The sequence below is a fragment of the Geotrypetes seraphini genome, chromosome 1, assembly GCF_902459505.1.
Source record: "Geotrypetes seraphini chromosome 1, aGeoSer1.1, whole genome shotgun sequence".
Lineage (NCBI taxonomy): Eukaryota > Metazoa > Chordata > Amphibia > Gymnophiona > Dermophiidae > Geotrypetes > Geotrypetes seraphini.
In genome coordinates, this window is record NC_047084.1 from 26,955,600 (window position 1) to 27,208,259 (window position 252,660).

Genomic DNA, 252,660 nt, shown 5'->3' on the forward strand with positions numbered 1-252,660 from the left:
GACCATCCTGGTGGCCATTCGCTGAACCGACTCGATCCTCAGCACGTCCTTTCGGTAGTGTGGTCTCCAAAACTGAACACAGTACTCCAAGTGAGGCCTCACCATGGCTCTGTACAACGGCATCATAACTTCAGGTCTCCTGCTGACGAAACCACTGTGGATACACCCCATCATTTGTCTTGCCCTGGAGGAAGCCTTCTCCACTTGATTGGCAACCTTCATGTCCTCACTAATGATCACCCCTAGGTCGCGTTCCGCCGTGGTCCTAACCAAGGTCTCACCATTTAGTACATAAGTTCTACGCGGGTTTCTCTTACCCAGGTGCATTATCTTGCATTTTTTAGCATTGAAGCCTAGCTGCCAAGTAGTTGACCATTGTTCCAGCAACAGTAGGTCGTGTGTCATATTATCAGGTAATAAGCTTTTGCCTACTATGTTGCAAAGTTTGGCTTCGTCGGCGAACAGTGATACCCTTCCTCTAAGTCCTTGCATCATATCTCTTATGAATAAGTTAAATAGAATCGGGCCCAGGACCGAGCCCTGCGGCACTCCACTGATCACGTCTGATGCTTCGGATGGGGTACCGTTCACCACCACCTTCTGCAGTCTACCGCTCAGCCAATCCCCAACCCATGTAGTTAGAGTGTCTCCTAATCCTTTCGATTTCAGCTTGTTCAGCAATTTTCGATGAGGGACGCTATCAAATGCTTTACTGAAGTCCAAATATACCATGTCCAGTGACTCTCCGGCGTCCAGTTGTCTAGTAACCCAGTCAAAAAAAGCTAATCAGATTAGATTGGCAGGATCTACCCTGGGTGAACCCGTATTGGTGTGGATCACGCAGTTTTTCTTCATCTAGGATTGTGTCAAGATGTATGGTAACTCCAAAAAAAAGCTTCTATTGTGAGAGGTCCATGTGTCAGCTGTTGTGCAGACTTCAGTCACAAGTGACAACTTATTCTGAAGGTCGTCTGTCGTCTTATGATACTGGTCCTCAACGTAAGAGCCTTGCGAGTCAATACGTTTTTGCCTCGTTGAAGACCAGTGACCAACTGAATGAATTCTGGTGACTCGACCACTGAGAAGGCTTACAAGTTCCCAAATACAAAATTTGTGATGAGATCATTGACCCTTTTCTGTGACACAATGATGCCCGTTACTATTCTATGAAGCAGCAAAAGTTTGATGTTTCATTGGCAGAGATTCTGATTCATCTGATGAAGAACAGCTTGCTGATCTCTTCAACGATGGCAGTTTATCATGCGCAGCCAAGTGAACATTTTGCAGATGCTTCTTAAGATTTGCTTTAGTATTCATTGCACAGCTGTAGGTCTGCTTAGAAGCTGGTGGACAAAGTTTGCAATGTACATGGATATTTCTGCAGTCTGACCATAACGAAAAATTAGTCTCTTTAAAGCAGTGTATTTCAAACTGTGTGCCGAAGCACACTAGTGTGCCTCCTGAGATTCCAAGTGTGCCTGCACACTGAGGAGGAAGAGAGGCGCCTGCCAGCTGACTTCCCTACGTGGTACAGCACCAGCGCTACCCAATTTGCCAAAGGCCTGCATGTTTTCACCTTCTCTCTAGCGTCCTCCAGCTTCCCCCCTGGCCTCCCGGTTCACCTTTAAAGCTAATTTCAGCAGCCTGCAGAAGATCACCGGTAGGTAAAATGATTTTATTTTCAATATAGTGATTGAAATGTATCAGTTTTGAGAATTTATATCTGCTGTGTATATTGTGTGTATATGAAAAAATTGCATTACAATTTGTAAAGGGGATGGGATCTGAGGCAGAGCTTGAATGGGCCTAGGGAGGTCTGTGGTTGGGTACTCAGTTGATATTTGTTAGACTTAGGGGGTACTTAGCTTGAAGTAGTTGAGAAACACTGCTGTAGGCAATCAGCTGGTGCCAGTACCTCTCCTTCTCTCCAGCCCTCTTCCCTGCTGGCACGCCCTACTGGCCTCTCAGGGCCCATCTGGTGAACCTCTGCACATGCGCGGATGTCGATGTGATGTCATCATGCATATGTGTGATGTCATCACGGTGATGTCAATGCACTTCTGGGTGCCTCAAGCCATGGCCACTACTTTTAGTGTGCCCCAGCTCAAGAAAGTTTGGGAGATACTGCTTTAAAGTATGCAAAAATAATCTAGCCCTTTATGAAGCAATTCTTTCAGTTCAGTAGAGCCCATTTGGCTGGCTGTCACCATGTATAGCCGGTACATGGGTAGGTATTGTAATGCACTGTGGCAAGGTAAGAGAAACAAGTTGAACTGGAAGCTTAATGAATAAAATAGCACGAATGGAAATTAGTGATCAATTGTTCTGCATGCTATGTAAACAGTAACGCAAAAGTAACTTGTAATTTTGTTAGTAGATACCAAAATAAAGTAACTTTACTTAGTTTAGTCGATCTTATAAAAAAAATAACTAGTTACATTGATAGTTACCTAAAAATGCATCTAATTACAGTAATTAGCGTTACTGTAACAAGTTACTCCCCAGCATTGCCTATTATGGGCCACAGAGAGAAGACAAAGATCCTCCAGCAGCCAGGGCTGCACCAATGTTTCCAAGCCTTCACTTCCTGGCTCATGACACCTGACAAACCGATCCGCTTTCTTGTTGGACGCCGATGCCATCAGGTCGAACAGATGGCCCCATTTCTCCACTAAGCAGCTGAAAGCTCTCTGGGATAGGGACCACTCCCCAGGATCCAGAGTCTGACAGCTGAGAAAATCTGCCTGTACATTGTCTACTCTGGCCAAGTGCACTGCAGAAATGTCTGGAGTAAAGCCCTGTCTAGAAGTCCCAGAGGAGCCCTCTCTCGTGGGCTCCACTGCAACCACACATCAGAGCAGAACAGAAACACACCTTCTCAGTTCGTTTCCAGAAGGAAAATTTGAAGATGGTAGTACAGTCACTAGGGAAGGAGGCAGAGCTGAAAGATGTGATTGACATCTTTTTGCAAACAGTTTATGGGAAGAGGGAAAAAAACCTATTGTCCAGAACCCTTTGCACTACAAAAATAATTGAAGAGTTTGACCTGTATATTATCATATTGTCCACCAGGGGAATGGAGATAATGTTAAGGATGATTTTTTTAAACTTTGTATTAGATTAAGTGGTAAAAGTGGAGCATATAATTGTGTTAGGTGATTTAAATATTAATTTGGATATTACTGCAATGGAACTAAGGGCTCCTTTTACTAAGGCGCGCTAGCGTTTTTAGCGCATGCAGCAGATTAGCGTGTGCTAACCCCACGCTACGCGGCTAAAACTAACGCCAGTTCAAAGCTGGCATTAGAGTCTAGCACGCGCGGCATTGTAGTCTGCACTATTCCGCGCGTTAATGCCCTAACGCAGCTTAGTAAAAGAAGCCCTAAGTGAATTCTTAACATTTTTGGAAAATATCAATTTAAACACATCATCTTTTCCATCAACACACGAGAAAGGGCATCAGCTAGTGTTTCTAGCATACACTAATATAGAATCCAATTCAATTAGAGAACATAGTGTGCCTCCTGAAATTTCAAGTATGCCATGGCACACTGGGGAGGAGGAGAGGTGCTGGATGACTGCCTACAGGATGTGGCTCTCACTGTGAGAAGCACGTCCTGTAGGCAATCAGCCGGCACCAGCGCCTATCCTTCTCTCCGGCCCTCTTCCCTGCTGGCACCCCTCACTGGTGTCTCGTGGCCCGTCTGAAGGGCCTTAGCGCATGCGTCATGCATGAGCGTGACATCACCAGGGCAACATCTGCACACTTCTGGGTGCCTCGAACTGCGGCCACTACCTTTAGTGTGCCATAGGACGAGAAAGTTTGTGGGGCACTGACATAGAGCAGTCATGTCCAACTTCGAACAGGTCGTGATCTACTTTTTCCGGCTAAAAGTGCTGATGATCTACCACCATATGAAAATTAAGTTTCCAATTAAATTTGAACCTAATAAAGTTGGAGTATCCCCCTCCCCCATTTTTAATGAACCTTCTGTCATTTACTTGGATGTGATCAGCTGTTAAGCAAATTAAGTAAAAACAGAGACGCAAAGATCCAGTAAGAACTGTGAGGGGAAATGGAAAGTACATTTTTAAAAAAAGTTTTATTAATAACTTTATTTAACTTCTATTGAGTAATTTGTGTTAAATTTAGGTTGAATATTGATCCAGGCTGATCTCGCACAATCTTTAATATTTCGCTCTTGCTCATTAGTGAGATGTCTGAGCCTATATTTCATCCACCAGCTTTTTGAAGTTGGGTGTATATTGTGTGAGGGTCAGTCTCTGGGAATCCTGGAGATGTTCATCTGTCATGTTGGAATGTTGTGTACTTTTTGTCATTTTCAGATGGGAAAATGCAGATTCACACAAATAAGTTGAACCAAAACAGGAGTGTACAGCTTCACTGCATCTTCTCAAGTTGGGAAATTTGTCTCTAGGCACTAGCTTCTTGTTCAGCATGGGTCCAGAGAAAAATGTTATTTTTAAGGGTTAATATTTCATTTTCAAGAGATGGCTTGTTCAATGAGTAATTTTTACAGATAGCAACTGCAGTTTCTTTAATGTCCACATCTACTTTGAATGGGTATGACAAGTACTCCACAACTGTTTCAATTTTTTGGAAGTCACAGAATCTATTTTCAAATTCCTTTTTTTAATGATTACAATTTTTATTAAGTTTAAGCATTTTACAAGTGCAACAAATTATTAAACACTCCCTCTTGCCCCAATATTGCATATGTGTATGGTGGGGGGGTGAAGCATCGCGGCAGGAGAAATGCCTCATCTCCTCTACCATGATGCCATCACTCCTCTACCTGGGTTGTGGCAGTTCGGGTAGCGAAGTGATGGCATCGTGGTAGGGGAGATGAGGCATCTCTCCTGCCGCGATGCTTGCGGTGGAGGGGTAGGCAGGTTACTGGGGCCGCTGAGCTGATCGCAGCAGCCACGAGCAGCTCAGCGGCCCCTTTTTCGGCACTTAGACCTGGTTTGACTTCGTCTAAGTCAAAAAGGTATAAATGCCGACTAGGCAATCTGCCTACGGTTTTAGTTATACCTGTTGTACGCCTAGGTGTAGGTCGGCCCACCTCCCGCCCTTTCCCCTCCTCTAAACACGCCTCTTTTCTCTCTGTGCGTTTATAGGCAGGGGAAAGGCCTAAGCTGTTTTTAGATACATCTAAAAAACAGCTTTGGTTATGGGTATTTGGACGATCAGGCTTTTTGATCGTCCAAGTAGCCATTTAGGACACTTTTTAGACGTTTGTTTGTTTTTTATTATGAACCCCATAACCTCAGCAGAACTAGGAATTGATATTTCTTTAACTCAATGACTCTCTTAAATTAATGATTTTAATAAACGAGTCCAATGGACTCCAAATCTACTTAAATTTCAGCCATTTTGTTCTGCTAAAATTCTTTCATATCATTTTCGAATTCCTAGATAAGAGAACAGAATTCTGTCACATACTTCTCATTCTGAAAAACAAAATTTGGATATTGCCGCAGATGGTCTTGCGTATTAGGAAAATGATCAAAAGTGTTGTTTGCAAGGTCAGTCATCATTAGCTCAAATTTGCTCTTGTAGAGTGAAACTATACTCATCATCTCGCCAATGCATTTGTTTTTACCTTGTACTTCAAGGTTCATATGACTTAGTTTGTCTGTAAGGTCAGCGAGAAATGCCAGATCACATAACCACTCCTCGTCTTCTAACTCTGCTTGGTCATCTCCCCTCTCCTTCAAAAAACTTATTTCATTCAGCAAATCAAGAAATCATTGCAGAAATTTGTGCCTATTGTGTGCAAAATGATTTCCGCTGCCCCTTCATCAAGAGTAAGATTGATGTCCATGACAGTCATTGTATTGAGTCTCTTGCTTGCTAAAACTTGCTGGTGAATGATGCAGTGGTAAGAAAGGAAATCTGGGAGGAAGTCATGCTGTCTACAGTGGGCTATGAAACCCTTAATAGAGAATGACACGGTGGCGGTTTACCCGCGGCTACTGCGTTTAGCCGCGGGTAACCCGCCAAAAACGGGGAATAAAAATTAGCAGCCTCTGTGGGGACGGTGACAAGGCCATCACCGCCCCGTGGAGCGGTGAATGGTCTTGTCACCGCAGTGAGGCATAGAGGATCGTGCGGTTCCCGCAGCCCCCTCCCGCCCACCCGCACGCCGGCTCGATCGTTTAACCAGCTTCCTCTCTCCACCTCACCTTAGTTTGCTGGCTTTCTTTTTCGGCGACCGGAACGCTTTCAAAAGAGCCGCGCACGCGCGGCTGCTCAGTATTCAATCTTCTGCTCTGACCCAACCGGAAACAGGAAGTTGCAGCAGAGCAGAAGACTGAACTTTGAGCAGCCACGCGTGCGCGGCTCCTTGAAAGCGTGTCGGTCGTCGAAAAAGAAAACCGGCAAACTAAGGAGAGCTGGAGAGCAGTAGCGTACCAAGGGGGGGGGCGGGAGGGGCGAAAAAGGTAATGGCGCCAGGCCTTGGAGCACCGAGGCAGACCGCTTCTCCCCCCTCTCAGCTGAACCCCCGCTGACCCTCCTATCTCTCTCCCCCCCAAGTGAACCTTTCCGACCCTCCCAGCGAAAGCAGCAAATCTCCCTCCAGTAGCATCGGCTTTCTCCTCCCTCTGCCGCATCACTGATGACGTCATCAGTGACGCGACAGAGGGAGGAGAAAGCCGCGAAGGTTTGCTGCTCTCGCTGATAGGGTCGGAAAGGTTCACGGAGGGGGGAAGATAGGAGGGACAGCGGGAGTTCGGCTGGGAGTGGGGAGAAGCGGTCTGCCTCGTGCTCCATTACCTTCTTCGGGCAGCAGCAGCGTTTACAATTCGCTGCTGTTGCCGGCTTCAGGCCTTGTTCTCTGCCGGGTCCTGCCTACTTCCTGTTTTCATGAAGACAGGACCTGACAGAGAGGAAAGCCTGAAGCGGGCAACAGCAGTGAATTGTGAATGCTGCTGCTGCTGCCCGATGAAGTTCAGGACATCGGGGAAGGAGCAGGGAGAAATCGGCTGCTGGCTTGGGGGTGAGGGTAGGGAAAGAATCGTGGAAGTGGAGAAATTGGCACAATGGCTTTGTGGGGGCTAGGGGGGAGAGAGAAAGAAAGGAAAAAATAAAGAGGGGGGCCAGGGGGAGAGAGAAAGAAAGGCAGAAATAAAGAGGGGTCAGGGGGAGAGAGAAAGAAAGGCAGAAATAAAGAGGGGGTCAAGAGGGAGAGAAAGAAAGACAGAAAGAAAGAGGAGGGCCAGGGGGAGAGAGAAATAAAGAGGGAGGCCAGGGGGGAGAGAGAAATAAAGAGGGAGGCCAGGGGAAGAGAGAAAGGCAGAAATAAAGAGGGGGGTCAGAGGGAGAGAGAAAGAAAGGCAGAAATAAAGAGGGGGTCAAGAGGAAGAGAAAGAAAGGCAGAAAGAAAGAGGAGGGCCAGGGGGAGAGAGAAATAAAGAGGGAGGCCAGGGGGAGAGAGAAAGAAAGGCAGAAATAAAGAGGGGGTCAAGGGGGAGAGAAAGAAAGGCAGAAAGAAAGAGGAGGGCCAGGGGGAGAGAGAAATAAAGAGGGAGGCCAGGGGGAGAGAGAAAGAAAGGCAGAAATAAAGAGGGGGGCCAGGGGGAGAGAGAAAGAAAGGCAGAAATAAAGAGGGGAGCCAGGGGGAGAGAGAAAGAAAGAGGGGGGGGGGGGCAGGAGAAGAAAGAAGAAGGACCAGAGACTCATGAAATCACCAGACAAAAAGGTAGGAAAAATGATTTTATTTTCAACTTAGTGATCAAAATGTGTCCGTTTTGAGAATTTATATCTGCTGTCTATATTTTGCACTATGGCCCCCTTTTACTAAAACGCAATAGCGGTTTTTAGCGCGTGGAGTCTATGAGCGTCGAGAGCAGCATGGGGCATTCAGCGCAGCTCCCTGCGCTAAAAACCACTATCGCAGTTTAGTACAAAGGGAGGGGGAATATTTGTCTATTTTTGTATAGTTGTTACTGAGGTGACATTGCATAAAGTCATCTGCCTTGACCTCTTTGAAAACCCGCGGAATATAAATGATAATTAACATTTTCTCTGTGTACAGCGTGCTTTGTGTTTTTAAAATTTTATTATTGGTAGATCATTTTGACTTGGCCACAAAGGTAAGGGGGAGGGAGGGAGGGAGGGGAGCTGCTGAAAGACATCTAATAATCCTTGCAGGCTTGACTGTGCAGGGAATTATTTTTGCAAAATCATGTTTTGTTATGTGACTGGCATTATCTAGACTTTAATTTCTATGAATGAATAGAATGAAAATGATATAAAATTACTTGCTTGCGGGGACCGCGTGTTCCAGCTCACACAAGGAAGGAGGGGGTGAAAGGGAAAAAGTTTCTCTTCCTTGGAAATAGATTCTGAAGTGACCTCATCAAAGACCAGCACCAAATGTACAAGAAATCCCTTAAACAATGTCAAAAGAGCCCAAAATAGAAAACTGCTACTGCCTTGAGACTCCATTATTGAAGGAATCAACTTGAAATCACAGAAGAGACAGGAAAAGGTTAAATGCCTCATGGAATCCTCAGGTACAAAACACAAACCAAATTGTGAATGAAATCAGAGCAGACAGTAAGAATTATAAAATTGATGTCATTATCCATCTGGAAAAAAAGGCGTACTAGAAATAATGCCTCAGCAATACAATTTTCAGAAGTTCTATTTGCTCATGGTAAGGGAGAAGAGAGACTGCTAGTGATGGTGGGGGGACTGATAGAAGATATGAAAGAAGGGTGGTAAAAAGGAACAGATGGTAAAGGAGGGAGGGAAGGGTGGTGGTGGAAAGGAATAGAACAGACATTGAAAGAGGGTAGAGAGGAACAGACCCTGAAAGGAAATGTGGAAGGCAGAGTGGGGAGAAGACGCTGGAAGGGAAGAAGACAGATGCCAGACTATGGGGGAGCGGAGGGAAGAAGATGGGTGCTAGACGGGGACGGTGATGGGGCGGTGAATGGGATGGCAGTGGCGGTGACGGGACGGTGAAAGGGATGGTGGTGACGGTGACGGGGCGGTGAAGGGAACGGCGGTGACGGGGCGGTGCAGAGGATGGTGGGCAGGGGACGGTGCAGTGACGGGGACATTTTTTCCCCGTGTCATTCTCTAACCCTTAACCTCACCTGTCATTGCTCTTGCTCCATCAGTAGTGATGGAAACAAGTCTATGCAATGGAAGATTACACTTTGTCACAAAAGAATGGAAAGAACTGAATATTTCCTGACCGGTAGTTCTCCCTTTTAAAGAAATCATTAACAATGAAGTCTTCAAAAACCATCCAGATAAAGACTAGTAACTGAGCTAAGTCTCTTATGTCTGTAGATTCATCCAGTTGGAGGGAAAAAGCAACACAATTTGAAACATCCTCCAACAATTGTTCAGTTGTGTCTCCACACATCTTTTCTATTTGCCGCACGACGGTGTTTCTTGACAATTGTACATCTTGAATAGCAGCTATAATCTCTTTCTTATTTTTAAATCCTTCAAAGAGATTGTCAACTGCTTCAAGAAAACAATCTTTTACAAATTCCCCTTCAGTGAAAGGTTTGCATTTCTTTGCTATCAGGTTGCAGACCTTGATGGATGCTATGGTGGTATAGATTGAATGTGACCTTGGCTTCTGATTGAATGTGATCTTGGCTTCGCCATCAACTGTTGCTGAGTAGCCAATTTCGCTTTAAGCTCTTTGAGCTTCAGTTTATGAATTTCACTTTTGGGTGGAAAATCAGCATCAAACCTATTGCTATGCAGAGCATTATAATGACATTCCAGATTACCCTTTTTGGGCAAGGATACTGGGGCGTTACAAATTAGACAACAACACTTGTCTTTCACCATGATGAAGTAGTAGTCTATTTCTCATTCATCATTAATATGGTAGGTTTTGCTCCTCTTTGGAACACTCATCTTCGTTATACTGAGATGGCTGGATGTAAGAAGGCCAAATCTGCTAAGTTAGAATAAACACTGGCTAAATCTGGTCCAAAACTGTCACTGTCCCAAAATATTAAAGATCAACAGGAACTGAAGACCTCTGGATGATGTGTAATACAAGGACTACAGCTGTCAAAACCACACATGCAGTTCTAAAAGTATAAATAACAATTCATCATACTGGCACCAATAATCAAATACCACCAATCAATCATCAAAAAAACTCAAACACCTGTCCAGCAAACCAGATAAAATCAAATACTGCCAAACAAGTTCAAATACCACCACACATGATTTAATAAATTCTGCACACAGTGTAGAATCAACGCGAAGGCAAGGTGAAATAAAATTGCAGTGTAGAATCAACACAAAGGCTAGGCAAAATAAAATTGCAGAGGCAAGCAAAAGTCATAGTGGTTTGAACCAATTTGAAGGCAAGGCATAGGCAAGTTAGAACAAAATTGGAAAAGCCTGCCAAAATCACCAAATTCTTGACACTTTGTTGTGTCTGCCCGAAAACGTTTAATGAAAGCAAACTATAAAGCGACCAACGACAGCACACGACACAACTAATACGGTAAGTGTATTCAGGTAAAGCCCTACACATTTCTAAGAAGTGTTGGAGTAGGGGCAGGAATGGTTGATTCTCAGAGGCAGGAGACCAGGTATGACACTGGGCCTGTGGCGTATCATCTCGGGGTGCGGGCAGCGGCCCCCTGGAGTACCCACAAACTATTGGCACGAAAACAAGCATCCCCACTACACCCGAAAACAAGATTCCCACAGGCAGGGAAAAAAGACAGGCAAAGGATCAGCAGCAGTGGCAAGCCCTCGACAGATGGCCTGCCAGCAAGAGCTCTCCTAGCGATGGGGTGAGCTGCTGGAGAGATGGAGCTAAGTGGGGCAGGTGATCTACCTCTGACCCCTCCGCGATCTACCTGTTGGACATGCCTGACATAGAGGATGGTCTCCAGTAATATAGTTATTTTATTGTCTAATTACATTATATTGGAAGGAGAGAAGTAAAAGGGATATGGACAAAGAATATAGTTATGAATCCCGGGGTATAATTGAAGGGGCAATTTTTTAGTCAGAAGTAGATATCTAAGCTACATAGTAGCATCCAAGCTACGCCTATACACCCCTAACCGCCCCCTCTGCTCCAAAGCAGCATTCCCGCAGGGAGATCCCTCCGAATGAGTACAGTGTACAAATGATCCTACAGCCATTTCCTACCTCATCTATGGAACCGACTACCCACACAGATCAGGTCGTTAGACTCACTAATGACCTTCCGCAGAGCAGACCTTCCTCTTCCGCTAATTTGGCATTAAAAACTGCCTCCTCAATATACTTCTCCTAGTACTCTTCGCTATGACCTGTCTGGTCTCTAGAATAAGCTCTGTTATTGTCTACTGTAACCTATTTGTTGTCATGACTAGTCTGTTTTCAAACGATTGTGAATGTCTACTTGTAACCTGTTCTGAGCTTCTGGGAGAACGGGATAGAAATTGAAATAAATAAATAAAATAAACACTGCACTAAACAACTGGAATAAATGGTTTTTATCCCAAATAGATTGTTGGAATGAGCTTAGTAAAACTATATTAAATGAACAGGCTCCTTTGAAAATAAGGAAACAAGTGAAAAGAGTGATCAATGGTTTAATGAAGAACTATTGAAAATCAAACAATGTAGGTCATTAGAAAGGTGCTGGATAAAAAATAGAAAGAAATTAGGTTAGAATGGAGGAATATAATAAATCAACAAATTAAAATTGGAAGATGCTAGAAGAAACTAGGTTAGAATGGCGGAATATGATAAATCAACAAATTAAAATTGAAAGATGCTAGAATAAACTACTTCTAGCAGGAGAGAGTGTGGCGCAGTGGTTAAAGCTACAGCCTCAGCACCCTGGGGTTGTGAGTTCAAACCCACGCTGCTCCTTGTGACCCTGGGCAAGTCACTTAATCCACCCATTGCCCCAGGTACATTAGATAGATTGTGAGCTCGCTGGGACAGACAGGGAAAAATGCTTGAGTACCTGAATAAACTCATGTAAACCGTTCTGAGCTCTCCTGGGAGAATGGTATTGAAAAATTGAATTGAACTATGCAAGATTAATGGGTGATGAAAAAACTGATACTAACAAACTGTTCAATTTGGTGAATTTTTTAATTGATCTGGTAGATGATAATTAAGGACAATGATAGACCAACAGCTGTTCAATTGGACAATTAATTCAAAGGTAAATAAGAGAAAGTTTGGTCAACAATTGCAAATCAAAATTTAAATGAGAAAAAGGAAATTAGGATATTTTTATCGAGACCATAAGAATAGCCTTACTGGGTCAGAGCAATGGTCCATCAAGCTCAGTAGCCTATTCTCACAGCAGCCAGACAGAATATATAATACTATCTCCATTGAGACTTTAAGGAAGTTAGTTATGAAATATTCCATATCTCAGAGTATATTAAATAACTGTCCTGCTTTTTAATGAGTATAGCATCACCCACTTATATTACTGTACCAAAAAACTGGATGGAGAAACAATTTAAAGGACTACTACTACTCTATATCCTAGATCATTGGGAGAGATAGGTATTTTCTGAGAAACAGTAGGCGATGTACAGAGTCCTTTTGCAATTCTGTTTAATGCAATGTTATTGGGTACTGTTTTTTCAAATCTGGGCATACAATGTTTTATCTATGTAGATAACATCATGATATTTATTCCATTTAAAGAATCCCTAGAGAATATTAAGAAAGATATATATTTATGCTAAATCAAAATGATAGCATGACATCTTTGTTATTGGAACTGCACTGGTAGAGGTTAGATCTATTTTCAAGTTGTTCACCTTTGTCTTTTTAATATTATATGGTGAATCACCGATTATACAAACAAAAAAAGGAAGAACCAACAAAATCTGCAGTAAAAGGGTCGAAGACAAAACAAAGCAAGGAGAACTGCAGTAACATGTACAATGATAAAGGCAAAGTTTATTAAAATAATTGCAGTTAAAAACACCACCTTAAAATTAAACCACGGGACCCAACACGGTCCATGCTTCGGTACACGCCTTCTTCAGGGGTCCTAGGTTGGAAAGGAGTCAAAATGAACCGCAAAAAGCATGCTGAAGAAGGTGTGTACTGAAACACAGACTGTGTTGGGTCCCGTGGTTTAATTTTAAAGTGTTGTTTTTAACCGCAATTATTTTAATAAACTTTGCCTGTATCATTGTACATGTTACTGCAGTTTTCCTTACTTTGAATCTCCGATTATATGCAAAATCTAATTGTAATATCAGACAAAAACAGAATGACAACTGCTAGGTAATTTTTAGATATAAGAACATAATAATTGCTGCTGCTGGGTTAGACCAGTGGTCCATCATGTCCAGCAGTCTGCTCACGCGGTAGCCCTTAGGTCAAAGACCAGTGTCCTATTTGAGTCTAGCCTTACCTGCGCACGTTTTGGTTCAGCAGGAACTTATCTAACATTTTCTTGAATCCCTGGAGGGTGCTTTCCCCTTTAACAGCCTCCGGAAGACTGTTCCAGATTTCTACCACTCTCTGGGTGAAGAAGAACTTCCTTACCTTTGTATGGAATCTATCCCCTTTTAACTTTAGAGAGTGCCTTCTCGTTCTCTCAACCTTGGAGAGGGAGAACAATCTTTCTTTCTCCTCTTTTCAAGAGAGAAGAGGGCAACTCCTCCAGTCCCTTAACCATTTTTGTCGCTCTTCTCTGGACTCTTTTGAGTAGTACTATGTCCTTTTTCATGTAGCACAAAAGAAATGATTTATAAAAGACAATTTTTTCACTTATTTTCCAGTATCAGGCATTTAGAATTTGGAATTAAGCCATAATTGTCTATCCTTCTAATTCTCTCTTATTAAATTTCATAAAACATCTTAAGGGTTTCTTCTTTCAAAATATGTTGCAGCTAGTAATTTATGCAATCAAGTAAGATTATATCCACATACAACTCTAGGGTGATTGGGGGTAAAAGATCAAATTGTATTGTATATTGCACAGTAATGCTGATTTATTTCACCTTTCAAGTACAGTATATCTTAGGGTTTGTTTTTCTGGCAAATGTTAAAAACTTGTAATCCAGAAAAACAAGGAAGTCCGTCCCACGGAAGAACAATCTAGATCAAGTGGGGTTGGGAAATGTACATATCAACCAGGACAATATTTATTAAAATAACAATAAAACAGTCTGTCATATATTCACTATGTGTCAGACCCGACACTGTCCGTGTTTCAGCTTAGAAGTCTGTCTCGGGGTACATTCGATTTCCGTCCAATGGCAACCTCTTATCATCACAAATAACTGTAGCAGTAGAGCAGGAATAATGCAGTAACTCAACAACACGTCCCTCTAGTGAAGTGGATAGTGGTGTGCTCCATGATAAAAAGTTAAGAAATGTTAAAAACTTACCATATACATGGCCCTAGGTGAAGCTCTTCTGCATTGAATATGCATCCAGTTAGCAGCTGTGGGGGACTAACACACCTTGGTCATTCTGGAAGGCTACAGAAAAGCTACAAAGTACATATAGGCACAGCCACACCATGGTCTTATCTATATTAAATTCCATATATCACAAAACATACCGAATGTAACCCCTCCCTCTTTGACTTCCAATTCCCACTCTCTTAACCTTAGGTTACCTAACAAAATAAAGTAAGAATTAAAACATAAAAAGTTAACATAAAATTACCCTAAATAAAAAATACAAGGAATGAAAGTTTTTTTTTTTTATTGTTACAACTCTAACAAAAGGTATATATCTAAATAACTTTAGAATAAGATTCCAAATAAAGTTTTCCTCAAAGAATTTAGTCCTTTCAAATAATTTTATCCTCACAGAGTTCAGATGTAAATTTTTCTCACAGGGTTCCGTTGTTTTATTTACACAGCCGTTGGGTACCAGCGCTTCTTCTTTCCTCTATGGAGATTCAGCTCTAATCAATAGCGTACCTATTTGCTAACTAAAAAAAAATCAAAGGAAGCAAAACCCTATCATCCTGAAAATTATATTTGTTTCTTTACTTTATGACTAACTACCCATAGAAAAGAATGGATAATTGAAATTTCCTAAACTTTTTCCACCCACGATGTATCTTAAACTATTCTTAAGCAACCCCAAACCAACCTGTCTTCCAGACTGATCACTACCCAACTGCTCTCTCTGGCAGTTTTAGAATCCTGACCAGCACTGTTCACTTCCACATGAGATCATCAGACCTCATGCAGACATCCGCATTCTAGAATTCTTACTGTCAGTCAGGCAAAATACAGCATTAATTTTGCTGGCTAACAACAAAAAAACTTTTCACTTTAAAATATTAGAGAAAAAAAAACTTCTATCAGGTCTTCTGCCCTGGGTAAACTATAACATATTTCAAATTTATTTTGTAACCCATGGTTACACGAATAAATTTTCAACAATCAGATAACATTTTGGGATTTCCGGTTTGGACAGTACATCATTGCTCTTTGTATGCTGAAATACAATTTTCAAATACAATTTAGTATTTAAAAGAGTAAGCCTGGTAGAGTTCACGATTTATATGTATTCCTTTTTTTAATGTTATAAATACTTGCATATAAACTGAAAATCCATGATTTCTAATCATCTTGGATATAAATACAAAAAAATGATAGGCACCAGTTCAGGACCACAGATCCATTACAGCCAGGTCTTCATTTGGTGAGAGCAGGCTCTGTGCATAACACTGGTTCTCAAGAGGAAGGCAGGTAAAGGCTGCTTTTTCCACTGACAATAATGCAGATCCTTCCAGTAAGTTTGAAAGAATTGTTCATGAGAGCTCATCTTTCAGAAGAACTAAGGCAAACCACTCATTTTATTTACCAGTTTTGCCTGGTGCTGAGGATTCATTGCTTCATAACTGGACAATTCCAAGGTAAAAGTTGCAGAACCAGAGGTCAGAGTACGCAGAACAGTAGAATAACCCTATACAAAATAAAGAGAGATTATGTCCTTACCTTGATAATATCTTTTCCAGTAGATAGGTGAGTCATTCTAGACAAGCAGGTTATCTCCCCATGGCTGTGAGTCATATGCAGAAGGAATCCACTCTGGATTTTTTTGTGTCCCTCCTCTATTTTACTGGGAGCTCTGCTACCACCTTTAGTTAGTACCCAAGCATCAACAGTACGTGAAGTAGGGATAACAATGGGAACTTTCCCAAGTATCAACTGTTCTGTTTAAATAAAATAAAATTGGCATGTGAAGAGGGCTGCTGCCTGCTATATACCTTTAAATAAATAGAGCACCTGAAAATAGAGAATAAAAAGAAAGAAGAGACCTCAGTACCGGGGAACTGCACTCGGTCAACTGGCAGTATAACCCCAGGCTGACAACTCATGGAACACAATGAGCCAACTACAGCCTAAAAGAGTTCATCCCATACATTATATCTCTTCCAGTAAAGAGTATACTAATATTCAATACGTGAAAAAATGTTTTAGAAACACAATTAGAAGTGCTCTCTTCATTTGAAGGAATTAACAAATCTAATTCAAACGCTATTCTTAATGTTCTTTTGCCGCTCCATGATAGCAATAGCAAATAATGAATGCAAAAAAGTAATACAAAAAAATCAAACTTATCTGAGTCCAAAGGATAATAGTCAATGCCCAACAGAGCTCTGTTTCGTTGTCTTCCTCAGGAGCAGAAACGGATTTATTCTTTTTATACCAGTAACAGGTTTCGGCCTCTATTGCTAGATCTAATTTCATTGCAGCATTTACTGAGAAAGCCTCACCTTACTTCATTTTTCATATTATCCCAGTTCAGTTTACTATGATTTGAAAGACGTATTACAACCTGTTACTAACAAATATGGGTCTCTAAAAATAAAAAAACCTCAATGTTTTCATTTATATATATATATATATATGCCAGGTTTTCCAGGGACCAGGGTTGTGTGCTTGCTGGGTTTAGTAGTTCTCTTAGCTGGGACAGGAGCTTCCCTGTCACAATATATATATATATACTCTGACAATATATATATATATTGTGACAGGGAAGCTCCTGTCCCAGCTAAGAGAACTACTAAACCCAGCAAGCACACAACCCTGGTCCCTGGAAAACCTGGCATGGAGCCCGGACAGCTGGCTCAGCCAGGAAGGGAAGAGAAAAGGCAGGTCATAGTACAGCCCAAGAGCCAGAGGGGGAGGGCACTGAAAAACAATTATTTCCCCTATTATTCCTTTCCTCAAGCTCAGAAACATGAAACCAACCCAGGAAGGGGTGGGGTTAGCACTCGTAGTGTGCAGGTTGAAAAGCCTCAAAGAGGAAATCAGCTGGAGAAGGAGGAGGACACAGCTGGCTTTGATTACGGGAGCCAAACAACCCACGGTGCTCCTAGCTTCCACAGGCTGCCTAATCCCCAGCAGGGAAGATTTGCCAGAGACCTGTTTCCAGGAAGGGGCAATGTGAACCCCGGGAGGAATGAGGAATGGCTGAGTAACCCACAGGAAGCAGGGCTGGGAGATTATACTGAAGTAAACGTTCCCAGAGAGCTAGCCTGCATGCAGAGAGGGGGATGGGAAGAGAAGCCTGGAGTGAATGTGGGAGTGGAAAGCCAGGGTTCCCAAGAGTGTGAGTGGGAAATATGTAGTGACCCTGGGGATAGTGTGGGAGAGGAGGACATGGACCTGGAAGGGTACAGTGTATGAGGGTCCCGTCCATTCCTATAAAGAAAGTTTTGTTGTGTTTAAACTTGAGCCAGAGCATGGCTGCACAATTTAATTAAGTGAGAATGCTTCTGTAAATAACCCAGTGTTCAGACTCCCTAGGAGCAGGAGATAAAGCAGATAAGGGTCATATCGGGTGGGTCTGAAGACATCAAACTAAGGGGAGGCATGGCCCGCACAGCCTGTCAGACAGGGCTGTGAATGTTCCTTGGGAGAACAGCGTGTTAAAGCAAGAAGAAGCAGAGTTAATTTTTGTTTATACTGTGACTGTGAAGATAGGTGAGACGTGAGAAAGCTGGCACAGTCGGTGTAAAGAAAGGAACTGTAGTCAGGAGCAACTGATAAGCCCAAAGGGGATAGGGGACAGTGAAAGCCCTGGACTACTGTGGAATTTTGGGTTTTGAATTCTGATTATTTTTGTAAAGATGGACTATCCAGTTCCTAAGTTAAGTCCAATATGACTCACCTGGACTGAACTATATGAGAGTACAGAAAGTGCCTAAGAAAGTCTAAGAAACCAAGTTTGAATGTTTTTTTTTCTTGTTTTCATTTGGGAACACTAATAAACCTGGCGAGGTTTTCAGAAATCCAGTATCTGGGTTTTCCTTCACTGAACCACATAAAAGGTGCTACAAAAATTCTTACTTGTGGTCCGAGCCGGGTTTTCCCATCGACTTGAAGATTGGCCCGGCCACAATATATATATATATATGCATATATATACACATACATATATACAGTGTTCTCCCCAGAAATTTTTTCCAACCGGATGGCACGAAAAAGTAGCCGGGTGGGGTGGAGCAGGACGGAGAAATTTGGTGGTGGAGAAAATTAAATGTGCACTATTTTTATTAATTATTATTTATTTTCCAACGCTCAGTATGACTTCCTTTTTTTCAGGTTTGACACTTAGGGCTCCTTTTACGAAGTCACGTTAGCGGCTTTATCGCACGCACATTTTTAGCGCACGCTAACCCCCGCGCTAGCCGAAAACCTACCACCTTCTCAAGAGGAGGCAGTAGTGGCTAGCGCGGCCAGCAAATTAGCGCACACTATTACACATGTTAAACCGCTAACGCGGCTTCGTAAAAGGAGCCCTTAGGTAGTATTCCAATAGCATTTAAGCCACCCTTGAAAAAATGTAATGCAGATCCTCTTATTCCGAACTACTGGCCAGTATCAAACCTTCCATTTCTTTCAAAACTACCATACTTGAGAGAGTAGTATTTAACCAACTTCAAACTCATGTTGAATCAGTTAATGCTTTGCATCCTGCGATAGCAATTCTGCCACAGCAAATACACTGAAGCCCATAGGAATTGAATGGACTTTGATGTATCTGCCATGGGAGAATCGCTACTGTAGCTTTGTAAAAGGGGCTCTTATATAGTCACCTAGACCAGTGTTTCTCAACTTTTTCAAGTCAAGTACCCCCTAAGTCTAACAAATACCAACCAAGTACCCCAGCTGCGCCACCCCTTACCCCACCCCCATTTATAATAGTACTAATTGTAATGCAATTTCTTCCATTCATTTTTCATGTACACACAATATCTTAATTCATAATAACAATAAAATAAAAAAACACAAAGCACACTGTGTGAAGAGAAAATGTTAATTATCATTTATATTTGTTTTTCAAAGAGGTCAAGGCAGATGACTAAAATATGCAATATCACTTCAGTACCAACTATAGAAAATAGCCAAATATAGTGTAGAATATAGACAGCAGATTATAAATTCTCAAAACAGAAACATTTTGATCACAATATTGAAAATAAAATAATTTTTCCTACCTTTTTGCCCGGCTAAAAGATGCTAGGGAGAACACTGAATTAGAAACAAAGAAACACAGAAACATGAAGGTAGATAAAGGCCAACTGGCCCATCCAGTCTGCTCATCCACAGCATCCACTATCTCAGTGTCTCTCAAACCTTGTTTAGCTCTGGCACACTAAACGGAGCAAATGTTTTTCACAGCACATTAAAATTAAAATGATAAATTTGCAAAACCAACAAAAAAATAAATTTGAGAGTTTTGGGTTGGGGTGGGGGGTTTCCAAGATAGCGACAGGATATGACATAGGTGGTGATGCCTCCATCCTTCATTTCTTTTATTTTAAATTTGTTTCCAGTTCTTCCCCTACATCTTTAATTATAATTATCTTTTTAACTTTTCCTTTTATTTCTGACAGAAATGTAATTTTTATATTATTACTCAGTGCCTGTCCGTTGATTCTATGGTCCAATGGTTTCAATAGCAGCAAACATCCTATCTACCTTTTGTGGTGGGATGATCTTTTTCGTTTTGCCTACTGATGTTTGGTGGTGCTTTGGCGGTAGAGAGCTGGGGGGGATGTTCATGCTCCTTCTATGTAGCTTGACAGCGTGAGAGTGGTGCATCGTGGAGGACATGAGGGATGTGATTCGACGGAGGATGTGGCATTTGGAGTCTCCCATCATGCCGAGGGCGCAGTCACTGCCTCGGAAACAGCCCACTCATTTGAGGGCCCTGCAGTGATTGGATGGATTAGTGTGAAGGCGGTCCGATCTGTTTGGGTCTCATTTGGGACCCTGCCTGCCTTGTGCTGTAGCGATGTGGTGCAATTGTTGGCCATGTCATTGAGCTCCAACATTGGCTGGTGCTCTCCTTCTTTGCTGGTGGTGTGGTTCGGCAGGAATCGGGACAGTGGCGCTGCTCAGAGATGAGGTGCGGCTCAAGGATTTCTCCCTGCTTCCTCAAGTCAGGCCAGGCGCGAACAAGCGCCAGACCCAAAAGCCTTCACTTCCAACGTCAATTCTTACGTCTGAGAGGAAGTTCCAGGAAGCGATTGGCTAGCCCAAAACCTCCTCTTGAAGGCTTGTGGGTTCGGCGCTTGTACGCGCCTGGCCTGGCTTGGCTTGCTCAGGCAGGAAGAACAAGAGTGTGGGAGAGATGCTCTGAGGGAAGGAAGCGTGTTATCATTTTGCAGTGTTCTCCCTAGCATTTTTTAGCTAGGCGCTCACCTAAATTAGCCGGGCGGAGCGCCCGGCTAAATGACGCTAGGGAGAACACTTGCAACATGGATGAATAATCACAAACTGAAACTGAACCCAGACAAGACAAAATTCATTCTCCTCAAAAATAATAAAATCCCAACAATAATAAATCTAATTATAAACTCAATCACATACCCTATACAACCCACTCTAAAACTTCTAGGAATGACAATTGACAGATGCTGTACCATGCAACCACAAATCAACAAAACAATACAAAAATCATTTGGGGGTCATGAGAAACTTAAGACAGGTTCGAAAATTCTTCAACAGAACACAATTCCAGGTCTTGGTCCAGTCCCTAGTCCTAGGTCTTCTAGACTACTGCAACATACTCTATCTCCCCTGCCCCACAAGCATGATAAAACAACTACAAACTGTTCAAAACACGGCGCTAAGACTTATCTATTCACTGAGGAAACACGACCACATCACGGCGGCGTACCTAGACTCACACTGACTCCCAATACAAGCAAGAGTGTAATTCAAATTCTACTGCCTACTATTTAAAACCATAAACGGAGACAGCCCAGTCTACCTAAACAACCGCCTAATCCAAACTACCTCAACCAGACACAGGAGAACGCACAAACCGTTCACTCATCCCCCAATCAGAGATATCAAACGAAAAAAACTGTACGACGGCCTTCTAGCCACCCAAGCAGCAAAACTAGACTACCAACTCTCCAATTTACTGATAACGACTACAGACTACAAATCGTTTAGAAAAGAAATAAAAACCATCCTATTCAAGACATCCTTTAAGACAAACTAACACCGCAAGACTCATCCCAATTCTCTGTAACAAACCGCTCTACTATTCAATTCCTCTGGAAATGACCAGATAACTTCTTTTGTAATCCGCCTTGAACTGCAAGGTATTGGCGGAATAGAAATCACTAATGTAATGTAATGTAATATAAAAATAATTTTCCCATTTTATTTCTACTTTAGAGTATATAACTAGTGGAGGAGCAACCTAATGGTTAGTGGAGTGGTCTGAGAATCAGAGGAACCGGGTTAGATTCCCACTGCAGCTCCTTGTGACTCTGGGCAAGTCACTTAACTCTTCATTGCCCCAGGTAACTACAGAAAGGGTTGGCAACCTGCGGCTCTTCTCCCATGGCCCCCCAGACCTACCAAGGTACCTGGTGGTCCAGGAGGGGTCTTTGTGGCAGAAGCACAGCCCTTTTGCTTCTGCCTCTTCATGGCTACTTTCTAAATTGGCAAACGCAACCTCTCACAATACAAGAAATGTTGTGAACACCTGCAACAGGTTGCGTCAGCCATTTTAGAAGGGAGCAACAAGGAGGTAGGAGTGAAAGGGCCGTGTTCCTGCCACGAAGATCCCCACTAGACTACCTGGTACTTTGGTAGGCCTGGGGGTGGGGGGGCCCAATCCAAATGTGGCAGGGTGGAGGGGCTACCCAGACATGGCAGTGGAGGTTTACCTAAATAAGGCGGGGGGCATTATAGGGTTGAGCTGCCATGAGAAGGCCATGTTCTTGCCCCAAGATCCCCCCGCTGGACCTGGTACCCAGGGAGGCCCTTGGGGGGAGGTGAATTGTGGGTTGGGAGGGAGAGAAAGGGTCAGGGCCTGGAGAGGGAAGAGAGCCTTGCTTATGGTTTGGGGGGGTAGGATGAGAGGTGCACAGACCTGTGAGAGGTTGGAGGGGAGACAGGGGAGATAAACTAGACCTTGGGGAGGGAAGAGTGCTAGATCTGGAATATCTCAAATCCCTTCTCTACCTATTGCAGCCCTTTGTAAATCTTGGGAGAATTGTTGGACATGGTGTTGAAAAGGAGGGAGGGAGAAATATTGGATGTTGTAATAGAGAAAGAAGGGTGGGACAGATGGAAAGGGATGCAAGAGTGAGGAATGTTGGACATGGTGAAAGGAATGAAGGGAGAAACGTGACTTGGCGCTGGAGAGGGTGATAGAAGGGGTGCAGGCATGTGGCTGCAGGAGAGGAGCAAAAGATACTGCCCAAGAGCCAGGGGATGAAAGAGGGAGACATGTTGGATGTGGCCAGGGCAGGATTCATTCCTCAAGGGCCCCTAGACACACAAGTGCACTGGGCCCCCTGGCCCTGCCCCTGCTCCCGCCTTACCTCTACCCCCATTTAGTTATCAATTTTCTTCTTTACTTCTTTATTTCCACTTGATTTCTTTTTTTCTTTCATTTTAAAATTCAAAACAACAAAGACTTGGAGGAATATAGCAAGGTGCCAGAGGTGGTATGCCACTCTGCAAAGGAGCAGGGATTCTGAACCTCCTAGTTTGTTGACGTAAAATATTGCTACCTGGTGGTGCTGTTTGTATGGATGGAAGGCTCACAAGGCATCACAAGGCGTCCGTCATAATGGTGAGGCAGGAGAGGATGAAAAAGGCAACCCTCCTTTAGAAAATGAGAGTGGATCCTTCATTGAAGAAACTCTGGCTGAGTTCGGTAGTGAAATGTAACATAAGAGCGCTTGGGTTTGTCACTTTAAGGGATGCATAGTCATGCATGCGGTACCAAGGAGAGAGATGTTGCCATGTGACCTAGCAGGTACAAGATATGGTGTGCAGGTAGATGGAGAACTGCTAAGGTGGTTGTCATGAGCTATGATGGTTTGGTGTCATTTTTTGGGCAGGGAGGCACTTAATATGTTGACGATTATGTGAGCTCTCATACATGTGAGCAAGGGATGACTTCTCCTAGATGATAAAGGACCCTAGAGATCATAGCCCAGATAAGGTTTCTGTAGAGTAAGAAGCATCCCCTGGAATGTGCCACCAGGTGCCAATCGATTAGATAAGGAAAACAAGGAGAAATTAGGTTCTTACCTGCTAATTTACTTTCTTTTAGCCTCTCCAGACCAGCATAGGTTAATCTTACAAGCGGGTCCCATCATGACCAGCAGGTGGAGACTGAGACAAAACTTTGGTATTGTACATATCATGTGACCCCCTCCCTAATTACTTCAGTCTGCCGAATAGCCAAGCAGATCTAAGAACTATATACAGTAAAAGGACTCCAAACAGGAGTATCAACAAATAAAAACAGGAACGCTGTTGGAAAATGCAAGGGAACAATTGCAAATAGCAAAGGTCCACACAGCTCGCCAGCTACGCTGCCAATCATTGTTCTTAATCTCCCTGGCCTTAGAAAAATATTAGAACCCACAAAAAACCCAAAATCTGCACGCGGAACACCCACAAGAACAACATGACAAGATACAGGGTGTGATCCTATGCCGGTCTGGAGAGGCTAAAAGAAAGTAAATTAGCAGGTAAGAACCTAATTTTTCCTTCTTCAGCAACTCTCTACACCGGCACAGGTTAATCTTGCAAGCGGGACATACCAAAACAGTCCCCATCATGGGTGGGACCCCGAAGGGCCGATACCAGAACACGCTCACCGAACACCGTGTCCCTACACACCTGAACGTCCACATGGTAGTGTCTGACAAAGGAATGAAAGGAAGACCAAACAGCAGCGTTACAAATATCCACTGGAGGCAGCAGTGAAGACTCAGACCAAGAAGTGGCCTGACCCCGAGTGGAATGAGCCTTGAAAAATTCTGGAACAAGTTTTTTTCTGAAGAAGGTAAGCATAAGCAATAGTCTCCTTGATCCAGCGCGCAATGGGAGCCTTAGAAGCATCATCCCCCTTATGATGACCCGCTAGATGGACAAAAAGATGATCTGACTTTCTGATTTCCTGGGTCCTCTGCACGTAGGCCCGAAGGATCCGACCAATATCCAATTTGACCCGCTCCCTAGAAAACTCCAGGAAGGGAGACCTACATGAGAGCCTGCAGCTCTGAAACACGTCTAGCAGAAATAATAGCCGTCAAGAAGACCGCCTTAAGAGTAAGGTCCTTCAACGAGCAGGCATCCAAAGGCTCAAACAGAAAGAACCAGATTCAAATCCCAAGAGGGAACAGACAGTCAACGGGAGGATTGAGAAAGTTGACTGCCCACAAGAAGCGAATGACATTAGGAATGGAAGTCAGATGCTGACCCATTAATAACCTACAAAAAGCTAACAGGGCCACAAGTTGAACCCGGAGAGAAGACCAAGCCAGGGCCATGTAACATAGTAGATGACGGCAGATAAAGACCCGAATGGTCCATCCAGTCTGCCCAACCTGATTCAATTTAAATTTTTAAATTTTTTCTTCTTAGCTATTTCTGGGCAAGAATCCAAAGCTCCACCCGGTACTGTGCTTGGGTTCCTACTGCCGAAATCTCCATTAAAACCTATTCCAGCCCATCTACACCCTCCCAGCCATTGAAGCCCTCCCCAGCCCATCCTCCACCAAATGGCCATATACAGACACAGACCATACAAGTCTGCCCAGTACTGGCCTTAGTTGAATTTTCTCTGGAAAAGATTATGTTCTACGTTAATACCCTTCAAGTACTTGAACGTCTGGATCATATCTCCCCTGTCCCTCCTTTCCTCTAAGGTATACATATTCAGGGCTTCCAGTCTCTCCTCATATGTCTTCTGGCGCAAGCCTCCTATCATTTTCGTTGCCCTCTTCTGGACCGCTTCAAATCTTCTTATGTCCTTCGCCATATATGGTCTCCAAAACTGAACACAATACTTCAAGTGGGGCCTTACTAATGACCTGTACAGGGGCATCAACACTTTCTTCCTTCTACTGGCTACGCCTCTCTTTATACAGCCCAGCATCCTTCTGGCAGCAGCCACTGCCTTGTCACACTGTTTTTACGCCTTTAGATCTTTGTACACTATCACCCCAAGGTCCTTCTCCCCGTCCGTGCATATCAGCTTCTCTCCTCCTAGCATATATGGTTCCTTCCGATTATTAATCCCCAAATGCATTACTCTGCATTTCTTTGCATTGAATTTTAGTTACCAGGCATTAGACCATTCCCCTAACTTTTGCAGATCCTTTTTCATATTTTCCACTCCCTCTTTGGTGTCTACTCTGATACAAATCTTGGTATCATCTGCAAAAAGGCACACTTTTCCTTCTAACCCTTCAGCAATGTCACTCACAAACATATTGAACAGGATTGGCCCCAGCACCGAACCCTGAGGGACTCCACTACTCACCTTTCCTTCCTCCGAGCAACTTCCATTAACCACCACCCTCTGGCGTCTGTCCGACAGCCAGTTTCTAACCCAGTTCACCACTTTGGGTCCCAACTTCAGCCCTTCAAGTTGTTTAACAGCCTCCTATGAGGAACTGTATCAAAGGCTTTGTTGAAATCTAAGTAAATTACATTTGTCCTCGATCCAACTCTCTGGTCACCCAATCAAAAAATTCAATCAGGTTTGTTTGGCACGATTTGCCTTTTGTAAATCATGTCCAGGTCATCCTGCAAGAACTCTAAGATGTTAGGCAGGGAAGCGCGAGATGAGACCATTCCCCGCACCGTACACCACTCCACAAATATACGCCAAACCCACACATAAGCCCGAGAAGTGAAAAGTCTGAAGGACACCAAGAGAGTGGAGATCACTTTATCTGAATACTCCTTCTTACCTATGCATTAACTTTCAAGAGCCAAGCCGTAAGACAAAAAAAGGAGCCGGACTGAACAGGGGAATGGGGCCCAGAGTCAGAAGATCGTGAAAAACAGGAAGAGGACCTGACACCAGATGCCACACCAGATCTACATTATCACGGACGTCGGGGCCAATCTGGAGTCACCAGAACCACAAGGCCTGGGTGATGAACAATGCGGAGTAGAATTCTGCCCATTAATGGCCACGGAGGGAACACATACAACAGCTCCTCTGTTGGCCATGGTTGAACCAGAGCATCCAGGCCCTCGGCCTGACAGTCTCTGTGACGACTGAAGAAGCGGGGTGTTTTGGTGTTGACACTTGTGGCCATCAGGTCCATGAGGGGCTGACCCCAAGACTGCACTATCAACTGAAAGGCCACGTGGCTTAGATACCACTCTCTGGGATCTAGCACGTGACGACTGAGTAAGTCCGCTTGAACATTCTCCACGCCGGCTATGTGGGAGGCCGAGATGTCTTGAAGATGAGACTCTGCCCAGACCATGAGAAGGAGCCATCACGTGAGTGCTCTTGGTGCCCCCAAGACGAATGGCATAGGCCACTGCCATGGCATTGTCCGACAGAACCCGGACTGACGTAATCATCAAGAAGGAGCAGAAGGCTAATAGCGCCAAACAGCTCTGGTCTCCAGAAACTGATCAACTAGGATGCCTCCTCTGTGGACCAGGTGCCCTGAGCTGATTGACCTAGACACTGAGTTCCCCAACCGAGGAGACTGGCATCCGTGAGAAGCACCGTCCACTGTGGCTGATCCAGACTCGTCCCTTGATCAAAATGGGAGGTCTGGAGCCACCAACGAAGACTGCAGTGTGCCAAGCCCCTCAGAGGAACAGGGAGATCCAGATTGTGCCTCTGGGTTGACCACCTCCGAAGAAGAGCATACTGGAGAGGACGCATGTGGACCTGAGCCCACCTCACTACGTTTAGGGAAGCCACCATCGACCCCAAAACTTGGAGGAAATCCTGCGCCCGAGGACACCAGGATGTCATAAGCAGGGGGATCTGAGATTTCAATTTGTTTACCTGGGCCTATGGGAGGAAGACCTTCCCCAAGGAGGTGTCGAACACAACCCCAAGGTACTCCAGGCACTGAGATGGGGCCAACTGACTCTGACAACTCTTGGAAAGGCTGACCACCCTTCCCAGCGACTGCAGAAACTCCACTACCCAAGCCATGACCTGAGTGCTCTACTGAGACTACTTCGCCCAAATCAACCAGTAAACCAGGTAGGGATGCACCAGAATGCCCTCTGTCCGCAAGGCCACCGCAACGACCACCATAACCTTGTTGATCATCCATGGAGCTGTGGCCAGACCAAAAGGAAGCACACAGAACTGATAGTGCTGACTCAAGATCACAAAGCGAAGTAAGTGCTGATGGGAGGCCCAAATTGGAACATGCAAAAACAGCTGAACCGCCAGAATCACAGATCACAGTGTTTCCCTGTGAAAAGATGGAACTCTGAGAGCCCCGTTGACCCCCTTCAAAACTTAGATGGGCCGAAAGGACCTCTGTAATTTGGGCACCACAAAGTAAATCGAGTATCTGACGGTGCCACACTCTTGAGGGGGGAACCAGAACAACAGTTTAGAGATCTAGAAATCTTTGAAGGATCTGGAGAAAAACTTGCTTCTTCCATGCTGCCTGACAAGAAGCTAGAAAATGATCTGGCAGGGAGTGGGCCAACTGCAGAGCAGAAACCGTGCTGAATCACCTCCAGCCGAGCACCCACCGGAACCAGAATGGGCGCGGGCACAGAGTCATTGGGCAGGATGGACAGCGGGAGGACCGGCGGAGGGATTCCCAACCCTTTGACAGGACTGCTTTCGCTTAAAGAAATGACCCTGGGCAAAATCAGAGGTTGGGTAGGGAGCAGTCCCACGCCCAGGGTGGTATCTGCGGAAATCTCGCAGACACCCCAGAGCAGTGCCACTTCGAACAGCTTGGCAAGTACTGTCTGCAGGCAGGTGGGGCACTTTAGAGTCCATCGGAGTTTGAACTAACTTGTCCAAACATCTGTAAACAACAAGGACCCTTGGGGAAAAAAAAAAAAATTAGTGAGTTTAGTGTTGGACACCGCATCCATAGACCAAGCCCGAAGCCAGAAGGTCCAACATGCAGTCATGGATTTGGCAGATGTCCGCAAGAAATCATAGAGGACGTCTGAGAGGAAAGAGGCAGCCATCTCAATCTTCACCACCTCCTGACTATCAGACTCACTGTCAAGGACCTGCTTGGCCCATCGAAACACGGCCTGAACCACCAGTCCCGCTCAACACCGAGGAGATCTGAGAGCTTGTCCCTCTGAAAAAGGTGCACCACGAACACCTCCTTGCTGGTAGACAGAAAAAAACTAAATTCCCAGTACCAGCGGCTGTCCTCTCGAGAGGATCCTGGAGGTCCAGGTCGTCATGCATTAGATAAAATTCTCCTCAAACAAGTCCTCATCCGAGGCCATACGCGGGCGCCTGGATGAGGGAGGAGGTGGGGGGGACTCAAAAAGAATTAAGGGGTCCAAGCAGCAGGGGGTATGGAGGGAACAACCCCACCCCTCTCCCGAGACACAAGCAGGACCCCCGGCCACCAAAATATACTTTACACAAAGCAAGAAGAAAATGAGGAGGAAAACCCCCCCCGGCAGACCCAGCAGGAGGCCCAGCTGAAACTTGTGCCTGTTATGTCAAAACAGGGAGAAGGCACCTGAGGCTAAATACAAGATGGAGGAGCTATCTGAAGAAAAACACGCCAAAAATAACCCCTCCAGGGCCTGTAGCAGCTGAGAAGGCTGAATTGTCCCAGCCGCTAAAGCCGGCATCAGCTAAGAGAAAAAACAGCTGATAGGAAATCCCCAGCCACACCGTTGGCGGCTGAGGAAATCCCTCCGGGGGCGGCAGGGGAAGACCAGGCTTCCCTGCAAACCGCTGCCGGTTCGCGAGGCACTAGCAGCGGGGAACCCTGGATGCTAGCACCTGCGACCGATGAGGTTCCTCCACTGCACCGGCCCAAACAGGTGTTTTCAGGCTGCCCTCGAGTGCCTCGCATCTGGACCAAATTGTGCACCTCTTCCCCTGAGAAGTGCTCAATTGGTCTATATGTGACCTAACTAGAAGAAAAGTGCCGGTTAGTTGAGAAATACAGTAATTTATAGCATATTTAAAGAGAAAGCAACCCTTTAGACCGGCACTACCTCAGGATTTTTTTTTCCACAGAACAGACTCCTCTTGGCTCTCTAAACAGTATGCCTTACCACCAGGGGGTAAGGCTTACAGTTGAGGCACCTCTAGAAAAATGTTGGGGAGGTGGAGGAAAGGGGGAGAGGAACCAAGTTCGCAACCGGCTGGGTTTGACACTTTCGAGGTCAGACCGATCTCCAAACAGGGTCCAACCAAGCTCATTCTGGCAACAAAAAGGGACAAAAAGTCCTAAACAAATTCCAACAGCCCTACCAAGGGGAGATGGGTACAAATCACTACACCTGCTGGAAACTAAGAGAAAACTGAAGTAATTTGGGAGGGGTCACATGATATGTACAGTTCCAAAGTTTTGTCTCAGTCTCCACCTGCTGGTCATGAGATATAACCCACTTGTAAGATTAATCTATGCCGGTCTGGAGAGTTGCTAAAGAAAGTGTTGTTTCCTGTGCAGATGCTTGGCTACCACCACTAGGGTTTTTGTGAAAACACATGGAGTTGAGAGGTTCTGTACCCTCTGCTGAACCTTCTGAATAAATCCCACATGTCACATTCAGAATAGTTCAATTTTTGAAATATAGAAAAATGAAGGAAGATAAAGATCAAATGACCTATCTAGGCTCAATTATCATAATATAGAACATGAATTTCAGATATATTAGAATTACAAAAAATAAATCCTGTTTTTTAAAAAACAGAGACTGCTGCTTATGACCAGAATGTATGAAGCATCCTTAAGATATTATACGGAAGATACCACAGGGGCAATTCTGTTTAGGTGCCTTTCAGCATATTGCTCCACAGTTTAGGAAAGACAGCTTTTTTGTGCTTTGAAAATATATATGCTGATTCCTCAGATCCTTAAAGGCAGAATGTCTAGGTTACCAGCTGTACTAGAAAAGGTAAAGCAGTAGGAATCTGGATGACCCCGAGAGGTCCTCCATCGTTTTTTAGTTTATGAGGGAAAAGGATTGCGAGGTCAAAGCTGGACCCATAGGAGCCTTTCCCAATATTGTGGAGGAGATGTGAGGAAAACTGCATGCCCCAGTTTTGCCTCTAGCATCGGTGCCATGCTGTTCAGGAGAAGGACTGCCACATTCAGTGGTTCACAATAGCTGATAATAATAATTTTATTCTTATATACCGCCAAAGCCGTAATAGTTCGAGGCAGTTTACAATAAAGAAGAGCTGGACAGTCAGCGAAAATAGGCACAATGTAAAGTCATCAAATACAAGTGAGCAGAATACAGAGGTAAGGCATAAGAGATCTTAGGTAACAATTCGGTTAGAGTATTAAAGAGATAGGGCTTAAGAGTTCTTAGGTTACAAATCGGTTAAACAAGTTTGTTTTTACTAATTTTCTGAAACTTAGGTAGGATGAGGAGAGCGTAATAATGTTACCCAGCCTGATGATGCCCCATCATGACTACATTTTAGGCCATCAGTGTACAGCAATTCACCTTCCCCAGTGGTGCTAAAACTGTGCCCTGTGGGGAGGGAGTGACAGATGCACCAGCTGCTACTTAGATCTGCTGATGTTGGGGTGTGTTGGCTTACATTCCCCAGCGCTGCATGGCCTGTGGCTTCGATGATGTCATTCTGCCACTGGCTTGCCTCCCCCAGTGGTGCCGAAACAGGGCCCTGGGAGGGAGGAAACAAGTGAATTAGCATTTAGCTTCAGCAAAGTCATCTGTTGGCTAAGCTCTGAACTGTGAATAGGGAAACTACAGCTGACAGCATTGGGCTTAAGAGAAAATGCTGTGAGAAGCTGCGGCGGTCCTAGGGTCTGCCAGTTTTTCTGGAAAGAAATTGGTGTAAGAACGTAAGAATAGCCTTACTGGATCAGACCAATGGTCCATCAAGCCCAGTAGCCCGTTCTCACAGTGGCCAATCCAAGTCACTAGTACCTGGCCAAAACCCAAAGAGTAGCAACATTCCATGCTACCGATCTAGGGCAAGCAGAGGCTTCCCCCATGTCTTATTAGTAGACTATGGACTTTTCCTCTTCCTAATCTCTTTATGCTAATCAATGGAAATGCAGATCTCTGATATATAGAAGTGACTCAAGTGAGTGGATTGATTGAGGTGTTTGATTCCAGAGTTTGGGAATGAAATATGAGTATGAGTTTTTGCTGGCTTTTTCATGTAACAGTGAGCGGCTAGGTGGGATTTCTTTTTAGATCTGTAATTCATCAAGTTGCTAGGACTTGAATATGAGTCAATGACACCTAACAGACAGCTAATAATAATTATTTTTATGACTTTTGAATTGGCAAGGCCCAAAATAGCCCAATGTAGGTACAACTGTAGGATGCATGAAAAGGAATGGGATTCAAAAGGAAAGACATATTTATGCAAGATAGATAATCTAATACCAGAATCCAGTTACCAGCTAGGGAAAGAAAAGGATAGTACATAGTACCAGTTAATATGGATGGGCAAATTGGATAGGCCTTAGGTTTTTTATTTGCCATCATTTACTGTTTCTTTCTGGATTAGCCTTGAAGAGTTCCCTGGCTCCAAGAGTTCATAAAGGTCTGTAATTACTCACCATCATTTCTGCAAGTGGAACAGATGCAACCACAACTTTGTCATCTTGACGACTCTGAATTTCATGAATGCTACCTCGTCTTTGTGCTAGATCCCCTAATACTGTGTTGAGATGATCTTCATGCACTGTTATCTCTAGTTTCATTACAGGTTCCAGTAGTTGTTTTTCAGCTTTCTTCAAAGCCTGAAAAAGAACAAACAGATTTACAGCTTCCCAATTATATAACATCAACACAAAGAACTACTCACCACAAATATTTCTGGGTATAATAAGAAATGCCTTCCTACTACAGTATATGTGATGTGCAGTCTTGTATCCTGCCGAATCTTCTGTAATCAATAAGTGGCTTTGATACAGACAGCAAAAGTTTTTTCTCTCAATATCCTATATAATAAAAGGCTAACTCGCGCATGCGCAGTCCTATTTGCGTGTTCCGTGCGCTGTAGGTCTGTGGCCGAAGGAGTGCGCATGCGCACGAATACGTCACCACCCGATCGCCTCCACAAGCCGGACCGCAGCCAGACGACGTTCTCCGTTTCTCCTGTCACCGCCGCCAATCTCCGTTTCTACTTTGCCGACCACCCCCTTCTCTTCCCGCAGGCCCGAATGGCGATTCCAGCAGCGTGTACATCAATCTCCACACGCTGCTTCGGGCCCTTCTACTTCCCTGATTTGCTCTGCCGCGTCTCTGATGATGTCATCAGGGACGTGCCAGAGTAAAGAAGGGCCCGAAGCAGCGTGTGGAAACTGATGTACACGCTGCTGGAATCACCACCTTTGTAGTCCGGCCCGCGGGAAGGGGAAGGGACAGGGGGGGGTAGAGGAAACGCTAATGCTGCTGCACAGGGAACTGGTGGTGGGGGAGGGAAATGGAGGGGAAGGGAATGCTGCTTTGGACGAACAGACAGACAGAGAGAGGAAGGGAAACACAAAAAAAATAAGAAATACACAGGGGCAGGTGCTCAGGGAACTGGTGTGGGGGGAGGGAAATGGAGGGGGATGGAATGCTGCTTTGGATAGGCAGAGAGAGGAAGGGAAACACAAAGAAAATAAGAAAGACACAGGGGCAGGTGCACAGGGAACTGGTGTGGGGGGAGGGGGATAGAATGCTGCTTTGGACAGACAGAGGGAGGAAGGGAGACAGAAAGGAAAGAAGAAAGACACAGGGTCAGGGAGATACACAGAAAGACAGACAGGCAAAGGGGGCCAGGGACAGACAGAAAGGACAGCGGGAGCCACGTCAGGAGGGGTGCGGGATGCGGCAGTGGGAACTTTTCCAATGGGTGCAACTGGGCAGCTGTCGGGAACCTCTGATCAGGGGCAGAGCAAGGTAAGAGTATCATAGGGATAAGAAGGAGGAGGGAGGATAAAAAAGGAAGGGATGCCTACTGCTGGACAGGGGGGATAAGGAAAGAGGTGCTGATGGACAGGGGGGGATGAAGAAAAAGGAACGGAGGCCTAATGTTGGACAGGGGGAGAAGGAAGGTGCTGCTGGACAGGGGGGAGGTAAAACAAAGGGAGAAGGGCTGCTGCTGCATAAGGAGAGCAGTGAAGGGGTGGTGGTGGACACAGTGGAGGTAAAAGGAAGGGAAAATGGACAGGGGGAGCAGGCAAGGGGTGGTGATGGACAGCCAAGGAAAAAGAAAGGCAGGCAGAAAGAAAGAAAGCGGCTAAGGAGAGAGAGAGAGAAAAAAAGACAGACACACACACATATGTTCTAGCACCCGTTAATGTAACGGGCTTAAAGACTAGTTAGACTATAATGAACTGTGGGTCGATCTATTGTTTTTTCATAGAAACCAAATAAGGCAACTCTTGGATCTAGGTTATGTCAGTGTAGATTTCATGGGGTTATCCTGAATCGGTTCACGTCCTCTTAAAAGGAAAAAGCTATGCAGGTTAGGATTAGGGGAATACTTTTACAGGCAACGTGCCTGGAAAGGGGTGTTCCTTAAGACCTGTTGGCACTGGGGGGCGTGGCTTAACGCGAACACGAATGGAAGTGTGATCGCTAAGCTCCTCTATATCTAGGCAACTAAAGAAAAAATATTATTCCCTTCTTGAAGATTTCAAAAAAAAAAATAATTATTAATAATGATGGTGTTACCCTCTAAAGCCTGAAGTTGAAGATTGAAAGAATAACAGCTGAAAAGTTAGAGTGCCGACATCAAATCGCCGACATCAAAAAAAAGCTGAGGGGAAGGTAATTTTACCGGCTTTTATCTTTACTGAAACGGCAAAGCAGAGAGTGAAGATAGATAAAAACTTAAAATGGCCAACGTATATAAAATTTATGGGCACTGAGAGAGAGAGTCTTGCAACGAGAGAAATTTAAAAGATATAGCTGTGACGGTTTGAAACAAACTTCTCTTGCCCGCGCTGAACAGAGACTCTGAGGGCAAAAATCGGCAAATTTTCTCCTCACTGAAATATTAGGAGACTGAAGAGGAGGTTTGCTGGAGCGATTAAAACTGACAAAAAGTTAAAAAGAAAAGAACTGATCTAATTGTGAGGCTGCTGTCAGTTGATTTGTGTGGTGATTTGATTTCTCCTGCCGGCGCTGACTCAGAGCCCTACGGGTGGTGAATGAGAGAGATCAGTATTGTCCTTTTTGCCGGACAGATCATTGAATAAAGAAAATTGGATCGGCACGGGATAGAGAAGGGATATTAGAAATTTAAACTGACCAAAAAGAGAAGGAAAGTAAGAGAAAGACTGATTCTAGTGTGAAGCCTGCTGTTGATTGAATTCCTGAGCTGTGACAGTTTGAAATTGCCCTTTACAGCCAGTGAAGCCCTGAGAGATCAATTAATAAATTGAAGTATTGAAAAAAAGAAGATTGATAAAAAGTATACTGCCTGATAATCAAACAATAGTCTGAAGGAGGAAAGTAAAGAAAGAGGGTTTGTTTCTCTTTATGCTGAGTTCTTTCATGACAGGAAGTTGATAGCCAGAGCAACGGGGCATATTTGAAGTAAACTCGGCGTAGGGAACATCAGCCTGATAGTATAAACTGCCAAGCCTGGGTAAGATATTGAAAGAGAAGCTTGAAATATAAAAAGTGTTGTTATTTCTCTGTGCGCTGAATAACTGTTGAAAAGGAAGCCGATTTTGATGTGAGGCTGCTGACGGTTGATTGTGGAACTGTGACAGTTTGATACAGCCTTCTCCTGCCAGCGCTGAAAAAGGCTGATAAAAAATTTTTTCCCTCCGTGCTAAAACGAATAGATATTGGGAGAGAGTAAAGCTGAACGGAGCTAGAGGGAAAAAGAGCTGACAATATATGTGAAAGCCCTTCGGTGACGACGCTGAAAGGGGGGATTGATTGAAGAAAACTGAGTGAAAGGAATACCGGCGTTTTCTCTCAGTGATTGAACACTGAAACGCTGAAGACAGAGAAAGAATATAAACTTACTAAATAAACAAAAAACTGAATTGAAATTGCTTTTCTCTTACAAAGCTGCGATTGGGCTTGTATGAGAGGAGACAGAGGAAGGGATTAACGGAACTTTTGGAAAAAAGCTGAAGCGGCAAGACATCGAGGCAGTTGAGAGACGCCAGAGAACTGGAAACAAATAACTGACACTTACTTCAAAGAACCTTTTTACCAATATTAAAGAGATAAAGACACTAAAAAAGGAGTATATAAGATTGAGACAGATAACTGAGAAAGAGAAAAGGAAAAGGAAAAAAGGCAAAAAAGGAAAAGAAAATTTCTACTTTAAAAGATAAAACTAAATTTTGGAAGAAAAGGGATTAAAAACAACAATATGGCAAGCACCAGACAAAACAAAAATGAGGTTGGTACATCTGCAAAAAGACAAAAACAAGATCAAATAACACCAAGCAAGATACCACTTCCTATTGATGAACCAGACATATTAAGCAAAGCTGAAGTCATGGAAGAATTAAAACAAATCAAACAAATGCTTAAAGAAACTATAACTAATATGTCTGAAATGAAAGAAGAAATTTTAAATATACATAGACAAATGGAAGTTAACAACAAAAGAACAACTGAACTAGAATCAAAAATGGAAAATATAGAATGTGAATCAAAAAGATGTAAAAACGACAGCCTGGAATTAAATAAATTAAAAGATCAACTGGAGGATTACGAGAATAGAGGAAGAAGAAAGAACATCAAACTCTTTGGAATACAAGAAAATTTAGAGGGAAAAAATACTATCCTTTTCCTTGAAAATTTAATTCCAAAAATTCTACAATTAGACTTGAAACAACCAATTGAAATTGAAAGGGCGCATAGAATCCCAATTAAAAATTTAGAAAATAAAAACAGACCAAGACCAATCATTTTCAAAATGTTGAGATACCAACAAGCAATAGAGATACTAAATGCTGCAAAAAAAGATAAAAACTTAAATTATAAAGGATCAAGATTATGGTTTTTACCAGACTTCGCCAAAAACACAGCAACTAAAAGAAAAAGACTACTAGACATGAGACCTCTACTCAAAGAAAAAGGATTTAAATATGGTCTATACTACCCGGCGAAAATGAGAGTGTCATCTGGAGACAAGTCCTTATATTTTGAGGATCCCGAAAAACTAAAAGATTTTCTCTCTAAACCAGAACCTATGATATATTAATATAATATATTAAGATGGTTTTGAAGATTCTATGAAAAATTAGAAAATATAACATATCGAAATATTTGAAGAAATGGAGGAAAACAATACAAAGAAAAGACAATAATAATTATATGAAAGAAAGAACAGAATATAGGAAAATTATTAAATAATACACTGCATATATGTTTAAAATAATTATATGTTGAAATCATAATACTAAGGAAATACAAATTAACATATTGTTAAATGGAAAATGATACATTAATAAAATGTTATGGAAAATGATTAAATAAATATAAAAGATCAATATAGATAGATAGAAGGGAAATTTGTTTAAACAATTGAATATTGATTGCCTAGAATGGGGAGAATGTTAGGATTACAGTTCCAATGTGTATCCTTAAGCAGCCAATGTATTGGGTGGGAAAGGGAGGGATAAGGAGAATATTTATTAGAATAATTAAGGGAGATACATTAGGGTTAAATATGTGTGTCGTGAAGAAAATTTTTTGGATATTAAATATGAAAGAGGAGAGGAAGAATAAGATAATGAAAAGTATTAAAATATATAATGTCTTTTAAAATATATTCTATTAATGTCAATGGCCTGAATCACGTAATTAAAAGGAAAAAAATATTAACATTTTTAAAAAAACAAAATGCAGATATTTACTGTCTGCAAGAGACCCATCTTAATATGAAGGAATCACAGAAATTATCAGGTGGATGGATAAAAGAATGTTTTTTTGCTCCAGCAGTGGGTAAAAAAGCAGGGGTTGCAATCCTTATAAATAAAAAATGTATGGCCAATATAAAGGTAAAAAATTCAGATCCACATGGAAGATGGATACATATCGATATAGGTATGGGAAATGATACCCTGACGTTATTTAATATATATGCCCCTAATTCGAATCAATCAGAATTTTTCAAAAAGCTACAAAATATGTTATTACCACTGGCTGCCTCTAATTTAGTGGTGGCTGGAGATTTTAATGCTGTAATGGATCCATTATTGGATAAAAAACCAGGTAAAAATATTAAATCTTTAGGTCTAGATAATTTAGTTAGTTCATGTGATTTGAAAGATATATGGCGTATTCTTCATTTTAATGATCAGGAGTATTCATTTTGTTCACAGGTTCATAAATCATTTTCAAGAATAGATTATATTTTTGTTTCAACAAATAAAGTGCAACAAGTGATTAAAGCCTCCATTGATCCTATTATCATTTCGGATCATGCGGGAATATGGATAGAATTACAATTAGATCAATTAGAAAATAATAGACCTCTTTGGAGATTTGATAATGCATTGCTTGTGGATGACAAATTTTTGGAAAATTTTAAAACACAAATTAATGAATTTTTTCAAATAAATTTAGTGGAAGATACATCTATAGAGAATGTATGGGATGCATTTAAAGCAACTATGAGGGGTAATATCATATCATATTCAGCTTTTATTAGGAAACAAATTAAAAAACAATATATGGAATTAGAAAAAGAAATAAAAATATTAGAAGCTAAATTGATAAGTAAATGGGAATATGAAGTTTTACAAGCTCTTTTGAAAGTAAAAGGTAAATATAATGAATTAACTTCAAAAATGATAAGAAAAGATTTGTTTTCCAAACAAACGGTGTATTATGGAAATTCTAATAAGGCGGGAAAATTATTAGCAAATTATCTTAAGGCAAAAAAAAGGAGAACTAATATTAATGGAATAAAAGATGATAATGGTATAATAACAAATCAAACAAATATAATATTAAAACAATTTTTAAATTTTTATAAAGATCTATATTCTTCCGAACCTTATTTGGAGAAACAAAAAGATGGAAAAAAATTTTTAGATTTAATAAATGGACCTAAGATTCCTGATCATATAAAACGAAGTTTAGAAGAACCTATATCATTAAAAGAATTAGAAACAGCATTGAGATCTCTTAGAGTTGGATCCGCTCCAGGTGGTGATGGTTACACAGTAGAATTTTATAAAACATTTCAAAATATCCTCTCCCCACATTTATTAAAATTATATCAGACATAACTTATAAAAGGTAATATAAAAGGTACTATGGCTGAATCAATAATAATTGTTTTGCCTAAGCCAAATAAAGATCCTACTTTGGTTTCAAACTACAGGCCTATATCTTTGATAAACGTTGATAATAAACTTTTGGCGAAAATTTTGGCTTTGAGATTAGCCAAAGCTCTCCCACATATTATAGATATGCATCAAACGGGTTTCGTTGCTAAAAGACATTCCTCCAATAACTCTAGACTATTATTTCACATGCTAAACTTGTCAAAAAAAATGGATGAACCGGCTTTTACAGTTTCATTAGATGCTGAGAAAGCATTTGATAGGGTAGAATGGAATTTTATGTATCAGGCTTTAGAATGGTTTGGTATAGGTTCTGGATTTATACAAATGGTAAAAACATTGTATAGCTTCCCGATTGCAAGATTAAATATTAATAATAAGATATCTGATGGTTTTCAATTGCAGAGGGGAGTTAGACAAGGTTGTCCTTTATCTCCTTTGTTATTTGATGTTGTATTAGAACCCTTATTGTTAGCAATACAGCAAACGAGGGAGATACAAGGAATTCCATATTCAGATATGGAATATAAAATTTCGGCTTATGCTGATGATATTTTGCTTTATTTGAGAAATCCAGAGTCTACCTTATCTTCTTTATTGGAATTAATTGATAAGTTTGGCAAATTTTCAGGTTATAAAATTAATTGGAATAAATCTGAAATTATACCCTTGAATGTTTACTGTGTAAAAGGATTATTTGATATTTTTCCATTCATATGGAAAGAAGAAGGATTTAAATATCTAGGCATTCAAGTTAAAAAAACAATTGAAGATACTGTAAAAGAAAATGAAAAATATATATTAAAAAAAGTAATGGAGTTATGTGAACAATGGAACCCATTACATATATCTTGGTGGGGCAGAGTTCAAACTATTAAAATGATGATGTTGCCTGTGGTTTGCTACCAAATGAGTATGATACCTATTTATTTTCAGGGGTCCTTTTATAAAAAGCTTAATAGAATTTTAACAAAATTTCTTTGGCTTGGTAAAACACCTAGAATAGCTTTAGTAACCTTACAAAAATCAATTAAGGAGGGAGGGGTAAATTTTCCAAATTTCTATAGGTACCATCAAGCCTATATTCTACGTCAGGGTATGTATTGGATCCTCCCAGAACTTATAGATAATGCACCAGATTGGTTATATTTGGAATGGCGCCTTATGTTTCCCCTAAATTTAGTTCATTTACCAATTATTAATATACCTAAAAGATACAGAGAAAATAAAATAATAATGGATACTTGGAAAACATTGAGATTTATTGATAAATTAACACCCATCCCAATATATAAATCAACTAATCAATCCATATGGATAAACTCCAAGATCAAAATTGGCGGAGCTCAAATCCTTTGGAAGAACTGGATTATTGCAGGAATTAGATCTCTAGATGATATTATTTCAGAAGGTAAACTGCTGGATTTTTCACAATTGCAACATAGATTTGGTCTTAATAAAACACAAAGTTTTAAATGGTTGCAATTGAAGCAGGCCATTCAGGTTGGGTTCCCTGAATGGAAATCATTAAACAATCAATATAGTTTAAAGTTCTTATGCTTTAAAGCAGACTTCCTAGGACATCAAGCCGCATTGTGGTATAAATTAATATCTGGATATTTGAATAAAAAACCAAAAAATGGTCTAAGAGACATTTGGAGCATTGAGATTGGACATCAAATTAATGCATCTCAATGGCCACTAATTTGGTCTTGGAGAATGGGATGTACAGTGTCAGCGTCTATGAGACAAACATGGTTCTTTTTATTACATAGAGCTTTTTGGACCCCTACTCGTTTACAAAAACTAGACAGTTCTAAGTCTAATAGATGCTGGCACTGTAATCTAGAACCAGGGACATTAGATCATTTATTATATCATTGTCCTTATATTAAAATTTTTTGGAATTCAATTTGGCCACAAATTAATAAATTAATGGAAAATCATATTGCAATATCATATGATACAATTTTATTTGGAACAATGATGAGAAAAAAAAGTCAAATTTCACCAGAAAATAATAAGCTTTTATTAATTATGACAGGGGTTGCCATTCAACATATAACTAACAATTGGAAAAATTACAACAACCTAAATTACACATTTTGGTGGAATACAATATGCCATATTTTTAAAATGGAAAGAACAATAGCAATACAAAAGGGGACATATAATAAATTTATAAAAATATGGGGGCCATTGACAAAATACTGTAATGATTAAATAATGGAATACTTTTTCTTCTTTTCTTCTTTTAGAGATTTTTTTTTATGACACACATATAGGGGGGGTAAGGAAAACAAATTATATATAATAAATTATAATATATGATACAAAATGTAACATATGATTAAAAAATAATAGAAGGGTGGGGGGAGGGAAAATGAATAAAATTTATCCAGAATATATTGTATTAGATATAAATATGTTATTGAATAATTATCAATTATATTCTAATATGTTGTATACTTTTATAAAATTTGAAAATATTATATTAAAGCAATAAAAGGGTGGGGGGAGGGTGAAGGGGAAAATCAAATCCAGACATACATTGTGTTAGATATAAAAGTGATACCATGCATTTATCAACTGTATTTTATTATTATGTACACTTTTTGTAAAATTTGAAAATAAAAATATAATGGAAAAAAAAAAAAAAAAGACCTGTTGGCACTTTTATTCAATATTTGACATCCTGTTCAAAACTGGTCAAACTGGTTTAGCAATGATCATTACAGGATTGGTAAGTTTAGTGAATTTGGCCCTTTGTCCTCTGTACCTTCTTGCTCTCATAGCTATTTAGTTAGATCTTAGATTTAAAGTTTTATTTGATATTTCTTTTTTATACACTTCCCCCTCCGTATTTGTGGTGGTTAGGGGCAGAGCCGGCCCATGAATATTAAAAAACTGCAAATAATATTCGGGCCGGTTCGGCCCCTAACCCCCGCTTCCCCCAGCTATTTTAAGGCCTGTAAGCCCGCCTTTAAGCTTTACCTAGTGGTCTAGCGGGTTTTCGGGACAGGAGCGATCTTCCCATGCTCCTGCCCCGTGCAGATCGCTCATAGGAAATGGCTGCCTTGAGCTCCCGTCATAGCCATTTCCTGTGAGTGATCTGCACGGGGCAGGAGCGTGGGAAGATCGCTCCTGCCCCGAAAAACCACTAGATCAGTAGGTAAGGCTTAAAATGGGGGGGGGGGGTGTGGCTTACAGGGCTTAAAATAGCCTGAAAAATGAAAAAGCATTTTTTGTTTTAAAACAATGAATACAGATACATAAAATTGTGTTGTATGTGTTGTGGTATGCATGTGCTGTGGTATACACATTTGGGATCCCAAAATGTGTATGTGTGTTTGGATATATTATGTACAATATTCAAACAGGGTAATGTTATAAAGAATATATACTTTGCTGTTTTCAGCTTGGCAGAGACCTCTTTGACGTTTGTTACACAGGCCTGACCTTTGGTTTCCTGAAAAGGGGGCCCTGTATTCTGAGCTTAGACACTAAAGAAGAAATTAGCCTGGTTTATTGAGATGTCTCCTTATTGACTATCTGTGCTTACTTCCATGTATACTAATATAAGAATATTTTCTCTGGTTTTAGTCTGTTCAGTTTCTATTATTCTTTATAAGCTTTATAATTTCCCTTTAAGAGTGTGTACATCTGATTAGGTAAGATTTTTTGTGTTCATATAAATAAGACACACCCTTCTTAAATCTGAGGCACTCAGTTTGCATGGCAATAAAAGGGAACACTTTTTTCAACAGCATGCTTTGCATTCTCACCCAGATAAACACACTCCCTCCTCCCAGCAACAGAGAAAATCCAGGATGCTGTGAATCACCAGCTCTGTCAGAGAAGTATTTTGCTTTTATCTTTTGTTCCAACATATATTTTACTCTTTATAGTAAACATAGAAACATAGAAGATGACGGCAGAAAAGGGCTACAGCCCATCAAGTCTGCCCACTCTGCTTACCCACCCCCTGTCTATGCCCTAATGACCCAATTTCCTTATCTTGACCCTCGTAGGGATCCCACATGGGTATCCCATTTATTCTTAAAGTCTGGCACGCTGTCTGCCTCGATCACCTGCACTGGAAGCTTGTTCCAATGATCAACCACTCTCTCTGTGAAGAAATACTTTCTGGTGTCGCCATGAAATTTTCCGCCCCTGAGTTTGAGCGGGTGCCCTTTTGTGGCCGAGGGTCCCTTGAGAAAGAAAATATCATCTTCCACTTCGACACGTCCCGTGAGGTACTTAAATGTTTCGATCATGTCTCCCCTCTCCCTACGTTCCTCAAGAGTGTAGAGCTGCAATTTGTTCAGTCTCTCTTCGTACGAGAGACCCTTGAGCCCCAAGATCATCCTGGTGGCCGTCCGTTGAATCGATTCAATTCTGTGCACATCTTTACTGTAATGTGGCCTCCAGAATTGCACACAGTACTCCAGATGAGGTCTCACCATGGCCCTGTACAATGGCATTATGACTTCAGGCTTTCGGCTGACGAAACTTCTATTGATACAACCCAGTATCTGCCTTGCCTTAGATGAAGCCTTCTCCACTTGATTGGCAGTTTTCATGTCTGCACTGATGATTACTCCTAAATCTCGTTCTGCTGAAGTCCTAGTTAAAGTTTCTCCGTTCAAGAAGTACGTCCTGCATGGATTTCCGCTTCCGAGGTGCATGACCTTACATTTCTTAGCATTGAAGCCTAGCTGCCAGGTTGAGGACCAACTTTCCAATGTAAGCAGGTCCTGCGCCATATAATTCTGTAAACTGCATTCACTTACTATATTACATAGTTTGGCGTCATCGGCGAATAGTGTTATTTTACCTTGAAGCCTTTGAGTCAGATCCCCTATGAATATGTTGAAAAGGAGTGGACCCAGGACCTAGCCCTGCGGCACTCCACTGGTCACCTCCGATGTTTTAGAGAGGGTACCATTAACCACCACCCTCTGAAGTCTGCCACTCAGCCAATCATTGACCCATGCAGTTAGTGTCTCTCCTAACCCCATCGATTCCATCTTGCTTAGCAGCCTGCGGTGTGGGACACTGTCAAAAGTTTTACTGAAGTCCAGGTACACGACGTCCAAAGACTCTCCCAAGTCCAACTTTCTTGTTACCCAGTCAAAGAAGCTGATGAGATTGGATTGGCAGGACCTACCCTTGGTGAATCCATGCTGACTGGGATCCCGAAGATTCCCTTCATTCAAGATCGTGTCCAATTTGCTTTTAATTAGTGTTTCCATGAGTTTGCACACTATTGATGTGAGACTCACCGGTCTATAATTTGCAGCCTCTGCCCTGCAACCCTTTTTATGCACAGGAACGACATTAGCTAATTTCCAGTCCAGGGGAACTTTCCCCTTACTTAGGGAGAGATTGAATAGCTCAGCCAATGGTTTCGCCAGGACATTGCTCAATTCTCTGAGCACTCTTGGGTGCAAATTGTCTGGTCCCATGGCTTTGTTCACCTTGAGTCTTGCCAGTTCACTGTAAACTTCACCTGGTGTGAACTCAAAATTCTGAAACGGGTCTTCTGTGCTTTGTGTTGCCTTCAACTGCGGACCGTGTCCCGGTGCCAGGTGAAGACTGAGCAGAAGTATTCATTCAGTAGTTCAGCTTTATCGGAATCTGCTTCCACATAACTTCCGTCCGGTCTTCTAAGGCGTACTATCCCGCCTGTGTTCCTTTTTCTGTCACTAATATACCTGAAGAAGGATTTGTCCCCCTTTTTAATGTTTTTTGCCAGAATTTCTTCCACTCGAAGTTTTGCCTCCCTAACTGCCATTTTGACCGCTGTAGACCTGGTCCTATATTCTACTTTTGCTTCTCTTTTCTCCGTGTGCTTGTAGGAGAGAAACGCTTTTTTCTTCTCCTTAATGAGGTGCGAGATCTCCGCGGTGAACCATTGGGGTTTATTGTTTCTTTGTCGTTTATTTACTGATTTTATGAAGCGGCTAGTTGCTTCATGTATGGTTGATTTCAGTATTAACCACTTAGCTTCTACATCATCGGTCTCCGCTTGGTCCTGCAGCGTCTGATGGATGAAATCTCCCATGCGTGCAAAGTCTGTGCCCCGGAAATTGAGTACCTTTGTTTTCGTGTTTGATCTAGGGAAGCCTTTCCTAAGGTTGAACCATACTATGTTGTGGTCGCTGGAGGCTAGCGTATCTCCTACTGAGACCTCTGAGACGCTTTCCCCGTTGGTGAGTACCAGGTCGAGGATCGCCTAGGCCCTAGTGGGCTCCGTTACCATTTGTTTGAGACGTGCTCCCTTTATGGAGGTTAAGAGCCTCCTGCTACCGCTGGTTGTCGCTGAAAATGAGTTCCAGTCTGCATCAGGCATATTGAAGTCCCCTAGCAGTACAGCTTCTCCTCGTAGAGTGATATTCTCTATGTCTTCAATTAATTCTGCGTCCATGTCTTCCAGTTGTCTTGGGGGTCTGTATACCACACCTAGATACAGGCATTTTTCTCTGCCTCTTGCCAGGTTTACCCAGAGGGACTCCCCGGTGTACTTGACATCTGTGATCCTGGTGGTTTTGATGTCCTCTTTAATGTATAGAGCTACCCCCCCTCCTAACCTGCCCTCTCTGTCCTGATGAAGTAGATTGTAGCCCGGTATAGCCATATCCCACCCATGTGAGTCCGTGAACCAAGTTTCAGATATTGCCACCACATCTAGGTCGGCATTCCTTATTTCAGCCTCCAATTCTAGAATTTTGTTACCTAAACTGTGTGCATTGACATACATGGCCCTCCATATCTTGTGTTCGCTAAGTCCCTGTGAGGTGTATCCTACCCGAGTCGGTGTGACTCCCAAAGAACTGTTTGCAATGTGGGTACTTACCTTGGACGCGGAGTTTCGACTCACCTCATCAGGATAATTCCTTTCTGCACTAATATATGAATGGGTACCCTCCCCCGACTTACCTAGTTTAAAGCCCTGTGAAGCAGGCGGGCTAGTCGGTGTCCGAAGACGTTCTTACCCCTACTGGTCAGATGGAGTCCGTCTGGTCCCTGAAGTCCTTGTAGCGCTTCCCCATGGTTTAGGAATCTGAAGTTCATATCCCGGCACCATCCCTGTAGCCACTCGTTCGTCCTCAGGATACGTTCATCTCTGGCTCTTCCCTTGCCTCTAACTGGGAGGATCGATGAGAAAACCACCTGCGCTCCTGTCCGCTTCAGCCTCTCACCCAGTGCTCCAAAGTCTCTGGTGATGGTCTCCGGTGTGTTCCTGGCAGTGTCGTTGGTTCCTATGTGGACAAGAACCATAGGAAAGTGGTCTCGGGGCGTGAGTAGTCTATCCAGACTGGCGGTGACATCTCGTATCCTGGCTCCAGGCAAACAGCAGACCTCCCTAGATTGCATATCCGGTCTGCAAATTGGTCCCTCGGTGCCCCTCAGCATGGAATCCCCGATGACTATTACTCTGCGCTTCTTTGGGGGGAGCTGGTCAGTTGTCCCTGGAGATGGAGCTGTGTGTATGCTCTAAGACACAGTGCTTCAACAGCTGATCCACGGACCGGTGGCGGTCCGCAGGAAATTTTTGCCGGTCTGCGCAGGGCCGGCAAGATTGACTCCCTTCAATTTCCTACCGGTCCGCGCAGGGCCGGCAAGATCAACAGCTGAAGTCTGTGCTGGGCCGGAGAGATCTTGGGGAGCCTCCGACAGTGGCTTTCTCCCCTCTCTGCAGCTCTCCTTTACTTCCCAGCGCAGCGATTCACGAAGGCAGCCTCGGGGCTTTTGCTGAGTCGCGGCTGCCTCTGATGATGCAACTTCCTCTTTCCTCAGAGGCGGCGCGACCCAACAAAGGACCCGAGGCTGCCTTCCTGAATCACTACGCTGAGAAGTAAGGAGAGCTGCTGGGAGGGGAGAAAGCCAATATTGGAGTCTGGGAAGCTGCTGGGCAAGGGGAAACAGGGACAGCTGCTACTGGACCTGGAGGGAAGGAGAAGGAGAGATGCTGCTGGGAGGGGAGGAGGGAAAGTAGTCTGGGAAGCTGCTGGGCAAGGGAAAAAAAGGGACAGCTGCTACTGGAGAGGGAGAAGGAGAGATGCTGCTGGGAGGGGAGGAGGGAAAGGAGTATGGGAAGCTGCTGGGCAAGGGAAAAAAAGGGACAGCTGCTACTGGAGAGGGAGAAGGAGAGATGCTGCTGGGAGGGGAGGAGGGAAAGTAGTCTGGGAAGCTGCTGGGCAAGGGAAAAAAAGGGACAGCTGCTACTGGAGAGGGAGAAGGAGAGATGCTGCTGGGAGGGGAGGAGGCAAAGGAGTCTGGGAAGCTGCTGGGCAAGGGGAAACAGGGACAGCTGCTACTGGACCTAGAGGGAAGGAGAAGGAGAGATGCTGCTGGGAGGGGAGGAAGGAAAGGAGTATGGGAAGCTGCTGGGTAAGGGAAAAAAGGGACAGCTGCTACTGGAGAGGGAGAAGGAGAGATGCTACTGGGAAGGGAGGAGGGAAAGGAGTCTGGGAAGCTGCTGGGTAAGGGAAAAAAGGGACAGTTGCTACTGGACCTGGAGGGAAGGAGAAGGAGAGATGCTGCTGGGAGGGGAGGAGGGAAAGTAGTCTGGGAAGCTGCTGGGCAAGGGAAAAAAAGGGACAGCTGCTACTGGAGAGGGAGAATGAGAGTTGCTGCTGGGAGGGGAGGAGGGAAAGTAGTCTGGGAAGCTGCTGGGCAAGGGAAAAAAAGGGACAGCTGCTACTGGAGAGGGAGAAGGAGAGATGCTGCTGGGAGGGGAGGAGGGAAAGGAGTCTGGGAAGCTGCTGGGCAAGGGAAAAAAAGGGACAGCTGCTACTGGAGAGGGAGAAGGAGAGATGTTGCTGGAAGGGGAGGAGTGAAAGGAGTCTGGGAAGCTGCTGGGCAAGGGAAAAAAGGGACAGCTACTACTGGAGAGGGAGAAGGAGAGATGTTGCTGGGAGGGGCGGAAGGGAAGAGAGTTATTGCTGGACAGGAGGAGGAGGGAAGGGAGAATGAAAAAAGGAAGGAAATAGCTGGCAGAGAGATTAGAGGAGGGGAAGGGGAGACACAGGCATGAGAAAGTAGAGAGATTGATGATAGGAAGGGGTCAGCAGAAAAATAAGCAGAGAGGGACAACGATGATAGATCTGGTGTAGAAGAGATAAAAATGAAGAGAGCAGTGAAGCAGGAATGAATCATGTAAAAAGGAGAGAGGGGCACAAGCTGGATGGAAAGGGGAGAGGGGCATAGAAAGAAGACAGATACCATATGGAAGGGGGAGAGAACAGACAGTGGATGGAAGGGGCAGATGCTGGATTGAAGAGACAGAGAGGGCAGACGCTGGAAGGAAGAGAGTGAAAAGAAGATTGAAAGCAGAAACCAGAGATGACAAAAGGTAGAAAAAAAGCACAATGTAAGCAGAGAAAATGTTAATTATAATTTATATTCTGGGATTTTTTCAAAGAGGTCAAGGCAGATGAATTTAAAATATGCTATGTCACCTCAATAACAACTATACAAAAATAGACAAATAAACCCCCTCCCCTTTTACTAAACCGCGATAGTGGTTTTTAGTGCAGGGAGCTGTGCTGAATATCCCGTGCTGCTCCGATGCTCATAGGCTCCCTGTGCTAAAAAACACTATTGCGGTTTAGTAAAATGGGGCCATAGTGCAAAATACAGACAGCAGATATAAATTCTGAAATGGACACATTTTGATCACTAAATTGAAAATAAAATCATTTTTCCTATCTTTGTTTGGTGATTTCATGAATCTCTGGTTGCATTTCCTTCTGACTGTGCATCCAGTCTTTCTTTCTTTCCTTCTTCCTCCTGCATGCTTCCTCTCCTCCAGACCTCATGCTATTCCCCAACCAACATCTCTCTCTGTCCCTTCATAAGTCCAACTTTTTCTTCCTCTCTCCCTGCCTGCCCCCTGCCACCCGATACCCTCCATTCCCTCCCCCCTTTTGTTTTCTCTCTCTGCCCCCTTTTCTTTTTATCATTCTTTCTCTCTCCCTGCCCCCCTTTCTTTCTGTCTTTCTTTCTTTCTCTCCCTGCCCCCCTTTCTTTCTGCCTTTCTTTCTTTCACTCTGCCCTCCAAGGGGGAGGAAGTGTGTGACCCCCCTTCCCAATGGACTGCTGGCTATGCCCCGTCATTAATTGTGATTACAAATTTTAATCAAAATGCAACCCTACTTAAACATTAGATTTTGGAATTTTCCTCCAGGAACTTGTTCAAACCCAGATCCACCAACTGTGGTTACCATATCCATTGTCAACGAGCTCCAGAGCTTAACTATTTGTTTAGTGAAAAAATATTTTCTTAGATTTGTTTTAAAAGTATTATGTAACTTCATGAGTAAGCAATCGATTCACGTTTACCCATTCTACTCCATTCAGTATCTTGTAAACCTCTATCATATCCCCCCTCAGCCATCTCTTCTCCAGGCTGAAGAGCCCTAAACTCTTAAACCATTCCTCTTATGAGAAGAGTTCTATCCTTTGAATCATCTTGGTCACCCTTCCTTGAACTTTTTCTAATTCTGCTATACCTTTAATTGAAATATTGCAATTAGAATTACACCATGGAGCAATACAGAAATACAGTAATATTTTTGTTTATCTCTTTCTTAATCATTTCTAGCATTCTATCTGCTTTTTTGGCTGCTGCCACACACTGTGCAGAAGATGTCAATGTACTGTTCTGTTTTGCCTCAATATATTTACCTTGTACATGCAACGAGAAACACAAGCAGAGAGCATTGTCATAGACGTGCCAGGCTGTATGGTCAACAACTGGATAGTCACAACAACATTTTGCAACGGAAATCCTATTAAAGGTCCTAAACAAAGGAAAAAAACATAATATTGCCATTTGTACATAATGCCAAAGAGAACAGTCTTCTGGGTTGACAGGGTAGGGGATGTTATTCTCCTCCTAAATACAACACATTCATGATGTGACTGAGCTCAGAAGAGTGGAGGAAGAGGCTGAAACTTTTGTAAGTTAGGGTTCAAATTCACTTCACTCTCTCGTCTGTCCTGGGTACAAGCTCATGAACACTATAGGGCAGGGAAATGCCTATTGTTCACCTGAATATAACTCACATTGAAAGATAAGTAATTAAATCTAACATCCAAAGGTAAAACTATATACTGTATATACTTGAATATAAGTCAATCTCACATCAATAGTGAGTAAACTCATGGAAACACTTATTAAACACAAATTAGATACGATCCTGATCGAGGAGAATCTACGGGATCCCCACCAGCATGAATTCACAAAGGGAAGGTCCTGCCAATCCAATTTAATTAGCTTCTTTGACTGGGTAACAAGAAAACTGGATATGGGGGAGTCCCTGGACGTCGTGTACTTGGACTTCAGTAAAGCTTTTGATAGCGTCCCACACCGCAGGTTGTTGAGCAAGATGACATCAATGGGATTAGGAAAAACATTAACTGCCAATGACTGGCTAATGACTGGCTATGCGGTAGACTCCAGAGGGTAATGGTTAACGGTACCCTCTCCAATACGTTGGAGGTGACCAGTGGAGTGCTGCAGGGCTCGGTCTTGGGACCGATCCTTTTCGACATATTCATAAGCGACCTGACTCAGGGGTTTCAAGGCAAAATAACATTATTCGCCGATGACGCCAAACATAAGAACATAAGAACTGCCATCTCCGGATCAGACCCATGGTCCATCGAGTCCGGCGATCCGCACACGCGGAGGCCCAGTCAGGTATACACCTGATGTAGTTTTAATCACCCATATCCCTCTATGCCTCTCGTAAGGAGATGTGCATCTAATTTGCCTTTGAATCCTAGCACAGTGGATTCCTTAATAACCTCCTTTGGAAGAGCATTCCAGGCGTCCACCACTCGCTGCGTGAAGCAGAACTTCCTGACATTTGTCCTGGACTTGTCCCCCCTTAGCTTCAAACCATGTCCTCTTGTCCGTGTCACGTTGGACAATGTAAATAATTTGTTTTTCTTCTCTATTTTATCGATGTCTTTCAGTATTTTGAACGTCTCTATCATGTCCCCTCGCAGCCTCCTCTTCTCAAGGGAGAACAGTCCCAGTTTCTTGAGTCGTTCCTCATATTCCAAGTTCTCCATACCTCTTATTAGCTTCGTTGCTCGTCTCTGCACCCTCTCCAGCAGTTTTATATCCTTCTTTAGGTTGGGAGACCAATGTTGGACACAGTATTCCAAGTGTGGTCTGACCATTGCTCTATAAAGCGGCATTATGACTTTCTTCGATCTACTCGTGATTCCTTTCTTTATCATGCCTAACATTCTGTTTGCTTTCTTTGCCGCTGCCGCGCATTGTGCCGATGGCTTCAGGGTCCTATCTATCAGTACACCCAGGTCCTTTTCTTGTTCGCTCTTACCCAGAGTTGCGCCTGACATTCTATACTCGTGTTCCTTATTCTTACTACCTAAATGCATTACTTTGCATTTCTCCACGTTGAACTTCATCTGCCATTGCTCTGCCCATTTCTCTAACTGATACAAGTCGCTCTGGAGTTCCTTGCTATCTTCCTGCGATCTGATTACCCGGCACAGCTTTGTGTCGTTTGCAAACTTAATGATCTCACTGGATATTCCGTCTTCCAGGTCATTGATATAAATATTAAATAGGATCGGCCCAAGTACCGAGCCCTGGGGCACACCACTAGTCACTTTCTCCCAGTCTGAGAACTTCCCATTTATGCCCACTCTCTGCTTTCTGTTTTCCAGCCATTTGCCTATCCACCTTTGTATATCTCCCTCTATTCCATGGCTTTATAGTTTCCTGAGAAGTCTTTCATGTGGAACTTTGTCGAATGCTTTCTGGAAGTCCAAATATATTATGTCCACCGGCATTCCACTATCAATTTGCTTGTTCACGGTCTCAAAAAATTGAAGTAAATTCGTTAAACATGATTTCCCTTTCCTGAACCCATGTTGACTGGGTTTCAGCAAGTCGTGTGTATCTAAGTGCCGGACTATGCTATCCTTGATCAGTGCTTCAACCATCTTTCCAGGGACAGACGTAAGGCTCACAGGTCTGTAGTTGCCCGGTTCTCCTCTCGATCCTTTTTTGAAAATTGGCGTGATGTTCGCTATCTTCCAGTCATCTGGTATCTGTCCAGTTCTGATTGTCAGATTGGTGAGTTTTTGCAATAACTCTCCGATTTCAACCTTCAATTCCTTTAAGACTCTCGGGTGAATTCCATCCGGTCCAGGGGATTTGTCACTTTTAAGTTTGTCGATCTGGTAGTATATCTGGTCCAACTCCACTTCAACTGTGGTGAGGCTGTCTTCTATTACTCCACTAAACACTTTCACTGCTTCTGGTATTTTTGCGGTATCCTCTTCCGTAAAGACGGACGCAAAGAAGGAATTTAGTTTGTCCGCAATTTGTTTATCTTCCTTAATGTACCCTTTTCTTCCCTGGTCGTCCAGGGGTCCCACCGCCTCTTTTGCGGGTTTTTTCCCTTTCACTTATCTAAAGAAGGGCTTGAAGTTTTTGGCCTCTTGCGCTATTTTTTCCTCATAGTCCTTTTTGGCATCCCTCACCGCTTTGTGACATTTCTTCTGATCATCTTTATGTTTTTTCCATGCTTCGGTTGTTTTCATGTGTTTCCATTTTTTGAAAGAGTCCTTCTTTTCTTTTATGGCTTCCCTCACCTGTCTGGTAAGCCATGCCGGTTCTCCCTTACCTTTTGTTCTCCCTTCTTTGGAGATCCTCGGAATGTGTAGATTTTGTGCTTCTGTGTTAGTATTTTTCAGTAGGAACCATGCCTGGTCTACTGTTTCAAGTTTGTCCACCTTTTTCTTGAGTCGTTGTTTCACCATGGCTCTCATGCGATCGTATTTGCCCTTTTTAAAGTTAAAGGTTTTGGTTAAGGTTTTGGCACTTTTTCTATTCCCGATGTCAAGCTTAAAGTTGATCACATTGTGATCGCTCGTCCCCAGCGGTACCGTAACTTCTACTTCTTTTGTCGGTCCCGTGAGGCCATTTAGCACCAAGTCCAGGGTGGCGTTGCCTCTTGTCGGCTCTTTTACCATTTGTTCCAGGAAGCAATCCCCTAGCGCCTCCAGGAACTTGGCCTCCTTCCTAGTTTCCAGTCTATCCTCGGGAAATTGAAGTCTCCCAATATTATTACATTACCCGTCTTGCATTCTTGTTTGATTTCCTCTATCATTTCTGAGTCAGTTTCCTCCGCCTGTCCTGGGGGACGATAGTAAAAGCCAATTTTCGTGTTTGCGCTGTTTTGGCCAGGAATCTTGACCCAGAGGGACTCTAGCTTCTCTTTCGTTTCCGTCGTAGCCACTTCAACAGATTCTACTCCTTCCTGAACATATAGGGCAATACCTCCACCTTTCTGCCCTACTCGATCTCTTCTATATAGTTTGTATCCCTGAAGTACTGTGTCCCATTTGTTTTCTTCATTTCACCATGTTTCTGTTATGCCAATGATTTCCAACTTATCATGTCTTGCTATTCTCTAGTTCCCCCATTTTGTTTCCTAGACTTCTAGCATTCATATACATACATTTGAGTTCTCTTCGTGTTACTTTTTTGGACTTTCTACTCTTTGCTGTCCCTACTGTTTCTTTCACGGTATCCTTAACTGCTCCAGTGTTGTCTCCCTTGTTTGCTGTGCGGTCATCCCCTCCTGTGTCTGAGTTGTCCCTTCCTGCCTTGTCTTCCTTATTTGCTGTGAGGTCGTCCCCTCCTGTGTATGAGTAGTAGCCCATTGTTCCTTCATCGGGGCATCCTGTCGTCCGTGCCATCGACTGGTGGTCGACTGTCGGCTTTCCCCTATTTATTAGTTTAAAGCCTTCTCGATAGCCTTCTTCATGTTGCCTGCCAATACTCTTGCTCCTTCCTTGTTGAGGTGTAGTCCGTCCTTTCTGTAGTACTTGCTTTTTCCCCAGAACGCCATCCAGTTGCGCACGAAGTCAAAGCCTTCTTCTTCGCACCATCGTCTCATCCAGGCGTTAATAGCTTGCAATTCCCCTTGTCTCTTTCCATCCGCTCTTGGTACTGGGAGGATCTCGGAGAAGGCCACCTTCACCTCCCTGATCTTCAGCTGTCTTCCAAGTGAGCGGAGCTGGCCCTTCATCTCTTCCCTGTCATACTTCCGTCCGCTCACATCATTTGTTCCCACGTGGATGAGCACAGCAGTATCCTCTCCCCCTGCGCTTTCTATGATCCTGGAGATCCTGTTGGCCACATCCTTCACTCTTGCTCCAGGCAGACAGGTGACGATTCTGTCCTCTCTTCCTCCTGCGGTGTGGCTGTCCACGTGACGTATAATGGAGTCACCTACGATGATCACCATCTTCTTTATTCGGGAGTTTCTTGGGGGTCGTAAGTCCACGTCTATGGTATAGGGCCAGTCTTCCTCCAGTGCTACTCTTGAAATTGTTTTCGGCTCTTCAGATGGGGGGACGTCTTCCTGTGTTCTCTCTCTTCCTTCTGGTGCGCGGATGTCTCCTACCTCATCTTCGGTTTTTTCTGTATTTGCATGGGTGTCTTCTCTCCTCTCTTCCAGACCATCTTTCTGGGTATCCTGGGTACAGCTTTCCAGCCCTGGGATCTCTACGTGTTGCTGGTGGGCTTCCTCGATGAATCTTTCTAGTTCCACGATCCCTTCGCTGGTATCGGGCTCCCCTAGCAACTTCTCCTGCATGCAGTTTTCCTCCTTCCTGGCAAGGAGTTCTTCGAGTTCCATCACAGTTCCCTCCAGCAGCCGAACTTGCAGTTTCAGGCTGTCCAGCTCCTCACATCGGCTGCAAATGTATGCCCTAGTCCCCGAGGGGAGGTAGTCATACATACTGCAGACGGTGCAGAAGACTGGAAAGCTCATCTTCTGGCTTCCGTGGGCGCTCATGTCTTGTTCTCCTTCTCAATTGTGTGTGTCCTGCCCTCTTGATAGCAGTCCTCCTGTTGATCGCTGGTCTTGGTTGTGTTGGTGCTGTTGAGCTGTTTGAGAGTGCTTGTCTCGGTGTGTGCTGTGTGGCTAGGTAATAGTAAACAAAAGAACAATAGAACAATAACCGGAATGTAACTTACGTATTGGGGCTCCCTGTTAGTCGGCCCAGCTTCCTGGCTCCTTCTGCAGGCTCCTTTGCAAAGTCGCTCTTGCTAAGGCGAGCGCCTTTACCGCTCGCCTTCGTCGCGAGCCGAATGGCTGTGCGCCGTTGGCTCTCCTCCTGTTAAGGGGGAGTCCGGCACTCTGTTGGTGACGCTGGCGGTGACGCGTTGGGGGTGGGTGGAGCTCCCACACGCTCCACCACGCTACCGCTTCCTGCCTGCCGCTGTCTCCTTCTCTCGGCTTCTCCTCTCTCCCTCCCGCTGTCTTCGCCGGGCCTGCTTCCTCCCGCACCGGCCGAAGATTAAAAGTGAATAAAAGTAGATAACGGCACTTTGCCCGACAATATGACGCAGGACCTACTCTTATTGGAACATTGGTCCTCGACTTGGCAGCTAAGCTTCAATGCTAAAAAATGTAAGATCATGCACCTTGGCAGCAGAAATCCATGCAGAATTTACACTTTAAATGGTGAGACCTTACCTAGGACTAAAGCAGAACGTGATTTAGGAGTGATCATTAGTGAAGACATGAAAACTGCCAATCAAGTGAAGAAAGCTTCATCCAAGGCTAGACAAATGATGGGTTGTATCCATAGAAGTTTCGTCAGCAGGAAGCCCGAGGTCATGATGCCTTTGTACAGACTAGAGAATGACACGGTGGCGATTTACCCGCGGCTACTGCGTTTAGAAATGGGTAACCCGCCAAAAACGGGGAATGAAAATTAGCAGTCTCTGCGGGGAGGGGACAAGGCCATCACCGCCCCTTGGAGCGGTGAATGGTCTTGTCATCGCAGTGAGGCATAAAGGATCGTGCGGTTCCCGCAGCCCCACCCGCACGCCGGCTCGATCGTTTAACCAGCTTCGTCTCTCCACCTCACCTTAGTTTGCTGGCTTTCTTTTTCGGCGACTGGAACGCTTTCAAAAGAGCTGCGCACGCGCGGCTGCTCAGTATTCAATCTTCTGCTCTGACCCAGCCGGAAACAGGAAGTTGCAGCAGAGCAGAAGATTGAACTTTGAGCAGCCGCGCATGCGCGGCTCTTTGAAAGTGTGCCGGTCGCCGAAAAAGAAAACCGGCAAACTAAGGAGAGCTGGAGAGCAGTAGCGTTCCAAGGGGGAGGGCGGGAGGGGTGAAAAAGGTAATGGCGCCAGGCCTTGGAGCACCGAGGCAGACCGCTTCTCCTCCCTCCCAGCCGAACCTCCGCTGACCCTCCTATCTCTCCCCCCCTAAGTGAACCTTTCCGACCCTCCCAGCGAAAACAGCAAACCTCCCTCCAGTAGCGTCGGCTTTCTCCTCCCTCTGCCGCATCACTGATGACGTCATCAGTGACGCGGCAGAGGGAGGAGAAAGCCGTGAAGGAGGTTTGCTGCTCTCGCTGGGAGGGTCGGAAAGGTTCACGGGGGTGGGGAGATAGGAGGGTCAGCGGGGGTTCGGCTGAGAGGGGGGGAGAAGCGGTCTGCCTCGGTGCTCCATTACCTTCTTCGGGCAGCAGCAGCATTTACAATTCGCTGCTGTTGCCGGCTTCAGGCCTTGTTCTCTGCCGGGTCCTGCCTAATTCCTGTTTTCATGAAGACAGGACCCGACAGAGAGGAAGGCCTGAAGCGGATAACAGCAGTGAATTGTGACTGCTGCTGCTGCCCGATGAAGTTCAGGACATCAGGACATCGGGGAAGGAGCAGGGAGAAATCGGCTGCTGGCTTGGGGGTGAGGGTAGGGAAAGAATCGTGGAAGTGGAGAAATTGGCATGATGGCTTTGTGGGGGCTAGGGGGAGAGAGAAAGAAAGGAAAAAATAAAGAGGGGGGGCCAGGGGGAGAGAGAAAGAAAGGCAGAAATAAAGAGGGGTCAGAGGGAGAGAGAAAGAAAGGCAGAAATAAAGAGGGGGTCAAGGGGGAGAGAAAGAAAGGCAGAAAGAAAGAGGAGGGCCAGGGGGAAAGAGAAATAAAGAGGGAGGCCAAGGGGAGAGAGAAAGAAAGGCAGAAATAAAGAGGGGGGCCAGGGGGAGAGAGAAAGAAAGGCAGAAATAAAGAGGGGAGCCAGGGGGAGAGAGAAAGAAAGAGGGGGGGGGCAGGAGAAGAAAGAAGGACCAGAAGAAGGACCAGAGACTCATGAAATCACCAGACAAAAGGTAGGAAAAATAATTTTATTTTCAACTTAGTGATCAAAATGTGTCCGTTTTGAGAATTTATATCTGCTGTCTATATTTTGCACTATGGCCCCCTTTTACTAAAACGCAATAGCAGTTTTTAGCGCAGGGAGCCTATGAGCGTCGAGAGCAGCGTGGGGCATTCAGCGCAGCTCCCTGCGCTAAAAACCGCTATCGCAGTTTAGTAAAAAGGGAGGGGGGAATATTTGTCTATTTTTGTATAGTTGTTACTGAGGTGACATTGCATAAAGTCATCTGCCTTGACCTCTTTGAAAACCCGCGGAATATAAATGATAATTAACATTTTCTCTGCGTACAGCGTGCTTTGTGTTTTTAAAATTTTATTGTTGGTAGATCATTTTGACTTGACCACAAAGGTAAGGGGGAGGGAGGGAGGGGAGCTGCTGAAAGACATCTAGTAATCCTTGCAGGCTTGACTGTGCAGGGAATTATTTTTGTAAAATCATGTTTTGTTATGTGACTGGCATTATCTAGACTTTAATTTCTATGAATGAATAGAATGAAAATGATATAAAATTACTTGCTTGCGGGGACCGCGTGTTCCGGCTCACACAAGGAAGGAAGGGGTGAAAGGGAAAAAGTTTCTCTTCCTTGGAAATAGATTCTGAAGTGACCTCATCAAAGAAGACCACCACCAAATGTACAAGAAATCCCTTAAACAATGTCAAAAGAGCCCAAAATAGAAAACTGCTACTGCCTTGAGACTCCATTATTGAAGGAATCAACTTGAAATCACAGAAGAGACAGGAAAAGGTTAAATGCCTCATGGAATCCTCAGGTACAAAACACAAACCAAATTGTGAATGAAATCAGAGCAGACAGTAAGAATTATAAAATTGATGCCATTATCCATCTGGAAAAAAAGGCGTACTAGAAATAATGCCTCAGCAATACAATTTTCAGAAGTTCTATTTGCTCATGGTAAGGGAGAAGAGAGACTGCTAGTGATGGTGGGGGGGGACTGATAGAAGATATGAAAGAAGGGTGGGTAGAAAGGAACAGATGGTAAAGGAGGGAGGGAAGGGTGGTGGTGGAAAGGAATAGAACAGACATTGAAAGAAGGTAGAGAGGAACAGACCCTGAAAGGAAATGTGGAAGGCAGAGTGGGGAGAAGACGCTGAAAGGGAAAGAAGACAGATGCCAGACTATGGGGGGAGCGGAGGGAAGAAGATGGGTGCTAGACGGTGACGGGGCGGTGAATGGGATGGCAGTGGCGGTGACGGGGCGGTGAAAGGGATGGCGGGTGACGGTGACGGGGCGGTGAAGGGAACAGCGGGTGACGGGGCGGTGCAGAGGATGGTGGGCCGGGGACGGTGCAGTGACGGGGTACAGATTTTTTCCCCGTGCCATTCTCTAGTACAGAATCCATGGATGAGACCTCATCTGGAATATTTGTGTACAATTCTGAAGGCCCACATTATCAAAAAGATGTGCTGAGAATTGAGTCGGTTCAACGGAATAGCCACCAGGATGGTCTCGGGGCTCAAGAATCTCCCATAAGAGGAAAGACTGAATAAATTGTAGCTGTACTCACTCGAAGAACGTAGAGAGAGAGGGGACATGATTGAGACGTTTAAATATATCACGGGCCGTATCGAGGTGGAAGACGATATCTTCTTTCTTAAAGGACGCTCGACCACAAGAGGGCATCCACTGAGAATCAGGGGCAGGCAATTTCATGGCGACACCAGGAAGTATTTCTTCACCGAAAGGGTGGTCGATCATTGGAATGAACTTCCACTGCAGGTGATTAAGGCCAGCAGCGTGCCAGATTTTAAGAAAAAATGGGATATGCATGTGGGATTTCTAGCGGGGTGAAGTTATGAGGGTGGGTCATTAGGGTAGGCAGACTCGATGGGCTGTGGCCCTTTTCTGCCGTCATTTTCTATGTTTCTAATATAAGTCGAGACCCCCATTTTCCCCCCAAAAAGGAGGAAAAATGGTTGACTCTAATATAAGACAGGGGCTTAATATTCAAGTGTCATGCCCTGCACCCAGTGTCCTCTCCCTCACGCCCTCCCCTGCCAGGCTCTGTACTCAGCCCCCCTCCCTGCCTGCCCTGCAAAGCTCTGCACCCTGCCCCTTCCCTACTAGGCTCTGTACCCAGCCTCCTTCCCTCCCTGCCCTACCAGGCTATGAGCCAGCCCCCCTCTTTGCCAGGCTATACAGCCAGCCCCCGTCACTACTTGCCAGGCTCTACACTGCACCCTGTCCCCCCTCCCTGCTAGGTTCTGTACTGTACCCTGTCCCCTCTCCCTGCTAGACTCTGCACTCTGTCCCACTTTCTCTTCCACCTCTGGTGGTCTAGTGGTACGCTGGGCTGGGACAGGAGAGATCCCTCCCGTCTTCTGTTGTGGCCTGGCCGATGCAAATAATATTTTTATCCCCCTCCCCCGGTACCTTTTTAGTTATCACTGGTGGTCCAGCAGTGTATGGACAGGACTGCACTCCTGCCCTGCGCACCTCCTTCGAATCGCCAATTGGGGCTCGTGGTGCACCGGCACGCAGGAATGAGCTTCTTGAGCTCCCGCATGGCCCTACGTTGCTAGCAGAATGGCTGCCGCCAGTTCTTGTGAGACTTGCGGAACCTGGCGTCAGCCATTCTGCTAGCGACGCAGGGCCACGTGGGAGCTCAAGAAGCTCATTCCTGCGTGGTCCTGCCCATACACCAATGGATCACCAGGGATAACTAAAAAGGTACCGGGGGGAGGGGGGTTAGCCAAATAGGTATGTGGGGTGGGGGGTAAAAAAATGATTTGTTTCAGCCAGGCCGGGAGGGATTTCTCCTGTCTCGGCCTATTAGAGGCCTGCAGCAAGTTGGGGGGGAATCGGGGGGGAGGGGTCGGGTGATGACCCAAATATAGGACGACATCCCCATTTTGGACCACTTTTTGGGCCCAAAAATCTCGTCCTATATTCGAGTATATACAGTAACAGTCTACTTAATGTAAAATTATGTCCTACCTGTTAATTTTCTTTCCTTTAGAAGCAGCAGATGAATCCAGAGACCAGTGGGATATAGCTCACATCGACCAGCAGGTGGAGATAGAGAACTGATTTCCAGTTGGCCTTATAGCCTGGTGTTCCTCCTGTTGAATCAGTTATGCATATTGCCCCAGCATCCCAATAAAGGAGCATGAGCCTTCAAACCAAAGGAAAAAACTTCATTCCAGTGAAAAATCTTGTAATCAGAAATGTAAGAAACTAAAAATAACCACCAACAATCTCCCAACCGAACTCAGAATTCCAAAGAACAAGCGAGAGAGAGAGAGAGAGAGAGAGAGAGAGAGAGAGAGAGAGAGAGAGAGAGAGAGAGAGAGAGAGAGAGAGAGAGACCATCTGGGTGGGGCTCTGGATTCATCTGCTGCTTCTAAAGGAAAGAAAATTAACAGGTAGGACATAATTTTACATTCCTTTGCAAAGCAGCAGATGAATCCAGAGACCAGTGGGATGTAGCAAAGCAACCTCAAACTGGGTGGGAAGCCAAAGTCGCCTCTGCAATCACCGAAGCGCCAAAATTTGCCTCCGCACAGGCTGCCACGTCCAGCCGATAATGCTTAGAAAAGGTGTTCCCTGACGACCAAGTGGCCGCTCGGCAAATTTCTTCCAAAGACATACCACCGGACTCTGCCCACGACGTTGCCAATGCCCGAGTGGAATGTGCACGAAGCTGTTCCGGCACGATCTTCCCTGCCAACAGATAAGCCGACGCAATAGCCTCTTTTACCCAACGAGCTATTGAAGCTTTTGACGCCGCCATACCCTTGTTTGCCCCTGCAAATACCACGAAGAGATGATCCGACCGGCGAAAGTCGTTAGTCACACTTAAATAATGAAGAATCATACGGCGAACATCCAGTAACCGTAATAACGCGAAACGCGCCCCCCAATCCTCCTTCCGAAAGGCCGGGAGGAATAAACTCTGGTTTACATGAAACGAAGAAACCACTTTAGGAAGAAAGGACGGCACCGTCCGCACCGACACCCCAGCATCCGAAATGCGCAAAAAAGGCTCCCTGCAAGACATCGCCTGCAGCTCCGACACTCGTCTTGCAGACGCCATAGCTACCAAAAATACAGTTTTTAATGTGATATCCTTTAGCGTCGCCGCCGACAGAGGCTCAAACGGCGCCGCCTGCATCCTAGTAAGTACCAGCTTCAAATTCCAAGCTGGACAGGTGCGCCGTACCGGCGGACGGATATGGTGAACCCCCTTAAGGAATCGCACCACGTCCGGGTGAGATGCTACTGACGAGCGCGACACCCGGCCCCTATAACATGCAATGGCCGCCACCTGAACCTTAATCGAGTTATAGGCTAACCCTTTAGCAACGCCCTCCTGTAGAAAAGACAGAATAGCCGCCAGAGACGCCTGGAAGGGCGCAATACTCTGCTTCCCGCACCAAGTCTCAAAAACTTTCCAAACTCTAGCATAAGAGCTAGAAGAAGAGTGGCAATAACCTGATCCGAATAGCCCTTCTTACTCAACCGCGACCGTTCAATAGCCAGGCCGTAAGACCAAAGTGGGCCGGATTGTCCATGGAGATTGGACCCTGGGTCAGCAAGTCCGGAGTCACCTGGAATTTTAACCGATCGCCCGACGCGAGTTGCATCAGATCCGCGTACCAAGACCGACGCGGCCAATCTGGAGCTACCAGGATCACCCTGCCCTGAAAGAGAGCGATGCGTTGTAAGACTCGACCGATCATCGGCCAAGGGGGAAATACATACAGAAGGGAATTCGGAGGCCACGGGAGAGCTAAAGCGTCCACCCCCTCCGAGCCCTTCTCTTTCCGTCTGCTGAAGAACCGAGGCCGCTTTGTGTTGCGGGATGAGGCCATGAGATCCATGTCTGGCAGCCCCCACCGAAGGACCAGCAGCTCGAACGCCCTCGGAGATAACTCCCATTCGCCGGGATCGAGACGATTCCTGCTGAGGAAGTCCGCTTGAATGTTTTCTCGACCCGCAATGTGTGCTGCTGAAAGAAGCGGAATATGCATTTCCGCCCACTGAAACAGCAGCATCGCCTCTTCGGCTAATTGAGGACTCCGAGTCCCCCCTTGACGATTGATATATGACACCGCCGTGACACTGTCCGAAAAGATTCTGGTCGGATGGTCCTGAATCATGGCCTGAAACTCTCGTAGCGCAAGCCTTATCGCCCTCAGTTCCAACAGATTGATCGAATACTGTGCCTCTCCCGAGGACCATACTCCCTGCACGGAAGCTTGCCGGCACTGAGCCCCCCATCCTCGGAAACTGGCATCTGTCGTAATCACGACCCAATCCGGCGTCGCTAGTGGCATGCCCCGGAACAGATGGACCTCGGTCAGCCTCCAGTGCATGCCGCGAGCCACCCGAGGACTCCAACGGAGCCGGCGACAATAGTCCAGAGATGCCGGGGACCACCGAGAAAGAAGCGACTTCTGCAGGGGCCTCATATGGAACCGAGCCCAGGGAACCACTTCCAGAGTCGCCACCATCGAGCCCAGAACCTGAACATAATCCCAAACCCGAGGATTGGGCGACCCGAGAAGCCCTCGAATTTGAGATTGTAATTTCTCTCCCCGTTCCCGGGGTAGAAACACCATTCCTAGGCCAGTTTCGAACCTGACCCCCAGGTGCACCAAAGACTGAGAAGGGGACAGAGAACTCTTGGGAAAGTTGACGATCCACCCTAGCGACTGAAGGAGCGAGATTACCCGTTGAGTTACCGTCACACTCTCTTGCCTGGACGACGCGCGGATTAACCAGTCGTCTAAGTACGGGTGTACCCGAATCCCTTCTTTGCGCAAAAAGGCAGCCACCACCACCATCACCTTCGAAAAGGTGCGGGGAGCCGTTGCCAGGCCAAAGGGCATAGCCCGAAATTGATAATGCTGGCCGAGGATCGCAAACCTCAGAAACTTCTGATGCGGAGGCCAGATTGGAATATGGAGGTACGCCTCTTTGAGATCGAGGGATGTGAGAAACTCTCCCGGCCGTACGGCCGCAATCACCGAGCGAACCGTTTCCATCCTGAAATGGCGAACACTGAGAAAATTGTTGACTCCTTTTAGATCCAACACTGGCCTGAAGGAACCCCCCTTTTTTGGTACAACAAAATAAAGGGAATAAATACCGCGGCCTACCTCTTCCGGCGGTACAGGTACTACCGCCCCTAGATCCAGGAGAATTTGAAGAGTTAAGCGGACCGAATCTCCCTTGGCCGCCCCATTGCACGGGGATACCAAGAAAGAATCGGCGACGGGAGCGGCGAATTCTAACTTGTACCCTTCTTGAATAATATCCAACACCCAACGATCTGACGTGATCTTGGCCCACTCCACCCAAAACGCCGACAGGCGTCCCCCTAATGGAAAAGCAGAGGGGGCCAAGACCCCGTCATTGAGGAGCGCGACTTGCCGGGGTACGAGCTGGCTGACCGGAAGCAGGTTTCGTCGTACGAAAGGAACCTCTCTGTCGACCCTTAGGTCTAGCCGAAGAAAAGGCACCATACGCGGAACCAAAGAACGGTTTCCCAGACCTATATCTCCTCACCTCCCTGAAACGAGGTCTAGATGACGAGGACTTCAAAGGGGGCCTAGGCCTATCTTCCGGTAACCGCTGGGTTTTGGTATCTCCAAAATCCTTTACCAATCTCTCTAAATCTTCCCCAAACAATAAACCCCCTTTAAAAGGGAGTTTCACAAGACGAAGCTTAGAAGCCGCATCTGCCGCCCAATGTCGGAGCCATAAAGACCTGCGAGAGACAACTGAAAGCGACATTTGTTTCGCCGAAGCGCGAATAATATCATATAAGGAATCCGCTAAATAAGCCAAACCCGATTCCAAATCAGCCAGTTCCGAAGGAACAACACCCCCGGACTCCATCAAATTATCCGCCATCCCTTGAGACCACTGCAGACAGGCTCTTGCCACATAAGAGCTGCAGATTGCGGCCTGCAAAGTCACTGCAGCAACCTCAAAAGATAACTTCAGCGAAGATTCAACCTTCCTATCCTGGGCATCCTTTAATGTAACCCCCCCTCTACAGGCAAGGTCGTCCGTTTGGTAACCGCGGCTACCAGTGCATCCACCTTAGGCAATTTAAATTTCTCAAGTTCGTACGGGTCTACCGGATACAAAAGCCGCATGGCCTTTGCTACCCGTAACCCGGCATCCGGCGTATCCCATTGAGCCGAGATCAGCTCCTGCATGGCTTCATGCACCGGAAAAGCCTTCGGTGGCCTACGGGTACCTGCCATAAGAGGGTTACCTGAAACTTTCGAATCCACCTGAGAAATGTTTAAACTCAGTAAAGCTTTTGAAATTAAGGAGGAAAGTTCTTCCCGATGGAACAGACGGAGCGCGGAAGGGTCATCCACTTCCCTATACTGGGGATCCTCCTCTTCCCACTCCTCTACCTCACCTTCCTCCAACAACTCCGGAAGGGAAAAAGGGGAAACAACCATAGGCTCGTCCGCGGACGCGAGCCTGCGCTTTTTAAATATCGGCGATTTCACAGGAGAACCATCTCCCTTCGCCGTCTCCCCAGCATCCACTTTCAGGGGAACAGCCGGGGGCACAGAAAGCACCGGCAAGTTCACCGAAACCGGAGGAGCAGGCTGACTGCACTGCAGCATGAAAGCCTTATGCATCAACATAATAAACTCCGGGGTGAACGAGCCCAGGCCAACCGCGGAAGCACCCCCCTGTTCGGCGCCGGAGAGTGGAGCCCCCGCGCCCTCCCGCACTTCCGACTCCCCCCCCCTGCCGACCCCCCTTCGGCCGTGGCAGTACCACGCCGTGAGGCCGAGCCGACCGCGAGGGGCGGGGACGCCGAGCGCGCTTCACGGACGCGGGAACCGGCCCCCTCGCCTGCCTGCAAAAAAGGATCCTCAGCTGGTGCGTCTAAGCACCCCGCTGGTGTTCGACGCTTCCCACAGCGTGAACACCGCTGACGAGCCTCTTCCGCCATCACCACACCGCCCCTCCCAACCGGACCGACACTCGAGGCGGCACCAAAACAAAATAAATGCAACAGAAGTTCAGTACTCACCACGCTCTCAGCCCGCCCCCCTTCAGTCAGGATAAAGCTGGTAATTAATCCCAAGCTACCTCACCAGGGCACAGCTCAGCACAGGCAGAAGCGTTTTTTTGTTTTTTTTAACTGGAATGAAGAAACTAACGCTGAGAGCAGGCAAAATCCCTCAATCACTCGGAGGGGAGGGTGGAGCAGGGACCTGGGAGGGCCCAGGTGTAACTCCTAAAGCCGGCACCAATCAGCCAGGCACCCCTATCCAACTGAAGAGCCAAAGGCTCAACAGAGGAGACTAGAAGATCACCAATCCACCAGGCACCGTTAGATTCCAGGAGCTAGAGAGATAGCTCCACCACCGCTGGGAGATAGAGCAAAACTGATTCAACAGGAGGAACACCAGGCTATAAGGCCAACTGGAAATCAGTTCTCTATCTCCACCTGCTGGTCGATGTGAGCTATATCCCACTGGTCTCTGGATTCATCTGCTGCTTTGCAAAGGAAGTGTCCATTATTGCAGCCAAGATATAGGACACTCTCCAAAAATTCACCTTTCTACAAATTCTCACCTTGTAGATAAGATGTATGAATTCCATTGTCTACTGCTTTTTGAAGGTCTTTAGGAAGTTCAGCGATGTTTTGAGCATATTCAATGACTGATGTCGTCACTGTTGCCTCTGCTAGTAATGGACTTACATCAAGCTTCACGGAGACCAAATGATGTGCATCTCCTACAGTTCTGTCCAGTGTATCTGTAATTATATAAAACTTCACTACCACTTCCAGTACATGAATGGAGATAAAAACTCCCAATTGATATGGAAACTGGAACAACAAGTGAGGCGATTAAATTTGCAGGTAACACTATGGGGGTAATAATAAAAAAAAAAAAGTCTAAAAAGTGTCCTAAATGGCTACTTGGACGATCAAAAAGCCTGATCGTCCAAGTACCCATAACCAAAGCTGGTTTTTAGACGTATCTAAAAACAGCTTAGGCCTTTCCTCTGCCTCTAAACGCACAGAGAGAAAAGAGGTGTGTTTAGAGGAGGGGAAAGGGCGGGCAGTGGGCGGGAGGTGGGACGACCTACACCTAGACATACAACACCTATAACCAAAACAGTTTAGTCGGCACTTAGACCTGTTTGACTTAGACGAAAGAAAACCAGGTCTAAGTGCCGAAAAAGGGGCCGCTGAGCTAATGGCCGCTGGCGCCATCAGTTCAGCGGCCCGGCAACCTAACCTTCGCGGCAGGAGAGATGCCTCATCTCACCTACCGCGATGCCATCACTCTTCCACCCGAACTGCTGCGACCCGCGGCAGTTCGGGTAAAGGAGTGATGGCATTGCGGTAGGGGAGATGAGGCATCTCTCCTGCAGCGATGCATCACTCCCCCCACACACACACAACATCGGGGCAAGAGGGAGCTCAAGCCCTCTTGCCCCAGCAAACCGCGGCACCCCCGACACGATCGGGGCAAGAGGGAGCCCAAGCCCTCTTGCCCCGCCGACTCCCCAACTCCCCGACAATATCGGGTCAGGAGGGAGCCCAAGCTCTCCTGGCTCTGGTGACCTCCCCCCCCGCTAGTTGTTCGGGCCAGGAGGGAGCCCAAACCCTCCTGGCCCAGCCGATCCTGCCCCCCCCCCCGACAACATCAGGCCAGGAGGGAGGGGGCCTATTCTGATTGGCCCAGGCGCCTTAGGCCCCACCAGTAGGCTGGGCTTTGGGATGGATGGGCCAATCAGGCCTCATTCCGTCGTTGGCTGCCTGCTGGACAGGCGTGTTTGGCTCCCGTCTGTCCGGCCAACTAAACAAAGGTACGGGGAAGGGAGGTGGGGGGGTCGTGGGGGTCGGCCAGGGGGGGTCGCGGGTTGGCTGGGGGGGGCGGTCGGAGGTTCTTGGGGGGGCGGTCATTGGGGGGAGGGGGGTTTGCGTCGAGGGCAGGAGGGCCTGGGATCCCTCTTGCCCATAATGTGGTGCGGGGTGGGGGGTAGGGGGTCGCCGTGGCCAGGAGGGTTTGGGCTCCCTCCTGGCTCGAACAACTAGCGGGGGGGGGGGTTTGCCAGGGCCAGGAGGACTTGGGCTCCCTCCTGGCCCGAACAACTAGCGGGGGGGGGGGGGTCGCCAAGGCCAGGAGGGCTTGGGCTCCCTCCTGGCCCAATATTGTCGGGGAGTTGGGGAGTCGGCGGGGCAAGAGGGCTTGGGCTCCCTCTTGCCCCGATCATGTCGGGGAGTCAGCGGGGCAAGAGGGCTTGAGCTCCCTCTTGCCCCGATGTTGTCGGGGGGGGAAGAGGGGGGAGTCACGGTTCGACATGGCAGGAGGGCTTGGGCACCCTCCTGCCTGGATCGTTGTGTGTGTGTGTGTGTGTGGGAGGGGGGGGGGGTTCTGTAACCGGTGTTGTTTTTGACAGACACCGGTTACAGAATCCAGCTTTTAGGCGAAGGACTGGCTCCTCCTTCGCCTAAAAGCCCTTCTGTTGGACGTTTGTGGCCTAGGCATATTTTTGTTTCATTATGGCTAAAAAGTGTAGACGTGCTGTGGGGTACTTTTAGACATAGTGGAGATTGGGCGTTTAGGCAGAGGAAGGCCATAATCAAAACATGGACGTTTGTTTTGGTTATGGACACTTTCCCTGCTTCTGGGTTGAACGTTTAGAGACTTAGGCCAAAAGGGGACTTAGACGCTTTTTTTGATTATGCCCCTCCACGTGTTTAAATCTTTTATTAATTTTTCAAAGTTAACAAAAATGCAGTATAATATTTACACAAACAGCATTATTCATATATGCATTTATAATCAATCTAAATCCCCATAGCATGATAACCCTCCCCTACCCCACCCAACCAATATCTTCCAAGAGAATAAAACCATGACATAAATATCTTTCTCCTACTCTCCCTCCCCCTGGGTGCAATATACCAACAGGATCAAAGGGGAAAAACCCCCCCAAAAAACAATTACAACGCATCCATAAAAGATATCAAAGGGCCCCAGATTAACACAAATTTCTTAGTATGACCCATTATATCTGCATTCATTTTTTCAAATCTATAAGTTAAAAACAAACTTACCCACCAAAAATTAAAGTTAAGGCGATCCCAGTTCTTTCAGTTACACATAATCATTTGTATGGCTACCCCGGTCATGATAAGGAAAAGCGCCTTCTATATATGTCCAATGAGGGCTTTAGATATAACATCGTCTCACATATGACTGCCTCATATATCAAAGGAATCGATGCCTCAAGAATAGCATTAATTTGTCCCCATATCGACTTCCAGAACTTGAGTATTAAAGGACAATAAAACAATAGATGATCCAGTGTCCCTATATCAAGATGACAATGCCAGCATCTATTAGACTTAGAACTATCTAACTTTTGTAAACACTAAAGGTTGTTAAAATAAATGCGGACTGTGAAAAATTGCTGGAAGACCTTAGGAAATTGAAAGACTGGGTATCCAAATGACAGATAACATTTTTAATGTGGACAAATGCAAAGTGATGCACATTGGGAAGAATTCTGCTCATCGTATATCAAAAAAGATATAGTGGAACTAGCTGATCACCCGGCGTTGCCCGGATATAAATTCCCTTCAGGAACATTCACTTGAGGAATAACATCACACAAAATTTCAGTTTCGGCTTCACCACACCACACCACAGCGGCACTTCCTTATATACTGTTGACTGTGACATCATTCTGACTGTGTGACATCATTCCCCAAGCTTCACACCATTGGTCAAAGCAATATCTGTCTTTTTCGATGAGTCTTTACATGTCATCCCCTTCCCACCCCCACAGTATTTTTTTCCCAGATAGCAATTGATATGTATACCAAGTTTGGTTGAAATCTGTCCATGCGTTTCGGAGTTATGCTGGAACATACATACATACATCCGATTTTATATATATATATAGCTGATGCACCGGCGTTGCACGGGTATTTGATTATAGCAACAACACTGTAAATGGATTCAAATAAAGATACTTTATAGTGGTGAATGAAATTAATTTTTTACATACCTGCCGCGAGACCCCCAGAACATATCACCCCAGGTAGTGAGGGATCTGCATACCAAGTTTCGTTCAAATCGGTCAAGCCGTTTTTGAATTACAGTGAGAATGGCAGCTTATTACACTTTTTTCCATTGACATGAATGGGTGAAATCTGATTATCTGTTTGTAGCTCCGCCCACATGTGCAGGTGGGCTGCGAGACCCCCAGAACATATCACCCCAGGTAGTGAGGGATCTGCATACCAAGTTTCGTTCAAATCGGTCAAGCCGTTTTTGAATTACAGTGAGAATGGCAGCTTATTACACTTTTTTCCATTGACATGAATGGGTGAAATCTGATTATCTGTTTGTAGCTCCGCCCACGTGTGCAGGTGGGCCGCGAGACCCCCAGAACATATCACCCCAGGTAGTGAGGGATCTGCATACCAAGTTTCGTTCAAATCGGTCAAGCCGTTTTTGCGTGATCGCGGCACATACACACATACATACACACATACATACCTTCGAATTTATATATATAGATTAGAAAAGGTTCAAAGAATGGTGACCAAGATGATAAAAGGGATGAACTCATCTAGTATGAAGAAAGACTAAAGAGGTTAGGGCTCTTCAGTTTGGAAGAGACGTCTGAGGGGAGATATGATTGAAAACTACAAAATCCTGAGTGATGTATGAATTCTTTTACTCCATCAAAAATTACAAAGACCAGGGGACACTCAATGAAGTTACAGGGAAATACTTTTAAAACCAAAAGAAGGAAATAATTTTTTCATTCAAATAGTTAAGAACATAAGAACATAAGCAATGCCTCTGCTGGGTCAGACCTGAGGTCCATCGTGCCCAGCAGTCCTCTCAAGCGGCGGCCCAACAGGTCCAGGACCTGTGCAGTAATCCTCTATCTATGCCCCTCTATCCCCTTTTCCAGCAGGAAATTGTCCAATCCTTTCTTGAACCCCAGTACCGTACTCTGCCCTATTACGCTCTCTGGAAGCGCAGGTGTCTACCACACGTTGGGTAAAGAAGAACTTCCTAGCATTCATTTTGAATCTGTCCCCTTTCAACTTTTCTAAATGCCCTCTTGTTCTTTTATTATTCGAAAGTTTGAAGAATCTGTCCATCTCTACTCTCTCTATGCCCTTCATGATCTTGTTAAGTCTCTATCATATTCCCTCTAAGTCTCCTCTTCTCCAGGGAAAAGAGACCCAGTTTCTCCAATCTCTCAGCATATGAAAGGTTTTCCATCCCCTTTATCAGACGCATCGCTCTCCTCTGAACCCTCTCGAGTAACGCCATGTCCTTCTTAAGGTACGGCAACCAATATTGGACGCAGTACTCCAGATGCAGACGCACCATCGCCCGATACAATGGCAGGATAACTTTTTTCGTTCTGGTTGTAATACCCTTCTTGATTATGCTTAACATTCTGTTTGCCTTCTTAGCGGCTGCTGCGCACTGTGCTGTCGGCTTCATTGTCATGTCCACCATTACCCCCAAGTCCCTTTCTTGGGTACTCTCATTTAATAACATCCCTCCCATCGTATAGTTGTACCTCGGGTTTCTGTTTCCCACATGTAATACTTTACATTTCTCACTTCATCTGCCATCTTGTCGCCCATTCCCCTAGTTTGTTCAAGTCCCTTTGCAATTCTTCACAGTCCTCTTTATTCCGAGCTTCACTAAATAGTTTGGTGTCATCCGCAAATTTTATTATCTCACACTTCGTCCCTGTTTCTAGATCATTTATGAATACACTGCCCCCTCCCCATTCGCGGTTTCCCTACTCGCGATTTCACATAATTGCGATTTTTTTTTTGGGGGGGGGAGGAGGAAACCCCCCCCATATTTTTGTCTTCCCCCCGGCATCCCGGCCATACCTGGTGGTCTAGCTGGTTTTCGGGGCAGGAACGATCTTTCTACGCTCCTGCCCCGTGCAGATAGCTATTAGGAAATGGCTGTGGGGAGTTCCCATAGTCTCTCGAGAGACTACGGGAACTCCCCACAGCCATTTCCTAATGGCTATCTGCACGGGGCAGGAGCATAGGAAGATCGCTCCTGCCCCGAAAACCAGCTAGACCACCAGGTAAAGCCGGGATGCCGGGGGAAGGTGGAAGGGAGGCGGGGGTGGGTCAGAGCCGGATATTCGCGGTTTTTCACCATTCACGGTCCGGCTCTGCCCGTATCCCCCACGAATAAGGAGGAAGAATTGTATATTAAATAGCAGCGGCCCAAGAATCAAGCTGTAAATGCTAGAGGATGTGGTAACAGTGGTTAATGTAGATGAGGATATCTAAATAACAATTAGAATAAAAGAAACAATGAGACAATGTAGATTGTTGTTCATGGAAAAATAAGACAACCTCTGAAAGCAAGCCCTAGTGTGTTTTTGGGCCCAAACTTAATATAAGACAGTGTCTTATTTTTAGGGAAATATGGTACTAACATTTTCACACCAGATGTGTATGAACTGTTCAGAATATTAGCATATACATGTCTGATAAATGCATAGAGGGGCATAATCAAAAAAACCGTCTAAGTCTCTTTTTGGCCTAAGGCCTTAAACATTGAAAATAGAAGCAGGGAAAATGTCCATAATCAAAAAAAACGTCCAAAAGGAGGTTTTTTTTATAATGGCCTGCCTCTACATTCAGCTGTTTAAACGCCCAAACCACCACTACGTCTACACTTATACCCCCACGACGTCTACACTTATACCCCATAATGAACCAAAAAAACGCCTAAGCTCCAAACGTCCAACACAAGGGCTTTTAGGCGAAGGAGGAGCCAGTCCTTCACCTAAAAGCTGGATTCTGTAACCGGTGTCTGTCAAAAACAACACCGGTTCGGGGCAAGAGGGAGCCCAAGCCCTCTTGCCCCGGGCACCCGCGGCACCTCCCGATTACGATCAGGCCAGGAGGGAGCCCAAGCCCTCCTGGCCTCTCGCCCCCCCACTCCCCTACACGATTGGGCAGGAGGGAGCCCAATCCCTCCTGCCCAGGCGGACCCCCTACCCCTCCTGCCCAGGCGGACCCCCTACCCCCCACCCCCCACTACAATATGGGCAGGAGGGATCCCAGGCCCTCCTGCTCTCGACACAACCCCCCCCAATGACCTTCCCCCCGAACCCCCCGATCGCCCCCCGCCAACCCATGACCCCCCAATCCCACCCCCCTATACCTGTAAAATGTTGGACGGACGGATGGGTGCCAAACCCGCCCATCCGGCAGGCCAGCTGGCTGCAGAATGGGGCCAGATTGGCCCAGGCGTCTGAAACCCCACCCACAGGTGGGGCCTAAGGCGCCTGGGCCAACCAGAATAGGCCCGGGAGTCTTAGGCTCCTCCTGTGGGTGGGACCTTAGGCATGCGGTACCCCAAAAGATTGAATTATTTATTCCTGAGCCAGTAGCATCAACTGAAGGTAAAAAGATACCGTAGAGCTGAGTGTGACATAACTAAGCAAAGAAGCAATATTGTCTGCAGAGATAAGGTGCTGAATAGAATCTTTTTAGAAAGGTTACCAACAGCAGAATGGTAACCTCAACGTATTCTCGTGAGGAAAAAACCTGAATGTTTTTTCTTTTTTTTTTAAGGAAAAACCCACAATGTTGCACAGAGACGTACACAATGTAGAAAAACAAACGAGGAGAAAATTGCTAAAGCTAACACTAAGAGGACTAGCAAGAACCATCAGAGACTCAGCATAAAAACTTGTGTGTGGATTTTGAGAAATACAACCCAGAGAAAACGTGCGAGAACAGTTCTCAGATCTCAATGCTCTTAATGGTTTGTACAATAAAAGACACTTAGCTAAATAGTCCACTCACTGCATTCCAAGGATACTGCCCTTACTAAAGCATCTAATGACCTGTTCCTGGCTATTTCCAGAATCTCTATCCTCATTCTTCTCGATCTATCTGCTGCCTTTGATACTGTTGATACTTCTTGATATGCTGTCCTTATTGGGATTCCAGTATTCTGCTCTCTCCTGGTTTTCTTCCTATCTCTCCCATCGCACCTTCAGTGTATGTAACAGTGGTTCCTTCTCCACAGCCATCCCGCTATCAATTGGTGTACCTCAAGGCTCTGTCCTGGAACCACTCCTTTTCTCAATCTATACCTGCTCATTTGGAGCATTGATCTTCCCCCATGGTTTCCAGTATCACCTCAATGCTGATAACTCCCAGATCTAACTCTCCGCACCAGATATCTCTACCGAAATCAACCCGAGTCTCAGCCTGCCTGTCCGACACTGCCATCTGGACGCCTCACTGCCATCTAAAACTGAATATGGCTAAAATGGAGCTGCTCATCTTCTCACCTAATCCCACCTCCCCCGTACTCTCTCTCTCTGGACAACACTTATACTCCATCTCTCTGGACAACACTCAAACTCCCTGTCTACTCGCAATCTAGGGTCATCTTTGACTTCTCTCTCTCTTTCTCCACCCAGATACAACATAATGCTAAAATCTTCTGCTGCTTCTTCTGTAATATTACAAAAATCCGACTCCTCCTCTCCGAGCACACTACCAAAACCTTTATCCATGCCCTCATCATCTTTTGCTTAGATTATTGCAACTCGCTACACTCAGGTCTTCCTGTACTCATATCCATTAAAGGAAATATGAGTAGGAAAAAAAAGCACACCATGATCTTTCCTACAGAAATAAATAAGCATAATGGCAGCAAAAGTCAACAGACCAACCACTCTGCCCCTCCAAAGTAGTCCTGAAGTCTTTTTATCTTAGTAAAAGCAAGTAGTAAAATAACTCTGAGACCATTAAGAAATGGTTGTAGTAGAAGACTACATAAGGTCAGCAACTAAGAAAAATCTGTCTTCTTCTTTTTTTTTTTTTTTTTAACTAAAGACCTCCAGGTAACTTAAAAAGATTCCAACAGTGAATCAAAAGTACAGGTTTTTGGCATCACCATGGAGAAATTTCAAGTCTTCGCATGAGAAATAGAGAAATTTCAAAAGAGGAATAAGTCTTACATAATCTAACATCGTACTTCTTAACCACGTAACCATAAGTTCTACGCGGTTTACAAAAGATTATAAACTAAAGACAATTTAAGGATGACAAAAAGAAATTATTTGATCAAGTATTTTGAAAAGAGATAAGTTTTCAGTTGAGTTCTGAAATGTTTGTAAGAACAGGCTCCAAGCAATAACAATCTCTATCCTGTGAAGCTACTTGAAATGCTAAAGTACGGTCCAGAAATTTCTTGCTTTTACAGCCCTGTACTGACGGAAAGGTAAACAGGGCATGGGATTTTCTACTATTTTTATACGATGCTAGAGAGAATCTATTAACCATGTAAAATGGAGCGATACCATACATAACCTTATAGCAAAAGCAACCCAACAACATGAGCTTCCATTGGCAGCCAATGCAACTCACAATAAAATGAAGTCACATGATCGTATTTTTTAAGACCATAAATGATTCTGAATTAGTATGAGTCTAACCATATCTTTCTTGGGACTTGTTAAATATACAATATTACAATAATCCAAAAGACTCAGTAATAAAGATTGTATCAGAAGTTTAAAAGCAGAAAACTCAAAAAAGGGTTTAGTGGTACGTAGTTTCCAGAATGTGTAATAACCCTTAAGTACCACAGCATCTATTTGTTTTTTCATGGTCAGATGCTGATCCAAAACGACTCCCAATATTTTAATTTATTTTATTTGTATTTATAGGTTATAATGATAAGATGTTCAAGTAGTTAAATTAATTATGTTTATTATGAATTTTTGTACACTTGATGAAAGTTTAAAAATGAATAAAGAATTAAAAAAAAAAATTGTTGGACGAATTATATACAAGGTAGAATTTATACTAATCGATGGCTCGTGAATAATCTTATGTGGCGACACAACAAAAAACTTCGTCTTATCAGGGTTAAGCTTGAGTTTGAAATCCTACATCCAAGAGTTCATCAATTTCAACACAGTCTCAATTTTATGAGAGATATGAGATGTGACCATATTATATTAGCAGGAATGAATATACCATCGGTAAGAGAGGTAAAAAGGAGGTGACCTAGGCGTAGTCTAGAGGTTACAACATGTAAACCATGGTATATGAGATCTCAGCATACTGCAGAGAAATGTAATGCACTGAATGAAGATTGATACAAAAACCAAGGATCTGTGACAAAGGTCCTGCTTGATTCCAGTATTGGAACCATACCCAATGGTTCTAAGAGATGCTGGAGTAAAAGGAAACTTAATACCCAACTGTTAGTGTGAATATTCACTATATATATATATATATATAAGATAAGAGAATACTTATATAAGATATATATATATAAGATAAGAGAATACTTATATATATATATATATATTTTTTTTTTTATTCCTTTTCTTTTGTATGGACCTTCAGATAATAACTGGATCATAAATTATACCCAGCTATCTCATGTCTTCATCAGTCCACTTTATCGTTTATTTCAATCAAAATTGTAAAATCAACCTTTAGCTTCAATAATTCATATTTCTATTACTTTAAATTTCATACGTATTAAATTTTCCTTGATTGATTTCATAGTATTTTATAGTTCATAGTGTTTTATATTTCATTTCATTTTTTTGTTTTATATAATTAATAGCTACTTAGCTCTGAGATTAGCTTTCAAACTTCATCAATGCCACCTCTAAAAAGGATGTAGTGGCCTCCTCCTACGGCCATACCTGAGGACCTGAATTTAGTACTTTTGATAGCATATCAACGGCATCCATTAATTCAGATAAGTACAAGGTTTTTATTGGTCATCTATTTATGCAAACATACATAAGAAGTTAGAATGGTGGACAATCAGGGAACATGATGAAGCCGTGATGGTTCTCTTTAATTTGTGGTCTTTATATCTCAGAATATGGCCATGAAGGAGGTGTACTGAACACACATCATATTTAAATAATTTAAGAGTGAAAAATAATTTTAAATTGAAGTTAAAACATTTTTGACAAGGCATTATTGTTAGTTGAAAGGCAGTTTCAACGCCATTATATTGTTTGTTGAAAACTATGGTAATGAATCTAATTGAACAGGTTCTACACCATGTTAGATTACCCCACTAGTCTTTGCGTGACTGAGTCCTCTTTTGGATCTATACTGACGCTCCAAGATAACAGTGATGTCAAATGTGACTAACATGAATTTCCGTTTTCATGCGAGTTTGTGCAGTGGAGTCCATAGGAAGATAAGTACAAAACTGCTGGAAATTAAGAAACTTGAGATCCCTCACACGAGGTGCAGAAGTGATGGAGATGAAAAATACCACTTTCCAAGTAAGATAGTTAAAATGAGTACAAAACATTGGCTCAAATGGAGGTTTTATCAGACTGATGAGAACAACATTAATATCCCAAACCACTGGAGGTGGTTGGAGAGGTGAGTTGATATTGAAAAGTCCTTTCTTAAACCGGAAAACAAGAGGATGCACAGACTAGAGATTTACTGTGAACCTGAACATTTTTGAAGTGCAGATGAAGCTCCAATATTGCTCGATGCTCCAATGAAGATGATCGCCAATGTTGGGATCGGGAACGATATCCTCTGGATACAAACTGATGCTCTAAAGATGAACGGCAACGATGACTTGAAGAATAGAAGCTGAAATGGAGCCGATGTCTTCGGTACTCCTCCAATGAATGCTCTGTCCAGTGCATAAAGTCATCGACACTGGAATCTATGTCCCGCATTGGGTCATTCCATGTCAAGTGATTAGATTCTTGGAAAGTGCCCTGCATGACCATCACGGATTTTGATGAAACTTCATATGCAGAGTCCACCATGTCTCAAACGAACTTTGGTAAAGTTTTAGTTTCGCCTGTGGAATATTTGTGGAGATATAGCCATTTGTTTGACCCCATACCACAATGAAATACAGTACGACAATGACATTCTGACAACTTTGAGACACAATATCTCCCGAGCTGTGTTTCCAAAAAAACCTGAAACTTAGCTACCCTGCACAACTTTTTGAGCTCTGTTCATTGCTACCAATAACAATTTTTGCCGAGCACTGATTGAATGCCTGAATTACAGTAAACTTGGCCGAAAAAATTAGTGCTCCAAAAAAAGTCAAAGTTTGACATTACTTAGCTCCCACAATAATTGAGTAATAAATGTGAAATTTGGCGCATAATGTCTCAGTACAACGTTGTTTTCAAAAGTACAATTTCAACCTCCAAGCTCTTTCCATTAGTTTACAAATTAAGTGTAAAGTTGCTAATTTGTGTAAAAAGGCCAAAAATAGGGTATTTTCAGCCTGCTTTTACAGAAAAATACCTTTTAGAAACTCCCAACTTTGTCCCCCTTTTTCGGGCATTGTTAACCTGCGTTGAAAAATGAAGCCCACTTTTCTAGGGGGTTTGAAATATGCTCTTTCTAATGAGACTGATTTGAAAGAGTTTCTGAAAGGTATTTTTCTGTAAAAGATCAAAAAGATGGCTGCACCATGACAGTACCATCTTTTTGATCGAAAAATTGAGATGTTGCGGCGTCCTACTTAAAGGTATGTCATTGTGGCTTCTGAAGATAGTCTTGAAGTCATGCTTTAAGTCCAGTTACTGATGTAATTTTCTTTTCTGGTTCTAGTTTTGATCGGACTTTTGATACACCCTGAGGGAGCAAGTTAGTGAAACGCTGGCCATCGTCGGTGTACCGATCAATTGAGATAAGTGGAAAGTTTTTTCTTCTATCAAGCATAGACAGCCCTGCTTATAGTTTTTTACGTTGGGAGTATAACGGAGGTTTTTGCCAGTGAGGTTACCACCCTACCACCTCTATCCACCATTGTGGTGGTGGGAGGGCTTTTGTCTGAGGCTTTTCCTCCAGTTCAGTCTGAACTTTCTCCCTGGAACTAAAGCAGCACTGCCTACATTCTTTACATGACATTATTTGTTTTTCTTGTGAAAGTGTGTCTTATTACATTATTGATTTTTCACAAATCCGAGTATTTTGTACTGTCGTACTGTATGTCATTGCAGTATGGGGTCCCATAAAACATAATACACCCTGCCCCCATCCACCTGCAAAATCTGTCTCAGCTCCAAACATTAGGCATGAAATCTGTCCCCAAGTGATAGTCAGCCGTAGAAACTTTCAGCTTTCCAAAGCAAAACACAACCCAAACCCCTGTTTGAGAAAAAAACCTCAGGGCCCTTTTAAGGAGATGTCCATTTCTTCAGTAGCACTCACAGTGGGCTCCAAAGCCAGCTGTTCCAATGGCTCCCAAGTCCATTCTCTCCTCTGCCTAAGGAAGTGATGTTAAAAAGGAATCTGTCTCACTCCCTGAGGAATCAGGATGAAAAACTGAAACTCCAGGGCAGAATGTCTAAGGATCCTCCTCCCAAGGGGACAGGCTGGGTTTTCTCTCCTTTGAAGATTCCAATGCTCCACCCAGCTTTTGGACCCTACTGTGCTGTTTCCTCAGTCAGTCAGGGAAACAGGCTGCATGTGCTGAACTTCAGGGAGAGACAGCTGAGCTTTGGAATGCTGTTTACTACAATGATAACAGAGATTAAAAAGGGAAGGGCAATAGAGTCCCCGTCAGAATCCCACAGCACAGAGATATAGAATTATCCCCCTACACGGTGGATAGGGCTTATAATAAAATATCTATAAAGATAGTTAAGGGGTGAATTGTAATCCTAGTGCTTAGAAAATTGTTTTACCTGCAGCACTGGCTGAGCTTATGATGGTCTCTCTGTAAGCTATCTGAAGGGGCCCTAGATATGTCTCAAGCTTATACTCGCGTTTGATGCGGTCATGCACAATCTCAATGTGCAATTCACCCATGCCACATAGGATAGTCTAGTGAAAACAGAAAGAATGAAATTATTTTAGAAGCAACAGAAAAAAATGTTATAATTATGTTTTGTGCAGTGAGAAAAAACACACACAATTATGAATGCTGGAATTGGAACAGGACTTTTGCATTGCTATTTCTGTGATGAAATACTGCAGCGTGTTGTACTACAGACCAACAGCACCTTCAAGCTGCTCATCCCACTTACCGTATTTTTCGCTCCATAAGATGCACCTGATCGTAAGACGCACCCTAGATTTAGAGTAGAAAAATAAGGAAAAAAACATTCTGAACCAAATTGTATACTAATATGTACCCAACCCCCTCACTCCCTACCAGGCTCTGCACCCTGTCCTCCCTCCCCTCTATATCATTTTGCTAACTGAATCTATTTAAAATACATATCTTCCAGTATCTTGCACAGGGCCCTGCAGCCAAACACTTCTACTGTGCGCCAGCCCTATTAGCAGAAGGGAAGTCAGGCCAGGTAAGGTATACAATTTCCAGAGGTTGCAACCAGCAGCAGTAACCTCTGGAGCCAGTAAAAGCATCACCGTTACCCTTTTATTTAAAAGTTAAAAACTTCAAAGCACTTTAAAAAAAAAAACAACTGTTATTTGACAGCCATCCAGCCACCACTTCCTCCAGAATGTAGTGTTTCAGGTTCACAGCCATAACTCCTCCTGAGTCCACATTGTGCCACAGTATCATCACACAGCTGGTGGCTATTCCAAAATGTGCTAGTGGCGAGGGAGAAAGGCCTCTGTTCGGCCTATGAAGTTCAGTTCTCCAGTCCCCTTTGCTACTCATCTCAATTTGTAGAAACCAGGAATAAAGGTCAACAAATCACTCAACTGTATTGCAGATTAGTCTTTTAGTTTTTCTGAATCAAAAGAGGGAAGATCACAGAGACATAAACCCCCACTCTGATTTAAAGAGCTCACTGTCTGTATCTTTCAAAATAAGAAAGGAAATGTGGGTGACACTCTCCTCACTTTCTGTTGTCATTACATGCCGACATGGAAAGGAGGCCAGCGGCGCACAAGCGCATCAATGTCCCGTCCCACAACATCTCCCAAACTCGCCGACCATCGGAACTTCAGGGCCAGCCAGCTCGCAACATCTCCCAAACTTGCCGACCATCGGAACTTCAGGGCCAGCCAGCTCGCAACACCTCCCAAACTCACCGACCATCGGAACTTCAGGGCCAGCCGGCCCGCGACACTTTCAGAACTCAACGACCACTGGCATGTCAGGGCCAGCAGCGCACAAGCGCACTGTTGCGTAGGCGTGTGCCACCCCCCAAACAGCTGCCACCAGTTCTCGCCGCATTGACAACAGCCATTCAGGAAATGGCACACGCCATGCAGCAACGCGCCAGTGGGCTGCCAGCCCCAACACACCGGCAATCAGCAGGCAGCCGTCCAATTTAAAGGTACCACCTGGGGGGGGGGGGATATAATTGCTTCATAAGACGCACCCTTATTTCCACCCACTTTTTTGGGGAAAATGTGCATCTTATGGAGCGAAAAATACGGTACATGATTTAAAATACAAACTATTGCCCATGAGCAACCATTCTAATGCAAGGAAGGCTATACTGCCTGAAGGCAGAGGGTAACACTGCCCCAGTTAACTCTAATCCTTCCTAATGGGACTGGACCTAATGGGTTCATATATTGTAGTTATAAAGCTAGCAAGGTTATCTTTGCTTTGCAAAATGAACCTGAATAGGCTATATCTACAGCCAATTTCTCTGTTTCTATTTAGCAAATAGGAACTTACTCAGGACCAGATTCTCAAAACTTAAAATGCGGTCGCTAAACTAGTTTCAGATGGTTTAGCCAGCACACATTTTATTTATTTATTTATTTTAAAATTTTCTATATCATCTAAAACCTAAACGGTTTACAAAATCTTACATACATAAGTTTTAAAACAACATAAAAAACAAATAAACATAAATAATCAGTTCCTTAGATTATCAAAATGGCGAGGGGCGTGGCTTAACGCGAACACGAATGGACGTGTAATCGCAAAGCTCCTCTTCATCTAGGCAACGGAAGATAAAAAATATTATTCCTTTCTTGAAGATTTCAAAAAAAAAATATTTATTACTGAAGTTGAAGTTACCCTCTTAAGCCTAAAGTCGAAGTCTGTGAGAATAACAGAGTGCCGACATCAATATCGCCGTTATCAAAAAAAGCTGAGGGGAAGGTAATTGAATCTTTTACCGGCTTTTATCTGTGCTAAAACGGCGAAGCAGTGAGTGAAGGATGATAAAAATTTGAATTGGCCAACGAAGGAAAAGTTTAAAAATTGGGCATTGAAAATGAGAGACTGGTAGAGAAAGAAATTAAAAAGGGATAGAGCTGTGGCGGTTTGAAGCAGACCTCTCTTCCCCGCGCTGAACAGAAACCCTGAGGGCAAAGAATCGGCGAAATTTCTCTTTACTGAAACAGCATGAGATTGAGGAAGAGGTTTGCTGGAGCGATGGAGTGCTGAAAACTGACTAACAGAAAAAAAAAAAAAACCGATCTTGTTGTGTTGGCTGCTATAAGTTGATTTATGTGGCGGTTTGATTTCTCCTGCCGGTGCTGATTCGGAGCCATAGGAGTGGAGAAAGGAGGAGATCAGTTTTATTCTTTGCCGGTTTCTCTTTGTGAAGACAGATAATTAAATAGAGAAAGTTGAATCGGCATATTATTGAGAAGGGCTGTTAAAAATTTAAACTGACTAAAAAAAGTAAAAGAAAGACTGATTCTAATGTGAAGCCTGTTGTCAGTTAAATTCCTGAGCTGTGGCGGTTTGAGGTAGCCCTTTACAGCCAGTCAGAGCCCTGGGAGATCAACTGAAGCCAATTTTTTTTATGTGAGATATGAAAACAAGAAACTGAAAAGAATGAAGGCAGTTTATTGAAAAATACATAAGTCAACTAAAGTTCTTACTGACTTTGATAAAGAACTGCTGCCTGTCAAAGAAAAAAAGGAGAGGATAAAATATCCTCAAATTAAAAACTGATTCTGGTGAGAAGAATAGTGCCTATCAATCTAAAATTAGGAAAGATTGAAAAAGCCCTCCTCTGTAGATTTTGATGAGAAATCCTGAGGGTAAGGAGCTGATTTCTTTTATAATATAGTGTGAAAAAATTGGTGAAAATAATACCAATTGAAACTACTCTCCAACAAAATTAAAATGGAAACCTGAAGGAAAGGATTCAAAAATTCCACAAAGCAAAGCATCGAAGGCAAAGTAATATACACTGTTGTGGGAAAAAAAAAAAAAAAAAAAATCTTATTGAATACTGGAAACTGGGATTGAAAAAAGAACTTTGTGTATACTAACAACAATAAAGAAATAAAACCTAAGAAAAAGGAAAATAACAACATGGCAAGCATCAGACAAAACAAAAATGAGGCTGGAATGTCAGCAAAAAGACAAAAACAGGATCAAATAACACCAAGCAAGATACCACTTCCTGCTGAAGAACCTGACATATTGAGTAAAGCAGAAGTTATGGAAGAACTAAGACAAATTAAACAAATGCTTAAGGAAACTGTAACCAATATGTCTGAAATGAAGGAAGAAATATTAAACATTCACAGACAAATGGAAAGTAATAACAAAAGAACAACTGAATTGGAGTCTAGAATGGAGGTCATGGAAGGTGAAGCAAACAGATGCAAAAATGATAATCTGGAATTGAATAAATTGAAAGATCAACTGGAAGACTATGAGAATCGAGGAAGAAGGAAAAACATTAAACTTTTTGGAATACAAGAGAATTTAGAAGGAAAAAATGCTATACTTTTTCTAGAAAACTTAATTCCAAAAATATTACAACTGGACTTGAAACAACCACTAGAAATAGAAAGGGCGCATAGGATCCCAGTCAAAAATGTAGAAAATAAAGGCAGGCCAAGACCAATAATTTTCAAAATGCTTAGATACCAACAAGCATTAGAAATATTAAATGCAGCAAAGAAAGACAAAAATTTAAATTATAAAGGATCCAGAATATGGTTTTTGCCGGACTTTGCAAAAAACACAGCAAATAAAAGAAAGAGACTATTAGACATGAGACCTCAACTAAAAGAAAAAGGTTTTAAATACGGTCTATATTATCCGGCAAAAATGAGAGTATCATCTGGAGAAAAATCCTTGTATTTCGAGGATCCAGAAAAACTAAAAGCTTTTCTTTCTAAACCAGAACCTATGATATTTTAACATAAAACATTAAGATGGGTTTTGATGACTTTATGAAAAATTATAAAAGTATGAAATATTGAAATATTTGAAGAAAGAAAAATGATATAAAGAAAAGATAATAAAAATTTATAAGAAAGAAAGAGCAAGATATAGGAAAAACATTAATAACATACTAAATATATGTTTAAGATAAAATTTTATGATGTAAACAATAATACTAAGGAAATATAAATTAAAAACTGTTAAATGGATGATACATTAATGAAATGTTATGAAAAAATGAATAAAGATATTAAAGGTTAATATAGATAGATAGAAGGGAAATTTGATTGAATATTGATTGCCTAGGGGAGAGAAGAATGTTCGGATTACAGTTCCAATGTGTATCCTTAAGCAGCCATTGTATTGGGTGGGAAAGGGAAAGAAAAGGAGAGTATTTACTAGAATGATTAAGGGAAAAATAAACAAGGGATTAGATACTTTAGGGGTAAATATGTGTGTCATGAAAAACATTTTTTGGATTCTAAATATGAAAGAAGAGGGGAAAAAGATTATAATGAAAAGTATTAAAATCTATAATGTCTTTTAAGATATATTCTTTTAATGTCAATGGCCTGAATCATGTAATCAAAAGGAAAAAAGTATTAACATTTTTAAAAAAGCAAAATGCGGATATTTACTGTCTGCAGGAGACCCATCTTAGTATAAAGGAATCACAGAAACTATCGGGTGGGTGGGTAAAAGAATGTTTTTTTGCTCCAGCAGAGGGTAAAAAAGCAGGGGTAGCAATTCTTATAAATAAAAAATGTATGGCCAAGATTAAGGTAAAAAATTCAGATCCACATGGAAGATGGATACATATTGATATAGGTATGGGAAATGATGCCCTGACGTTGTTTAATATATATGCCCCTAATTCGAATCAATCAGAATTTTTTAAAAAATTACAGAACATGTTATTACCACTGGCTGCTTCTAATTTAGTGGTGGCTGGAGATTTTAATGCTGTAATGGATCCATTATTGGATAAAAAACCAGGTAAAAGTATAAAATCTTTAGGTTTAGATAATTTGGTTCAATCATGTGATTTGAAAGATATATGGCGTATTCTTCATTTTAATGATCAGGAATTTTCATTCTGTTCACAAGTTCATAAATCATTTTCAAGAATAGATTATATTTTTGTTTCAACAAATAAAGTGCAACAGGTGATTAAAGCTTCCATAGATCCTATTATTATTTCGGATCATGCGGGAGTATGGATAGAATTACAATTAGATCAATTAGAGAATGGTAGACCTCTTTGGAGATTTGATAATGCATTGCTTGTGGATGACAAATTTTTGGAAAATTTTAAAACACAAATTAACGATTTCTTTCAAATAAATTTAGTGGAGGATACATCTATAGAGAATGTATGGGATGCATTTAAAGCAACTATGAGGGGTAATATTATATCATATTCAGCTTTTATTAGGAAACAGATTAAAATACAATATATAGAATTAGAAAAAGAAATAAAAATATTAGAAGCTAAATTGGTAAGTAAATGGGAATATGAAGTTTTGCAAGCTCTTTTGAAAGCAAAAGGTAAATATAATGAATTAACTTCAAAAATGATAAGAAGAGATTTGTTTTCCAAGCAAACAATGTATTATGGAAATTCTAATAAGGCGGGGAGATTATTGGCAAATTATCTTAAAGCAAAAAAAAGAAGAACTAATATCAATGGAATAAAAGATGATAATGGTATAATAACAAATCAAACAAATATAATATTAAAACAATTTTTAAAATTTTATAAGGACCTGTATTCTTCCGAGCCTTATTTGGAGAGACAAAAAGATGGAAAAAATTTTTTAGATTTAATTAATGGACCTAAGGTTCCTGATCATATAAAACGGAGTTTAGATGAACCTATATCATTAAAAGAATTAGAAACAGCATTGAGATCTCTTAGAGTTGGATCCGCTCCAGGTGGTGATGGTTATACAGTAGAATTTTATAAAACATTTCAAAATATCCTTTCCCCACATTTACTAAATTTATATCAGACACAACTTATAAAAGGGAATATTAAAGGTACTATGGCTGAATCAATAATAATTGTTTTGCCCAAGCCAAATAAAGATCCTACTTTGGTTTCAAACTACAGGCCTATATCTTTGATAAATGTTGATAATAAACTTTTGGCGAAAATTTTGGCTTTGAGATTAACCAAAGCTCTCCCACATATTATAGATATGCATCAAACGGGTTTCGTTGCTAAAAGACATTCCTCTAATAACTCTAGATTATTGTTTCACATGTTAAACTTATCAAAAAAAATGGATGAACCGGCTTTTACAGTTTCATTAGATGCTGAAAAAGCATTTGATAGGGTAGAATGGAATTTTATGTATCAGGCTTTAGAATGGTTTGGTATAGGTTCTAGATTTATACAAATGGTAAAAACATTGTATAGCTTCCCGATTGCAAGACTAAATATTAATAATAAGATATCTGATGGTTTTAAATTGCAGAGGGGAGTTAGACAAGGTTGTCCTTTATCTCCTTTGTTATTTGATGTTGTATTAGAACCCTTATTGTTAGCAATACAGCAAACGAGGGAGATACAAGGTATTCCATATTCAGATATGGAATATAAAATTTCGGCTTATGCTGACGATATTTTACTTTATTTGAGAAATCCAGAGTCTACCTTATCTTCTTTACTGGAATTAATTGATAAGTTTGGTAAATTTTCAGGTTATAAAATTAATTGGAATAAATCTGAAATTATACCTTTAAATATTCATTGTGTAAAAGGATTATTTGACACTTTTCCATTTATATGGAAAGAAGAAGGATTTAAATATCTTGGTATTCAAGTTAAAAATACAATTGAAGATACTGTAAAAGAGAATGAAAAATATGTATTAAAAAAAGTTATGGAGTTATGTGAGCAATGGAACCCATTACATATTTCTTGGTGGGGAAGAGTTCAAACTATTAAAATGATGATGTTACCGGTAGTTTGCTACCAAATGAGTATGATACCTATATATTTTCAGGGGTCCTTTTATAAAAAGCTTAATAGCATTTTAACAAAATTTCTTTGGCTTGGTAAAACACCTAGAATAGCTTTAGTAACTTTGCAAAAATCAATTAAGGAGGGAGGGGTAAATTTTCCAAATTTCTATAGGTACCATCAAGCCTATATTCTACGTCAGGGTATGTATTGGATCCTCCCAAAACTTATAGATAATGCACCAGATTGGTTATATTTGGAATGGCGCCTTATGTTTCCCCTAAATTTAGTTCACCTTCCAAGTATTAACATGCCTAGAAGATACAGAGAAAATAAAATTTTAACGGATACTTGGAAAACGTTGAGATTTATAAGTAAATTAACACCTATCCCAATAAACAAATCAACTAATCAATCTTTATGGATAAACTCCAAGATCAAAATTGGCGGAGCTCAAATCCTTTGGAAGAACTGGATTATTGCAGGCATTAGATCTTTAGACGACATTATTTCAGAAGGTAAACTGCTGGACTTTTCACAATTGCAACATAGATTTGGTCTTAATAAAACACAAAGTTTTAAATGGTTGCAATTGAAGCAGGCCATTCAGGTTGGGTTCCCTGAATGGAAAACATTAAATAATCAATATAGTTTAAAGTTCTTATGTTTTCAAGCAGACTTCCTAGGACATCAAGCCGCATTGTGGTATAAATTAATATCTGGATATTTAAACAAAAAACCAAAAAATGTTCTAAGAGATATTTGGAGCATTGAGATTGGACATCAGATTAATGCATCTCAATGGCCACTAATTTGGTCTTGGAGAATGGGATGTACAATGTCAGCATCTATGAGACAAACTTGGTTCTTTTTATTACATAGAGCTTTTTGGACCCCTACACGTTTACAAAAATTAGACAGTTCTAAGTCTAATAAATGCTGGCACTGTAATCTAGAACCAGGGACATTAGATCATTTATTGTATTATTGTCCCTATATTAAAACTTTTTGGAATTCAATTTGGCCACAAATTAATAAATTGATGGAAAATCATATTGCAATATCATATGATACAATATTATTTGGAATGATGATGAGAAAAAAAAGTCAAATTTCACCAGAAAATAACAAGCTTTTATTAATTATGACAGGGGTTGCCATTCAGCATATAACCAACAACTGGAAGAATTATAACAACCTAAATTATACATTTTGGTGGAATACAATATGTCATATATTTAAAATGGAAAGAACAATAGCAATACAAAGAGGGACATATACTAAATTTATAAAAATATGGGGGCCATTGACAAAATATTGTAATGAATAAATAGTAGGATTTTTCTTCTTCTTTTCAATATCTTTTTTATGACACACATAGAGGGGGGGGTAATGAAAATAAATTCTACATAATATGTTATAATATCATATACAATATGCAATGTATAAATGAAAAGTAATAGAAGGGTGGGGGAGGGAGAGGGGATAAAAATATATTTAGAACATAATGTATTAGATATAAAAGTGTTATTGTATATTCATCAATTGTATTTTAACATGTTGTACACTTTATGTAAAATTTGAAAATAAAAAATAATATATAAAAAAAAAGATTATCAAAATGGCTCATCTCTGTCTTTAGTGAGCTTTCTAGCAGTCTCCAACATTGCCATGCAAACAGGCTCTTCAACATTAAAATGAGCACGCTGGTGGATTCTTTAAAATCACTGAGTGACTGGTTCAGGAATGCCAGTACAGTGACAGCACTGTTTAAAACCCTGGCATCAGGAGAGATGCCCATTCTCTCCCGCCGCAAACAACCCCCCCCTCGCAGTGGGAGAGATGCCCACTCGCTCCCACCACCAAGCTACCCCATCCCCAGCAGGAGAGATGCCCATTCTCACCTGCTGCAAACAACTCCCACCTGCAGCGGGAGAGATACCCACTAGAGAATGACACGGTGGTTGTTACTCGCCGAAACGGTGGGGGGGAAAAACAGTGTTTACCGCGGCTACAGGGACAAGGCCATTCACCACCTGTGGAGCGGTGAATGGCCTTATCTCCGCAGTTAAGGGAGGGAAAACGCACGTGGTCATCAATCGCGCTCCCTCCCTTCTTACTCCATTCATCTGGGCATCTCCCTCTCCCTCCCTTCTTCCTCCCTTCCCTTCGTGGCGGGAAATTTCTAAATTTTCTTTCTAGGAGCAGCCGGAGTCTTGAAGTCACTTGTGGCTGTCGGAAAGGTCTCCTCTGAATCAACCGGAAACCGGAAGTTGCGTCAGAGGAGATCTTTCCGGCAGCCACATGCGTCAGAGTAGAAGCTTCCGCCTGCAGATGCACATGACTTCAGGCAGGCTCCGGCAGGCATGGCTTCAGGCAGGCACTAACACGCCACGAAGGTAAGGGGGAGGGAGGGAGATAGATGCGGCCGGTAGGCAGTAAGGAGTGAGGGGGCCGCACACGATTGGTGACAAGACCATTCACCGCTCCACGGGGTGGTGGATTGGCTTGTCCCTGTACCCACAGTGAGAATTTTTTCCCCCTGAGTTGGATAACCTGGACATACTGAACTACCTGGTGGAGGACTACCTTGTGTATGTTGGACACTACAGCCATTTTAACACATATTTTCTCACAGTCTAAAGCAGCCTTTCTTTACAAGCTAACCAGATGGAACAGCTTGTACTTTGCTAATCTATGAACGCATGTATCCTTTTGAAATGCTACTCCTGCTGGCCTAGTTCTTGTCTTCCTAAGGAGGATACTTCTCCAAGGTTCGGCGGCCATTGTTCAATTGTACTAAGCTGTTATCAGTGCCGTATGACATATGCAAGGCACCCTGAGAAGCCATAAAACACCCATAACAAGTAACAACCCCTGAAGGATGAAGGCGGAGTAGGGTTGTGGGGGCCTGGTGCCTGTCTCTGAAGCAAGCCATGGGATCCAGGCATGGCCAGGATGCTGGAATGTCACCCTTGCATCTTTGTTTCAGTTTTCTGCATAAGACTGTCTACAAGGAAACATCCTGAAGACATACAGTGTTGTAGAACAAACAAATCAGCCTCAGCAAGGTGATAAGGAAGAAGTTCATGAAGTGCCCTCTGTTTCTGGACTGCCCGGGACCTTCTCATGGGAGGGAGTGAGAGAGGCGTGGACTGAGAGGAGGAGTTAGGTATACATTATTTTATGTACCAATAGGGGATTACATAACCAGAATTCGGGGATGAACTTTTTGGAACAAAGGAAGAATTGCTCTGTATAAAAAACACGTGCATTTTAGGTAAAGCCAGAGAGAGATCCACTTACTTATGCTACAGGGATCTGCTAGCCCCCTGCTAAGCATATGGGTGCAAGTTCTTCTCTCCATTGCATATTCTAAACTGACAATACATTTTTCTGATATGTCTCTGCTGCTGTAATACTGTAAGTTTTTATACTAACAATAAACGAATATTGTCTGTTTTGGAAGATACAATGCCTTCTCGTAGTTATTCCAATGAGGTAAACAAAGCAGCCTTTACTTCACCCCCCCCCCCAACGTTTTGGCGGAATACCCGTGGCTAGTCACAGGTAACAGCCACCGTGTCATTCTCTACCACACAACATCCCTCAACACATACATTCTGAAGAGATGGGCCAGCTGGCCGGAGGGAGTAGGCATCCCTTCGGTTAGCCAACTAATTCAAGGTAAGGGGTAGAGGGGTTGGAGACAGGGGGGGTGTTGTGTGGCAGTGGGAGGGAATGGGTATCTCTCCCGCTGCTGGGTTGGGGGGTTGCTAAAGTAGTCCAATTTCCCCTGTCCTTTCTGAGAGCTGGAAGAAAAGTCTTGTTTGAAAGTGAATCCCTCAGCAACATTCCCTTGCAAACCAAGAGCCACAGTGACCTTCCCCTCTGACTCATCACATTACTCACTTTCATTTTAGGTTCTTTTGTTCTTCTTTTTTCCTTTCTTCTATATTTTCTCTCTCCTTCTTTCTTCCTTTCTTTTATATTTTCTACCTCCTTTTTTCCTTTCTTCTATATTTTCTCTCTCCTTTTTTCCTTTCTTCTATATTTTCTCTCTCCTTTTTTCCTTTCTTCTATATTTTCTCTCTCCTTTTTTCCTTTCTTCTATATTTTCTCTCTCCTTTTTTCCTTTCTTCAATATTTTCTCTCTCCTTCTTTCTTCCTTTCTTCAATATTTTCTCTCTCCTTCTTTCTTCTTTTTTCCTTTCTTCTTCTATCTTCTCTCTTCCTCAATTTATTCAATTTCCATTCGTTATGCCACCACGTCACACTTTGTTCACACCTATGGTTTTTAGTCCTGTTTTCATTTATGTTTTTATTCAAGTGTTAAATAAAATTTTACAATAATAAAAAATTAATTTTGTTTTATTTACATTTTGATTTAAGTTTCAATCTAGAATTCAGGTATTGCGCACATTGTGTCTACACACTTAGATCGTTCCGTTTTTTACTCTTGGATAATTTGCTGTCATACACAGTCACCACCACATTGGTTTCCATTGATTTGTTTTAGCACAGGTTGTGCTACTAGTACTTGCTTTCACAAAAATCAACACTCAGGCCTTAGTTGAGTCAAAGATATATATATACACACACAATAATACGTTCACTTGCATTCGGGTATCCAATTCTAAAATTGCTCTGTCCACATTTTTTCCAGTTACATTTTTCCATTTAAAATTTTTATATCACACAATCATGGCTCAGCCACAACACTTTTCCTGGCAGTTTCATCACCTTTACATGCACAGCACCATTCTCAATTTACATCTTCAATTATTATTCATGCCTACCATGTTTATTTTGTTTTAAGGACCCCTGAGGAAGGCTTATTGTTGCCAAAACACGGACCGTGTAGGTCAGAGGCTCACATTGTGAGCACTGAACATTAGAGACACAATATTTATACCTGACGCACATTTTGAAGATGTTTTAGTTTGAAGAATTTAATAAACATACAATTCCTGGACTTCCAGAGACTTGTGTTCCTTTTGTGCTTTTGGACCATCACAAGACATCCACACATCACTGCCCCAACAAATCTAGAAGCTTCTGGCCATTATTGATGAGAACATTAGCTGTCCCAAAACTATGCACTAGTGACACTAACAAAGGCTGTCAAAGTTAGGAATTTACTGTGTATTGCACAAGGGAAAAACAAGGAATTATGTGATATGCCATCTGTTCTAGAACACACAAGTAGATTTTTGAGTCATATTCCATATGTTTTATCTTGTATTTAAGTTACAGCATACTGCAATGCACAACCACAAGATCCTGAGACGGTTGCCCATCTCTTACCTGTCCAGAGTCTGGATCTGTCTTTACTTTTAGACTTGGATCCTCCCGCTGAAGGCAGCTTAATGCATACTCCAGATCTGTACACCAAGAAATAGAAAGCATGATGGCAGACAAAGACCACAAGCATATCTAATCTGTCCCCTCACTAATTTACTTCCTATTGCAAATGCCATATAAGCCAGTTCATCTCTGGTTCACCTTTTAGAAATAAGACAGTGAAAGGCTATAAAGATTAACATCACTCTAACACACACACTATAAGCAAATCAGTAAGGCCCTGTAGATAAAATGTAGCAGGTGTTCCCCAAGCATAGCAGGATGCATATTCTAACTGATGATGTACTGAGCAGGGCTTTGGAAAGGTATCTTTCCCCCCAACACACACATGTAAATTTACGGACAACTTGAAGAGAGCACATTCTATCAAGCCCATGTGATTCTACTAAAGCAATCTGAGAAGAGATTCACTCCCGTATTAAAACTGATGAAGATGGTGGCTTCCTCATGGCAAGAGAGGCAAATTTTTTGAAAGTAAAGAATTCTGTTATCCCTACTATATATGTTTTACAGAAGATCCACAAGTCATTAACCAATCCCCCTGGCAGACTCACAGTGGCAGCGATTGGTTATCTTTTGGAATCTGTCAATTTTTGTGGACAAGTTCCTTAGATCCCTCATTCCTAAAATTCCCTCCTACGCCAGAAATTTGGAGGATATCATTAGCATTGGAGGATATTATTAGCATCAATTGCTCTTAGGAGAAACATCTTCTGTTTTGATGGCACCTTTTACCAACTAATCAAAGTCACTATGGCACCTTCTGTTGCTAACTTATAAGTAGCAGATTTTGAAAAAAAAAAAAAAAAAAATATATATATATTTATTCATTTTATAATTCACAAAAGTGTACAGTAAATATCAAAACAATTAGAATACAATATCACTTGAAAATCTACCATATCATAACATCATCCTATGAATGAAATGGGTGGGGGAGGGGTCTTTTTTATATGCATTTGACAATAATTGTTAGAATGTCAAGTGATTTGTACGAATTATTTGATTGAATTTTGTACACTTGTTGCAAGAGTTAAAACTGAATAAAGAATTTAAAAAAAAATAACATCATCCTATGGAGATGATATATTGACAATGTTCTTATCTGGAATGGCACTTTAGGTGAATTAGAGGAATTTTTTGAATCTCTTAATGACTTTGATCATAATCTCAGATTTCAGATGTCATTTGAAAGAATGTATATTCCTTTATTAGACATAAATATCACTTTTGAGAATGGCACTTTCTGTATAGTCCCAAAGAAGTTGCTCGGTTCCAAAGAAGTTTTCTTCAAACAACAAGTTACAGAAATGACAAGACACCTTTCATAGCATATCCTTTTGACTAAAAGCCATCTCAGAAGGTTACAAAAATGCCGCTGATACCAACAGACATGATCTGCTGCTTCCAAGAGCCAGGAAACCTAATGTGTATTACCATTCATGCATCTTTCAGGAGATAAATCAAAATACTATGAAAATATTGGCACATTATACAAACCATTCAATATTTTCAAGGGAAAGATTATGTTCTCTCACAAGAAAGGAAGAAACCTTAGAGACTTGACACAGAATAGATTTGGAGACCAGCAGGTCACCACAAATGTGGTGCATATTCTGTTTGTAAGGTAAGCATTAAAGTTAACACATTCATTCATCCAGTCACAGGAGAAGAGCATGAATTGTGGAGGTGGTGGTGTGATTGTTTGTGGCCATGTGTCCTTGCAAACTGCTCTATATTGGGAAAATCATTAGGCCATTCAACAAGCGCAACTTAAAACATAACAGTACCATTTAAAAGACTGCAGTTGATAAACCATTGGTATAGCACTGCTTAGAGAAACAGCATGTATTTGAGAACTTTTCTCTTTTTTATTATTTTTTTTAAGTATGCCACATCTCACATGGAGAGAAGGTGACTTGAACAGATTAAACAGAACAAAGATTCATACACAGATTTAATACAGTCTCTCCTCATGGACGGAGATCTCGGAGAGAGCGAGACCAGAAGGCTTTGAGCATGCACAAATGCTCAAAGCCAGTCCAGCCCAGAAGAAGGAGGTCTCCAACGCACCGCCCAGCCGCGCCAGAAGAGGGAGGATCTTCGGGCACCGGTGCCTGCCAAGTCGGGTAAAGGGTGTCATTGACTGCTCGGGAGGGGGAAAGTAGGATCGCGGTGGAGGGGGGGGCAACGCGAGCGGGGGGGGGGAAGCTGGATCACGGGGAGGGGTTTGGAACAGCGTCGGATTCCTCAAGGGGGGGGAGAATGGAGCAGCGCCAGTAGCCTCGTGGAGGGGGGGAGGAGGTGGAACCAATCAAAGCAGTTTCCCTTACTTCCTATGGGGAAACTTGCTTTGATATACGAGCAATTTGGTTTACGAGCATGCTTCTGGAACGGATTATGCTCGTAAACCAAGATTCCACTGTATTATGTATGTGATTATTTATTTCTGTATTTATTATTATGATGACTGTTTTTATGTAACTATGTTTTGGTTACCATTCGTATTTGTGAAGGTATGTTTTTAGATTGATTCATTATATATATATTTATTGAGTTTTTTTAAAATGTTCATTCTGTATGGGTTTACAAACTCTCGACCTACGTGAGGAAACCCTTTGTTTTAATTTCCAACATTAAAGGGATATGCTTTCACAAGATTTCTGGATAAAACTTTCTCTTATCAGGCTGGTGTTTGGAGCAATACCATAAATGATTTGCTCCTGAACTCATTTTCATATCATTTATTTAGAAAATCTTTGAAGATTTATCTATTTGATAAATTTGTTTAAGAAATTTGTCATGTATTGGATTTGGTCATGTATGTACTTCTCTGTGATTGGCAGACTCTCTTGATGTAAACCGCTCTGAACTGTAAGGTATTGCGGGTTATAAATACATTTTTATTATTATTATTTACTACATTGAAATTTATAATTTTCATTAATTTTATGGCACTGCATACTCCACATTTCAATGAATTTAGATGTTCTAAGCTCCTTTTAGAAGATTTGAAGAACTTGCTCAGCTTTTTTGAAGATTTTTTGGGATTTTGAGATTTCTTCTGTGGTTGGAATACATCAGTGTCATCACTGGAAGAAGATGAGTTGGATGTAGTGGCGACCAGGGAGACATGGTTCACAGAAACCCATGACTGGGATGTAGTTATACCGGGCTATAATCTGTTCAGGAAAATCAGGGTAGGGAGTACTGTCATATGTTAAAGATCATATTAAAGCAACACAATTGACGGGTCTACAGGGTAAGGAAGAGGCACTCAATTTGGAAAGAGGGAATGGTGAATATATTTACAATGGTGTGAAATACAAGCCTCCTTCACAGATGGAAGAAGTGGACATAAATTTAATAGTGAACATTCAGCATATATCTAAAAAAAGGGGAAGTTTTACTAATAGGCAATTTTGACATGCCAGATAACATAAGAACATATCAATGGCCTTATTAGGTCAGACCAATGGTCCATCAAGCCCAGTAGCCCGTTCTCACGGTGGCCAATCCAGGTCACTAGTACCTGGCCAAAACCCAAGGAATAGCAATAATCCATGCTACTGATACAGGGCAAGAAGTGGCTTCCCCCATGTCTTTCTCAATAACAAACTATGGACTTTTCCTCCAGGAAATTTTCCAAACCTTTCTCAAAACCAGCTACACTATCCACTCTTACCACAACCTCTGGCAATGTGTTCCAGAGCTTAACTATTCTCTAAGTGAAAAAAAATTTCCTCTATTGGTTTTTAAAAGTATTTTCCTGTAACTTTTACTGTACACAATTTACTGTAAACTGTAATTATCCTTACCTCGAAATTACCTAACTACCACTCTAATGTATCTTCGATTCCTACATTGTAACCCCGTTTTATAAATCTTTTGTAAGCCGCCTTGAACCGCAAGGTAATGGCGGAATAGAAATCCCTAATGTAATGTAATGTAATGTAACTTCATTAAGTGTCCCCCTAGTCTTTGTAATTTTTGACAGAGTGAAAAATCAATCCACTTGTACTCATTCTACTCCACTCAGGATTTTGTAGACTTCAGCTTGGAAAAGAGACAGCTGAGAGGGATATGATTGAAGAGCCCTAACCTTTTTAGTTTTTCCTCATACGAGGAGTTCCATCCCCTTTATCATCTTGGTCGCTCTTCTTTGAAACTTTCTAGTGCCATTATATTTTTCTTGAGATAAGGAAAACAGAATTGAATGCAGTACTCTAGATGAGGTCGCACCATGGAGAGATAAAGAGGTATTATAACATTATTAATCTTTTTAACCATCTCTTTTTTAATAATTCCTAGCACCCTGTTTGCTTTTTTGCCACCACCGCACATTGGATGAAAGATTTCATTGTATTGTCTACGATGACACCCAGATCCTTTTCTTGGGCGCTAACCCCCAAGGTGGACCCAAGCATCTGGTAACTGTGATTCGGGTTATTCTTCCCAATGTGCTTCACTTTGCATTTGTCCACATTAAATTTCATCATTTCACTTGATTGGGGTATCCTTTCTAGAAGTAGGGAGATCCTGGATTCTCTACAAGCAAAACTGTTCCATGAAGGATCGGATCATATTGGATTTAGTGCTTACAAATATGGAAATTGTTTCTGATGTTACAGTCGGTGATCATCTGGTACAGTTTAATATTACGATGAGTATAGAGAGGGCTCATTCAAAAGTAAAGGTTCTAGACTTTTAAAAAACTACAGTTTTAATATTAATGACCTCACTGTACTACATTTGCATAGTAAATCGGAAGCTGCTAGAAAGCACAGAAAAAACCATGGCAAGACTAATAATTGGGCAGAAAAATTCATGCATTCAACAATGGTTTTGCACCATTATTAAATACATGGTGACTTTAGAGAATTGGCTTCTGAGTTCTTTTAGCTTATATGTGGTTTCAATTTGATTTGTATGTCTCATAACTCAGAGATACTTTAACAGTTTTTTCACCATTGGTGGAAGTTGTGTGTTTCTCATCAGCTGGGTAAAAGCCATCTTTTATTTTTCCTTTAATGAGAGACTATTAGTTCTTTATTTCATGTTCACAAACCTTGATCTTAGCTATTATATTTATGTATGCAGTGGCACACTAAGGGAGTGGGGACTGCCTGGCACTGACTTGGTGGGGGGCACTAGCCCTTCTTCTCTTCGCCCCTGTTGCCCTGACATCGTCATGCCCCCCTCCACAGCACTTTGCCAGCAGCAAGCAGGCTGTCCTATGCACTGCTCATGCTGGCCTTATCTCTCCTTTGATGTCACTTTTATTTAGTCAATTTCTGTGTGCGGAGTTGGGAAGTGGCATTAGAAGGAAGCCTCAGTCTGCTCACTGCTGGTGAAGATGGGAAAGTAGTATGAGGAGAGGGTGTAATGCAGTAATTTGGGGGCAGTGGGGAAGAGCAAGGGGCACAGCGATATCAGGATGACACATGGGGCAGCAATGCCAGGCGCCTCCATCCCGAGTGCCAACTTTCCTCACTACACACTGTATATATTTATTGGTTTTGTGATCTTTGATGTTATAATGTTTTTATTTGTTATTTCAGTTGTTTTTCCCCTGAAGCAGCCAACTCTGGTGAAACATGGCCATATTGTGCATTAATCCTGGGAGTGTACTGAATAAAGGTATTATTTTTTCATACAATCTGCTTCCTATCTTTTTTCCATGTTGGATCTGGTGACAGTCTTATCATAGACATCACACTGTACCTGGCTGTCTGGCCAATGAAGGGGGCTCTATTGTGCAGAAGAAGACAGGTTCTGGAATATCTATACCAGCCAGTATGAGGCTCTCGGATTCTTTGCTGGCACCAAGCTTCATCCCATCAGCTCTTCCAGCACGCTGTGCTGCAGCCATTGCAGATGCTCTTGATGTGACAATAGTGTCTCCCGTGGCTGTCTGCAAAGTAATCCAAACACCTATTTTAGGATCATTTGCAAACTGCCATTTCTTTTTAGTTTGTTTTAGCAGAACTTGAATAAGTAAGGCACATCATCCAACTCCATGTAACTGCACACAAAATAGCACAGTTACTTATCTGTAACAAGAGTTATCCAAGGACAGCAGGCAGGAATTCTCAAAGATGGGTGATATTATCCATGTCATCCACAGAGCCCCCATAAGGACAGTGCAAAAGTATACTGTCACTGACTTCTTTAGAAATCTCGAGAACGCCCATACCGCACCTGAACCAATGCATTACCGCCTGATGTCAGCTCACAGAACCATCAGTTCAATATAATAGCTAAGAAGCCAATGAGGGGAGGTGGGAGGGTTGTGAGAATATCTGCCTGTTGTCCCTGGATAACATCTGTTACAGGTAAGTAACTGTGATTTATCCCAGGCCAAGCATATTCTCACAGATGGGACTCCCTAGCTAATATGGAAGAATAAATTTTGTAGTACTGCTTGGCCGAACCGACTATCCTGTCTAGAATAAGTCTTCGTACAGTAATGGGATGTGAAATTATGTATTGAGGACCAGTGGTTGCTTTACAAATGTCCTCCATTGCTCTAACCTTAAGTGCCGTGACACGACCTTCCAACGGTAGTCCAGCCCAAGCATAGCAGAAGGAGATACAGTCCGCTAACCATGTAGAGATTGTTCTCTTGGGTGACAGAGGCATGACTTCTTTGAATTCTTGTCCTGCTCAGGCTCAGTTATGGATCTTCCGCCGCTGTATGAATGAATGCAGAATTCTTTAAACCAATAGTGAGGCAATAATGCAGCAGCAGAATCCATAACTGAGCCCGAGCAGGACAAGAATTCAAAGAAGTGGTGCAGGATTTTTAAACGGACAGTGAGGCATTCATGCAGCAGTGGAGAAGAGAGGGGAAGCAACAGAACAGGTAAGTCCCCTCTTTATTTCTGTTATGGATGTCAGTTTTAAATCATTGTGGCACTGATGATAGTGCAAATTGTAATAATTCCTGAGGCAGAAACAAATTAATCTTTAGACTTATATTGAACTAAAAAAGAAAAAAAAAACAGAAAAAAAATTAAGAAAAATCAAGATAAAATTAAGGGTTTTTTGCCTATGACTTCACTAGGAGCAGAAGTGAGCAATCACACTTTGAAACCCTGATTGGGTATATGGCTCCAGATTCTGAGGCTTTATTTCACCCCTAATTACCAGGTAAAAATAGATAAAATTAGGTAAGCCCAGGATGTTACAATTTGTCTAGTGGGGTATGCAAATTACATAGTAAATTTTTTTAGTCATCTTTTTGAAGTGGTTTGTATATTTGTTATTAAAGTGCTTTTTATTGTACATACTTTGTTGCTTTTTAGTGGAGGAGTGGCCTAGTGGTTAGGGCACCTGCCTCAGCATCCTGAGGTTGTGAATTCAATTCCCACTGCAGCTCCTTGTGACTCTGGGAAAGTCATCTAACACTTCATTGACCCAGGTACAAAGTACCATATTTTCACGCATATAACGCGCGCGTTATACACGATTTTACAAACCGAGTATAACCATGCACGATATATGTGTGAGCATGTTATACAAATTTTTTTTTTCAGTGCGATCCGGCATCCCCCCTGCGAACCGGCATCCTCCCCCCCGCTCGCGTCACCCCCCTCCCCCGCGATCCTACATCCCCCCCAGCACCGCAAAGACATCAGTCGCTTACCCGATCGGGCACTGGCACGTCCTGTGCATTGGTGCCGGTGCCCAAAGATCCTCCCTCATTGGGCTGGGCTGGGCTGGGCGGTGCGAGGGAGATCCTCCCTCTTCCCTGTGCCGGGCTGGACTGGGCTTTGAGCATTTGCGCATGCTCAAAGCCTTCTGGTCTCGCTCTCTCCGAGATTCTGAATCTGAGAATCTCGGAGAGAGTGAGACCAGAAGGCTTTGAGCATGCGCAAATGCTCAAAGCCCAGTCCAGCCTGGCACAGGGAAGAGGGAGGATCTCCCTCGCACCGCCCAGCCCAGCCTAACGAGGGAGGATCTTCGGGCACTGGCATGTCCTGTGCATTGGTGCTGGTGCCCAATCGGGTAAGTGACCGATGTCTTTGCGGTGCTGGGGGGGGATGTAGGATCGCGGGGGAAGGGGGGGGTGACGCGAGCGGGGGGGGAGGATGCCGGTTCGCAGGCCAGAAGAGGGAGTAAGCGGGAGTGGCGGGAGGAGGTTATAGCAGCATGCACGGTATACGCGTGTGCGTGCTATATAAAATTTTTTTTACACAAATGGTTTGGACCCGCGCGCTATACGTGTATGCGTGTTATACACATATGCGCATTATATGCGTGAAAATACAGTAAGTATCTGCCTAGTGGGGGCGTACCATGGCCCGGTACAGCAGCATGATAACCTTCTCCGATCTGTTTGTGATCCCCTTCTTAATAATTCCTAGCATTCTGTTCGCTCTTTTTGCCGTCACCGTGCATTGCACGGATGGCTTCATTGACTTGTCGACCAGTGCTCCCAAGTCTCTTTCCTGAGGGGTCTCTCGAAGTACTGACCCGACATCCTGTATTCGTGTATAATCTTATACACAAATCCAGGATGTCCGGTGTAGTACTCGGAGAGACTCCCCAGGAAAGAGACATGAGAGTACTAGTCGACAAGTCAATGAAGCCGACCGCACAATGTGCGGCAGCGGCAAAAAGAGCGAACAGAATGCTAGGAATTATTAAGAAGGGGATCACAAACAGATCGGAGAAGGTTATCATGTTGCTGTACCGGGCCATGGTACGCCCCCACCTGGAATACTGTGTTCAACATTGGTCGCCATACATGAAGACGGACCCGGTACTACTCGAAAGGGTCCAGAGAAGAGCGACTAAAATGGTTAAGGGGCTGGAGGAGTTGCCATACAGTGAGATATTAGAAAAACTGGGCCTCTTCTCCCTTGAAAAGAGGAGACTGAGAGGGGACATGATCGAAACATTCAAGATAATGAAGGGAATAGACTCAGTAGATAAAGACAGATTGTTCACCCTATCCAAGGTAGAGAGAACGAGAGGGCAATCTCTAAAGTTAAAAGGGGATAGATTCCGTACAAATGTAAGGAAGTTCTTCTTCACCAAGAGAGTGGTAGAAAACTGGAACGCTCTTCCGAAGGCTGTTATAGGGGAAAACACCCTCCAGGGATTCAAGACAAAGTTAGACAAGTTCCTGCTGAACCAGAACGTACGCTGGTAAGGCTAGACTCGATAGGGCACTGGTCTTTGACCTAAGGGCCGCCGCGTGAGCAGACTGCTGGGCTCAATGGACCACTGGTCTGACCCAGCAGTGGCAATTCTTATGCTCTTATAAATATGTAAACCGCTTTGTGTAAATCCCAAAGAAAAAGCGATACACAAGTCCCATCTGGGGCACTAAGCAGGAAGCATTGAGAACACTTCCACTGCTGGACAATTTTCTTGCTACCGATTATGCCGCATATGAAACGAAAAGGCATTGTGAGGGTGCCTACCTCTTCAACACCCTCACCTGCCTTGATCCAGCGAATGTTGAAGCAGTCCTTCCTGGCAACTCGCTCAAGATTGGGAGAGTTAAGCCCCGCTCCGAGAATGAGTGGAAAGAACTCATTCTTGCTGGGGCAGGAGATCTCACTCTCTCTGGCACTGGTTGTCCCGCCTCCTTGTCCGGCAGACGCTGCTGCCCACGAAGTGGAAGGAAGGGAGGCCGAAGTTGCACCCGACGCTCCCGCAGAAAGAGGTTCCGAGGCAGATAAGCTTCTGCCGATGCAGACCAGCGTAGGAGAATCTTTCTCCTCCAATGAGGACACCTTGTCAGTTATCTTTAAGGCGCTGCAGAAATTGGAGGTTGCCACAACAAAGACGGCAGAAGAGGTAAAGGCTCTTGGAGCCAAGTTGGATTGTGTTACAAAAACCATTGAGCAAATGAATGTTGAAACTAAAGACTCGCTTAAGAAATTGCAAATTGATTTACAATCATTAAAAGACTATAAGAATACAGCAATAAAAGATAGTATCTTTTTGCAAAGGAGATTAGAAAATATAGAAAATTATAACCGCAGACTGAATGTGAGAATTTTGAATTTTCCTAAACCTCCTGGAATTCTTCCATATGATATGTTCAAAAAATGTGTGATGGAAACTCTTGGTTATTCCTCAGAACTTATTCCCCCTTTGAACAAAATATATTATCTTCCATCAAATATAAAAAAATCTCAGGAGCTATGGAAGAGGAAAATCTTCAATTTGCTCAACCATCACAACTTGATTTAAAGAACGTATCTGCTATCCTAGAGGCATGAGTAACTGTTAGAAGCATGAGTAACTAGAGGCATGGGTAACTGTTAGAAGCATGTGTAACTACTAGAGCATGTGTACTGTTAGACGCATGAAAAACTTAGTGGCATGTACTGTTAGATGCATGTACTATTAGTCGCTTGTACTGTTAGACACATGAAAAATCTGGTAGAGGCATGAACAACTGTTAGTGGCATGTGCATCTGCTAGAGGCACGCGTAACGGATAGAAACATCTCAAGACCTATTTCCATTTAATTTATCTTCAATTCCATCCCAACTCGTCTAACAACCCTACTCACTTAAACCAAGAATTTCTGGGAAACTAACTTAGTCCTTGCGCTAAGTTGAAACACTCTACACTGCAAACTAATATTACTACTCTATATGCTAAGTGGTAGCATAAAAGAGATTCACACTCTCTACCCTCAACTACAATCAGCCCATTTCCCTGTCTTATCAACCACGCACATTACTATCCCACAAGACGACAAAATAAATCACATTAACGTTATCTCAAACAAAAGAACACACCAACGAACCCTCAAAAAAAGAACAAGGGCAGTAAAACCTATCAGAACCACTACATTTACCAATCCTATCCCCTGTGCTTATCTTAACACTAGATCAGTCAGGAACAAGGCCTTTCTAATCAAAGATTGGATCATCAGCAAGCAAATAGCCTGCCTCTTTCTAACCGAAACTTGGCTATTGTCTGAAGATGATTCAATAATTACTGATCTCCTTCCTGACAATTTTAAAATCCTCACAATAAATCGCGAGGGAAAAAAGGAGGAGGATTAGCAATTGTTCTCAAAGAAGGATTCGAGTTCGAACTATTGGACTCCAAAACATCCAGCCAACTAGAAATCTTAGCCTGTAAAATCAGTAACATCCACTTAAAAGAATCCCTTTCTTGCAAACTATTCTATGTCCCACCAAAAAGCTGGTCAAAAGCCAAAGAGGACTTCTGTGAATTTGTCCTTCATAACTCTATTAGACCCTCCTACAATATTATCGTAGGAGACATAAACATACACCTAGATGAAGAGGACAATACAGACACAAAAGAGTTCAAAAACTTCCTATCCCTACTTAATTACAACCTCCCTGCCCCCACACAAACACACTAAAAAGGCCATCATCTAGATGTAGTAGCCATGTCCACAAAGGAAATCCCAGACCCCGTCATCTCCTTACCTGAAGGCACCTGGTGTCATGACTTCTGGTCGGACCACTTCACTTATTACTTTAAGTTAATCTGGTCCCAACGAAAACATAAAACACGTCCGATAATAAAAAAAGAACATCTCACAAGAGGCCACATTAACCCAGAAAACTACTGGTCACAATATGAAGTTCAAGCAGAGATAAAGGAAGAAGTCGATTTCTGGGATCACTGGACCACTACCAGCACCTGCATTTTCAAGTTTAAAGTTTATTTAAATTTGATAATCGCTTATATATAATTTACTAAGCGAGTTACAATAAAATATAAAATAAACATATAATTTAACGTACAACTTAAAATGGATTAGACGGACAGACATATAGACAAACTTGAAAACATAAGGAAAAAAGGGAGAAAGTTACAAAGTTAATGTTTTTCATTTTTAAAAAAGAAAAGAAGAAGCCATGAATGGAAGGTACATGAGGAAAGGTAAAAATGTTTTTTTTTTTTAATATATAAATGGTGTTTTTTTTTTTTTTTCAGTTCAATCATTTTTATTAATATTTTTGTTACAGAATATAAATGGTATTTAATACGTTGGATATATAAATGGTGTTTGGAACGTTGGATAAGTGTCATTTAAAGATTAAAAGCGTCTCTAAAAAGGAAAGTTTTCAGGTTGTTTTTAAATCTATTAAGATCTTTTTCTTCTCTTATATGTTGTGGTAGGGTATTCCATGTCTGAGGGGCCATTACTGAATATATGTCATGGCATCTAGTATCAATAACATTGTTTTGTAATGAATAAACACCATTTTTTCTTTTGAAGATAAATTATTAAGGAGGGGTGGGGGAGAGATTGTACAATTGAAGAGAGGGTAAAATGAATTAAGAAGAATAGTGTTGGGAGGGAGGGTGGGTTATGGGTTTATATATATATATATATATATACAATTGTTATTATCTTGATGGATTATCAAGTGTTGTTTTTGAGCCTATGTATGATTTTTCTTGTACACTTGTTGAATGATTAAAAAGGAATAAAGAATTAAAAAAATAAAATAAAATAAAGAAGGGAACGCTAACAGCCTTTGAGCTGTGGAACGGAGAGTGCGTGACGTATTATATGGAATGAGCATCCAGTTTATAAAATGAGGTTCGTTTGTGGACAGTGTTTTAAACACTAGAAGCAGGATTTTAATTGTTATACGGTGATTAACGGGGAGCCAATGCGAATCAATCAAAAAGGGAGTTACGTGATCAAATTATTTTCCGTTGTGGATGATTTTAACAGCGGTATTTTGAATTATTTGTAAATGTTTCTTTTCCTTTTGAGTGATATTTAAAATAGTGAATTGCAATAATCGAGCTTTGCAATGACAAGTGAATGTATTAAAATATTTAATGATTTAGGTTCCAGAAACTTGGACATAGAACAGATCAAACGCAAGCGGTAAAAACAGCATTTGACAACATTACTAATATGATCGTGATATAATAGTTTGTCATCGATAATAATCCCAATTTAGATAAAATTGCACCTAAACATAATAGCAAAAGCAATGCAAATAAATATACAAATGGTTTGACATCGAACTCCTAAAAATGAAACAACTAGCTAGACGACTAGAAAGAATATGGAAAAAAAAACAGGAGAATTATCAGACCGTAACAATTGGAGAGCTAATATAAAAACCTACAAACAACTGATAAAAGACAAACGCAAAACATTCTACTCTACTAAAATCAATTCATCCTGCAATAGTTCACAAGGAGTCAATACAAAAGAGCTGTTCAATCTGATTACGAACTTATTTGACACCACTCGCTACACTCTACCTACACACAACATTAAATTACTCTCTGCGAACGATTTAGCCCTGCACTTTGACTCAAAAATTAAAAACCTAAGAAACAATTGCTCAACAAAAGAACCTAGTGATCACCAAATAGCTAACACACAAGGAAATGAAACACTTGCCAATATGATCTGGAGTTCCTTTCAAGACATAGATTGGAATAACTATACCAAATTATATAACAAATACTCCAAATCATATTGCATCCTGGACTCATGTCCCCCAGAAATCATGAAAGCGGCACCACTTGAATTTAAACTATCACTACTTAGCCCATAACCTGAAAAATGGGAAATTCCTCACCAATAACGGTCACATAATAATAACCCCTATCCTAAAAAATTGTAAAGAATCCTCAGCTCTAGTATCCAACTATAGACCAAATGCTTCCATTCCACTTATCGTAAAAATCATGGAGGGATTGGTACACTCCCAAATGATGGAATATCTTGACCAGTTCTCACTCCTACATGAGACTCAATCCGGCTTTAGACCTCTTTTCAGCACGGAAACCATAATTGTGGCTATCTTAGATAATTTGCATCTATTGTTAAGCAAAGGCCTCAATGCCCTGATCATGCAATTCGACATGAGCTCCGCCTTTGATCTAGTAGACCATGCAAAAATGCTACAATGCCTAGATGCTATTGGTATTGGGGTGAAGTGCTAAACTGGTTTCCTTCTATCTCGCACCTTCTATCTCGCACCTATCAGGTACGTTTCAATAATGATCTCTCCAACACCTGGAGCAACCCATCCGGTGTACTGCAAGGGTCCCTGCTATCCCCATTGCTTTTCAATATCTACATGACCTCACTGGGCGTACAATTAACCCAGCTGGAGACAAAATTATTCAGTTACGCTGATGACTTTACGATCATCATCCCATTTGCCAACTCCATCTCGGAAACCATTCCCAAAGCATCAGAAGCCATAAACTTGATGGAGCACTGGATGACTTCAAGCTCAAGCTCAATACAGAGAAGACAAAATTTTTCGTCGCTTCACCACACCCGCTTGACACCAAAACACCACTAGGCATCAACAAACTTAACTACCCCATACAGCCCACCATTAAAATACTGGGTGTAACTCTTGACCAATGCCTAACCATGAAAGACCAGGTGGACTCCTTAATCAAAAAGGATTTTTTCACCCTCTGGAAGCTTAAATCTATTAAATAAAATTTTGACAACTCTGCATTCAGAATCCTGGTACAATCCCTCGTACTGAGTCAACTCGACTACTGTAACATCGCCTATTTAGCAATCTCCCAAAATAATATGCGATGCTTACAATTAATGCAAAACACTGCGGTCAGACTTATCTTTGGTCTAAAGAAATTTGACCATGTGATGCCATACTACAAACAGCTACACTGGCTGCCATTGGAAGCTCGTGTGAAGTTTAAGTTCGCCTGCCTCTGCTTTAAAGTTCTTTACGGTCTAGCCCCTAAATACATAACTGACCTCTTCTCCTTCTCAGCCAACAGACACAAGAGAAGCTCCCACTTGCACTTCGTTTCTCCCCCGGTTAGAGGTTGCAAACTAAAAAAACACCATGAACACCTTCTCTCACATCAAGCAGCTTTATGGGGTAAAGATCTAGAACAACTCCTCTCGCCCACCACTTACGAGGTATTCAGGAAGCGCCTCAAAACTCACCTGTTCCTGAAGTATCTAGACAGCTGACCCATTTCTCTTTCCCCTCTATAACGATTTTCTTACACTATCCCCCTCTTGTTTTCCCATCCCCTAAGTTCTCTCAACTTCTCTCAAGTTCTCAAGTTCATTAATATTTTGTAAACTGCATAGAACTTAACGGTACTGCGGTATATAAACTGTTACTATTATTATTACTATACTTGAAGAATCTATTTCTGAGTCAACGTTGAGAGCAACATTATTGATATCTTTTGTTTTTCAACAGGACATGGATGCATTTATGAAATTATATTTTAAATTTTCTAAAAATTTGTTTTATGGTAAAAGAATATGGGTGTAACAATAAATTTACCCTCCCCGCCCCCCCTCACAATCAAACTTGTAAATTTAAGGGGGAAAAAAATAAAATAAAATGTCATCTAATCGGTACAATACTTTGTAAATGGCTCCCACACATCCTGAAATTTCCTGAAAAAACTGCGCTGTATTGCAATAAATCTTTCCATTTTATAAACATGACATAAGGAATTCCACCAGAAATTATAGTTTAATCTATTCCAATTTTTCCAATTATATGTAATTTGTTGGATAGCAACCCCAGTAGGAAGGGTGGGAGATAAGAGCATATTATTTGTACCATTGATGATTATTACCGTATTTGCCGGCGTATAAGACGACTGGGCGTATAAGACGACCCCCCAACTTTTACAGTTAAAATATAGAGTTTGTTATATACTCGCCGTATAAGACTACCCCTTCTTCCGCACACCTTCTGCACAACCTTCTGCCTGCCTGTCCCCCCCTTGAAGGTCTGCACCCCCCGAAGGCCTGCACCCCCCCGAAGGCCTGTCCCCCCCCTTGTAGGGCTGTCCCCCCCTTATAGGCCTGTCTCCCCCTTGAAGGCCTGCCTGCCTGCCTTTCCCCCCTTGAAGGCCTGTCCCCCCTTGAAGGCCTGCCTGCCTGCCTGTCACCCCCTCCCCCTTGAAAGCCTGCCTGCCTGCCCCACCCGCCCCACCCTGAAGGCCTGATGCCCCGACCCACCCCGAAGGACCGCTCGCCCCCCTGGCCTCCCCGCACCACCTATGAAGCAGCCGCAGCAGGATCGCGAAGTCAGCGTCAGCGATCCCTGCGCTGCTTCCTGCGCCACGGTCCCGCCCCTCCTCTGACGTCAGAGAAGGGGCGGGATCGCGGCGCAGGAAGCAGCGCAGGAATCGCTGACGCTGACTTCGCGATCCTGCTGCGGGCTGCTTCACAGGTGGTGCAGGAAGGTCAGTGGGGCGAGCGGTCCTTCTGGGGTGGCGGGGGACTGAACGGCAAGGCCGGGAACACCCCCTTAGGGCTGGCACCCGGGGCGCACCGCCCCCTCCGCCCCCCCCTTGGTATGCCACTGCATGTAAACAGTACCCGGCGTATAAGACGACCCCCGACTTTGGGGAGGATTTTAAGGTACTGAAAAGTCGTCTTATACGCCGGCAAATACGGTAAGTGTTATATTTATTGTTAATTTGTTTGGATATATTGTTACACTTATTGTAAATTTGAAAATGAATAAAGAATTAAAAAAAAAAAAGAATATGGGTGTACCCAGATGTGACAAAAATTACTCAAGAAAGGAGGAAACAGTTTTTATCTTTAAAACAAGATGTAATATCTCTGGGTGCCTCTTTTCTTCTGGCATATCCCTGTAAATGCATTATAAAGTATTCCCAAGTTAAGTATTTGTTTTTTTTCACCAGATCAGTTAAAATCCTTTTTGGAGCTGAAAAAGATAGCTTGATGAAGTGTGCACAAGTGCGATGAATAAGCAATGGCGATTTGAGAATTAGTGTTAAGCCTTACCTATTACCTTTACGTTAATTTAATTTATCTCTCTTTAAATGTTTAGGCTATACTCCTCTCTTACTTGTGGTCTAAGGAAGTTAGTTAAAATTATTCCACTATTGTATTTTTGGATTATATTATAATACCTTAATGTATTTCTGTAACAAGAAGTTATTTTTCTTGTAAAAATTTGATGAAAAATTTAAAAAAATATAGAAAAAAAAGAAAGTCCCAACTGCTTTATCTAAATGTGGTTTATCAACTATCACTCTTGGGGTAATTCTATGCACAATTTTTGAAAATTCTGCTTTATCTGTAGTGTTTTTGCACAGAATTTCTTAATCATAAGGTTTGAAACTCTACCCTGCCTTTTCCCTCCTCAGGCTCCAGCCTTCCCAGTTTCATCTGCAGTTCTCTAACTCACAGCAAGACTCCTAATTCTGTTTGTTCTGCCCCCATCCCAAGAGCACAATCTCAGCTTTTCTGTTGCCTCTCCCACCTCTATGATATATTCTGCTTTTTCTGCATCCCCTCAATTCCCATAGCACATTTTCAGCTTTTGCTACTCATCTTTCCCAGTCTCAAAGGCACACTCTCACCCTACTCTATTGCTCTGCTCTCTATCCTCCCCATTGCATACTCACCTTGCTCTATCCCTTTGTTCATCTTTCCCTGTGACCCTCCCCACAGAACATTTAGCAAACATTGGTAGCTCTCTTCCCCTCCACTGCAGGGATCAGTGGAGTAGGAAGAGGAGAAAGTGAACTGCTACACATCAAGTCAGGATGGTCTCGGGGCTCAAGGATCTCTCATACGAAGAGAGGCTGAACAAATTGCGGCTCTACTCTCTCGAGGAACGCAGAGAGAGGGGAGACATGATTGAGATGTTCAAATATATCACCGGGCGTATCGAAGTGGAAGAAGATATTTTCCTTCTCCAAGGACCCTCAGCCGCTTAAACTCAGGGGCGGGAAATTTCATGGTGACACCAGAAAGTATTTCTTCACTGAAAGAGTAGATGAACATTGGAACAAGCTTCCAATACAGGTGATCGAGGCCAACAGCGTGCCAGATTTTAAGGATAAATGGGATGCCCATTTGGTATCCCTGAGAGGGTGAATGTAAGGATGGGTAACTTGGAGCGGGGGCTCTAGAGCAGACTTAGGGGGTGGGTCTGTGGAGTGGGCAGACTTGATGGGCTATAGCCCTTATCTGCCGTCATTTTTCTATGTTTCTATGTTTCCTCCTCCTCTGCTAATTTATAACTAAACTGCTCTGCCATCTTATACTGAACTATTTCTATGAACTGAGTGGGCTTTCCTACAGCCCCAAGGTTCACAGGAGCAGCCTGGTCAAAGCCAGCAGTTCATTTTCTCCTCCTCTTGCAGTGAGACCTCTGCAGGGAAGGGGGGAAGAGAGACCCGATACCGGTACAGAATTCTGAGTGTTCTAAGGACACTGAGAATTCTATATGAATTTTGTGCTATAACGGTTGCACAGAATTCCTCCAGGAATAAAATTTGTAAATGAACTAAAAACATAAATAAAATTTAAAAACTTTAAGATTCAAGCATGTAACATTACCTGTTTTAGTCCAACGGAAAGTGCAATATTGCCCTCTGTCAGTGAAGGTATTTCTATGTTCTGGTCAGCAAAAGGCAATAGCAAACGGCTCATTCTCTCACTATAATAAAAATGAACATGGTTTGTGTTCTTATTTTCTGAAATGTATAGATCTCCCAAAAACTATACTCTAGAAGCTGCTCCAGTCCATCCCTTACTTACGTGCAATTCCTGTTAATGTTATGTACAGCTGACTGAGGCTTCATGGTACCGGAGTAGATGCGAAGAAACACCAGAGATCCACGCTGCTTGTCATGGATGACTTTAAACGCCAATGCACACAAGTCATTTCCATACCATTGTCTATTACATAAAAGGAGGATGTCACTGGAGAGGCTCGAGAGGATTTGGTTACAAATCTCTGCAGAACAGTGGGCCTACCACAAATTTATTTATGGTGATTTAGTAATAATTGCCTTTTTGACAAAACTAACCTGAGATATTAAGAAATAAGTAACACAAATGTACATATTGTATCACAAAAACAATTTTTTGTACCCTCAATGAACTAAACATTAGGTTCTTACCTTTGCTAATCTTCTTTCTTGTAAATCCACACTTTATTCCAGGACCAGTGGGTTATTTCCCTCCACCCACCAGGACTTTGTAGGAAGCCTCAAACTTCAGAGACTTAAACCCCTTCCCCTCTTACCTCATCACTGTGCCTAATCCTCAATCAGTCTTAAAGCAGCCAGTACCATCCATTGAGGATAACAACAAGAGAGAGGGGAACAGGTAAACTCCCTAGTAAATAAATAAATTCTGCTCATAACAACAAATGAAAAACAGCAATAATGAAAAACAGAGGACAGGTTATAAAACATTAGAAGCCCATGAGACACAGCCTACACTGTCAGAAGGGGGCACCTGAACCAGGGACACCACCCCCAAACTAAGTGCTAAACCCATTCTGATGGCACTCTTATAAAGACTGGTCAGAAAAAAGAAATCTAGCTTACCAGTAATTGTGAAGGCAGACGATTGGCGAATCAGCAAGGTATAGGGCGGGTTCTCAGAATAAAGTATGGATTTACAAGAAAGAAGATTAGTAAAGGTAAGAACCTAAGCTTTCGTTCTTATTCCAGGATCAGTAAGACGTAACAGAGTAGTCCCGAATATTCAGGGTAGGACTGATAAGCCCACTGCCAAAAAGGAGGCACCAAAAGCAGTATTCTTGGCCGCCATATTATCCTGTAAAACTTGGTGAAGGTATGCAAGAAGGGCTAGGTAGTGGCCCTGCAAATCTCATCCAGAGAAACAGCCAACTCTGCCCAAGAGGATGAAACACCACTGATTGAATGAGCCAACACCGCGAGGGGTAGCTTCTTTCTGCCTGCCACATAAGCCATGGAAATGGCCATCCAAATCCACCTAGAAATGGTAGCCTTAGAAGCCAGCCTACATAACATAGTAGATGACGGCAGATAAAGACCCGAATGGTCCATCCAGTCTACCCAACCTGATTCAATTTAAATTTTTTAATTTTTTCTTGTTAGCTATTTCTGGGCAAGAATCCAAAGCTTTACCCTGTACTGAGCTTGGGTTCCAACTGCCGAAATCTCTGTTAAGACTTACTCCAGCCCATTTACATCCTCCCAGCCACTGAAGCCCTCCCCAGCCCATCCTCCACCAAACGGCCATACACAGACACAGACCGTGCAAGTCTTCCCAGTACTGGCCTTAGTTCAATATTTAATATTATTTTCTGATTCTAAATCCTCTGTGTTCATCCCACGCTTCTTTGAACTCAGTCACAGTTTTACTCTCCACCACCTCTCTCGGGAGCGCATTCCAGGCATCCACTACCCTCTCCGTAAAGTAGAATTTCCTAAAATTGCCCCTGAATCTACCACCCCTCAACCTCAAATTATGTCCTCTGGTTTTACCATTTTCCTTTCTTTGGAAAAGATTTTGTTCTACGTTAATACCCTTCAAGTATTTGAACGTCTGAATCATATCTCCCCTGTTTCTCCTTTCCTCTAGGGCAGGGGTGTCCAATGTCGGTCCTCGAGGGCCGCAGTCCAGTCGGATTTTCAGGATTTCCCCAATGAATATACATGAGGTCTATTTCCATGCACTGCTTTCATTGTATGCTAATAGATCTCATGCATATTCATTGGGGAAATCCTGAAAACCCGACTGGATTGCGGCCCTCGAGGACCGACATTGGACACCCCTGCTCTAGGGTATACATATTCAGGGCTTCCAGTCTCTCCTCATACGTCTTCTGGCACAAGCCTCCCATCATTTTCATCGCCCTCCTCTGGACCGCCTCAAGTCTTCTTATGTCCTTCGCCAGATACGGTCTCCAAAACTGAACACAATACTCCAAGTGGGGCCTTACCAATGACCTGCAGGGCCGCCATCAGGGCAGTACTACCAGTCCTGCATTCAGGGGCCCGGAGCTGACAGGGGGCCCGGGCTCCCCCAGGGTCCTAGGCAGAGTTCTAAGGCAGGGGCGCCAGTAGCTCGCCAAGGCAAAGTGAGTCGATCACCCAGGACTCACTTTGTCTTGGCGATCTAATCTATCGGGTCGATCAGTCTTCCTCTCCCCGACGTCAATTCTGCAGTCGGAGAGGAAGTTCGGGCCAGCCAATCGCTGCCTGGCTGGGCGGAACTTCCTCTCCGACGGCAGACTTGACGTCGGGGAGAGGAAGACTGATCGGCCCGAAGCAGGGAGAGCATGCGTCGGCGTCGGCTTTGGGGCCTGTTATCCATTGGTGAGTCCTGTTCCCCGATGGCAGCGGCAGTGGCTTGGGAAACGGCAGGGAGAAAGAAAGAAAGAAAGGGGGCAGGCAGGGAAACAGAAGGAAAGAAGAGAAACAGAAAAAAAGAAAGAAAGGTCAGGGAGAGAAGAAGAAAAAGTTGGGGGAGGGAATGAGGTGTGGAGGAGAGGAAGCATACAGGCTGAAAGAAGGGAAGAAAGATTGGATGCACAGTCAGAAGAAGAAAGTGCAACCAGAGACTCATGAAATCACCAGACAAGGTAGGAAAAATGATTTTATTTTAAATTTAGCAAAGTGGAGGCAGTATTACCACAGTTTTCAAAGGAATTTGCCCAAATAACTTAATAGTTAACTGGGTAAATTCCCAGAGATGAAAACTTCCCTTCACTTACTATGCACAGTTCTGAATTTATATCTGCTGTCTATATTTTACAATATGGTCCCCTTTTACTAAACCGCAATAGTGGTTTTTAGCGCAGGGAGCCTATGAGCGTCAAGAGCAGCGCTGGGCATTCAGCGCAGCTCCCTGCGCTAAAAACTGCTATTGTGGTTTAATAAAAAGGATGGAGGGTATATTTGTCTATTTTTGTATGGTTGTTACTGAGGTGACAATGCATAGAGTCATCTGCCTTGACCTCTTTGAAAAAAACCCAGAATAGGAATGATAATTAACATTTTCTCAGCGTATAATGTGCTTTGTGTTTTTTAATTTTATTGTTGGTAGATCATTTTGACTTGGTCATTTTAAAGTAGCTCACAAGCTCAAAAAGTTTGGGCACCTCTGAGCTAGAGCGTTGAAACTGTGTATTTCTATTTTATCCCCCCTTTTACAAAACTGTGGAGCGTTTTTTAGTGCCAGCCGTGGTGGTAGCAGCTCTGATGCTCAGAATTCTATGAGCGTCAGGGCTGTTACCACCGTGGCTAAAATCCACACTACAGTTTTGTAAAAGAGTGAGGAGTTAGTTTGTGATGACATATTCCATACATTCCCATCTGAACCCCGCCGATCGCGAGCAAGCCCTATATACCTTCATCCAAAGCAGTGTCAGGCTGGCTGCACTCTAAACAGGCTGCATTGGTCTTCTCTGCTGGGGAATTCACTCTGCCGTGTTACTGATGATGTCATCAGTAATGTGGCAGAAGGAATTCCTTGGCGGACAAGGCTGAAGCAGCCTGTTTAGAGTTTAGGGATTGCTGCGAATCACATCTATAAGTCACGTTTTAAAAATTGAGATGGTTGATAATTATATACTCTTAACAGCCATCTGAAAATCCTATAAATTCTTATATCTTCTATGAGCTTTACAATCTTCTTTAGTGTGGTTGATTGCTACTGATTAGAGATTAGCCTTGTGATATACAGATGTGTTGGGAGTTGAGATTGGCATATTAATAATAATAATAACTTTATTCTTCTATACTGCCACAATCTTGCGACTTCTAGGCGGTTTACATTCAAGAGAGCTGGACATTTCAGTGAGTTACAATATGCAGATAGTCAGAGGAAATATAGAGTACAGAAACTTTGAGAAAGCGGACATGTAAGCTGTACAGTTTGCTAACTGAATATATAAAATATACAGTTTGCTAGGAAATTTCCGAGAGGACCTGTTAGGAAAAAGTCGCGAATTACAAAAAAAAAACACAAAAAAAATACAGCGACAATTACAATATACAACGAAAATTTCAATATACAGCGAAATTCTGAGAGGGCTTGTTAGGAAAAGGAAAAGGTCATGAATTTAGGAAAAGATCATGAATTTATTATTCTAATGGGAAATGCAAGGAATTCATGAACATATGGAAACATTTATTTGAATAACTTATTCCCCTTGTCTAGGAGTCAAATACTGAACTAACTACAGACTCGGCCCAGAACTTTTGTTCCCTGTCTTTAAAAGGGGGATTAGTGGGTGGAAGGCGAGGTAATAGGGAAGAGGTAGGGCAGTAGGTAGAAGGGGATAAAACAGCTTTGGTTCTTTTTGTTATAGAACTGAAGTTATAAGAAACAAGGCCTTGGTTTTGATTGGATTAGAGTGCTGTTTATAATTATACAAACATTTTTGTCTTTGGATTTACATGAGTTGTTAAAAACAATAAATAGAATATTAAAAAAAAAAAAAAAAAGCTAATGTATGCTAGATTATCATGAATTAACTGCAAGGTACATCCCCGCTCAGAATTTCAAGCTCCCTCCAATCCTTCCGCAAACACCTGAAAACTTGCCTCTTTTCAAAAATCTAACACCTCCTGCTCTTTGGTACCCTGTCCCTCTTTATCTTCCTAACTCCTTTCCTATAACCCTTCATTGTAGCTCCTTTTCAACCTAACCCTGTAAACCGTGCCGAGCTCTACGCTTGTGGAGATGGTGCGGTTTACAAACCTAAAGTTTAGTTTAGTTTAGTTTAGTTTAGGCGAAGGTGTTTTCTGTGTTCTGTTTGTTCGAAAGACATGGTTTTCTGTTAGGATTGACGGTGTAGGATTGATTGGTCTGGCTTGTTTAGTTTTACAATGGGTGTATTGATGTACTGCTCACTGCAATATGTAAGATGCTGCCTTTTCCTAGGTACTCATGTGTGACGTGTGGTTTGTTACTAAAAATCATGTTTTTCTTACAGATGGGGGGGTGCCAAAAAATGATGGGCCCCGGGTGTTACATATGCTACGTACGCCACTGTATGTAAAGATACCAGAAAGCTGGCGTAGCAAAAACTTTAAGTAAATTGTTATTCTTCTAAGTTTTGAGTATTTAACCCTCCCACAATCTCACGGGCACTCGTTTCAAGTTTCAAGTTTATTGAGATTTTGACTTAAACGCAATATCAAATATTTTCAATGCGTATAACAAAAATAAATTTGGGGAAATAAATAAAACCACTTGAACAATAAACATACAAACATATCCATAGATGATTAAAATTACATAAGGAGTACAAGGATAAACTCATAGTTTAAACTCATGTTTAAAAATGCGTTCTCCGCGCCTGCTCATAAATTTGTTGACTGGAAGGATCCAGCAATGTGGCCAGATGCCATTCAGGACAAAGACAGAGAAAGAATTGTGCAATTTGGATTAATGATGGAAGATGATTTAAAGCAAATGGCACAGTCTATGAGTAAAGATCTTGACGGATGTTCTTTTTATGAATATCTCCTCTATACCAAATCACCCAATGGACGTGAGAAGATTTTACGGGACTGGCTTAGGTGGAGCATTAGCAGAAAAGTATGTGTGTATTCGGCCCATGGAAGAAGGGGGGGTGTCGGGGGGGGGGGGGAAGGGATGCGTGGGGGGCCCAATAGGATTGCTCAGTAAGGGGCCCAGAAATTTCTGATGGCAGCCCTGATGACCTGTACAGAGGCATCAACACCTTCTTCCTTCTACTGACTACGCCTCTCTTTATACAGCCCAGCATCCTTCTGGCAGCAGCCACTGCCTTTTGTCACACTGTTTTTTCGCCTTTAGATCTTCGGACACTATCACCTCAAGGTCCCTCTCCCCGTCCGTGCATATCAGCTTCTCTCCTCCCAGCATATACGGTTCCTTCCTATTATTAATCCCCAAATGCATTACTCTGCATTTCTTTGCATTGAATTTTAGTTGCCAGGCATTAGACCATTCCTCTAACTTTTGCAGATCCTTTTTCATATTTTCTACTCCCTCTTCGATGTCTACTCTGTTACAAATCTTGGTATCATCTGCAAAAAGGCACACTTTTCCTTCTAACCCTTCAGCAATGTCACTCACAAACATATTGAACAGGATTGGCCCCAGCACCGATCCCTGAGGGACTCCACTACTCATCTTTCCTTCCTTCGAGCGACTTCCATTAACCACCACCCTCTGGCGTCTGTCCGACAGCCAGTTTCTGACCTAGTTCCCCACTTTGGGTCCTAACTTCAGCCCTTCAAGTTTGTTCAACAGCTTCCTATGAGGAACTGTATCAAAGGCTTTGCTGAAATCCAAGTAAATTACATCTAGCATATGTCCTCGATCCAGCTCTCTGGTCACCCAATCAAAAAATTCAATCAGGTTCTTTAGGTTTGGGCGACACATTGACAAATTGGGTTGGGAACTGGCTTGGAGGTAGGTTTCAGAGGGTAGTGGTGAATGGCACCCCCTCCGAAATGTCAGAGGTGATAAGTGGAGTGCCACAGGGCTCCGTCCTGGGCCCGATCTTGTTCAACATCTACATAAGAGACTTGACAGAAGTGCTCCGAGGAAGAATAACATTATTCGCCGATGATGCCAAGCTAAGCAATGTAGTGAACAAGAGCACAACAGACAATAATTCAATGGCAGATGATATGATGCATGACCTACTTCTACTGGAGCACTGGTCTAGGTCCTGGCAACTCAGTTTCAATGCCAAAAAATGCAAAGTCATGCACCTGGGAAGCCGAAATCCATGCAAGCTTTACACCCTAAATGGCGAGATCTTGACAAAAACTGAAGCAGAAAGAGACTTAGGGGTGATTGTCAGGGAAGACATGAAGTCTGCAAATCAAGTTGAGCAAGCTTCATCCAAAGCAAGGCAAATCATAGGTTGCATACGCAGGAGCTTCGTCAGCCGTAGACCTGAAGTCATTATGCCACTGTATAGATCCATGGCGAGACCGCACCTGGAGTACTGTGTGCAATTTTGGAGGCCACATTACCGCAAGGATGTACTGAGACTGGAATCGGTCCAGAGAATGGCCACCAGGATGGTCTTGGGACTCAAGGAGCTCCCGTACGAGGAGCGGTTAGGGAAGTTGCAGCTCTACTCACTCGAGGAACGTAGAGAGAGGGGAGATATGATCGAGACATTCAAGTACCTCACGGGTCGCATCGAAGTGGAAGAGGATATCTTCTTTTTCAAGGGTCCCGCGGCAACAAGGGGACATCAGTGGAAAATCAGGGGCGAGAAACTGCACGGTGACACTAGGAAGTTCTTCTTCACCGAAAGGGTGGTTGATCGCTGGAATAGTCTTCCACTTCAGGTTATTGAGGCCAGAAGCGTGCCAGATTTTAAAGCCAAATGGGACAAACATGTGGGATCTATCCGCAAAGATAGATAGGGAGGGTCATTGGAGTGGGCAGACTTGATGGGCCGTGGCCCTTATCTGCCGTCTATTTCTATGTTAGGTTCGTTTGGCACGATTTACCTTTTGTAAAGCCATGTTGCCTCGAATCCTGTAACCCATTAGATTCAAGGAAGTACACTATCCTTTCTTTCAGCAACACTTCCATTATTTTTCCAACAACTGAAGTGAGGCTCACCGGCCTGTAGTTTCCTGCTTCATCCCTGTGACCACTTTTATGAATAGGGACCACATCCGCTCTCCTCCAATCCCCAGGAATCACTCCCGTCTCCAGAGATTTGTTGAAGAAGTCTTTAATAGGACTCACCAGAACCTCTCTGAGCTCCCTAAATATCCTGGGATGGATCCCGTCTGGTCCCATCGCTTTGTCCACCTTCAGTTTTTCAAGTTGTTCATAAACACCCTCCTCCGTGAACGGAGGCAGGACATGCCAGAACAAACAGGTGAACAGAGGCGAAACTCGTTGGTGACCTCCAGATACTGCAACAAAAGCCTGCGTATGTCCAAGAACCACAACACCCGGTCCTGCTCCTTAGAACCAGAGGAAGCAAAAACAGAAAGCCAGACTTCCTGATTCACATGGAAAGCAGAAACCACTTTCGGAAGTAAAGAAGTAACAATACACAGCATCAGAGCAGAATCCATAATACGCAAAAAAGGATCTCTGCAGGATAGGGCCTGAATCTTCGAAACTCTAAGGGCTGAGGTAATAGCCACCAGGAAGACTGTCTTGATCGTGAGATCCATCAGAGACACCTACTCTGACAACCTTCCAGGCCCACCCGCAGAGCCCACCTCTTCAGCCACCCAACTCTAAAGGCCTGCCGATACAAAAGTCACCTAAACAGAACACTTGCCTTCCAAGCAGGTCATCTAAATGGCTGGCTGAGCAGAATTATCTCGCACTCCTCTTCCTACCTAAACTTCAGGAAATTATTAAAAACTAGCCTATTCAACCGAATTATAACCTAAGCCCTCTCTCCCTGCCCCTGCTCCCCAAGTTCTCTTACCTTACCCTCTTCGCCCTGCCCACCTTACATTTGTCCCCTCATATTCACCTGTTTCCCGCTCATGCATATTTATTGCATCTGTATTCACTGATTGTAACTATTCGCTGATCGTCCATCCCTTCTTTGTTGTGAACCGCCTCGAACTACTAAGGCTTTGGCGGTATATAAGAAATAAAATAATAATAATAATAATACTCTAGAGGCTCATATTGCAGACAAGCCAAAGAGCGGAGAACCAGACTAAGATTCCAGGTTGGACAGGGAAGGCGCAAGGGAGGTCTCAGTCGCAGAGCGCCCCATAGAAAACGAGCTACATCTGGATGAGCTGATAAGGAGCCCCTTAAAGAAGGAGGGCCCATACATAAAAGACTGGCAAACTGCACCCGGAGCGAAGCTATGGCTAGGCCCTTCTTCAGATCATCCTGAAGAAATTCCAGGACCCAAGGAACTGATGGGAGAGACAGGTTCACCTATCTCAGGGCAAACCAGGCTTGGTAACGCTTCGAAGCCTTCGCATAGGCCACCACTGTGGAATTCCTTTTGCTGTGAAGCAACATGGTAATCTCAGCCGAAGAATAGTCCTAGCTGGTTAAGGCCGCATGCCCAAGAGCCATGCCGTAAGACCAAAGTGGTCCAGATCCTGCATTGAAATCAGACCCTGTATGAGGAGAGAATGACAAGGTTAGCCAGAGCTCCCAATCCAGCATACCATGGGCGCCCAGGCCACTTGGGTGCAACTAGAATTACCGGCCCTCATGGGCTGCTATCCACCTCAAAAGATGCCCTATCATGAACCACGGAGGGAAGACAGAGGAGACCTCTCATGGCCAGGTCTGCTTTCTTGTTGATCATCTATGCAATCAAATGTTCTTTGGGACAGGGACCACTCTCTGGGGTCCAGCGTCTGATGACTGAGAAAATCTGCTTGAATGTTGGCCACTCTTGCCATATGAGCCACCTGAAAAGCTGAGCTTCCACGCTGAGGGACACCTTATACCCCCCTGCCGATTAACATAAGTTGAGAATACATGGACGGCTCGATGAGGGAGATGACCCTCAAAGTGGAGAAGAGCCAGCCTGATCGCCCGAAGCTCCAGGAGATTGATCAACCACTTGCGCTCTGTTGGCGCCCACTGGCCCTGAACAGGAATGGTCATACACACTGCTCCCCAGCCTTTGAGACTCGCATCCATAGATAGAAGTCACCCAATCTGAGATCAGGAGGGGAAGGCCCCTGGAAAGCAAGAGAGGTCACATGGGTGCATGTAATGGGTCCTGCTGGGGATTCCAGCGTGAAAGAAGAGCATCCTGTAGCAGATGCAGACAGACTCTGGCCCAAGGAATGGGTTATGTATCCTTGCCAGGAGATAAAGCCAGAGAAATACAGTTCAGAGCTGATTTCACTACCCTTATAGAGTGTGGTGCTGCTCAGGACCTACAGAGCAATTCCAACATACCATAATTTTCATGAGTCACACAACAAGGATCTACTTAGGAAAAGACAGCACTACAATAGGCATTAGAACCACAATACACCGATTGGAAATCTAAACAAGCCAGATTTGTACAATTTAATCCTGCAATCAATGCTAACAGAAAACCATGTCCTTTTTTACACATGCAGAACACAGATCTTTACACAGTATAGAATAAGTAATCAAAACTAAAAATGAAATTAAACTGAACCTCCTAAGAAGCCAGACTCTGCATACAATGCAACACTAGAGAAAGAGGAACTGAGATGCATGCCCCTCCGGTACTTTGCAAAATATAAAAATAGCAGATGTAAAATTTCAAAAACTGACATTCCAATCACTACATTACAAACTAACAAATAACAAAAACTGGAAAACATGATCCAATTTCATTGGACTAAATACAGTTTTCATTTAGCTTTCAAATGCCAAAACTTGCTTCCTCAGGTCAGGACAGTATACTGCTATTATGGTATCCTGTTCTGACCTGAGAAAGGTGGTTTTGGTCTCTGAAAATTTGTCAAAAACGTATTAAAATTAGTCCAATAAGATGATAAGACTCTCTTTACATTTTCTATTTTAAAGTTCAAGTATTTTATTAAGTTTCTAAAACAAATAAACAAATCAAATGTGCAAATCATGCATATTATATGTATAAAATATATATAACTGATATAGCAGACTGGCACATGCATTATAAGTAAACTAGTCTTATAGCCCGTTACATTAACGGGTGCTAGACTATATGTGTGTGTGTCTCTCTTTATTTCTTTTTCTCTCTCTCTCTCCTTAGCCGCTTTCTTTCTTTCTGTCTTTCTTTTTCCTTGGATGTCCATCACCACCCCTTGCCTGCTCCCCCTGTCCATTCTCCCTTCCTTTTACCTCCCCTGTGTCCACCACCACCCCTTCACAGCTCTCCTTATGCAGAAGCAGCCCTTCTCCCTTTGTTTTACCTCCCCCCTGTCCAGCAGCACCTTTCCCTCCCCCATACCAGTTCCCTGTGCACCTGCCCCTGTGTCTTTCTTCTTGTCTTTCTGTCTCCCTTCCTCCCTCTGTCTGTGTGTCCAAAGCAGCATTCCCTCCCCCTCCATTTCCCTTCCCCCACACCAGTTCCCTGTGCACCTGCCCCTGTATTTTTCTTCTTGTCTTTCTGTCTCCCTTCCTCCCTCTATCTGTGTGTCCAAAGTAGCATTCCCTCCCCCTCCATTTCCCTCCCCCCACACCAGTTCCCTGTGCACCTGCCCCTGTGTCTTTCTGTCTCCCTTCCTCCCTCTGTCTGTCTGTCCAAAGCAACATTCCCTCCCCCCACACCAGTTCCCTGTGCAGCAGCATTATTGTTTCCTCTACCCCCTTTCCCTTCCCACAGTAGCGACTACAAATGTGGGCCCGAGTCCTTTGGCGGCCCCCCCCCCCCCTTCCCTTCCCGCGGGTCCGACTACACATGGCGATTCAAGCAGCGTGTCCAGCAGTCTTCACACGCTGCTGCGGGTCCTTCTACTGGCCTGATTTACTCTGGCACGTCCGGAGCAAATCAGGGCAGTAGAAGGGCCCGAAGCAGCGTGTGAAGACTGCTGGACACGCTGCTGAAATCGCCAGTCGGGGCTGCGGTAAGGGAAGGGGGGTCGGCAAAGGACTTGGGTGTCGGGCAGCGGAAATCTTCTTCTACCTTGCCTCTCCTCCACCGTCGGGAGTCAGCACCAGGAGCTTTAACGGCTGGTGGTTCTGCGTTGAAAGAATCCCGCGCCTCTTTGAAAACTGTCACGCCGCTGGAGGCGGGAGGCGACGGAGAGGGCAGGGGGTGAGCCGCGCATGCGCACTTCCTAGCTACAGCTCACAGAAAACGGACGCACGCTTAGGAAGTGCGCATGCGCGGCTTACCATTTTATTATATTAGATGTTATGTCTGCCTGCATACAAGTATATAAGAGAACTTCCAACTAGCATCACTTAATAATTATGTTAAGAGAAGATGATCAATATAATCTTTATACATTTTCTATTTTAATTTATTAACATTTATTAACACAGCTGACCACACTACTTTATCTTAAAGGGAAAATCAAATTTTTTTTTCTACCTTTGCTTTTTTTTTTCCAATTGTGTTGGTCCAGATTCTGGTTTCTGCATTCCTCATTTTCTCCTCTCTTGTCAGGATTTCTAGTCTGTTTCTTGTTTGTCTCTCCTCCTTTTCCTTACAGCTTTCTTAATTTTCTGCCTCTCTCTAGATTAAATTTTCTTACCAACCACTTTTCACTGTCTACCTACAGCTTGCCACCTTTTTCCCTCTCCCCATTATCTCAATAACTCTTCCTCTTCCCCCATCCATTTCCCCCACTTCCATCAGTGTCTGCCCCCCTCTCTCCCTCCCCCACTTCCATCAGTGTCTTCCCCCTCTCTCTCTACCCCATTTCCATGCAACTGCCCAGTCTCCTCACCCATAAGCATATGCACCCTCTCTCCTCTCCACTTCCATGCAGCTGCTCTCCATCTCCCGCCTCCTCACTTCTATCAACATCTGCCCCCTTAACACCACTTTCACCAGCCTCTGTCCCCTCCCCATTTCCATCAGTGTCTGCTCCATCTCTCTCCCCACCCCACTTCCATGAGTATCTGCTCCCTGGCATCCCCACAACTGATGCTGCTTTTCCAAACCATCAGCAGCAACCAGCAAGCTGAAATAGTGGTTGTAGGACCTTCCTGTACATACCTAAGGCTGCAGGCTCTGCCTCGAAACAGTCAACAGGGGGCGGGACTCCAGCCACAGATAAATACAGGAAAGTCTTGCAAAAGCTCTATTTCAGTTTGTCATTGCTGCTATTGGAAAGTAGCAGCAATGAAGAGAGGTACGGAAGGGAGAATGTGGTGGTTGTGACCTAAACAGCTGTATAGTCTCCTGCTAAAAGGTGCATGGTCACGCAGTTAGAGGAAACAATGACCATAAGCTATTTTAAATATAAAAATTCATTGGGATTAAGCATGATTTTGAGCAGATAAATGATAGCAAGTAAAATTTCCAAAATAAACATGCATTGTTGTGGTAGAATATTAGCCTACACATACAGTATACTCTGAAGGGTCATCCATAACACATCCCCGATTCCTAAGTTTAAATCCCTTCATCTACCACAAAACTATAATTAGAATCAGCACTATGTGAAATTTAAACCAGATTTCTTTCCTGATGCTTCATACTTCCAATAAGAAAGATGTGGCAGCAGCCACTGATGTTTGGAAAGCTCATGTTCTACTTCTATCAGGTTAGTCCTTTAAAAGGTATTTTAACTTATAGCAAACCACAGTTCTTTACTCACAGAAAGTCATGGTAACACTCATTTGGGGCTGGAAGGTACATGGTAATAGCATCAAGTAATGGCTGTATTCCTTTGTTCTTCAATGCACTTCCACACAACACAGGGACTGCTCTTTGTGCCAGCGTGAGCCTCCGGATTGCTGCCTGAAACTGAACAAAGAAGCAGATTCAGTTTCTTTTTCTTTTTTATAAATCTTTATTCATTTTTATCTCGTACATCAAGTGAAGATACACATATTAAATCAATTTTTACAAAACACTTGAAATTACAATCATATAATCTTATAGAATAAGAATAAATACCCCCCCAATGATCAATACTTAATTGACAATATTATACAGATATCCCATCCCTATCCCAGTATAAACTATTCATGTGCTTAAGATGTCTGATCACTAGAATAAGAAATCAGATTCAGTTTCATGTTTTCAGAACTTAGCAGCTTTCTTCTTGAAATTAGAAAAAAAAAAAAAAAAAAAATAGAAAATGCTAAGGAAAATATTCAACAGGAAGATAAAAAAGTTTGCTTTATCGTTTATCCAGATCTTTGGCTAACTTATCTGGTTAGGTCAGGCCACAGAATATAGTGGCCTAAAGTTAAACAAATAAAACCATCTGGTTTGCTTAAGGACAGTGGCTTTTCCAAACAGACATAATTGGATTGCGTTAAATAGTCACACACACACACAAGGGGTGATGCCTGCTGCATATACTGTAACAGAACATATTTATCCACTCGTATCCTAGCTAAGAATTTTCAAGCACCATTCTGATCTCATTTGCAACCTCTATAAATTAGTCCCCTTATTTTCTATCTATAAGCTCCATCCATGATTGAAGTCTACAAAATCCTGAGTGGAGTAGAACGGGTACAAGTGGATCGATTTTTCACTGCAGGGAAATACTTTTAAAACCAATAGGAGGAAATATTTTTTCACTCAGACAACAGTTAAGCTCTGGAACGAAAGATTAGTTTTCTTACCTCTCCTAATCTTTCTTGTAAATCTCCTCTGGAGGTTGAACACTAGGGTCTTGCAACCTTTCCAGCCTTGGCTGCAGAGCTCACAATCAAATTTTGTCTCCTCCCTCTGAGGATACTTCCCTGGATACTTCCCATGATTCTCAGTTGGTAGCAAAGCCAGACAGATCTAGCACAAACAGGAAACACAAGAAAGAGAGGGGTGCGGGGACTCACCACTACAAGTCAATTCTGCTCATGATAAACAAATACATAACATATATCTATTTCTATTTAGCTTGCCAGCATAATTCTTGGATCTAAAGAGGACTTGAGCTAATTTTACCATAATAATTCTTATAGTTTTACTTAGCTTTTTTTATGTAAGGATTTATTGTTTAATGATTAATATGCTTTGGTTAAATTTGCTTTTTGTACAAGTTATACTTGATAATATATTGAAATCAATAAAAAATACTTAAAGACAAATACATAACAAACAAATACCAATAAGGCCAAAATTTGTCGAATAAGAAATTGGAGCATTAAAAACAGCATAACTGTGCGCTAAAGGAGACAGTCTGAGTATAAGAAGGGGCACCACCCAGGGACTCTTCTAACCCCTTAACCATACATTAATGGATACTCCCGTGATTCTTAGTGGTCAAGGACAAAAAAACAGCTTAACAGTTACTGAATAGGCAAACTGCGAATCGGACAGAATAGATGGGCGGGTGTACAGCCTCCAGAGGAGATTTACAAGAAAGAAGATTAGCAGAGGTAAGGAACCTAATCTTTTGTTCTTGTACAATCCCTCTGGAGGCTGAATACTATGGATGTATCAAAGCAGTCCCAACTCTCAGGGGGTCCTGATGAGCCCATCACCAGAACAGAAGCCCCAAAAGCTGTATCATACATAGCCGCCACATCAAGGTAATAAACCTGGTAAAAGTATGAAGAGAGGTCCAAGTGGCCACCTTACAAATCCCCACAGGTGAGACTAAATGAGCTTCTGCCCATGAGGAAGCCATACCTCTGGAAGAGTGAGTTTTCACACCAAGGGAAGGCTTTTTCCTTGCTGACATATAGGCAGCAGAAATGACCGAACATATCCATCTCGAGATGGTAGCCTTGGATGCTGGCTGACCCCGGCGCGCGGGGCCTGCCAAGGCAAAGAGATGGTCCAACAGACGGAAGACATTTGTGGCCTCCAGGAATCTCAAAAGGAGAAGCTGCACAGCTAGAGACCGCATAATATGGTCCTTAGACCTGGAGCCCTATGGAACAAAGGCGGGCAGACGAACTTCCTGGTTGACATGGAATGAAGAAACCACTTTAATGAGAAAGGAAAGCACTGTCCTCAAAACCACCGCAGACTCCGTGATGTGAAGAAAAGGGTCACTGCACGACAGAGCCTGAAGTTCCAACACTCTCTGTGCAGAAGTGACTGCAACTAGGAAGACGTTCTTGATGGAAATAACTGTCAGAGAAATCCCCTCCAGAGGTTCATAGGGCGGATGACCCAGCGAGTGGAGAACCAGATTCAGGTTCTACGTGGGATAAGGCAGTCACAAGGGAGGCCTCAGCCTCCCCGCACCCCGCAAGAAGCGGACAATGTCCAGGTGAGACACTAGAGAACCCCTGAGAGAAGAGGGACCCAAATACGACAGTCCCGCAAACTGTACATGGAGAGAAGAAACCGCCAGCCCCTTCCTGAGGACAGCCTGCAGGAAGTCCAGAACATGTGCCACTAACGGGCCATAGGGTCCAATTGAACCCCCGCACACCCAAGCCAGAATGCACCTCTAGGCTTTTGCGTAGGCCGACACAGTTGATTTCAGGAGTTCTCTTTTTGCTCACCAGTTCATAAATCTTTTTCAAGAATTGATTACATATTGGTATCAAATTCCATAGTGCAACAAGTGACACAAGCTTCTATTGATCCAATTATTTTGTCTGATCATGGAGGAGTGTGGATTACACTTACACTAGATAATAATGAATACAATAGATCATTATGGAGGTTTGATAATACATTGGTTTCAAATTCAACTTTTCTTGAAGAAATTAAGTTAAAAATTTTGGAATTTTTCCAAATAAATACCTCAGCAGATATTAATACGGAAATCTTATGGGATGCATTTAAAGCTACTATAAGAGATAATATTATTTCTTATTCTGCGTATATTAAAAAACAACTTATTAAACAATTTTCAGATTTGGAAAAAGAAATTAAATTGCTGGAATCCAAATTAATAGATGATTGGAATCACGAAAATTTGCAAACTTTATTAAAGGCTAAAGGCAAATATAATGAAATTTCTTCAAAAATGGCAAGGAAAGATTTGTTTTCTCTGCAAACCTTGTATTATGGAAAATCTAATAAGGCAGGAAGTTTACTTACAAATTATCTTAAAGCAAAAAAGAGAAGAATAAAAATATGTGCAATAAAAGATGAGAAAGGAAATATGCATAATCAAACTAATAACATTTTAAATCAATTTTTGGCTTTTTACAAAGAGTTGTATTCTTCCGAGTCTTCTATTGATAAAGTTCAAAAAGGTATGGAATTTTTAAATCTTCTTGAGGGTCGAAAGCTTCCTGATCATATAAAAAGAAGTTTAGAAGAACCTATATCATTAAAAGAATTAGAAACAGCATTGAAGTCTCTTAGAGTTGGATCCGCTCCAGGTGGGGATGGTTTTACTGTGGAATTCTATAAAACATTTCAAAATTCTTTATTACCCTATTTACTAAATTTATATCAGTTTCAACTTAATAAAGGTTATATTAAAAGTACTATGGCAGAATCTATGGTGATTGTTTTGCCAAAGCCAAATAAAGATCCCACTATGGTTTCAAATTACAGGCCAATATCATTAATTAATGTTGATGGAAAATTAATGGCTAAAACACTAGCATTAAGATTGGCAAAGGCTCTTCCTTACATAATTGATGTACATCAAACAGGTTTCATTGCTAACAAACATTCTTCTAACAATACAAGATTGACATTTCATACATTAAATTTAACTAAAATGATGAATGAACCAGCTTTTGCTCTTTCATTAGATGCAGAAAAAGCTTTTGATAGGGTAGAATGGTCATTCATGTATCAGACTTTGGATTGGTTTGGTGTGGGTCCTGGTTTTGTTCAAATGATTAAAACTTTGTATAGCTCCCCTATGGCAAGATTATACATTAATAATAATTTATCTGAGAGTTTTAAATTACATAGAGGAGTTAGACAAGGATGTCCATTATCTCCTTTGCTGTTTGATATTGTTTTAGAACCCTTATTGATAGCGATTAATCAGACAAAGGGGATACAGGGTATTCCCTTGAAAGAATGGGAATACAAATTATCTGCTTATGCGGATGATATTTTATTATATTTGCGCAATCCAGGTTCAACTATACCATGTTTGTTAGAATTGATTGAAAGATTTGGAATGTTTTCAGGATATAAAATCAATTGGAATAAATCTGAAATTCTTTCGCTTAATGTGCATTGCATAAAATCTATGTTTGATTCATTTCCTTTTGTATGGAAAGAGGATGGATTAAAATATTTAGGAATTTGGATTAAAAATTCAATAGAAGATACAGTAAAAGAAAATGAAAAACTTTTATTAAAAAAAGGTTTCGGAATTATGTGAACAATGGAACCCATTACATATATCTTGGTGGGGAAGAGTTCAAACCATAAAAATGATGATATTGCCTGTGGTTTGCTATCAAATGTGTATGATTCCGGTATTTTTTCAGAACTCTTTTTATAAAAAATTGAATGCAATAATTATTAAGTTTGTTTGGCTTGGCAAAACACCTAGAATTGCTTTGGTATCTTTACAGAAATCAATTAAGGAGGGTGGGGTAAATTTCCCAAATTTCTATAGGTATCATCAGGCCTATATTTTACGTCAAGGTATGTATTGGGTCCTCCCAAATCTCATTGAATACACTCCAGATTGGTTATACTTGGAATGGCGACTCCTGTCTCCTTTACATCTTTGTCACATTCTCAGTATCAAGATGCCCAGATTGTATAAAGAAAATAAACTTTTATTAGATACATGGAAAACTCTAAGATATGTAAGTAATTTACCGTATTTTCGCGGATATAACGCGCGCGTTATACGTGTTTTTACGTACCGCGCATACCCCTCGCGCGTTATATGCCTGAGCGCGGTATACAAAAGTTTTAAAACATAGTTCCCACCCCGCCCGACGCCCGATTCACCCCCCCAGCAGGACCGCTCGCACCCCCACCCCGAACGACCGCTCGCACGCGCTCCCACCCGCACCCGCATCCACGATCGGAGCAAGAGGGAGCCCAAGCCCTCTTGCCCGGCCGACTCCCCGACGTCCGATACATCCCCCCCCCGGCAGGACCACTCGCACCCCCACCCCGAAGGACCGCCGACTTCCCGACAATATCGGGCCAGAAGGGAGCCCAAACCCTCCTGGCCACGGTGACCCCCTAACCCCACCCCGCACTACATTACGGGCAGGAGGGATCCCAGGCCCTCCTGCCCTCAACGCAAACCCCCCTCCCCCCCAACGACCGCCCCCCCCAAGAACCTCCGACCGCCCCCCAGCCGACCCGCGATCCCCCTGGCGACCCCCACGACCCCCCCACCCCCCTTCCTCGTACCTTTGGTAGTTGGCCGGACAGACGGGAGCCAAACCCGCCTGTCCGGCAGGCAGCCAACGAAGGAATGAGGCCGGATTGGCCCATCCATCCTAAAGCTCCGCCTACTGGTGGGGCCTAAGGCGCGTGGGCCAATCAGAATAGGCCCTGGAGCCTTAGGTCCCACCTGGGGGCGCGGCCTGAGGCACATGGGCCCAACCCGACCATGTGCCTCAGGCCGCGCCCCCAGGTGGGACCTAAGGCTCCAGGGCCTATTCTGATTGGCCCACGCGCCTTAGGCCCCACCAGTAGGCGGAGCTTTAGGATGGATGGGCCAATCCGGCCTCATTCCTTCGTTGGCTGCCTGCCGGACAGGCGGGTTTGGCTCCCGTCTGTCTGGCCAACTATCAAAGGTACGGGGAAGGGGGGTGGGGGGGTCGTGGGGGGCGCCAGGGGGGTCGCGGGTCGGCTGGGGGGGCGGTCGGAGGTTCTTGGGGGGGGCGGTCGTTGGGGGGGAGGGGGGTTTGCGTCGAGGGCAGGAGGGCCTGGGATCCCTCCTGCCCGTAATGTAGTGCGGGGTGGGGTTAGGGGGTCACCGTGGCCAGGAGGGTTTGGGCTCCCTTCTGGCCCAACTACCAAAGGTACGGGGTGGGGGGGTCGTGGGGGTCGCCAGGGGGGTCGCGGGTCGGCTGGGGGGGCGGTCGGAGGTTCTTGGGGGGGGCGGTCGTTGGGGGGAGGGGGGTTTGCGTCGAGGGCAGGAGGGCCTGGGATCCCTCCTGCCCGTAATGTAGTGCGGGTTGGGGTTAGGGGGTCGCCGTGGCCAGGAGGATTTGGGCTCCCTCCTGGCCCGATATTGTTGGGGAGTCGGCGGTCCTTCGGGGGGAGGGATGTATCGGACGTCGGGGGGGGGGCATCAGGCTTTCAGGATGGGAACAGACCTTCAAGGGGGGACAGTGCACGGAAGTCAGGGGGGGTAAACGGAGAGTCGGGACAGCGCACAGAAAGTCAGGGCGGGCGAAAGGAGCGTCGGGCAGCATGCGCGGTATACCCGTGAGCGCGGTATACCAAAGTTTTTGTACATAGCATCGTGATTTCTGCGCGCTATACCCGTGTGCGCGTTTTACACGGGTGCGCGTTATATCCGCGAAAATACGGTAACTGAAATTCCTATTAGTAAATCGACAAATCAATCTATATGGCTAAACTCCAAGATTCAGATTGGCGGAACTAAGATTGTCTGGAGGCATTGGTTAAATGCAGGAATACGAACTTTAAATGATGTTATTTCAAATGGAAAGATGCTTGAGTTTACACAATTGCAAAATAAATTTGGACTGAATAAATCACAATTTTATAAATGGTTGCAATTGAAGCAGGCCATTCAGGCAGGGTTCCCTGAATGGAAAACTTTAAATTCTCAATATAGCATGGAATTTTTATGCTTCCAGGCAGATTTTCTGGGTCACCAGGCCGCACAGTGGTATAAAGTTATTAGTGAATTGGTTAATAAAAAACCTAAAAATGGTCTTAGGGATATTTGGAGCATTGAGATTAATCATCAAATTTTGGCATCTCAATGGCCACAAATTTGGTCTTGGAGAATAAGATGTACACTGTCAGCATCTATGAGACAAACTTGGTTTTTTCTTTTGCATAGAGCATTTTGGACCCCTGTTAGATTACAAAAATTAAATAGTTCAATGTCTAATAGATGCTGGCATTGTAAGCTTGAAGTAGGGACTTTGGATCATCTTTTATTTTTATGTCCCTATATATTAGCCTTTTGGAATTCGATCTGGGATCAAATAAATTCTTTATTAGATAATCCTGTAGCATTAACTTATGATACTGTGATATTTGGCATATCTATGAGGAAAAAGAGTCAGATATCGGCAAGTAATAACAAACTTTTATTGATTATGACAGGAGTTGCCATGCAACATATTACTACAAATTGGAAAGATCACACAAGACTTAATTTTAATTTCTGGTGGAATTCACTATGTCACATATATAGAATGGAACGTTCAATAGCAATACAAAATGGAAATTATAAAAGGTTTAATGAAATATGGGGGCCAATGACATTGTTTTGTAATGAATAAACACCATTTTCTTAACATTATGATTGGAAGGGAAAGGGGAGGGTTTATATAAATGGAAAAAAATAAAAATGTAAAAAAGAAATATGATAAAGATTGATTCAATTAAATAATTGTATGGAAAGGGAGGGGGGAAGAAGGGTTTAGATATATATACCTTTGTTACAATCTTGATAGATTTATCAAGTGATGTTGGTAAATCTATGTATTACTTATATTGTGCACTTGCTGAAAGTTTAAAAATGAATAAAGAATTATTAAAAAAAAAAAAAAGTACAGAAGACAAGTTGTCCAAATATGAATGATTAACCTATTAAAATGGAGATAGTTTACCTCCCAATAAGTTCATAATTATTTATCTATGTATTTCTGATAGTATAACCAAATTAGTAATTTTTTATATAAAAAACTGTAAAAATGAGCTGAAAAGTTATTTTAAAAAAAAAATTAAACCTTCACCTGGTTGTAAATATTAAGATTATACCAGCAAGAATGAGTCTTTCTGTAGAAAACCATGATTTAAATCAAGCCTTTCTGATAATGATTTAAAATCATTTGATTTAAATCAAATCCACCCTGGTCAGAATTAGCACCAATGCACTGCTGAATATCTTATTTGTAACGTAAGAGAATTAAATTTCCTTATACCTGTCTAATACTGTTCATAACAAACTGAAGCACAAAAAAACTGTCCTCAGCAAACACTGTGACAGTGTTCTCCCTAGGGCCTTTTAGCCGGGCGCTCTGCCTGGCTAATTTAGATGACCATCCGGCTGTCATCCGATCTCGAATCCTGCTCAACATTTTTTTAAAAAACCTCTCACCGTCTTGGAGATTTCCCACTTTAGCCTGTAGCGAGGTTATGCTCCGGGGCTCTAACGTGCGTGTGCCGGCTTCCCTTCTCTTCCCTCCGAAACCGGAAGTTACGTCCGGGGAGAGAAGAGAAGGGAAGCCGGCACGCACACGTTAGAGCCCCGGAGCATGAGTTCACCACTTACTATCTGAGTTCGCCAGTTACTATTTGATGAGGCCTTGACCATGCTGCCTGAAGATATTCATCTAGAACATGCTCATAGAGCCTTGCAAGCGCCACATGCTAACAGGCCATGCAATATAATAGCCTGTTTTCAAAACTTCAAGGAGGCTGTCATGGCTAAAGCTCGGGTGCAATCGCCTCTTCAGTGGAAAAATTATGACCTTGAGCTCTTATCACGACTTGGCATCGGTCACTTTAAGGTGGAGAGCGGACTTAAAACAGGTCTTGAAGTACTTGCGAGAAAAGGCGATTCATTATCGCTGGCGCCACCCATTCGCACTATTATTTCATTTGAAAGGAACTTTGAAAACAGTGCGTTTCATGGAGGATACGATCCAGATTTTTCCGGACGTGGACTTTGGGGTCAAGGAATCGTCGGCGGTTGGTGGCCTTCGAGATTTCCATCTTTCGAACCACCGGAGACCTTTGCCCAGATGACAACATTCCTCTAGAGGCCGTGGCTGGCTTCAACGTCCGGCCTTAGAACGCAGACCATCAGAAGGGGGCCAGCTTGATGGACAACTTTACAGGACCTTTTTGGCTGTTACGCCTGTTCTGGAACTAATTTCAGAGATTTGCTTCTATTTTTTCTGATGTGTTTTTGAGTTGAGATTGTGGGATGTTTTGTGGTTATTGAGTGTAGCGGAATGGATGGCTGGATGTTAGTTTTTACTTTCATACCGGTAGGTTGCATTTAAGGTTGTGGGGAGCGGGGGTTTTCAGCGTCTCCCCTTAATCTGGGATTGGCCACCATGTGGTGGGATATTTCCAGTAAATTGTTGATTGGGAGGGGGGGGGGGTGGAATGGAGTTTGGGTGGTTGGGGGGATGGGGAGCTCAATATTTTTGTTTTCATTTGGTTCTCAGGGGCTTCAGACATTGAGGGGGGGTTTTGTTGAAGGTCTCTCTTTTTTTTTTTAGGAGGATAGAATAAGTATTCAAATATCTACAGATTTCAAGCTATTATTCTTATTAAAAATTTAAGTGACCAACAGGGACTGCACAGACTTACCACCTCCGCCTGCTGGAAATTGAGAAAAGACCGACTTGGAAGGGACCACACAGCCCACTTATACCTAAGAAATCAGTAATTCTCAGTTTCCATCTACTAGCAGAGGTGTGTATACTCATTGTCTGTGCCGTTCAGGAGGGACACTATTGAAGGAGAATAATCTAAAATAATATTTCACAAAAGGGTGGTGGATACATGAAACACTCTCCCAGTGGAAGTAATAATAATAATAATTTTATTTCTTATATACCGCTATACCCTAAGTTCGAAGCGGTTTACAAAGAGGGTCGTGCCGGGAGAGGGTGCAGTGTTTACAGCAGGAGACATATGTTTACAACAAGATACATATGATTGGAACAGGATATAAGCTATTATTATTATTATTATTCTTATATACCGCCATACCCAGCGAGTTCTAGGTGGTTTACATCAATTAGCAAATGACCTGCATTGACAAGCAGATTTACAACAAAATTACAAGCAGATTTACAGCATATTACAAGCAGATTTACGATAAATTACAACGATTTACAGCAGTCAGCAATGGAATTACAGCTATTTACAACAGTCTGCAGTGAGGGGAAGATTTACAACAATTTAACAGAAATTGCAGCTTTGATCGAACTAGACAAGGGAAGTAGAGAGTGGGAAAAAAGGGAGGGTCTGGTGAAGGAGGAAGGGAGCAGGGGTGGGGCAAGTGTTATGTGGGGTGAAAGGAATATTAAGGGTCGTGTTTGCTGAATAGGTAAGTTTTTAGTAGTTTTCTGAAGGCAAGGTAAGTGGGGGCCTCGAGTATCATCTGGGCTAGCCATGGGTTCGACTTGGCTGCTTGGAAGGCGAAAGTTTTATCGAGGAATCTTTTGAGAGGACAGTGTTTTGGCGAAGGGAAGGCGAACAGTTGAATTCTGCGTGATGTCCTGTTGTTGCAATAAAGGTTAAAGTGGGTATTTATGTAACTTGGAGAAGAACCGTTGACCGATTTGTAGCAGAAGCATGCGAATTTAAAAAGAACTCTAGATTCAAATGGTAGCCAGTGTAGTTGGTGGTAGAAAGGGGTGACATGTTCCCATTTCTTTAGGCCAAAGATGAGGCGCACTGCGGTATTTTGGATTATTTTTAGTCTCCTGGTAGTTTTCTTTGTGGTGTTAAGGAAGATGATATTGCAGTAGTCGAGAATGCTGAGGATGGAGGATTGTACAAGTAGGCGGAATGCAGTGTCATTGAAGTATTTTTTTATGGTGCGAAGTTTCCAAAGGACCGAGAAGCTTTTCCTAACGATGAGGTCGGTATGGTTTTCTAGGGATAGGTTTTTGTCCAGCGTGACTCCCAGAATTTTTATGGTCGGATCGAGGGGGAAGGTCATTCCTTTTAGTTGAATTGTGGTTTCCTTGATTTTATCTTTGGGGGAGGCTAGGAAAAATTTTGATTTGTCGGGGTTTAATTTCAGTCTGAATGAAAGCATCCAGAGTTCTATCTGGTTGAGAATATTTGTGATGTGGTCGAGTAGGTCTTGTGAAAAGTTGGTTAGTGGGATGGCTATTGTGATATCGTCTGCATAAATGAAGAATTTGAGATTTAGGTTGTGTAAGAGTTTACCTAGGGAGGCTAGGTATATGTTGAATAGGATGGGGGATAGGGGGGAGCCCTGCGGGACCCCACAGGTGTTGTCCCAGCAGTAAGAGAAAGAGTTATTCTTGAATACCTTGTATGATCTATTTTGTAGGAACCCCTGAAACCAGTTGAGGACCTGGTCTGAGATGCCAATGTGAGCTAGGCATTCAAGGAGAATGGTGTGGTTGACCAGGTCAAAAGCACTGCTCAGGTCGAGTTGTATGATCAGGGCACTTGAGCCCTGACTGAAGAGCGTGTGGAGGTGGTCGAGAAGGGAGGCTATGATGGTTTCAGTGCTGTGGTCCGCGCAAAATCCTGATTGGTTGTCACATAGAATGTTGAATTTTTCAAGGTATGAGGAAAGTTCCGCCTTTACCATCCCTTCCGCTATTTTGGTAAATAGGGGGATGCTGGCGATCGGCCTGTAGTTAGATGGGGAGTTAGGTGGTTCTTTCGCGTTTTTTAAAATTGGGGTAATCATTATATGACCTTGCTCCGACGGGAAGTTTCCTGTGGATAGTAGGTAATTAACCCATGTCATCATTTTTGCTTTAAAGTGGGGGGGGGGGGGGCAGTTTTCATGATATTTGGTGGGCATGTGACCAGATGGCAGTAGGAGTGTGTATACTTGTTGTAGTAAGTATTGAAGGTTTGCCAATCGGTTAATGCGAATTGTTTCCAGCTAAGGTCGACTCTGGCTCCAGGATCTGGGTTTGATAGATTCATGTCTGTGAGGATGGGGAAGAGCTCGAGGGGGTTGGGACTGGCGGGTAGTGTTGTTCTTAATTTTTGGATCTTGGTATTGAAGAAGTCGGCAAGGGTGTTGGCGGTTAAGGTGGATTCTTCGTGTAGATTTGTGCAGGTTTTTATGTTGTATAGATCGTTGACCAGTCTGAAGAGGTTACTGCTATTGGTTTTAGGATTACCGATTTTGTGGGAGTAGAAATTTTTTCTTTTTTCATTAGTGAGGGTTTTGTACTGTTTTAATTTTTGTCTCCAGGCCAATCTGTTTTCTAAGGTTTCGGATTTTTGCCATAATCTTTCAGCTTTTCTGAGATCCTTCTTGCATAGCAGCAGTTCAGGATCGAACCAGCCCTCTTGGTTAGGGGTTCTTATTCTGCGGGTTTTTGTGAAGGCAATCTCGTTTAGTATGTTGGTGCTATCTTGTATCCAGGAGGTCATGATTTGTTCCATATCTTCTATTGGATTGGTGTTGATTTCAAAATGGGACCAGAATTCCGTTGGGTCAATCTTTCCTCTGGTCGTGTGGGTTTTGATGATTCTTGTTTTGCCGCTTTTAGGAGGTTTGAGTTGGCATCCAATGGTGAAGGTACATAGGCGGTGGTCGGACCAAAGGGAGTCTGACCAGCTGCCTTGTTTCCAATAAAAAGTGGGATTGGCCTGTTCCTTGGAGGATAGAGTTACCAGGTCTAACTGATGTCCTCTTTGGTGGGTTTTGATCGGGGGGTGTTTGTCAAAGCCTAGTTGGGAGAGCAATGACCAGAAATCCGAGATTTCAGGTTGGTCAGTTTGCTCGAGGTGTATGCTGATGTCCCCGCACAGTAGGTTGTATGGGCTTGTTAGAGAATTGGTAAGTAGTGATTCAACGAAGTCGTCTTTGGTCGTGGTCCATTTTTTGGGGGGTATGTAAAATAAAGTGATGGTTAGTGAGGAGGGCAGAGATGTTGATGCTAGGGCGATGGTTAGAATTTCAGAATTGGGCGAAGAGGTTGTGTTGAGAATGGAAGCATTGAGGTGGTCTCGGAAGATTATTACTAGTCCTCCTCCTCTTCCCCATGTTCTGGCTAGGGAGAGTATCTTAAATCGTGATGGTAGACAATCTTTAATGATGATGTCATTGTCTGAAAGCAACCAGGTTTCTGTGAGAAGGACAAAGTCGGGGTTAGTTTCGGTCAGCCAGTCTTTGATTAGTGTGGATTTATTCCTCATTGATCTGATGTTCAGGTAAAAGCCCAGTAGGGACTGGTGGTAGGTGTGATTGGGTGGGGAGTAGTGGGAGTACGCCAGTTTTTTTAGAGTTCTTGGTTTTTTTGGGTGGGGCTTGGTCGGTTTGTAGTGGTGAGGGGGGCTGTTGGGCGAATAGGCGTGAGGGTGGTCTAGTGTGGAGTGGAGAGTGTATGTAGGGGTTCTGGGTTTTACCGATCAGTGCAGCGTGAAGTGGATGGGAATGGGGGATGCATTGGAGTTGTCTGTGTTGCAGAGCCTGGAAGAGAGCAAGAGGAGTAGATGTAGAGCTGCGCATTGGTGTGTGCTTGGCCTGGCCATTGTGAAGGGCTTGTCCAACTGCAGTTGGAGATGTTGGGGAGTTTCCTGCGGGCGATTATAGGGGGGTAAAAAAGCTAGGTATTGGAACCAGGGATTTGAGATACATAAGCTTTGTGAATGGAAATGTGCATGAGAAGTTGGATATTACAATGAATAAGATACAGGGAGTTACAATGTGCATGAGATATTGGGGGAAGTTTACAGTGAGAAGAGGATATTACAAAGTGAGCAGGAACAGAAGATGATTACAATGCGATACAGGATAATACAAAGTGAACAGGATATTACAAAGTGAACAGGAACCGGAAATGATTACAGTGAGATACAGGATAATACAAAGTGGACAGGATATTACAAAGTGAACAGGAACAGGAGATGTTTACAGTACGATACAGGATAATACAAAGTGAGCAGGTACCGGGGAGATTTACCATAGGATAAAGTAAATTACAGAGTGGACCGGTACAGGATGTTTACAATAAGATACAGGATGTTTACAATAAGATACAGGATATTACAATATGAACAGGATACGAGAGTTAAACGCTGTTTTAATGGAGGATATATACAATGTGAGTAAGAGAGGAACACAGCAATAAGCGTAGGAGGAGGAAGGAAGGGTAGGGGTGGGCATTCGGGGGGAATATAACTGGAAGAGGGGGAAAAACTTAGGTGGTGTTGAAGAGACGGGTCTTCAGAGACTTTCTGAAGTCAGTGTATGATGTGGCCTCAAGTATTGGTTTTGCTAGCCATGTGTTCAGTTTGGCTGCCTGGAATGAAAGCATTCTGTTTAGGTACTTCTTGTAGTGACATGATTTCAAGGATGGGTAAGTAAAGAGGTTAGCTCTGCAGGAGATCTTTTTTGGGCAGTTGGTGAGGATTTAGGAAGCTAGGTAAGTTGGAAGCATTCCGAAGATCGCTTTGAAACTGATGCAGGCGAACTTGAAAAGTATTCTGGATTCTACTGGCAGCCAGTGAAGAATTTGGAGATATGGGGAGATATGTTCCCATTTTTTTAGACCGAAGATGAGGCGGACTGCGGTGTTCTGGATTAGTCTTAGCTTGTGGAGTGTCTTTTTGTAAGCTCCCAAAAATATGATGTTGCAGTAGTCCAGAGTACTCAAGATGGAGGCTTGTACTAGTAGGCGAAAGGATGACTCGTCAAAGAATTTTTTGATGGTGCGAAGTTTCCAAAGAGTAGAGATGCATTTTTTGAACATTAGATCAGTGTGTTTTTCTAGTGTTAGATGTATGTCAAGGGTAATCCCTAGTATTTTAATAGATTGGGCAATTTCGTAATTTTTGCCGTTCACGTGGATCATGTTGTCTTTAATCTGCTCGTTGGGAGAGGCTAGGAAAAATTTGGGTTTTTCTGTGTTCAGTTTGAGTTTGAAGGCCTTCATCCAAAGTTCTATTTGGTTTAGGATATTGGCTAGGTGAATGATGAAATTTGGCGAAATATCGGATAGTGGGAGAACGACGGTGATGTCGTCAGCGTAAATGTGGAAGGTGAGATTTAAGCTCTGTAGTAGGTGACCCAATGAGATGAGGTAGATGTTGAAGAGGGTCGGTGATAGCGGGGAGCCTTGGGGAAGTCCGCAGTTGTTGTTCCAGCTGAAGGAGAGTTTATCTTCTTTGAGTACTTGATAGGATCTGAATTCAAGTAATCCCCGGAACCAGGTAAGGGTGTTTCCTGAGATGCCTATTGATTCCAGACAGTTCAGCATGATGGAGTGGTCAACTAGGTCAAAGGCACTACTTAGATCCAGTTGGAGGATCAAAGTAGTGAAAATGAAGACTGTATACGAATTCAAGAAAGCATGAGCTAACACATAGGAGCTCTAAGAGAAAGGAAGGGACAGTAGATGGCAAACTGGATTGGCCATATGGTTTTTATCTGTCATCATTTTCTGTTTTTCTGTTTCTCATTAATCTCTCTCCATCTGCTGGATTAATTATATAACCTACAGTGTTCTCTCTAAGGCCTTTTAGTCGGGTGCTCCGCCCGGCTAATTTAGATGATTGCCCGACTGTCACTTGATCACGAATCCTGCTACTGCCGCCGCTGCTCAAGATTAAAAAAAAACAAAAAAAAACCCCTCGCACTGGCTTGGAGATTTCCTGGGCTGACTTGGCGGAGCCTGAATCACCGCCGAAAGTGTTTGATTCTTGCCTGACTTTTTTTTTTTTTTTTAATGCCAGCCACTTGAACCCATGCTTTGGGGCTCTAATGTGTGTGTGCTGGCTTCTCTTCTCTTCCCTCCAAAACTGGAAGTTACATCCGGGGGTGGGGGAGAGAGAAGGAAAGCAGGCATGCACACGTTAGAGCCCGGAACATGAGTTCGCTACAGGCTAAGGCGGGAGACAGGTCAGCGATGGCGGGAATCTTACAACTTGCCTTAGTATGTAGCGACTCTGCTGACGGGTGTGTGAGATGGGAGGGATGGGAAGATGGATGCGGCTGTGGAGAGCTCTCGGCTTGCCAGTGCGCCCGGGGCAGCGGGCTCAGGTGAGGGTCTCTCGGGTCACTGAGCTGCTGCAGGTGACTCGCTCCTGCTGGCTCCCCGTTAGTTACAATAATCACTGTGGGACATGGAGGGAGATGTGTTGCCGTGCATTTGCTGCAGTGCACCCGGCTCCCTGGACAGGGCATGTGCTGGGGGTTACTGCCCCTCTTCCTGACACCAGAGCTGAACGATTAATTTATTTACATGTTTTTCCCCGAGTTGCATCTAAAGACTTGGCTTACGACCCTCCAAACTATGCCACGAGAAAGTGTTCAACTAGTATTTGTGCAAAATGATAATGCTTGATAAGATCTGCTGTTTCTTTTTTACTACTTTGGATTTTGGCCCTATTCCTGAAATTATGTTGTGACAAAATGCTGCTAGATTAGTTTAAAAGAAGTTGTGCGCTTTTTCTTGGGAGGTGGGATAGGGTTTTACGCTGTTTTGGTTTTGAATCTGTACAGCCAAATGCCTAGGAGATCTGGTGTTTCAAGGTTTGGGGATGAAATATAATTTGGTTAAATGTGTGAAGCAAAGGTAGAATATAGGACCAGGTCTACAGTGGTCAAAATGGCAGTTAGGGAGGCAAAACTTCGAGTAGAAGAAATTCTGGCAAAAAACCTTAAAAAGGGGGACAAATCCTTCTTCAGGTATATTAGTGACAGAAAACGGAACACAGGCAGGATAGTACGCCTTAGAAGACCGGACGGAAGTTACGTGGAAGCAGATTCCGATAAAGACGCACTACTGAATGAATACTTCTGCTCAGTCTTCACCAGTGAGGCACCGGGACACGGTCCACAGTTGAAGGCAACCCAAAGCACAGAAGACCCGTTTCAGAATTTTGAGTTCACACCAGGTGAAGTTTATAGTGAACTGGCAAGACTCAAGGTGTACAAAGCCATGGGACAAGACAATTTGCACCCAAGAGTGCTCAGAGAATTGAGCGATGTCCTGGCGAAACCGTTGCCTGAGCTATTCAATCTCTACCTAAGTAAGGGGAAAGTTCCCCTGAACTGGAAATTAGCTAATGTCGTTCCTCTGCATAAAAAGGGTTGCAGGGCAGAGGCTGCGAATTATAGACCGGTGAGACTCACATCAATAGTGTGCAAACTCATGGAAACACTAATTAAAAGCAAATTGGACACGATCTTGAATGAAGGGAATCTTCGGGATCCCAGTCAGCATGGATTCACCAAGGGTAGGTCCTGCCAATCCAATCTCATCAGCTTCTTTGACTGGGTAACAAGAAAGTTGGATTTGGGAGAGTCTTTGGACGTCGTGTATCTGGACTTCAGTAAAGCTTTTGACAGTGTCCCACACTGCAGGCTGCTAAGCAAGATGGAATCGATGGGGTTAGGAGAGACACTAACTGCATGGGTCAATGATTGGCTGAGTGGAAGACTTCAGAGGGTGGTGGTTAATGGTACCCTCTCTAAAACATCGGAGGTGACCAGTGGAGTGCCGCAGTGCTAGGTCCTGGGTCCACTCCTTTTCAACATATTTATAGGGGATCTGACTCAAGGGCTTCAAGGTAAAATAACACTATTCGCCGATGATGCCAAACTATGTAATATAGTAAGTGAATGCAGTTTACAGAATTATATGGCGCAGGACCTGCTTACATTGGAAAGTTGGTCCTCAACCTGGCAGCTAGGCTTCAATGCTAAGAAATGTAAGGTCATGCACCTCGGAAGCGGAAATCCATGCAGGACATACTTCTTGAACGGAGAAACTTTAACTAAGACTTCAGCAGAACGAGATTTAGGAGTAATCATCAGTGCAGACATGAAAACTGCCAATCAAGTGGAGAAGGCTTCATCTAAGGCAAGGCAGATATTGGGTTGTATCAATAGAAGTTTCGTCAGCCGAAAGCCTGAAGTCATAATGCCGTTGTACAGAGCCATGGTGAGACCTCATCTGGAGTACTGTGTGCAATTCTGGAGGTCACATTACAGTAAAGATGTGCGCAGAATTGAATCGGTTCAGCGGACGGCCACCAGGATGATCTCGGGGCTCAAGGGTCTCTCGTACGAAGAGACACTGAACAAATTGCAGCTCTACACTCTCGAGGAACGTAGGGAGAGGGGAGACATGATCGAAACATTTAAGTACCTCACGGGACGTGTCGAAGTGGAAGATGATATTTTCTTTCTCAAGGGACCCTCGGCCACAAGAGGGCACCCGCTCAAACTCAGGGGCGGAAAATTTCATGGCGACACCAGAAAGTATTTCTTCACAGAGAGAGTGGTTGATCATTGGAACAAGCTTCCAGTGCAGGTGATCGAGGCAGACAGCGTGCCGGACTTTAAGAATAAATGGGATACCCATGTGGGATCCCTACGAGGGTCAAAATAAGGAAATTGGGTCATTAGGGCATAGACAGGGGGTGGGTAAGCAGAGTGGGCAGACTTGATGGGCTGTAGCCCTTTTCTGCCGTCATCTTCTATGTTTCATGTGAATTCTGCTTTCCCTGTTCTTTTTTTTTTCTCTAGCGCTTTTATTGTTAAATTGTCAATGCAAATGTTAATTCTTAGGTGTATGGTATGAATAATACCTGAATAACTGGCTTTGGCAAATTGATTTCCTAAAACTTTTTTGATTTGCTTGGCAGTCAAAACAGTTCTGCTTTCTGTTGAGGTGAGCTGAGATCTACATGGTGTCTTTTCAGCATCAATTCTTTTGTTGATTTTTTAAAGATGCGGATCTTATGCCTGTCTCCACTATCAAACTTTATAAGGATTATATACACACATTCAGCTTCACAAGAATGGGAAATATGACAGAAAACTCTGTTCTGAGCTGAAATGTTAATGGAAAGTTGTCTAGCTGAGACAAGGCTTCCAAATCAGCCGTGAATCGTGCACGAGGAGACGCCGCCGCCTGCAGACGACTGCAGCAAGGGAGCCAGCAAGAAAATAGATACTCCCCGGGAGTCATAGAAGGAAGGGAACACTTCCAGCACAGGCACAGATCGCCAACGGCCATAAAATTAATACTTGCAGCATAGTCACGGATCGCGTGAAGAGACAGTCACCACTGCCCGCAGCTTTCACCAGAAAAACAATTGCAGCATGGGAGGTAGTCAAAAGGGAGAGAGGACATGTTGGGACTCGAGAGGAAGGGAGCACAAACTTTGAACAAATGATAAAAGAAGGAGGGAGGATGCATGAGCCATAGGATTGAAGAATGGAGGGAGTGAGGGGGAAGGAACAGTAAGGGATAATTGGGTGTCTGAGAGAGGGAAAGAGATAGTGCACATAGAAAGATGAAGAAAGAGAAGAACTGTTGGGCAGAGAGAAGAGGGAGGGGACAGAGAGAATTATTGGACGTGGTGGTGGGAGAGTAGTGAGGTAGAGATGCATGGGCCCGGAGAGGAGGGGGAGAACATGCTGGGCCAAGGAAGCCTCTTGGACTGGTGGGATTTTTTGAAAGAACAGAGGGGGAAGGGTATTAAAAGAAGTGCTAGATTGGGCAGAGGGGAGAGCTTATGGGGCCAGAACCAGAGGACAGAGAGGGAGATGGTGAGCAGTGGTCTGAAGAGAGAGAAGTTGGACCTGGGGTGGTGTGAAGGAACAGGGAAAAAGATACTTGAAGGGAAAACTGTTGGGAAGAGAAAGGGAGAAATGGTAGACCTGGGGGTGAAGGGAGGCAGGGGGAGAGATGGGGTGGGGGCAGTTTCGAAGAGAAAGGGAGAGAAGTTGGATCTCGGGATTGAAGGGAGGTAATGAGAAATTTTAGGCCTGTGTATGGAAGGCAGAGAGATGCAGCATCTCTTTTTTTACCTCCATTTCATTGCTCAGCATCAAGGGGGGAGGGAAGAAGAAAAACAGAAAAGAGAGGGAGCAAAATGTTGGACCATAGGGATAAGGAGAAGAGATGGACCCATGGGAGGCCAGGAGGGAAGAGAGCTAGGATAAGAAAGAAAGGGACAGGGAGTTATAGCCTGACCAGTGGAGAGAGGGAAGGGGATTCTGAAAGTGGTGAACCATGTGAATGAGGTCAACAGGGAGATGACAAGATGAGTAAGAGAGCAGTGAGTACAGTGGTAGAAATGTGGTAATGGGGAGTAGATAGCAGGAAATAGGAGGCTGGGAAAGGAGTGAGATGGGAAATGGGAGAGCTAGGGACAGAGAAGATGGAGAATTGAGAGATAGCTGAACATTTAAAAAGAAGGGTGAGAAAGAAAGAAAGAAAGATTTGAGTGGACAGAGGCAAAAAAGACAAGAAAAAGTTAAAGCTGAAAGGGAAAAATAAATACGTTGGAGACACTCATAAGAAGGAAATGGAATAAGAGATGAGGACACTGGAAAGAGAATTAGTTGAAAATAGACAAAATGCAGAAAGAGAAACTGGGACCAAGATGATGGAAAAACAAAATATCAATGTAGAAAAAATTGTTTTATTTTGAATTTATTAACTGGAATATGTTAGCTTTGGGATATGTGCAAGTCTGGACAGGAGCTCAAACCTTTATAAATGTGCTCCTCCTCAGCATTAACCCAGATCTTCCACTGTGTCTGAAGCAGTACAGAAGCTGCAAAGTGTGTTTGTAACCATCCACTGGAGACAGAATACTGACAAATTCACACTGTATAATGCCTATATAGGGCAAAGCACACAGAATTCTTTCTTCTCTGTCTCCATCTTCTGGTCAACAGGTTCTGGACTATTATGGTGATATGCTAAGGAAGAATGCTTTAAGGTGTGACTGTGCTTAATTTTGCAACACCAGCAACAACATACTACTCTGTGCAATCCTGTGACCGTTGTTACTCTCGTTGTTCTTTTACTTTAAACCTGGCATGGAATATTTTTTGCCGATCCAGCCATAGGCCTTTGTCAAACATTAACTAACAGCCTGCACCTCAAAAACTACCAGTCGCCATCAGAGTACAGTATAAAGCAGTAATGATTTGTCATCAGTTCTTGTATGGAAACATTCCAGAATTGTTTAAAAATAATATACTTAGCTATACACCAAAAAGACCATTGCACTCTGAGTCTCTAGTATACTGAAGACGACTGTGAATCCAAGGCTTGTTGAGACTGGTAAAATTACTTTTTGTTGTGCAGGAGTTAATATATGAAACTCCTTGGTAGGTCAGATACAAAACTGCCGTGAAAAAGGCATGTTTAGAAAACTACTTAAGACACAGTTATTTGTAGATGCCTTTCTCTAGCCAATAATTTTCTTCTCTGGCAGAGTTGATGAATTATTCATGATCTTTACTATGCAAGCTATGGTATTATTTTCTAGACATGATTTCTGAGAATTGTTTGTATGTTTATTTTATCATGTTTTTGTTTTAAAATTATGTAAACCGTTTAGTTTTAAACAGTATAGAAAATTTTAAAATAAAAAAATAAATACCACCACCAAACAGAATCAACAAAGATGAGATATCACTATGATGTGATGAGAAATCATTGTAATGTGAAGAAGTTAGGCAATACAAAAAAATTTAACAAACAAACAATCACTGCACAGGTAGCTGACGGAAGCATTACCTTTCCAGCTGGCAAGGAATCGAGGTTCTCACTATAATCTTCTAAAACCAGTTCAGCAAATTCATCATCCAAATCTGCAACCTATAGGGACAAAACAGAATAGTTCCATATCATTGCCAATTCATCTTTCAGCATCAGCCACAAGACCAGATACCACTAACACATTCACAGATCTACAAGTAGTGGGTTAGTGGTACTTAATATAAATTAAGCTTCTTGAAACAATGATTTGACATTATTATAGAAAGTCTAGAGCCATACTAGGAGTCAGATATATAGTCTAATGCTCATAATAAAACTAAAAATAAGAAATCTATAAACCACAATTCTCCTTATTCCTGTGTCAAACCGCCACACAGCATCATCTGGGCTGAAGAAGTGAAGTGTGCATCTCTCAAGGATCACCCATTAACTTTTCAAGGTTATATTTAAAAGAAGAGGAAGCAAAAATAGGTTCTAAGAAGAAATTTTTTTTTTTTTTTTTAAATTCTTTATTCATTTTAAATCATAAACAAGTGTACAATAATATATCCATTAAATTTCAATGTAACTTTTTCTTACCTGATAATTTCTTTTATTTGAGTCCTGCTAGACCAGTCCACATTAATGAGTCATATTCTCTAACCAACAGATGAAGGTAGAGAAAAAACAGACAAATTCTGGTGACTTCACCAGATTAACAGCAGGTAAAGCCTGGAACTAGTCAGTAGGAGAGCCAGAACCTCACCAGGAAACTGCAAATTCAACAACCACAAAAAATGTGACCAAAGCCATGGGACCAGACAAACTACATCCCAGGGTGCTTAGGGAGTTGAGAGATGTCCTGACTGGAAAACAGCTAACGTCATTCCACTCCACAAAAAGGGATGCAGGACGGAAGCCGCAAATTACAGACCGGTGAGTCTCACATCGATAGTGAGTAAACTTATGGAAACACTAATCAAACACAAATTAGACACGATCCTGGACGATGAGAATCTACGAGATCTCCATCAACATGGATTTACAAAGGGAAGGTCCTGCCAATCCAATCTAATCAGCTTCTTTGACTGGGTAATGAAAAAGCTGGATATGGGGGAGTCCCTGGACGTCGTGTAGTTGGACTTCAGTAAAGCTTCTGATAGTGTCCCACACCGCAGGTTATTAAGCAAGATGAGTTTGATGGGATTAGGAGGAACATTAACTGCATGGGTTAAAGACTGGCTCAGAGGTAGACTTCAGAGGGTGGTGGTGAATGGTATTCTCTCCGAAACGGCGAAAGTGATCAGTGGAGTGCCGCAGGGCTTGGTCTTGGGTCCGATCCTATTTAATATCTTCGTAAGGGACCTGGATCAAGGGCTTCGAGGTAAAATTACATTCGCCGATGACGCCAAACTATGCAACATAGTAGGCAAAAGCACAGTGCCCGACTGTATGACGTAGGACCTACTCTTACTGGAACAATGGTCCATAACTTGGCAACTAAGTTTTAATGCCAAAAAGTGTAAGGTCATGCACCTTGGTAGCAGAAATCCTTGCAGAACTTACACCCTAAATGGTGAGACCTTAGCAAGAACTGCAGCAGAACGAGACTTGGGAGTGATCATTAGTGAAGACATGAAGACTGCCAATCAAGTGGAGAAGCTTCATCCAAGGCTAGACAAATGATGGGTTGTATCCGAAGAAGTTTCATCAGCTGGAAGCCCGAAGTTATAATGCCGTTGTACAGATCCATGGTGAGACCTCATCTGGAATATTGTGTACAATTCTGGAGGCCACATTATCAAAAAGATGTACTGAGAGTTGAGTCGGTTCAGCGAATGGCCACTAGGATGGTTTCAGGACTCAAGGATCTCCCGTATGAGGAACGGCTGGGCAAATTGCAGCTAAACTAACTCGAGGAACGCAGAGAGAGGGGAGACATGATTGAGACGTTCAAATATCAGATAAAATAGTCATTGAGGTAGAAGAAAATATCTTTTTTCTTAAAGGACCTACGGAAACAAGAGGGCATCCGTTGAAAATCAGGGGTGGGAGATTTCATAACGACACCAGGAAGTATTTCTTCACTGAAAGAGTTGTTGATCATTGGAATGATCTTCCACTGCAGGTAGTTGAAGCCAGCAGCGTGCTAGATTTTAAGAAAAAATGGGATAAGCATGTGGGATCACTTCAAGGAAGAAATTAGGGGGGTGGGTTATTAGAGTGGGCAGACTTGTTGGGCCGTGGCCCTTTACTGCTGTCATTTTCTATGTTTCTATTCACTTCAGGTCTTCTTACATTTTCCTTTTTTTTTTTGATCGAGCAATGAGCACAAGAGAAAGAACCCAAAATGAAGACTTGTTACACAGACAGTTGGTAGGGAACCTCCAGAACAGCTAGTTGATTTAAAACAGCAGGAACTCCTACTGATACCTTGTGAATTATTTTATATTTTCAGATTATAAACATGTAAATCTACAGTCACCCAGGAAGTAGATACAATAAATATCTTTAATATGGTGTCAAGAGAATATACAGCTATACTGCTTTCTGGATACAGATGGAGGATCTTTATAGCAGGCTCTAACCCAAGGGTGGGCAAACTTTTTGACTTGTGGGCCACAATGGGTTCTCAAATTTGACAAAGGGGTAAGATTCCATTCTATTTTACAACAGTTTATGGACTGTTCCTCAAGGAGTTTGCCCAAAATTATTTTTTTAACCCAGCTATGCTAACTTTCTTTATGAAATCCTTTGGCAAAGAGTTTCAGAGCTTAACTATGCATGGAGTGAAAAAATATTTTCTCCAATTTTGTTTTTAAATATTGTGACCAGTCAAACTCTGTGCCTGACGTGTTCCCAGCTAGAAATCCCAGGAGAGGCAGAGACAGCGCTAGGAAAGCTGTTCCTAAGCCCCGCAGAGCCCAGCAGCCTAGGTTCCCTGAGTACACTAGGGAGGCCACAGAGGATCCCACTTCTGACACCACCTCTGTGGCCACCGGGCCCTGGACTAGGCGAATAGTGCTTCAGGTGGACCACAGGTAAATTGCGCTGGCGTGCTACTCAAACTGGAGACAGTCCCCACAGGCAAAATATCAGATAAAATAGTCAAGAGGAAAGCAGGTAATTTGTTAAATTATATCCAGGGACTCGCAAGAACTGCTGGCAGCCATTTGGAAAGCGGCATGGGCCCAAGCAGGAGCATGTAAAGCTTGGCCCTGACCACCACGCTCCTGAATCATGCGCCTGCTGCCCGGAAATAGTAAGGAACCATCAAGTGAGGGAGGAAAGTATTTAAAAAAAGGTACGGGGTTTAAAAAAAAAAAAGGTACAAGGAGGATAATTAAAGGTACAAGGGGGTATGATTAAAGGTACAAGGGGGGCAGTGTTCTCCCCAGGGCCTTTTAGCTGGGCACTCTGCCTGGCTAATTTAGATGACCACCCGGCGAATCCTGCTACTGCCACCGATGCTCCTTCCCGGGCTGACTCGCCGCCGAAAATTTTGTTTGACACCTGCCTTTTTTTTTTGCCAGCATGCTTTTACTTGCTTTGGGCCTTCCTTGTTGACGGGTCCTGCCTACTTTCTGTATCCGCGAAGGCAGGACCCGGCAGCGATGAAGGCCCGAAGCAAGTAAAAGTAGCAAGTTGTAAGCTTCCCTCCGGGGCTCTAACATGTGCATGCCGGCTTCCCTTCCTTCCCTCCGAAACCAGAAGTTACGTCCCGTGGGGGAGGGAAGGGGGGGAGAAAGAAAGACAGGCAGGGGAAGAGAGAGAGAAAGGCAGAAATAAAGAGGGGGCAGGGGGAGAGAGAAAGAAAGAGACAGAAAGAAAAGGGGCGGGGCAGAAAGAAAGAAATATTGGATTTTCAGTCAGAAAAAGGAAGTGCAACCAGAGATTCATGAAAACACCAGACAAAAAGGTAGGAAAAATGATTTTATTTTCAATTTAATGACCAAAATGTGTCCATTTTGAGAATTTATATCAGCTGTCTATATTTTGCACTATGGCCCCCATTTACTAAACCGCAATAGCAGTTTTTAGCGCAGGGAGCCTATGAGCATCGAGAGCAGCGCAGGGTATTCAGCGCATCTCCTGCGCTAAAAACCGCTATTGCGGTTTAGTAAAAAGGGAGGGGGTATATTTGTCTATTTTTGTATAGTTGTTCCTGAGGTGACATTGCATAAAGTCATCTGATTTGACCTCTTTGAAAACCCGCGGAATATAAATGATAATTAACATTTTCTCTGCGTACAGTGTGCTTTGTGTTTTTTAAAATTTTATTGTTGGTAGATCATTTGACTTGGCCATTTTAAAAGTAGCTCGCAAGCCCAAAAAGTGTGGGCACCCCTGCTGTAGTGCCATTTCTTGTATGACTGGATGAGCTATATTTATCTTTTTTTTTAGTTGTTTAAATTCATGCAGAAATAAATGGCTAGATTGAACCCAATGGCTTCATTAACGCCTTTCCCTTTTTTAAACCTCTATACCATCTGAAAGAGGGCAAATATCTAATTATTCCCTTCTAGAATTGGATACTTCTTAAATTTAGTAAAAATATTCTGGCACAAGTGTCAAACCTTAAAAAAGGAAGTCAGTCATCTACTATGTTATGTTATATTGAGCATTGGAAAATAATAATAATTAACTAATAAAAATAGTACACATTTAGGGCTCCTTTTACTAAGTTGCGATAGTGGATTTAGTGTGCACTTAGCGCATGCAGAATTGCCATGTGCGCTAGATGCTAATGCCAGTATTGGGCTGGCATTAGTTTTCACACATAGCGCGGGGGTTTGCGCATGCTAAAAATGCTAGTGCACCTTAGTAAAAGAGAGGGTTAATTTTCCCCACCACCAAATTTCCCCATCCCACCCCACCCGGATACTTTTTCATGCCACCCGGCTGGAAAATATTTCTGGGGAGAACACTGGTGGGGTATGATTAAAAAGGTACAAGGAGGATGATTAAAGGTACAAGGGGGGTATGATTAAAAAGGTATAAGGGGGGATAATTAAAGGTACAAGGGGGGTATGATTAAAACGGTACAAAGAAGGATGATTAAAGGTACAAGGGGGGAATAATTAAAGGTACAAGGGGGTAAGATTAAAAAGGTACAAGGGGATAAATAAAGGTACAGGGGGTAAGATTAAAAAGGTACAAGGGGGGATGATTAAAAAGGTACCAAGGGGGGATGATTAAAAAGGTACAAGGGGGATGATTAAAGATACAAGGGGGTATGATTAAAAAGGTATAAGGGGGATGATTAAAGGTACAGGGGATGATTTAAAAAGGTACTGGGGGGCACGAGGGGGGATGGGGGATGATTTAAGGTACTGGGGGGTATGTGGGGGGTACGACGCCTGCCTGTCACTAGGCCGGCCTACCTGCTCTGTCCCGGCCTACCACTAAACCACCAGAGGGGGGGACAGGGTACAGAGCCTGGCAGGGAGGGGGACAGGGTGCAGAGCTTGGCAAGGAGTGTGGAGTTTGGTGCAGATCCTGGCAGGGAGAATTTGGTTCAGAATGTTTTTTTTCTTGTTTTCCTCCTCTAAATCTAGGGTGCGTCTTATGGTCAGGTGTGTCTTATGGAGCGAAAAATACGGTATTTCCAAAAGCTAACATTTAAATTAATAAATGCAAAATAAAATACTTTTTTCTACCTTTGTTGTTTGAACACGTTTTGTTTTTTTGGGGGTAATTTACTTTGACTCTATGTGTCTCTTTCTTCTGTTCGTGCAAGGTCTCCTATCCCTCTGACATTTCTTCTATTCTCAGGACCACCATCCTTGTTCTTTCTGCACTCCTATTTGCCCTACCCAGCATCTCCTTATCTATCCATGTCCCTATCCCACCTTCATGTCCCCATCTGCCCCTTTGTCAGCATTGTCCTTCAGTGTCCTAATCTCCACTATTTTCCAGCATTGCCTCTATGTTCCACTGTTCCTACCCTCTCCCTGTCTACCATTGACAGTCTAAACCATGACTCTGTGATCCCTCCTCGCCCAGCATCTCTCTTCTATGTTCTTATCTCTTCCCATATTCAGCTTCTCCCGTCTCTTCCCTTCTTCTATAGATCCCCTCCTCCATCTCACCTCACTGCCACATATCTTCCCGGCCTGCCCCCTCCCTCCTAGATGCTGGCATCTTTACCTCTGTTTCCCTCCTCCAATGCAGTCCCTTTCTTTCCTCTCCACCTGCTCTTCCCCATCCCCTCGTTCCTCCTTACTACTCCAGCAGCAGCAATTGCATGCAATCTTCCCCGCAGTGCCTTTTTAAATGCCCCTTAAGCCTGCTGGTCCAGCGGTGCATGGGCCGGCAGAAGCATGCTTTCTGCGCTGTTGCCTGGGCCCGCCCTGCTTTCTGAATGGCTGCAGTCAGTTCTCACAAGTCCAGTGAGAACTGACGCAGCCATTCAGAAAGCGGGGCGGGCCCAGGCAGCAACTCAGAAAGCACACTCCTGCCTGCCCATATATCGCTGGACCACCAGGCTTAAGGGGCGTTTAAAAAGATACTGCGGGGCAGGGGGTGTTTTAAAAGGAAGGAAGGACGGGGGAGGTTTAAAAGGAAGGGCCAGCAGGCAGGCTATGTTTTTAAAGGGCGGGCGGTGTTTTAAAAAAGTACAGGGAAGAGGGAGTTTATCTTTGCTCCATAAGACCCCTTTTTTGGGGTGGAAAAAGTGTGTTTTTGTTGTTTTTTTAAAAATTCTTTATTTATTTTTATAACTTACATCAAGTGCATTAAAGAGTAACATCATTTTGACTTAAATACATCACTTGAAATTCTACAATTCTTCATATTAAATAGAATTATCCCTTTCCCCCATCCCTTCAATATCTCATAACACATATAACATATAAAAGTCCCCCCTCCCCCACCCCATTCTTTCATTTGTACAAATCAGGGAAAATAATACCTATTCATTGCAATAATTTGTTAATGGCCCCCACACATCTTGAAATTTATTAAAATTCCCTTTCTGAATAGCTAATGTTCTTTCCATTTTATAAATATGACACACTGAATTCCACCAAAAACTGTAGTTTAATCTATTCCAATTTTTTCAATTACATGTTATTTGTTGTATGGCGACTCCTGTTAAAATAAGAATTTAAAATATTATTTTTGGAAGATATTTGGCTCTTAACCATCATAGACATGCCAAATAATACTGTATCATAAGATAATGCCACATAATTTTCTAACAAACTATTAATTTGGCCCCAAATTGATTTCCAAAAAGCCATAATAAATGGACAATAGAACAATAAATGATCTAAAGTCCCTGCTTCAAGATGACAATGCCAACATCTATCTGACTTAGAACAATCTAATTTTTGTAAACGAACAGAGGTCCAGAATGCTCTATGCAACAGGAAAAACCATGTTTGTCTCATAGATGCAGACATTGTACATCTCATCCTCCAAGACCAAATTCGTGGCCATCGAGACGCATATATCAGGGGCGGGAAACTGCACGGGGACACCAGGAAATTCTTTTTCACTGAAAGGGTGGTTGATCGCTGGAATAGTCTTCCACTTCAGGTTATTGAGGCAAGCAGCGTGCCTGATTTTAAGGCCAAATGGGATAGACACGTGGGATCTATTCACAGAGAAAGGTAGGGGAGGGTCATTGGGGTGGGCAGACTAGATGGGCCGTGGCCCTTATCTGCCGTCTATTTCTATGTTTCTATATGCTTAATCTCAATACTCCAAATGTCTCGAAGACCAGTCTTTATTTTTTTATTCATAAGTCCAGATATTAATTTGTACCATTGAGCGGCCTGATATCCCAGGAAGTCCACCTGAAAGCATAAGAAATCCAAACTATATTGATTATTAAGATTTTTCCATTCAGGGAACCCCACCTGAATGGCCTGCTTCAGTTGCATCCATCTAAAATTTTGTGATTTAAGGCCATATTTATGTTGCAACTGTGAAAACTCAAGCAGTTTATCATTAGAAATAACATCTTCTAATACATGTATTCCTGCAATCATCCAATGCTGCCAGATGACCTTAAATCCGCCAATTTGAATCTTGGAGTTCAGCCATATAGTTTGATTTGCTGATTTGTAAATTGGAATAGGTGTTAAAGTACTCACATATCTTATTGTTTTCCATGTGTCTACAAATAATCTATTTTCTTTATATAATCTAGGCATTTTGATACTAAGTACATGGCATAATCACAGAGGAAACATGAGGCGCCATTCCAACCATAACCAATCCGGGATATTATCAACGAGTTCTGGGAGGATCCAATACATACCCTGGCACATAATATAGGATTGATGATACCTATAAAACTTGGGAAAATTTACCCCACCCTCTGTAATCGGTTTTTGTAGAGATACTAAAGCAATTCTTAAAAAAAAAAAAAGTGTGTTTTATGGAGCAAAAAATACAGTAATCACTTTTTAATTGGCTTTTAATGGTGTGTTCAATTATAACATTTTAAGTTCCATGCCAAAACCGACTCACCCTTAACCTAGGCACCATTTATAGAATCGGGCTCTTTATGCATACATATAACTCTATATTCCCTCTATCCTTCAGGGATCAGATACAGGAGAAAGTGCAGGATTACCAACTTCCAAGAAATCTAAAAATAATTTTGAAACTATTACTACCTGTTTTATCTCTGGTAATTCTGCCCCTACCTTACTGAAAGGGCTGGACATGCCACACTCCTCCACCCTCTAAGAAGAGCCCATTCCTTTACTATCTGATTTGATATGTCCTATTGGTACCACCCTTGTTAAATTTGGGGACCCTTACAATATACACTTATGGTCTTTCAAAACAAGTAGCAGAGAAGAATCTGCATACAAACAACACTTACTTTATCCTGCATAAATTGTTCTAGCACCTAAACCTCATTCCAGTCTTAAAGATTCTTAGGGCTAGATTCACTAACCTCCATTGCGTTCCCAATCCGTGGCCAATCTGTGCAGGCCCGACGAATTTACAAAACCCAAAAATTAAAATGAGGGCAAATGGAGGAACACCCCTCTCCGACCGCATGGATCATGGTCTGCGCATGCATCTAAGAGCCGTCTAGAGACATGATTTTTTTTTTTACTTTCACTATCCCAGCGAGCCCGTGGTTTTAACCCACTTTAAATCCGCAGGTTAAAACCACAGTCTCGCAGTGCGGGGAAGGGCAGGAGAGTCAGGGCGGCAGGAGAGATTCGGGGCAAGAGTAGGACAGCGAGTCGGGGCAGCAGGCAGGAGAGATTCAGGGCAGAGCATGAGATCGGGGCTGAGACAGGGCAGGAGATTGGGGCTGAGACAGGGCAGGAGATCAGGGCAGAGAAGCAGGACGGCAGAAGGCAGGCCAGTCGGAAAGGACTTCAGTGACTGATCCTCAGCAGTTGCTTCTTGTGTTGATCAGCCAATCCAGTCGGTTTGCAAGATTTCTGTAGTGAATCACATCCCTGCCTACTTTGCATGCTGTTCCCCTCATGTGCATACACGGATCAGAGGAGAGGTAAGTGAATTGAGCTGGAGTAAAATCAGGTCGCAAACTGATCAGTACACTATCGGTTTCCTTAGTGAATCTAGCCCTTAGTGAATTAATAAGAGTCTCCTGCAAGCTGGTATTAAGCTCCGATGAGAATATTCCCACCCATATTCTCATTGCTGAAAGTGCCTTGTTGTGTAGTTTGAGGATCTGTTTACCACATAGAGGTGCAGTTAGGATGAGCTTTATATTGAATTTCCCTTCCTTCTGATGCTGAAGTCTTCCTCCCAACAGTATTACATCTTTTCAAACAATGATATGTTGAACTGTAGTTTATGAATGCTTCATGCATTTACTTGTTCTATTAAGGAATTTCTTGCATCTTTCACAACTTCAAACAGTTCAGGATTATCCATTTCTGCCAAAGGAATCTTTTCAAATAATCTGCCATCATCCATGTCAGATGTAGGACACCAAATTAGTTTCTCCTTCGTCACCAGGTCAACCAGTCCTTTGAAAGTCTTTCCCTCACCAATAGGCAACTGCAAACAAAACAGAACATTGTCAAACAAAATAGGTAACCTGTTTATCATTTTCTTAGGATCTCAAATTATCATTTTCATATTCAAATAAACTGTTCCACTGAGACAAATTGATGTATGGGCATTACCTGTAAAAGCAATGGTGTTACTTTTAACTTCTGTTTGATGCTGTCAATACAGTAGGAAAGACTACAGAAGAAAGAAAAGCAGCTCTTAAAATGCAAAAAAGGTTACCACACCACAAATAAATTTACAATTACGTTGTTCTAAATTAATACTGCTTGGGCATTTTAATGTATATGCTTACTGAGAAAAAAAACTATTAACTGAAATTAGAACTACAGAAATTGACTTAATTCTAGAATTCTTACAGAATACAAGGTTTATTAGGATTTCTTATCCCACATATTGAATAAACTTCTAAGTGGCTTACATTCTCAAAAAAAAAAAAAAGAAAAAAGAAAAGAAAAGCTGAAGGGGGGTGGTGTGTCAAACAAAGACATCACAGTGGAAGGTCAAGGGATATATGGGAAAAGTTATCTGTTAAGCCTGAATGGTACATATTGAAGGCTAGCATAGGCTTTTTGGCCCTGATTCTCCAAAAGTGCGTCCCGATTTTAGGCAGCTGTAGGCGTCCTACAGCTGTCTAATCAGCCAATCGGGATGCACGTTTTTTTAAAAAAATGCTCCCCAGGCAGGCCTGAAGGCGCCTCCGGGAGCCTAGGGAGACCCGCAAAATGCCTAAGCTCACCTAAGGGCCTTAGGTGGGCCTTAGGCGAACCTAGGTGGCCCTATGCGTCTCCCTAGTAGAGGAAGAAACCTTAAAATGTAGGCCAGCAAAATGCTGGTCTACATTGTAAGTAGACGCAGCCGCTATACTTATCGCGGCAAGGGATCTCTCTGCCGCTATAAGTATAACGGGCCGCGGCCTGTCCGATCAGATGCCCCCCCTCCGACACTACCGACCGCCCCCCCCCCATTACCGGGAGATCGGTAATGTCGGGGGGGGGAGGGGGGCGGTCGGTAGTGTCGGGGAGGGGGGTGCGTCTTCGGGCAGGAGGGTTTGGGCACCCTCCTGCCAGTGATCGGTCAGGGGGCCACGGCCCGCTATACTTATAGCGGCAGAGAGATCCCTTGCCGCGATAAGTGTAGCGGGCCGTGTCTAATCTAACCCGATTCTCTAACCAGCGTCTGTAACATGGACGCCGGTTACAGAATCGGGGTTTTAGTGTAGGCCGATTCTGAATAGGACGCCTCTCCCGGGCGTCCTATACAGAATCAGGGCCTAGGTGTCTTGCGGGCCTCGCCTTCAATATAGGCGGCCTGCCTGGGGAGCATTTTTTTTTTTAAAAACGTGCATCCCGATTGGCTGATTAGACAGCTGTAGGACGCCTACAGCTGCCTAAAATCGGGATGCACTTTTGGAGAATCAGGGCCTTTATGTCTGGATATTCAGTATAGAACCAGAACCTGATGCCAGTGCTGCATATCCTGATAGAGCTATCTGGATATCAGCAATATTCTGCCCAGTGCCTAGATAAAGTTAGGCAAGCCCTTTTGCTATCTTAACTTTATCTGATTAGTTACTTAGTTACCAGGTAAGTTCTGGCTCTGCCGAGACATTGCACCCAGACATCCCTGCTCTATCTATTCTCACTAGCTGATTTGCAGATGAACTAGTGCTCCTGTCTCATTCTACAGGATCTAACTGGAACCTATTCCAACCCGGCTTGCAATATAAAGCGGAGTGACTCAAACTCAGGCTTAACCCTTACAGTTCTGGGACATTACCTTTTCATTACCCCATTCCCTTCTTGGTCCAAATGCCTGGAAACAATCCTCATACAAGCAATTTGGAGGCATGAAGCCAGATTATCTACTTGAACAAGTGGAGCAGAGAAGTGCAGAACTACCTGAGAAATGGCATCACTGCCCTGTCAAACCCAATGTTTTAACTCTAACCTCCTCATGAGTTCTGTAAGTACTCTAAGCATACCCCGGCACATTTTTTTAAAAGGAGAAAATTTTTGTGTTTACTATGCCATCATCCAGTCCTGAAACAGCAATTGGGTGCCAATACCTTGCCCCAGTTTTGTCCATCTTATTTAAAAAACAGATGCGCGGTATTTGGTGTTTGTTTGCTTGTCGCCATACTGTCAGAGTCTGCGCCTGAAGCAAAGATAAAAGCAAATTTAAAAAATATATTAAATTATATATACATAACTTTCTAGAGAAACAGAAGATAGAAGTAAATAAACCAAAATACGCACTCACCTCCTTTTAAGTATTATTGCTTAACAGTGATATTTAAAGAAACACTAGCTCTTCAAGTCTAAAAACATGCCTGTCCTTTAAAATCTCTTAACGAAAGATTAGGTTCTTACCTTTGCTAATCTTTCTTGTAAATCCACACTTTATTCTGGGATCAGTGGGTTATTTCTGTCTAATCCACCAAGACTTTGTAGGAAGCCTCAAACTTCAGAGACTTAAACCCCTCCCCTTCTTACCTCATTACTGTCCCTGTAAGTATCAGTTAGTTTTAACGCAGCCAGGAACATCTGTCGAGGATAAGAACAAGAGAAAGACAGGAACAGGGGCACTCTTCGACAAATAAGTCTATTCTGCTCATATCAACAAATGCAACAATGAAAAATGAGAGAACAGGTCATTAAACATTAGAAACCTGAACGACAAAACAGTACTATAAAGAGACACAGCCTCCACTGTCAGAAGGGGGTGCCTGAACTAGAGCACAGTACTTCAACCGCCGGTCCGCGGACTGGTGCCGGTCCGCAGAAAATTCCTGCCGGTCCCACAGGACCGGCAAGATCAACTTCTTCAATTTCCTGCCGGTCCGCACAGGACCGACAAGATCGAGGAGCTGTTGTTCGCGCAGGGCCGGAGAGATAATAGGGAGCCTCACACTGTGCTTTCTCCCCTCCCAGCGGCTCTCCTTACAAATGCAGCGATTCAAAAAGGAAGCCTTGGAGATTTTGCTGAGTCGGGCCGTCTCTGATGATGCAATTTCCGCTTTCCTCAGAGGCGGTGCGACCCAACAAAGGACCCGAGGCTGCCTTACTGAATCGCAGCGCTGGCAAGTAAGGAGAGTTGCTGGGAGGGGAGAAAGCTGCTGGGCATGGTGAAAAAAAAAAGGGGCAGCTGCTACTGGACCTGGATAGGGAGAAGGAGAGATGCTGCTGGGAGGGGGGAGGGAAAGGAGTCTGGGAAGCTGCTGGGTAAGGGGGAAAAAGGGACAGCTGCTACTGGACCTGGAGAGGGAGAAGGAGAGATGCTGCGGGGAGGGGAGGAGGGAAAGGAGTCTGGGAAGCTGCTGGACAAGGGGAAAAAGGGACAGCTGCTACTGGACCTGGATAGGGAGAAGGAGAGATGCTGCTGGGAAGGGAGGAGGGAAAGGAGTCTGGGAAGCTGCTGGGCATGGTGAAAAAACAAGGGACAGCTGCTACTGGACCTGGAGAGGGAGGAGAGATGCTGCTGGGAGGGGAGGAGGGAAAGGAGTCTAGGAAGCTGCTGGGTAAGGGGGAAAAAGGGACAGCTGCTACTGGACCTGGAGAGGGAGAAGGAGAGATGCTGCGGGGAGGGGAGGAGGGAAAGGAGTCTGGGAAGCTGCTGGACAAGGGGAAAAAGGGACAGCTGCTACTGGACCTGGATAGGGAGAAGGAGAGATGCTGCTGGGAAGGGAGGAGGGAAAGGAGTCTGGGAAGCTGCTGGGCATGGTGAAAAAACAAGGGACAGCTGCTACTGGAGCTGGAGAGGGAGGAGAGATGCTGCTGGGAGGGGAGGAGGGAAAGGAGTCTGGGAAGCAGCTGGGCAAGGGGAAAAGGGACAGCTTCTACTGGACCTGGAGAAGGGGGAGGGGAGGAGCGAAAGAGTCTGGGAAGCTGCTGGAAAAGGGGGAAAAAGGGACAGCTGCTACTCGAACTGGAGGGAGGGAGAAGGAGAGATGCTGCTGGTAGGGGAGGAGGGAAAGGAAAGAGAGTTACTGCTGGACAGGGGGAGGAGGGAAGGGAGAAGAAAAAAGGAAGGAAACAGCTTGCAGGGAGATTAGAGGAGGGAAAGGGGAGAGACAGGAATGAGATGGGAAGGGGGGTCAGCAGAGAAATTGAGAGGGACAAAGATGCTAGATCTGGTGTAGGAGAGATAAAAATGAAGAGAGCAGTGAAGCTGGAGTGAATCGTGTAAAAAGGAGAGAGGGGCATAGGCTGGATGGAAAGGGGAGAGGGGCATAGAAAGAAGACAAATGCCATATGGAAGGGGGAGAGGTCAGACAATAGATGGAAGGGGCAGATGCTGGATTGAAGAGACAGAGAGGGCAGACGCTGGAAGGAAGAGAGTGAAAAGAAAATGAAAGCAGAAACCAGAGACAACAAAAAGTAGAAACAAATAATTTTATTTCTATTTTGTGATTAGAATATATCAGATTTGAAATATATATCCTGCTAGAGCTGGTGTTAGACATAACTGGGGACTGCAAAGTCCAGGCAGTGGCTTAGGGCTCTCTCTGACCAGTGGGGCAGTTGCCCTAGTTGCACTCCCCTAACCTTATTCCTGCTATGTGTGACAGCGGTATTCTGTTAGCATGATATTTCTGTGTAGCATTCTGTAATAATTTGGCTTATTAAGTTTTCTTGATAGTAGAGGGGATATATGTGAAGGGGAGGGGAGACAGGGGTTTTGTTGATCCTTGCTCTGTATTATTTGTATTTATAAAATGACAATTGTACAGAATATTATTTCTTTTTATACTTTAATAAAATACATTCAGTATAAAATCATAACTGAGGCTTGTGTGGATGGGATCAGATGGTTTGCGAGGACCGAGCTCGTGGAGACGGGGCGAAAACGGGGTTTTTAAATTTCAGTCCTAGTAGTTTGCTGGTCCACAAAATAATTTTTTTTTTCCAGCCTGTCCATAGGTGTAAAAAGGTTGAAGAACACTGAACTAGAGAACCCTCCCCCCCACCAAAAACAAACAAACCCCCAAAACAAACAACTAAGTGCTAAACCCATTCTAATGGCACTCTTATAAAGGATGGTCAGAAAACAGAAATCCAGCTTACCAGTACTTGAAAAGGCAGACAATCGGCGAATAATCAGGTATAGGGCGGGTTCCCGGAATAAAGTGTGGATTTACAATAAAGAAGATTAGCAAAAGTAAGAGCCTAATCTTTCATTCTTGTACAATCCCACTTTATTCCGGGACCAGTGGGACATAAGAGCAGTCCCAGAAAATCAGGGTGGGACTGATGAGCCTGATGCCAAAACAGAGGCACCAAAAAGCACAGTTACTTACTGTAACAGGTGTTATCCAGGGACAGCAGGCAGATATTCTTAACGCATGGGTGACGTCACCGACGGAGCCCCGGTACGGACATTTTTTCACTAGAAAGTTCTAGTTGGCCGCACCGCGCATGCGCGAGTGCCTTCCCGCCCGACGGAGGAGTGCGTGGTCCCCAGTTAAGATAAGCCAGCTAAGAAGCCAACCCGGGGAGGTGGGTGGGTCGTAAGAATATCTGCCTGCTGTCCCTGGATAACACCCGTTACGGTAAGTAACTGTGCTTTATCCCAGGACAAGCAGGCAGCATATTCTTAACGCATGGGTGACCTCCAAGCTAATAGAGAGGGAGGAGGGATGGTTGGCCATTAGGAAAATAAATTGTGTAATACAGATTGGCCGAAGTGCCCATCCCGTCTGGAGAAGGTATCCAGACAGTAGTGAGTAGTGAATGTGTGAACTGAGGACCAAGTGGCAGCCTTGCAGATTTCCTCGATGGGCGTGGAACGGAGGAAAGCCACAGAAGCAGCCATAGCTCTGACCCTGTGGGCCGTGACAACACCTTCCAGTGAGAGACCAGCCCGAGCATAACAGAACGCAATTCAGGCAGCAAGCCAGTTGGAAAGCGTCCGTTTGGAGACAGGACGACCTAGACGGTTAGGGTCGAAGGACAAAAGGAGCTGAGGAGATGAGCGGTGAGCCCTGGTACGGTCAAGGTAGTAAGCAAGGGCACGCTTACAGTCCAGCATGTGCAACGCCTGTTCCCCAGGATGAGAATGGGGCTTAGGGAAAAAGACAGGCAACACAATGGACTGGTTGAGGTGAAATTCTGAGACCACCTTGGGAAGGAATTTAGGATGGGTACGCAGAACCACCTTGTCATGGTGAAAAACAGTGAAGGGTGGGTCGGCCACCAGTGCATGCAGCTCACTAACCCTCCTGGCAGAGGTGATGGCAATGAGGAAAAGCACCTTCCATGTAAGAAATTTGAGCGAAGTTGTGGCAAGAGGCTCAAACGGAGGTTTCATGAGCGCTGATAAAACCACATTCAGGTCCCAGACGACTGGAGGAGGCTTCAGAGGTGGTTTGACATTGAAGAGGCCTCTCATGAAACGGGAAACCAGGGGATGAGCCGTGAGAGGTTTTCCGAGGATAGGCTCATGGAACGCAGTGATGGCACTGAGGTGGACTCTGATTGAGGTCGACTTGAGGCCAGCGTCAGAGAGAGAGAGCAAATAGTCCAGTACGGGTTCCACCGCCAATGAGGTGGGATCGTGATGATGAAGCAGACACCAAGAGGAGAACCGGGTCCACTTCTGCTGGTAACATTGGAGGGTGGCTGGTTTCCTGGAGGCATCCAGAATACGACGGACAGGCTGAGATATATTCTCTGGGGAGGTCAGCCCGAGAGAAACCAAGCTGTCAGGTGGAGCGAGGACAGATTGGGATGTAGTAGAGACTGATGCTGCTGTGTAAGTAGAGTAGGAAACACAGGAAGAGGAATGGGCTCCCTGGAGCTGAGCTGGAGTAGGAGGGAGAACCAGTGTTGACGAGGCCACCGAGGGGCGATGAGAATCATGGTGGCTCTGTCTCTGCGGAGTTTGAATAACGTCCGCAACATCAGAGGCAGTGGAGGAAAGGCATAGAGGAACCGATCCGTCCAGTCGAGCAGGAATGCATCCGGGGCCAGACGATGAGGAGAGAAGAGTCTGGAACAGAACTGGGGCTGCTGATGGTTGTGAGGAGCTGCAAAGAGGTCCACCTGAGGAGTGCCCCAGCGAGCAAAGATGGAGCGGAGTGTGGGAGGATCCAGAGTCCACTCGTGAGGTTGAAGGATGCGGCTGAGATTGTCTGCCAGGGAGTTCTGTTCGCCCTGGATATAGACAGCCTTGAGGAAAAGACTGTGGGCCGTGGCCCAGGTCCAGATGCGGATGGCCTCCTGACAGAGGAGGGGAGATCCGGAGCCGCCTTGCTTGTTTATGCAGTACATGGCGACTTGGTTGTCTGTGCACAGGAGAAGAACCTGAGGGTAGAGAAGGTGCTGGAAGGCCTTGAGAGCATAGAACATGGCCCTGAGTTCCAGGAAATTAATGTGATGTTGACGCTCCTGAGGGGTCCAGAGTCCCTGAGTGCGGAGTTCTGCCAGGTGAGCTCCCCATGCATAGGGGGAGGCATCTGTGGTTATGATCATGGAGTGAGGGGGAAGATGAAAGAGTAGACCCCTGGAAAGATTGGATGAGTTCAACCACCATCGAAGAGATTGCTGAAGAGACGATGTCACAGAGATGGGATGAGAAAGAGGATCCGTGGTCTGTGACCATTGGTTGGCTAGAGTCCATTGAGGTGTTCTGAGGTGGAGTCACGCCAGAGGAAGCACATGGACCGTCGAGGCCATGTGGCCCAGGAGGACCATCATCTGCCGAGCTGGAATGGAATGATGAAGGAGCACTTGACGGCAGAGGTGGAGAAGGGTCCGTTGGCGGTCGGAGGGGAGAAACGCCCTCATGAGAGTGGTGTCGAGAACGGCTCCAATGAACTGAAGTCGCTATGTGGGAAGTAGATGCGACTTGGGGTAGTTGATCTCGAACCCCAGGAGATGGAGGAAGGAGATGGTGTACTGAGTGGCTTGAAGCACAAGTGGAGACGTAGGTGCTTTTACCAACCAATCGTCCAAGTAGGGGAACACCTGGAGGTTGTGAGACCTGAGAAAGGCCACCACTACAATAAGGCACTTGGTGAACACCCTGGGCGATGATGCTAGGCCAAAGGGTAGCACTTTGTACTGATAGTGGCGGTGCTGAATCTGAAATCGGAGGTAGCGACGGGAATTCAGATGGATTGGAATGTGAGTGTAAGCCTCTTTGAGGTCCAGGGAACATAGCCAGTCGTGTTGAGAGAGAAGAGGATAAAGCGTGGCCAGGGAGAGCATTCTGAACTTTTCCTTGACCAGACACTTGTTGAGGTCCCGGAGATCGAGAATGGGACGAAGGTCTCCTGTCTTCTTGGGAACCAGGAAGTAGCGGGAGTAGAATCCCTGACCCCTTTGGTCTGTGGGAACTTCTTCGATGGCATTGAGAAGAAGGAGGGATTGGACCTCCCTTAGGAGGAGAAGGGACTGGGAGGAGTGAGACGCAGACTCTATTGGAGGGTTGTCTGGTGGAAGAGTCTGGAAGTTGAGAGAGTAGCCGTGGCGGATGATGTTGAGGACCCACAGGTCTGAGGTGATGACCTCCCAACGGTTGAGGAAGAGTTGGAGACGTCCTCCGATTGGCTGAGGAAGAGGTAATGATGGTGGAAGATTGGCTATGCCCTGGAGAAAAGAGTCAAAAGGGCTGAGATGGTTTTGACGGAGGAAGAGGCTTGGCAGGTTGGTGAGATTGAGAACGAGCCTGAGTGTGTTGTTGTTGACGAGGTCTGCGAGGCTGCTGTTGGGGCGGGTTGAGAGGCCTGGCCGAGAACCTGCGCTGGTAAGAGGATTGTGGTCTATAAGGACGAGCAGGTGGAGCCTTCTTTTAAGTTTTTACCAGAGTGTCCCATCTGGTCTCATGTGCTGAGAGCTTCTGGGTGGTCGAATCCAGGGACTCCCCAAAAAGTTCATCCCCAAGACAGGGTGCGTTAGCTAGGCGGTCTTAGTGGTTGATGTCAAGATCAGATACCCTCAACCAGGCCAGACGCCGCATGGCAACAGCTATGGCAGACGCTCGGGAGGTCAGCTCAAATGAATCATAAATAGAGCGCACCATGAATTTCCGCAGTTGAAGGAGGCTGGAAATTTGTTGTTGAAAGAGTGGAACTTTGCGTTCAGGGATGTATTTTTGTAGGGCGGATAGTTGTTGCACAAGATGTTTCATATAAAATGAGAAGTGAAATGTGTAATTATTCGCCCTGTTGGCTAGCATTGCATTTTGATAAAGGCGTTTGCCAAACTTATCCATCGTTTTGCCTTCTCTGCCAGGAGGAGTGAAAGCATAAACACTGGAGCCCTGAGTTTTCTTTAAAGTAGACTCAAGAGGAGAGACTCATGGGGCAATTGAGGTTTGTCAAAACCCGGAATTGGGATGACCCTGTATAGGCTGTCAAGTTTACGAGGAGCTCCGGGGACAGTGAGTGGATTTTCCCAATTTTTATAAAAAGTTTCCCGCAGTATGTCATGGACGGGTAACTTGAGGAACTCTTTGGGAGGTTGTTCAAAGTCTAAGACATCCAGAAAGGCCTGGGACTTTTTGGAGTCGGACTCTAAAGGAATAGAAAGAGCCGCCGACATTTCCCTGAGGAATTTGGTGAAAGAGGATTGCTCAGGCTTGGAAGCGGCATCGGTCACTGAGGGTTCCTCGTCTGTGGACGATGCGTCCTCCTCGGTACCGGGAGGGGATTCTTCCCATAAGTCCGGGTCCCTGATGTCAGTGTGCGCACGCCGAGATGTCGGGGTGGAAGGCTCGGTGTGGCGGGTCTTAGAAAGATACTTGCCAGAGCGCATTGAGACGGTACCGGGAGAGGAAGACCGGTGCTGATCCCGGTCCCGGGAAGAGCGGTGTTGTTATCGGTCCCGGGGAGACCGGTGCCCTTCCTGGTCCCGAGGAGGATCGGCTTCAGAGCGGGTCTGTACCACAGGATGAGAACGGAGTGGTTCAGCCGAGAGGATTGGCATGGAAGTGTTGAGTGGCACCGAGGGGGTGGACACCGGTGGGATGGTGCGAGGCTCGGGCCGGTCTGGTACCGAAAGAAGTGGTGCCAATAGGGTCGGTAGCAGGTGCTGGAGTTGTTGCTGCAGCTGTTCCTGCAATTTGTCTTGGAGTATGGCCGCGATGTGGTCATCCAGGGGTGGCACCGGTACCGCTTTTTTCTTTTTCGGTTCCATAGGTGCTGCTCCACGCCCCGGCGATGAGGAGGCCGATGACAAGGCACTCACCGAGATCGGGGTGGAGCGTTTGCCGGGTCGGCGTGAGGCCAGGAGGACCGGCGTCGCCACTGTGGCAGGTGGGCGCTCAAGGGAGGTGGAAGGCTTCTTAGCCGGCTTACCTGGTGCCAGCGACCCCGAGGAAGGATCGGGCGTCGTCGAAATGGTCGGTGCCGTCTTTTGCGGTACCGTCGACGTCGCGGCAGTTTCCATAGCAGATCCGGTACCGAAAAGGATGTTCTGCTGGATCTGCTGATTTTTTAAAGTGCGTTTCTTAAGAGTGGCACACCTGGTTCTACTCCCTAGATCCATAGGAAGTCAGACTTCCTGATTCACATGGAAAGCGGAAACAGTAGAAAAGAAGGAATAGTGATCTGTATCACACCAGAATCCATAATACACAGAAAAGGATCCCGGCAGGAGAGAACTTGACACTCCAAAACCTTACAGGCTGAGGTAATAGCCACCAGGAGATCATCTTGATCGTAAGATCCATAAGGGACACCTGCTCCAGAGGCTCATATGGTGGACGAGCCAGAGAATGGAGAACCAATTAAGATTCTAAGTCAGAAAGGGAAGGTGCAATGGAGGCCTAAGTCTCAAAGCGCCCTATAGAAAATGGTTCCCTTCTCGATCAGCTGCCAACGAGCCCCTCAGAGAAGGAGGACCCATATAAGAAAGACCAGCAATCTGCACCCAGAGAGACACAACTGCTAGGCCCTTCTTCAGCCATCCTGCAGAAACTCCAGAACATGAGGAACCAATGGAACAGATGGGTCCACCCATCTCAGGACACACCAGGCCTGATAACTTCTCCAAGCCTTCGCATAGGCAGCCACTGTAGATTTCCTTTTGCTGTGAAGCAAAGTAGCAATCACAGCCAAAGAATAGCCCTGGCTAGTTAAGGCTGCGCACTCAATAGCCATGCTGTAAGACCAAAGCGATCCAGATCCTGCAGTGCAATCAGACCCTGTGTGAGGAGGTGAGAATGACAAGGTAGCCGAAGCCCCCGATCCTGCTGGAGCCAAATTTAGTCAGCATACCACGCTCACATCACCCCACCCAATAGGGTGTGACCAGGATCACTGGACTTCCATGGGCTGCTATCCGTCTCAACAGACGCCCTATCATAGGCCATGGAGGAAAGACATATAGGAGTCCTCCCCGTGGCCACGGCTAAACCAGAGTGTCCAGGCCTGTACTGCCGGCCTCGCGACCTCAAGTGAAGAACCAATCTTCTTTCTTTTTTGCCGCAGTTGCCATGAGATCGAATGTGGGATGCCCCCACTGATCTATTATGCAATCGAACGCTCTTTGAGACAGAGACCACGCTCCAGGATCCAGAGTCTGATGATTGAGAAAATCTACTTGAACACTGCTCACTCCTGCCACGTGCACTGCTGACAAGTGCCACAAGGTGTCTCTCCGCCCACCAGAAGAGAAGCTGAGCCTCCACGCTTGGGGAGGGACTTCTTGTGCCCCCCTGCCGATTGACATAAGTCATAAGTACTGTCCGAGAATACATGGACTGTTCGATGACTGAGATGACCCTCAAAAGTGGAGAAGGGTAAGCTGAATCACCTGAACCTTTAGGCGATGGATTGACCACTTGCGCTCTGAGAGAGCCCACTGGCCCTGAACAGGGACAGACCTACACACTGCTCCCCAGCCTTTGAGATTCACATCCGTAGACAGAATCACCCAATTTGATATCCAGAGGGGAATGCCTATGGATAGCAAGAGGGGTCACAACCACCATGCAAGACTGTTCCGTGCCACAGTCATCTAGGGCAGGGGTGCATGTAAAGGACCTGCTGTGGATTCCAGCACAAAAGCAGAGTATCCTGCAGCAGACGCAGGCAGGCTCTTGCTCAAGGGGCCACATGATCGCTGCTACCATGGTCCCCAGAACCTGTAGGTGGAGGAGACACCGGCCTAATGTCAGAATTGATTCTTTGTAGGAGATGCCAGACGACTCCCCATGAATGGCTGATATCGAGAACCACTGAAGCATGGTCTAGCAGACAAAGAGGACTGCTGGTCCATGGAAGGGTCCGAGTATGGACAACAGCACCTGAAGGGACAAAAATTAGGATGCTCTGAACCCCTGGAAGGGCAGGATCTATTCACAGGCAGCAACTTGGGCCTGCGATTCTGCACACTGGTCATAAGGTCATCCAGATCCTGGCCGAACAACAGCTGTCCCTTAAAGGGCAACTGGCTCAAGGTCGCTTTAGAAATGAATCGCCAAGACCACTGCTGGATACAGAGCATCCTGCGAGCCAAAACAGAATAGGGGGAAAGCTTAGCAAAAATTTTCAAGATGTCAAATAAGGCATCGGCCATATAATCTACTCCCGAGAATATGAAATCCAAGTCACGAAGCACCACAGTGTCAGGATCACGGTGCAGCTTGGAATGACATGCCTGGGCCGTGAAAGAAGAGCCCTGATCTGATGTGCAGGCTATCCAGGGGGTTTACTGACAAACAGGGAACCACCCCCAGAAGCAGATTTTCCAACGATCCGCAATATCCCGCTGTCCCTGCATGGAATTTCCGCAGCACAAGGGCAAAAACCACAAATGCAAAGACTGAAATTACACAAAATAAAACACGAGCAGAAAAAACAAGCTCCTACAGCTTGGTTTGTAGGAAGGAAAACTGATGCTTACAGGGGCAGTGATGAGGGTTTTAGGTCTTTGAAGTTTGTGGCTTCCTACAAAGTCCTGGTGGGTACACGGAAATAAACCACTAGTCCAGGAATAAAGCGGGATTGTACAAGAAATTCAGTTTTCATCCAGCAGTTTCCTCCTGATTCTTTGGGCTCACATCCAGTGTTCCCGCTAAGCTGCGCTGGCGTGCGCTGGCGCACAAAATATTACATCGCAGCGCACAAGTTTCACGTCACAGCGCACACTCGAGCGGAGGTGAGAGGAAGCGGCGGCGGTCTGCCCTGATCGCCTAAGATGCAGCAGCGGCGGCATCCCCGTAATTTACGGGGATCATGAAAGGAGCCGCCGCTGCTGCATCTTAGGCGATCAGGGCAGACCGCCGCCGCTTCCTCTCACCTCCGCTCGAGTGTGCGCTGTGACGTGAAACTTGTGCGCCAGCGCACGCCAGCGCAGCTTAGCGGGAACACTGCTCACATCTCATTTAGAACCAGGGCTGAGATCTAGCACTATAAGTTTTCATTCATACACCTTTTATAGTTCCTCAACCAACTGCAGGAGTGCTCCTTCATTTATAACTATGCACCAAGCTCCCTTCCACAACCCTGAAATTATTATGGGCCTGAAATCCAGCCACATACATCCCAGCTGCCAGCCACCGAGCATAACCTCCTGCAGGATCTCTAGCCTTATTCAGTTACAGCTTGTTGTTTTTCTCCATTGTCTTCTACCCTGTGGGACATTAATATGCAAGATACCTTCCCCCCCCCCAATATTTTTTTAAGTTTACATACAGCATTCTTCCCCTTCTAACTACAATATCCCAAAATAGTTCAAACAACTAAATTCAAAGTGACTATTAACCTAATATCTCATCTCCTGTGGCCTTTTTCCAGATGATGTGCTGCAATCACTAACCTGCCAAACTGACCCAGGTAGTATGAGGAGCGATTTTGTGATGGGAGACTGAATTTTAATAAAATGTTGAAAACACAATTATTTGTTAATGCCTTCATGTGCTAATGCTATTTGCTGCTGAAGCCTTACCGTCCTGTAAATATTTTTATGGGATTTGTCTTTCCATCTTGTTGGATGAATTTGAAAAAAAGATTTTAATAATGCGACTGTTAATGTTTTATTATATTTGTTCTGTCAAAACATGTTTTAGTATTTTTAATATGTATGCATGTAATTTTGTAAACCGCATAGTATTTATGCGGTATATAAATTTTTAAATAATAAAATAAATAGACAAAAGCAAAATATTCTGTTCCAACAAACATTTAGAGAACATTTCTTACTTCCACACCAGCTGAAGCATCAAACACAGCTACTGCACCATCAAGCACTCGCAATGAACGTTCCACTTCAACTGTAAAGTCCACATGGCCTAGATCAAAATGACAGATTTACTTTGTTACAGTCCCAAACACACAGCATATAGTAAATTGTTTGTGGCAACAACTTAATAGCCCTGCACCTGGTGTATCAATTAGATTGATCCTATGGTCATTCCAATCAAAGGTAACAGCAGCAGACTGGATGGTAATACCACGCTCTCGTTCCTCGGCCATGAAATCTGTTACTGTATCACCATCATCAACATCTGGAAGATGACAAAACATGATCATCATAAAAAGGCACATGCAAGGTGAAAATGCAACTGCAATTACTTATTGTGAACAGGTATAAAATGATTTGAATTTATATTCTCTCTCAAATAGATGTGTGGACCCCTAAAAATCATGGGATCTATGTTGGCTCAGATTCCTACAGCATTAGAAGTGATGAGGCAGCAGTTATTCTGTGATTAAAATTGTAGAAAAAAGGAATTCAAAGTACAAACCACAAAGGAACACAAGAAAAGTACAAACGGCATTCAAGTTCTGGGTAATCCTACTTTAATGATGGACCCAACATGGGCCCTGTTTGGGCATCTCTGCTTGCATCATGGGTCAGAAAGTCTTGTAGTTCAGTATAAAAGATCACAATTCTGAAGTCACTATGAAAAAACTTTGCCCAAACTGGTGGAAAAGAAACACACTCAGACAACTGTTAAGTCTGAGTGTGTTTCTTTTCCACCAGTTTGGAATAGAAACTGTAATGATGTGTCTGTCGCATTAGAAGTGGTTTTACGCAATAATATCAGTTTTAAGCTGCAATGATAAATCTTTGTTAAGTTAATTTTAAGTGCTTTGGCTTTGAGTACCTTTTCTGATTCCCTTTTTGTGATGAAGCTAGTGGTATATGGTTCTTTCAAGATTGAGAGGCAAATGGGCACTCAATGATACGAGGGTTCTTCAAAAAAGTTTCAGCACTTTCATATTTTCATGGGAAATGGTTGGGGCAGAAGAAGTGATAAGAGAGCGTGTCATAGAATGTCATGTGACTAGTCAGTGAGGCAAGCAGGTAGTGAGAGAGCTGTTACACTGTCGTGAAGATGGTTGCTAAACTTACAATTTGCACCAAAGAGGAACAATGATTTGGTGCTCGTTCTTTGTGGGCAGAAGGTGTACTGGGAGCAGGTATTCATCACTGCATGTGTGCTCGATAAGGGGACAAAATTCTCTCTCGTAGAGTCGTCTATGAATGGATAGAAATGTTTGAAAACGGCCATACGAATATTACCGATGCAGAGCACTCTGGGCGTCCAGCAAAAGTCACTACCAAGCAAAATGAAGAAAAGAGTCCTGGAACTGATTCGTGAAAACAGAAGAATTACGGTTGATCAGATGGCAGAAAAGCTGAATGTCAGTGTTGGATCTGTGTATTCCCCGATTCATGACCACCTTAACTTCCATAAAGTGTGTGCCAGATGGGTGCCTAAAGAACTGACAGAAGAGCATAAGCGTAAGAACTTAGAACATAAGAATAGCCTTACTGGGTCAGACCAATGGTCCATCAAGCCCAGTAGCCCATTCTTACGGTGGCCAATCTAGGTCATTAGTACCTGGCCAAAACCCAAGGTGTAGTAATATTCCATTATACCGATAACAGGGCAAGCAGTGGCTTCCCCCCATGTCTTCCTCAATAACAGACTATGGACTTTTCCTCCAGGAACTTGTCCAAACCTTTCTTAAAACCAGCTATGTTATCCGCTCTTACCACATCCTCTGGCAACGCGTTCCAGAGCTTAACTATTTCTCTGAGTGAAAAAAAATTTCCTCCAATTGGTTTTAAAAGTATTTCCCTATAACTTCATTGAGTGTCCCCTAGTCTTTGTAATTTTTGACGGAGTGAAAAATCAATCCACTTGTACCCAACATTTGACCCATTATCTTGAAGGTGAAAACACTCTACAGCAGATGGTCACCAGTAATGAAATGTGGGTTCACCACTATGAACCAGAAAGCAAGTGGCAGGGTATGCAATGGAAGCAATGGTTTGGTTTGACATGACAGTGGAGAGCGGTCACATAAAACTCAAAGTCCTAGATTTCAAACATACAGACTTTAATAAAATGGGAGAGTACCTAAAGAAAGAGCTTTTAGGAGGGGAGGACATAAGAGATGTGAAAAAACAGTGGTCTAAGCTGAAAGGAGCAATAAAAATGGCTACTGACCTTTATGAAAAGAAAATAAATAAAAACAAGAGAAAAAAGAAACCGATATGGTTCTCCAAACTAGTGGCAGAGAAAATAAAGGCAAAAGAGTTGTCGTTCCTGAAATATAAAAAAAACCCAAGAGGAGGAGTACAGAAGAGAAAATGGCTAAAAATGTAAAAAAGGGAGACAAAATTTTTTTTCAGCTACATTAGTAAAAGGAGGAAGATGAAAAATGGAAGCTATAAACTGATATGTGGAGAGTGATGAGGGAAAAAGCAAACATGCTAAATAAATACTTCACAGAAGAAAATCCTGGAGAAGGACCGAGATTGTCTGGCAGTTACACATGAAAATGAATACATTCATATAAACAAACCATTCTGAGCTCCCCTGGGAGAATGGTATAGAAAAGTGAATAAATAAATAAATAAAATAAAATGGCGTAGATTCTGTGCCATTCATGGAGGAAAGTGTTCATGAACAACTTGAAAAATTGAAGGTGGACAAAGCAATGGGGCCAAAGGGGATACTGAGGAAGCTCAGAGAGGTTTTGGCAGGTCTTATTAAAGATTTGTTCAATAAATCACTGGAGACAGGAGTGGTCCTGGGGATTAGAGAAGAGTGGATATGGTCCTTAGTCACAAAAATGGTCACAGAGATGAAGTGGGAAACTACAAGCCTGTAAAGCCTAACGTTGGTTGTTGGAAGTGTTACTGAAAGAAAGGATAGTGAAATTCCTATAATCTAATGGGTTATAGGATCGAAGGCAAAGGTAAATCGTACCAAACGAACCTGATTGAATTTTTTGATTGGGTGACCACAGAATTGGATTAAGGACATAAGCTAGATGTAGTTTACTTAGATTTCACCAAAGCCTTTGACACGGTTGCTCATTGGAGGCTCTTGAACAAACTTGATGGGCTGGTTAAGCCCAAAGTGGTGAACTGGATTAGAAACTGGTTGACGGACAGATGCCAGAAGGTGGTGGTTAATGGAATTTGCTCAGAGGAAGGAAAAGTGAATAGTAGAGTCCGTCAAGGATCAATGTTGGGCCCGATCCTGTTCAATATGTTTGCAAGTGACATTTCTGAAGGGTTAGAAGGAAATTAGTTTTTTATGCAGATATCAAGATTTGTAACAGAGTAGATACAAAGGAGGGAGTGGAAAACATGAAAAGGGTATGCAAAAGTTAGAAGAATGGCCTAATATCTGGCAAATAAAATTAAATTCTATTTTATACAACACACAGGCTTTATGTATTCAGCACCAATGTCCATACAAGTGTGCACCACCTTCTTCAAAAAATTTTTTTGTGTTATGTGTAATGTGCTCAGATCCACAAACCTCAATGCTATAATAATATCATAAGTAGAGGTCACTGTTTGGAATTATCATTGAATCGTTACAGCCCCAGTATGCAAAGAAATACAGAGTAATACATTTGGGGATTAGTAATCGGAAGAAGTCTTATGTGCTGGAAAGCAAAAGGTTGATATGCACCGATGGGGAGAGGGACCTTGAGGTGATAGTGTCTGAAGATCTAAAGGCAAAGAAACAGTGTGACAAGGCAGAGGCTCTTGCCAGAAGGATGCTAAGCTATTTAGAGAGAGGCGTAACCAGTAGAAGAAAGAAGGTGTTGATGCTCCTGTACAGGTCGTTGGTGAGGACCCACTTGGAGTATTGTGTTCAGTTTTGGAGACTGTATCTGGCAAAAGACATAAGACTTGAAGCGGTACAGAGGAAGACGATGAAAATGGTAGGAGGTTTGCACCAAGACATATGGGGGGAGACTGGAAGCCCTGAATATGTATACCCTAGAGGAAAGGAGGGACAGGGGAGATATAATTCAGACATTCAAATACCTGAAAGGTATTAATGTAAAATAAAATCTTTTCCAGAAAAAGGAAAATGGTAAAACCAGAGGACATAATTTGAGGTTGAGGGGTGGTAGATTCAAGAGTAATGTAAGGAAATTCTTCTTTATGGAAAGGGTGGTTGATGCCTGGAATGCATGGATGGTGGAGAGAAAACCAGTGACAGAGTTCAAAAAAGCATGGGAAGAACACAGAGGATCTCAAAAGAGAAAATAATGGTATATATTGAAGAACTAAGGCCAGTACTGGGCAGACTTGCACAGTCTGTGTCCGTATATGGCCATTTGGTTGAGGATGGACTGGTGAGGGCTTTGACAGCTGGGCAGGAGTGAGCTTTGACAGAGACTTCAGTAGAAGGAAGCATAGTACCAGGCAGAGCTTTGGGTTTCTGACCCAGAAATAGCTAGGAAAAAGGAAAATTTAAATTAAATCAGCAATTTAAAGAGAGGGTAAGGTTGGGCAGGCTTTATGGACCATTTGGGACTTTATCTGCTGTCATTTACTTTGTTACTATATCCATCATCCCCTGTGGCAAAGAAATTCAACATGCAGCTGTTGGAAGAAAAGTTGATGCTGACCGTCTTCTAGGATTCTCAAGGGCCTATTCTTGAAACCTACCAGGAAAGATGAACAACCGTCACAAGCGACATGCTTTAAAGAGAGCTGAAATGCATATCTGCTCTAAAAGAAGAGGAACACTGAAAATGGTATCGTATTAGTGCACAACAATGCATGCCCCCAAACGAATCGGCAACACTCAGAAAATTGAAGTGGGAAGTCATAGAAACATAGAAATTGACGGCAGAAAAGGGCCACAGCCCATCAAGTCTGCCCATACCAATAACCCACTCCCTGACTTTTACTCCCCTAGAGATCCCACATGAATATCCCATTTTTTCTTAAAATCTGACACGCTGTTGGCCTCAATCACTTGCTGAGGTAGCTCGTTCCAATGATCGACCACCCTTTCGGTGAAGAAGTACTTCCTGGCATCACCATGAAATTTCCCTCCCCTGACTTTCAGCGAGTGCCCTCTGGTGACCGAGGGCCCTGTAAGACAGAAGATATCCTCTTTCACCTCTATATGTCCCGTAATATACTTAAAGGTCTCAATCATGTCTCCCCTCTCTCTTCGTTCCTCCAGTGAGTACATCCGCAGTTTTTTTAGCCTTTCTTCATACTTGAGATCCCTGAGCCCCAAGACCATCCTGGTAGCCATTCGCTGAACCGACTCTAATCTTAACACATCTTTCCGGTAGTGTGGTCTCCAGAATTGAACACAATACTCCAGATGAGGTCTTACCATGGATCTGTACAGCGGCATTATGACTTCAGGTTTTCTGCTGACAAAACCCCTACGGATGCAGCCCATCATTTGTCTTGCTTTGGACGAAGCCTTCTCCACATGATTGGCAGCCTTCATATCATCACTAATGATCACTCCTAAATCACGTTCCACTGTGGTCCTGGTCAAGGTTTCACCATTTAGTGTGTAAGTTCTGTGTGGATTTTTTTTACCTAGGTGCATCACTTTACATTTTTTAGCATTGAAGCTTAGCTGCCAAGTTGACGACCACTGTTCCAGCTGTCGTAGGTCCTGCGTCATACTATCAGGCACACCGCTTTTATCTACTATGTTGCATAGTTTGGCATCATCAGCAAACAGTGATACTTTTCCTCTAAGCCCTTGGGTCATATCGCCTATGAATAAGTTGAATAGAGTCGGCCCTAAGACGGAGCCTTGTGGTACTCCACTCGTCATGGAACATCCAGACCATATTTAGCACCATCTGATTTCCACTTATTTGGATCACTCAAAAAAACTTTAAGGGGCAGAAGATTTTGCTGTGAAGATGATGTGAAAGCTCTGGTGCATCAGTGGCTACGTGCTCAACCAAAATATTCTTTTCTCATGGCATTAAGACGTTAGTAGGACACTGGGAAAAATGTATCGCAAAACAGGGTGATTATGTGGGAAAGTAATGTAATTTGCTTTTGAGATATTTAATAGCGTTTAAAAAAATAAAAGTGCAGAAACTTTTTGAAGATCCATCATAAATAAAAAGAATAAAAAGGTTGTATATTAGTTGGTAGCTAGTAGATAAATTTTATTTTCGGTTCTTATACAGAGAATATACAGTGTATATATATGAAGGGTCATATAAGATAATATGGTAATACACTTTTACATAGCAAATTTTTATTTATATATCACATAAGTCTTTCAGTTCTGTGCGGTTTACAAAAGAGGCAAAACTGACCAAAATCAGTGAGCTACAACATAACTTGACAAAGAGGTTAACAGAGTGATTACAAAGTAGGTTGGCAGTATAGATTTACAAAGAGGTAGAGCTGAACCATGTCATAGAGCAACCACTTTACTTTTAACGATGTTTTTGACACTCTAATGCAGTGTTTTTCAACCTTTTTTGGGCAAAGGCACACTTGTTTCATGAAAAAAATCACGAGGCACACCACCATTAGAAAAAGTTAAAAAATTTAACTGTGCCTATATTGACTATATATAAATATATAGGAATTAAATAAACACAAAGAAAGTATTTTATAATGCTGCCACCACCACTGGGGAATAGGCTGCCACTGCCGCCATCGGGAACAGGCCGGCACCGAGTTCTCCCTGCTTCTCTTCCCCGCAGGGCCGACCAACTCTCGCCACCCGTCGTCAATTCTAACGTCGGAGAGGACGTTCTAGGCCAGCCAGGCAGCGATTGGCTGGCCCAGAACGTCCTCTCCGACGTCAGAATTGACGCGAGTGGCGAGAGTTGGCCGGCCCCACAGGGAAAAGCAGGGAGAACTTGGTGCCAGCCTGTTCCCGATGGCGGCGGTGGCACTCAAGTGGCTAAAGAGCCGCAGTTTGCCGGCCTAGGGACAACACTGGAGGGTGGCCAGCTGTGCACCCCCTTGGGACGTAAACCCGGGGTGGGACAGACCGCCCCCCCCACCCTGGTATGCCACTATCTGTACCTCACTCCCTCCCTATGACCAAAAATTCTCCTTTCTTCTATTCCCCGTGTACACAACCATCTCTTTCCCTCCCTTCCTCTCTCCAAAGTCCATGCCTTCTGTGTCCAAACACTCATTCCCTCCCCCACCTCAGCATCTCTTTCCCTCCCTTCCTCTCTCCCAAGTCCATTTCTTCTGTGTCCAAAAACGCATTCCCTCCCCCACCTCAGCATCTCTTTCCCTCCCTTCCTCTCTCCCAAGTCCATTTCTTCTGTGTCCAAAAATGCATTCCCTCCCCCACCTCAGCATCTCTTTCCCTCCCTTCCTCTCTCCCAAGTCCATGCCTTCTGTGTCCAAAAACCCATTCCCTCCCCCACCTAGGCATCTCTTTCCCTCCCTTCCTCTCTCCCAAGTCCATGCCTTCTGTGTCCAAAAACCCATTCCCTCCCCCACCTCAGCATCTCTTTCCCTCCCTTCCTCTCTCCCAAGTCCATGCCTTCTGTGTCCAAAAACCCATTCCCTCCCCCACCTCAGCATCTCTTTCCCTCCCTTCCTCTCTCCCAAGTCCATTTCTTCTGTGTCCAAAAACGCATTCCCTCCCCCACCTCAGCATCTCTTTCCCTCCCTTCCTCTCTCCCAAGTCCATGCCTTCTGTGTCCAAAAACCCATTCCCTCCCCCACCTCAGCATCTCTTTCCCTCCCTTCCTCTCTCCCAAGTCCATTTCTTCTGTGTCCAAAAACGCATTCCCTCCCCCACCTCAGCATCTTTTTCCCTCCCTTCCTCTCTCCCAAGTTCATGCCTTGTGTCCAAAACGCACTCCCTCCCCCCTTTTGTGTTCCGTGTTTGCCTCCCAGCTCATCTTTTCAACTTTCTCAGCAAAACGAAGCTCAAGCCGCGAGGCTTGTCTTCTGCTTCCTGTCTGCCCTGCCGCGCACAAATAGCCGAACGGAAGTATTCTCCGACGTCAGCGCTGACGTCGGAGGGCAGGCTTTGCTTAAGCCCTCCCTCCGACGTCAGCGCTGACATCGGGGAACGCTTGCGATCGGCTATATGTTAGCTGCAGGGCAGGCAGGAACAGAAGACGAGCCTCGCGGCTCGAGATGTATTGAACTCCGCGGGTCCCCCGTCCAGCTCTCTCCTGTCCACGTGGGGCGGACCGCCCCTCTCCCTAGACTGGTGGTACTGCCCTGATGGCGGCCCTGACCGTACGGCACACCAGGCAACATCTCGCGGCACACTAGTGTGCCGCGGAACAGCGGTTGAAAAACACTGCTCTAATGGACACAGTGGTCTTGATTTTGGTTGCTATTTCTCCTGTTTTAGTTTTTTTTGTCTTGTTTTGATTGGTTGCTTCTATGGTATATGCCCTACTAGATGATGCCCATACTGAAGGGCCAACTTGTAGACTTCTGTATATTAGCCTCTGACATAGGCAAGATTGCCAAAACATGTTGAGCTGTTGATAAATATTCCCAAGGACTGGACCTCAGAAGGTATACCACTCCATTTGCACTGGTTTTAAGTTATTTCAATAGATGCAAATTAATAGAGTGTAAAAATATGTTCTACTAGCTCTTTGATTATCTCCACTGCACTTTGGGGTCCTTTTACAAAGGTGCACTAGCTGTTTTGGGCATATTCTGCTGACTCATTTCAATGTTAGTTAATCACCTCCATCTTGTTTTTATTATTTATTTTAGGTAAGTCAAAATCTCTCTTACCTCCTAGTGTTCTTGTATATCCAGAATAGTAAAGCATTCTTTCTGTGGTTGTGGTCTTTCCAGCATCAATATGAGCCATGATACCAATGTTGCGGATTCTGGAAACATTCAGTTTTTAGAGATATGTAAACATGCTACTGTTAAGAATAATAGCCAACCTCCCAGATAAAACAAAACAACCACCATGAATTAGCTATGATTTCCTGGACAATCATTTCTTCAAAAATTAAGTTAATCCTCTGAACACAACATATTTAATTGTAATCTGGGGAACAGATGCAGAAAAAGTTATTCTAAATCTGTAAAAATCTGCTAGTAAATAGTAATTATGCATTAAAATCTGCATGAAGATGTTCTATTTGATTTGTTAACATGTAAAGAAGCGGTCTCAAACTCAAACCCTTTGCAGGGCCACATTTTGGATTTTTAGGTACTTGAAGGGCTGTAGAAAAAATAGTTAATGTCTTATTAAAGAAACTAGTCTTTAAGCCCGTTACATTAACGGGTGCTAGAATAGATGTGTCTGTCAGTCTGTGTTTCTTTATCTCTCTCTCCTTGGCCGCTGTCTGTGTCCTTCTGTCCCTCCCCCCCCCCCCGAGCAAAACTGTCTGCCCCCAGCACATCCCTCCCCCCAAAGCAGCCCCCTTTCCCTCTCCCTAACTGTCTCTCCATGGCCCTCTTCTGTCTTCCCCCCAGAGCAAAGCTGTTTGCCCTAAGCACACCCCTCCCCCCAAAGCAGCCCCCTTTCCCTCTCCCTGTCTCTCCATGGCCCCTTCTGTCTTCCCCCCAGAGCAAAACAGTCTGTCCCCAGCACACCTCCCACCCAAAGCAGCCCCCTTCCCCTCTCCCTATCTCTCCATGGCCCCTTCTGTCTTCCCCCCAGAGCAAAACTGTCTGTCCCCAGCACACCTCTTTCCCAAAGCAGCCCCCTTTCCCTCTCCCTATCTCTCCATGGCCCCTTCTGTGTCCCCTCAGCACACCCCTCCCCCAAAGCAGCCCCCTCTCCTTCTGGCCTCCTGTATTGATCCCCCTGCTTACCCTCCCCCTGCTTACCCTCCCTTCTGGCCTGCTCCTCTTCAAAGCAGGCCGCGATCGTGGTGGCCGGCCCCAGTGAACCTCGCAGGCTGCTCTCCAACCCGGAAGCACGCAATCCCGTGCGTCAGAGGGAACGTGCCACTGAGGCCCGAAAGCGGCCTGCGAGGCCCGCCAAAGCCGGCCACGATCGCAGGCTGCCCCGAAGAGGAGGATCAGCGGCAGCAGCAGCAGTGAGCAAGGGCGGGAGGAGGCTTGCTTCGGGTTGGTGAGCGAGGGCGGGAGGAGGGGAGTGGCCAGAGTGATCCCTGGCCAGGTTCTAAAATGGAACACGGCCACGGATCATACACCACAGCGGCAGGGATCACGCTTTTTTAAAAGCGCATGCGCCACTATCGTTTTATTATATAGGTAAAACTCGTTATAGTTTATAAATCTTTCCTTAATTGCTTCTAATAATTTCAGCTAAACACAGCTGAAAGCAGTGCAACATGCAGAAAGCAAAGTTTAGATAGTTTTTCACGTTCTGCATGTTGCACTGCTTTCAGCTGTGTTTAGCTGAAATTATTAGAAGCAATTAAGGAAAGATTTATAAACTATAAAGAGTTTTACCTCATGCAAAATTGTGATTTAGATTCTAATCTAAGGTATCAACTGATTTTGGTGTAGTCCTCTAGGCTTTTTAGTAGGGGGGCAGAATCAATATCCGACTTATGCCTGGAAAACTTGTGCTTTAAGTGTCCGGTGGTCACATCCACAACCGCCTTTAGCTCTCACCTCCTCCAGCACCAGACACAACCGCCATCTTACATCAAGCAATCACCGCCAGGAGAGGTGCCGAATTTCGCGAGAGTTCACGCAATTACGTACACATGCACAAGTTGCACTGCCTCCAATGGTTACCTTATGTTCTGGAACGTTGCCCGCCTCACTGCTGTAACCTTACGCAAGCGCTTTCCTGCATCTGTACGCGATTATCCTCTCCACTCCACCTCACAATCGCTTAGACGCAGGAAAGCACTTCTGTGAGGTTACAGCAGTGAGGCGGGCAACGTTCCAGAACAATGGTAACATACTGGGGACTCAAAATAGTACCTGACGGGACGCATGCGGGCCACAGGCTGCGAATTTGAGACCACTGATGTAAAGGATGGTCCTGATTCTATAAAAGACACCTAGATTGGCATGCCTAGCCAATCTAGGTGCCTCACAATTATTTAAAAAGCTTAATTTGCACCAAAGGGCAATTAGCACCTCATAATTGGCTTAAACTAAAATTAATTAGGTGGAAGGCACCTAACTCAGTAGGTACCTACCAAAAAGCAGGCATGGTTAGGGGCGGATCAAGGGCATTTTTGGAAAGTAGGTGCCTAACGTGGACTTAGGCCAAAAAAACTCTAACATAAATAGGGTTCACTAAGGTTCAGGTTAGAACAAGCAATTTAAGCACCACTAGGCGCAATTCTATAAACAGCACCTAATTTAAGACTGACATGAGCTACATGCTGCGTTTCTCAGCACATATGTTTTTAGGGGCCATTTGTGTCAACTTCTGTTCACTTAGGGGTTTACATTCTGACCAGAGTCCCTAAACATTTTGCAAACAGCAGTAAACAGATCTTTTATTGTAGTAAAATGTCAACACCAGGTATCAAAATAATAAAAAAAATAATGCAACAATACATAATTACTAAAACTCACAATCAAAAAAAGCCCAAGTCAAAACAGTCCACAACTGATACTGATACTTTTTCAGCAAATCAATGAATGCTTTTGTCAGCCTAGAGGCCTATGGGAAATTATATCAATCTGACTCTGGCATGGGAAGGCAGATAGACCCTTAGTGCAGGGAAACTGTGTTAAATATCCCTGATATGTTTTAAGTTTCCCTGATTGAATCATGACTAGCTACAAGGTGTTAATGTCTGATTAAGAGGGTGCTTAGGACAATGGTGCACAGATCAAGCCAGAGACTTAATCCCATCACCATGCTTGCAGGTATCTCACCCTCCTTAGCAATTAAATTAACCATTGTTTCAAACAGTTTACAAATTCTAAACAGAAAGATACTGGGGCATACAGGTTTCTATATTGAGTCAAGGTATAAAAGCCTGCTCTCTGCAACACACATATCTCTCTCTTTTTCTATCAAGCTATCAGGAGAGGGGTCTTGGCCCTATCTCTCTCTTTCTATCTAGCTATCTCTTGGCTCTTTGCTTGGCACTCTGGTTCTGTCTTGGCTCTCCCTCTCTCTGTCTATCCTTCCCTTTATCTATGGAACACAAAGCTTAGACCATCCCCCTTTTCTCTCTCTCTGGCTCTTCCTAGAACTGCAAGCTTCTATGTCCCTCTTTGCCTCTGAACTCTCTAAGGCAGGGAAACTGCTATGCTCTCTATTTAATTGTAATGCTTAATTGTAATGATTATAAATATTGCTTTTCTGTAAGACTATTTCTATAATATATTCTTTATGCAAACACCTCTAGCTATGCCTTCTTTATTCTACTTTCTGGTGAGTCATCTGTGAGGGAACTGAACCTGGGACCTGGCGTCAGTCAGTGCGCATTTCACTTAACCCCTTCCACCATACATTGGTGGGGGCTACTAAACGAAACTGACATTTTGGGGGCTTTGTCTCGGTCCTTCCTGATGACTTGGGTAAGTATAATTCAATTTTTTTTTTATGTATAAGAGTGAGATAGAATCAAAAGCCCTTGGGAAACCCTTAGATTGATTATACATTAGACTGGATGACACACTGATGAAAAGTTCCAGTAATATTGTGGGATTTTATACTTGGTGAGATTTTATTTATCAATTGACTTTCTATTTTTGATTGACAGACAGAGTGAGATAGAAATCAAAAGTCCTTTTGGAACCCTTAAATTGTTTTAGACTGGATGACACAATTGTGAAAAGTTTCAGTAATATTTTGGGTTTTATATTTGGTGAGATTTTACTATCAAAAGTCTTTGTAGTCTACCTGTGCCAGTTTGCATTGTATGATTTGCTATTATATGCTTGCTAGGGTGTTGCATGTAAGAATATTTGAGCTGCTCTGAAGAAAAGCAGGGTTCAAAGTGAAAACAGTCACTCAATTAAGACACGCCACATCTGTACTAATAACTTTTACTTTTTTACCTTGTGCTTTTAATTCTATTTCTTGTCAGTCTCTGCCCTGGTGAAAGGCCCAGTGCACACTGGACTGGAACTGGCAGATGGCATCTCTCCTCTTCTAACAGACTTCTTATATTTTTTCCTGCTAAACTTCTGCCTGTAAATTTCAGGTAGTAACCAGTGTGGGCAAGTGTGGGCATAAGTGTATTATTTTATGCCAATGACTCTTGCCTAACACGCTTTACCTCGATTTTCTACCTATTAACTAAAGTCTCCCTCCTTCATAAGTGGGAGCATTTCAATCTCAAAGGCTACACACAGACAGGGACATTTAGAAGCCCATTCTCTCTGCCCACGAACCAAGGCAGACTTCTGCAGCCTCAAATATGAACCCTTTTGATTTTCAAGAACTCACAGATATTGTACACAAATATTTTGACAAGAAAGGGGGTCCATATGAGGGTAATTTTCCAGAACACACATGGCACGATATTCAGAAACAAATGGTTTCTCTTTCTCAGGAGTTTAGAAAGAAAACAGATAAAAGAAAATGCCTTTTCATTCAAGGCCTCTGTAGAGGACTTATTAGCCTAAGACAAGATAATACTGACTTTCAGTGCCATCAGCTGTCCAAAGACTTAGATGAGGCACAAATTAATATATCCATGCTAAGAACCCAAATTGTTCAGGCCACAAATTCCTTTTTAACTGTAAATGAACAATTAGAAGAGGCCAAGGCAGAATTAAAGTATTTAAAGTCAAAATGTGCCTCACAGGGACAGGCTATTCTACCGTCTGCACCTGTGCCACCATCACCATATAATCCATGTAGTCAGTTTATAGAGAAACAGAAAACCGTTTTTGTAGCAGGTCAGAGAAAGGGTAAACTAGCTATAGATGTAGAACAGGAAGAAGAACCGACAAACGAAAGTGAGGAAAATTCATTACCAGGCCAGAGCAATACCAATAGTACCCCTATAAGTGACACAGCTCCAGTAACTGTAGTGCTGCAGGGACATATGAAAGATAGTGACATTGAAAGAATAGTGGAGAAAGTGGGCCCTATGCCTTTTAACATAAATGAATGGTGCAAATGGGCTACTGACATACTGATTCACTGGGGTCTAGGGAAATACAAAAGGAACAATGCAGATTTTGATAAGCTTATGCACCTAGCCCTAGGTCCACATTATTATAAATTTGGATCTCTTGTTCATCCACACCAATTTGTAAAGATGGGCATCGAACAACTATTTCGCTGCACCTCTTTGCAAGTACTTAGAACTCTTTCACCCCTGCCAAGTGATACACCAGAGCAGTTTGCATATAGAGTGTGGGTAATCAACGCGGTACTTAACGAACATGAACATTAGCCCATTTCCTCAGATTATGGCCAGAGAGAACATAAAGAATTCCTATTAGAATTATTATCTCCCGAGATTACTAAACACTTTCTGTTGTTCTCGGAGGACCCTAAAACTACGCCTTTTGACACTTTACTGCTCAGGATTGGGTCTGTGTGGAATACCCAGCCAGCTCAAATTATTTCAGTCTCAGAAGCTAGAAGGTGGCGTGCTGAGGGAGCACCCCAATACAAGAAAACACCACACACAGGAAATAGAGGTCATGTCAGAGGTAGTTACAGAAATACCTCCACTTACATTCCTTTCCATGAGCTCAGAGCACAGACAGAAGCATTAGAAAAAGAGAAAAGGAAATGGGAACACGATCGTCACACAATGCAGATAGAATTGGACAGGGTAAAAAGTGATTTAACAGCTAGGAACAACAGTGTTAGTGCATAGGGATGTCCTGACTCTCTGTGTCCGAATGCCAAGGTGACTCAGGCCTTCACAGCCCAGCCAGACTCCTTTTACTTACCTGTGGACTCATTTTTGGAGACGCAGGATGAGGGAAAGAAGTCAGACTCAGAATTCACCTTGAGGTATGTGGCACCTTTGATATTGGACACTTCCGGCCGCCCCAATGTTAATACTACCATAGAGGGTCAGGATAAATTAACTTTAATTGATACAGGGGCCAGAATCAGTTTTACAGATAGAGCGCCTCCTACTGGAGATCAGAAAAATGTGGAAATTTGTGAGATTCAGGGTCTAAATGACAAAGCTTCAAAGTGTGTGTCTATCCCACAAAAGGAACAAATGAAAGACATTGTAGAAACTACTGCCAGCACGAGTGAGAATACAGGCAAAGAAATAGTTAAGGTGGCTGGTCTTGCATTAAATACAGGAATTCTAAATGCTTCTAAACCTTTGGTTCACAAGGTTATTCCTGTGCAGTTAGCCACACAATGTTGCCTGCCAGTGCTGCAGCATGATCATAGTGTAACTCACTTAGAGGCTGCAGATCTTTCAATTTGGGCACAAGATTGTGGGAAAAGGTACACAGAAATTTTGTTTGAGGGCAAAGATCCTGAACCACAAACACAGCATCCAGTACTTCCTCCAGCAACAGAACTGGTGCCTAAGATGGAGGAGAGAGGTCTGAGTGGACCTATCTCTTTAGCATGTGGCTCTCCAACTGGGTCATTTGCTAAATCAGAGGGCTCTGTTAGGCTCACTATGCACTCTCGGACCCTAACTAAGATTTCAAGGCCTGTAGTGCCAGTGGCTGCCTCTTGCTCTTATGACTCACAACAAAATATGAGAAAATAGTAACCTCAAACAGTAGTGCTCAGGAAACCTTACACACTCCAATGGGAATTCAGATTCCACTGTACTCAGAATAAGTCAGTGGTGTTGGAATTCTTCACCATTCCCTTTACATGGAGAGTGAAAAATATTTTTTGTGGAGATACAATTTTGTTCTTTTTTTCTTTTTATCTTTTTACATCCTTGTATATTCTACATCCCAATAACTTATAGTAGCTTAAAAAGCATATATATCGAAAAGGAATTAAAAGTGTATCACTTAGCTTAAGATCCTTATCGGTTCCCCTTCCCGACGCGTTTCGGATCTTTTTCAAGGTCGGGGGAACAAAAGATAAGGTTAGTCCTTAACCATACATTTTCTGCCACTGGCTTATCCACATTTTCTGCCACTGGCTTATCTTGTTGGATAAGCCAGTGGCAGAAAATGTATGGTTAAGGACTAACCTTATCTTTTGTTCCCCCGACCTTGAAAAAGATCCGAAACGCGTCGGGAAGGGGAACCGATAAGGATCTTAAGCTAAGTGATACACTTTTAATTCCTTTTCGATATATATGCTTTTTAAGCTACTATAAGTTATTGGGATGTAGAATATACAAGGATGTAAAAAGATAAAAAGAAAAAAAGAACAAAATTGTATCTCCACAAAAAATATTTTTCACTCTCCATGTAAAGGGAATGGTGAAGAATTCCAACACCACTGACTTATTCTGAGTACAGTGGAATCTGAATTCCCATTGGAGTGTGTAAGGTTTCCTGAGCACTACTGTTTGAGGTGCCTCTTGCTCTGACATTACTGTGAAATTTAACCCTAAATGTGCATTTTTCTCTGTCCTAGACATGACTAATGATTTTCGGAATTTGCCCCTTGCCTCTGAATGCCAGGACATGACAGTGCAGACAAAAGACAAATCTGGCCTGCGCCTGACTTCTGCACCGCAGTGCCCATTCCTCCGAGTGCAGTGGGACCCAGGTGGCAGACATGTGGTCCAGGTCGGCCTGAATGGAACATGGACAAAGTTTGCTCTAAGTGACCTTGAGGATGCTGATAATTTGAAATGTTTTTTTTCTTTTTCTTAGCAGCAGTTCAGATATAGCCATCCCAGACCAATTTTAGCACAAAGATATTTCTAATGTTTTCCAAGGTTCCTCTTTATCACTGCAGAGATAGAGACGTTCCAAAGAAGATATTAGCTTTGTGCCTTTTCGGAATTTGAGATGGTTATGCTATGCATTATTTGTACTACTCAGGTGTTCATCTTTGCTGGGGTTTTTTTTCCATAACAATGTGGTTATTTGCAGAGTTAAATTCAGCCCTGAACACTTGACAGATTGACGCCTCAAAATTTGTGTTTTATGTTGTCTGTGCCATGTGGTCTGTTTTATGTCTATTTGTTTTAGTTTAGGGCAGTGTTTTTCAACCTTTTTTGGGCAAAGGCACACTTGTTTCATGAAAAAAATCACGAGGCACACCACCATTAGAAAATGTTAAAAAATTTAACTCTCTGCCTATATTGACTATATATAAAGTAATTCTCTTGAATAGGAATCAAATAAACACAAAGAAAGTATTTTATAATTACTTTATTACAAAATAAAAATTATAAAATACTTTATTCAGTGCGAAACCTGGGCCTGTTTGGCTGAACACAAAGCTGATATTCTGGCTGGAATCGAAGAAAGACACACACGTAGCTCTTCGTCAACAGCTCTCAGTCTCTCTCTGTATTTGGTTTTTATAGCATACAAAAATAGACAAATATACCCTCCATCCTTTTTATTAAACCACAATAGCAGTTTTCAGCGCAGGGAGCTGCGCTGAATGTCCAGCGCTGCTCTTGACGCTCATAGGCTCCCTGCGCTAAAAACCACTATTGCGGTTTAGTAAAAGGTGACCATATTGTAAAATATAGACAGCAGATATAAATTCAGAACTGTGCATAGTAAGTGAAGGGAAGTTTTCATCTCTGGGAATTTACCCAGTTAACTATTAAGTTATTTGGGCAAATTCCTTTGAAAACTGTGGTAATACTGCCTCCACTTTGCTAAATTTAAAATAAAATCATTTTTCCTACCTTGTCTGGTGATTTCTGGTTGCACTTTCTTCTTCTGACTGTGCATCCAATCTTTCTTCCCTTCTATCAGCCTGTATGCTTTCTCTCCTCCACACCTCATTCCTTCCCCCAACTTTTTCTTCCTCTCTCCCTGACCTTTCTTTCTTTTTTTCTGTTTCTCTTCTTTCCTTCTGTTTCCCTGCCTGCCCCCTTTCTTTCTTTCTCCCTGCGGTTCCCCAAGCCACTGCCACTGCCATCGGGGAACAGGACCCACCAATGGATAACAGGCCCCAAAGCCGACGCCGACGCATGCTCTCCCTGACGTCAATTCTGCAATCGGAGAGGAAGTTCCGCCCAGCCAGGCAGCGATTGGTTGGCCCGAACTTCCTCTCCGACTAAAGAATTGACGTCGGGGAGAATTAGACTTATCTGCTCGATAGATTAGATCGCCAAGACAAAGTGAGTCCTGGGTGATAGACTCACTTTGCCTTGGCGAGCTACTGGCGCCCCTGCCTCGGGCCCCCTGTCAGCTCCGGGCCCGGCGGCCCTGCGGCACACCAGGCAGCATCTCGCGGCACACTAGTGTGCCGCGGAACAGCGGTTGAAAAACACTGGTTTAGGGAGTATCCCAGGATACATAACATTGGCATTTCTAGAGCTCTTTTCCCCATTTTTTTTTTAACTAGCCAATTGCGCAATGTTCTTTTTTCCCTATAATTTGCATATGCTAAATGTAGCTTAGTTAGGGGTTATATTTTTTTAAGAAAAGGTTTTATTCTATATCTATACCGTGTTTATTCTATGATCCTCATTAGATTCAGTACACATTTCTGACATAATTTTTTTTATATATACATTCAGTACAGAATTATGGTTTCTCTGAATTGCCATAATAGTTATATGCAGCACACAAAAACATATCTTTTTGGAATGTCTGATTAAGAACCTTAAGTACCTGAATATTGCCTCTCTTTTGCCATAACTATGCCAAGTAAATGCATTATTATTGTTACATGTTGCCACATTCAGTACAGGCAACTGGTCTCTCTTTCTCTCTCTACACATTCAGTACTGGCAACATGGTTTCTCCTCCATTTTCTATCTCTTATTTGGATCACACTGGAGTACAGCTGTTGAATGATATCGGGACTCTTTTCAAATCCCTCCCTGTATGCACAGACATCATTCCATCTCAAGGGTGAATACCACTAATTTCCAGTGACTGACATCCTGTGCAAACATCAGATCCTGTGCAAACATCATTTCATCCCAAGTGTGCATCTCACCAGTTTAAAGAGACTGCCGGTTCCTGCTGGACTAATTCATCTTCCTGCACCCTGACTGCAAAGACTTTGCCACACATGCTGTTTCCTGTTCCTTTGATCCCCGGATTCATGACAGCCACCTTCCTAAGAACGCTTTGCTGTACAATTCCACCTATTTAACCTATTCTATGGATATTCCAGACTTTATTTCATATGCTGTGCATCCACTACCTCTTGATATGGGGAATGAGACATTCAAAAGCTGCTGAACTTTACTGAACTCCATACTTTCATTGAACAACTTAAGAAAACCTCCAAAGAAGTGAATCATACTATCACTTTTTTAAATGGACAGATTGCACAAAATTTGCTACGAGACGCTCATGTCTCAGTTTGGGAACTTTTCTTTGGGTATTCGCCCACTGCAAACCATGTATTTAATGTTTTCATTCACCCTATCATTATCTTAATTATTGTACAAATGTTGCTATGTATTATTATGATTTTCCTTTGCTGTAAAGTGAAACACATGTACTTTTCTTTATCTCACAAGCTTCCTTCTAACTTTTAAGGCAGTATTTCCAGTATCTTCTCTGACACTTTCTAATTTGGTTTTAATTTGGTTTTAATTTGGCATGGCCTATTGCATTACCATTACCAGGGTCAGACATAATATTTTCCCATATCCCATACTTAGATACTCTCTCTTATGACATCTTGGTACCTTTATACCTGAACCTCTTGAAAAAGCTTCCTGCATCCCTTATGCACCGTTCATTCACTCAACAACGGGTAAGATATAAGCATACTGGGATCCCCTCCCAGATGATGGCCTATACAACCTAAGACAGAGGTTTGAACTCATAATGGGAACTGTTTATCTTCATAGCTTGGAGATTCTGCAGCAAAGGGGACATACGACTATAATATTGGAGGTAAAAGAAGCATCTGCTAATTGCAGGCTGTTTAAAGAAGGGTACCACAAGCTTGCCTTCATTTCAAAGAAAAAAAATAAAATAAATAAAAAAAAAAGTATGGGAGATGTCAGCCTAGAGGCCTATGGGAAATTATATCAATCTGACTCTGGCATGGGAAGGCAGATAGACCCTTAGTGCAGGGAAACTGTTAAGTATCCCTGATATGTTTTAAGTTTCCCTGATTGAATCATGACTAGCTACAAGGTGTTAATGTCTGATTAAGAGGGTGCTTAGGACAATGGTGCACAGATCAAGCCAGAGACTTAATCCCATCACCATGCTTACAGGTATCTTACCCTCCTTAGCAATTAAATTAACCATTGTTTCAAACAGTTTACAAATTCTAAACAGAAAGATACTGGGGCATACAGGTTTCTATATTGAGTCAAGGTATAAAAGCCTGCTCTCTGCAACACACATATCTCTCTCTTTTTCTATCAAGCTATCAGGAGAGGGGTCTTGGCCCTATCTCTCTCTTTCTATCTAGCTATCTCTTGGCTCTTTGCTTGGCACTCTGGTTCTGTCTTGGCTCTCCCTCTCTCTGTCTATCCTTCCCTTTATCTATGGAACACGAAGCTTAGACCATCCCCCTTTTCTCTCTCTCTGGCTCTTCCTAGAACTGCAAGCTTCTATGTCCCTCTTTGCCTCTGTAAGGCAGGGAAACTACTATGCTCTCTATTTAATTGTAATGCTTAATTGTAATGATTATAAATATTGCTTTTCTGTAAGACTATTTCTATAATATATTCTTTATGCAAACACCTCTAGCTATGCCTTCTTTATTCTACTTTCTGGTGAGTCATCTGTGAGGGAACTGAACCTGGGACCTGGCGTCTGTCAGTGCGCATTTCACTTAACCCCTACCACCATACATTGGTGGGGGCTACTAAACGAAACTGACAGCTTTTATCATGAGCAAATCAGAAAACCATAGTAATTACAATAGATCATATTCCACATTGCAAGTCTAATTATCAGTCAAAAATTCATACAATACTTTTAGCCAGAGTCCCAAGAACAACATTAGATCTATAATGCATTAAAGTCCTCAAATACTGATTACTAACCACATTACTGCAATTAGAAGATTTTTAGAGAACTGTGTTCATTAGTTGCTAGCCAAATTAAAGATGGACACTGATGGGTCGGATGGTCTACATCCGAGGGAAGTTCTGGTGGCTGACCTTCTCAATGCTTCTCTAGAGTCAGGAGTGATCGTTAAAAATTGAAGGGCGGATGTGGCCCTTCTCCAAAAAAGTGAAAGTAAGGAAGAGGTTGGGATTTGACCTCTGTGATAAGTAAATATAAAGGTTTCTAAAACCCGATCTATACACTATGTGATGCAAGGTTCCACACTAGGAGTCACTGTCCAGAAAAAGGATCTGTCATCATTGATGATATGTTGAAACCCTCTGCTCAGTGTGCAGCGGTGGCGAAAGAAGCTAATAGAACACTAGGAATTATTAAGAAAGGAATGGAAAACAAAAATGAGAATGATATAATGCCTTTGTATTGCTCCATGGTGCAACCACACCTCAAGTACTGTGTGCAATTCTGGTCACTGCCTCTCAAAAAAGATATAGCAGAATTAGGAAAGGTACAGAGAAGGGTGATAAAAAAATGATAAACGGAATGGAATGACTTCCCTATGAGGAAAGGCTAAAGTGGCTACAACTCTTCAGATTGGAGAAGAGACAGCTCAGGGGAAACATGATAGAGATCAATAAAATACTGAGTAGAGTAGAACAGGTAGACATGAATCACTTATTTACTCTTTCCAAAAATACTAGGACCACAGGGCATGCAATGCTATTAAGTAGTCAATCTAAAACAAACTGGAGAATATATTTCTTCACTTGTGTAATTAAACTCTGGAATTCATTGCCAGAGAATGTGGTGAAAACAGTTAGTTAAGTGAGGTTTAAAAAGATTTGAATAATTTCCTAAAAGACTACTACTACTACTACTACTATTAGTAATTATTTCTATAGCGCTACCAGTTGTATGCAGTACTGTACAGAGTCACAAAGAACACAATCCCTGTTAGAACAAGCTTACAATCTAAACAGACAAACAGGATGTCATGGATACAGTTAAGGGGAACGAACTTTGAAGGAACTTTGATCTGTTTCAATATGAGTATATAGGGAGAGGACTGGCCATTAGGAAAAAGGTAATTATAAGTGTCACTTCATTTAGAGTACTGTGCACAATTCTAGACACCGCACCTTCATAAAAATATAAAAAGGATGGCAGCTACTAAAATGGGCAATAGTCTTTGACAAAGAAAATAAGGACAAAGTTAAAGATCTCAATATCCATACTTTGGAAGAAAGGCAGAAGAGAGGAGATATGATAAGGACATTTAACTACCGTCTATACTCGAATATAAACCGGGATTTTTGTGCCAAAAAAACTGGCCCAAAAATGGGGGTCCAGGTTTATATTCAAGCCAATACACCCCCTTCCAAAATTATTGCAAGCTCCCGCCAACGCCAGGAGCCATTAAGGAAGCCACTCAGCACTGAGCAGCAGCAGCGGCAAATCGCATGCCTGCTCGTGCTTCTCAGCAGACGAAGACACTCACGGCAGCCAGTTAACAGCGGGGCAAGAACTTGGAAAGTTCGCTCCTGCCCACTGCACCGGCGATCCGCAGTAGAGGTATGAGGCTAGTACAGGGAGGGCGGCAGGGTGCAGAGCCTTGGAGGGAGGGTGCAGAGTCTGACAGGGGAGGGAGGGAAGGAAGGAAAGGGGCTGGGTGCAATGCCTGACAGGGGAGGGAGGGAAGGGTGCTTGGATGCAGTGCCTGGCAGAAAGGGAGCTGGGTGCAGAGCCTGACAGGGCAGGGCACTTGAATATTAAGCCACCCGACTTATATTCAAGTCAACCATTTTTCCTCCTTTTGGGGGGAAAATAGGGGGTCTTGACTTATATTCGAGTATATACGGTATCTCCATGGCATAAATGTACAGATGAGTCTCCTTCAATTGAAAGGAAACTCTGGAATAGGTGGGCTTAAGATGAAAGTGAAAGGGGGTAGATTCAAGAGTAATCTGAGGAAATAAATGACCTTCTGGTGGAGGTTGAATAGATGAAAACTGTATTGAATTCAAGTAAGCTTGGGATAAGTACACAGGAGATTAGGATAAGTACAAAGGAAAAGAAGGGATAATAGATGACATGGACGGAGATACTAGATGGGCCTTATGGTCTTTATATGCCTTATTTTTCTATGTTTCTATGACTTGACAGAAGGTGGTACTATTTAGATTAAAATTTATCTACTTGCTGTTAACAAGGAAAAACACTCTCTAATGTCAAAGAGAAAAAGGTTTTTTTAATGACAGAAATTGCTACTGCAGAACTAACTACAAGCAACTTACCACTTGTATTGTATTAGTATAGAAGGTAAACAAATACTATACATTATGCAGATAAAACAAAGTTCACTTACTTAGATACTGGAGGGCTGAGTACAGAGCGCAGAGATTTGATAGCACCTGTTAAACAAAAGCTTTGATAAATAATTATACTTCTCAATAGAGCAATGTAACATTTCATGTTTCAGAAATGAAGAGAATAAGCCTGTCCTGTGCCATTGTGAATTCTCTGTAGAGGTGTAGTACCGTATATACTCGAAAATAAACCCAGGTAACCTTCCCCCCACAAAAAAAGAGGGGGGGGGGAGTTTGACTCGAGTATAAACTGAGGTTAGAAACTTGGGTTATCACTATAAGCCAATCTACAAAGACTAGACATTTTTGCCATAAGTTTTAATACATTATTTAACTTTATAATGTCTCCTTTTAACCTCCTTGCTTCCCTGCCATAAACCTTAAAAACAGAGAAAATTTTTTGAATATAACACCACACAAAAGACTGACATAAAAACTTAATTCAGAAAAGACAACTTTCTTCGTTGCTTCACCACATCCGCTTGACACCAAATCACCACTATGTATCAATAATCTTAATTACCCTGTCCAACCTACCATAAAGATACTAGGTGTAACTTTGGATCAGTGCCTAACCATGAGAGACCAGATGGACTCCTTGATCAGAAAGGGATTTTTCACTCTCTGGAAACTCAGATCCATTAAAGCTTATTTCAATACAGCGGCATTCAGAACCCTAGTCCAATCCCTCGTACTGAGTCTACTTGACTACTGTAACAGCGCCTATTTAGCAATTTCCAAAAAGAACATGCAGCGTTTACAATTGATGCAAAATGCAGCGGTCAAACTGATCTTTGGGCTGAGGAAGTTTGACCACGTGACACCCTACTACCGGCAGCTGCATTGGCTGCCAATGGAGGCGTGCGTAAAGCTTAAATTTGCCTGCTTCTGCTTCAAAGCACTACACGGACTTGCCCCTAAATATATAACTGACCTTTTCGTCTTCTCAGCCAACAGACACAAGAGAAGCTCACATTCCAACTTCGTTTCCCCCCCAGTGAGAGGTTGTAAACTGAAAAAACACCATGAACATCTTCTCTTGCACCAAGCAGCATCATGGGGTAAAGACCTAGAACAATTGCTTTCGCCCACTACTTATGAGGAATTTAGGAAACGTCTGAAAACACACCTGTTCCTAAAGTATCTAGACAACTGATCCTCTCTTCTCTCTCCCCTCTATAGCGATTAACTTGTTCTATTGATCACTCTCTCCTCAAAAATGGATTTCCTGTCCTATTTACCCTCTTTCTTCCTCCCCTCTTAAAGTCAATCAATTTGTACCTTTGCTTAATCTTTGTAAACCGCATAGAACTTCACGGTATTGCGGTATATAAGCTGTTATTATTATTATTATTATTATAAAAATGGATTAAAGTCACAAATCAAAGATAAAATCAAGCAAAATGGCACTTAATGTATAGTATAGCTGAAACAAAAATTTAAAATAATATTATAGTATATAATAAATGTAATATAAAAATAACCACAATACTAGCAGATAAATACTAAAATGAAACGCATTAACAAAGACAATAATTATTCTGCATAGTCCAATACTTTAATCCCAGATTCCAACCCTCTAAACCAGGGGTGTCCAACCTTTTGGCTTCCCTGGGCCGCATTAGCTGAAAAAAATGTTTCTGGGGCAGCACAAATGCGCAAATCCTGCAGCAAGACTGAGGAGGGAGCTGGCAAGACAGTAAACACCCAGGGGCAGCAGAGGAAAACACTGCATCGCCCTCGTCTGGGGCCGCACAAAATACTTCACTGGGCTGCATGCGGCCCTTGGGCCGCAGGTTGGACACCCCTTTTTCCCCTCTATGTTTGCTAATAATATAAATCAAAATACCCCCTGTTTGAAGATTACATCCCCCTCTTAACCAGCACTTCAGTTCCCAACCACACCCAACTGGCACTTCAGTCCTACCACCTCCCTACCTGCTAATCTACACTTGTTTTCACCCCTGCTCGATGAACACTTCAGTGCTACCACCTCCCCATCTGTCCCTCCTCCTCCCAAGGCTTACAGCATTGTTCTTAGCGGCACAGTTCTTTTTCTTGTCTGAAGTGGAGGCCAATGCTGTGTGTTGGGCCGGAGTGGGGCCATGCGCATCTGTGCATGCTCAAGGCCTCTGCTGGCTCTTTTCCTTTCTGAGATTCTCGGAGAGGGTGGGAACCAACAGGCCTTGATCATGCGCAAATGTGCAAGGCCTCACTCCGGCCCAACACACAGCATTGGCCTCCGCTTCAGAAAGGAAAAGAACTGTGCTGCTAAGAACAGTGCCAGTCAGCCAGGGGGAGGGGGAAGGGACACAGATGTGCCGGTCATCGGATGGGGAGGTAGTAGCTTTAAAGTGCCCGTCGAGCAGGGGGGGAAAACAAGTGCAGGTTAACGGGTAGGGAGATGGTAGGACTGAAGTGCCAGTCAGGTGTTGTCGGGAACTGAAGTGCTGGTTAGTGGTAAGGAGGTGGTAGCACCCTCCCTCCTTCCTTTACTTCTTCCCTGGTGGTCCAGCATGTATGTGCTGAAATCTTCCTTTGTAAAAGTAGCAGCCAGCGATGCACCTGGGCCGGCACGCAGGAGCGAGCTTTTCGTACTCTCAGCTGGCCCTGTACCGCTCCTTGATAGGCTGCAGCGAGTTCTCGTGGCTCTCACGGTAGCCTATTAAGGAGCAGTTCAGGGCCGGCTGGGAGCATGAAAAGCTCGCTCCTGCGTGCCGGTCTGGGTGCGCCGCTGGCTGCTACTTTTACAAAAGGAAGATTTCAGCGCATACACGTTGGACCACCAAGGAAAACGTACACGAGGGAGGGTGGTAATTATTAGTGTCAGCCAGGGCAGGAGAAGGAAGGGATCTCTCCTGTCCCGGCCTACCACTAGGGCAGAGGCTGGGTTAAGTTAAGGGCAGAGGCTGGGTTAGAGGGCAGAGGGGAATATGGGACAATCAAGCCATTGTGACATCACTGATGAGGTTGGCTCTTTTTAGGGGGAAGAGGGTACAGGGAATGAAGGTGAGACAGTGTTCAGAGCCTGGCAGGGAGGGGGGCTTGGTTCAAAGTCTGGTAGGGAATGGGACTGAGTGCAGGGCAGGGAAGGAAGGGGGCTGAGTGCAGAACCTGGCAGGGCAGGACACTTGAATATTAAGCCGCCTGACTTATATTCGAGTCAACCATTTTTCCTCCTTTTTGGGGGGAAAATGTGGGTCTCTACTTATATTTGAGTATATACGGTAGATTTGTTAGGAACTGGGCAACCTCCTGAGAAAGGGGGAGCCTATTCCAAAAGAATAGACTCCACCTCAGCTGGGATGGAACTAGGCTGCTGGCACTAACATTTTTTTTCCAATTCTTTAAATAGGAGAGTGAGCAGCTTTTAAATAAGATGGGGAGGAAAGCCAACAGTCATCCAGGAAAAGATGGTTCGGTGTGGAGCATCCTTGAAGGATATTATTGGAACAGGATTATTTAGGGAGTCCCAAAGAGAGGTTTCAATAATGGTGAAAGAAAGCCAGGAGTGTTAAAGAGGAAGGCAGAGTAAAGGACACAAATTATCCCTGTCATCTTCTCAGCAGCCTATAGATACAGGGAAAAACACAATCTGTGTCTATATACAAATGCTTTACATCAATTCTGTCGATCCCTATAAGTCTAGAATTATCATTATTTTTCTTGGCAATAATTTCAGATTTATATATAGTGTAATCATAGTTTTCCAGGCAACCTTTGATTCCAGTGTGTTGGTGTTCTTCCTTTTCTAATCTGCATTTTTAAGCTGCAAGAGATCTTTGTCAAATCACTTATTTGGTTTCCTATTTCCTTATCTTTCCTTAATAATGGAACCATCTTATCTAACAAAATAGTACTGACTGAATTCCAGTTCTCAATCAGATTCTGAGCTGCATTAAAATCATCTAATATCAGACTTCCAATCCTACTCAGTGAAGGTTCAATTTTAGGTCTGTTTTCTTTGATTATATTGGGCTGTGACAATTTCCTCAAGAAATCCCTCCAATTAATTTCAAATTATAACAAATATTGATCAAACCAAGGGACATGCTGTCAATTATTAAACTGAAATGTTATTCAACGCATGATTGGAAAATGTTAACAGGTTCAAAGTGTGGCCTTTCATGTGTTTCTTGTTCACTATAACAAACTAAATTCACATTACTTAAAAAATTCAATAACTCATCACTTTACAATCCAAGTTAAAATTTCCCAGCAACAAAACATGGGGCTATATTATATCATCCACGCAGATATGAAAATAAACACTGTGTTTTCAACTGACCTAGTTTTTAACTACTTCAACATACATGGGGGACATTTAAGATGGACTGAGTCAAAAGCTGAAGTAATATCCAAAAAAAAAAGAAAACAAAAAGCAACCCTTACTTCTTTGGAAAGCTATCACCAAGTTGGACGCAACTGTTTTGAATCTCATGCGTAAGGTTGAACTTTTATCACAATATTTGGAAAAGTCAGAACAGAGTCTACAGAGCAAATGCTTGAGGCACCCAGAACTGCACGGACATCGCTGTGATGACATCACGCATATGTGTGACATCATCACGTCAACGTCCGCGCATTTGCAGAGGCCCTCCAGATGGGCCCTGAGATGCCAGTAGGGGGTGCCAGCAGGGAAGAGGGCCGGAGAGAAAGAGAGGCACTGGCGCCAGCTGATTGCCTACAACAGTGTTTCTCAACTACTTCAAGCAAAGTACCCCCTAAGTCTTAACAAATATCAACTGAGTACCCCAACCACAGACCTCCCTAGGCTCACCCAAGCTCTGCCCCAGATCTCATCCGCTTTACTAATTGTAATGCAATTTTTTCCATTTATTTTTCAAATACACACAATATACACAGCAGATATAAATTTTCAAAAATGACACATTTCAATCACTATATTGAAAATAAAATCATTTTACCTACCTGCGATCCTCTTCAGGCTGCTGTAATTAGCTTTAAAGGTGAGACTGGGAGGCCGGGAGGGAAGCGGGAGGACGCTAGAGAGAAAGGGGAAACATGCAGGCCTTCGGTGAACTGGGCAGCGTTGGCGCTGTACCGCATAGGCAGGCGCCTCTTCCTCCTCAGTGTGCTGCGGCACACTTGGAATCTCAGGAGGCACACAGTTTGAGATACACTGCATTAAAGGTACTGTAGCTACTGCAGTGAAAGATAATATTGTCATCCACCATAGGTTGGGGCAAATTTAAAACTTTAACAAGAGAGTGAATTTCAGAATTTTGAATTTTCCTACAGATACTAGAGTGGCTCCTTTGGATTCTTAACAGAAATATTTAATTGAAATACTAAAATAGTCTCAGAACTAATTCCTCCACTTAATAAAATTTATTATTTGTCTTCTAAATTGCCTGAAACCACTCCTGAAAAACAAAATCAGGATTTGGGACTTGGAGAGGATCAAATGAGAGTTCTAAATGAAGGAAAAAAATATAGCTATTAAAGATTTATCTGCAATTCTGGAAGATTCATTATCAAATGTTTCAACAGCAGCTACTCTGTTAGCTTTATCTGTATTCGAGCAGGATATGAATGTTGTTTTGAGATTGTATTATAAGAGCTCACAAAAGTTATTTTGTGGCCAAAGACTCTGGATGTTTTCTGATATTACAAGATCTGCTTAAGAGAAGAAGTATTTGAGTGATGAGACTAGGGGCTCCTTTTACAAAGGTGCGCTAGGGCCTTAACACGCACAATAGCAGGAGACTGCACTGGACCACCGCCAGTTTAAAAAAGTACGGGAGGGTGAGGACAGGCTGCTTCAGGTTGAGGGTGGGCTGCTTCGGGCTTCCCAGCATCAGACCACCAGACACACCCCTCTGTAGAGAAGGAAAAACCAAGAAAAAAAATTCTGAACCAAATTTTTTTTCCTTGGTTTTTCCTCCTCTACAGGGGGTGCGTCTTATGGTCAGGTGTGTCTTATCGATTGAAAAATATAAATGTATCATACTCATTCATTTATACTTTTCAATCGATAAGACGCACCTGATCATAAGACGCACCCCCTGTAGAGGAGGAAAAACCAAGGAAAAAAAATTTGGTTCAGAATTTTTTTTCTTGGTTTTTCCTCCTCTACAGAGGGGTGTGTCTGGTGGTCTGGATTTTTTATGCTTTCAGACAGACTTCCTGGGTCACCAGGCCGCACAGTGGTATAAATTATTATCTGGCTATTTAAATAAGAAACCAAAAACTGGACTTAGAAATATTTGGAGCATTGAGTATTGGGGTTCAAGAAGGGATTGGGCAACTTTCTGAAGAAAAGGGGATAGAAGAGTATGGATAGAGGACTACTACACAGGTCCTGGTCCTGATGGGCCTCCGCGTGTGCGGACTGCTGGGCATGATGGACCTCTGGTCTGACCCAGCGGAGGCAATGCTTATGTGCTTATGTAAGCATCAAATTAGTGCGTCTCAATGGCCACGTATTTGGTCCTGGAGGATGAAGTGTACAATGTCTGCATCTATGAGGCAAACATGGTTTTTCCTGTTGCAGAGAGCACTCTGGACTCCTGTTTGTTTACAAAAATTGGATTGCTCTAAGTCTAATAGATGTTGGCATTGTCATCTTGAAGCTGGAACTTTAGATCATTTATTGTTTTATTGTCCATTCATTAAGGCTTTTTGGGAGTCTATTTGGGATCAAATAAATTGTTTGTTGGAGAACCATGTAGCATTGTCATATGACACAATTTTATTTGGCATGTCTATGAGAGGTAAATGTCAAATATCTGCTAATAATAACAAGCTTTTATTGATATTAACAGGAGTTGCCATCCAACAAATAACACATAATTGGAAGGACTGTAGAAGACTGAATTATTGTTTTTGGTGGTCTTCAGTTTGTCATGTGTATAAAATGGAAAGAGTGTTGGCTGTTCAAAAAGGTTATTATAATAAATTTAAGGATGTGCGGGGACCTTTATTAAATTATAGTAATGAATAAGTTACACTTTTCCCAATCTTAATACACATGTGGATTTGGGAGGGAGATTTCTTGTTTTTCCATTAAGAATATATAGATGATTGTCGTAAGATATTATTTTTATGTGGTATATATTAGTTGTATATGAATTTGGGAGGGGGGTGGGGGTTAAATCTTCTTGGTGTATGATATTGAAAATTTTTCAAGTGATGTTGTATTATATTTGGTTGATATTTACTGTACACTTGATGTAAGTTTAAAAATGAATAAAGAAATTATAAAAAAAGAAAAATATAAATGTAAAAAGCCACCATTATAAATCCATTTTTCTTTAAAATCCAGTATTAACCTATCAAACTTAGATGTCATTAAAGTCTCCACACTATGATTTTCCTGGAATGCAAGCTGTTGTGGATCTACAACAATTTATTAGTTCTACAGTGTTACCAGACGCATGCAGTGCTGCACACTGTACACGCAAGAGACGGTCCCTGCTTAGAAGAACTTACAATCTAATTAATAAGTAGAATATGTCAACACAGTTCTTTAGCTGCAAAAATACTCTTATGTTCAATTACTTTGGTAACAATATCATACACTCAGTTAATATGTGGCAAGACCTGGCGTTCACCTGGCCTTGGGACACACCAAGCTAGTCTAGTTTACAAGATAGCCACAATGAATATGCATGAGATAAATCTGAATGCACTGTCCCTCCTGTATGTAAACTGATTTCATGCATATTCATTGTTATCCTGAATATATAAGTTGGTGTGTCCCAAGGATTGGGTTGAGGATTGCTATTTTAGACAGTAGAATGTGAAAGCTATATAAAGGTGTGAAGACTTTTACAAAGCACTGTACTTCTGGGGTAACCACTGTTAGGCATAGGTCTCTTATTTACTAAACACAGGTAGGATTGTGGGGTAGTAGGATCTACCTGAAAAAGAAGACTTGGTAAAGTACATAGTTCTCTCTATTGGTGATAAATTCATACTGTCAGTCACTACCCATTATTTTTAGGATGTAAATGCCTAAGGAAATTGTACCATAGTACTATTAACAATACCTGATGGGGAGCTGTAATCTCTTTTCCTGAAGTCTTGATGGTTTTTTCTTCCCAAATGCACAGACCTCACTCTCCAGCACTGCTTGCACTACGGAGAAAAATAAAGTGTGAAATTCCTTGAATGTTATAATTGTTAGATAGAAAAGAATTACATTAAAAGGAGTCTCTTATAAACCAGATAAAACCAATAAGTGCAATTACAAAGCTAGTGCCAGCATTACATTACTGCGTGCTGGCTGTGTCCAGTCTGCAAGCAAAGGATTATGGGATATTATATTAAACAAACCCTGGGAATGTCTGCAGATAGACTGAATGGCCCCTGCCCATTCAATCTAACAAAAGAGCTTGGAATTCCACTAAATGACTCCTAAAAGCCTAGTACTTGAGATTAACAAAGAACCTTTTACATAGTACTGGGGAGTATCCTGCAAAACCCTGGACTTTCAAAAAGATATGATAAGAATAGATACTTAAGGAATTCAGACACAGAATGGCTCTACTACTACTATTAATTCTATAGCACTAGCAAATGCATGCAGAACTGTACAGAGTCACAAAGAAGAAGACAGTCCCTGCTCGAAAGAGCTTACAATCTAAACAGACAAGACAGACAATTAGGATGTCATGGATACAGTTAAGGGGAACAGTCAATCAGCTGGCTAGGTTGCTGGGCAGAGGAGTAGGGTTATGAATTAAAGGCTTTATCAAAAAGGTGGTTTTTCAGTCTGCTTTTAAACAATTGGAAGGGAAGGGGCTTGGCAGACAAACTTGGGTAATTTATTCCAGGCATAGGGGGCAGTTAGATAAAAGGAATGAAGTCTGGAATTGGAAGTGAAGGAGAAGGGTTACCAGAGCCATCGTTTCAAACAGATACCAAATTGTGACAGAAAAAGATATTGGAAGTTACGATTTTTAGAACAAACGCAAACCTATACAACAGGCTTCAAAATCTCTGACCCCTCTCTTCTTTCTTGCTCCTTCCTCTCTGCCTCTTCATACCTATACACCCACCATTCAGAGACGCACTCACACTATTCATTTAGGCAGGGCAAGGGCTCTCTGCTCTTATTCATTCAGGCAGGACATAGACATGCACACACAGAAGCAGCTCTAAATCTAATTTTATCCTATATTTGTAAACGCCTATTCCTATAAACTAAAATAAAACTTAGATTTGTTTATTGGGTCATCAACCAAATAAGGAGCTCGACTCGGTTAACAATGATTTAAAAAGATACCAAAAAGATGAAAAGAAAAAACAAAGTAAGGAAAAATATTAATGCAGATATTATACTTCTTATGCACCTACTAGCTCTTGTCTCATCATCTTACTTCCCATTGCCTCCAAGGCCTGAACCCAGGACCCAAAATTAGATTAGACAATACAAAAACACAAACGATTACAGCTAGCTGAAAAGATCATCTCTTCAACTAAAGATGCTCTTTAGCAAAACTCAAAAAATATTCGAAATCGATTCACCGATTTGAATCGATTCAATTTTTTAAAAAAATCAGCCACCCGATTCAATGGTCGACCCTTCCCCTGTGCCTTCCTAAAACAGGAGCTGCAGTGCTGCCTCTTGCTGGCCATCTGTTGCTGCTCCTGCTTGAGGGGGGAGGGTCAGTCAGAAAGGCCTCCCCCAGCTTGCTCACTCTTGCCTCCCCCAGCTTCCCCGCTCTTATCTTCTTAACGCTAATAGGGCAGTTTGCAGGCTTGCTGGTGTTATAGTGATCCCTGCAGCTGCCCGTGGTCCTCAGCGGCACATTCTTTCTGCTACGTCCTGCCCCTGCTCTGACGTCAGGGGCAGGATCGCGGCAGAGAAAACGTGCCACTGAGGACCACGGGCAGCTGCAGGGATCGCTATAACACAAGCGAGCCTGCAAACTGCCCTATTAGTATTAAGGAGGTAAGAGCGGAGAAGGTGCAGGCTGAGGGGGGAGCAGGCGTTCGTTTGAGAGGGGAGCAGGCCTTCGCGGCAGGGAGGAGAAAATGTGCCTTCGCAGCGGGGGGGGGGGGGGGGAGCAGGCGTTCGTTTGGGGGGAGGGATCAGGCCTTCGCGCGGGGAGGAAGAGAGAAAGTGCCTTCGTGGGGGAATAGGTCTTTGTGGCGGGGAGCAGACCTTCAGGGCAGGGAGGCAGGTCTGTGCAGAGGGAGGAGGAGGAAGAGTTCCTTTGGCGGTGGGGAGGCAGGCCTGTGCAGAGGGAGGAGGAGGAAGGAGTAAGAGGGGAGGGGAGATGCCAGACCTGGGGTAAAGTGAAGGGAAGAGAGAGACCAAAAAGAGGGGGAGGAAAGCAGAGGAGAGGTGCTGGACTAATGGAGAGAAGGAGAGAGAAATGCAAGACAACAAGGGGAAGGGTACAAGAGGGACAGATACTGCTCCAAAGTAGATGGGCAAGGTGCAGGATGTCAGGAGCAATAGTAGGAGAAAGCCTGTACCTGGGGAAGGGGATACAGGAGGTAAGGAATAGAGAAAGAAGAACTGGATATGGGGAGAGATAATATGCTGGGCATGGAGGGAGCATAGGAACAGGACACAGAAGAGAGATGCTGGATGAAAGGGTAGATGAGAAAAGGGGAGATGGTGGATCTGTGGATGGTGGGGTCCATCGCTGCAGCTGCGGGGGATGGAAATGAAAAAAAGGAAAGATGCCAGACCTCCGGGGGAGGAAAGGGAAACAGAAGGGGAGGACAGAGATGGAAGATGGATTGTTAGCATGGAGAAAGAAGAAAGAAGGAGAGCCTGATCAAAAGGCAACCAGACCAACATGGGACCAATAAGATTTGAAAAATGACCAGACAACAAAAGGTAGGAAAAATAATTTTATCTTCTGTTTTGTTATTACAGTATGTCAGATTTGAAATGTGTATCCTTCCAGAGCTGGTGTTGGACCGCAAACGTGAGCTAGGATTTAATAGAGAGAGGAAAGCAATGTTACTTACCGTAACAGTTGTTATCCAGGGACAGCAGGCAGCTATTCTCACTAGTGGGTGATGTCATCCGACAGAGCCCCGATGCGGATGTCTCACAAGCATACTTGCTTGAAGAAACTTCAGAAGTTTCGAGATGCCCGCACCGCGCATGCGCGAGTGCCTTCCCGCCTGATGCACTGGGCGTGTCTCCTCAGTTCAGGTAGCTAGCAGAGAAGCCAACCCAGGGGAGGTGGGTGGGACGTGAGAATAGCTGCCTGCTGTCCCTGGATAACAACTGTTACGGTAAGTAACATTACTTTATCCCAGGACAAGCAGGCAGGTATTCTCACTAGTGGGTGACCTCCAAGCTAACCTCAATGGGATGGAGGGAGAGTTGGAAACTTAGGAGAATAAATTTTGCAATACTGTTTGGCCAAACTGTCCATCCCGTCTAGAGAAAGTATCCAGACAATAGTGAGAGGTGAAGGTATGAACTGAGGACCAAGTGGCAACCTTACAAATCTCCTCAATCGGTGTCAATCTAAGGAAGGCTACAGAGGCCGCCATTGCTCTGACCTTATGGGCTGTGACTTTACAGGGAAGGGGTAATCCAGCCTGGGCATAGCAGAAAGAGATGCAAGCCGCCATCCAGTTGGAGATGGTACACTTCGAGACAGGGCGTCCCAACTTGTTTGGATCAAAGGAGACAAAAAGTTGAGGAGCAGTTCTGTGTGGTTTGGAGCGATCCAGGTAGAAAGCCAAAGCACGTTTACAGTCCAGAGTGTGAAGAGCTGATTCTCCAGGATGAGAATGAGGCTTTGGAAAAAACACAGGAAGAACTATGGATTGGTTGAGATGAAATTCAGAGACCACTTTAGGCAGGAATTTCGGATGAGTGTGAAGGACCCCCTGTTCATGATGGAATACTGTGAAAGGTGGATCCGCCACTAAGGCCTGAAGCTCACTGACTCTGCGGGCAGAAGTGAGGGCAACAAGAAAAACCACTTTCCAAGTGAGAAACTTCAGCGGAGCCTTGTTGAGAGGCTCAAAAGGAGGTTTCATAAGTTGAGAAAGGACAACATTGAGGTCCCAAACCACTGGAGGAGGTTTGAGAGGAGGATTGACATGGAAAAGTCCTTTCATAAATCTGGAAACCACAGGATGAGCAGAGAGAGGTTTCCCTTGTAGAGGCTGATGGAAAGCCGCAATTGCACTCAGATGGACTCATATCGATGTAGACTTGAGGCCAGAATAAGAAAACTGCAGAAGATAGTCCAACACTGAAGATAGGGAGGCTCGTTGAGGCTCCTTACGATTAGAAACACACCAGGCAGAAAATCTAGTCCATTTTTGGGAGTAGCATTGTCTAGTAGCAGGTTTTCTGGAAGCCTCCAACACATCCCTCACTGCTTTGGAAAACTGGAGGGGAGTTACGTTGAGAGGAACCAAGCTGTCAGATGGAGAGACTGCAGGTTGGGATGGAATAGAGATCCTTGTTGTTGAGTAAGCAGTGAAGGAAACACTGGAAGGAGGAATGGCTCCCTGCTGCTGAGTTGAAGTAGAAGGGAGTACCAAGGCTGTCTGGGCCACCGAGGAGCTATCAGAATCATGGTGGTATGGTCGGATTTCAGCTTGACCAGAGACTTTTGAATGAGAGGAAATGCATACAGAAAGAGATAGTCTAGGAGTCTAGGAGAAAGGCATCTGCCTCGAGGCGATGAGGAGTGTAGATCCTGGAGCAGAATTGAGGCAGTATGAAGTTGTGGGGAGCCGCAAAGAGGTCTATCTGAGGCATCCCCCACTGAGAGAAGATCTGATGAAGGGGCTTGGAATGGAGAGTCCATTCGTGAGGCTGGAGAAGACGACTTAAGTTGTCCGCCAAGGCATTGTCCGCCCCCTGAATGTAGACAGCTTTGAGGAAGGTGTTGTGGCGAATCGCTCAATCCCAGACTGAGAGCTTCCTGGCAGAGGGAGGCCGATCCCGTGCCCCCTTGCTTGTTGACATAATACATGGCGACCTGGTTGTCTGTGCGAATGAGGACCACCAGGTCGTGAAGTAGATGTTGAAAAGCTTGAAGGGCATTGAAAATCGCCCTGAGTTCCAGAAGATTGATATGGCACAGCCGGTCCGCACTGGTCCAGAAGCCTTGGGTGCGAAGACCATCCAGATGAGCTCCCCATGCATAGGTCGAGGAATCGGTCGTGAGAACCTCCTGGTGGGGAGGAATGTGAAACAGCAAACCTCTGGATAGATTTGAAGAGATCATCCACCAACGTAGAGACTGCTGAAGAGCAGGAGTGACTAGGATGTGACGAGTCAAGGGATCTGACACCTGTGTCCACTGAGAAGCCAGGGTCCACTGAGGTATTCCGAGGTGAAGTCTGGCAAAAGGAGTCACATGAACCGTGGAGGCCATGTGGCCCAGGAGAACCATCATGTGTCTCGCTGAGATGGACGGGCGAGACGACACTGACTGACAGAGATGAAGTAGAGCATCCAGGTGCTGTGGTGGAAGGAATGCCCTGAGCTGGACAGTATCCAGAACCGCCCCGATGAATGGAAGAGACTGGGTCGGATGCAGATGAGATTTGGGAAAGTTGATTTCGAACCCCAGGCTCTGCAGAAACCAAATAGTCCTTTGGGTCGCCAAGATGACCTCTGAAGCCGAGGCAGCTTTGATGAGCCAGTCGTCGAGGTAGGGAAACACCTGAAGACCATGGTTCTTGAGTGCAGCGGCCACCACCACCAGACACTTCGTGAAGACTCTGGGAGACGAGGACAGGCCGAAGGGAAGCACTCGATACTGCAGATGCAGATGTCCCACCCGAAATCTGAGGAATTTGCGAGAGGCCGGATGAATGGGAATGTGAGTGTAGGCCTCTTTTAGATCCAGAGAGCATAACCAGTCGTTCTGCTCGAGGAGGGGGTAGAGAGAAGCTAGGGTCAGCATGCGAAATCTCTCCTTGACCAGGAACTTGTTGAGCACCCTGAGGTCCAGAATAGGACGCAGGTCTCCCATCTTCTTCGGAACAAGGAAGTACCGGGAGTAAAACCCTCGGTTGTGTTGGTCCACAGGGACCGGCTCGACGGCCCGAAGCCGGAGCAAAGCCTGAGCTGACTGAGGAAGAAGGGCGGTCTGCGTCAAGTTGGAATGATACTCTCTTGGAGGATGATCCGGGGGGACCCGATGGAATTGAAGAGAGTATCCCTCCCTGATGATGGTAAGGACCCAAAGGTCGGTGGTAATAGCCATCCATCGATGGTAAAAATGATGGAGGCGACCCTCAATTGGAAAAACAGGGGATAGCAGAACGGTGTTGGTTATGCTCCCTACAAGAGAGTCAAAAAGGCTGAGGAGCCTTGGAGACAGCAGAAGGCTGGGGTTTTTGTTGAGACTTCTGCGGTGGCTGTCTCTTCGCAGGTTGCCTCGCAGCAGGAGCCTGCCTGGGAGTGTAACGCCATTGGTATATCAAGGGCGGTCGAGAAGGTCGAGACTGAGCAGGCTTAGGCTTCGGACGAAGGATGGACTGGAAGGACTTTTCATGGTCCGAGAGCTTCATCGTCACGGTCTCAAAAGACTCATCAAACAAATCCGCCCTTGCACACTGGACGTTGGCAAGTCTGTCCTGGAGGTTCGGGTCCATGTCAATGGTTCGAAGCCACGCCAAGCGACGCATGGCCACGGAACAGGCGGCCGCCCGTGCCAAAAGCTCAAATGCATCATAGGAGGATTGCATCAACTGGAGACGTAGCTGAGACAGCGAGGCGACGACCTCCTCGAATTCAAACCGAGCTTGAGACTCGATGTAAGGCACAAACTTCCGAAGTACTGGGAGGAAGAACTCCAAGTAAGTTGCAAAATGGAAGGTGTAGTTGAGAACTCGGGAAGCCATCATCAAGTTCTGGTAGATGCGCCTCCCGAACTTATCCATGGTCCTTCCCTCTCTGCCCGGAGGCACCGAGGCATAAACTTGGGACGGATGAGATCTTTTAAGGGAGGATTCGACCAACAGTGACTGATGGGAGAGCTGTGAGCCCTCAAACCCCTTATGATCCGGAAGAATTCCTCCTGACGCCGCCGAGGGCTCCGATCACCCGAAGGCACATCCCAAGAGTCTTCGTAGAAGAAAACACACGATTAAGAAAAATTAAACTCAAAACCGCGGCACTAGAAGGCAAGAACACGGGTTCACTCGACGCAGAGAGTTGAAGCAAACTTCTCAGCTCCGCGGAAAGAAAAGTACTGAGGAGACATGCCCAGTGCATCGGGTGGGAAGGCACTCGCGTATGCGCGGTGTGGGCATCTCGAAACTTCTGAAGTTTCTTCAAGCAAGTATGCTTGTAAGACGTCCGCATCGGGGCTCTGTCGTATGACATCACCCACTAGTGAGAATACCTGCCTGCTTGTCCTGGGATAAAAGTATTTTTTGTTTGTTTATTTTGTTTACACCACAGGACCAGTGTGGGTAGGAGAGGGCAAAGAGGGTGAAGAGGCTATAAAATAAACCCACCAGGATGTTTGGAAAAACCAACAAATTGGGCAGGAAAATTGAATCGAAAAATCGATTCAATAGGCTGAATCGAATCGAAATTTTTTTTCCTGAATCGGGCAGCACTAGTGAATGACCCCTAATGCAGGGGTTCTTCAAAAAATTTTCTATATCCTGCTTCTTCTAGCCTATTACATTCATTCTTTTTTGCTTTAGGATAAAGTAGTAAATTAGTTGTGTTGACAGACATTTATAAACAAAGCCGAGCCAGCTGAAGATTTATTCCTCTAGTTCAACAGCCAGAACTTTGATTTATAAAATGACAATTGTACAGAATATTTTATTTTATACTTTAATAAAATAAGGTCAGTATAAAACTATTCGAGACTTGTGCAGATGGGATCAGATGGTTTGCGAGGACAGGGTGAAAACAGCCCCCCCCAACACATTTATCCCTGGTGTTCCAGTGACCAACTCAATTTTCCCTTTGTCATCTGAGCTCCCCCCCACCCAAAATGGCCCTGGTGGTCTAGTGACCAACCCAATCCCCCCACCACCTCCAAGTCACCCAAAAATGGCCACCAATTCCCCCTCCCAACAGGCCTCCCAACCTGGCCAAAGGGCTGGGACTAGTGCTGCCCGATTCACGATTCGAATCAGTTCACCGATTCACTTCAGGTGAATCGATTCAAAACCAAAAAAAAAAAATTGGCTTCCCGATTCGGCTGACCCTCCCCCCTCGCCTCCTAAAGCAAGAGAGGCAGCGCTGCTCTTGCTGGCCGGCCACTGCCGCACCTGCTATAGAGGGCAAGGGGGGAGCCTCAACCGGTTAGTGCTGCTATCCAGTTTCCCCCCCCTTGGCATCCGGCTTCCCCCCGGCATCTTGCTTCCCCCCCCGGCCTCCCCGCACCGTTTACCTTAACGAAGAAGCCTGCAGCAAGATCGCGATGCCAGCAATCTTTGCACTGCTTCGGAGTTTCCTCCGCCGCAGTCCCACCCCTCCTCTGATGTCAGAGGAGAGGCGGGACCGCGCCGGAGGAAACAACTCCGAAGCAGTGCAAAGATCGCTGGCATCGCGATCTTGCTGCTTCATTAAGGTAAACGGTGCGGGGAGGCCAGGGGGAACATGCAGGCCTTCCTGGGGAGATGAGTCATGGCTAGCGGCAACATGGACAAGCTGACACCGACACCGCTGCTTCTTCAGAGCCAAAGAAGCAGGTTCCCGACCCAGGAAGATCAGGAAATGTGTGAGAGCAAGGAGGGAGAGAGTTGCTAGTTGAGGGGGAGGGGTGCAAGGAGAGAGTGGGGCTAGGGTGGAGTGGGTGTGACAAATGATGGTTGGTGGAGGGAGGGAATCAGTAGATGTGAGTGCTTATGCTCTTCAGTAGTAGCTGCTGGAAGTGGGCAAAGCCAGGCAGCGGCTAGATATGGAAAATAAAATGCAGCAGGCTCGGATTGGAGGTGCCAGATCCCACCGGCCTGTAGGTCTGATCTTCTGCCAATTAGGTGCCTAATCTCTCCCCAGTACCAGCAGGCAGGCACCTCCCTTCTCCAGTTCCAGACACCTCCCTTCTCCAGTTCCAGACCATGCAGGAACTGGCAATCATTTTGTGCAGTGTCTGCAGCCACTACTGAGGGTTCTCCACTGTGGGCAGTCACTCCGGGACAAGACAAAAGCAGCAGGTACTGAACTGTAGACTAGGCCTTCCCCAGGGGTGCGGGGGGGGGGGGGGGGGGAGAGGAGTGAGCATCCCTTGGGGTGGGGGATGGGGAGGGCAGTCCTTCAAGAGTGAGATGCAGGCCTTCAAGGGTGAGATGCAGGCCTTTAAGGGGGGGAGACAGGTCTTCAGGGGGGAGACAGGCCTTCAGGGGGGACAGACAGGCAAGCAGGCAGGCCTTCAAGGGGGGACAAGCCTTCAAGGGGGACAGGCAGGCCGGCCTTCAAGGGGGGGGGACAGGCCTTCAGGGGGGATGCAGGCCTTCAAGGGGGGAGACAGGCCTTCAAGGGGGGAGACAGGCAGGCATTCAAGGGGGGGTCAGGCCTTCAATGGGGACAGGCAACCAAGTAATGGCGGAGCTTGTCTGAACTCATTATGCTGATGAAGCTCAATCAGCACATGGGAGAAATCCAAGCTTCTCCTCCTTCAAAACTTCATGTACTGTTGGACAGAATTAGGCCAACGGAAGAAATACCATAGCTTTTCAACAAACTGAACTGCAGGAAGTGAATACAGTCAAATACCTATTTTTTTTTTTTTTGTAAGTGACCAACCTAGGCTAGCTTCTTCACAGCACTCAAAAATCTCTTCTAAGTCAATCATTTTCTAAGTCAAGGAGAAGGGGAACTGAGGTAGACTCCTCTCACCCAATCCAGCACAAGCATCCTGAAGCCTAGAGAGAGAACCATTCAGCTTACAAATTTTTTTAATGTATAAAAATAGAAAAAATAAAATAAAAAGTCCTGAACACCCCCTGGTCCTGCAAAGCCAACTCAAGATTGTAAAGCTTACTGCATTCAATATTTGCTGGAGGCTGGGAAATACTGACTTTCTGAAAACTGCACGGGATAGTTATAGGCTAACTCAGAAGTCAAAAGTTCTCAGGTTAAGGATCAGAGAAAAAATATCTAATATTCTATAACAGGAATACACATCTGATGTAACGTTGTGATTTGCTGCAAAGAGCTCAAGCATTATTCAATGACGTTTTACTTAAATTTGTACTTTTCCTAAACATTAAAAAAAAAAAAAGTTTTAACAAAAGGTTACCTCATTGTATAAATAAGATCTCTCATAGATGTTCACGGTAAATTTCTTCAGAACTGCCAGCATCTTCTTGCCTGGTGCGAGCCTGTAAGGCATCAAATGATCATAACCCAGATTTTCCTAAAACAAACTAACCACAATACAAGTATATTTGGACCTACACAAGCACTTTGTTTGTAGATACTTGACAATTGGCCTTTAGGCCATTTTATAGTACAATGATGGATTTTTTAAATTTATTTTTGGATTTAGCTCATATCTTTCCTGTAGTCCCAGGAAAGATGCGCACAGACACAATAGGTACAGTACTACCTTGTCCCAAGAGAGCTAAGTTTGTACCTAAGGCAATGCAGGATTCTGTGGCTTGGCCAAGGTCACAAAAAGTCCCAGCATCCTGGCACTCCTGGTTCTCTGCCTGCTGCTCTAATCACTACTCTGTTCGTTGAGGATGAGATAAAAATATAGAAAGAAGGAAGGGGTCCTCACAGTGAAGATACAAAAAGCATAAAGTGATGTGATGACAGGGTACACAATGAAAGCTGAAACCAAAATCACTTTATTTCACCAGAATCTGGTGGTAAATATAAAGAGGCCCACCAACATGGTCATGTTTTGGCAATGCCTATGTCTGCATTAGGGGTCAAAATCAAGTTTCAAGTTTATTAAATTATAGTAATGAATAAGTTACACTTTTCCCTATCTTAATACACATGTGGATTTGAGGGGGGGATTTCTTGTTTTTCCATTAAGAATATATAGATGATTTTCGTAAGATATTATTTTCATATGGTATATATTAGTTGTATATGAATTTGGGAGGGGGGTGGGGGTTAAATCTTCTTGGTGTATGATATTGAAAATTTTTCAAGTGATGTTGTATTATATTTGGTTGATATTTACTGTACACTTGATGTAAGTTTAAAAATGAATAAAGAAATTATAAAAAAAATGTTAATATACCAGCCATCGACGTGCACCTGGCCAGTTTACAATGCTAAATATAAAAAGTTAAAATAAATTTTTTTTGGGGGGGGAAATGTGAACATTAAATAGGCAAATTACAAATACAAACATGAGCTTGAGGATAAATGGGGAGGGGAAAGTTAATAATTACATCATTAAAAACAAATTAATTAAAGGGAAGAGGGGATGGAGGATAAAACACTAGGAATGGGGATCGCTTCTTAAAAGCAATTTGTGTATATTTTGCTAGCTATTGGAAAGGAAATATTTAGATTTATGAGTCGCGTTATGACTATAAAGGTTCAAGGCAACTTACAATGCAATTTAAGGACAAACAATTTAGTACAATGCAAGTATGCAGTTGAAGCACTTTATAGAAGTGTTTGAAATTCTATGAGGTTGAGATTGTATTACAGTGCAATTTAAAAGAATAATCTGGTACAGTTCAGGGGTGCTACAGAAAAATGCAAACTCTAGAGTTGTATAAATGATGTACAATTCTGTAGATGTATTACTAAATACAAAGCTCAATGATATAAAACTCCAAATGTTGACTCCTTAGAGAATGACACAGGGACAGAATTTATCCCTATCCCCATGTCATTTTTTAAGGAGAGAGGGAAGAATCAGATTATGAATGGGCATAGCTATTGACCCTCAAGCCTTGCATTGAAGAATGCTGGTGTAGAAGGACCGAGGTCGAGATGGATGCTAAAGAATGACACTGGATGGTTTCCCATAGTTATCCCTGGGGAGGGGGACAAATTCTGTCCCCACGTCATTTGCTAATTAACAAATGCAATGTTTAGAGAACATTAAGCACTCAAAGCCAGTAATGCCAATGACTGGGACACGGATGAGGGCAGCTTAGACTTTTCAGTAATGTTAAATCTCTCAGCCATATTTCATGGCTCATCATGTCAAAGTTTTATCTGTCTTTGTACTTAATACATTAGAGTCAAAGCAACTGGTTGGCTACTCTCTTTCCTGTCTGAAAGGTCCCATCATATTTTGAATAGGACATCACCCTTCACCAGCTGGCCTCTGAACCATAGGGTGATCATGTCCTGTATTTAACATTTTTCTGTGGCCTTTCAGTAGCATCACCCAGCAGTTTGAGGGAAAAGCCTATATTTATGCAGACATCCAGATTATTGTTCTATGTGGCAACTCTTTCAATTCAGTTCTCATATCAAATAAGTTAAAAAGCAATCCAAATGAGGCATAGTTTTTGTGGTATGGTTATTCAGAAATTTTTAACTTTATGCCTGAGCTGTAAGATGTTCTATTAAGCTTTACTCTCTGGTTTGTAATGAGGGTGGGGTGTTATTTGGATTCAGTATTATAATCAGACCATAAAATCTCTCTGGAAGCAAAGAGAGACTTTTATACTCTAGCTAATGAAAACAATTACCCTCATTTCTTTGGAATTCTGAATTTTAGTTGTACAGACAATAGCAGTTTCAGGACTGAATTACTAAAAATCTGTATTCTGTTTTTAAAAAAAAATCTATATAAAGGCTACAAGTTGTGCATAATAATGAAGCCTGAGCAATTACAGGGGTTTAAGCTCTGAATATAAGCTTAATTGGTCTCTGCATTTATTTTATTTTTTTTACAATGCTGGCTGCCATGGTTTTTCTTTGATACCCTGATATTGAATGTCAGGCCATACCTGAATACCAGTACTGAATATCCAGGTATTCAAAGTTATGCAGATACCACCAATATTCAGTGCCAACACCTGGATAGCTATCTGGGCAAGTTAAAACAACTATTTAGCTGTTTTAATTTGTCCAGATAGCCAGAACAACAGACAGTCATGTTTTATTTATTTATTTGGATCTATTAACTACATGTTCATGAAGAGATTCACCCAAAGTGGTTTACAATACAGTAATCAGGTACTCTCAATTATTTTCCCAATCTCCTCATTCTGGTCTCTGATCCTGCTATTCAAATCCTCCTTGCCATACCTATGCCATTGTCTTCTGACCACTACACCAAGGGAGTTATTTTAACACCATGGGCTGTGTCAGTTTTTCACGAGGTGTCCACACCAGTAACAAGCTTCCGTTACCTCGATAATATGGCAACCACTACCTACTACTATTTATTATTTCTATAACATTACCAGATGCACACAACGCTGTACATTAAACACACAAGAGACAGTCCCTGCTCAAAAGAGCATACAATCTAATTATGAAAGACACTGGGCAAAAATGGTAAATCAATATATGCTGTTCATGTGGGGAAATACAAAAGGAGAATAAGTAGAGAGGATAGGGGGCTACAGAGGGAATGACAAACAAATGTGGTGCTTTACAAATTGGTAGGTTTAAGATAAACACAATTTTGAAAAAGTGGGCCTTCAGCCTGGACTTGAATACTGCCAGAGATGAGCATGTTGTACCAAGTCAGGCAGGTTGTTTCAGACATACGGCGCAGCAAGGCAAAAGGGACAGTCAGGAGCTGGCCGTAGAGGAGAAGGGTACAGACAAGAGAGACTTACTCAATGGAGTTCCCGAGGCAGAGTATAGGGAAAGATAATAAAAGAGAGATGTTGAAGAATGGATACACTTGTAGGTCTGTAAAAGGAGTTTGAGCTGTATGTGGAAGCGGACAGGGAGCCAATGAAACAACATGAGCAGGGGGTAAAGTGAGCATAATGACCTTGGTAGAATACCAGGCTTGCAGCAGAATTCTGAACAGAATGAAGGGGAAAGAGATGGCTTAGCAGAAAATCAACAAGAAGCACATTGCAGTAATCTAGGCAAGAGGTGATGAGAGCGTGGAAGAGGGTCTTGGCAGCATGTTCAGAAATGAAGATCCAGATTTTAGTGATATTGTATAGAAAGAAGTGACAAGTTTTGGCAGACTGTTGGATATGCAAAGAGAAGGAGAGAAGGGAGGATGAGAATGTTATTTCCTGAAATAGAGAACAGAGGAAGGTGAGAGGCAGGTTTAATAATAATAACTTTATTCTTCTATACCGCCATAGTCGTGAGACTTCTAGGCAGTTCACACCAAAGAGAGCTGGACAATCAGCGAAGTTACAATGTGTTGAAATCCGGGATACAGTATATAGAAACTTACAAAAGCATATAGAATCTTACAAAAAAGTCCAGGATACAGCATATAGGGTTTGACAAAGAGCCTATAGAGTTCTTACACAAAGGCAGAGAGATACAACATACGGAGTCTTTTTACAGGCAGTGAAGATACAGTAAACAGTCTTAAAAAGGCAGCAGAATAAAATGTTAGACATTTCAGATTTGAAAGCAGGAGTGGGCATATGTAGTGTTGGTGTAGATACTTTTTAAGGCAGTTTTTATGTTTTTTTCTAAAGGCCTTATATGTCAGTTTTGCTCCATTTATGTAGTTGTCTAACCAGTGTTGTTGTTTGTTAGCTTGGTACATAAAGGTTCTATCCAGGAAGGTTTTGTATTTGCAGCCGGTAATGCTCGGGTATGCAAATAGGTTGCTGTTTCTGGTTTGTCTCGTAGGATTGTATAGAGTGAAGTGAGGAAGCAGGTATGTAGGAGCTAGTCCCCATACCAGCTTGAAACATATGCAAGAGAACTTGAATATTATTCGTGCCTCCATTGGCAGCTAGTGAAGTAGTTTGTAGTAGGGGCTAATATGGTCGTTCTTTTTCAATCCAAATATCAAGCGGACCGCTGTGTTTTGGACAATCTTGAGTTTCTTTATGGTTTTTTTTGGGTAAACCCATATAAATAATATTGCAGTAATCCAGCGTTGAAAGCACTAGTGATTGCACTAGTAGTCTAAATGATAGAGGATCGAAATATTTTTTGATGGACCTTAATTTCCACAGTGTCAGGAAACATTTTTTTACTACTATGTTCGTGTGTTCCACCATTGTCAGGTGTGTGTCTAATGTGACTCCCAATATTTTTATTGTTTTTGTAATCGGGTACACATGATCTTTTATATGTAACTTTGTATTGGTAATTTTGTTTGTTGGGCTTGCAAGTAAGACTTTTGTTTTTTCTGTGTTTAGTTTCAGCTTAAAGTTTATTGTCCATTGTTCTATTTTTGTCATAATTTGAGAAATGTATTCCGAGGTCTCTTTCGTTATGTTGTTTAGGAGGAAAGATAGGGCTCCTTTTACGAAGCCACGGTAGCAGCTTTAACACGCGTGACATTTAATCACGCGCTAACCCCCGCACTAGCCCAAAAACTACCGCCTGCTCAAGAGGAGGCGGTAGCAGCTAGCGCGTCCAGCGGTTCGCGCAGTATTACGCGCGTTAAACCGCTACTGCGCCTTCGTAAAAGGAGCCCATAGAGTTCAGTCTTGGCCATGACATCTAGGTAGCAAAGCCAGGCAGGCAGAGACTCGGGTCTGGATTCCCGCAGAAATTTCGGGCGTAAAGAGGTAGATTTATTACTAGCCCCCTGTCAGATCTGGCCACACTCCTGCACGCCATCACCCACTAAATTTCAGTAAAACCAGTTACGGACAGATAAGATCACTAAGTTCATTTTTAATCTGAAACAAAACAAGTTATTCCCCAAAACATAAAGACAATCCTAAAGCTCTCCGGAAACGGTATGTCTGGGCTTTTTCTCAAGAACGTAAACATCAGCAGCCCACGTTTTTAACCATACGACTTTGAACTTTGACCGTGAAACTCAGAAAACAGCGCTTTCGGCGATATAGAAATACTAAATAGTAGTAGCAAAACAATAGGGTATATGCAGTACCGGGCCACACCAGGCAAGCAGCGATGCCCTCCCCGCAGTAGAAGTCATAAACCGCACACCCACCTCAATTCAGAACTGCCGGCAGAACCGACGTCACTCTACCCAGCTAGGACCGTCTTCCCAGGGTGCCCCGCGATTTAAGCAGCGCAGCATCTTCCCCTCGCAACTTCGAGCTCTCTCCGGGTTCCGGTGCTCGTGAAGCTGAGACCATTTGCGTCTATCCGCCTGTTGCTACTTATCTCGATCATAGAGCTAAAAGCGTTTCGGTTTGCTCGCAAAATAGCTCTGTTCTAAAGAGGTTTTGCCGCAGCATTTTCACTTGAATAGGAACCTAAAAACTACGCTTTTAGGGTGCAGTGGGGCGAGTGGCGCTTTAGCCCGGAAGTGTTTCCATGTTGGTCTTCCTTTTCCTCTCCCCTTCGCTGGTCGTGGCTGCGCCTGGTGTGCAGTGAGAAGCGGTGTTTGTGTGGGTGCCCTCGAGAAACAGCTGGCACCATGGTAAGAAACGGGTGGAGAGTAGACCTGGCGGTCGCAGCCGCTCACAATTGGGTGCTGGCACTTAGAGGCCCCCGAAGCATTCCCGTATAATAATAATGTCACTAGAAGTGTGACTGCGATTGGACACCGTTCGACGATTTTTTAAAAAAAGAATGAGATAATGAGGATCTAAGAGAGTAAGCCTAGGTAAATTGTTCAGTTTATACATTCACAAATTTAAGCCAAGAGAAAGGATGACGATTGTATTGTAACTGAAAATGTTTTTATGTATCCTGTCTTGAACTATTGTGAATGGTTTTACTGTTAACAGCTTAGGGATAGGCAGTCTAGAAGTTTTAGAAATAAAAAATAAAATAAATAGTTCTAGAATGCTATCGTACGTACGCAGCGCTGTACAGAGTCACGAAGGATGCAGTCCCTGCTCGAAAGAGTTTAAAATCTAAACAGGCAAGACAGACTTAGGGTGGGGAATACAGTTAGGGATGGTTAATCTACTGGCTAGGATGGTGGGCAGTAGAGCCTTCAATATAAGCTGAAGGCTAAATCAAAAAGATGGGTTTTCAGTCTAATTTTAAACAAAGTAAGGAAAGTGGAGTGACAGACGAACTCGGGTAGTTTATTCTAAGTTACTGCACTAGATTATCGCCTCCCCCTCAGAAAAATTCTACATAAGTAAAGAAATCCACAAAACTACTTGTAAGGAACATGGAAGATAAGAGGGCTCAATATGAATGTATTTCATAGAGAAGAGTAATATTTGTAAGGTTGTGGACACATGCTCGCAAAGGCAATTCTGGATTATGTTGTTATCACCAAGACATGATGCAATGCTGAACTCTCCCAGTATTAAAGCACAGCGTTTTGGCGTCTCTCGGAGCCAGGTGCACCAAAAGACACTAACACACTGCTTTTTAACCAGTGTGGTTTACTTCTTTGTCCCCTGAAGAAGGCATTCCAGACATCTGAAACTGGGACCTAGTCAGGACCTTAGCTTTGTTATCCAGCCAAGTAAACATACTGGAACTTTTTATACTAATAAATATTCTGATGGATTGTTTTATGACATCTCGCTTGCTTTTTCTTTGTTTGGCTGACAATTAATGAGACAAGTTTTCATCTTTTCTTTGTTCACTTAGACACAGACAGGATGCTGGGCTCAATGGATTTTTTTCTTATGTTAGATGAGATACATCCTAAGGGAACTTAACCATAATCGCTAGCTCTGTGGATACATGAGCATCCCCAGTACTGTATTGAAGAAACTTAACTTTGCACCACCCAATTGTTTTGATTAAAAGCTCTTATAAATTTGACTGACAAGTTTGTGTAATTGCTTTTTAGACAAGAGTCCAGCCGAAAAGAGTCTGGTAGAAATTGTCTCCCTTGATAAAAGCATGAGTACAGAGATGCTAGATTACTCCAGTCAGTCTGGCCCCTATGGTGGGTAAATTAAGGGCATCAACACAAAAGGAAAATATAGTGATGGACTGTATAATCCTATGGATTCAAGTTACAAGACATCTTAGTCTTATCAGAGAAATTATGGCAAATGAGCTACAGTGGAGAATCCAGAGTGGCTGCCGTATTTAGGTAGGAGTGGAAAGTGAATGTTGAAGAAATGCAGGACCAGCTCTCTGAGCTAGCTTCAGGAGGCATTCCAGACCTGCCTCATCATCTGTTGAGTGGAAAAGTGGCCTAGTGGCTAGAGCTGAAGCCTCAGCACCTTGAGGTTCCAGGTTGAAGCCCAGCACTGCTTCTTTTAACCTTGGGAAGTCATTTAGCATGCCAGTGCTCCAGGTACATTAAATTATGAGCCCACCAGGACAGATAAGGAGAAATACTTGAGTACCTGAATGTAAACTACTCGGGCTATAAGCAGTATAAATGCTAAAATAAATAAATACTATTCCAAACAAATTGTGTGGCTTGCATGCCAATCTGCAAAGTTTTGTGTAATTTTTGTGAGTTTATTGATTAAATATACAGTAGATTCGTTTTTTAATCTCTTCTTTATCTTACATGTTTACAGCCACAGAATGATTACATTGAATTACATCGTAAGCGTTATGGGTATCGCTTGGACTATCATGAGAAGAAGAGGAAGAAAGAAGGCCGAGAGGCCCATGAACGCTCTAAGAAGGCCAAAAAAATGATTGGATTGAAGGCTAAGCTATATCACAAACAGCGCCATGCTGAGAAAATACAGATGAAGAAAACGTGAGTGTTGGATTTTGTTTTCATTCTTTTTATATTCTCATTTTACCCCAATTTTCTTTCAGCATTAGCAGAGATAGAAACATTCATGTTGTGCAAATGATGGTTTGAACTACCATATACACTCAAATATAAGTCGAGACCCCCTTTTCCTCCCAAAAAGGAGGAAAAATGGTTGACTTGAATATGTCGGGCGGCTTAATATTCAAGTGCCCTGCCTGTCAGGCTCTGCACTCAGTTCCCTTTCTGCCAGGCATTGCACCGAGCCCCACTTTCTTTCCTCCCTCCCCTGTCAGACTCTGCACCCTTCCTTCCCTCCCTCGTCAGATTATGCACCCTCCCTCCCAGGCTCTGCACCCTTTCTTCCCCCCCCCCCTGCCCTTTGCTCATACCTCTACTGCGGATCCCCAGTGGAGGTGCAGAGGGCAGGAGTGAACTTTCCAAGTTCCTGCCCTGCTGCTAACTGGCTGCCGCGAGTTTCTTCGGCCGCTGAGAAGCACGAACAGGCGCGCGATTGGGCACTGCTGCTCGGTGCTGAGCAGCTTCCCTATTGGATGAGTTTGTGAGTTTAGGGGCAGAAGGTAAATGTGGGGGGATGCTAGACCTATGAAGCTGAGGTTTGGGGTAGTTATGGGGGATTTTTAATATATTAATGGGTAGTTTAGGGGTGATGTGACTGTTTTTTAAATAATCAAACTTTTATTCCACCCATCTCAAACTTGGAGCAGATTAGGTTTGGAGTGTTTTTCTGTATTAATGATATACTGATGATGTGTGTTGTGTGTTAAAGTTATCAAAGGTAGTGTGTATAATGTAGATTTCGGAAAGGAAACACTGCAAGAGAATTTCCCTTTAAATACTGAGAGCCGGATGCTCTAAAATTGCCGTTAAAATCCAGTGGGTCACTGTGGTACTGGTAAATTGTCCGATTTCCAAACAGTGATCAATGTTGAAACAATTTTGTTTGCAAATGGGTTTTGCAGTGATCTGCCATAATCCCATCCAGTCGGTTGTTGAAGAAAGTGACTGAAGCATGCGCAGAGCCAGCAGGGGAAGCCCTGAAGCAGATTCCTGCCACCCAGCTGTTTGGGGCAGGAAGAGTAGGGTTGTGCCTATTAAAAAAAAAAAAAAAAAGTCATACCGGGGACCCCCCTCCCCTAACAATGCCCCCCTTCCCTACTCCATGAACTTAAAAAAAATCTGCATGAGAGATGCCCACTCCCTCCTTCCTTGGCCACCTGACCCTCCCCCCCCCCTTTTAAGATTGGCAGGAAAGATGCTCATTCCCTTCTGCCTCAGCCACCCTGACCCCTTCCCCCCTTAAGGATAGGCACTCCTTCCTGCCTCGGCTCCCGCCTACCTTATTTAGACAACCAGCAGAATGGATGCCTGCTCTCTTCTGCCGGCATGCACCTGGAAGGGACCTAAGGCCCTGATTGGCCCAGGCGCCTAAGGCCCCTCCAGGGGCGTTGGTTTGCCTCCCAAAGGAAGTGGTCAGTCAACAGATTAGAACTTCGAGCCATTTGACTGGCATTGTAGGGATGCAGAAGAGTCTGGATGGACAAGCGGTTTGTCTTCTCAGACAATGCTATAGCAGTGGTGTAAATTGTCAGTGAGGCATCAAGAGAGCTCAGCTGAATTTGGAAGCTTGCTTATGTTCAGGGGGGCGGAGTTTCATCTCAATGGTGCATGTTGCGGGAGTGGAAAATGTCCAAGCCGATTTCCTCAACAGACAGACATTGGATCCAGGCAAGTGAACACTGTCTGCAGCAGCCTTCCGGGCTATTGTTTGCCACTGGGGTTGCCAAGCGTTCAATTTGATGATGACAGCAAGAAACAAGAAGGCAGACAGATTCTTCAGTTGAAGATACAAACCCAGAAGTACGAGTCTATGTTCTGGTCCAGCCATGACCGAAGGGCAAGTTTTTGTATGTGTTTCCTCCATGGCCTGTGCTAGGCCGGATTCTCCACAGGATTGTAAGCCATCAGGGAGCAGTCATTCTCGTGGCTCCATGCAGACCGTGGTGTCTTAGACAGGTGAAAGTCTCAGACTATGAGTACAGCCAGACCTCCCTTCTCAGGGACAGTGGTGATAGATTATCCAGATCACTTTGCTCTTAAGGCATGGTTCTTGAGCGGGCGGCATTAACACACAAGAAACAGAGTATGACTGCAGAAAAGGGATGATGGCCCAACAAGTCTGCCCACTCAAGAACCCTCCCTCCCTCGAGATTCCATCTATTAAGCATTCCTCTTGAGCGACCCCACCGGTCTGTCCCATCGTCCCTTGAAGTCTAGCATGTTACTGGCCTCGACTACCTGACGTGGAAGACTATTCCATCGATCAATTACCCTTTCGGTGAAGAAGTATTTCCTGGTGTCCCCATGAAACCTCCCCCCCCCCCCCCCCCCCGCCTGAGTTTTAGAGGATGCCCTCTTGTCACCGTGGGACCCGTAGGAAAAAAGATTTCATCCTCCACCTCAATGCGGCCTGTGATGTATTTGAATGTTTTGTATCATGTCCCCCCTTTCTCTGCGTCCTTCGAGAGAATATAAGCGTAGTCTGCTCAGACGTTCTTCATAAGGGAGATCTTTAAGTCCTGAGACCATCCTAGTGGCCATTCGCTGAATTGACTCCATCCTCTTCACGTCCTTTATGTAATGTAGCCTCCAAAACTGAACACAGTACTCCAGGTGAGGTCTCGCCATGGATCTGTATAACGGCAGTATGACTTCAGGCTTTTGGCTGATAAAGCTCCTTCTGATGCAACCTAGCATTTGTCTTGCCTTTATTGAAGCTTTCTCCACCTGATTGGCCGCTTTCATATCTTCCCGGATGATTACTCCCAAGTCCCGTTCTGCTACAGTTCTTGTTAGGTTTTCATCATTCAGGGTGTATGTTCTGCATGGATTTCCGCTACCAAGGTGCATCACCTTACATTTTTTGGCATTAAAATTCAGTTGCCAAGTACTGGACCATTGTTCCAGCAAAAGCAGGCCTGCTTCATAGTGTCGGGCATGGTTGCACTATCTGGTTCTGCTGCGTTGCCCAAAACGTTGCATAGTTTAGCGTCATCGGCAAATAATGTAATTTTGCCACAAAGTCCCTAAGGCAGATCCCTTACGAAGATATTAAATAGTATCGGGCCCAAAACTGAGTCCTGCGGCACTCTACTGGTCACTTCCGATGTTTTTGAGGGAATACCGTTTGCCATCACCCTTTGAAGTCTGCCGCTAAGCCAGTCTTCTACCCATGCAGTCAGTGTATCTCCTAGGCCCATTGCATTCATCTTGTTTAATAACCTACGGTGTGGGACACTATCAAAGGCCTTGCTGAAGTCCAAATACACGATGTCCAGGGACTCTCCCACATCCAGATTTTTTGTTACCCAGTCAAAGAAGCTTATCGGATTGGATTGACAAGATCTTCCCTTCGTAAAGCCATGCTAGTGTGGATCCCTTAATTTTTCGTCATCTAGAATTGCGTCCCATCTGTTTATCAATGTTTCCATGAGTTTACACACTATTGATGCGAGACTCACCGGTCTGTAATTTTCAGCCTCTGCCCTGCATCCCTTTTTGTGGAGCGGAATAACTTTGGCAGTTTTCCAGTCCAAGGGGACTTTTCCCTTGCATAGGGAAAGATTGAAAAGCTCAGCTAACGGTTCTGCCAGGACATCTCTCAATTCCTGAAGTACTCTGGGGTGTAGATTATCCGGGCCCATAGCTTTGTTTACTTTTAGCTTGGATAGCTCGTGGTAGACATTGCTCACGGTAAATTCAAGGTCCCGGATACTTGAAGATAGTCATTGCTACTCTGCTTAGATCCAAAAAGCCTATGACAATCTCTGCTTATGCTAAGGCATGGGAGACTTTCCAGCACTGGTGCATTAAGGTAAAGGTAGGAGTCTTTCTCAGCTTCAATCTTCAGCTTCAAGCCTTCCTCTAGGCTGGCCTGGACAAGTGGCTTTCAGTGCTGTCCCTCGGAGCCCAAGTGGCAGGACTCTCTTGTTTCAGGGCTTGAGATTAAAAGGTTTTGTTGGCATCTCATCCGGACATAGCCAAATTCCTAAAGGGGGCATTGCATCGCAGGCCCCTGGTAAAACACCCGTTGCCTTCATGGAACCTTAACATGATTTTGCAAAGTGTCAGCCAGGCTCCATATGAAGGAAGCATCTTAATGGATCTGATGCTACAGGCTCATTCAGAGAGCCCAGAGTTTCTTTGCTTTTTTGCCGAAGGTTGTTTTGGCTTTCCATGTCAATCAAGAAAGATTGTTGGCGTTCCAGTCTATAGGTTCTAAGAAGAAGGACCAGATTCTGAAAAAGTTGGATGTGGAAAGAGTACTTCTACTATATCTTGGGGAGTGTGTGACACAGTGGTTAAAGCTGCAGCCTCGGCACCCTGAGGTTGTGGGTTCAAACCCATGTTGTGAGTTCAAACCCATGCTGCTCCTTGTGATCCTAGGCAAGTCACCCATTGCTCCAGGTACATTACATAGATTGTGAGCCTGCCAGGACAGACAGGAAAAAATGCTTGAGTACTTGATAAATTCATGTAAATCATTCTGAGCTCCCCTGGGAGAATGGTATAGAAAATTGAATGAATGAATAAATAAATTTTTAGGTCACCAATGAGTTCAGGCTATCTGACCATCTTTTTGTGCTCACTAGTCAAGCTAGATGCAGTGCTCCGGCCTCCAAGGCCACAATCTCCAGATGGATCCAAAGGGCTATTTAGTCAGCTTATATTGCCTGTGGAAAACAATCACCAGACTCCGTAAAGGTGCATCCAGCTAGAAATGTGGCTTCTTTATGGGCGAAAGTTCGGGTGATCTTCCCTGAGGAGGTTTGTAGAACAGTGACTTGGTCCACTCTACAAACATTTTCCAAGTTTTACAGAGTTGGTATAGCGGCTAGCGAGGAATCCACCTTTGGGTCCTCAGTGTTACAAGTCAGTGCAGTGGACCTACCCTAGATTCTATTGCACTAGAAAAAAAGAAGGTTCTTATCTCGCTAATATATTTTTTCAGTAGATAGGTCTGTCATTCTGGAGCCCCGCCCTGTCGGTTATCTCCTGCGCCTGCCTACTGTCTCAATCAGAAAGTTCGAGTCCAAAACTGAAATTTTGGATGTCACTCCCTAAGGTCTATTGCTGTAACTCGGGGTATTATTTGAGCTCCATAAAGGTTTCTGTTTGGCTTGTTTGTTTCGCTGTTTTGATTGTTCAATGGCAATGTTTACATGTTTGTGTTTTCAGAGCTGAACAGACTTGTAGTTCAGTGAGTTTCTATTTGTGGCTATCGCCTGCTTTGGTACAAACTGAAGGGGGGACAGCAGAACCCTTTAGTGAAGGAGGAGGGATTCAAGAGCTGTAGGGGATTCCTTCTGCACGGTTCGCAAGCACTGGGATATTACCCGTCCATCCAGAATGACACACCTATCTACTAGAAAAGATATTAGCAAGGTAAGAACCTAATCTCTTTAAAAACATGGTACTCAATTGGAAAAGTTTAAATACAGTGGTGCCTCGCATAACGGACGCCTCGCACAGCGAACGCTGCGCACAACGAACTTTATGTCTTGATTCGTACAACGAACTTCGTTTCACACAACGAAGTCGCCCGAGCTGCATCCTTCCGCGCAGGCACTGCGCTTAACTGCCCTCTCTCCGCCTGGCTCCCTCTTGCCCCCCCGACTCCCCGACACGATCGGGGCAAGAGGGAGCCCAAGCCCTCTTGCCCCCCCGACTCCCCGACACGATCGGGCCAGGAGGGAGCCCAAGTCCTCCTGGCCACGGCGACCCCCTAACCCCACCCTGCACTACATTACGGGCAGGAGGGATCCCAGGCCCTCCTGCCCTCGACGCAAACCCCCCCTCCCCCCAACGACCGCCCCCCCCCCAAGAACCTCCGACCGCCCCCCAGCCGACCCGTGACCCCCCTGGCCGACCCCCACGACACCCCCAACCCCCTTCCCCGTACCTTTCTGTAGTTGGCCGGACAGACAGGAGCCAAACCCGCCTGTCCGGCAGGCAGCCAACGACGGAATGAGGCCGGATTGGCCCATCCGTCCCAAAGCTCCGCCTACTGGTGGGGCCTAAGGCGCCTGGGCCAATCAGAATAGGCCCGGGAGCCTTAGGTCCCTCCTGGGGGCGGGGCCTGAGGCACATGGGCCCAACCCGACCATGTGCCTCAGGCCCTGCCCCCAGGAGGGACCTAAGGCTCCCGGGCCTATTCTGATTGGCCCAGGCGCCTTAGGCCCCACCAGTAGGCGGAGCTTTGGGACGGATGGGCCAATCCGGCCTCATTCCGTCGTTGGCTGCCTGCCGGACAGGCGGGTTTGGCTCCCGTCTGTCCGGCCAACTACAGAAAGGTACGGGGAAGGGGGTTGGGGGTGTCGTGGGGGTCGGCCAGGGGGGTCGCGGGCCGGCTGGGGGGGCGGTCGGAGGGTCTTGGGGGGGGGCGGTCGGTGGGGGGGGGGGGGGTTTGCGTCGAGGGCAGGAGGGCCTGGGATCCCTCCTGCCCGTAATGTAGTGCAGGGTGGGGTTAGGGGGTCGCCGTGGCCAGGAGGACTTGGGCTCCCTCCTGGCCCGATCGTGTCGGGGAGTTGGGGAATCGGCGGGGCAAGAGGGCTTGGGCTCCCTCTTGCCCCGATCGTGTCGGGGAGTCGGGGGGGGGCAAGAGGGCTTGGGCTCCCTCTTGCCCCGATCGTGTCGGGGAGTCGGGGGGGGCAAGAGGGCTTGAGCTCCCTCTTGCCCCGATCGTGTCGGGGGTGCCAGGGACCACACGGAGTCACCCACCGTACCACCCGATTCGGGTAAGCGCAGGTATCGGTGGGTGGCTTATTTGCGGGGGGGGGTGCCTTATTTTACATTTTTTTCTAAAAAGGGGGGGCTGTCTTATTTGATGGCCCTGCCTTATCATCGGGGAAACACGGTAGAAAAAAAAAAAAATGAACAGTTAAGTCCCAGTTTTTGCCGCTGAGACTCTGCCCTCTCTCACTGTAAAATTAGACTCTACTTAGTCTGTCTTTAAATTTAAAAAATGTGTGTTGTTTTAAAAAACAATTATGTTTTTAGATGTATCTAAATAAAAATAATAACCAAAAATTTATCTTTTTTTATGTCATCTTAGCATATTTTATGCTGCAGAACGAATTATTTTTTTTTACATGTATTCTTATGGGAAAACGCGTTTCACATAACGAACGTTTCGCATAACAAACTTGCTCCTGGAACCAATTAAGTTCGTTGTGTGAGGCACCACTGTATATGGGAAAGTGTGAGTACTTTGTGTGTTTAAGTGCTTTGAAAATGAGCTCCACTATATCATATTTGCCAACTAATTTATACTTTGTTTTAGTATCAAGATGCATGAAAAGAGAAACGCCAAACAAAAGAATGATGAGAAGACCCCACAAGGCGCAGTGCCAGCATACCTACTAGACCGAGAAGGGCAATCCCGAGCTAAAGTTCTCTCCAACATGATTAAACAGAAACGGAAGGAGAAAGCTGTAAGTAACATGAAAGAAATGCACCAAGACCAAATTGTTGCACAGCTTCGGTCTTATCTGCCTCACAGGTAGGGATTCTTTAGTGCTGGCACAACATCTAGGCCATTTAGTTTTCTACCCTAGAGCAGCATAACAGCCCCATGGCTCTGACCACTACTGAGGTTGAAAGAGAGAAGCTCCACCCCCATCCCTCTTTTCTCAAATTAGGGGTGAAGGCCAGGTCACCGTTGGGAACAAAAATCTTTCTAGATGCTCACTTCCACTGAAGTTATACTGCTTTAAGGTTGAGGAATAAATGAAAGTGATGGGGAAGGTATAGGTGGAAGAAAAAAAGTAGAGATGCTGTAAAGATTGAGGAGATCAGAGGGATAGGATTGAGGGAGACTGAGAAACATTTAAGCACAACAATCTTAACCCAACATCCAACACTCTATAAAGCCTTAGTACTCTCTAATTTTTTTTTCTAATTACCAAACATTTTCTAAAACCCATAATTATCCCTTAAAATTTTATCTCATCGTTTATTCTATTACTTCAAAGTTGAACTGTAATTCTTGTTTTTAGTTTGGATGTAATCCGCCTTGAACCGCAAGGTAATGGCGGAATAGAAATCACTAATGTAATGTAATGGGAGAGATTGAAATAATTGGATGCAGGAATAAAAAGTGGAGGCAGTAGACGGAAAAGAGAAGATGAGATGAAGGAACAATTAGAAGGGAAGATGTTAAGGATTTAGGGGGGAGACAAAGATGCAAAAATGGAAGCAGACTTGACTGGTTAAGAGTGTTAGAAATATGTGTTAGTAATGCAACACCTTGGATTATGAAACAGTTGAATTCAAAGAGAGGGTCTGTGTAACAGTCATTGAAGATGTAAATATTTTGATAACAAAATCATGTTGGGTCAAATCCACCAAGATAGATTTATTTTCTTACATACATTGCAGTATAATGCTATCTGCTAATAAACTCTAAAATGGTCACTTTCAAGGAGCATACTTTTTTATTTTAAGAAAGATAATCAGAATTGAAGTGATAGTTTGTAATATTTAATTCCTGTATTGAAGGAGGAAGTGAGGTCACTAGGGGCTGAAGCTCCATCAGGGCCAATGTGGAATTAGCTTATACAGCTGTGTTGTAGCTACTTTTGTTCGACCCCACGTTACCCCGGAGGGAGTGTGCGATGGCCATAGCTACCAGACGAAAATTGGAGCCGCTTAAGTGTGCTGGTAGCAAACTGGGAGCTGGTACTGATAAAATGCTGGGATCCCCGAGCGGGTTTAAGATGGCGCTGGGGCTGGCGGCGGAGTGCAGCACAGGGCCGCGGTCTGGTGAGTGCGGCCCAGATGAACAGGGCGGCTTTGCTGAACTGTTACCCAGCTTACAGGAGGAAATCCGGTCCATCCGCTCCGATATTAAACAAGCTGTGGTGGATATTAAATCTGAATTGCAGGAGGTATCCCGTAGACAAGGTGAATTGGAGACGCGGATGGACGTGGTGGCGGAAGATCTTATTGATACGCAGGGCGAGGTTTTGGCTCATCAGAAAGATAGAGTGGATATTTGGGAAAAATTTGAGGATCTTGAGAACCGCACGCGACGCTGTAATTTGCGGCTGCGAGGAGTACCGGAGGAGGAGAATTTTAAAGATGTGCGGCATGTGGTGCAAGAAATCTGTGAAGACCTATTGAGGCTGGTACAGAGGAAACCTGCGGGCGGCCCTGGCGTGCATATTGAGTGAGTTCACCGAGCCCTTGGTCGAGTCCAGGGGAACCTCCCTAGGGATATTGTACTTTGTCTTAGTTCCTTTGCGGTGAAGGAGACAATTTTACAATCAGCTACACACACTACGGATTATAAGTAGAATGGGCTGCCGGTTACTGTTTTTCAGGATCTGGTGGCCATTACCCTGCAGAAATGGCGAGATTTTCAGGGAGTCACACGATATCTACAACAGGCTATAAATATTGTTGGAAATTTCCTTTTGCTCTGTTGATGACCATTGGGACTGAGCACAGGAGGGTGCGGACCCCGACGGAGGCGTGGAGTGTGCTAAGGAATTGTTGGGGGATGCTGTACCAGCAGACATGAGCGGTGAGGCAGGACGGCGAGATGGCAGAGTCCGTCCATCTAAATGGCAGAGAGTGTGCCCACAACGCCAGCGATGAGGGGTCCCGGCTGAGTCTGCAGTTGGCTGCCCGACCTGATGCGGCAGTGGAAGATTTGCACTGGACTCATTTTCCTGTCTGTTTCCCTTGATTGGACTGAGTTCTTCAGTTGTTTGGAGTTGGGTGGGAGATGTCTGAGTGGTGGTAGACTGGTTGTGGGGTAGTGTGTCTGTGGAGTACGGAGGTGGGTGGGGGGCTCTTTTGTATGGGGGATGTGGGCTATTGGGGAGTGGGGGTGTTGCGGGTTTGTGGGGATGTATGAGTGGGTCGTATGAGAGGGGGGCATGTTGCGGCCTTGCTACTAGTGGGCCTTCCTTAACCTGATAACTCCAGTCATACATGGGGCTGGAGATGGCAGGGGGAGGAGATTGGGGGGGGGAGTTGGGATGAGGTATGGGTTGTGGGGGGGATTGTTGATGTCGGTTCCTTTTCTCCTGTAGGGGTGTTTGGGTATTTGGGGGAGAATGCAGTTGGAGGCTGGGCTGACTGCGTTGCGGTGTTGGGTGGTAGGTGGCTGTGGGCTGATGGTTAAGGTGGTTACTTGGAATGTGGGGGGTATAAATTCACCGATTTAAACGGTCTAAAATTTTGCAACATTTACAGCGGCATCGGGTTGATGTGGCCCTATTGCAGGAAACTCACTTGGATGGGAAGGAACATTGTAAACTTAAACGCTGGTGGGTGGGAGATTATGTAGTGGCAGATGGGGTAGGAAAGAAGAGAGGGGTCACTATTTTGTTTCGAAAAGGAGTTGTGACTGGTTTTACATTGCTGGAACAGGATGTCGGCAGGAGGTATGTGATCTGTAGGGGGATGGTATTCCGGCAGCAGTTGCTTTTTTGTTATATATACACTCCAAATGTCTATGATCCCCTCTTTCATAAAACTGTGGTGACGGCATTGTCCAAATATCAGGGAGCCCCCATGGTTGTAGGAGGAGATTTTAATGCTGTCTGGGACCCTGATATGGACTGTTTGCCGAACCGGGATCTGGGAGGTATTCTGGTTCCCAGGGACTACAGAATTTGGGCCAGTTGTTGGATTTGGTGGACGTATGGAGGGTGATGAGAGGGATTATACCCACTTATCTCGGGCACATAACACACAGTCCCGTATTGACTACCTCTTGATGTCGAGCTCGCTTTTTGAGTTGGTGGGTGCGGCAGAACTTGGGGCAGTGGTGATTTCCGATCATGCTATGGCCTGGCTTACTTTAGAGGGAGGCCCCCTGAGTGATCGTAGCCTGCGCTGGGTGTTCCCGCTTTCCTTTTATAATGATATTAAATTTCAGGAGATGTTGAGAGACAGTTGGAAGACTTATGCTCTTACTAATGCAGCTCATCAGAATCACCCGGTGCTTTTTTGGGAAGCTGCTAAGGCAGTTTTGCGGGGGGCCATCATTAGTTATACCAGTTATGCCCGAACAACGCAAAATCATGAAATCCTACTTCTGGATAAGGCATTACGGCAGGCTCGTCGACACTATGGTTGGACCCAGTTGACAGGATCGGGCTCAGTATTTGGAGCTTCAGGTGGCTCTCAATGAGCTGCTGCATAAACGGGTGCGCAAATCTATGGCTTATTATAAGTACCAGTTGTATCGGCATGGCCAGAAGGGGGGTAAACTGATGGCTCGCCTGATTTCCTCGGAGTGGGGCCCACGGAAGGTGATGACTTTGAAGCATAATAGTGGATGTCGGGTCACCATGGATAGGGGTATCTGTGAGATTTTTCGGGATTACTATCGTGCACTGTACGCCCCTCCAGCTGAGCATGGGTTGTGTGGGCGCATATATCTGTAGAATGTTACTCATCCCCGGCTGAGTTCGCTGGAGCGGACGCAGCTGGAAGCCTTGGTGATTCCGGAAGAGGTATATGCAGCGATTGTGCAGAGTCCTTTGTTGAAGACCCAAGGGGAGGATGGGCTTCGCAATGAATTTTATAAGATTTTAGGTGAAGGAATAGTGCAACCTCTGGCTCAAGCATTTAATGTGATGATCTAGGCAGAGGCTATGCCTGAGCGGTTGAATCTTGCGCGGATTTTGGTGCTCCCGAAGCCTGATAGGGTCCTGACGGTGCCAGAGGCGTATCGCCCGTACTGTCACGGCTTTTGCATGAAGCGCAGGTAGAGTTTGTCCAGGGTAGATCGATCACCGAGAATATGCATAAACTCTTGCTATCCCTGGAGTTGCGGGCATTGTTGATTAGTTTTGACACTGAAAAGGCATTTGACCAGGTGCGGTGGGATTTTATGTTTGACGTGTTGATGGCGTATGATATTGGGGGCAATTTTCTTTCGGCGGTGCGGGCTTTGTATGCTTTGCCTCAAGCTCGCATTTTGGTCAACGGGGTGGAATCTGACCTTTCTGATATATCCTGTGGGACACGACAGGGTTGCCCTTTGTCCCCGTTGCTTTTCGCTTTGACATTGGATCCTCTTGTTAGAGATGTTTATGCGATGCCAGAGATAAAGGGATTTCAGGTAGGGGACCAGCAGTTTAAATTGGCGGCACACGCAGATGACTTGTTGGTGCATATTGTGGACCCCAAGTGTCTTTGTCTGCGCTATTGGAGTTGCTGCGTGAGATGGGGATTATGCTGGTGTGCGGCTCAACGTGACTAAGTCTGAGGTGTTGGCTTCTTCTGCGGATGTTCGGGAGGAGTGGGGGGCACACTTCCTTGCGGTAGGCACAGGGTTCGTTCCGCTATCTTGGGGTCCAAATTGCTATGGATGTCCATGCCTTTTATCGTTTGAATGTGGCTAAGTTGTTGCTGGAAACGAAACATTGGTTGGATGGTTGGCAATTGCTTCCCTTATCCTTGATGGAGCAGTGTCAGCTGGTTCGGATGATGGTATTGCCCCGGTGGCTCTATTTATTTCAAACCCTTCCTTTGCACTTGCTGCAGAAAGATCATCGTAAGATCCAGGGCATGTTTTCTAAATTTGTATGGGCGGCAAAGAAGCCTAAAATGCCCTTGCAGGGTTTACAGGGGGGATGGAGACAGGGGGGCTTGGGCCTGCCTAATTTACAACGATATAATTATGCTTGTTTGTTGCGTCACTTAGGGGATTGGTTGTTGGGGTCAAATAAGTTCACCCCTGTGTCTGTGGAGCGAGCATATTATGCTCCAGCACACCTTTTTTCCTTGGTGCATCTTCCCCGAGCGATGTTACCAGCTCAGTTTCGTCGGAGTTTGCTGGTGCGTGGAAGTGGTTAGTCCGTAATTTGCAGGCAGCGTGAAAGTGGTTAGTCCGTAATTTGGATGGGGACCCGTGTATTACAGATCAGATACCGCTTCGTGGGCACTCACCCTTCCCACCAGGGTCTGACAATGTAGCTTTTTTCAATTGGGAACGAGAGGGGGTTTGGCAGTTGGAGCATGTTATGACACCGGAGGGAAATTTGGTGGAATTTGCGGCCTTACAGCGCCGTGTTGGGGCAAAATGGGGTAATTTATTTGCCTATACTCAACTTAAACATTACTGGGCTACTTTAGATCAGGGGCAGTTGGGAACCAGAATTGGTTCCCACCTGTGGGCATTTTTTGGTTTCAATACTGAGGAGGTCTTGTCGATGCTTTATAAGGGTTTGGGGACTGTGGAAGCGTGTAAAGATATGAGTTTATATCGTAGAGGATGGGAAAAAGACTTGCAGATACCTTTACAGGAGTGGGATATTGTTGCGCAAATAGGGGGAGTTCCTGCCCTGACCCATCAGATGGTTTTTAGGGCTTATCTTACGCCTCAGCAGTATTATTATTGCGGGGGTGCTGAGTCTAAGTTGTGTACTAAATGTGGGTCGAGGGAAGGGAACTTTGGACATATGTTTTGGTGGTGCCCAGTTATACAATTCTATTGGCGGGAGGTTTTACATTTTATGCGAACTGGGCTGGGTTTAGCATTGGAGGGCACACCGGACCAGCTGGTGTTGGACTTAGCTGGGGCTTATGAGACGATGGGTGGGGTGCATAAATTGTTATGCCGGAAGCTAGCCTTGGTGGCTCGGAAGGGTATTTTGAAATTTTGGATTTCTTCTGAGCCTCCAGGGTTTTGGCTTTGGAGGGGTGACGTGCATCAGTTGGCTTGTTGGAAAGCCAGAGATGCGAAGGGTTCCAGGAAAGGAAGTCAGCGTTATTTGCGGCTCTGGGATCCCTATCTTCAGATTCTCCATCCCAAAGGGTGCAGTCTGCTCTTGAATGAGTTGTGATGTCTGTTGCTCCTTGGGTGGTATGTGGGTGGTTTTATTTTTTTTTATTTTTCAGAAGCGGCTGTTGGAGGGGGGAACCAGGAGGGGATGGGGTGGTTTTTTGTTTTTTACTTTGGGCTATGGGGAGGGGAGGGCCCGTGTAGTTTGTGGAGCCCGGGGATTCTCAGAGTCCAGATTCCCGGGTCATTTATTGTATTATTTTTCTCAAGTACTTTAGCAAGAATGTGAGCCTTTGGGACAGTCAGGGAACTCTAAGTACTTTCTCTTCATCTTAATTAATCTTACTTATTGCATTTCTTCTGTTTCTACTGTAAACCGCTTAGAACCTCACGGTACAGCGGTATATAAGAAATAAAATTATTATTATTATTATTTTCTAGTAGTTGGATGTGAATGTCATGTGGGCCCTTCCTTTCTTTTAGTAGCTTTGTTGATGGGGGGAGGGGAAGAGGGGTTGGGGTTATGGGAGGTTTGTTCTTGTTTGTTTTCTGCTATTGTCATCTTTTGTATGGCACTTAATCAATAAAAATTGTTTTGACACTAATTCTTGTATTGGAGTAGGTAGGGTAACATTCTGTAAAAACTCATATTCTGCTTGGGCCTTCTCCTAATTGGCTTGGAAGGATTTACCAAAACTTTTGATCTAGGTTTCTCAAGGAATAACAAGAATTTTCAGTATGAAGATCTTTGAGGCAACTAGAGCACTTTTGGGATTGTAGTAAAACTTACATCTGCTTCCTCTTTTTCAGGTGCCAAGTACTTGGTTCTACAACCTAATTTGCTGTTTACTGAAATTATTTTTTTCCTAGGGTAAATGGGAAGTTCCTTTGCCAAAAGTCCGTGCACAAGGTGAAACTGAAGTTTTAAAAGTTATACGAACAGGGAAGAGAAAAAAGAAAGCTTGGAAGAGAATGGTCACCAAAGTTTGCTTTGTAGGGGAAGGTTTTACTCGTAAGCCTCCCAAATATGAAAGATTCATTAGACCTATGGTAAGCAATCTTTTCTGCCTCCGGCTTATTTTAACAAACTTGCACTTGTTCAAACTAAAGAGCTGTACATTGGGGTCCTGTGGGAATGGATGATGGTCCTTGGGGGCTCCCGCAGGAGTGTACATGGCTAGCCTGCCTATCTCCAGCGCCATTTTAACGTATTGCCAGCAGCAGATCCTCCTGGGGTTTTGTTGGTCCTTGCTCTGAATATTTATATTTATAAAATGACAATTGTACAGAATATTGTTTCTTTTTATACTTTAATAAAATACATTCAATATAAAATCATAACTGAGGCTTGTGCAGATGGGATCAGATGGTTTGTGGGGACCGAGCTTGCGGAGAAGGGGTGAAAATGTGTTTTTTTATTTCGGTCTTAGTAGTTTGCCGGTCTACAAAATAATTTTTTTATTTCTGTTGGTCCAAGGCTGTAAAAAGGTTGAAGAACACTGCTTTAGATCATTTATTGATCTATTGTCCACTTATTTTGGCCTTTTGGAAATCAATATGAGATCAAATAAATTGTTTATTGGAAAATCATGTGGCATTATCCTATGATACTGTGCTATTTGGTATATCAATGAGAGCTAAAAGACAAATATCAGCTAAGACTAATAGGCTTTTATTAATAACTAGTCTTATAGCCCGTTACATTAACGGGTGCTAGAATATATGTGTGTGTCTGTCTTTATTTCTTTCTCTCTCTCTCCTTAGCCGCTTTCTTTCTGTCTTTCTTTTTCCTTGGCTGTCCATCACCACCCCTTGCCTGCTCCCCCTGTCCATTCTCCCTTCCTTTTACCTCCCCTGTGTCCACCACCACCCCTTCACTGCTCTCCTTATGCAGCAGCAGCCCTTCTCCCTTTGTTTTACCCCCCTGTCCAGCAGCACCTCTTTCCTTCTCCCCCTGTCCAACATTAGGCCTCCGTTCCTTTTTCTTCACCCCCCCTGTCCATCAGCACCTCTTTCCTTCTCCCCCTGTCCAGCAGTAGGCGTCCCTTCCTTTTTCTCCCCCCCTTCCTCCTTCTTATCCCTATGATACACTTACCTTGCTCTGCCCCTGATCAGAGGTCCCGACAGCCGCCCAGTTGCACCCATTGGAAAAGTTCCCTCTGCCGCATCCCGCACCCCTCCTGACGCGACTCCCGCTGTCTTTCTTTCTGTCTGTCTCTGTCCCTGGCCCCCTTTGTCTGTCTGTCTTTCTGTGTATCTCCCTGCCCTGTGTCTTTCTTCTTTTCTTTCTGTCTCCCTTCCTCTCTCTGTCTGTCTGTCCGAAACAGCATTCCCTCCCCCTCCATTTCCCTCCCCCCACACCAGTTCCCTGTGCACCTGCCCCTGTGCCTTTCTTCTTTTCTTTCTGTCTCCCTTCCTCCCTCTGTCTGTCCAAAGCAGCATTCCCTCCCCCTCCATTTCCCACCCCCCACACCAGTTCCCTGTGCAGCAGCATTAGCGTTTCCTCTACCCCCCTTTCCCTTCCCATGGGCCCGACTACACATGGCGATTCAAGCAGCGTGTGCAGCAGTCTTCACATGCTGCTTCGGGTCCTTCTACTGCCCTGATTTACTCTGGCATGTCCCTGATGACATCATCAGAGACGCAGCAGAGCAAATCAGAGCAGTAGAAGGCCCCGAAGCAGCGTGTGAAGACTGCTGCACATGCTGCTTGAATCGCCGGGTAGGTAGTCGGGCCCGCGGGAAGGGAAGGGGTGGGCGGCAAAGGACTCGGGTCAGTTTAAGAGCCGGGGCGGAAAGTTGCTGGGCTCCTCGGTGGGGGCGCTTAGCGGCCGCGATCCCTCTCCTCCGAGACACCCGCCCGCACGCTGGAGGAATGGAGATCAGCGGCTGGCTGCAGTCGGCTTGTGGAGGCATCGGGGGTTGGTGACGTAAGCATGCATGCGCACTCCTACCTAAGGTGCCCTACATCTCACGGAAAACGGACGCACACAGGTGAGAGTGCGCATGCGCGGCTTAGCATTTTATTATATTAGATGACAGGAGTTGCCATACAACAAATTACGAGCAATTGGAAGAATTGGAAAAGGCTTAACTATAGTTTTTGGTGGAGTTCATTGTGTCATATATATAAAATGGAAAGAACATTAGCCATTCAGAAAGGAAATTTAAAAAAATTTCAAGAGACTTGGGAGCCATTAGCAAAATATTGTAACGTCTAATATTGTTTTCCCTTATAAATATGCACATCTGGGAGGGGGAAGGTTGGGGATCTGATAGGATAATAAATTTGGATATATTAGAATGAGGGTTAATATATACATTTTATATGTTGAACATTGTGGTTGTTTAGGAGGGGGGAATTAATTCTGAAATAGATATTAATAAGAGTATTAAGTGTGGCACTGAAGAAACTGTTGTATTTTATTGTTACACTTATTGTAAGTTTTGAAAATAATAAAGACTTGGGGGGAAAAAAGAAAGTTGAATATGATTATAGTGAAATATGGAAGCCTATTCCAAAGCAAAAAAAACCTCTCTTTAATCAATTTTATTATTTCTATAATAGGGCTTGCGTTTCAAGAAAGCTCATGTAACTCATCCAGAACTCAAAGCCACCTTCTGTCTACCTATCCTTGGAGTCAAGAAGAACCCTTCTTCTCCTTTGTATACAACCTTGGGTGTAATCACCAAAGGCACGGTGATTGAGGTGAATGTAAGTGAGCTCGGCCTTGTGACACAAGGAGGCAAAGTTATCTGGGGTAAGTGTGCCTGAACAGGAACATCTCCATCCTCCCATAGTAAGATAGCACTTAGCCTTATCAAAGGAAGAGGGCGTAAGAAGTTTGCATTTTTGAATGTTTCTTAGCATTATCATCTTTATTTATGAATTTTTAAAGCTGTTTTACTAAATGCTATTGAACCATGATCAAACACACAAAAATCTGTTAGTGATCTTAGCAGAAAATACAGTCAGCTATACTTAAACCTTCAAATATGAACCTAATGACAAATACTTAGTATGAGTTGATCCAGTTCAAAGAATACAAAGGCATTAGATGAATACTTGATTTCTGTGGATAATTTAAGAAAAAAGTAGCACCTGGGGTCTTGGAGTAAGAAATTCTCAATGCAGAAACAGGGTACATGCTTACTATCTGACCCCAAAAAATTATCTCTCAGAAAAATAGGAAAAGACCTGACCCATCCACCCATTCATGCCATGTTTCATAAGAGGCTTTACTGACTCCACATTAGAGAATGACACAGGGAAAAAATTTGTCCCCGTGAGCTTGGTCCCCGTCACATCCCCACAAGCTCGGTCCCTGCAGATCTTCTGATCCCATCCACACAAACCATCTCCCTTCTGTGTTCCTAGTTTCCCCATTTCTAATATCTCTCCTCTGTATCTGTGTACTACCCCCTTGTATTTCCCCTTTATGTCTCTGTCCTTATGCCCCCCATGCACATAATTTCCCCCATGTATCTCCCCTTTATGTCTCTGTCCCTATGCCCCCATGCACATAATTTTCCCCTTTTGTCTGTCCCTATGCCCCATGCACATAATCCCCCATCTATCTCCCCTTTATGTCTGTCCCTATGCCCCCATGCACATAATTTTCCCCATGTATCTCCCTTTTGTCTGTCCCTATGCCCCATGCACATAATCCCCCCATCTATCTCCCCTTTATGTCTCTGTCCCTATGCCCCCAAGCACATTTTTCCCCATGTCTCCCCTTATATCTTTGTCCCTAGGCCCCTACGTACATAATTTCCCCTCTGTTTCTGTTACCTCCCTATGTCCAGATTTCTCCTCTCTTCCTCTTCCATACCAATGTGTCTCTCTCCTCTCCAACTCCATCTTGCTTCTTTCCCTCCCCTCCCTGCTTCCAGCATCTGGCTCACTTACTTGTCATCCCCTTTCTCTTTCCTGCTGTGGGTTCAATATCTGTCTCCCTCTTCAGCATCTCTTTCCCTCCCTCTTTCCTACTGTGAGGGAACACGCGCAGTCACAGATCGCGCAGTCAAGTAGCCCCCTCCCACCCGATCGCCGTGTCCCACCATCTCCCTCCCTCCCTTCCCCTCACCTTATGTGGCAAATTTAATTTTTCTTCTCCCAGCAGCACGCTTTTAACAAGTCACCCGCGGCTACTTCAGTTGAATTTTCTCCTCAAGCAAGTTCCTGTTTCTGGTTGCATCAGAAGAGAAGATTCAACTGAAGCAGCCGCGGGCGATTTGTTAAAAGCATGCTACTGGGAGAAGAAAAATTAAATTCGGCACATAAAGTGAGGGAGGGAGATGGTGGGATGCGGCGATTGGGCGGAAGGAGGCTGCTGGACATGTGCTCCCTTCACTGCAGAGACAAGACCACTGCTACACGGGGCGGTGAATGGCCTTGTCCCTGTCCCCACGACAACCACTTTTTTTTTCGCTCCCCATTTCTAGGGGTTACTCGCAGCTAGCCAAGGGTAACAGCTACCATGTCATTCTTTACTCCACACTTTTCCACCCAAACTTTCTTTCCATATACTACATGACCTCAATACTCACAGCCTAACTATTGGCCAGACTGAAGGGTAGAAAGATACTTGCTTGGTATAGGAACTCCTGTGCATGTGCTGAATAAGGCAAAGGTTTCTCTTCAGCTCAAGGAGAGCTCCAGTACATAGGATCAGTCTGAAGACATCACCATACAGTGTGACTGCATTCCCCTGTTGTCTGTCAAGTGGAGTAATAGCCTAATGCTTAGAGTAGTGGCCTAAGAACCATGGGAGCCCAGTTCAAATTCCACTGCATCTTCTTGCAATTTGGGGCAAGTCACTTAACTCACGATTGCCCCAGGTATAAACTCATATTGCGAAGACTCCAGAGACAGAAAAATACCCACCATACCTGAATGTACATTGCTTTGATAGCTTCTAGGTTTGCAGGCAGCATCTAGTAAATATAAATAAAGCCCCCAATATAGGGAAAGCATCTTCAAGTTAGGTTTGAATGTCATTAGGTCTTCTACTTCTGGATATGGATTTTGTTTGATTTCTTGCCATGCCATGCTCAAGATGAGTTACATATTGTTACAATAGTTATTTCCAGTGCAATAGGTGAAACATTCTAGACTAGCGGTCTCAAACTCGTGGGCCACATTTGGTCCCCTCCAGGTGCTATTTTGCGGCTTGCAGTCTTGTACGTGATCTCACACTCTAAGCACAAAGAGAGTCTCCCGCGCCAGCTGACTTGCAACTTCCTGCTGCCGCTGCATATGCTAGGACTCCTGCCTATGCGATGGCAGCTGGAAGTTGCAAGTCAGCTAACGCCAGCGCGATCTCACACACTGGGCAGGAAGAGAGGCTCCGGCGTCAGCTGACTTGCAACTTCACTTGTTGCCGTCACGTAGGCAGGAGTTCCAGCATACATGGTGGCAGTAGGAAGTTGCAAGTCAGCTGGTGCCGGTGTCTCTCTTCCTGCCCAGTGTGCGAGATCATGTACAGACCGCGGCTGCAAAATACAGGTATTGCTGGACAGGGGAGGAAGGAAGGGAAAAGGGGTACTGCTGGACAAGGGGAGCAGGGAAGGGATACTGCTGGATTGGGGGGAGAAGGGGTACTGCTGGACAAGGGTAGGTAAAAGGAAAGGAAAAGAGGTGCTGCTGGATCTGGTAGAAAGGGAAGGAAAGGTGCTACACACTGGAGGGGAGGGGAGGGTAAGATGGTGCATGGGAAGAGAGCATGTTGGGTTGGGGGTGGGAAGGAGGGATGCCACTGAGGGAAGAGGCAAGGACAAAGAGAGAAAACATGCAGGAGGCAGAAAGTGTTGGACTTGTGGAGAGGGCGATATGGATGGGGAGAGCAGAAAGGAGGGAAGGAGAAATGTTACACTGGGGAAGGGGGAGAGGGTAGAGAGTGAAAAGTTGGACTCGTGGTTGAGAGAAGGAGGACCAGAGGAGAAGCATGCAGGAGGAAGAGAGAAAAATATGTTGGACTGGTGGAAAGGAGGGAGAAATGTTGGACTGGGAGGGGGGCCAGAAAGGAGGAAGGAAACACCCTGAGGTTGTGGGTTCAAACCCACGCTGCTCCTTGTGACTCTGGGCAATTCACTTAATCCCCCCATTACCCCAGGTACATTAGATAGATTGTGAGCCTGCTGGGACATATAGTGAAAAATGCTTGAGTACCTGAATAAATTAATGTAAACCGTTCTGAGCTCCCTTGGGAGAACGGTATAGAAAATTGAATAAATAAATAATAAAAATAAAGATGGACTGCAGGGGGCAGAAAGGAAGAAGGAAAGAGAAATGTTACAGTGTGGGGGGGGGAGAGAGAAATATCAGACCATGGAAATAGAAAGACATGGAAAAGTAGATTTTGAGAAGCAGAAAAATTGAATGTTAAGTTAATGCCAAAGATAGATGCAAGGCAGAAAGTGAAGACGGAAAGAAAAAAGTCAATGGACAAGAAGGCCATGGAAACAGTTAAAAGCACAGAAAAAGTAACCAGACAACAAAAGTAGGGAAAATTATTTTATTTTCAATATAGTGATTGAAATGTGTCAGTTCTGAGAAAGGAAAGATTAACTGTGAGGGCTGCAGAAAAAATAGGGGACTTGGAGGGCCGCAGAAAAAATAGTTAATGGCTTATTAAAGAAATGACAATTTTGCATGAGGTAAAGCTCTTTATAGTTTATAAATCTTTAACTGTTAAAGGAAAGATTTATAAACTATAAAGAGTTTTACCTCATGCAAAATTGTCATTTCTTTAATAAGACATTAACTATTTTTTTCTGCGGCCCTCTAAGTACCTACAAATCCAAAATATGGCCCTGTAAAGGGTTTGAGTTTGAGACCACTGTTCTACACAGTAGGATTATTTCCCCATACTTGCATGCTGCAGAAGGAATCCACTCCGTATTTTTCACTCTACCTCCAATGTACTTAAATGACTTGAGTCGGTGGGGTTTGAACCCTGCCTTTCTTGATTCTTAGACCACTCTTCTAACCATTAGGCTACTACCTTCATAACTATGCTTAAGGATCATTACCTTGTAGTCAGAGATGCCAGCTATGGATTAAAATCTCTTTTTTTCTAGCAATTTGTCAAATCTTGTGAAAATAACTTTTGTTTATCATTTTTCCTTTCAGGTAAATATGCTCAAGTAACAAACAATCCAGAAAATGATGGCTGCATTAATGCAGTTTTGCTGGTTTGACTTTTACCTCCTCTTCAACCAAGCACTGCCTGCTGCACAAAGACTTTCAGTTTTAGTTCAGTGGAAATGTATGTGCTCTTAGGGCAGTATGACAAGCAAAAGACATTGCCTCAAACCAAGGTGGTCAAGTGGAGTATAGTTTCAGAGCAAATTAATTTAAAAACTTTTTTTTTTTTACTGTCAGAAATGTATAAAATCTTTTTTGTCATACAGGACACTGACAAAATAAAAAAGATTTTCTATTCTACTTTGTTTTTTATACAGTATTTTGAATGCTTTTGTCTAAAAAAAATTACTTTTCTATTCCTAGTTAAATCTTATAAATTAGTGTTACAACTGGTTGTAGATGGTAACATCTAATTTAATTTCTAGTGTGATAAGACACTTTATTCCTGAACCTTTGGGTAGTCAACCCTTTTGCGAGAATTCTTGTAGAGAGCCTCATTAGCATTCTTTTGTTCTGCCTCCTATCCCTCTGGGCTGTGCTCTAATTCCTCAGTTGTCTCTCTACAAGTGAGATGGTAGGAGCCTGTCTTTTCAGCTCATGTTTATTTTTCGATTGATTTTGGTTTTTGCTTACCGTTTGTGAGGCTTTCTTTTTGGTGCTGCAGAAGACCCCAATCTTGGGGTATCTTGGGCTGCGGGATAGTGCAGACGATTGAGGATCTGCTTTGTAGTGCACCCATTTGGACAGCCTGCTCTAACAGCTCAGTGGCTCAGGGACCGATCCCTTGGGAGCAAGGCTCGCCCCAAGTTCTGTCTGCAGTGGGCTTGAGCGCAAGCTGAGTATTTCCATAGTGTTTTTTCCAGGATCAGTCAGTTGCTTTCCTCCCCCTTGTGCATGTGTGATGTCCAGCGGAATTTGAGGTCTCCAGCCAGTTCGTTAGGCATGAGAGGCAATCTGAAGGGACAAGCAGTCCTGATTCCAGGCTGGTAGACAGACATTCTCCCTGTAAGCTGTCTGCCGTTTCAGCACTTGCAACTTGCAGCTTCCAGCATTGCACAGTAACAGGCTAATGCCTGCAAAAACAAAATTGGGGGAGGGGGTTTAAAAACAGGGTTTTTGGGGGGGGGGTTTGGATTCTGGGGTTGAGTCAAGGTCCCTGACCTCTAAAATTGCTAGATTATGGACCCCCGTGTAGCTCCCTGGGCTGTTCTTGGCACTAAAACTGCTGTCACAGCAGCCATCTTAGATTTACCAATTTGAAAATAAAAGGGGGATACCTACAAGGACTCCCCTTGTCTCCTCGTGAGCTCAGAAGCATCTATCTGCGCTTTGCCAAAAACGCTGAGGTACTGTCCAATGGCTCCAGGGAGATTTTTCCCCCCCAAAAATGGGCCACCTGCGACTCCATCACCATAAAGGGACCAGAGGAGGCTAAGCTCAAAATGCAGGTGCACCCCTCCCCCTCCCCAAGTGCCCTGCGGCATGTGGAAGGACACTCTTCAGCCGATCATCCAGTGCAACTCTGTCATGAATCAAGGGTAAAATAGCATGAGGAGTCCATCTCTAACAATTGTAATCAAAATCAATGTGTTTTTGAGGCTGATAGAGGTTTTTAAAATAAGATTGAAAAATCCAAGATGGCCACTGTGGCAGCATTTTAGTGCCAAAAAAACAGCATTGGCGAGCTAAATAAATGTTGGAAAGGGTTTTTTGGAGGAAGGGAACCCAAATCCCAGAAACTCTCCAATCGACAATATCTCCCACAGCCTACAATTTGCAATACTCACCATAGAGAATGACACGGGGACAAATTTTTCCCCGTCCCCGCGTTGAGTTCTTTTCCTGCTCCTGCCCCATTCCTGCAAGCGCTGTCATCTGCACAAGCCTCGAACACTTTTAAATCATATGTATTCGAGTCTAAATCATATGTATTCGAGTCTTGTGCAGTTAAAGCAGAGCTTACAGGAATGGGACAGAGAGTGTGACAAAACTCATCGGGACAGGGCAATTGAGTTCCTGCAGGGATGGGGAAAAATTTGGTCCCATGTCATTCTCTAACTCATAGTTCTCCTGGTACTGCGACTGCTTCAGCTAAAACAGCAGCTGGATGATGGCAAAGACCACTGCCTCAGACAAGTATGTAAAAATAGTTCCAGATGCTTGCTTCTTCAGGCTGCCAGTGAGACCCCAGACCCCATCTTCAGGGGGAAGGAGGGGCATGCAACCAGCAACCGAAAAAGTCCTTGAAACCAACACAGATGTCACACAGCCTGCACTTCAGCTCTGGTACTGACTAGAAGCTAAATTCAGAGAAAACAAAATTTTTTATAGCATCGCCATGCCCACTTGACACCAAAGTATCTTTTGTGCATCAATAATCTTAGTTATCCCATTCAACCCACTATGAAGATATTGGGAGTAACACTGGACCAGAGCCTGACCATGAAAGACCAGGTAGACTCCCTGATTAGAAAGATCTTTCTCACCTTCTGGAAGGTTCGGTCCATCAGAGCTTACTTCGATGTCTCATCATTTAGAATTCTGGTACAATCCCTCATACTGAGTCAACTCAATTTAACATCGCCTACTTGGCGCTCTCCCAGAAGAACATGCGGCGATTACAACTGGTACAAAATGCAGCGGTTAGTTTACTTTTCGGACTGAAGAAGTTTGATCTTCTGACACCTTCCTACCGACTTCTGCACTGGCTGCCAATGGAGGCATGTGTGAAATTCAAGAATGGTTGTTTTTGCTTCAAGGTACTTTACGGCTTAGCCCCTAAATATATAACAGATCTTTTCTCCTTCACAACCAACAGATTCAGGAGAACTTTACATCCGAACTTTGTTTCTCCACCGGTTAGAGGTTGTAAATTTAAAAGTCATCACCAACATCTTCTCACATCAAGCAGCATTATGGGGTAAAGACCTGGAACAACTGCTCATGCCTACTACTTATAGGGAATTCAGCAAACGCCTAAAAACACATCTGTTCCTGAAGTACTTAGGTAACTGATCTATACAAATGATCTTTAGAACTGTTATTCACCAACTCTGAACTTTGTTTATTCCTCTCGATCTGTAATACCTTATAATCATTGTAAACTGCATAGAACTTCACGGTCCTGCGGTATATAAACTGTTATTATTATTAGAAGCAAGCCACCAAAAGCGTAGTGCAGGCTGGCTAGGTAGGTACCCTGAAATAAAGGGTTGCCATCCCAGCTACAGCCCTCTAAAAGTGAGAGTTTGTGTTTTTATCCAGGCAGAGCTGCCCCAGGGACTGCTGTGGCACCAAAATGCCCCAAAATAACAAACCAGAGAGAGTAGATCAGAAAGGCACCTTCAACTCATGTGTAGGAGAAACTGAGGAGCAGAGAATAGTGGAGGCAGAGCCAAAAAATGTAGATGATACTTTCTACACAAACACATGAGTAGAGGTGAATAAACCACTGGTTCAAGACTCGTATACCTTTTGCACTAGAAACATGATGGCAGATAAAGAACAAATGGCCCAGCCAGTCTGCCACTATTTCCTTCTCTCCCTAAGATATGTGCCTATACCATGCTTTCTTGAATTCAGACAGTCTTTATCTCCACCACCTCTACCAGGAATATTCCCTTAGATTATACCTGAGCCTATCACTTCTTAACTTCGTCCTATGCTCTCTCATTCTGGCGTTTCCTTTCAAATGAAAGAGATATGGGTACAGTAAACAGAAGGACCATAAAAAACAAACAATTGTTTAGCACCTCTCCAAACCAGTATAGCTTCACTGATGGGCAATACCTCCTCCTGACCAGCAGATGGAGACAGATTTTAAAAAAAACCTTTGATTGCAATATAAGTAGCTGTGCTTCCCCCTAATCTGACCAGTCTTTTTTCAGTCTCAGCAGGTGGTAAGAGATTGCTGTCTTCCCTGGGTTAGTGTAGGCCTGTTGGAATTTGCATAGTGGCCGTTTTGTCCCTGTCTGGTGCCGGACAGAGTTTAGGCAGACCCTTTCGGGGGTCCATCCAACCTCAAGGGTGTCACATTAGGTGATGAGTTGAGTCCCTCCCCCCCCACCATATTTTTTTCTAGAAGTGCCTCAGCTGTAAGCCTTGCCACCACTACCAGCAAGGCATATGGCTTAGAGAGCCAGTAGAGTCTGTTCTGGGAAAAAAAAAAGATCTTGAGGCAGTGCCAGTCTGAATATATGGAATATAAATGTATTGATTATATATTATCTACTTATAACAATAAAAATGTTTTGAAATTAAAACCACCTCTCTTAAGAGCGGAGGTGCAGCCTGATGGTTAGTGCAGTGACCTGAGAATCAGGGGAATTGTGCTCTTTGTGACTGGGCAAGTCAATTAAGTCTTCATTGCCCTAGGTACAAAATAAGTACCCGTTTACAGCTCTCCCTCTGGCTTCAGTTTCCCTACTCACAAATTCGATTATTTGTGTGTGTGTGTGGGGGGGGGGGGGGGTTCCTTTCTTTTTGCCGGCTGCCCAAACCTCCCCAAACCTTACGTGGTGGTCTAGTAGTGACGCGGAACAAGAGCAACCTTCCTATGCTCCTGCCCTGTGCAGAGCTGTCATCAAAATGGCTGCCATGAGTTCCCGTTGTAGTCTCGAGACTACAACAGGAACTCATGGTAGCCATTTTGATGACAGCTCTGACTAGAAATGAAAGCAAATGTCTAAAAATAAAACTAAAAAAATAAATCCCAGAGCTAGGATGAGACAAGCTGTCCATTCTCTCATTTTAAGCAGGTATAAAGGGTTTCAACCTGCATCCATCATGTCTCTGAAAACAGCCCACCATCAATTAGGCTAAAAGTTTACATACTGTAAGATTACTACATGCCTATTCAGTCACATTCCCAGGAGGTGTCCCTGAAAGCATGTTCCCTTTGGTGGAGGTGGGGGGGAGTACAAGTACATCTGTAAACTAGGATTTTCCAATTTACAAATATACGTTTCAGGCAATGTTCTGCCAGCATCCAAAAAAAAGCAGGTACATAGGCCATAAAAAAGGTACAAAGACTGCAGGTAAAAAAGTATCCAGAAAAAGGGAAGGGAATAGGACCGAGATGTTAAAGTCCAGTCATGGAGAAGATACAGTAAAGCTATAAACCCAGCCATGTGTTATAAGGAAGATGTGCGGGGAAAGGTCTGACTATGGTGAGATGGTAAGAATCAGGAGGGGAGGGATTAAAACTATGAAAACAAAAATTACTGTTAAGTCTGTATGCCAAATAAAACCGTCTGCCATCCAAAAGTGCCTTACCATAGGATCTGTTTCATGATGTTCCATGCTTTCATGAGTGGTGAATGATGTAAATTTCCGTCACTTAGTTGTGTTTGTTTTAAATAATTTGAGTCTGAAAATGGCTCCTATGTACTCATATTTACCATACTGACTGAAAGTAAAAGGCAGGTGGAAACACAGCAAACAATATAAGGTACCATTATCAGGACAAAAAAGGACTGCTGATGACAAGTATCTTTGTTTTTGTTTGTTTCCCTTACCTGCCTGCTCCCTTTCGTATTCACATCCATCAGATGGCATGTATGCCAGGAGACCCTCTCATCCAAAAGCTGGAGTACACCTCTGTCAAGGCAACTGCTTTGAAGCCCAGCAAAGGTCATCTCACTCCCAGGCCTTTGTATCCCATGTATAGACGGGACCCACTTAACACACATTACCAATGCAAGTTTCTATCTGCTTAGCACTATCAAGTCGCCTATGGCTCAAAAGCTTTCTGTAGGCAGTTTAAAGCAGTCTTAGCTGCATGGAAAGCTGTCCTACCGATGCACAAAAGGGATCTCCATGGCTGCTACTGCCTGTCAGCATCCACCAAGAATTCTATGCTAATGCATTACAAGGAGCTCATTAGCATTACAATAAGCACTCCATGTAATGCACAGTAAGGAAACACATTGTTTCCCATGTAAACTTTAACGGCAGGGTCTGAGCTAGTGTAGCCTTATTTTCCTGAGCACTGATTGGCTCAGGCACTGACAGGAAAGGAGAAATTAGGTTCTTACCTGCTAATTTTCTTTCTGTTAGCCTGTAGAGCAGTACAGTTAATCTTTACAAATGGGTTATATCTCACTGTGACCAGCTGTTGGAGACTGAGACCAAAACTTAGTTGTAGTATATTAGCTGAGGCTCCCCCTACCAACCCAATCTGCCGAAGAGCCAAGCAGAACCTAGGAAAATACTAAACTGAGAACAGTAAAAACACTCTGAACAGGAGGTTAAAAACAACAAAACTCATGGTAACAACTGTTGGAACATGTATAGACCTAAAACCCTGCCGTGAAAAATACTAGAACCCGCAGCCAATGCAATTTGTGATAAAAGGGTGTAACATTATCAAATTTCTTCAGGCCATAAATCATTCTGACCGCTATATTCTGTATTATTGTAAGTCTTGCTAATTCTTTCTTGGCGACTGTCAAATAGATAATATTACAATAATTGAGAAGACTCAGTAGTAATGATTGAACCAGTAACCTAAAAGCAGTAAATTCAAAATAAAATCTAATTGTTCGCAATTTCCATAATGTGAAGTGGCATTTGCGCACTACAGCATCTATATGAGCATGCATTGTAAGATGCTGGTCTAAAATAACTCCCAAAATTTTAATCGTTGGATGAATTATATACTGAGTTGAATTTATACTAATAGAAGGTTCAAAAGAAATATTACTAGGAGTCGCCCCGAAAAGCTTTTTGTTTTGCCAGAGTTTAGTTTGTTTAAATTTTTTCATCCAGGATTCCATCTGTTTCATTACAATTTCAACTTTAGTGGTAATCTGGGATATGGCTGAAGTAAAAGGTAATGTCGTCAGCGTAACTAAACAATTCTACATCCAGGTTGCTCAAACATGAGCCCAATGATGAAAGATAAACATTGAATAGTGTAGGTGAAAGTGAGGAACACCACATGGGTTATTCCAGATTGAAGAGAGGTGGTACAGTCTGGACTCCAGAAAACCTTTGAACCAGGAGTAAACATTTCCTTGAAGGCCCAGAGTATCCAAACAAATTAATAAAATAGGATGATCTACTAGATCAAAGGCGCTACTAAGATCGAATTGAACCACTAGTGCGCTTTTGCCTTTACTTAGGCGGCTTATTAAATAATCCAATAATGCAGCTATCACCGTTTCGGTGCTGAAGTAAGATCTAAATCCTGATTGTGAATCATGGAATACAGTGTGTTGCTCAAGATGTTTGGTCAATTGGATATGAACCAGACCTTCCATGATTTTAACAAAAAAGGAAATAGATGCTATTGGTCTGTGATTGGTAAGCATAGAAATAGATTCCTTAATATTTTTAATTATCGGGGTAATTATATTACCAGCATCTGAAGGAAATTTTCCTATATCCAGGGAGTCGGTAATCCATTCAAATAACTTCAATTTAAAATTTGAGAGAGCAACAACCATCAAATCTGGAGGACAGGAATCAAGCCAGCAGTATGATTGAGCATATTTATGAAATAAGTTGGAAAAATCGTGCCATTCTGGTTTATCAAAAGTAAACCAACACAGGTCAGCATGAACCTCTTCTTCATCATTAAGATTAAGGTTTAAGTCCACATTCAAGTGGCTAGATGAAAATGAAGATCTCAAAGTAATACCTTGGAACTAAAAAATTGGCTAAATCATCTGCGGATGGGAGAGGTGACCAAAAAGATTGTTTCTTTTGTGTTACATTGAATGTATTATTGACTAATTGAAATAGTTTTTTTTAACATTACAAGTAGTAGCACCAACTTTAGCTGAATAATAAGTTTTTCGTTTGTCCCTTAACATAAGTTTATAATTTTTAACTTCTAGTCTCCATTTTACTTTATCCTCGGCTAGTTTAGATTTTATCCATTTTTTCTCGAGGCGTCTTACGGAATGCTTCATTTCCAATAGTTCAATATCATACCACTTTTTAGCATCATCTGAATGTCTTTTTATGGAGTGCTTAGGGGCAATTTCGTCTAAGATGGTATTACAGTTGTTGTTCCAATTAGATGGAAATTCAGAAGTATTGTTTTCTAAGAATGAATCTGCGTACTTCCAAAATTCGATGGGGTCTGGAGATTTTCTAACTAAATTTTTTTTGTTTTTATTGTGTCAAGATTGAGTTTGATTGCACAGGCCAATCTAGAAGAAAGTAGTATATGTAGTGGTCGGACCAAGGGGTCTGTGACCAACATCCTCCTCGTAATTCAATTTTAGGTGAGTAGTGTTTTAGTAGTTATGGAAATCATGTCAAGTTGGTGACCATCTTTGAGTTTGAGAAATTTGTGAAATATGAAAGCCTAAGGTAGCTTAAAAAATATTTAAATCATTCACATCTGGATTATAATCTATTTCCAGATGGAGATTAATATCACCTAACAACAGATAGTGGGGGGCAATTAATGAATTATTAAAAATAAATTCATAAAAAAACTGTCTGGGCCCAAGATCTGGGAGGGCGATAGAACAGTATACAATTTAAACAGTCTAATAAATCTAATCCATTAAGAGTGCAAGAGATTATCTCTAATCCATTTTTAATCAAAGAGTCTTGTATTGTAAAATTGAAAGTCTCATGTTATAGGGGAAAACACCCTTCAGGGATTCAAGACAAAGTTAGACAAGTTTCTGCTGCACCAGAACATACGTAGGTAAGGCTAGACTCAAGTTAGGGCACTGATCTTTGACCTAAGGGCCGCAGCGGGAGCGGACTGCTGGGCATGATGGACCACAGTCTACAGGCTAACAAGAAACAAAATTAGAAGGTAAGAACCTAATTTCTTCTTCTGTGTTGTCTGATAGACTGGTACAGTTAATCTTTACAGATGGGACATACAAAAGCAGTACCCATCAAGGGTGGGACCCCCCGAAGGGCCGACACCAGAACACGCTCACCGAACACCATGTCCCGACGCACCTGAATATCCACACGGTAGTATCTGACAAAGGAATGCAGAGAAGACCGGTCTACAGCCTTACAGATATCCACTGTAGGCACAAGAGAAGACAGCCCAAGAAGCTGCCTGACCCTGAGTGGAATGAGCCTTAAGAAATTCCAGAACAGGCTTTTTCTGAAGAGATGTGGACAAAATAGTCTCCTTGATCCAGCGCACAATGGTAGCCTTGGAAGCTCCATCCCCTCACTAGGAGGACAAAGAGATTATCTGATTTCCTAATCTCCTGGGTCCTCTGCACATAAGAGCGAAGGACCTGACAGACATCCAACTTGCGCAACTGTTTCTGTTCTGAAGACCCCTCCCGACTACCCAACACTGGGAGTACCAATGACTGATTGGCATGAAAGGAGGGAACCAGCTACAACACAACCCGCTCCCTAGAGAACTCAAAGAAGGGAGAAAGCTGAGAAAGCCTGCAGCTCAGAAACCCATCTAGCAGATGTAATAGCCACCAAGAAGACTGATTTAAGGGTAAGGTCCTTCAACGAGCAGGTGCCAAACGATCAAAAGATGGGCGCACCAACATGGATAAGACCAGGGGAGGCTTGAGCAATTTGACCGCCCACAAGAAGCGAACGACATCAGGAATGGTAGTTAGCTGCTGAACTCTGAGAGAAGACCAAACTAGGCACCTGTCCAGGCCATCCTGCAAGAACTATGCTATGCTATGCAGGGAAGCGCTAAAAGAGACCACTCTAAGCGCAGCACATTACTCCCGCACATAAGCCCGAAAAGTGGAAATTCTCCGGAACCCCAAGAGGGTAGAGATCACTTTATCTGAATACCCCTTCTTACCTCAGCGTTCCCTTTCAAGAGCCAAGCCGTAAGACAGAAAGGACCCAGTTCGAACACTGGAATGGGACCCTGCATCAGGAGGTTGGTCAAGAGGCAGAGGATCCACCACCAGATGCTAAACCTGATTCGCATACCACGGAGGCCTGGGCCAGTCCGGGGCCACTAGAATCACTAGGCCTAGATGCCTAACAATGCGCAGAACTCTGCCCACCAAGGGCCATGGAGGAAAAAGGTACAGAAGTCCCTCCATCGGCCATGGCTGAACCAGAGCATCTAGCCTCTCAGCCCGACCGTCTCTGCGACGACTGAAGAAGCGGGGTATTTTGGCGTTGACACTCATGGCCATCAGATCCATGAGGAGCTGACCCCAAGACTGCACTATAAACTGGAAGGCTGCGTGACCTAGATACCACTCTCTGGGATCTAGCACGTGACAACTGAGAAAGTCTGCTTGAACATTCTCCACTCCTGCTATGTGGGAGGCTGAGATGTCCTGAAGATGAGACTCTGCCCAGACCATGAGCAGAGCCACTTCCTGCACCACCAGAGAACTCTTGGTGCCCCCCTGATGAATGACATATGCCACCACTGTGGCATTATCCGAGAAGCCTCGGACCAACTTGCCCGTCAAGGACTAGAAAGCTACCAATGCCAGATGGATGGCTCTGGTCTCTAGCACATTTATCAATCAGGATGCCTCCTCCGTGGACCAGGTGCCGAGCTGAGTGACCTAGACACTGAGCTTCACAACCAAGGAGACTACCATCCGTGAGAAGCACCGTCCACTGTGGCTGATCCAGACTCACCCCTTGAACTAGATGAGAGGTCTAGAGCCACCAACGAAGACTGCAGCGAGCTAAGCCCCAAAGAGGTACAGGGAAGTCCAGACCGTGCTTCTGGGGCGCCCACCTCCGAAGAAGAGCATACTGAAGAGGACCCATATGGGCATGAGCCCACCAAACCACATATAGGGAAGCCGCCATCAACCCCAAGACTTGGAGGAAATCCTACATGTGAGGATGCCATAAGCAAGTGAATCTGAGCTTGCAATTTGCTTACCCAGGCCTCTGGGAGGAAGACCTTCCCCAAGGAGGTGTCGAACAGAACCCCAAGGTACTCCAGGCATTGAAAGGGGGCCAACCAGCTCTTGGAAAGATTGACAACCTAACCCAGTGACTGCAGGAACTACACCACTCGAGCCATGACCCGGATGCTCTCCTGCAATGACTTTGCTCGAATCAACCAGTCCAGGTAGGAATGAACCAGAAGAGGGTATTCTGGTTCGACCACCATAACCTTGGTGAACATCCGCGGAGCTGTGGCCAGACCAAAGGGAAGCGCACAGAACTGATAGTGCTGCCCCAATATCACAAAGCGCAGGAAGCGATGATGGGAGGCCCAAATTGGAACATGCAAGTAGGCCTCGGTCATACCGAGAGAACTCAGATACTCCCCTGGACCACCAGAATCACAGACCACAGAGTTTCCATGCGAAAGGATGGAATTTTGAGAGCCCTGTTGACCCCTTTCAAATCTAAGATGGGCTGAAAGGTCCCTTTTTCCTTGGGCACCACAAAGTAAATCAAGTACCTGCCTGTGCACCACTCTTGAGGGGGTACTGGGACTACTGCTTTGAGATCTAGTAATCTTTGAAGGGTCTGGCAAAAGGCCTGCTTCTTCCACACTGCCTGACAGGGAGAAGCGAGAAAAAGATCTGGCATAGAGCGGGCCAGAGTATATCCGTCCCGAATCACCTCCAGAACTCACTGATCGGACATGATCTCTGCCCACTTTGGATAAAAATCGCGC

General features: G+C 43.8%; 2 protein-coding genes across 8 annotated transcripts; one reads left to right on the forward strand and one right to left on the reverse strand.

The window, feature by feature from the left end:
• Window positions 1-14,696: 14,696 nt before the first annotated feature.
• Window positions 14,697-216,590, reverse strand: GFM2 (GTP dependent ribosome recycling factor mitochondrial 2). 6 transcript variants are annotated; one of them, XM_033929285.1, is made up of 21 exons: window positions 216,458-216,590; window positions 210,704-210,785; window positions 200,534-200,621; window positions 192,518-192,563; window positions 177,949-178,046; window positions 169,325-169,450; window positions 169,146-169,234; window positions 157,065-157,153; window positions 155,113-155,173; window positions 154,799-154,984; window positions 145,019-145,099; window positions 123,364-123,512; window positions 109,919-110,059; window positions 109,718-109,817; window positions 97,108-97,297; window positions 91,327-91,403; window positions 78,667-78,805; window positions 65,530-65,712; window positions 49,410-49,525; window positions 32,013-32,195; window positions 14,697-15,931 (listed from the first exon to the last, which is right to left on the reverse strand). In XM_033929285.1, the coding sequence occupies exons 2-21, from the start codon at window positions 210,764-210,766 to the stop codon at window positions 15,803-15,805; spliced, it is 2,334 nt and encodes a 777-aa protein (XP_033785176.1). In that variant the 5' UTR covers window positions 210,767-210,785; window positions 216,458-216,590; the 3' UTR covers window positions 14,697-15,802. The 6 variants fall into 6 exon arrangements, with proteins under 6 accessions (XP_033785176.1, XP_033785177.1, XP_033785178.1 ...); XM_033929286.1 differs by having other exon boundaries at window positions 216,395-216,467; XM_033929287.1 differs by lacking the exon at window positions 154,799-154,984.
• A 169-nt stretch (window positions 216,591-216,759) lies between these two features.
• NSA2 (NSA2 ribosome biogenesis factor) lies at window positions 216,760-241,382 on the forward strand. 2 transcript variants are annotated; one of them, XM_033929291.1, is made up of 6 exons: window positions 216,760-216,892; window positions 218,922-219,109; window positions 226,470-226,620; window positions 233,805-233,984; window positions 236,502-236,694; window positions 241,068-241,382. In XM_033929291.1, the coding sequence occupies exons 1-6, from the start codon at window positions 216,890-216,892 to the stop codon at window positions 241,133-241,135; spliced, it is 783 nt and encodes a 260-aa protein (XP_033785182.1). In that variant the 5' UTR covers window positions 216,760-216,889; the 3' UTR covers window positions 241,136-241,382. The 2 variants fall into 2 exon arrangements, with proteins under 2 accessions (XP_033785182.1, XP_033785183.1); XM_033929292.1 differs by lacking the exon at window positions 216,760-216,892 and adding an exon at window positions 217,059-217,078.
• The last annotated feature ends 11,278 nt before the right edge of the window (window positions 241,383-252,660 follow it).

What these genes read in the sequence shown, in the direction of transcription:
- NSA2 (XM_033929291.1), top strand. An exon ending in AAAATACAGATGAAGAAAAC is followed by an intron (nt 219,110 to 226,469) that starts GTGAGTGTTGGA and finishes ACTTTGTTTTAG; the next exon opens with TATCAAGATGCATGAAAAGA. An exon ending in AAAGATTCATTAGACCTATG is followed by an intron (nt 233,985 to 236,501) that starts GTAAGCAATCTT and finishes TTTCTATAATAG; the next exon opens with GGCTTGCGTTTCAAGAAAGC.
- GFM2 (XM_033929285.1), bottom strand. Translation starts at nt 210,766, where the DNA reads ATGCTGGCAGTTCTGAAGAAATTTACCGTGAACATCTATGAGAGATCT. An exon ending in CAATCTAATTGATACACCAG is followed by an intron (nt 169,235 to 169,324) that starts GTGCAGGGCTAT and finishes ATTTTGATCTAG; the next exon opens with GCCATGTGGACTTTACAGTT. An exon ending in TTTCTCGTTGCATGTACAAG is followed by an intron (nt 32,196 to 49,409) that starts GTAAATATATTG and finishes GTTCTTTTTCAG; the next exon opens with GCTTTGAAGAAAGCTGAAAA.